General features: G+C 40.1%; 1 protein-coding gene across 1 annotated transcript; it reads left to right on the forward strand.

Moving 5' to 3' along the window:
* Window positions 1-61,987: 61,987 nt before the first annotated feature.
* jus (julius seizure) lies at window positions 61,988-243,546 on the forward strand. The gene is made up of 11 exons (XM_068225791.1): window positions 61,988-62,190; window positions 63,140-63,276; window positions 70,661-70,798; window positions 168,632-168,772; window positions 178,103-178,240; window positions 183,413-183,547; window positions 195,360-195,509; window positions 197,719-197,859; window positions 220,508-220,622; window positions 235,039-235,229; window positions 240,615-243,546. The coding sequence occupies exons 1-11, from the start codon at window positions 61,988-61,990 to the stop codon at window positions 240,767-240,769; spliced, it is 1,644 nt and encodes a 547-aa protein (XP_068081892.1). The 3' UTR covers window positions 240,770-243,546.
* Window positions 243,547-250,791: the final 7,245 nt, after the last annotated feature.

Consider the following 250,791-nt stretch of genomic DNA (forward strand, 5'->3'; position numbering starts at 1 on the left):
CGTCAGAATTGTGGTCGGAAAGAGATCCCGACTGAGAATTACCGGAGACGCTGTTTCACGGCTTCTGAATCGCTTCCATATCCGACAGGAATAGCTGCAGTCAGTGAACGAAGGTCCATTCCAACCTGTTAGCGAGAGAACACTGCGACGGCAACTGCATGCAATGGACATTTGGAGTCGGTCACTTCACAACAGGCTATTGCTCACACAGGCACATAAAACTGCAAGTCTTCAATGGGCTAGAAATCATCGAATGTGGACAGTAGCTGACTGGCGGAAAGTAATGTGGTTTAACGAATCACTCTTTTGCCTGTATTTCTATGACGCTCATCGCCGAGTACAGAGAAGGCCAAATAAAGTATTTCATCCTGGATGTGTGCAAGGTCAGGTTCAAGCCGGAGGTGGGTCTGTGATGTTTTGGTGGTGTTTTTCGTATCATGGATTGGGTCCACTCACTGAGGTGACCACCGGGCGAGTTGGCCGTGCGCGTAGAGGCACGCGGCTGTGAGCTTGCATCCGGGAGATAGTAGGTTCGAATACCACTATCGGCAGCCCTGAAAATGGTTTTCTGTGGTTTCCCATTTTCACACCAGGCAAATGCTGGGGCTGTACCTTAATTAAGGCCACGGCCGCTTCCTTCCAACTCCTAGGCCTTTCCTATCCCATCGTCGCCATAAGACCTATCTGTGTCGGCGCGACGTAAAGCCCCTAGCAAAAAAAAAAAAAAACTGAGGTGACCACTAACATGAACCAGCATGTTTATTTAATCATTCTAGATGTTCAGGTGTTGCCTTTCAGTCAACATGTACATGATGAGTGTGCTATTTATACCCCGGTATTTCAAGATGACAACAGCAAAGTTCATCGGGCTGGACGCATATCGATGGCTTACTTCTAAAACCATGTATCTCCCAATTCACTTTCTATCCATTTTCTTCCTTAAGACTGGTCACGCTTCCCAGCCACAATTGTATGTACAGTCCATCAGAACAATTTCCGTTGTGTTCATTTTCCTATGCTTATGTGTAAAGGAAAATGCACCTTAAATACGTTAAACTGTAGGAGTGTTTAAATTCGCCATGAAAACAACATCCCTACAACACTGTATGGTAAGGTCCATTTTCCTTTACACGACTGCACAGGAAAATGAACACTACGAAAAAGGTTCTGATGGACTGCACATAAATATGTGACTGGGAGGCGTGACCAGTGTTAAGGAATGTAATGGGTAGGAATAACATTGTAACATACGAGGTTTTAGAAGTAAACCGACGATATGTGACTGGTTTTATCAACACTATTTCATCTCGATTGGCCTGCAAAATCTCTGACTTGAACATGTGTTGAAAATGTGTTAGACATGTTGAAAAAAGCGGGTAAAACGCCATAAGCATCCCCGCTATTCGGTGGAAATGCGCGATCAACTCCTCAGCGAGTGCCTTAACCTGGATGCGACGTATCTGCACAACCCTGTACACTTCATATCCTAACCGAATCCAGGCGGTTATCAAATCCAGAGGCGGAGTTACGCAGTATTAAGGGGGGAGACCTAGCTCAACACGAGGAAAATAGGCCAATATTCGTTCTATTGTTATATATGCTACAAACGTTGTTGACAAATGCTGCACATAACCCAGGATTGACATGCTTAAGAGCAATCAGAAGCAACTTCAGTAATGACAAAATTCTAATTATAACATTTTAAAATAAAATGTTCAAATTTCCCGCCTTTTTAACAATATATCACGCTTTCCTTCATAACTCTCTTACTGACTCACGGATAATTATGATTTTTTCAGAGTTTTCTCCGATAATGTTGTATTACAATCTGTACCTCATTCAGATCAATAGGATTTAAATTATATTTTATATAACATTTTTATTTAAAAAACTATTAATATTTTCTGGTGCTCGGAATTAAAACGCGACAAAAATCACAGTCTATGTTAATGATTGAGGTTCATTTTGTAGCTGGAGTTTTGATACACCCTTTAAAAAAGGAAAAGTACGAAAATTCTTATAAACTTGGAATTTATAAGAGAAACAGTGATATACTGTTAAAAAGGCGGGAAATTTTGAACATTTTATTTTAAAATATTAAAATTATTAAAATTCTGACCTTATTGAAGTTGCTTCTGGTTGCCAGGAAGCATGTCAATACTGGGATATGTGCAGCAATTGTCAACAACAATTGTAGCATATTTAACAATCAAATGAACATTAACATACTTTTTCCTTTGTTAAGCTGGGTCTCCCCCCTTAAATAATGTTTGTAATTATTTCTCTAGGTGTGACTATGTTTTGTCCGGTTAGGTTACTAAATGAATACAACGTTCCCAATCCCAATTCCACTAACGTAAATTCTACTAAATATTGTCACCACCATTATAAAATTCTCGATAGCAATAATACGGAACCATTTGTTCGGAAAACTATTTAATTTCCTCCCGGCAGCATCAAATAAAAATGTTCATATTATTAGTACATTGATATTTCGCTTACGAAACCAACAATTCAATCGTTTTTCAAAGAACTTGTGAGCTGTTCTGTGTTCTTTGGCAAACACGTGTTTGTGTCAGAATGAATAAACAAAAAATTAATAGTAGTACTAGTCCCGAACTCACTAAACTGGGGTAGCGGGCCTTTCTCTCACCGTGAGGCCCCAGGTTACATTCCCTGCCAGGTTAAGGGTTTTTACCGGGATCTGGGAGCAGGTTCGTGGTTCACTCGGTGATGAGCTATCTAACGGGCAAATGGCGGTAGTGGTCTACAAACGCAAGAAAAATGGCCGAGAGGTTTCTTCACGCTAACCACACGCCACCTCGTGATCTACAGACCTTCAGGCAGAGCAGCAGTCAATTTGTAGGCTAGGATTCATTAGGGCTATGGTGATTGGTTTCGATTATTATTATTATTAATAATGATTCTCAGCTACTGGCAAAAGAGGAAGACCAAGTCACCATGGTTGATGGAAGTGGATAAAGATCTACAGGAACTGGGAATAACAGAAGGAATCTTAAAGGATCGTACAGCACTCAGGAAGATGCTTAAACATAAGAAGTTCCAGGACAGATTACCAACAAAGAAGACTGGCGCCCTTTGGACAAAGGAGAGGAAGGAGCAACATAGCCTGAGGATGCGCAACTACTGGGCAAACATCAAAGCCCATTCCAAAACGCAATAGTTGAATGTCGTGGTCCTTAGCTGGCCTATACGAAATAATAATAATAATAATAATAATAATAATAATAATAATAATAATAATAATAATAATAATACCGAGCTCGATAGCTGCAGTCGCTTAAGTGCGGCCAGTATCCAGTATTCGGGAGATAGTAGGTTCGAACCCCACTGTCGGCAGCCCTGAAGATGGTTTTCCGTGATTTCCCATTTTCAACGGCCGCTTCCTTCCCACTCCTAGCCCTTCCCTGTCCCATCGTCGCCATAAAACCTATCTGTGTCGGTGCGATGTAAAGCAACTAGCAAAATAATAATTATAATATAAATTATAATTTTAGCGGTTGTTTGTCCTCATACGACATGCTGTAGCATATTCGTTCGGTTCCTGCATTTCTATGAGTAGCTGTCTGGCTCCATGGCTAAATGGTTAGCGTGCTGGCCTTTGGTCACAGGGGTCCCGGGTTCGATTCCCGACAGGGTCGGGAATTTTAACCATAATTGGTTAATTTCTCTGTCACGGGGATGGGTGTATGTGTCGTCTTCATCATTTCATTCTCATCACGACGCGCATCTCGCCTACGGGCGTCAAATCGAAAGACCTGCATCTGGCGAGCCGAACTTGTCCTCGGACACTCCCGGCACTAAAAGCCATACGCCATTTTATTTGTATGAGTGGCTGAAAATATCCACTCTTTAGTGGCAGATTCTTACACAATGCACCCACGTGAAATTTGACGAGTTAAGGGGCGTGACAGCCCGGAGATGCAGTCACTGGCTTCTCATCAAGGCGCCAGTGGTTCGAATTCCGGCCAGTGCAGGTTGTACTTTTGAAGTGAAAAGTCGCGTCCCTGTAATTTGGATTCCGTGTAAAATAGGAGCTCCTGAACCTATGTAAGCTCAGGGGTTTAGTCCTGTGGCAATGATCACGATACTTTGTTTTCGAAATAATATAGAGGGCTACCCGCACTCTGTTTCTTACTACCATCCGACAACAATCACTGACATTAGCTATACTTTCCTACCAGCAACGATTGATGCAATCCTGCAACAAGGGTTCTTGCAAAAGTCATTAAAACGAAAGCACGGTGTTTATGGCCTCATACCTTTGAGTAGATCTCCATACAGCAGGATCACTGGAGATACACGGCCTGGAAGTGTTGGAAAGTGGGCCTGGAGGATGCCTTTCAGCGTTCAGTCTGCAAGCCTCATTGTCCTCAACTACTTCTCTTATCCTTCATGGACGAGTCGATTATTCTTCTAGGTAGCCAAGTCTCTTCCATCCGCCTCACATGACCCCATCACCGAGACTGTTTTATACTCATAGTTTCTTCATTTGGTTCATGCCTCACTTCGACCTCCGTCTACTCATTCCGTGAATCCCCTTTCCCTTTTTCTCTCCAGTTTGTACCATAAAAATTCTCGTTATTTTCATCTCTGTTACTTTCAACTTATAACTAGGACAATCTGAGTCCACCCAGATTTAAGAGCAGACCCATATAATCATAAATTCGTTCGCGAGCCGACTTCCTCCTTACAGAACATCGTTTATCACAAATACGAACTCTCTGTCTAACCTTTGCTACACTTTGACTCGATTTCACTTATTCTGGGACATATCGTAAATACTTGAAAAGGTCCTTCTCTTCCAGTAACATATTTGTAATCTGACATTTAATCCTTTCACCTAACTGACACCACTTTTGTCTTGGAAATGCTAATGTTTAATCATGGCCGACTCGATACGTCGCTCTAGCCAGCTGGTATAAATAGCGCAGCGTAGGTCTAGTTGACCGTGGTTTAATGACATACATTTCGACGTTCCATTCTACGCTACCACATGGCAGAAGAACCGAAACTTCAATAAGCGACCTAATGCTGAATTTTAATTAATTTCGTTGGTTAAACATTGAATGTGACACCAGAAAATTTCACATATCGACTTCATAGGGCATGGAATGCGGAATAGTCTTTAATCTGGCCCCCAAAAATACGACAGACTCTGCTGGGCTTTAACATATCGTCACTCCTATTCCAATGCTCTCCTAATTATTATTTCCCTTGAGACTGGTCTCGCTTAAATACATCATACTCAGAAGAGATCCATCGACCTCTACAAGATATTTTTCTCTGAGAACGATAGTAGACAGGCTTGAATTATTGAATGTTAGTAACAATAATATTCTGTTTAATGTCGCTTTTACGTCGCGTCGACACAGATAAGTCTTATGGCGACGATGGGATACGAAAGTCCTAGCAGTGGGAAGGAAGTGGTAGTGGCCTTAATTAAGGTGCAGTCCTGGCATTTCCCTGATGTGAAAATGGTAAACCACGAAAAGACATCTTCAGGGCTGCCGACAATAATAATAATAATAATAATAATAATAATAATAATAATAATAATAATAATAATAATAATAATAATAGCTATTTACGTTACAAAAACCGAAGTGAGGTTTGCGTATGGGTTGAGATGTCGAAAACGAACACGTGAAACTTTTACACCATTTTAAAGTATACTATGTTGAATGAATTTTCAAGTCAATAATAAGATGAACACATTTTGCTCATCAGTTCAGGGCAATCATTCAAACAGTTAACAAGATCCATGAGAGAATAGATATCATGACGCAGTATAGCCATCTGCCAAGTATCGAAGTAAATGTTATACGTTTCTGATGGTACGATTTTATGCTGACAAAAGTTAATAATGATTTCGTGTGGCTATTTCTAGCAGAGTGCAGCCCTTGTAGGTAGACCCTCCGATGAGGGTGGGCGGCATCTAACATGTGTAGGTAACGGCGTGTTATTGTGTTATTATTTTTATTTTTATTATTATTATTATTATTATTATTATTATTATTATTATTATTATTATTTCATTTCATACTAGGTCCAATTTCAATTTTCTTCAAAATAAAGTGAAAGGTAAAACTTTACGATTTTGTAGTTACTTACGGCTCTCAACTTTTTTCCAGCGTCCGACTCGTTGGCTGAATGGTCTGCGTACTGGCCTTCGGTTCAGAGGGTTCCGGGTTCGATTCCCGGCTGGGTCGGGGATTTTAACCTTCATTGGTTAATTCCAATGGCCCGGGGGTTGGGTGTTTGTGCTGTCCCCAACATCCCTGCAACTCATACACCACACATAACACTATCCTCCACCACAATAACACGCCGTTACCTACACATGTTAGATGCCGCCCACCCTCATCGGAGGGTCTACCTACAAGGGCTGCACTCGGCTAGAAATAGCCACACGAAATCATTATTAACTTTTGTCAGCATAAAATCGTACCATCAGAAACGTATAACATTTACTTCGATACTTGGCAGATGGCTATACTGCGTCATGATATCTATTCTCTCATGGATCTTGTTAACTGTTTGAATGATTGCCCTGAACTGATGAGCAAAATGTGTTCATCTTATTATTGACTTGAAAATTCATTCAACATAGTATACTTTAAAATGGTGTAAAAGTTTCACGTGTTCGTTTTCGACATCTCAACCCATACGCAAACCTCACTTCGGTTTTTGTAACGTAAATAGCTATTATACCGTAACTTGCATCATGTCATTTTCATATCTAATGACACATAATACAGAATTACTTGCTCTCAAGAGAATCCCAGAATTGCTTCTTGATGGAATAACGCGTATGCATCGCAGCACATGAAGATCTTTCCGACAATAAGACTGCTTCTCTCCTGCCAAGTAAGGTAAGAAACTTGAAGGATAAAGAAGTTCGTTAACTTTGTCTCCCAACTTGACGGGGTTTTGTGGCTGGTATCTGTAAAGACAGTTTCTATTGTACGCGGAAACTTTATTGTTCTCCGCCAGTCCGATAGCGCTTCGGAGCTGAAGGCACGTTATGGATGTCACATTAAGAATACATTGGTAGAAATTGATGTTTCGTCAAAGACGTCGTGTACATTTTCAATTGATAATTCTTGATGTATACCGCTGACAGTGATTTGAAGACCTTGCGCTTAGTATACAGGATAAATATAGCCTCATTCCTCCCTTACCACAAATCAACCAATAATATATTATTATTATTATTATTATTATTATTATTATTATTATTATTATTATTATTATTATTATTATTATTATTATTATTATTATTATTATTATTATTATTATTGTTGTTGTTGTTAGGGGTTACCTTTGGATCATCAGAGATGAAAGAAGGTGCGGGCTGGAACGGGTACAATTATTATTATTATTATTGTTAGGGGTTACCTTTGGATCATCAGAGGGGAAAGAAGGTGCGGGCTGGAATGGGTACAATTATTATTATTATTATTATTATTATTATTATTATTATTATTAATAAATATCCGACTCCTTGAATGAATCGTCAGAGTTTTCCCCTTCGGCTGAAAGTGTCCTGAGATCGATTCCGCCCGGAAGGGGGATTTTAATCTCGTCTGGTTAATTCCTCTGACTCGGGGACTGGGTGTTTGTGTTTGTCCCAATACGCTTCTGTTCATATTCACACAATAATACCAAACAGCACGGAAATAGGGCCTACGTAGGTATTTTTAGCAAAATCATCCCTCAACAAGGGGTTGGCGTCAGAAAGGGCATCCGGTTGTAAAACAAAGCCAAATTCATTGTGTGACAGAATTCTCACCCACGACCCCACCATGGTGTGTGGTAAGCGTCAGACGATGACGATGATGGTGATTATTATTATTATTATTATTATTATTATTATTATTATTATTATTATTATTATTATTATTATATTCCTGAAAATATTTCCTTGACTTCTATCGCAAGAAAGCTGAATACATTTGTGTGTTTCTTAAATACAGGGGGTTATAAAATTGTGTCCTGTGTTTTTCTTCAAGCCTTCGCTACCATTCTCAGTGCACTGGCACTTGTATCCTACTTTACTATTCCTTTGGAACTGCTCACTAATTTAAAATGAAACAGAATTTAAGTGAAATGGCGTATGGCCTTTAGTGCCGGGAGTGTCCAAGGACATGTTCGGCTCGCCAGGTGCAGGTCTTTCGATTTGACACCTGTAGGTGACATGCGCGTCGTGATGAGGATGAAATGATGATGAAGACAACACATACACCCATCCCCCGTACCAGCGAAATTAACCAATGATGGTTAAAATTCCCGACCCTGCCGGTAATCGAACCCGGAACCCCTGTGACCAAAGGCCAGCATGCTACCCATTTTGCCATGGAATCGGACGAAACAGAATTAAAATTCATAAAATAAAATACTCAATCGTCGGACTATGTAGTCTCACTTAGTACTTACCCGATTACTTAGACATACAATTGTTGATGGGTGCCAGCTACAAATAGATGTAACGATTATAGAGTAAGAATCTTGAATATCTCTAGGGTATAGTGTAATAAGCTTACTTTGACAGCATAACATATAAGTTTGGTTTTCCAACTAAAGTTTGAGGTTATCTGATCTACCACTGAAATAAATCAATGAACTGTATTTGATACTAAACAAAATATCGATGGGTTACTTCTAAAACCTCGTATGTCCCAATGTTCTTCCTGTCCATTATATACCTTAAGATTGGTCACGCCTCCCAGATACACATACAGTAGATATGCAGCCCATCAGAACGATTCTCCTTGTGTTCATTTTCCTATAGTTGTGGGTAAAGGAAAATGAACTTTAAATACATTATACTCTAGGGGTGTGTAAATTCGCTTGCAAACAACATCCCTACAATGCGGTGCGGTAAGGTATATTTTCCTTTACGCATTAACATAGGAAAATAAAAACAACGAAAATTACTCCGATGCATATAAATATGTTAATGGGAGGCACGACCAGTCTTAAAGAATATCATGGGTAGGAAGAACATTGGTATTTAGGAGGTTTTAGAAGTAAGCCGTCGATATATTGTTTCAACGTTGACTTTACCGGGTGAGACGTACTGCGGTAATTTAAAAGATAACATAAAACTCTGAAATAACAACTGAAAGAAACTCTAGGCATGAAATTTGAAATCCTGTTGACCGGACACTTACAAGCTATACAAGAAATTTATCCCTCAATGTTTCTCTTAACAGTACCTTGAACACTTTGAGTCTTATCACGACGTATTCCTTTGAATTGGTATCAGCTGTAGGTATCTCAAATCTAATTTGGTGAAGTATTCTTTTAATTTCACAGACGAGATATAGCATGGCTTGAAAATATAATCACACTTCACAATCAACTTTACAATTAATTCACTGATAACTGTTAGTCTGCATTACGAAGACTCGATATTTGCCTGTCACCGAACTGACCCAAGAACTCGACCGAACAGATACACGAAACACACTCCGAACATTTATTCCATTTGGTCGCTGACGATTACGTATCCATGTGATTGCTTCTTCTTCACCTCACTGACTCACAGATCAACTGTGACCTCACTCTCCATACGACTGACTATCTCACTGTTCGCCATCCGTCTCCTTCCAATTGACTAGCTGCTATAGGATACTGCTCCTTATATAGACACTAGTTGTCACATGGTATAACACCACCGTCAGAGTTAAATGAGTACACGATGTCACTCCCACCCAGCTCCAAAGTATCACATATCGATGACTTACTTCTAAAACCTCGTAAGTCCCTATTATATTCCTTAAGACTGGTCACGCATATGCAGTCCATCAGAATACTTTTCGTTGTGTTCATTTCCCTGTGCTAATGTGTAAAGGAAAATAGACCTTACTATTCCGAATTGTAGAGATGTTGCTGGCAAGTGAATTCACGCACTCGTACGGTATAATGTATTTAAGGTTAACTTTTCTTTACACGTTGTCATAGGAAAATGAACAAAACGGAAATTGTTCTGATGGACTGCATATCCACATGTGGCAGGGAGGCGTGACCAGTCTTTAGGAGACTAATGGATAGCAAGAACATCGGGACATACGACGTTTTAGAAGTAAGCCATCGATATTGTGTTGAAATAGCCTAAGTCAAAGTAGGAACTCCCTAAATTATATCATACTACTAAATGCATACAATGACAGAGCGATGAAACGACAGTTGCTGTAACAGTACTACACTATATTTTGTAAAGACTTAAAGTTTCACCAACCGGGCCGGTGTGTCGGTGCGACGTAAAGACACTAGCAAAAAAAACAGTTTCACAAATAACATATCCATATCCGATATTAGGCAGCAATTCTCACTCTACATTATTTTAATGCTAACATACACACATATATATATACATAATAAATAAAATACAATGAAGCAAACGATAATTAATCAATATATAGCAAAATCAGATTATAGAATTGAATCGAATAATAATAATAATAATAATAATAATAATAATAATAATAATAATAATAATAATAATAATAATAATAATAATAATAAAGTAATAATAATAATAATGCAGATACAATAATAATCATACAAATCGACGACTTACTTCTAAAATCTCGTAAGTCCCAATGCTCTTCCTACCCATTATATTATTTAAGACTTGTCACGCCTCCCAGTCACATATTTATATGCAGTCCATCAGAGTAAGTTTTGTTGTGTTCATTTTTCTATGCTAGTGTGAAAAGGAAAATAGACCTTACCGTACCGTATTGTATGGATTTTGTTTGCAAGAGAATTACACTCTCCTACAGTATAATGTATTTAAGGTTCATTTTCCTTTACACACAGCTATAGGAAAATGAACACAAGGAAAATTGTTCTGGTGGGCTACATATCTGTGTGTGGCTGGGAGGCGTGACCAGTCTTATGGTATATAATGGACAGGATGAACATTGGGACATACGAGGTTTTAGAAGTAATCCATCGAAATCATAATAATAATAATAATAATAATAATAATAATAATAATAATAATAATAATAATAATACAGATAAAAGCTTGTAACGGGATTTGAAACCACGCTCATCTTGATACCACTCGGCTATCACGTCGAGAAACTCACCCATCTCAGTGTTTCGCCACTAAGATGTATCGTTTCCTACTGATACGCGCCGTAGTCGTACGCTAAGATACGGCTGCATACAGAATAACGTGATGCATGAAGATTTCATCATCTTAAGTTTAGCAAGTAATATATTTCTACGTGATCAAAAGTTTTCAAGTCCAGGAGAACAACTGTGTATATTCATGTGTTCCTTATTCATCTCTAGTTGAATGCTATCTCATCCATAACTTGCCGAGCTACATGCGTAACAAGAGATTTGCTGAATATAAAATTTATTTGGAATGTGAAATATTGAAAGCATACTTTCCCCACTGGGACATGTTTAAAATTCTTCTGGTAACCATTAAGGGAGAGCGGTTCATATAACAAGGTCCAATGGATTAAAGAGAGAACGTTTCACGAAATGTGTGGTGGCATATGGCTAATGGATATTGAATAATAATGAATGGAACTTCTCACTTGAACAGGTCTATATTTCTACGTCCCTCGATGTAAAAGAGGGAATCCCCATTCAAGTCCAGAGAGCCGTTATAATTCCAGTTATTTCGCCATAAATAATTGAAGAATTCAACTTTAATTTAAAAGTTCTGACGGTTCCTAACATCGCTTCATGCATCGTCAAATGCATTCAAAGTATTTCACTCCATGCCCCGCAGATGTCCCCACGGATTTCAAATTAAGCATTAGACAGCTTGTTCTCTAGTCTTTGAGTCGTCCAAATGGAAACGGTTAATTTATGCGTCCGGGGAGTGGAAGTTTACGTTTCCTTACTTTCAAAAACAGAAGCAGTTGTCTGCATCTCAGCGTCTAGTTCTTCGCTCTTATCATTTATATATAAGAAAACATAAAGGTCCAATAACACTGCCGTGTGGGACACTCCTCTTAATCACTACAGGATCAGATAACGCTTCACCTACTCTAATTCTCTGAGTCCTATTGTATAGAAATTTAGTCACCCGTTCAACCACTTTTTATCTAGTTCAATAGCCCCCATATTCTGTCAGTAATCTCCCATGATCCACCTTATCCAATATCTCTGGTAGGCCAAGAACGATACAGTCCTTGACCTCCATAATCGAAAATATCTGCTATATCTTGCTGGAATCCCACAAGTTGATCCTCACTGGAACAATATTTCCTAAACCCAAACTGCACACGACCCTTTCTAGTGCCAACCCTATGTACAGGGATTCGTTCACTATTACGTGTTTCTGTGCTGATTAATAGTGTGGTGTTTGCGTGCCGACCCCGTAGTATAGGGGTAGCGTGCCTGTCTCTTACCCGAAGGCCCCGCGTTCGATTCCCGGCCAGGTCAGGGATTTTTACCTGGACCTGAGGGCTGGTTCGAGGCTCACTCAGCCTACGTGATTAGAATTGAGGAGCTATCTGACTGTGAGATAGCGGCCCCGGTTTAGAATGCCAAGAATAACGACCAAGGGAATTCGTCGTGCTGACCACACGACACCTCGTAATCTGCAGGCCTTCTGGCTGAGCAGCGGTCGTTTGGTTGGCCAAGGCCGTTCAAGGGTTGTAGTGCCATGGGGTTTGGTTTTTTGTATTATTTGCGTTCGAAGAAGAGAGTAGGGCCTATTGGGACAAATACAAGTCCCCAAGCCAGAAAAATTAACCATACAAGATTAAAATTCCCTACTCGGCTGGAAATCAAACCGGGAACCCATTCATCCAAGGACTCGGACAGTCGTCTATTAAATAGTAACTGAAGTTTTCCATTCATTCGGCGCTAGATAATTGTCCAAACAAAATTGAGGGAATGGTCAAATTTGAAATCATAAAAAATCTCGTTAAACAGAATAAATAATGTAATAAAAATATAATAAAGTCTTTTACGTTGCTGAAAAGTATCTAAAATTTAAAAATTTGGGCTCGGTGAGGGATAAAATAAATAACATGAAAATTTTGTAGGTACCAGATAGGGAATGATGATAGTCTTAGGTTACCCACAGTTTATATGAGACTAGCATTTGTGTCAGTTCTTCGCATGGGAATTTGTAATGGATTACATATTTCCTTCATGAATTTATGCGAAGTTATATGCCTGTATTCAAGCGTTTGATACAGCATGTTAAACGTACTTTTCTACGAAAGCACGTGGCAGTTACGTGAAGTTCGATAAAGCTGAACAAATTCGGGACAGAATGAGGGCGATTACAGAGTTATTGTACGGTCCAGTTCCTGGTCCGAAGTTGTGCCAATTTCTCCCTGGAACTTAGACTGCAAAACCGTCCGTTAATTAATGACATCTCCCTCATTAATCCTCCTATCGAAAAGATACAAATGAGATAAAGGTTTAGAAATGTACTTCCGGTGAGGCTGGTATATACCATTAAGGTTGGTTATGCATATATTTTGGGAGTGTAAAATCACAGTTTATATCATCCTATAAACACCCAGTCCATTCAGGGATTTAGAAATAATATTTACCTTAAAATCAAATCAAATCAAATCAAATCAAAATCTCTTTATTTGCAAATGAAGTGTCTACATCGGTGGCAAATGGTACACTAAAATACATTATTGTCAAGCACTAAATTTTAAATTAACAAGAGACGAAAATTTTCCTAGAATACAATATTATACAATTTACGCTAATAATTTTTTCTATTAAACACACACATCATCCTTAATAAATTTATATTGTTTACAAAATTCTACTTATAATATCTTACAAACATAGTCAACTCATATACAGTACGGTATGTGAAATTACTTCTAATAATACTATACAACTGGTATAAGATTAAAATTAACACTGAATTTATTTACATATTCATATTTTACCCCTTCTGGAACCTAAGTAGCATAACGACCTGCTGCGTCTTAACCAGAGCCCCTTTTGCCACCACTTTTCAGAGTTCCTGAACGGCCTTCACAGCTACTGTAGCGGTCCCAGGGCCCTCGAAGTCCCCACTGTACTTCACCCCTACAGGCAGTCCCTACTTGGGCTGTCCAAACTCCTTAGACCAGGGGATGGAATTAATTTAATCACACACATTTATTATTTACAATATCCTGCACTGGTCGAATGCCCTCTAACATTTAATTTATTATCTCTGTTGTTGTTTATTCTCTTCTTGAATATCTGTACAGATTTTGGAAAAGGATCAAACACTACCCCTGGTAAACTGTTCCACTCCTTCACGCCCTTCCCAATGAAAGAAAATTTACCCCAATCGCTTCTGCTAAAATTCCTTCTAATTTTGTACTTGTGGTCAGTTCTACCAATATAATTATTTTCCAACCGAAGCCTCTCACGGATATCTCCCCATGCTTCTTCTCCTGTATAGGCTCTATATAATCCTATAAGTCTAGTTTTCTCCCTTCTCTTACTTAAAGTTTCCCACCCAAGTTCCTTTAACATTTCTGATACACTACTATTTCTCCTGAAATCCCCTGTTACAAACCTTGCTGCTTTCCTCTGCACACCATCTAGTTCTTTTATTAGGTATTCTTGGTGAGGATCCCAAACACTGTTTGCATATTCCAATAATGGACGAACCATACTTAAGTAACTTTTTTTCTTTTAATTCTTTGTTGCATCCTTTAAGTAGTCTCATTATGACATGTAACGATCTGTATGCTTTCCCAACAATGTCATCAACATGACCCTTCCAGTGCAAATTACCTTCAAATCTCACACCTAAGTATTTGCACTTGCCATCTTTTTGGATAACTACCTCATCCAAAGTATATTCAAATTCAGTTTTAAAGCTCCTGTTTGTAAATGTTGTAACAGTTGATTTGCCTCCATTAATCTTCATATTATTTTCTTCAACCCATTCTTGGATACTGTCAAGGTCCCTTTGTAATTCTGAACAATCCTCAATGTTATTTATTTCCCTATAAACAATTATGTCATCTGCATACAATCTTATTTTCGACGTTATATTGTTCCCTAAATCATTTGCGTATATTAAGAAAAGTAACGGACCGATTATACTACCCTGTGCAATTCCCTTCCAGACTTTCTCTTCCTGTGATATATTATTTCCTACTTTGACTTTCTGAACCCTTGAATTTAGAAATGTTCTTATCCAACGTATAGCCCTTACATCCAATCCTATTCCCTCCAATTTCGTTAATAATATTCCATGTTCCACTCTATCAAAGGCTTTGGAAAGATCTATGGCTATGCAATCTAACTGGCCTCCTGAATCTAACTGATCTGATATGTCCTGCTGAAATCCCACCAGTTGTTCCTCGCAAGAAAATTTCTTTCTAAATCCATACTGGCTCCTCGTGAACCAATTTTTATCATCACATATCCCTCTGATGCACTTTGCTATTAAACTCTCCAGTATTTTACAAACTATACTGGTCAGGCTGATTGGTCTGTAGTTCTCTGGTTTCCTTTTATCACCCTTTCCTTTATAAATTGGTATTATTATAGATTCCTTCCATTTTTTGGTATCACACTATTATTTATGACATAGTCAAAGAGAAATTTTAAATAAGGCACTATATACCACCCCATTGTCTTTAATACCTCCCCAGTAATTTGATCACTTCCTGCTGCTTTTCCTTGCTGAAGCAGTTGGATTTCTCTGAAAATATCTTCATTTGTGAATGAGAAGCTTCTTGTTTCCCTCTGTGTCTCTCCCTCTCTATCTTCTGTTACGGTTTCCAAGTCCTGACAATCTTCTACTGAATCTCGGAATTCCCTACTAAAGAGGTTTGCTTTCTCAGTATCTGTTAAATAGTGTTCACCCCCTTCTCCCACCATTGTAGGAATTTGGATTCCTTTTCCTTTTTGATTCCTAATATATGAATACAGCTTTTTCCATTTCCCTTTGTGGTCATTACCCTCTTGAAGAATGCCATTCATATAATTCTCTTTTGCTTCCTTTTTCACTCTATTCAGTTCCCTCATTAGCTGTTTTCTACTTTCTCTACTCTCCCTACCTTCTTTGATTTTCCTGTTTACTATTCTACATTTTCTTTTTAATTTTCTTATTTCCCTTGTGTAATAAACAGGGTCTGAGGTCATTTTACCCTTCTTAACTGGTACAAATCTCTTCTCTCTTTCCCAAATGATTCCTTTAAATTTAGCCCAAAGTGTATCCACATTATTCCCTTCACTTATCCAACAACTGAATTGTGATTTAAGGTAAGTCCCAAATTCATCAACTTTAGTTTTTCTGTATAATTTCTTGTCTTTTGTGACCCTCTTATTAAGCATTTTTGATGCAAGTCCTACAACCATTATTACAGCCTTATGGTCACCTATTCCTTCAATTACCTCAGTTTTATCAACAATTTCCCATGGTTTAACCAAGAATACATCTAGCAAGTTATTGAGACGAGTTGGTTCTTGTACTACTTGTGTAAAACCTCCCTCCCAAATTAACTTATTTGCCAGTTTCTGTTCATGGGCTTCACTTGCAGCTCCATTCCATTCATCTTCAGGCAAGTTTAGATCTCCCCCAATTATTACCGTATCATTATTGTTTTTATGAGTATAATCTATTATTTTCTCAAATATTTCCATGTCTCTTTCCTCTCTTCCAGGCCTATATGTTCCTATAATTCCGACCTCCTTCATATTATCACAAACTAATTTTATCCCTAATATTTCATCCCTTTCATCAGTAAACCATTCATGCGAACAATAAGTTTCCTTCACCAGAATATATACCCCTCCTCCCTTTTTATCTCGTCGGTCTCTACGATAGACTGTATACCCTTCTGGAAATACTTCTGTATTACCCACCCCTTCTCTCAACCACGATTCCACTCCTATCACCATATCCGTCTCATAAGATTCCATCAATGTACCTACCCAAGGACAGGTAGATTCTATATATGAAGTTTGGTAGAAATTTATCCAGTAATTTTCCAGTTATAAGAACTCAGACAGACAAACCGACATACAGGCACCAAAGCTAAACGATATACAGATGGTCATTATTGCAATTGAAACGGATAACTGTACGAAAATTTCGCCAAAACAGTCAATATACAGACACACCTTCGTTATGATTTTATATATATAGATAATAAATCTGCTCCACGTGCAACACCTTTTGAATTATGTCCGCTGAGACGTAGCCTGTAAAACCGTCCGATAATGATATCTCCCTAATTAATCCTTCTATCAAAAAGGTGCATTGATTCCCATTAAGGTTGGTAGATTTTAGTTCAGGTTGTCTTGCATATTTTGTGGGAGAATAAAATCACTGTTTCGGTTTTCTGTAAATCTAAAGTCTTTTCCTGGAATTTGATATGGTATGGACCTTAAAACCTACCTTTGAGCATGTGGATGCTAAATATGAAGTTTGATTAACATATTTCCAGCATTTTTCCAGTTATAAGAAATATGCATAACACGAACCCACTTTTAGGCTGTCTGTTGAGACGTAGACTGAAAACCGTCCGTTAATGATTTCTCCCTTATTAACCCTCCTACCGAAATGGTGCACATGAGGAAAAAAGTTTTAGAAAGTGATTTCAGTTGAGGCTGGTTATTTCCATTAAGGTTGGATATGCATATTTTTGGTAGTGTATAATGACTGTTTCGATCGTCCTATAAACCCTCAGTAAATCCAGGGATTTATAATAACTGTAATGTAATATTGGCCCTTAAACCTACCCGAGGAAAGGTAGATTCAAAATATGAAATTTGGTAGAAATACCAGTAGTTTTCTAGACAAACCGACACACAGTCAAACAGACACCAATGCTAAACAAAATGCAGATGGTCATTATTGCACCCAAAACGAATAAATGTACGAAAATTTCGCCAAAATATTCAGTGTACAGACACACGATTGTTACGATTTCATGTATGTAGACTAACAAATGTATACGCGCTTCGCTAGGTATTCTACATTATGTACGGATTTCTACGTAAATTACTGTACAAACAGACAGTAAGATTTTGTTATATTGTATATCTCTTAGCATTATCCGAGAAACACCACAGGGAGGTCCTTTTCCAATGTAAGGTGCGCGTTCGGGAGTTTTGATGATCTTTTCCTGGAATTTGATATGGTATGGACCTTAAAACCTACCTTTGAGCATGTGGATGCTAAATATGAAGTTTGGTTAACATATTTCCAGCATTTTTCCAGTTATAAGAAATATGCATAACACGAACCCACTTTTAGGCTGTCTGTTGAGACGTAGTGGTCTACATGGTTGTTCCTTTGACATTTTCTCGTTTGATTTAGTTAGAAACTATGCATACTTATGTGGCAGTTAGAATCATAAAATTTGGCTCACATACGGCCACTGTTCGTGCCAATGGGCTACACTCCGCGGTACAGTTGAAATATTGACAGCCATCTTTAGCGCTATTTGAAGACGATTGTAACCTCCAACAGTATTCCTCAAATATCCCGCAGAATGGCAGCTTAACGTCCCTTCTCGCCTTCTAACTAACGAACAGCCACGAGTTTACGGGAATTCCGTTACTTCCCAACTGGTAAGCAGCCAGAGATGTTGCCACGGTAACCGATAGGTTCGTTGTCCGTCTGCGACTCAACATGAAATCCGCAGAAAACAGTCATTTTCTCTGTCATTTGAAGAGTAACCGAAATTATGGAGACAACAAAAAAATATATAAAATGAAGGGACGTTTCATATGTAGTCTACAGATTTTACAGAAAATCAATAGGGTATGAGAAAACATCAAATAACTCGTTGATCTCCCTATAAAACCCAGTCTGTTCCGTGATTTTTAAATCATATCGTCGCTCGACCGGTAAAAGGTTGCATTCCACAAAGCTATCCCTATCAATTATTCTCCTTAAGACTGGTCACGCCTCCCAGCCACGTATGGATATGCAGTCCATCAGAACAAATTTTGTTGTGTTCATTCTCCTATGCCCATGTGTCCGACTCGTTGGCTGAACGGTCAGCGTACTGGCCTTCGGTTCAGAGGGTCCCGGGTTCGATTCCCGGCCGGGTCGGGGATTTTAACCTTAATTGGTTAACTCCAATGGCACGGGGGCTGGGTGTATGTGTTGTCTTCATCATCATTTCATCCTCATCACGACGCGCAGGTCGCCTACGGGAGTCAAATAGAAAGACCTGCACCTGGCGAGCCGAACCCGTCCTGGGATATCCCGGCACTAAAAGCCATACGACATTTCATTTTATGCCCATGTGTAAAGGAAAATGAACCATACAGCACCGTACTGTAGGAATGTACGTTTGCATTACGTATTTACGCACTCCTAGTGTACAATGCATGTAAGGTTCATTTTCGTTTAATCAACGACATAGGAAAACGAACACAACGGACATTGTTCTGATGGACAGCGTATCCATATGTGGCTGGGAGGCGTGACCAGTCTTAAGGAGAATAATGGATATGAAGAGTATTGTGGGATACAACGTTTTACCGGTCAAGCGACGATATGTAAATCAAAACCTGCTCCTGAATAATCACAATCTAAATATGAATTTCGGTCGAGATCTATCCAGCCGTTTTGCCATGATGGTGGAACAGACACAGACAAACTGACACGAAGGCTAAAAACCACTGGTCTGGTCTTGAGTTGACCTAAAACGGATAAATAACTGAAAAATTGGCAAAATAAATGAAATTACAGACATCGGAGTCCCCTAGAACTTTACTGATATATATATATATATATAAATTATATTTTTCAATCGAATGGCTTCGAGTCGGGGGTTTACCGAAGTCATGCATTTTTTGCTAGTGGCTTTACGTCGCACCGACACAGATAGGTCTTATGGCGACGATGGGATAGGAAAGGGCTAAGAGTTGGAAGGGAGCGGCCGTGGCCTTAATTAAGGTACAGCCCGTTTGCCTGGTGTGAAAATTGGAAAACACGGAAAACCAAATTCAGGGCTGCCTAAAGTGGGATTCGAACCCACTATCTTCCGGATGCAAGCTCACAGCTGCAGGCCCCTAACCGCACGGCCAACTCCCATATCATGATAATCAGGATAGTGCAGGTCTCATTTTTACGGATGACATCCTTGTGCACACACTGACTCCCGCTACAATGCAGGGAAGTATAAATGAAGTGGTAAATTACTGTAAAGATTGGAATTTAAAAATTTATGTGCAGAAAACCAGGGTAATGGGATGCAAAAAAGGATATGAATTGTCATAGAATGAAAAATGGTGTATGGGTGAGATTTGATTAGATGTTGTCAAGAAAGTAGAGTATTTAGGTATGATATTAAGTCAGAACAAATAAAAAGAGCTAAACTAAAGGGTATGATTGCGCTATAAGCTATTAAAATATTGGATAGAAAGATGCCCAATAATTATTACAGAGTGTGTTGTATGTCCTCCGCTCTCTTCGCTCAGCACCAGCCAGCCGCACGCACGCAAGCGTGGATCATTCGAGACTCGACGCGCAGTCTTCAGTGCGCGTGTCTGTTACGTCGTGTGCAGAATATAAGGAGCTCCCTGTCTGTCACTCATGAGGATTCTCCCCCAGTGTCCTGCTCCAGAATACACTGAACGTCGAACACGGAGGCTACTCCTCTTAAAAATGTGTCTCGACCAGGTGGACGGAATTCTGGTAGTATGAGGTTTCACCTCAGGTCACTACTCCACTTTCCCGTTCCTTCATCCATGTCGAGCCCCGATGTTGTATGCCACACATCCCCAAGCTCACTCAAGCTCCGACACACACATTAGATTCTCTAATTGTGAACATAGCTTTCATTTAGTACAAGCCTATGAACTCAGACACTTCAAGTTAGAAGGAACTCTCTTAGCTAATCTATGGTAGTGCAAATGATAGTTTTCAACTATCACGAACTATATCTTTCCCAAGAACTATCTTTTCAAGATAGCAGTGAGTGTAAATACATTCAGAGTGTACATAGTGTATAGAAACAGAAACTCTCTCAAGATTAATCATCTACTTTGCTTCAAGACAATTTTATGTTTTATTCCTGTACATACTGTAGAATTCTATGTGAAGCAAATAAATAAGTTGTGTTCTTGTAAACCTTATCTTGTTTACAACAGAGTGTATAAAAATGTTTAATCTGGGGTGTTGTACGGAACAGAGATCTGGAGAGTTGAAGGGAAAGTTTATACACTTGATGCAATTACGAGTAGATTTGCTAAAATAATTATGGGACCACCCAGTTGTACATCCAGTTGTGGGATGAGAATGTCTGTTAAACGGATAATCAAGTATTGGCTGAGACTGAAGTTTGGATCAGGTGGCGAAGTGTTACAGATAACCTACTAACATCAAATGAAATATCAGAACCAGGGATACTGGGTGGATGGGGTAAGAAACATTTTGGAAACGATAGGAATGGGATACTACTGGGAAAGGGATTGCATAGAGCAGCTAAGAATATGTAAAGAAAAATAGTTCTAAGATTTAATGATATTGAAAAGCTTCACAGTGTAAAAATAAGAGGTCACTAGAGGAATCTTGTAATGTAATTGGGAGAATGAGGATAATAAATAACGTAACAAACAAGGAATTGAGGCGCATAATATGATGGTTAATGGGGGTAAACAAAATTAAACCATACAGAAAAAACAGAGAAGAAAATAGTTCTGAAGAAATGGGATGGGCACACCTTATAAAAGATTGTTTAGGGACAGGGTAAATAAGAGATGAATGTATAGATAAGGGGGATAAAAGAAAAATTGATAATGAAAATCAACTGTATGCGATTATAAAGTCATTGAACAGAGGGTAGATGCAACCGGGAAGAATTACAAAATTATTCATCATTATTAAGGTAATGTGGAGTCGTAAATTGGTGGAAGAAAAATAAGTGGTACATGCTACTTAGTAACAGAATTGTGCCTGAGGCAACCTAGAAAATATAACTCCGTTGAAGTCCAGAGCAGTTAGATACATAGATTATAGTTTTAGCATATAATAAATTCTTCGTCGTAGTTCTTTTAGTTTGCATATTTTTTGGTTATTCTTACGGTAGTCAATATTAATATTCATTTCAGGACTCGGACATGATATGGAGGGACTGAGGATGACTACTGTGGTGACCTCATTGGGGGGTCGTGTTTCCGGGGAATCTGATGAACCTCGATAACACGGCAGAGAAGTTTAACTTCTTACAATAATATTTCTCGACGTAAAGCAACTAGCAAAACAAAATTTCTAACTCACTTTTCAGGCCATTCTTTTTCTGTTGAATTCCTAAATTACCTATAAATGTTAAATTTTGATTCATAATCTTTCCGGACACCTTATTCTTTATTTGTGTTTTTTGCCGCATGTCTTCCTATTATGCTATATTCAATTTTGTAAGCTGCATGTATCGAGCATTAAGATTAAAATAAACAATACTCTACCCCGGATCTATGGTTTCCGAAATTATGGGAGATGGGTACTATCTTAAATCTTCTACTAACTCTATGGCTGTGAGTTTTTCTATAACCCATCAGATACGTGTAGTACAGATAGTGTAATTATATAGAATATATATTTATATTTGATTGGATAGTAAAGAATACTACAATTAAAGAACAGTGATGTCGAAATTTATTTAGCGAATATCATAGGGTTAAAAAAAACTATCTCTACATAGATTTTGTGACAATCCATTGATATAAAAATTTTCAAATGAAGCTCTTCACAGCACGTTTCTTCTCTCTTGTCAGATAGTGAGTAGCCTGGGTCCATCTGTAGTATGTGATAAATTATGCAGAGTAGCAGCAGCAACAACTAGAGTAGAGGAAAGCAGTGAAGAAACCTGCTATACAACACCTTTCAGCATAGCTACCTAGAAGCTAGAAGAAAGATACTCTGATATCTGTCTTCATTGTGAAGGTAGTCCACGCCCTTGCCCGTGGAGATGATTTAGAGATTCAGAGCCTCTTTGTCGCCCCCAGAATATTTTCGGACGCCAATTTGGAAGTTAGGGGGGGGTGGGGAGTTGGAATACACCAGCGGTCTCGCAGGCAAAGGAAGTAGGTTATGAGGACATAAGCACTCCGCTAACATGGCTTATACAAGAATTCAACCAAGGAGAATTCGTTCAGTCTTGACCTAACTGCCTAATGGAGTAAGTTGCAAGGGTAGCTACCATTCAGTGAGCGGGTGCACTTTATCTCCTTTCGGACGCGCACCGTACCCAACACTTATTTGCTGATGCCTCCTAGGCTTCAGTCGTCCCCGCGACTCGGTCGCAGACTGATCCTCAGAACAGATCAACCGTCCTTGACCTCGTCTGGAGTTCGGCTGTCACCCCAAGGACATCACCAAATACGATGAGGGTGTCTTGCTTCCTTGATCTAATGCAGGAAGCTGTCGTAGAGGTGATGGCTCCTCCCCGCCATCACCCGTGGCGACCATCCAGTAAGTCGATGCGCTTTGTCGCCCCCGGAATCTTTTCGGACGCGCACCTCATCCCACGTATTTGGTAATACTCCGAAGTTTCAGTCATTCCCGACACTCGGGACTGAATCCCCAAACAGAGAAAATCCCTGTTCTGAGGAGCAGTGACCTCGTGTCGAGTTCGGCTGTTACCCCGACGATATTAACAAGTACAGTGGGGTAGTACCAGCTGCGATCGCAGCAGGCTTCCCCGTAGTGATGGCCCCTCCCCGCCATCACCCGTGGCAACCATCCAGAGAGTCAGCACGCTTGATCGCCCCCGGAATCCTTACGGACGCGTGCTGGGTGAACGGGGAATAGCGAAAACCTTTCTTACCCTTCTTATATTAACTGAATGCGGACTTCACAGTAAACGACCCGTTCAACAATAGTGCGTTTCTGTCGTGTCTTAGTGTTGACTGTTCACCGAATGTGTTGTGTGACTACAGAGCAGAATAAGGGCTTCTCTCAATCCTATTATTTCCTACCAGATCTCAAAATTATGTTTCACTAAGCAGTAAGGTCATAAGAATAAAGTAACTTAGATTTTCTCGTATATTATATTGTTTCCTACCGGAGAATTGTTGAATTGGGCTCTCACATTCTATTCTGTACACATATTCCTTTAAGCATATCAGATACTGTAGTAGTTTTACTATCTCAGTCCTGTTGATAGTGAATCACGCTCAATAAACAGTGATTACTATGTATCGCATGTATTACAAGCTGTCATTTCTTGATACATTTTTATGGCAATAATAAGTTTGTACGTTTCCTTAGAAACACGTTCGACATCAAGCTTCCAAAAACCGAACCGTAATATTATTTCCAGTTATTGAGAGCACTTCTTTCGTGATATAGAGGCCGTATCGAGGCTTTCATCGACCCACAAGTTCACACGCATTTGTCCCATAAAATCCGAATACTTCCTTAGTTAGCTGCATAAAATGTTCCCCTCTCACTTTATATCAGAAGCAATCATAAATAACATGTTCAATTTAAGATAATGTTAACATAATATGTACAGGCGTGAGTTCTAGCTTAAAATGTTTAATTTCAATAATCATTCAGTAGCCGCAAAGTAATCCATTCCCTTCGGGAAGAACCTGTGAATCTAGCAATCTAGCAAATGTACCGGTGCGCGTTGGGAAGTTTTGATAAATATGGCAGGTCACCTTTTCTACTGCTATTCAAAATCGAGTTCGGGAATTTCTACTATAACGGCAGGCTCAATTGCTTAATGCCATTCACAATAGAGATGGAAAGTTTTCATTATAAACAGAGAAATACACCGCAGAATGGCAGCTTGGCGACTCTCTTGCCTTCTACCCAACGAACAACCACGAGTTTACAGGAATGACAACGAAAACGGCATTACATTACTTCCCTGCTGGCAAGCAAGTTCTTTGTCGGTCACGCAATGCAGAGCATGAAACTCGCAGAAAGTAGTAATTTTTCCCCATCACTTGAAGAAAAAGCGAAATTGTGTACATAACAATTTTTTTTAATGAAGGTGCGTTTCACCCATAGTCTACGTATTTTACAGAAAATCAATAGTATAAGAGAAAATTGAAAAAAAACCTGAAACCTGGTCTTCATATAAACCCCCAGAGTAGTCAGTGATATGCATCTAAATTTGCTCCTGGTTGAGTATACTCTAAATATGAAGTTTGGCCTAGATTTATACAGCCGTTTCACCGTGATGGTGTCCGGCTCCATGGCTAAATGGTTAGCGTGCTGATCTTTGGTCAATGGGGTCCAGGGTTCGATTGACGGCAGGGTCGGGCATTTTAACCATAATTGGTTAATTTCGCTGGCACGGGGGCTGGGTGTATGTGTCGTCTTCATCATCATTTCACCTTCATCACGACGCGCAGGTAGTCTACGGGAGTCAATTCTAAAGATCTCCATCTGGCGAGCCTAACTTGTCCTCGGACACTCCCGGCACTAAAAGCCATACGCTATTTCATTTTTTACCGTGATGGTGGAACAGACGGACTAACGGACAGACACGAAAACTAAAAACCGCAGATACGGTCTTAAGTTAACCTCAAATGGATAAATATGTGAATAAGTGGGGAAATAAACGAAATTACAGACAGTGGACCCCCTACAACCTTATATATATGGATACAGAGTGCTCTTTCCCGCCAAAAGCAATGCTGCATTATGGACATTGCAACTACCTACAAGGCTTAATCTGACAACGGGATGTCACAGCTTCTGGGTCACCGATTTTATGCAAACTTTGGGAGGTTGATCTAAAATATCTGCTATATCTTGCTGGAATCCCACAAGTTGAGTCTCACTGGAACAACATTATCTAAATCCAAACTGCCGAACCCGAAGGACGCAGCGACACAGATAGGTCTTATGGCGGTGATGGGACAGGAAAGGCCTAGGAGTGGGAACGAAGCGGTCATGGCCTTAATTAGGGTGCGGCCCCAGCATTTTCCTGGTGTGAAAATGGGAAACCACGGAAAACCATCTTCAGGGCTGCCGACAGTGGGATTCGAACCCACTATCTCCCGGATGCAAGCTCACAGCCGCCTCACGGCCAACTCGCCTGGTAACACCCTTCTAGCGTCAACCCTATATGTAGAGTTTTGCGGTGGTTTGTTAGCTCGAAACTAATTTGTGTTGACCGCTCTCAAGAGGCGCGTTCGAGGCACGTTTGAGGCGCCTCCTATTTGTCTCCAGGCTCTGCGCCGGGAATGACTTGGATCGTTATGATGGAGCACTTCTAGTAATGGATTATGCTTGGTAAATACCGTCGAGCTGCTAAAATGAAAGGTCACTCAACAGAGTTTTTATTACGATCGATAGAGCGGTTAAGTCCATTAGCCTGAAGATTCCTTCAGTTAACGATGGTCATCAAATGCTACAAGAAGTATAATCCCAGTTCGTTCTGGTATCCGGCAGTAACAGGGAAATTGCTATCGTAAAACAGACTAGCTGTAGCATTTACGTTGACTTCCTAACTTTTTAAACAGTTAAATACAATGTGACATAAATAAAAGTTTAGGCAATGCTTCTCCTTCTTATTTTTATCTTCTCCTTTCTCGAATATCGGGGTCCTTCAAATATTTCTCTATACACATTTCTATCCTGGGCGAGTAAGGTAACTTCTACTAAAGTTTTCCCACTTCTGGTAACGATCTTCTCAAAACAGGCCTCCCATTCCACTTTTTGTCTTCATCGCCATTTTGTTCTTTCCGGACGTTGTTCCATATCGTTTAATCGTTAACACGTAGACAAACAACAACAGTGTTTCCTTCTCCACAACTGATTCCTGTTGAAACTATTTCCTGATCGTTCTTTACTTGATCCCATCTCTCTTAATTCTTCGAGCTGCCTGCCTCAGAAATACTATCTCGCTTGCCTGGAGTCTAGTTAAGTATCTCGAGCAGGATTAAGCTTTCTGTCCCCTTTAGTAACGTGAGTAGGAAAGCTGTCTTGTATGCGGTTCAATTCGCGACTATGATGATTATAATAATAGTGATGATGGCAGGAGGGTGACCAGAAAATCTCACCCAACCTAAATAGGAAAAGCAAAGTAGAAGAAGAAGAAATGATGATGAAAATGATGTTGATGATCGTATCCAGTTATCCTAAAATACTGAAAGTGCTACAGTACGAAGCGGCCACACTAGCTTAATCACTGTCTATAATGAAGTATTCAACTTGAGTTTCCACAGGCCAGTTTGGAAGGTGAAGTAGATGCTCGTCCGCTCGCCAGACCACGAAACACTGGGCTTATACAAGAAAGCCGGCGGCGCGTGTACAGTAAGAAGCAGTAGCGAGAGCCGCGGTGGCCGAGGAGGTTCAGCGAGCAGCCCCCCCCCCCCAGAGGGAGGAGCTGATCGCCAGAGTACAGAGGGGAGCCACTATCCCGCAACCGGACGACCAATACCCCACCCCCCAGTCGGGAAAGCCTGGCAATGTTTTATTAACTGAATAAATATATGCATATGCAACCACAACTCCAGATTCTTTACAATCTCATGGTAAACAAGTACAAAAAGACAAAGAAACACATACAGAAAGGAAATGGCATACATTGATTCCCTACGAAGAGGGGTGACGAAAGACGACCTTGGCGAGGAAAATAATCAATGCTGAAAGTCCTACCACAAACAGAAAGATACATATGAACAAAGGACATTTAGATGAATGTTCCGGAGAATCTTGGCCGCAGGCAGGGTCTAAGCGATGGCACTGACTACGTGGCTGCTGTGGCCTGGGCCCCCCGAGCTCCGCAGCGTCGCGGCCCCTGCCACGTCTCGACGTTCCGCGTCTGATCGCGGGCGCTCGGGTGGGCTGTTGGAACTGAAACCCCGCCAGCAGGGGAAGGACATCGTCCCCTACCGCCGAGTTAAGTTGGAGTGCGTATTGCCATTCCTTAGTCAGGGCGCAATACAAGAGCGACGCACGGGTGACAAAATACTCCCCCTGGCCGTGGTCCATATGCGGCCAAAGGGACAAGGCCCATAAGATGGCCTGAGCCTCGTGTTGGTCCCGGCCAATGGAGGTGGCCAGGACTCTGTAATGCCTTGAGTGCCTCACCCAGCCTGATGACGCATACAGTATCCGGCATTGGCGGCGTCTTGCCATACGAGGTAGGAGGGAGAGCACGCCAGTCATATATACATATGCAACCACAACACCAGAATCATTACAGTCTCATGATAAACAAGCACAAGCACGGTTGGAGGATCTACGGTGCGTTGTTCAGTACTAGTGATGCCTAGGATTGTCCGTCGTCGTCTCATGGACGAAGTTGTTGCACGTCCTGTATGATGGTATCTTGCTGGTCTTGAATCTGTTGAATTGCCTGATAGAATGGCTTGTAGACTGACCTGCTCGTTCGCCATGGTCTCTGAGGGCTCAGTGAGATTCTGCTGGGAACGTGACCTGCTGCGAAGGCCGATGGAGACGAGTGTGCCCGTTGCTGGTGGAGCTGGTTAGCCAGTCTAAACGTGTCTAACTGCAGGAAAGCTTATCGTAGATTGTTGCGACATAGATGCGCTTGTCTGGGCGATGCGCGGCAGGTGCAATTTACACTGGAGACTTGAAGACAAAGAAGGCTGTACTCCCCCACCACCTGCAGACTGCACCACTGTTACCTTCATTATTTTGTGTCTAAACCCGTATCTTGAATTTATCCCTGGACTTCGGCACTCCAATTCTAATCCAGTTAAGGGTCTTCCAGACAGAAGATTGTGAAATACGTGCTGAGTTCCTTGTGTTCGCCGATTCCAGTCAAGTAGCGTAGACCGTTGCTGCCAGTGTCGGTTTCTAAGAACGCTTGTTGGGACTGTAACTGGATTGTAATTATAAATGAAACACCTCCGCGATCTGAGACGTACTATTTCATGGCCTTGAAGAGGATGACGATCGTCTACCTCTTGGCTGAGTTTCTCGGTTTTAGGTGCTACTTACCATCGGATTGGTGATGGAGCAATACCACAAGTGTGGTATAGCTTTTCGTCATTTTTCAGGTATGAGACAACCAGAAACCTCACGCCACGTGTCGTTCAAATCAGTAGCCATTTTCTAGGAATGTGCAGAGTTGACCCACGCGGGACAGGCATACTCGACTGAAGAGAAAGTGTCGAGGCGTACTTGGATGGATCTTCTGCCCAGCTAACCCTGTTAACATGCGCAGTAAACTATTTCTGGCTCTGGCCTTTATAGGGCACAAAGTAAGAGATCAATCATGTCGAACTCCGAGTTATTTGACAATACAGGTGAACTCAAGTCGCCTTCCCTACCAGAAGTGTTGTTAAGTTGGTGACTGGAAGCACAGCTCGTCTTTTGTACTTAGACAATTCATTGAGGCAGTTTTACAGACTGGCTTCTACTTCTCTAAATGATCTGGACTGACCTGCAATACCATGATCGTCAGGAAATAGGGAGTACCTGGCACTCACTCCTGTAGGCTGATCGTTAGCATCATTAGTGTACATAATAAGAAGAATTGGTACAATGTCGCTATCCTGTAGGAGACCACTTTTTTGGTTCCTTCAACGACTTTCTTTACCGAACATTGTCACTTGGAATCTTCTTATTAGTTACAAGCATTGAATAATTCTTGAAATTATGAAGACCTGTCAGTTTCAACAGATTGGGTACAACAAATATATTGTACCCTACTTCATTCTAATTTCAAGCCGAAGGATGACAGGTACCCCCACTACGTTCCCTAACGGCCATTATACCGCTACGCGTTTAAGTTATTCTCTTCCAGCTTTTCTCTATACGTCAGCGGTGGAGTGCCGAACTCTGAATCCCAAATCGCGGGTTTGAATGCACCCGAAGTAGTCAGATTGTTGAAGACCGATAGAAAGTACATTCGGCACTCCACGTCGTAGGCTGTCAGTATGTAAGAGATCCATGGTGACACGTTTAAGGCTTACCCGACAACATTAATTAAAACTCAACAATAGGTCACTCAACAGAAAAAATTTTCTACGGAATCTGGTAGAGTGGAATAGAAAGTCGAAATTGATATGTGGAAGCCTAGATGACGTCTAATCAAAATACCTGAACATGGTAGCTGAGACCATTCTTCTTCTTCTTCTTCTTCTACTTCTTCTTCTTCGTCTTCTTCCCCTCCTCCTTCTTCTTCTGCTTCCTTTCCTTTTCCCTTATTCATTTGAGTACGGGTCTCCTCATACTGCTGTGCCATGTTGGTCGATCTTGTGTTTTCACTCGTGGCAATTTGGCGACCCTGATCCTTTTTTTTTGTCTTTGTTCATCCAGCACGTTGCAGTCAGCCTACCTCTTCCACTGGGTGAATTTGGTAGCTGAGGCTATTATTATCATCATTATTATTACTATTTGTGAAGCTTGAGATGGTACGGGTGGTTGAAAATATTGAGGTTGACAGAGTCTTCCGACTTGTGAGTCTAAAGCGTACATCGAAAGTTAAAAAACAGTAGATAATTGATCTGACGAGGAAATAACACAAAAATATCCTGGGCATTACACAACCGATGTTGGCACAACTGATGGAATATTACCCAATAGAGAACTGAACCAAATACTGTATTATATGCAATGAAAAAGGCGGCGGGTTGAACTACAACAGCAATCAGCACGGAAATACGTGTAAGACGCGCCTTATTCCGCAAAAAATGTGGTCAGTTTTGAAACTAATATTGTTCTGCCTTCCCTCGAGATTTAATTTTGACGCAAAGATCAGTAATTGAAGCTTCAGGACTTTATTCACTGAAGGATTTACTTTGTGAGACATTAAAGCACTAGATAAAAGAATGTGTAGAACTCAGCCTACGCTTGGACAACGGCAATTATTATGAAGCATCTCGGTATAGGCCACGAAGAAACCTTAAGGAGCGGCGGCTGCAATCTCGGCTCTTAGTGGTATAGAGTGGTCAACCTTTCTACCAACCGCCTTTTTCCCCAAGAATTAACCTGGTGCTCCTTTTTGGTCTAGGCTCAGTGAACCTCAGGGCCATGGGTCACTCCAGAAGTGGAAGTCTTGTTTCTAAATTTGTCGATTTTTAGATGAGGAATTGAACACATGTCGCTCTGGGTGAATCAAATACGCCTTTACCGTTTCCAATCGGAAACCCCTGCGAATAGGTTAACTGCTGGTACTGTCACGAGCAGTCATGTTATGGAGATTTGAATATTATTATTATTATTATTATTATTATTATTATTATTATTATTATTATTATTATTATTATTATTATTATCATTATTATTATTATTCCTTTTGGCCTTTCCCAATTACGATTGGTCAGAACTACGTGTGGATTAATCCCATTTTTACGGCCACGTGAGGTATATACTGATCGATTTCATTTCCTGTTTCATCTCTATTTATTTATCTGTTTATGGAAATATCACGCAAAATCTTCTGGAGTCATTAGTATAAAATATTGAGTTGAAGGCATACTGGAAAGAAAACTCGACTAAAAACTATCAAATTAGGAAGTTATAAGTGACTCCTAAGTGTTTTGGAATATATTCCTACAACGGTCAAATTGTCAAAGAAGCGCACTTAAAAAATGTTGCAGGAAAAAGATGTTGAACACTTTATATCCGATTTATTTTCTGGTAGAAAGATCCATTACTGGTATAGTTGCGGAACTATTTCATATTTAAAAATTCAAATAATATCAAAAGGATTTGCCTTCCACCTGAGATCCAAAGAACTAATTAGAAGCGAGGATCAAAACAGATCACAACCACGATGATAAAGAAAAGGACACATGAAGAGGGTGAACCCAGCGAGATCGGCCAATGTAATACTCATGCTTCTGGAGAAATGGAAAACTTATCTCCACCAGCTGACAGATGTGCACGAAGGTATACGTGAAGGTGGAATAAAACCAGCAGAAATTCAAGACAGATTTATTTTCCGAAAGAAAGTTTCAGAAATGAGAAATTATCCTGAACAACAACCTGCTAAACGGCGGTAATCTTGTCAAAACAACTGAGAAGAAGCTTGAGGTTGGAAATCTTTTGCCGAGCATGTAAAGAAAAAATGTATAAGCCTGAGAACAAAAGATGCCATGTAGCTTGCGAATTCATAGCCCACAGTTGGCCCTTTTTATGTACGTAAATATATCGATAAAAATACTCCGGAGCATGAAGATAAGGTACGCCAAAGAACAGCTGCACAATATAGAGGAAAATTTCAAAAAAAATTTACACAAGAGGCCTATAGAATGTTCAGAAAGAAAATTTAAGGACTCACCCTCGAAAATCTGTGTTTTAAAACATAATCAGGGGAAACTCGTTTTTTATGGGAAATACTGCGAACACGTGACTATTTCCAGAAACTTCCGAACTGATAACCTCCTGAGGATGGATTTTCCTTTGGAAAAACCCTCTTACCGAACGAGTACCCTATGCGGTTTTCCGCATGTATTCCTTTCCTCACATTCAGGAGACAGTGGGTTCGAGCCAGGAAGACTGTTCTCTATGTTTACCATTTTCACATTGGTGCTGCACCATAATTAAGGCCACGCCACTTCCTCTCCAGTCCTAGCATTTTCCTATCCCATTGTTATCATAGAGCATTTCTAAGTCGGTGAGACGGAAAACTAGTAGCAAAAAATAGAACCCTTCTTTAAATTAAGGGACTAGCTCTCGCCCATAAAGAAGAAAACACCATTAAAGAACTGAAAAGCAATAAATCCCCGAGGAAGGACTCGATTTTGGAGACAAGAAATCCCAATAGATTGGAAGAAAACACTCATTCACTCTTTGCACAAGAAAAGGTGGTCCAAGCCAGCGTCAGGAAATACAAGCATACAAAATCTTCTCTAGCGAATTTGTAACATAGACGGAGGTTAGGATTGCACATATGATGCTTTAATTTGAGAAACACGCCTATTCTATTTAGATTGATGCTTTCACGGCTAGTAATATTAGACATAATACTACGCTTTTGGCTTGACACGGCAAAAGCCTAAAAGCTTAGTATCATGTCTACGCCGATTTCGGTTGAGATTTCTATACCCGGATGCTATTCTAGCAGTGGGCAGCATCCTGTCTGTCTTTCTGTCTATGTCGGTCCCTCAATCCTGAGGATCGTGATCTCTGAAGATATTTCTTGTCTTCTGCTATACGGGTAGATTGTATGAACGATGTCTTTGTTGCATGTTTTATGCCATCTGTCCAGCGTATAGGTGCTTGCCCACGCTCCCTATTTCCAGGCACGTTTCCCAAGATTATGTGCTTTTGAAGGCTTCCTTCCCCATGACCAAAGAATTGGAGAATCCTCAATTGACATTTTGCCAATAACCTGGTACTGATGTTCAGCTCCATGAGGATGGATTCGTTGGTTTGAAATGCTGTCCAAGGAATGCGAAGCATTCTTCTCCAGCACCACATCTCGAATGAGTTGATCTTATTCAAATCTGATGCTCGTGAAGTCCACGTTTCAGCACCATAGAGGAAGATAGAGAATACCAGTGTCTGTATTAGTCTCATCTTTAGCTTTACAGAAATGAAGCGATCCTTCCAAATATGAGATAACTGACACATTATGTTCTTGGCCACGGCAATCCTTCTCCTGATCTCTATTTCATAGCTGTTGTTGCTAGTTATAATGGCACCCAGGTACAACATTTCCTACAATGGTTAAATTGTCGAAAGAAACGCACATTACAAAATGTTCCAGGAAGATGATGTTGGACACTTTTATGCCATTCATTTTCTGGTAGACCTTTTCAATGGTATATGGAACAGGCCTATTATTTATTGGAAAACAATTTTCCACACACCTCGTGTGTTTGTAGTACTTTGGCATTAAATCTTCCTCTCACAAAGTGTCGAGGACTGTATTGCAGGCAGTATCATGTCACTGACTTGCCTTAGATGGTACGACCCATTTCTAATCTGCTACTCACCACGCTCGGTTAAAGTGAGCTCTAAGCGAGCAAGACCGATAAGAACTCTGCGGCACGTTACTGGACTGGCACCATTTTTTATTCGAATAAATTATGGCCCATTTATTTTAAGTCGGTATCTTGCCTCGTGGGTGCGCTTTCACCACACACAATCTGCAAGAACAAATATTTTACTAGACGATGTTTAAATTACGTTGTATGACTTATGCTTCCGGTGGAACGCTAACAACATGTTCACAGCTCCTACATTGTCTGTCTCGATGGATTAGCGGTTTATCCGAATCATAATTCCAAGTTCATGAGTTCAACACCGGCTGAGCTACGGGATTTTTTAAGGACATTCAAAATCTCACGTACTCTATGTCATTTCTGTTGGCATGTTAAATATCTCCGGTAGTGTGCCATCGGAAAAAATCAAATTAAGGGAAAGGCACACCTTTATGGTATAAAAAATTGCACTCTTCATTTTAAATTTTCATGATTTTATTTCTACTTCAAATGAGTTGTAAATGTCACTAACGACGTCCCATTTTGTCATGTTTTCTGCATATTTTCTGCAATTTCTATTTCTACACGTGGTTTTCACCATAATTTAAACACTATTGAATATATTTGCATTATATTTTGCGTGTTAAAAAAGTGAAGGAAAGCGACAGTGAGGACCGAAAATACGAGTAAGTGGAAATATTTAGAAGTGGCAAAGTTTTATGTTGAATAGATAAAATTGTCATGTGATGATTTCACCATAACTGATACATGAAGCATAAGAATAAGAAGTTGCAGGCTTAATGACTCACACTTTCGAGCACCAGCTTTCTGAGACAAAGTTGCGGCTCCAACGTCAGATCAGTCCTGTGGTATTTAATGGTTCTTAAATACGACAGCTTCGTGTCGGTAGATTTACCAGTACATAAAGAAACTACTGTGCGACAAAATTCCGGCACCTTGATGCCTCCGAAAACCGTGAAATACAGTGCAACGTAAAGCCAATATCATCATCAATAAAGAAAGAATGCCGAAAATAAGATTGACGTACAAATGAAAGGAAGAAGAGACAGAGGATTGCGTTTAACTGGCTGGTTGAAAATGCCATAAAGTAATAATAATAATAATAATAATAATAATAATAATAATAATAATAATAATAATAATAATAATAATAATAATAATAATAATAATAATGTTATTTGCTTTACGCCCTACTAACTACGTTTTCGGTTTTCGAAGACGCCGAGGTGCCGGAATTTAGTCCTGCGGGAGTTCTTTTACGTGCCAGTAAATCTACCGACACGAGGCTGACGTATTTGAGCACCTTCAAATACCACCGGACTGAGCCAGGATCGAACCTGCCACGTTGGTGTCAGAAGGCCAGCGCCTCAACCATCTGAGCCACTCAGCCCGGCAATACCATAAAGCAACGGTACATGGACTGGAAAATAGTTATGGATGAGGGGTAGTGGAAAGAAAATAATAACATTATTCGGCCCGATCACAATAAAGAAAATTGATGGTGGAGCGAATTGGCTACGCCGTACAACTCGTGAGCCTGTAAACTTGTAAGCGAGAAGCGAGGGGTTCCAATTCATCTTTAGACAGCCTTGAAAACAGATTCCGGTTGCTTCCGAGTTTCAAATCAAGTGGCTATTTTTAATAGTAATAATAACACTAATGATGATGCTTGTTGTTTAAAGGGCCTAACACCTAGTCATTGGCTCTCTTAACACTAATCAGAGTTAGAATGGAGGATATCGATGGCTTTCTTTTAAAATCTCGTATGTCCAAATGTTCTTCCTACCCATTATATTCCTTAAGACTAGTCACGCCTCCCGGAGAGATATTTGTATGCAGTCCATCAGAATGATCTTCGCTGTGTTCATTTTCCTTTGCTAACGTCTAAAGGAAAATGGACCTTAACGTACCGAATTGTAGGGATGTTGATTGCATGGCAAATTTACACATTCCTACAGTATAATGTATTTAAGGTTCATTTTCCTTTACAAAATGGCAGAGGAAAATGACCATAACGAAAATTATTCTTTTGGACTGCATCTAAATATGGGACTGGGAGGGGTGACCAGCCTTAAGGAATATAATGGATAGGAAGAGTATTCGGACTTACGAGGTTTTTAAAGAAAGCCATCGATATGCTACATCAGGACTCAGAGTTGACTTTCCTACCATTATTACCTGTTTCCTTAAATTATATTGTTTTATTGTAAGTAGACAAAACCACATGTAGAGCATATGCTACATACGGACTGAGGAGGATAATCTGGCACCTCTGTTTTCATTAATTTATAAAACGCTAATGCACGAAGGTTTTGCAGTCGTTTACTGGTCATATATTCAGTCCTTTTTACTGGATCAGTTGCCGTCGTAATGAAATGCTTCATTTTACAGCAGTAACTACAAACATCTGAGGCTGAAAAGCGAAATCCTATATTGAAGGATTTAAAAGTTATTCGAAACATAGTCATAGAAAATTTGTTGATAATTTCAATTGAGTATCATTGTACGTTGTCATAAAATTTGTTATGTTTCAATTAGCATCGAGGTACAGTAAATACGCTTCGATTTTTGTGTTAAATAATGTGCTTCCTTGCGCCGTAATTTACTGATGAATTCCCTGAAAAGCTGTTTCTTTTGAGCTTTGCGACCTCCTCCCCTATTTTCAGTTATATGCTCACGTTTGCGGATAGCAAAACCAATCTTACACAATCGTGTAGGTTTTACTAGCATGATACCCATAAAGAATGTTTTACAAACCTTAGGGATTTTGTTGTTTTTCTTAATCAATGTGTACTCAACCGAGCAAAAGTTCGGCCATTGCTTGTTACTTGAAAACCTAGGCCTCCTCCTATTTACAGGCTTTAATGAAACAAGGTTTGAAATACAGTTGGTTTGCGCCACTTCATTAAGAATAGATAATAATTGTTTTCTCACAAAAGAAGCGTCATTGGGTGTGAAATATTTGCAAGAAAACCTCCTTGAGTCATGGGAGCAGGGACTGGATGAGTTGTAGCCTTTGGGCTGTGATAACCCCATACTCTTCTCTACTTCTCCTTTTCTGGGGTTAAGTGTCCTTTTCCTCGAGCCATCACTCCCTTCGCCTACACTCACAGAAGTGTCATCTTATTCACTCATGTTCAATAAAGGCAAACAACATTACCGATACACACACTGGACTCACAAGCACTCAGTCCAACCTCAATGAAAATTCTTATGAAACAACAACAAACACAAAGCATCATGGGTAGCGGTTTCCATGGACGCTACGGTTAGATGCTCTATGATAGGCTGGTTGTGACTACACCTTTCTGATTGAACACATGCGGTGGACAAAACTCTTTCTTTGGTTTCCTTAATTTTAACCAAGGAGTAACATTGCACAGGATTTCTTGACCGGTTTGAAATGCACAAGCGAAAAGGATTTAAAATGACCGTTAAAATGATACCAACATCTCAACATGTGAGTTTTCGTGAAAAAAACTTTTGGAACGCCGCCTCCTCAGATATGCTCACTAAAGCACTCTTAATACTAGAACACACGAAGTTAAATAAACTAACATTCGACTAATTCCTAAGAGCGATTTTTATTTCTGGGAATTTTCAAGAGATAATGAAATGTATTTGAATACCCAAATAAAACTCACGGAGTACGTCTCAACTATGGCAACGTAAATTTTGATGTAGTTGAAGTCAAAATCAAGGTGTCCATTAATTCGACACGTACTGTTATGCAATGTACCAGTTCACTAGGAAGAAGTCCGACTCGTTGGCTGAACGGTCAGCGTACTGGTCTTTGGTTCAGAGGGTCCCGGGTTCGATTCCCGGCCGGGTCGGGGATTTTAACCGTAATTGGTTAATTCTAATGGCACTGGGGCTGGGTGTATGTGTTGTCTTAATCATCATTTCATCCTCATCATGACGCGTAGGTCGCCTACGTGCGTCAAATAGAAAGACCTGCACCTGGCGAGCCGAACCCGTCCTGGGATATCCCGGCACTAAAAACCATACGACATTTAATTTCATTTACTAGGAAGAAAGCAAAGGTCGTTGGCTTCACGGTAAGCGTCGTTCGGCTCTAAGTTTTAACCGGATATCGGTGGGTTAGAGCTCCACCGTCGGCAGCCCTAAAGATGGATTTGCATGGTTTCTCATTTTCACACAAGGCAAATGCTGGAACTGTACCTTAATGAAGGGTCACCGCCGTCATCTAGGCAGCACTAACCATTTACTATTATATCGTCGCTTCACCGGTAAAACGTTGTATCCCACAATAATCTTCCTATCCATTACTCTCCTTAAGACTGGTCACGCCTCCCAGCCACATATGGATACGCAGTCCATCAGAACAATGTCCGTTGTATTCGTTTTCCTATGTCAACGATTAAACGAAAATGAACCTTACATGCATTGTACACTAGGAGTGCGTAAATACGTAATGCAAACGTACATTCCTACAGTACGGTACTGTAAGGTTCAGTTTCCTTTACACATGGGCATAGGAAAATGAACACAACAAAATTTGTTCTGATGGACTGCATGTCCATACGTGGCTGGGAGGCGTGGCCAGTCTTAAGGAGAATAATTGATAGGAAGAGCTTTGTGGAATACAACCTTTTACCGGTCGAGCGACGATATACTTATGATATTTATTTTACGTTCGACCAAATACATCTCTATGATTTTCAGAAACGCTGAGGAGCTGCAATTTGTCGCGCAGGAGTCTCTTTATGTGCCAGTAAATCTACCGATACGAGGCTGACGTATTTGAGCACCTTCAAAGAGGCTACCAATAGACTAAGCCAGGAATCGAGCTTGCCAAGTCTGAGCTACTCAGCCCGGCACTCTCTCCTATGTTAGTGTCGCTGAAAACCTATATGACTAAACGTCACCTTAGATAAGTATAAAAATATATCGATGGATTACTTCTAAAACCTCGTAACTTCCAACGTTCTTTCTACGAATTATATTCCTTAAGACTGGTCACGCCTCCCAGTCACATATTTATATGCAGTCCATCAGAGTAATTGTCGTTGTGTTCATTTTCTTATACTAATATGTAAAGGAAAATAGACCTTATTGCAGGGATGTTATTTGCAAACAAATTTCCACACTCCTAAAGTATAATGTATTTAAGGTTCATTTTCCTTTACACACAGCTGTAGGAAAATGAACACAAGGAAAATTGTTCTGATGGGATGCATATCCATGTGTGGCTGGGAGGCGTGACCAGTCTTAAGGTATATAATGGACAGGAAGAGCATTGGGACATACGAGGTTTTAGAAGTAAGCCATCGATATGTTGAAATTATCACTAACATTCTACATGGTTCATATGAATATTACTTATGCATGGTGGAAGGGGAAATGTTTTCATTGCCACCTAGAGGCTAACGCCCTCTATCTGACGAGGAAGAGTGGATGCGTTACGTAGGTAACGACATGGTACATACAAAGCACAGTTTATATTCAAGTTACGTATATAATAACAAAATCATTTGTATAAAATAAAATGCAGAATATTAGAATGTGTATTATTATGTATGAATACGGTTAAATAAATCTAGAGAATGTGTTACGACTAAAATTAATAATAATAATAATGCTATTTGCTTTACGTCCCACTAACTACTTTTACGGTCTTCGGAGACGCCGAGGTGCCGGAATTTAGTCCAGCAGGAGTTCTTTTACGTGCCAGTAAATCTACCGACACGAGGCTGTCGTATTTGAGCACCTTCAAATACCACCGGACTGAGCCAGGATAGAACCTGCCAAGTTGGGGTTAGAAGGCCAGCACCTTAACCGTCTGAGCCACTCAACCCGGCACGACGAAAATTATTGTAAATTGTGTGGCGTATTCCTGAGAATAAGTATATAAGTGTTTTTAAACAATAAGGTACAGTATTAGATATTCTCAAAAATAATATGGAAATACTAGGTCTTCTGGTAAATCAGCGTTGTCAAGAGAGATAACACGTAGCTTTACGCACCAAACAGAAACGATTTGATTTCTTTATTGCTGTAATAATAATGGTTTTAGTTATAATGTAAATGTGATAATGTTTATTTATTTTTGTGTTATGATTTCACGCACTAAAGAGGTTTCAAAAATTATTATTATTATTATTATTATTATTATTATTATTATTATTATTATTATTATTATTATTATTATTATTATTATTATTATTATTATTATTATTATTTAGATACTGCAATACTATAATATATCGATGGCTTACTTCTAAAACCTCGTAAGTTCCAATGTTTTCCCTACCCATTATATTCTTTAAGATTGGTCACGCCTCCCAGTCACATATTCATATGCAGTCCATCAGAGTTATTTTCGTTGTGTTCATTTTCCTGTGCTAATATGTAAAGGAAAATAGACCCTACCGTACTGCATTGTAGGGATGTTCTTTGCAAGCGAATCTACTCACTCCTACGGTATAATGTATTTAAGGTTCATTTTCCTTTACAGGGAACTATAGGAAAATGAACACAAGGAAAATTGTTCTGATGGGCTGCATATCTATGTGTGGATGGGAGGGATGACGAGTCAATGGATAAGAAGAGCATTAGAACATACGAGGTTTTAGAATTAAGCCACCGATATGAAATACTATATATCTTCCTTTATCTCATTATCCTATGATTCGTATTACCAATTAGCAAAAAGCAAACTCATCTCCGTACAGGCCACGGAGGTCCTGTGAGAGGGTGAAATGTAAAGGCTTCCACTATCTGTAACCTCGGCATTTCCTGGGGTAAAGTGGTTAGCTCTGTGCCCGGCCGCCTTTGCCCCCAGCAATTAGCCCGTTACTCATTTTTGGTGTAGGCTGGGTGAACCTCAGGTTCATGTGACCCTCAGGAAGAGGAAATCTTCTTTCTTAAAGTCCTCGACTTCCTGACCGGGGGTCGAAGTCATGTTCTTCCGGGTGAACCTTTACCACCTTGGCCAAGCAGCCCCTGTCATTTAAATTCAGCATATCGTCGTTGCCGGGACAAAACCTCCTACGTGAATGATTTTAGCTTAGAACTTTGGCCGGTGAGGTTCTGTCATCTAAGGTGCAATATTGTGTGTATACGGTCAAGGCATTCTCGCTCTTCATAATGTATGTGCTGCGGGTCAGTATATCTCCAAAAATATTATCACATAGGAGTTTTTGTCCCGGCCACGACGATATGGTAAAATACTTTGTAATAATCAAATACTAGCTTTTGTCCTTTATCTCATCCTGCGATTTCATTTATTGAATAAAATCATTTTGGAAGAGAGTGAAGTTTTACACTTCGACATAGTCATGTGGTCGCACTGCTATAATTTGTCTCTAGTCGCTGAAGCTGCTATTGTTGTGTCACTATGCTAAACTTTCACGCTTGCGCTCTTTGCGTTCTGGTAGCACTTTAGCTTTCCATAACGGTGGTAAATAATGTTGATTTTCTGAAATATTGTGTTCATTACCCTATGCGAATAAATGTGCTATAGTGGAGGTTTCATTCAACACATCAGCCAGTCTTGTAAGATGATCTAAATGTAGCTTCATTACGTTCGTAAATCCGTGAGACGATCTGTCGTTACTCACAAGTTGCCCATTGAATTTTCGTAAGCTCTTATAGTAGTTAACAATCGTGTTCGAAACTGCTTCGCATTATACTGGGGTCGTTGTTGTCCTTTATTTTTAAACAATAACATTTAAAATTAAATCATTCATAAAGCAAGGAGTTAAAGGGAGTTTGCACATAATTTTATGACGTAACTGAAAAAATCTCCTCCAGCTTTATGGTTTCTCCCCCTGTGGGTGGGGGCGGTAGAATAACACCCACGGTATCCTGCCTGTCGTAAGAGGCGACTAAAAGGGGCCCCAGGGGCTCTGTACTTTGGAGCGTGGGTTGGCGGCCACGGGGCCCTTAGCTGAGTCCTGGCATTACTTCCACTTACTTGTGCCAGGCTCCTCACTTTCATCTATTCTATCCGACCTCTCTTGGTCAACTCTTGTTCTTTTCAGACTCCGACGGTATTACGTGTGCAGGCCTAGGGAGTCTTTCATTTTCATGCCTTTCGTGGCCCTTGTCTTCCTTTGGCCGATACCTTCATTTTTCGAAGTGTCGACCCCTTCCATTTTTCTCTCTGATTAGTGTTATATTGAGGATGGTTACCTAGTTGTACTTCCTCTTAAAACAATAATCACCACCACCACCACCTTTATGGTTTCTATGGAGACAATGTTGCAACAAAGCTACAATATTTCAATTTGAAGGAATGTATTTATTTTTCTTATCCGGAAGGTACAATTGAATGTGTTCAGTAACTGAGGAAAGTGTTATAAAAGAGCTATGTGGAGGGTTCAGCATAAATGCGTCTGTTAAACGTATATTCTCTTTGACGGCAAACAACCGGACTGATATGAGAAATTGATGCTCGGTGCTCCAGTAAATAGTGAACCTTTGAATTTCAACAAAAATGGAAATACCATGCCAATAATTATTCCATACCATGTGCACCGCTCCCGCGTCCAGGTGGGGATACATGAGTTCCAGACTAGCTCTTAATAACGATTCCATCTACCTAATATTGCTGGGTTGTGAGTTCCGCGTGAGAAAGTACACCGACGGCCTATGGTAAATCCCAACCTACGTAGAAGGACGTCTCCAACACGCTATCAGTCGGATACCATACTTGCATGTTGCCGAAATTTATCGTAAAGTTCAGGTTATTACGGCTTGTCAAGAAATTCGTACATGTCATCATCAAAATCGCCATCAGAAATAGTCATTATAGGCTTATATCTAGCACTAATGCTAAGTAGGCATTAAAAGAATTTTAATATTTTCACTACTCAGCTTTTATTAACAAATCAGTCTAAGTATGATTTGAAAATCACGTAGAGTATCTTGAGAAATTATTTTATACAATGTGGCTGGTTTCATACGCAAACAGCATCTCTAAGTGCCGTAGTTATGTTGCATTGAAAGAAAACAGGTTTGGAAAACCTTTAACAAATAAATGAAATCAGGCCTCATTCATCGATACGCTAATCCTGGCCTGTCTAAGAATTGTATCGTAATTAAGTAGTATCCATGAAAATTAAATGAAAAGGAAAAAAATTAAATTATATATAATCAAGTAAAATTATTCAACATAGTTGTAATAATCAGATGCATCCAATTGGTTTAAGTAAAACAAAACTATACTCTCTACTATATACAATATTTCAAATTGGGGTTTCAATTAAGAATGTGAAAAACGCAATGAAGGTGGCCAATAATTAATCAATTAATTAATTAATTAAGATCTGGAATCTTTCCGTATTGAGCTGGATTGCTCCTCAAATTTACCGAAAATTCAATCATTTGAACCTAAATTCATATGTGACTAGAAAAAAATGCATATCACTTGGCTGAAAACTTCACATCAATGTCCATGCACAGTAGGAAAATCGTGTGAGAAAATAATGTTTGTTCTTAAGGATTTTCACTAGTTGAGGTTTCAAGTTTTCATAATGTTTCATATTTCATATTAACTGACCTCCATATAAGCAAATCAAAGTCCACTTTAAGTCGTAAGTAATCTCAAATTAAGTCCATCATAAGGCTTATGTGGCTAAAATCATTCAATTATTATTTTAACTCATGGTTGAAATTCAATTAAAGTGCGTATATGGCTTAATATAGCATTACCAAGTGTATTTAACTAATCTTCCAACGAATAATACCATAGGTGGAAACATTGACACATTAGAAGACTCTACCTTCATCTAAAATCCATATATGAAAGACTAAGTTACCAGTGATGTGTCAAACTGCTCCCATAAAACCATAAGTTAAGTTGCCGTATGTGAGAATACATGAAAACGATCGTAGATATGTCAGTGAAGGCCTAAATATTGACGTAATTGGCCTCTCGGCTCTTCTGATGATCCTACATACTCAATTAATTCTATACTGATGGCATTGAGATCGTATCCTAATCTGTATTATATATATTAGGGAATAAAAATAGCAATTGAAAACAGTACGTTTCAACATATACCTTAGCATGTGCAATTTACACATACTACCATCTCTCGAAGAATACTATGACCAAATTCCTAAATAACAATAACTATCACCATCATAATCTACTATCAACTCATTTCATTATTTCATTCACCATTTATCACTTCAATTATCGCGTAGCATTCATATTAGTGCGTCTCAAAGCACTCGTTTCATCAAATACGCAGCATATGTGCCATAACCTACACATATAAAACCATTATCATTACTGTCATAGTATCAAAGAACAGCACATCATAACATTAAACTGTGCTACTATATTTTGTCGTAAACATTCCCTAAATACGATCTTTACGCTTGTTATTTTGTTAAAGCCATCACGCATGTATATTAACTTCCACTTAATACTCTAAACACTTCACTGACAACGATTTAAAAAAATATCAATCACTTCTTTAACACCATATTGATAAAATTGCGAACGGCATTCACTGGTATTTTACACCTATGTATGGGATTAACGGTAACTTCAGATGAATACCTATTTCCTTGTAACTACACTTGTATATTAACTACGCACACACAATGTCATAATGCACATCACATATTAGCCAAAAGAATAAAGGTTTCTACTTACGAAACGACTCATAGGGGACTTAACTTTGCTTATTGGGTAGTGACTTCCATCTCGCTGTTGTTCCTCAGGAATGGTAGGCCTCGCTCCTTGGTTCGGCTTAGGTAATCGGGTCCATCTCGTCCTCTCAGCTGATTACCGCCCTCCTGGGTCATCAATCTCGTAAAGCGCCACCATAGCCGGAGTAGTCTCTGCCTCAGCTTCTTAGAACATCATAGTGGTCTTCATTACGTCAGGGACAGAATAACACAAGGCATTAGTTGATTTATACATATCGTAATCTGTTTCGTAGTGCTAATGAGAAAAGAATATATGTATTCTGGTCTGTCTAATTTGCTTATAACAGCTCTAAATGTCCTCTTATTTTCAACTGCCTTGCTCGCCGAACAGATGTAAATTTTATGTGCTTTTAGAATTGCACTTTATATCCCGTTGAATTCTGCTCTCTTCAAGTTGTGCAGTATCGGGCAAATATAACGTTTCCGAGCCCAACCGTGACGTAGTATAGAACCAACTTGACGTTTTCTTACAGCTGGTCTATAATTTCACGTATATGTCAACCTACAGCTGACGTTAAGCGGGCTGTCGCAGATTTAATCTCTTCTTCAATAATTGATTAAAGAATCTGATAAGTAGTTCGTTTCTTTACACGACTCCGTCCTTTCTTCGATGCAGTGCTGGATTGAGATTTTGTTCTAATGGAAGTCTTTTTTCAATAATCGGTTTTAAAGAATCCGCTCTCGTCATTCTTTCGCACCGCCTTCTAAGAGTGGTTCTTTCCGTGATTGCCGGTTGAAATTATTATCTTCTCGGCTCGTACCGCTGTTATTTGCTTTATATTGATCCATTAATAGCTGGAACGCCATTTTTGTTCCTAATACTGAAACTATAGAACGGTGAAATGGCACACATGATAAACTCTGATGCTGACTTCAAAGGCAGCAAAACTGAATAGCAAATACACCTAAAAAATAAACCAACCAACAGTGCCATTATCTCCATAGTAATAATAATAAATAATGTTATTTGCTTTACGTCCCACTAATTACTTTTACGGTTTTCGGAGATGCCGAGGTGCCGGAATTTAGTCCCGCAGGAGTTCTTTTACGTGCCCTGAAATGTGCATACACGAGTCTAACGTATTTGAGCACCTTCAAATACCCCCCCTGTGGGTGAGGGCGGTAGAATAACACCCACGGTATCCCCTGCCTGTCGTAAGAGGCGACTAAAAGAGGCCCCAGGGGCTCTGAATTTTGGATCGTGGGTTGGCGACCACGGGGCCCTTAGCTGAGTCCTGGCATTGCTTCCACTTACTTGTGTCAGGCTCCTCACTTTAATCTATCCTATCCGACGTCTCTTGGTCAACTCTTGTTCTTTTCCGACCCCGACGCTATTAGGTTTGCGAGGACTAGGGTATCTTTCATATTCACGCCCTTCGTGACCCTTGTCTTCCTTTGGCCGATACCTTCATTTTTTGAAGTGTCGGATCCCTTCCATATATTTCCCTCTGATTAGTGTTATATAGAGGATGGTTGCCTAGTTGTACTTCCTCTTAAAACAATAATCACCACCACCACCACCACCTTCAAATACCGCCGGACTGAGCCAGGATCGAACCTGCCAAGTTGGGGTCAGAAGGCCAGCGTCTCAACCGTATGTGCCACTCAGCCCGGCAATATCTCCATAGAATGTCCTATATTGTCAATAACATGCCCGTTATTTTGTTTGGCAAAGGTTTCAACCCTGGGATGTACCTAGATTGTTGCAATTACACGTATGGGTGTCGAACCAGGTGCTCATAAAATGAACTACTTGTTGGTGTTGAAAGCGTCGGTAAAGTTTATGAGCCTTTAACAGCTGCCTCACTGAATTGATCACAGAGTGTATAACGACTTCTTTAAGACTTCATTACACTTTACCTCTATCGTATTTTACCGATTAATATTAGTGCATTGATAAATATTTAATTAATTCTTAACCTCATGTTTTCCCCAAATTGTTGTACACAGCTTCTAATTTATTACCTACTTTCGCATTACAGTGATATATTTCTAGAAGTAAGGTAAGGGTGTATTCTGCCCGAAGGCAGGTCCGAACCTCCGCAGACGTGTGCCTGAGCCGGAGTTTACATACGGTAGGCTGGCCAGTTCCTTTCCGCTCCTCCATTCCCTTACCCCCACCAACAGCACGTGACAAACCATTCAAATCTTGACCATGCTCAATGTTGCTTAACTTCGGAGATCTCACGAGATCCGGTGTTTCAACACGGCTACGGCCGTTTGCATATCGACGCTTCACCGGTAAAAGGTTGTAATCTACAAAGCTCTTCCTATCGATTATTCTCCTTAAGACTGGTCACGCCTCCCAGCCACATATGGTTATGCAGTCCATCAGAACTAATTTTGTCGGCATAGGAAAACGAACACAACGGACATTGTTCTGGTGGGCTGCATATCCAAGGAGAATAATCGATAGGAAGAGCTTTGTGGATTACAACCTTTTACCGGTGAAGCGACGATATATTTGTAGATATAGGCTAAGAATATTTTATTGTATCTGTATCTACATGCACTAACCTCTTAAAGTCTTCATGGATGGATTAACGATGGGACAGTCGGAAGGCCGATAGAAATAGTAATACCGAGCGAGTTGGCCGTGCGGTTAAGGTAGCCCAGCTGTAAGATTACATTCGAGAGATACTGGGTTCTAACCCACTGTCGGCAGCCCTAAAGATGGTTTTCCGTGGTATCTCATTTTCACATCAGGCAATTGCTGGCGCTGTACCTTAATAAATTAAAGCCACGGCCTCATCCTTCCCACTCCTAACCCTTTCCTATCCCATAGTTGCTGTAATACCTACCTGTGTCGGTGCGACGTAAAGCAAATTGTGAAAAAAATTACTTCCTTCCATTATTTGTGGTGCTATTTCTGAGAGTATTGGAAGGTTTATTTGAATAGTAAAATTAATTTGTCCTGTGATAATATTCCAGATTTTGTGCTGTGCTTTATTTCTGATAAGGTTATGTTGTTTATTCTACTTCTCTAAAGACAAAGAATATGTAGCGAGTTCTTCTCCCTCTGAGAGTTAGTCACATATCTCTATGCTAGTTCATGGTTTCCTCAATAGATGTACTAGAACTGTGTACTCAACACCTACATGTCTGTGTTCTGTCTTAGAGGTTGACTAGCAACAACCAAATCGACAGTTTGAATTTATCCGTCAGACGTTCTCTCGTCATTCATAAGCTGTCCTTTGAATTGTTTGCCGGCGTCATCAGTGTTTTCGTAATTTACATAACGTTATTACTTCTGGCATATTGTCATTAATAATTAATTGTCACATACCAGACTCACTTCATCGTCTTCCGCAAGCTTCAAATGGCAGTCTTCGCAGCTTAAGTCTGCAACGTTTCATGACGAAGTTCATGTACAGTAAGTTGTATTATTCTTTTAAATGTATTGTACCACTCATAACATTCAAGTAGGGATGAAAGGGAAAGAAATGAAGAGAAACATCTATTTAAAAATGCTGGTTCAGCCGGGCCGGTGCATTGCATCTTGTAAGGGTTCCCTTGCGGACCTTATGATGTATTTGGCAGAGAAGACGTCCATCAATACGGCGAAGTCCGACTCATTGGCTGAATGGCCAGCGTACTGGCCTTCGGTTCAGAGGGTCCCGGGTTCGATTCCCGGCCGAGTCAGGGATTTTAACCTTCATTGATTAATTCTAACGGCTCGGGGGCTGGATGTTTGTGCTGTCCCCAACATCCCTGCAACTCACGCACCACACATAACACTATCCTCCACTACAACAACACGCAGTTACCTACACATGGCAGATGCCGCCCACCCACATCGGAGGGTCTGCCTTACAAGGGCTGCACTCGGCTAGAAATAGCCACACGAAATTATTATAGCACGGCGAAGTCGACGAAATCACATTTTCTTGGAGTTAGTAAATATATATTGAGGCCAAATCTCCTGCTACGGCTCCCTTTAGGAACTATACTTTCAGTGGCCAGAAGAAGCGCAAACTAAATGGACCGGCGGAAAATCAAAACGTGTGCTCCGGGGAAGATCATTTACACCCCTAATGCCAGTATAAGTGCAACACCTGTGATGTTTCGAATCTCCAGTCGTTGCAGATTGTATGCCACTGGATTAGAATCAGATCTGACAGAGACCGTGTGACTGTTGCAGTGCACCGACATTTTCGCGTTAAACGATCTCACGCACAGACAGTTTCCGAAGGTACTCGGAAGACAATTGAGTGAATATCTATGATGAAGATTTTACCAATATACAGGACGTTGCGAGAGAAACCAATGGACATGAAATAATATCGTCCCTGTTCTGCCAAAACGGCGAATGTAACAATGCTCTTCCTATCCATTATTTCCCTTAAGACTGGTCACGCCTTCCAGCCATATATTGATACTCGGTCCATCAGAACAATTTCCGTTGAGTTCATTTTCCTATGTGCGAGTGTAAAGGAAAATTAACCTTACTGTACCATACTGAAGGAATGTATGTTTGCATGACATACACCCACTCCTAGAGTGTGATGTATTTAAGATTCATTTTCCTTTACACGCGCGCATAGGAAAATGAACTCAACGAAAATTGTTCTGATGGACCACATATCAATATATGGCTTGAAGGCGTGACCAGTCTTAAGGGAAAAAATGGATAGGAAGAGTAATGTAACGTTCGCCGTTTTGACAGAACAGGGACGATATTATTCCCAGATTCTTCTTCCAAACAAAACTCAGGAATAAAAATTAGGTTTCATAAAATCAACTTTCCCAAGTTGGCTGCATGGTTTGAGTCACGTTGATGTGAGTTTGCGCTTGAGAGATAGTAGGTTCGAGCCCCACTAATGGCATAATTGAAGATAATATTTCATGGTTTTCCATTTTTTCATCAGGCGAATTCTGGGGCTGTACCCTAAGTAAGGCCTGTCTGTATTGGAGCGACGTAAAACACTAGCAAAGAAATAGAATAACACGGCTTACAGCTATTATTTCCAGTAATGAAATGGAATGGAGTATGGCTTTTAGTGTCGGGAGTGTCCGAGGACACGTTCGGCTCGCCAGAGGCAGGTCTTTCGATTTGACTCCCGTAGGCGACCTGCGCTTCGTGATGAGGATAATATGATGAAGACGACACATACACCCAGCCCCCGTGCCAGCGAAATTAACCAATTAAGGTTAAAATTCCCGACCCTGCCAGGAATCGAACCCGTACCCCTATGACCAAAGGCCAGCACGGTAACCATTTAGCCTTGAAGCCGAAAATTATTTCCAGTAGAATGTATTGATATAGTACATGCTAATGAGATAAGTACATAGCAAACATGACCAACCACACAACGGTGGAAACTGGACCAATAACCTTCGGTTATTGCAGCCGATACTCTTGAGATTGAGCTACAGGAGCTACTCTGTTTGTTAGGATCTGAGTTATAGGTTAGGCTGTGCTGTCAGTACAACAATAGCGTGTACTAGTCATTATTCTAATCGATCGTTAACTTTTGAGACCACATATCGATGGCTTACTTCTAAAATCTCGTAATTCCCAATGTTCTTCTACCAATTATATTCCTTAAGACTGGCCTCGCCCCCCAGTCACATAATTATATGCAGACCATCAGAGTAATTTTAGTTGTGTTCATTTTCCTATGCTGTTATGTAAAGGAAAGTAGACCTTATCGTACCGTATTGTAGGGATGTTGTTTGCATTCAAATTTTTACACTCCTACAGTATAATGTATTTAAGGTTCACTTTCCCTTACAGACACCTATAGGAAAATGGACACAAAAATTGTTCTGATGGGCTGCATATCTATGTGTGGCTGGGAGGCGTGACCAGTCTTGAGGTACATAATGGATAGGAAGAGCATTGGGACATACTAGGTTTTAGAAGTAAGCCATCGATATACATCAAATTAGGTTTCCAGCTGTTGGATTGTCAAGTAATAACAATAATGTTATTTGCTTTACGTCCCACTAATTACTTCTACGGTTTCCGGACGCGCCGAGGTGCCGGAATTTAGTCCCGCGAGAGTACTTTCACGTGCCAGTAAATCTACCGATACGAGGCTGACATATTTGAACACCTTCAAATACCACCGGGCTGAGCGAGGATTGAACCTGCTTAGTTGGGGTCAGAAGGCCAGCGTCTCAATCATCTGAGCCACTCAGCCCGGTAAATAGTCAAATAATCTCACAGCAACACGACACACACCACGCAGCCAACTTTCACGTTCCTTGATTTTTTTATATGGCCCGATACTGCCTTGATAAACATACTGAATGTTCAAGACATTTGGAAGATCTTGAACTAGAGACTGTTTATATATCAACACGGGATATGAGTCATGCGTAGCCCTCGTCTTCCGATGCCACTACATTCTAAAGTGTGCATTTTCTCCGTAAATAAATCACTGAATGCCATGCATTCGACCAATTTTGTACACGACAGAAGAAGGCCTAGTTCCATGTAAAAATCTCAGTATAGCTACCTAGGTCTTGTTAAAGCACGGAATACACATTGAACATAATTTCATGGGCCCATTATTGCTACTCGCCCAGGTAAAACCTATCCCTATCTTCAACTAGTTAGAATATAATTGAGCTGAAAAAACTTTACACAGGCTGCCCAGTATAAGCCCCTTATCTTTGTAGTTAGGCTCCACTGCATTACGCAAAGTCCACTTACGGTGTAGAGGTAAAGTTTTCGCCTTTATCATGGAAAGTGGAAACTGAGGGTTCCACTCCCGTCTTACTCAATAATTTAAGTCCTAATCTGAAGGTTGGAGCCGGAATCTCTAATCCTCCTTATATCAAATAGATCGTATAGTGTATGTCCCGGTAATTCGAATTAAATGAGGTTGACTACCTCGAATTGAGTAAAGATCAGATTATACGGATCTAAGAACAAATTATAGTGCAATGCGTAAATAAATATTTTATGAATACAAAAAATATTTTTGGCACACACCCAAATTAAATATTGCTAACATAACCAAGTTTTACATAAACACGAATTTCTATGTTTAAGGAATTGTCCAGAGTCTTTAAGAGGAATGTTCAGGTCCCTAACACTGATTTATACTTAGTGACAGCTGTCAATGGTTAGTGGTTATTTTCTTGACAAGAAATTATAAATATTTTACTTCAAAGGACTAAACAGAAGAGAAAGGTTTTATATTGAAATTATTGTACTTCAAATAACAAATGATTAATTTTCATTTGTATTACTTAGATGCCTCCACTATTGACTTAAATATTTCAGAGGGATTCTTGCCAGGTCTTATTGTTTCGACATTAAGTTTAAAGTTGGCATATTTCTACATTTTAATAGCATAATTTTTGTGTAGGTACTAGTTTTGGATCATTGTAGTCTACCTCATTCTGAAGAGTGGTGATTTATTTTAATCAATCTTCTTCCCTTCCCTACTTTTTTTTTTCAAAAGTCATAAACATGTTTGTGTTTTTCTTTTCTTTCAGCGTGCTCGGTAATGCTACCTCATATCCTGTATCTGATATTTTAACACACTGAGCATGAGCTATAGTAGGTCAGGTGATTAGTTTTATCGACAAACCTCGCCGGTAGTGTTGGAGGGTCACGCATGGCGTAGCGCGTCGTGTCGCGTCGCGACTGACGTGATATGGCGTGACTAGGACGAGTCGACCAGCAAGGGAACAGGCTACAGGTGTGGGAACACAACACGACTGTCGGCTTCAATTGATTTAGGTCATAAAACATACATGTTTCACTCCAAATTACCTGCCAGGCGTACTCATATTAACAAAAATTATTATAATGTCATCACTATCAGTGATATATTAATGTCATAGAACTATTTTTGGCTATAACATACACAGCACCCTTAGAACTTCGATCTATGTTCTAACACAATGGGTGCCCAAATAATTCCGTCCAATAGTCACTGGCCGCGGTAAAGCGTTGACAGTTTATAAATGTTTGTTAATGTAAGTATGGCAGGACAATTAAAATGAGCATGGGATCCATCCTCCTAACTCGCAATTTTGGTCCGAAATCAACTGAGTTAACGAAAGTAACATAATGTCAGTTTGCAACCATCATTATCAGGCTGCGTCGTTCGGGTCATCTTGCATTCTGGAGATAGTGGGCTCGAACCCCATAGTCGGCAGCTCTGAAGGTTTTCCGTGGTTTCCCACTTTCACACCAGGCAAATGCAGGAGTTGTACTTTAATTAAGGCCACAGACGCTTTCTTCTCACTCCTAGCCCTTTCCCATCCCATCTCGCCATAAGACATATCTATCTCGGTGTGATGTAAAGCAAATTGTAAATGTATATTCTAGCTGTAATTCCCGGCATTGCCCGGACTGTTTTTTAATGTTTACCTTTAAGATTTTTATTACCAGTTAGTTATGTGTGAAGTGAATTTGTATAGAATTCCTTTTGGAGATATTGATTGATTCTTTATGGTCCATTATGCAGTTTTAGAGTTATGTAGATATGTTTGATTTCAAGTTTTATATTATTTAATTTTAGAGGAAAACTTTGTCCTTGTGGAAGCTCGAATTGATAGGGAAGTTTTGATCCTTTGAAAAAAATGATAAATACATGTAGGTCGATTTACCCGCCGCGCTGTTGATATGATGTACACGATTTCATCTGTTGTTGAGACTGTTACCAATCAGCCTTGTTACCCCAAAAGCAGTGGATTCACCGGTTCTAGGACATTTCGTACCATGGACATTTCGTACCACCGGACATTTCGTACCACTTGACCGGTTGATTACCTGCGAAGTGTCAGCTAATGACTTAAAGATATTTAGGAGAGGACATTCCGTACCACTTCAAAGAGTGAAAAGTATTGCGAAGTAAAATCCATATCCTAATGAATGTATTCATGTGTATATCTATTGTCCACTACTGGTGCAGAAGCCTCCGCACGGTGTGACCACTACTGATGTTAACCTTCCGTCGGACGCAACTGGGGCACACGTGTTAATTCTTATCTCGTATTCGTCATTCTCGGGTCCGACTCCTTAGCTGAATGGTGAGCGTTGAGGCCTTCGGTTCAGAGCGTTCCGGGTTCGATTCCCGGCTGGGCCGGGAATTTTAATCAGGAATGATTAATTCTTCTCGTTCGGGGACCAGTTGTTTGTGCTTGTCCCAAAATTCTCCTCATCATAATCGGACAACACACTACACTACCGAACACCACAGAAATACGCAATAGTGATTACATACCTTCATATAGGGTTGATGTCAGGAAGGGCATCACGCCGTAAAACAGGGCCAAATCCACATGTGCTACACAATTCGCTCCCGCGACCCCACAAGAAGAAGAAGATCCGTCATTGGCGGCGACCTATCTACTTCCACCATTCAGTAGTTTCCTTTTTCCGCGTGACCTTCAAACCCATACCAACCATTTCATCAGAATATTTTATTTTATTTACTTGATACTGAAATAATACAGTAGTTTATAAATATTCACAGTATTAGTAATATTATCCATCCTTGTGCTCGTCAGGCACATTGCGCCCGAACAACATGTAGGGCCTACATATATTTCTATTGTATTGTTTTGTTTCAGTATTTATACTTCAAAAAATAGACTTTCTTATGATACTATTTACATAGTAATAAGTGATAAGTGTAGTTTAAAGGACAACTATTAAAAATAATACAGAGGTTTTGTTCAGCAAATTTAAAAAAAAAAAATTGTGTCTAATTTTTAAAGGTGTCGTCTGTCAGGCTCCATACGGACGCTGGCGTAGAAACGCAAATCCAATTTGACATCAAGTGGTACGGATTGTCCTGGCATAAATTCTTGGGGATTACGGGAAAACAGTTCGCAGGTAGATAATGACCTAGGTGGTACGAAATGTCCTCAAAAATCAAGTGGTACGGAATGTCCGTGGTACGAAATGTCCGGACACCGGATTCACCCAGCCCCAGTGCCAGCGGAATTAACCAATTATGGTTAAAATTCCCGACCCTGCCGGGAATCGAACCCGGGACCCCTGTGGCCAAAGGCCAGCACGCTAAACATTTAGCCATGGAGCCGGACATTGCTGGTGTATATTGATTATATTCCAACACCTAATTGACTACTGGTGTGGAAAACCCCTGCGATCGTTCGCTAACGAATCACACTCAGTTCAAGAGCCTATTGTTCCTCTAACTTGCTAACACTTTAGCTACACACTTGCGGCTTTACTCAAACTAGCGCCCTTATCAGTTCCCCCTGGCCGTCCAACTGTCAGTCCGCTGGGTGACAGGGCCTCCAGCCAACACCTTCGAAACTCCCAGAGTCAAAGAGCCTAGTTGTTTACGAGTTACTAGCTTATATAGTTTCTTCTATTCCTTCGAGAACACTCCACTGACCAACACATCACCACACTTAGTCAATCGTACACGTCACAGCATCACTGCTCCTTGATTGGTTCCTTAACATGGCACCTCCCTGTCATGTTGCACTTACACATGACATTCTAGAAATGCTTGGAAGCTGTCCGTATGTCCCTTACACGCGACATCGTATATTTCCAGTAGAGATGCGCATTTAGCTTACACAATGTCTTTCGTGAGATTGAGTCACAACTCTGGTTTACAAGTTGCAACCCAACATATAATGTTCTGATTCTTTCTTTGAAATATTATTTCTGTCATTCCCATTATTATTATTATTATTATTATTATTATTATTATTATTATTATTATTATTATTATTATTAATTATGAATTATACAGACTTATACAGACTATCCTCTAATTTCCTTTCATATATACATGTGTTCATATACCTGCTACTCTTCATATCACAGGCTTTATACCCTGGAGGTCGCGGATTCGAATCTCATTCGAGTCCGTTCGCTCACTCCTTGATATGCGCGAGGCGCGTCGCAAACCCCGTTCACGACAACATCCTCTCAGATCCCCGTCTCAATGGAGCCAGAATGTGGACTTAAACGGCATCCATAGCGTCACAAGTCGTCTCAGCGGCACAAAAACAATGCATTCGACATTAATATCAGTTATTTTCCATTATTTTCACATACCATCTCCTCCCATTCCCCACCCCGAGCGGTGGCTGTGATGTTTCATCTCCATAGTATTCCTTTTCCAGTTGGTAGGTGCCTCAGTCATACGTGTACCAAGTTTCGTTGAGAGCTATTCTGGAACATATCCACATACAACCATATTCTCAGTTATTTTTACATTCGTTTTCACGCCTTCTCAACCTCCATACTGATTGCGGTTGAAGTATAAATTAACCATCCTGAGTGTCGTAGTTCAACTCAGTGACTTCGTAAACAAAGTATTCGATATTAATATCAGTCATTTTCTTTTATTTTTATATTTCACCACCTTCCCTAGGGATGTCTTACCCCAGATAGTCATATGCGTACTAAATTTGTATGAGGGCTATTATGAAAGGAACACATATCGATGGCTTTCTTTTAAAACCTCTTATGTCCAACTGTTCTTCCTACCTATTATATCCCTTAAGACTGGCCACGCCTCCCGGTCATATACTTGTATGCAGTCCATCAGAATAATTTTCGCTGTGTTCATTTTCCTTTGCTAAAGTCTAAAGGAAAATGGACCTTGACGTACCGAATTGTAGGGATGTTGATTGCATGGCAAATTTACACATTCCTACAGTATAATGTATATAAGGTTCATTTTCCTTTACAAATTGGCAGAGGAAAATGACCATAACGAAAGTTATTCTTTTGGACTGCATATAAATATGGGACTGGGAGGCGTGACCAGTCTTAAGGAATATAATGGATAGGAAGAGTATTAGGACTTACGAGGTTTTTAAAGAAAGCCATCGATATACATCCGTAATTTCGTTCATATCGGACATTTTGTTTTCCACCCCTTCTTATCTTCATGCCGATGGGGGCTGAACATGGACTTCAGCGATATCCAGAGTGTCATTATTCACCTCAGCGACCTCGACATTAATATTTGTCGTTGTCTATTATTTTTATATTTCACTCGTCTTTCTGTGAATTTTATAATTAACCCCCGCACCTAGGGATGCTAGGGGTATATTACCCCCACAGTAGTTTATTCCAGATAGTAAGTAATTGTGTGCAGTATTAGTGATTCATAAGAGTATGAGTACTGGTGACCCATCCAGTGGGTGACCACGCCAAATGTTGCTTAACTCTGGTACTGGTTGGTGGGTGGGTGGGTGGGTGTGTGGGTGTGTGTGTGTATATTTATATTTTTGAGTGTGCGAGATAAGTATACTGTATTTTAATGTTAATTGTGTGTGTGCAGAGAAATTTGCGACATTCAGTGATATGACTAGCACAGCATTTTACGGATACGATGTGGCTTACCCTGTATGGTCAACCATTCAGTGCTTACCTAGCATGATGTTGCTTTTGGAAATTTTCAACGCTGCATCGTACATTGTGGTCGCAACTTGCTCTTTTATTGTGTAGTATAAGAGAATAAGTATCTGCAGATGTTATAATTTTGAAAATTAACATGTTGTGAATGGCAGCTTGTGGCACTCCGCCTCAACTGTACCCGAGTTCCAGTGCTTTTGAAGGCATTACATGGTAGTTGGAAGTGAGAACTTGGTTTACGTTTGCTTGGCGGGGTAGCTTGATGGGAGTGGGATTAATGGATTTTGAGTTATTTATTAGGCAGGGTGGGTAATAATTGTGACATTTCAGGTAAGAGTAGTTTTAAGAGAAGTGAAGGAGGGTGGAGGTGTCTTGGCTGGGCAGGTGCGTGGGGGTGGCGGCAGGAGGGCTGGGGTTCGAGGGGTGGGGGTTTATTGAGGTTTAAGAGTTGGGGGATTTTGTGTGTGTGTGTGTGTGTGTGTGTGTGTGTGTGTGTGTGTGTGTGTGTGTGTGTGTGTGTGTGTGTGTGTGTGTGTGTGTGTGTGTGTGTGTGTGTGTGTGTGTGTGTGTTTTGTACATGCCGATAGTGTGTTCTAATTGCTTTTTTTGAGAAAAGGGCAACGAGGGAATGAGGTGGCGTGGCTGCCTTGGCAGTTAGCGCACCTCGCCTGGTCCCTTGACACCTTACAATCAGTATGACTGTGAGGGCCGCCACATCTGTTGCAGCGGGTAGCCTCTGAGCAGGTTGCTGCAGAGTGGTTTAGTTTGAGGCAATTATAGCACTAGGTAATAAGTGTAGATCTGGAAGGAGTGCGGGTTGTAGATTTTGTTGTGGGGGTGTTGAGTGTTGGTGTGTTTGGTGACTTAGGGGCAAGTTTTTTACGTCTGCTCCGAGTCTGTGTCCTTGATTTGTGTGTGTTTGGTTAGCCTGAGATGGAGTTGGGGGTGGGGGTTGGGTTGGATGGTTGTGGAGGTAGGTCCGTTTGGATTTCGGTTTCCTTGGTGGTTGGGATTACTGCAGTAGCTTGGTGGCGGGTTTTGATGATTTTTGTTTGGATGCCCTTGTTTTTTGATTTTGACGGATTTTTGGGGTGAGGGGGATCGTTCAAAGGGATGGTTTTAATGCCTCTTTCGGTGGTTTCGTGGGTTGGGAGTGGGGTGGGGGTTATTTGGTCATTGCTCGGATTTGGTTGCTTTGAGTGTAGGTTAATATGGATTGGGGTGGGGATACCTGTGTGTTGAAGTCCGATGAGGAGTGTCGGGATAGATCTGTTTCTTATAGCGTTGATGATTAGATGGGAGTTGTGTGTTTCTTCGATAACGTCGATATGGTGGCTTATTATAGGTTGAATTGCTTGGATGACGGCTTGGCGGGTGAGTGGTATGGGTCCTGGGTCATGAGAGGGATATGGGAAAAGGGTATTCCTTTTCGTGTAGTGGAAGGGATGTTCAAAACTATGTTCTACTTTTCATTCTTCTTCCACATCGATTTATTCTTGTTCTTCAGGTGGTTGGGTTTGACGGTGCTGGTATCTTGCCTTGATGTTGACTAGAATTTCAGTTAGTTTTTGGTTAGCTGAGTGGTGGTTGGAGAATAAGAAGTAGAATCCGTCTTATTCATCTATACTGTGGATGAGGTCGGTGACAGATTTGAAGGTCATGGCGAGGAATTTCCTAAAGCTGGTGAAATCCCTTGGGGGGTTGGGAAAAGTCAGAATATAGGCCCCAGCTACTCGGTCCACCAGGGTTATCCATATTCTTGGGTGGAGGTTTGACTTAGTATGTGTGATGGTAAGGATGCTCGGGATTTGGGAGAAAGCACTGGTAGGTCACACTCCGTAGAGGACCGCGTCTAACTTGGCGCACTCTGTGGGTACCAATCGTATCAGGTGTAGTTTTGTCGGATCACGGCGAGATAAGACACGAGCTGATGACCACGCTGAGTACTATACAAATTGCTTTCGGCCAGCTCCTACTGGCTCTGGTCTGGTCGGCTTTGGCTGAGTGTCTGGCGTCGACCGCCGCAGATATTACTGTTTGGGCACCCCCGAGGGGGGCCATATTGCGTGCCAGTACCGGTGCGCTTAATTGCGCCCCTCTGCTGGCCTGTTCAGGAAAATAAGTGATAATAATAATAATAATAATAATAATAATAATAATAATAATAATAATAATGATAAAATTGAAGTTAGTATTCTGTATAGTGATTTACGGTAGAGTGAAAGTTGAGAACAACTCGAACTTCGCGTTGAGTGGACCATGGCTGTATAGGTAATAAGTAGAATTTTTCTAAATTGTTTTGAACCAGCGGCAAGGGTCGAGCCCGGTTGGTGACCCATCCAAACTCTGACCACGTCCGATGTTGCTTAGCTATATCGGGCCCTGTCGCTGGATTGTTCGCCGGAATGCATGCATTTAAATCATACATTCGGATGTGTCGTTGTAGGTGACAAGATTTTTGAATTAAAAAACAGCATGTGAATTTGCAGCACTGTGTGCATCCCGCCTGGACGTCCTGTTGGTTTCCAGTGCTTCGGTTACGGTGGTGGTAATGACTGTTTTGTGCGGTTGTATAGAATGATTGGTGGGTTTTTGTTTTGGAAGTGAGAACTTTCTTGGGGTTTAGGCTAGTCTTGGCTGGGGTTATGTCTTGGGGTTTATGCCTGACTTGGCTGGGGTTGTTGCTTGGTTGTAATAGTAGTTTGACGGTGTCTTGAGGTGGTGGGGGTGGATAATGGGTGCGGTGGTGTGAGTTGGGTCAAGAGTAGATTCAATGGTAATTGAAGTAGAGTGTTTGTATCTGGGGTCGGTGGGGCGGATGGGATTGTGACTGGTCTTGGGTTCAGTTGTGGAGGAGGTGGAATTGGAAGATTGAGTAGAGTGGGTGGAGCTGGATTAGCGTGTAAGTGGCGTGACTGTTTGTAATGTTCCTTAATTGCTTCTTTGATAAAGGGGCAGCCAGGAAACGAAGCGGCATGGCTGCCTTGGTAGTTGGCGCAGTTCGCCTGGCCTCGTGGTACCTTGCAATGTGTGTGGCGGTAGAGACCGACACACCTATTACAGCGGGTGGTTTCAGAGCAATAAGCTGCTGTGTGGTTTAATTTTAAGCAACTAAAGCACTGTATGATGAGCGGTGTGCGCGGGAGTGTCTGGGTTCGATTCTGGCGTGGTGTTTTGTGTGTGTGTGGCCTGAGATCAGGTTTTTGACGCCTACTCCCCGTCTGTATGTGGGTGTCAGCGTGGGTTGGCGGTAGGTTGTTCTGGATTTGGGTGGATTGCGTGGGTGTTGGTGGTAGTGGTGGGGGCGTTGGGGATGGTAGGGGGTTGGTTTGGGCTTCAGATGTGATGGTAGATGGTGCCGGGTTGGTGTGGGAGCTGGCGTGATTTGTTTCTGGGTAGGTTTCGGTAGTGACATTTGGAGTTGATTGATAGCGGACTGGGTTAATCAGAATAGGTGTGGCTAGGCCTGCGGCTCGGATGACTTCTAGGATGGTGGGGGGGAATTTGTTTTTCCTAGGGCTGATCATGAGTAGGTTACTGTGTGTTTCTTCTATTACTGCAATGAGATCTTCTAGGATAGGAACTGTATTGTGGTATGTCTCATGAGGGGTACTGGACCCGGGATACGGAGTGGTAGGATTATGACGTCACATTTCTCTGACGTGGGAAATGTGGAATCGAACCGGATGTAGTGGTAGGGAGTTTCATAGTCTGGAGGGGTTTGGGGTTCTGATTTGGGACTGGTGGGTGATTTCCAGGACCAATTACTATAATCGGAGCTGGAATCAGTGCTCATGGTTGGGAAATTATGGAATCGAAGCTGGAATCAGTGCTCATGGTTGGGAAATTATGGATTCATCGGGGTCTGGCTACTCGGTCCACCAGGATTATCCCGACACAGGGTTAGGAGCTGTGGTTGGGTGGGGTCAGGGATGCTGTGAAGCACTGGAAACGGTCAAACTCTTTCGAGGACCGGTGTCCAACTTGGCGCACTCAGTGGGTGCCAGTCGTATCAGGTATAGTTCTAATCGGATCACGCCGAGACAAGATACGAACTGGTAACCACACTGAGAACTAGACAAATTGCTTGGTTTGCCCGCACAATGGTTAGGTAGGCTGGCTGGTGTGGCTGCTATTGGCTGCCGGTCTTGGTCCTGCCCTCTGATTGGCTGGCAGAGTGTGCGTGAGCTTGAGGAGTCGCTTGGTAGTAGGCGAGCTGGCTGTTAGCAGGGTGCTGGCTCTGATGGTTCTTGACTCTCCTTGACGTGCTCTCGACGAGCGCTTGGCTGAGAGTGTTGGCGGCGACCGCCATGCCATGCCATCACCATGCCGCAGGCTCAATGCGAGAACGTTTGGCCCATCGACCTTATTGGTCTTGAGTGCCATGTCAGTGAATGTGATCCCATTTCATTAGCTTTGTTGGAGGATGAGACTCGCGTAGGGACACTGAGCGGTCCCTCGGAAGGGTGCCGCGAGGTTCCATTTTGAATCTTTTGTGGGGCCGCCGACCTTGCCTTAGGTACTTTGCCCCTTGCCTATGGGTTGGTGATTTGCTTGTTTCAGCTTGTTGTCTTTGTTCTTCCTTGTGTTCTTCTTTGCAGTTTCGACCATGCTAGCTTGTAGCATTGTAGTTTCAGCCCTAGCTTCCAACATTTCGGTAAGGTAGGGACAGGTGCGAATGGGAATGTTTGAAATGTGGTTGTGGCGAATTTAAGTGGACAAACGAGGGGGTGAGGCTGATAGCATTGGAGACCTTGAGGTGTTGAGGAGTTCGTAGGCGTGCGACGGATTTGTTAATGAGGGGCATACAGTATTTAAGGGGGAGTGGATTTGGACTTGGGAGATGGTGGATTATGTTGTAGTGGTGAGGAAGGTGAGAAGACATTTAAGAAGTTCTATGGCTGGTGGGGTGGTTTGTGGTTGTTGGTTGTGCGTGGGAGGATGTGTAATCATTAGGCTTAGTAGCGATGGTGGTTGTTGGTTGGTTGGTTTTGGGTGACGTAGGTGTTTATTTGCGATACAGTGGACTTCGATTGCTTTCTTGAGAAATGGGCACCCAGGATATGATGCGGCGTGGTTTCCCTTGCAGTTCGCGCATTTGGCCTGTTCACGAGGGACTGGGCAGGTGAAGTGATGATGGTTGTCGCCGCATCTATTACAGCGGATCTCATTGGTACAGGTGGCACCAGTATGGTGCAGTTAGAGACAGTTATAGCACATGACTATGAGAGAGGGCTTAGGGCGAGGAGCGGTTCTGTTTCGAGTGGGGGGTGGCAGAATTGGTGGTTGTGGAAGGGGGTACCTCAGGCTCTGATGCGGGTATTGCTGGAGTATTTTCAGTATTTTCAGAAACAGTCTGTACATATGTAGTAACATAGGGTGGGTGATTTCTGGGTCGGTTTGAGAGCTAATGTCCACTATGGACAGAGGTGGGTCAGTTTGGACGCCACATTCGCACTAAATAGGTCCCTCCTTCAGCGTTTCTTCTTGCTCTGCTGCGTCTTCGTGGTCTTCTCCTTCATCTACGGGGTCTTCTTTTTCTTCAGGTTGGCGGTCAGGGTGGGAGTCTAGTGGGTAAAGAACCAGGGGTTTAGGGACATCTTTGAGTGGAAGTAGCAAATCTAAGATGTCTGTGAAGTGTTCTTGGAAAGGGGTAATCATTAGGATATCGTTCTCTGATTCTTCTATATAGGCTATGTGGGTCTCAAAGAGATGCTTGATAGTGCCGAGGATTGTGGTCCGGTGCTGGTACACAGTTCCTACGACACTAAGGGGGAGGGCAATTACCTTGGATTCAGGGGCGAGGGGGAGCCGGGACCTGCTACATGATTAGTAGAATGAAGTATCGAAAAAATCTTTCTCATCCATTTCAGGAAGGTAAGTTGACTGGAGCTTTGAAATGGGAGAGCTGGGGACGGGGATCGGTAAGAGGGCTGCGATGCGGGGTTACGATTAGGGGTTGATCGGGTGCGGGCCGTGTTGCTTCTGGTTGGGTAGTTGCTGGGAGGGGTTGGAACAGGGGTCCAGCTACTCGGTCCACAGCACTTGTTCCTCGATCTTGGTTTGCTGGGCATGACGGGATTTCCTTGGCCGGGATTAGTTTGCTTGTAGGCTGGGAGGGGTAGGGATGAAATACTTTAGCGGTCAAACGCACTTGCGGACCGGGCTGGGTAGTTCAACTTGTTGCCTGTGTCGTGTGAGGCTAGTTTTTGTACGTGAATTACGCCACGGGCAAGGCACGATCACAGGACACCAAGCTGTTAAGACAAATGGCTCTGTGGCCACCAGGGTGACCGGTGGCTATAGTGGTCTTCTTGGCTGGACGCAGCTAGAGGGCGCTAGCGGCGAGGCTGTCTCCGTGGCGGGCTTCTCCTTGGCTGTGCGGGGCCAGCGGGTGCTAGCGGCGATGCTATCCTCTTCGGTCGGTAAGCTAGTTGCCTTGGTTACCAGTACCAAGCTTCGGGGTAGTCTCTCCGATGTGCTCTCTAGCGTGACTGAACGACGAAGGATGACTGGAGGATGAGGATAGTCTTGTTTGAATGTATCCAACAGGTCGGACCGCGCAGGGAACCACGACGGCTGGCTCTCCGTTTGGCTGGCAGCGGGTGGCTGAGGCGAGTGGGTGCTCGCGGCTGCTAGCTGGACGGTGGTGCGCTCCTAGCGGCGTGGTGCGGTACTATTCTGTACCGTGGGGAGCGCTTGGCGGAAGGCGATGGTGAGCTGGCGGCTTGCAGGGTGCAAGCTCGGTATCTTGGTTTTCCTTGATGTGCTTTCTTCGAGTGCTTGGCTGAGAATTGTGTTGCTCTGTGTTGTGTTGTTCCTTTGCTACCTATTTAACGTCACACTAATACGGGCAAGCTTTCAGCGAAGTTAGGAAAAGGACAGGAATGATAATAATTTATATAATCGCACGTGGAAGCCCAAAGGACAGCACAATTGCCCATTTATCCTACTTGTCAGCGATAACTTATTGGCTGCTTTCCTCTACTCTTCAGTAACGCACAATCACCGAACGTAATCTTGACTTGTATTCACCCATCTCGTTCTAGGAAGACCAGGCGCTCTTCCATTTGGTTTGAAGTCTATAATGACTCTCGGCCATTGGCCTTCGTCCATTCTAGCAACATGTTTCACCCTTTATATTTGTCTAGCTTTTATAATACCTGCGATACTATCATCCTGGTACATTCCTTCAAGGTCAGTGTTGTGTTTTATTCTTCATTTCCCGCAGACAATTCGGAGTGTCCTGCTCTCAAATTCTATAAGTTCATGAAGAATTTATTTATGAACGTTCAAGGTCGGACATCCATACAAAAAAAAGACTAGTTTTATAAAGTTTGCCTCTGAATTTTTTTGAAAGGTTGCTTGACTTTAATAAGGTGCGTAAGGGAAATAACAGAATCCGGCTTGTAGACGTGATTTAATCTTCTCTTCTTCTGGTCTCTTTTCTGTCAATAGAACGTGCTATTTCTACTATCATTTTCCTTGTGCTTTAACTTTTGGTCATTACTCCAGAATTCGTCCTCGGTGTTGCTTTCCTCTGTCCTTCCCATCTTTGGCATGTTTTTGGGAAGGCTGTTCTGCATTAAGTGGGTCACTCTACTGGATGGTTTTACGTTTGATTCCCATGTCCATCTCAGTGAACAAGGACTCCCTCGGCTTTCTTGTCCAGAAAACAGGTAAGGATCTGGTAGGCGGTCATTATTATTATTATTATTATTATTATTATTATTATTATTATTATTATTATTATTATTATTGCTAGTTATTTAACATTCTGCTCAAATACCTTGAGCCTCATATGTTCGATTAGTTTAGAAACCAGAATTTTCACTGTTGTCTATAACAGAGATGCAACTTGGGCTTTCAGCCGGTCAACACATGATGTAGTGTAGATAATGTGACATTGGCCATTAGAAAGCAAACATGACATACCTATCTTCAATAGTTACTTATAAAAGTCACTAAGTATTACCATAACAAACAGAATCTCAATGCAACTAATTAGCAACAAATATTACTTAACACACTATAATATTCAAGATTAATTTGGGCTGATGATCAAATAAATAACATTAAAGTGCACTCGACTGATAAACTAGAATAGAGGAGATGATGGTGAGATTGCTGCGAAGATGATTTAATGTATCGATGGCTTCACTCTAAATCCTCGTATGTCCCATTGCTCTTCCTGTCCATTCTATACCTTAAGACTGGTCACGCCTCCGAGCCACGCACAGATTGCAGCCCACCAGAACAGTTTTCTTTGTGTTAATTTTGCTATAGTTGTGTGTAAAGGAAAATGAACCTTAAATACATTACACCGTAGGAAATTATTATTTGAACACCATGTACTTGTAAATACAATACTGAGAGGAATATTTCCTAATAAGACCCTTCAATCACACGTTCGTGAAACAAAATTCTTCCACTACGTAGGTTTCATTCCAGATCGACTGACATGCAAACTCAACATCCCTACAATGCGGTACGGTTAAGTCCATTTTCCTTTACATATTAGCATAGAAAATGAACACAACGAAAATTACTCTGATGGACTGCATACAAATATGTGACTGGGAGGCGAGACCAGTCCTAAGGGATATAATGGGTAGGAAGAACATTGGAACATACGAGGTTTTAAAAGTAAGCCAACGGTATGTTTTCTAATGTTATTTTGTATCTCCCAAGTTACTTTCAAGACTCTTGTCAGGCTGTTGTCGTCGTCGTCGTCGTCGTTGTTGTTGTTGTTGTTGTTGGTTGGCTCATTATTCTGTAAAATGGTTTGACGCATCTGCAAGATGCATTGGTAAGCAGTGTCGCACCTCTGTGTGGGTAGCTATGTATAATATAACCTAACAGTTATAAAATTCCACCTTATACTGTGCTAACGTTTTCATTTCTACGTAACTACTACATCCTACATCTGCTCTAACTGTCGTTCTTAAATAATTCCCTTCACTGTTTCTTATTTTCTTTGAATCGAACGAGTGAATTTGAAAATTGTTAAACTTGTTCATCCACCAGATTAATTTCTTATTTCATTACATGTTGACCAAATTAAGTTCCAAAATTATTATTTAAACATCATGTACTTGTAAATACAATACTGAGAGGAATATTTCCTAATAAGACCATTCAATCACACGTTCGTGAAACAAAATTCTTCCGCTACGTAGGTTTCATTCGAGATCGACTGACGGGCAAACTCAAGAAGAATAAAGCTTATAAATGTAAGAGGATTTGGAGAGATGTTCAGAATTCTTTACCTAATAGAATAAAAATCATTCAAAAGGCAACATGATATCGAGAAGAATTTGAGTTATGGAGGGAGTAGTAATAGTAGAAGTATGTTAGAAACTATGAAGTTTATCACAATAATATGTGACTAAAATAGATCATAAACACAGAATGGATGGAAATCAGTAGCTCTGTTTGGCATAAGGAATAGCTGTCAATGTTTGGTTGGATACCATGCATTGAAGTCTCGCCCAACCCCTTACGAATAATACTACTTATTACTCTAATTCAGTATTAAACTTAACACGTATTCCATAAATGTGTGTAACACTCCTTGAAACAAACGTCAAGGCTTTCGGAATAACCAAACTTCTGTGGTATAACCTTTAAAGTAACACAGATAATAAAAGGCAAATTTGCTTTTAAATCAAGCTTAACGGAAATCTTCCCCTCGTAAGTCCCAATGCTCTCTCCTATCCTTTATATTCCTTAAGACTGGTCACGCCTCCCAGTCACATACTTAGTATATGCAGCCCCTCAGAGTATTTTTGTTGTGTTCATTTTCCTATGATAATATATAAAGGTAAATAAACCTTACCGTATCGCATTGTAGGGATGTTGTTTGCAAGCGAATGTACACTCTCCTATAGTGTAATGTATTTAAGGTTCATTTTCCTTTACACACAACTATAGGAAACTGAACACAAGGAAAATTGTTCTGATGGACTGCATATCGATGGCTTACTTCTAAAACCTCGTATGTCCCAATGTTCTTCCTGCCCATTATTTTCCTTATGCCTGGTCACGCCTTTCAGTCACATATTTATATGCAGTCCATCAGAGTAATTTTTGTCGTGTTCATTTTTATATGCTGATGTGTATAGAAAATGGACCTTACCATACCGTATTGTAGGGATGTTGTGTATATGGCCAATTTACGGACTCCAACCGTATAGTGTATTTAAGGTTCATTTTTATACATCAGCATAGGAAAATGAACACAAGGCAAATAGTTCTGATGGGCTGCATATCCATATGTGACTGGGAGGCGTGACCAGCCTTAAGGAATATAATGGATACGAAGAGCATTGAGAGATACGAGATTTTAGAAGTAAGCCATCGATATATATGTGTGGCTGGGAGGCGTGACCAGTCTTATATGAAGAGCATTGGGTCATACGAGGTTTTAGAAGTAAGCCATCGGTATGAAGAATCAACATTCTTTGGAGGAGATAAGAAAACACCAGACAATGGCAGAGGAAGCAAGTCCAGCTCATCTACTGTCCCTTTTTTTCCTTTCTGTAGCTACTTTAGCCTCTGTCTTATACTTTCCTCTATACTCCGTACTTCTAGAGTTACGGCACTAAATAGAATTTATTTTTACTTCATAAATATTAGTAGTTGTGTATTTATTATGTTCTTGACTACACCCTATTCACATTCTTGTAGTATTGGTAACCAAAAACATAATGCTATTCAGTACACGTTTATACTGACCAATTTTCTGTATTAAGTAGCGAATGTTCCATGCAAGTAACCTGCCAATAATCAATATAAGATGCATTATTCCGAAATTAAACTGTTATATTGTGTCATTTGGTAAACAAACTTACTGCGTTTTCTTTTCAGGATAATATTTTTCACTTTTTTCACTTTTAAATGCACCCGTAAGTTCTCTTGGATCATTAATTGTCCACGAATCTCTCATATCAATTAGTATCAAGTTCAAAAGATTTAATTATGACTTATCAACCAAATGTTTTTGCAGCCTGGTTAAATCTTTGAAAAGGGCTAGAATTCCATTTTCTCAATAGGAACTTATGAAAAACGTCTAAGTATTTGCGGATGTTTTTATCTCTCTTCGCATAGAAAATTAACTATTTGCTTATTTGAGTTGTATATTAAACTACTTTTTTGTTAAAGAAATTACGGAACGTCAGATATTTTCTAAGAATTTCAAGGAAGTAACATTTCCTGGCTTTTTTTATTTCGTGTACTGATACATATTATGAAGTCGTTGAATGTATCTTATATTGGTTGTGTGTCAAAAATTTCCTGAATAGATAGATGGCATTGTTCACTTAATTATATGTATATTGTACTCCCCCTCGCTTCATGAGTATATCAATGCACAGAAAATGATTCTATGTGGCTTTAATCATTGTCGATCTGCTGAATTGTCAATGACGATGGACCTTTAAATCAAGGATCCACACGTAGCCAAAGTTTGTGTTCAAACTCACCTCCATCTTTCAGTTAAACTTGTATTGTAATCAGTCAAAGTGAGTCACCTAATAAATTAAAATATAGAGTGGAAATGAAAATAATTAAATAATTAAAATAATTTAAATATACTGTCCAAATAGATAACAGAAATAAATTTACAATTAAAATCGTAATACGTTCATTGTTCGTCTCTAGAAACACTTATTCAGTATATACCAGCTATACGGAGTCTTTAGATTCATTATCTCAATTTCCTGAAAGTGCTTCTTGACATTATAGTCGTGGGAAATGGGCTCGTACGTTCTACACTTCTTGATACTTATTTTTAATTCACATCATTGGTGTTAAGATGTGTTTATTTGATCTGGGTTTTAAAAGGTATGTATTTTAACTCTCCCTTTCGAACCTCATCCGCACTAAGAAACTGATGCGACGGCGTCCAGAGTTTAGAGGACAATTTACTTCCTCCACCGTAATGCAGATTAGGGTAGGATTATCATTGCATGGAAGAAATATCATACTATTAAATGTGACACAGGCTACTCATTAGGAGTACTTCTCTCTGTGTCAGGATGAAGTCATCAGTAATTGAAGCGTTGACATGGACAAGATAGTAAGTAAAACAAAAATCGAAATTTCGCTTTCTTCGCGGAGAAAGGAGTAAACGCTCATGCCAATGACATGGAAAAGGTAGGAAGTCAACTGGTATAGTAGATTTGCTTCTACGATAGACGCAAGATGGAACATGTGTTAAATCGATGAGGCTTGGCATGGAGAAGGTTGTAAGTCAGGCCGTTCCTCTGGTGGAATTAGGTATAACCTTTGCCATTTGTTGACAGTCGACTGCATGCAAACCTTGTTTATAGCTATTATAGTTCGTCATAGTGATATTTCAGTTGGCATAATGCCTCCGAAACCTATTCCATTCAAAGTGGTAAGTCGTTATTGCCAGCATCTTGATATGACGTTCATTCTAGTTCGTTGTTTTATAAATAGGTATTACGAGTGTCCAACAATGGTCCCAGAAGAAGTTGCACAAATTATCAGAGAGACTAAACATATCCAACCATTTCACATAATCATGATGCCTGGAGATTTTTGTGACTTTGCCACGGAAAGCAAGAGTATTTAAATACTCAATACCTTAAGATTAGCACTGTGAGATAGATCAGTATTTCCAGAGCTGAACTTCCATCAATCAATGGTGTTAGACAATCATTCAAAGTGTTAGAACGAGGGCAATCAACAACATTCAGTCCTTACAACCATCAGCGATCCGAAAGCAAAGGACTTATAGGCCATGCCACATGTCTTCGGTGAAAAATATCATGCGTTTTGAAATGTGTGCTTGAATCGTACACGTCAACTGACGAACTGATTAAACAGTGATTTCTCACAATGTGTTTTATCGCATAATTTGTGACTGAAACATAATTAGCCGAACATTGTGCGTTAAAATGATAAATGGATAATTTCTTGATTTTACATGATTTTTTTTTAAATCGTCTGCTTCAAAATGCTGGCAAGACTATTATTTTCTTCTCCTGTAAAATTCAGTTTTTACGACTTACTCCCTTTACTCTATCATCGCTGGAACGGTAAAAGGTTTTATTCAACAAAGCTCTTCCTATCAATTATTCTCCCTAAGACTGATCACGCCTCCCAGCCACGTATGGATACGCAGTCCATCAGAACAAATTTTGTTTTGTTCATTTTCCTATGCCCATGTGTAAAGGAAAGTGAACCTTACTGTACCGTACTGTAGGAATGCACGTTTGCATTACGTATTTACGCACTCCTAGTGTACAATGCATGTAAGGTTCATTTTCGTTTAATCGTCGACATAGGAAAACGAACACAACGGACATTGTTCTGATGGACTGCGTATCCATATGTGGCTGGGAGGCGTGACCAGTCTTAAGGAGAATAATGGATAGGAAGAGTATTGTGGGATACAACCTTTTACCGTTCCAGCAACGATATCAATTCTCCAATTATACTTTCCAGTTATCTGAATTTGTTGGCACATTCTCTTGGTTTCTTATTTGTATCCAAGGATAAGTACAATTCAGAACATATTTTCAGTTCATATTGTCTAAATGTTAACAAACCAGTGCAGAACTGCAGAAATATATAATAATTTAATAATGCCACGAATCACTTTCTGTACAGAATTAGACTTATAGACCCGACTGTTTCCTTTAGATCTCACTTAAGCAGGTAGTGTTCCTTTTCTATTTGATATTTCTCGTTCTTTCTTTTCCCCGCATGTCTGTCTCTCACTCTTTTCTCTTTCTCTGTATCTTTCTCTCTGTCTATCTATCTTTCGATGTGTTTTTACAGAGCTGACCAGAGTAAACCTGGGAGAGGCATGCAAAGAGACGGAACAATGTGCCACCATTGGAGCGGTGTGTCTTGGCACCTGCCAATGTGGGGCGGAGGCACCGGCATACAACAAAGTGGACAACAAGTGCGACAAGGGTGAGCCTTCTTCGCCCGCTCCAGCTTCCGCCATCATATAACAACCCTGCTTTTAGCGCACGCAATATATATACATATGCACAACTCTCATATTTACATTAAAGAAACGAATCGTGTGCCGATAAAGTTGGCATGAAAATGTGGAAAAACTTTCCAGTGAGTCGAACATAATTAATAACATAAACATTGAAGTTAAAACAAGGCGTTATTAAATATAGAATGAAATGTTTTGTGCAATTAAGTATACACATGTCCATAATTTTAAAATTCTATCAGATAAACATAAATTTCATGGAAGTCTGTATCTGTATGAGGACTAGTGGTACCTTAATGTGCGTTATCGATTTAAGCCACTAGAGTAAACGGCAACTACAAACTTTGAACTGGAAATTGCACACCAATTTCCAACGGGTATAATACGGTAATTCAACAGGGAAACTGCACGCTGTCTTGTAAGAAACCAAGTTCATACCTAGATATTGCATACCCGAAGTATTCATGCGAAATTTAAGTAGAAATTTAAGTAAACTATGCATACGTAATTCCCGATACGTGGAAGTGAAATACTTATTTAGTATATTGTAAATGTGATATTTCACTTGTTGGATACAGTCCTAGTATTTTTCTACATTTTTTACATTTTTCAATTTTACATTAACATTTCGTTTATCTCCATAAGACCCCTGCAATTTGATGTATATCGCAGTTTGTAAGTCTAGAAGTTGTTTAACACACTTATACAATGACTGTTGACTGTACTAAAATTATAATAAAAATGATAACGAAATTATTCACAGCCATTTGTTGAGTGCGAACTACCTGTACATGCAGACATAGCTTCCAAAGGATGAGAGAGAACTGCATCCTCCGCTATCTACGTTTCCAAATACGACAATTCTGGAAGCCTTTTGGTTGAGCCCGAGTCAGTTTCAAAAGTAGGTCCCAACTTTGAATGTGCCATCTCACAACCCAGTTCTGTTGCTATTCTTTTTATTTCATATTGCCCGATTCTCACTGCCTGTGTGTGATATTAGCAGGTAGAAAATTGTTAGTGCACAGTTTTCGGCTGATCCTAAAGTAGGTAAGACATTTTGGAGTGCAGTATCCGTGTGGTTCAAGAGCAGGCAGAAATTTTTTGGTGTTCAGTCTCCGACGCCAGATCCCAACAAAACTTAGTACATTCTATTACGAGGGTCAGTCAAAAAGTAAGTGTCCCTAATGTTTTGAATGTGATCAATTGAAGACCAAAGAACACTGTTTTATTTTGGCGTCATTCTTGCATTTTTCGATATAATTTGCAAAGTCGTTGAAATGATATTTCATAAATGAGTGTCCTCTTACCTTCCAGTTCATTGAACACCTTTAACTAATGTAACTATAATAATAATAATAATAATAATAATAATAATAATAATAATAATAATAATAATAATAATAATAATTTCGTTTGGCTATTTCTAGCCGAGTGCAGCCCTTGTACGGCAGACCCTCCGATTAGGAAGGCCGGCATCTGCCATGTGTAGGTAACTGCGTGTTATTGTGGTGGAGGATAAAGTTATGTGTGGTGTGGGAATTGCAGGGATGTTGGGGACAGCACAACCACACAGTCTCCGGGCCACTGGAATTAACCAATGAAGGTTAAAATCCCCGACCCAGCCGGGAATCGAACCCGGGACCGTCTGAACCGAAATCCAGTATTTTGACCATTCAGCCAACGAGTCGGACACTAATGTAACTAATTCAACGTTATACGTCTGTTCCCGTGCATTATTCCATCAGTGACATTAACGAGTTCGGGTGATGCTAGGGGCTTTACGTCGCACTGACACAGATAGGTCTCATGGCGACGATGGGAAAGGAAAGGCCTAGGAGTTGGAAGAAGCGCCCGTGGCCTTAATTAAGGTACAGCCCCGGAATTTGCCTGGTGTGAAAATGGGAAACCACGGAAAACCATCTTCAGGGCTGCCGACAGTGGGATTCGAACCCACTCTCTCCCGGATGCAAGCTCATGGTTCGGGTGATGATGAAGGAGGGCAACTCCACTCTTTGTTTTCACAGTCGTTTGGCTCTCTGCAAATTCACAACACCCCCCCCCCTCCCATATGCCGACACAATATCACAGTGAATGTTGACATATTCTGTGTTTTTTGCCCTCCGGAATCGGATTATTACGCAGTTCTACATCCGTAGCCATCGTCCTGCAACTTCGCCATTTTGCAACTATCGCTGTTTTAATTCTCTAGTTTATTGACTTTGCACATCTTTACAGTCTCAATAAGTAGGGGCAAGCTCCGTTACTTAGTTTCTGAGCGATGAAACACAAAAACTTAATTTTTGACTTACCCTCTTAGTTTATGAGATAGATAGGTGAGTCTAACTTTGGAGAATAATAGACGACGATTTCCGTGACATGAAATGTTAGAATAGAATAATAATACCTGTAGTCAGTTTACAACTTGCAAACAACTTCTATTTCCTAACACTAAAAGTTTACTATTTATAAACGCATCCATCTGTACACAACACTTGTACAGTATATGTTTTTGCCAATGTGCTTTATGTTGAATCGAAGTGATTTAAAGATGCACTCTTGATTAGACGAAATGTGTTATTCTGCGTTTAATAACGCCTTTCATTCAATATTTCTTCAATATTATAAAGTATATTCTAAATACTAAATCTATTTTAACATTCTCTCTATTAAATAGATAATATTAAAGAAATTAATATTTTGGGGGAATACATTTGCTGCTATATTTGAACAAATCAGCAAATCAATCAGAAAATTGCTTCGGTATAGGTAAGTCTTTATAAAACAATAATTTTAGGGTAAATTACTTCAGTAACTTTCTGAGGTGGAACTTCTTCAGAATATGTAATAATCACAAACTTTGGAAAAAAATTGCTTCGATAAAGGTAACTGTTTAGAATTTCACTAATTTTGGAGAAAATTGTTCATTATAAGTAAGTCTTAACAATAATTATTTTAGGGAAAAATTAATTCAGTACAACTAATGTTTTAAAACTAAAATTTTGGGTAAATTGTTCAATTGTACATAAGACCATTTTTGTAGGGGATGAATTACTCTAGTATAAGTAACAGTAATAACTTCTTTACCAAAAATTAATTTTCCAGGCGGAAAGCATTATTTAATCTCATCGATTGTAAACGTTAAAAACATTTAAGCTCTTCAGGTCTTTTAAATCGTGAAATTACCAGCGTTTCGCCCCAGTGTAGCAGTGTGCTCATCAGTTGGATTGCTACACCTTTCCAAGATGCTGGCGGCTAGTGCGCCGTTGAGACACCAGTACAAGCCTCTTATACGGTATAGGACAATACAGTGACGGTGCACTAGGGGAAGTACGTACCTCCACTTGTATAAAGGCCTCAAGTGCTTGAATGTTTTAATAATTTTTGTTTATTACCTTTACTAGATGGTTTTGAATTATCTTATACAATAGAATTTGTCACGCGTTTCAATGATGTACGCAAGTTATTGAATACTTCGTCATATCGATGACTTGACTTTTTCAGCTTTTATACTTCTCCATGTAGTGTGTGGTTCACAAGGAAGGACTGGCCTACATTTTAAATCAATACACCTCTAAGTGCGTGTTGCGCAAGTTATGCTAATGGCAAAGCACGGTCTAACTCTGCTGTTAAACAACCGCAATGAGGCAATCAAGCAATAAATGCAACCATCACGAAGCTTGTTCAACTTCCGAACACATTCTGCGCTTCTTCCACAAGTTATGCCATCGATCACAGTCGGCTTTATTGCTTGTGTCTTCTCGTCGGATGGCCGTAAGATGTCATTGGTATCTCTAAGAACAAATAAAGTAAATTTGACAGTATTTATGAATAGCAGGAATTATTATTATTATTATTATTATTATTATTATTATTATTATTATTATTATTATTATTATTATTATTATTATTCATGCTCTAAAGCCTTGTCACTGCAACCACGGAGTTGTATTTTAAGAACTCGATTCAACTCCAATTAAGAGCCGCGGATCATTCCGGTGGGCAATATTTTGAAATAGGACTCTCATGGTCGTCCTTTTTGCCTCTTGTCACTCCTTCGAAGATGTTGTTCCAAAGGAAGTCATAGCGTCCAAAAATGTGACCCTCGGTTCTTGCCTTTCTACTTTCAATCCCTTTTATGAGGCTTCTTCAGTTTTACCTATTTCTTGGAGAACCTGAGTGTTACTTTTCTTTTGTGTCTAACTTGTACAGATCACTCCTCTCCACACCTTCGTTGCTTTCACCCTCGGTTTTACACTTTACCCTAGTGACCAGATTACACATGCATACGTAAGTACACTCCAGACAAAGCTCTTCGCAAATGCCTTCCTTGTTTCTATATGCTTATTGCAACAAGCAATACGCTTATTGCTTAGTAGATTTTTTCTTTGGAAGGATTTTTAGCCATAACTAACCTCTTCTTCACATCACGGATAACTCTGCTGTCACAGGTGACAGAGCTTCCGAGATAAGAGAACTGGCTCGTCTGCTCAATGTTCGAATTACCCATCTATATTCCAACTCTTCTCAGAGTTAATTTCAGGTTCCACTTGGACAGAATTTCAGCCAGTACTGTCAGTGTCTAAACATTTCCTTTACACTCTCAACAACATTTGCTTATCTTATAAAATGCATCTGTTTCCCATTAACGTTAATATCAGTTGTTTTGGTGGTCATCGCTGCTATTGCCTCTTCTATGTATATACTATTAAATAACTAAGGTGAAAGTGCGTATAATTTTAGCCACTGGCTTTGTCTTCTTAGAGTTTATTATTATTATTATTATTATTATTATTATTATTATTATTATTATTATTATTATTATTATTGTTGTTGTGCTTTTATGGCCGCATTGGACCACTGTAGTCAATGTCTGTCCGGTCTTCTATGATGTTATAAGTTTTTTTCTTTCCTGTTCTCCCAGTATTTCTTCATTCTGTCTGATCTTCTTTGTCGTTCTTCTTCTGAAAATACCTTTTAGTTGATTCTCCCTTATGTCATTAGAGTTAATTTTTACACCTTTTTGCAGTTGTTTTGCTTCCGTTCATTTCAATTTCCTGTGGTTTGTACAGATTCAGTATAAAGCATCTGTTATTCCACTCAAGTCGTACATTTTTAATCATTTAAAAGAGAAGTTTCCTGTCCACCTTTAACAAAGGCCCTTTTAAAGATCAAGGTAGATCACATGTGCAGTCGCCCACAACAATCAGTGCATGGCGTTTTACGGTATGTGGCAAAACAAACAACACTGAAATTATTGCTCATCTACTGTCCACGTTTTCCAATCAACGAAGTACTTATTTTATATAATAGTTCGGCATATTGTGAATTCAGTATTATGTTGATCTCTGCGATTATGCTTCGCGCTACAGAGTAGAGGGTATTTATCGTGGAACATTCTTTTCGGTCATATGAATGGGGGCAGAATGGACACGGTTTGCTTCGTGTTAAAGAACTGTACGAAGAGCAATTCGCCGTTGATAAGTTCCAGCATACGAGATCAGACTTATGTCAACGAAAGGAAACACCAGCGCGCCCAAGAACAGTCACCACAAACGAGAATCTTGGACGACTTCACCAACAGGTGTTACAATCCTCAAAGCGTAGTCAATGACGAACATCGCTGAAACTCGGTTTTTGAGCGACAAGTCTGTTCGGTGGATGTTTAAAGAGATGATTAGATTTGAATAGCTCATTAAAGTTCGTCTGACAAAAAGGGGATGAGTGAGCCCGATTACAGTATCACATCCGAGTTTGTCGATGACGTATGAAGTTTCAGATTTCTTCGGGTGCATGTGTTTTTCAGATGAAAGCTATATTCACCTTGATGCCAATATCAACTAATAAACAACTATTATTTTAGCGTTAGAACGGCCTGATGCCGTTGCACAGAAAGTACTACACAGTGCGCATGTTAACGATTTGGTGGGCCGTGTCCAGTTATGGAATATTGGGCCCTTACTTCATCGTGGATGTTGCACAGAATCCAAAAACAGAGGGCCAGGTATTCTACAGAGACTTCACTACTACCCTACTCGTGCGGGATTTGCGCCGTCTTTTGTTGAACATAAAACTTACTCCTTCAACGATAATGGATGCATCAGTATGGAACTACAGCCCTCAGCACGGAGTATTCACTTATCCTTCTGCAACGACACTTTGGAGATTGCCTAATTTCTCCACCCCCATGACCTTCCTACTACCGGATCCCAGATGTCTACATATGGAAAATGTTGAAAGAATCGCTTTTCAAGACAGATGACCAATCTTGAAATATTCCTGAATTATGCGAGAAGATAACACCATGTTTGTGTGTCCTTACAGCAACCTTTGTCCATCAGCATGTTCAATAATCTTCCGAAACTTTATGAACAACTTGTTGCACCTGATTGTATATATTTTCAACACATACTGTACCAATGCAGTTAAATAATATTTTAATGTCCTTTGTTTTGCCACAGACGGTATCAGAAAATCAAAATAGGTATAATTCACCTTCCATGTAGATACAAACCCTGTGGATGCCCACAACAAACCTTATATCCGTAGGTTCAACTGTTTCTGAGAGAAGTGTACCTACCTGTAACGGACACATACGATACAACGTACTCATTTACTTTTTGTGTGAATGTACATTGCTATTCAAGTCTCCTCTCAAAAATTATGCGGGAAAATAATTTGATCTCTGGTTCTTTTCCCAACCCTGCAACGAAATTTGTCATCGCCCATGTGATATTCTCTCTCTTTTAATTATTGTTATTGTTGTGTTTTTGTTGTAGTAGTTTGAAGAGGAAAGAGGATAATTCCCATAAAATAACAAAAGAGCAGAAAGAATTATAATACTTATGCTAACTTGAAATGTCTTGGCCAACATTTCGTCTGATAGATTAATATGTACTGTGTCTGACAACCTTTGTACTTTCTTACATAAGTAACTTGAAAATACACTGAACAGGAACTGTTAATTCTCCATACTTTCCTTACAAACTGATTGCGCCCCAGGAAGTTTATAAGTTGACACTTGGTAGATTATCAACCTATAGGCTTGTGTTTAAATTCCATCTCAGGATGGCACCCAGCAGAAATTTTACTGTACAATCTGTAAAAATCTGTCCTTAATCCCATTATTCCTCAATACGGATAAAATCCCTTTCATCGGTACTTTGTCATATGCATTCTCTAGTTCCACGAAACATAAATATAACTGTTTCCTCTCGTATAACTTTTCAATTACTTGGCGCATACCGAAAATCTGGACCTGGCAGTCCCTGTGTGGTCTGAAACCACATTTCGTCGCTTCACCGGCAAAACGTTGTATCCCACAAAGCTCTTCCAATCCATTATTCTCCTTAAGACTGGTCACGCCTCCCAGCCACATATGGATACGCAGTCCATCAGAACAATGTCCGTTGTGTTCGTTTACCTATGTCGACGAGTAAACGAAAATGAACCTTACATGCAGTATACACTACACATGGGCATAGGAAAATGAACACAACGAGATTTGTTCTGATGGACTGCATATCCATACGTGGCTGAGAGACGTGACCAGTCTTAAGGAGAATTATCGATAGGAAGAGATTTGTGGAATACAACGTTTTACCGGTGAAGCGACGACGTATTTGCGTACTCCTAGTGTATAATGCATGTAAGGTTCATTTTCGTTTACTCGTCGACATAGGAAAACGAACCCAACGGAAATTGTTTTGATGGACTGCGTACCCATATGTGGCTGGGAGGCGTGACCAGTCTTAAGGGAACTAATGGATAGGAAGAGCTTTGTGAAATACAACGTTTTACCGGTGAAGCGACGATTTGTTTTCATAAAACTTACGCTTAACTATTGATCTTACCCTCCTTTCCAAACTACCATTGAACACCTTCACTGATATACTGATCAGTCCCTCCTGTTCCCTTACTTATGGATACGTGCAATTACTGCTTTCTCTCAACCAAAGCGTACCTTACTAACATTCTATTCTCATATGATTACTCTATGAAGCCATTTCATCCTTGACTGCGCAATATATTTTACCATTTTCGATCTAATTTCATCTATTCCTGCTGCTTTATGACAATGCAGTTTATCCTTTCCACTCTCTCGAGTGTAATTTCACTACTATCATTGTTGGTCCTCCCCATGAACTCGGTTGTTAGCGACTTCCATAGAATTATTTCGTTTTACGTTAAGAAAATTTTCAAAATATTCCTTCCGTCTGTCCATTGATTCCCGGTGATCTGCGATGAATTCAACCGTTTTACCCAAAACACTATTTACTTCTTTTTTTCTCTCCAAAATTATTTATTACTGCCCAATTGGGTTTCCCTGCCGCCTTACCAAACCTTTCCAGGATATTACCGATATCTTCCCATGATTCCTTCTTCTTCATCTTCAACTCTACAATGATTTTCTTTGCCCCGCTTTTTTCATCTGCGTACGATTCTCTATCTGCATCAGATCTTGTTTGGAGCCATTTTAGATTTAGAAGTTGTCCTCACGTCGTCATTCCACCAAGATGATCACTTTTCCCATATTTACTCACAGCTGTTCCTAGCCATTACCTTGATGTTCCTACTATAGGCCACTCATTCTCTTTCTTATATTCTGAACCTGCTGACTGTCTATTATTTTGAACTTTTCACTTATTATAGGCAGCGTCTAATTTCAAAACCGGACAAGTCCACTCTTCATGGGAACTGGGATAAATGTCGAATCTTAAACAGCTTTGAAGGTTACATGCGTCCAAAGTGCTTGTGAGCAACAAAACCGGACAGACTCAATCTAATGTGTACCTTTAAAGTGCCGATTAGCATCAAAAAAGGACTTGTCCTAAATAAGCTAGTTTCAGAAGTGGAATAGACCTCCATCACCAATGAGAACGACTTATGTTGATCACGTGACAACGGTAGTTGTCATGGCTGCTGTTTGATAACATGTTTACTGATTTCTTACAAGTTTAACACTACTTTTTGTTACTAATGTGAATATTCGTGAACTGAAAATAAAGAAAATGAGTTCTTTAACATTTAACATGGTTGTGGAAGTTGTTGGAGGTAGCAGAGCTCGGAGAAAGCAACGAAATACTCAAAACTGGAAACGTGCAAAAGGGAAGAAAGAGAGATATGTAGACAGAGTTGTATTTTTGGAATTACTTGAAATTTTGGAGGGCTCAATCCATGTGAACGTCATTTTGAAATAAAAAATTATTCATATAATTGGGTTTTAAGTGATGATAATGGGTGTAAATTTAATTACCATATACATTCAATTTTTACTAGCTCTTTCTATTTTGACGGGTGTTTTATCTGTTATATACCTTTCGTGTGCAGCTAGTAGCCTCTGGTCTGGAATCTCACTTCATTTTTAATTTTCCGATAGATATATGGCAAGAAATCTACCAAAATATCCAGACTGAAATCATAGATGTTTTGGGAAATGTCGCAAAAATTATGGAGAACTAACAATGAAGGCCACACAGAAGGTCCAGGCATTGTTTTATGCATCGACTGTAAAATCTGAACAGGATGCATTTATAGCTAAATTCTGTTCCTCTTCTACCCCTTCACGACGCAGAGTTCGATCTACCAGCCCGAAGAGACTTCAAAAGTGAGTTTATAACGTATAATGCGCCAGATGTGTGTGGAAATAGAGTGCAAGTGTGTCGTGAAGCATTTCTTTGAATACTGTGTATAACTAAGCACAGAGTAGTACTTGGTGTGTTCAGCCAAATAAAGCAATATGTATCTGCAAATTTTGAAAGAAGCGTTCGGGACCATCGTTCACAGTCTTATGCTCAGAAACTGGAAAGTTTGGTAACTTACATACGGAACTTGAAAGGGAAAGAATCTCACTATTGTCGAAATAAATCTTAAAGGGTGTACCTTGCCTCAAATCTGAACATCAAGAAATTGTGCCGAATGTGCAATGCATCCGTGCCTTTGGAAGTTAGGGTAAAAGAAAGTTATTTCTGGAAAGTGTTTAACACCAAATTTAATATTGGATTTGGATCTCCGGCGACTGATACTTGTTACAAGTGCATTCAACTGAATGCACACATTCAAAATGAGAAAGCCGTTTCTAGAAAGGCCAACCTGATTACAGAGAAGAGAGTTCATAAATTCCAATGCACAGCATTCTACGAGTTTCTTCGAGAGGAAGAAGATAGCATGATAACACTAGCTTTCGACTGTCAGAAAAATCAGGCACTACCAAAACTATCAGATCAGTCAGTATATTATTCACGTCATGTAAGTCTCTATAACTTCACGGTTGTTACTGGCAGTTCAAAGGGCAGTATGCCCAAATATAAAGTGTTAATTTATACTTGGACTGAAAATGAACGTCCTAAAAAATCAAATGAAGTTATGTCTGCCCTTTATGATGAGCTGCAAACTATTGATCTTCAAGATATAAACTAATAAGATTATTTGTCGATGGATGCCCTGGACAAAATAAGAATTTAACGCTATTGACAATGTTATCTAAATGTCTTAGCAGTGCTCCGCTCATGAAAACTGAGATAATCTTCCCTGTTACTGCCCACACGTTTCTTCCACCAGACCGAGTTTTTTGACGAATAGAGAAGGAGCTGAAATGAATAGATACTATTGTCCAACCTTCTGCGTATCACGAAGTCTTCTCGAATCATGGAACTGTGAAATTTATAGGAAAGGACTGGGCCGTTCATGATTGTAAAACTGAATGTGAGAATGTGATGAAATCTACTCAATCCCTTCCCTTCAAAATATCACACTGCAAGAGATTTGTAGTCAGGAAGACTAGGGGGAACAATATTCATATAAGGGGAGAGCAATATTTCAGAACTGATGTAGGAGTGGAGGGCACAATCACTAAAAAGAAAAAAACAAACAGTGTGATCAATCCTTTTGAATCACTCATTGGCATGAATAAACTGAAGGTAGAAAAGATTCAAGATATAGATCAGCTCTTTAAAAAAATTGGACAAGACTGGAAAATTCAGGATGAACTACAGTTCTATCATTTCACCTACCACTAGCAAGTACAGCAGATATAGCAAACATAAGTGAAGTAATGGACAAAACTAAATCACCAGACATGTATAAATTAACAGTTCAACATCTAAAAGATAACATAGACATAATAACACCAGTAATACAGAAGCTAATCAATAAAACAATAGACGGAGGTATTTTCCCAAAGGATCTGAGGACTGCCCTAGTAAGACCTGTTTACAAGCAAGTTTCATAGGTTTATATTTACAGTATGAAAATTATAGACATATATATATTCTTAAAACTATACGTAAAGTCGTTGAAAGATACATTGTTGATCACCTAATCTCATATTCAGAAAAATGTAAAATTGTTGATGAACAGCAATTTGCTGTAATCTCGAGGAATTCTCAGATTTGACCAATGGGAAGCTAAATCAAGGTATGCACGTTTTATTATGTTTATTGATTTCTCAAAGGTATTTGATTCAATTTCCCATGAAATAATTATTGCAGCCTTAAGCAAAATTGGGGTAAGAGGAACACCAATAAACGTTGTTGAAAGTTATTTGACTGACCGAACGTATAAGGTAAAAATTGATAGTATATATGGAGAAATATCTCCTATTAAAAGAGGTGTTTCACAAGGAAGTATCCTAAGACCCATTTTGTATATTATTTTTGTCAATGAAATAAGCTCATGTTTTAAAAACTGTAAATATTTCATGTATGTAGATGATAAACTAATTGTATCAGTACATAAAAACTCAAAACTGGCAGAGAAGCATTTACAATTGAAGCATACCTACTTACAAGTATGGTGGCATGATAAGGGTCTAATAATTAACACTTCAAAAAGAAAAGACTTGTACATTACTACCCCCAAAATGCATAGAGAAAACATTAAAATAACATATTCAGCTCAGTGCATTCGTGATGGTGAACAAAAATCATGCAATTGTGACTATGTATTCTATAATTCTACAATATTCTATCACAATTTTAAATTATTGTATAACGTTTTAAGTATTTTGTAACAAGCTTAAAGCTCTAATTATATTTTATAAAGTTATTTGTGGCCCAGTAAGTGGCCATGGGAGTCAGGTACCAATTTTTATGGAATAGATGATGGCATCGAAAACGTATTCTGAGATCTTCCCCGCCTTGTACTGAGGTGGTTAGGACTATACAATCCACCGTAGTCCCTAACCCGTTAAAAGAGAGATATTCTCACGGGAACTATGTAAGTAGGGTAGACATTCCTATAAATGGGGTTTATGGAAGAAAGAAGATAGGGCACACTCCCGTTGTGTTATGAGTTAACGATATTCGGTGGAGGGGGAGATATCGAGGAAGAAATGGGAGATTGTAAAGTGTTCGTAACACGTGTTAGAAAAGGGAAGAGGGGAGTGTGGGGTAGGACTGTTCTATAAAGACATAGTTTCAAATGCTGGTGAAATTTATGATGTCAGTGAACCAGAATTATGTGAAGTTGATTGGCATGACATTGGTGTTTCTATCTAATATTACCTCACACAGTGTTACCTTGGCTATGTTATAACCTACTTATGAGTTTGTCCATTTTTAAACTAATTTTTTAGCCTTTTACTAAATTTTGTTAGTTAACTCTTTTAGTTGACCTGCCTTTTTATTTTTTTCTAGTGTGATTTATTTTATTATTTTTAAAACTATATAATTTGATTTAAAATGTTGAATTCAATCATTAGGCCACAGTTGCTCTTCGCAGAGCCACAGCTGAAATGGAGTTAGTTGTCAGAGTAGTTAACTTTTATAAGAGGTCACATCCATGACTTGGTTTCAAAACTTGACAAGTCCAAGGCTGCGTTTCAAAACTGGACAAGTCTCTAGTGTTTCCATATAAATGATCATCCTCCGTGTCAAAAAGACAGACTACAACTCTAAAATAATTACCAAACATGATAATAAACACAAGTACAGCAGTATGATGTAAAAAAAATTATGTTATGTATCCCTAACAATTTCCTTGCGATTATAGGAAAAGAAATAAATGAGAATATCAGTTCAGATGGTATATACATGAAGATTTGCATTGCAGTTAACAAGGCAACTAACGAGATGAGAGATACAAAAACCAGGAGAAAAGTAAAGACACTCAACCTTGGCTAAAGGGTGCTATAACATAAAAAATTAAAGAAAGGGACAGGCTTTTCAAAAGATGGAAAAATGGATCAAATTTAAATCCAGAAAATAATGAAAATGTAAGAAGTTTATATAGAAGAATGAGGAATAATATAATAGCTGATATTAACAAAGCAAATTGCGGATTGCAGTTTGAAAGTTGTAGAGGAGATATGAAGAAAATTTGGGAAGTGCTAAATAATGTTCTAAAGACTAAAAATAAATTGACAATAGAAGAAACTGAAATACATTACTTAGGAAGGCAAGGCTCACTAGAAAATATAGTTGATAACTTTTCGAAAACATTTTCAGAACAGCTAGAAAAGGTATTACATGAATGTAGGATACAACGAATACCATTACCTAATACAGAGAGACTTTCTTCATTTTTGTTCATCAGGAACACCGTTTGCACGCAACACAGTTTCTGTTAGGCAAGTAAATGGGAGAACGATGAGGGTGGTTTTAACACGAAGAGGAATTAGGATCAGAACTATTGTCCCGGTCTATTCAACGTGTGAGAGTGCTGATGACGACCAAGTTAACAAGTTTTATGAAGCACGGAGTGACATCGCAGCAGTTGATAACGTGAAATATCTAGGTGTTATAATTGACAGATATTTTTCATGGAGCCAACATATTAATAAGTAGTTTGAAAGACTGAGGCCAAGCTTGTTCAAAATCCAAATGGTTAAATATATCATACCTCATGATAGATCAAAAATGTTTTATCATTCACTTGTTGAGTCACTTATATCATATGGTGTAAGTGTATGGGGATCAGCTTCTGTTACAAACATAAACATGCTACAAACGTTACAAAATCGTATTTTGATACAAAAACAGAGGAATACTTAGCTTAAGTGAGGATATGTTAACAGGGATGTACCAGAAAGAAAGGTTCTTGAGAGTTAAACAACTTTATACGTACAACATAATTAAAGAAAATTACTGGAAGACACAATATAGAATTGTAAATGAACTTACACATGGAACAAGACTGAGGCATATAAGTTATCTTCAGGTCATCAGGTAGTACAACTAATATGGATCCAGAGCACTGCAAGTTGTAGTTCCTAAATTTTTGAACAAGTTGCCCTCAGAATTGAAACATTTGAAACAAAATATCAATTATGGATCATAGAAAATAAAATTACAGTTTAAATATTTGCTCATGAATGAAACATGTAACACAGACTTGTCTATTTTGAATGATACTTTCAGGGATTGAGAAAAAATCACACCACAGGACAAAATTACAATGCTAATGTAAATGTACAAGCCTTATATATGTTGTAAACAGTTAGGATTGAAACAATGTATACAAGTATGAAACAAATTCACTGGCAGATAAGCGCATCAAGTGCTTTTCAGGTGTAAATAATTGCAATGATAATGTATGATATCCTACTGCATATTTGAAAATGTATTTTAGATAAGTTATAACTAAATTATCATATGTATTATTTCAGTAGTATATATCCCTTTTGCGGTACTCACAATCAAGCGATTGTGACAAATTGGCATTGAAAAGAAATATAATAGACATTAGCAGTGACGAATTGCACTCACATTTCATAAATATCGATAATTTATTTACAATATAAGTTAAAAAAATTGTACGAAGTGTGCGGTTTGCAAATACTGTTGCTGTAGGAAAATACGTGCCATCATTGCTGTCCACTTCATATTTTGGCCGCTAGGACGCCTGTTTTATGTCATTATAATGTGCTGTAATTATCAGTTAAGAAAAGAATAATAGCAAAACCAAAAGTTACTTCCGGAACATTCGTCAGTATAATAATGTACTTACACTTGCTTCCGTTCAAGTGGATACCATAAATGTCAAAATTCATACATTAAGTAGTAAGTCGAATATTGTACTGATCTGTGTATTCTTTAGTTCACCAGTAGCTTACCAGAGGGCTACTCCACCACATACTTTATGAAAATGGAAGATTTCTCGCACGGGTTCTCTAATTATTATTATTATTATTATTATTATTATTATTATTATTATTATTATTATTATTATTATTATTATTATTATTATTATTATAAATTCCGGTCCATTGGTCGCAAGTCTCCACTGGGTTTTCCGAGCCTTAAGTTCTAGGGCCGAATCATCTTTCTAAGTAAAACAAAACATATTTTACCGCCATAGTATGACGAAACAAAAACTCAAAGGGGCTAGAAGGAAAGACAGCACATCTCCAAACCTAGCCTTGAGAACGTAGTTCAGTAAAATGCCACTACCTGCCACTGATAATAATAAATGCGCTCTCTAACTATACGTCGAAATTTTCAATATTAATACTACAGAATACCGAGAACTGTGGAAAATATCTACTCTTAGTGCATGTTGTGTTTATGACTCCATCATTTCCTTAAATTTCTCCTGGAATAAGTGATGTCGTTATCTCAAATAGATTATGATGGTGCCCCTATGTCGCAAAGCATAAATCTCCTGCACGTTCAGAGAGACGGTACTTTGTGATATAGATGATCCTAATCTGAAAAAAGTGCACGTTCCACAGTCTAGTTCTCGAGCCTTCTTTTATTCGCTTCTGGATCCTTATCTGAGACCTTGACTCTTCTAATGTTGCTGCGGGATTGTGTTTAAGCTGGGGAACATTTAACATTCGGAGAGAGTGGTTCCCGCGGAGAACAATGTCCATTAACACTCTTCGGGATGACGTTAATAGCACGGCTCGGGTCTTACTTTGTAGACTGAGGTAATTCTGGACTCTGTAAATTGTTGCATTAACGTCAAGGATCGCAAACCAGCACTGCATCATTCCCTTACTCAACTACTGATGCCATTTGAAACGATGCTTTATGTCAGTTACCTACTAGAGTTTCATATAAAGTTTTGTTGTTCATTGTGGTGGTGGTGGTGGTAGTTATGGTGATTATTGTTTTATAGAGAATTACAACAAGGCAATCGTTCCGTTTTAACACTTTTCTTCTTTCTTCTTATTCCCTGGCCTTTTCCCCATTTTCTTGGAGTCGACATTAGTGTGGTTTTATCCCAGTGTTACGTGCAAATCCCCTTTCTTACGTCAATTCCATATAGAGGGATCTATTCACTACTGCGTTTTCTGTAGTGGTTGATAATATGATGTACTGTATGTGTACAGAGACCATCACAAATACCGAATCCCCTGAGCTACAGGAATTAGTCACTTGAGGCTTAAATTTCCGGGCCGTCTTGAAGTCGAACCCAAGTCCCTACGAACCGGAGGCCAATACGATAATCATTCAGCCAAGGAGCTGGGATTTTCCTCTTAACACTAATGAGGGGGAGACATTCCAACCCTTTTTAAACGAAGGTATTGGCAGAGTGAGGTAAACAACCACAAATGGCGTTGAAATGAAAGGCACCCAAAGGCCTCACAAACCAAAAGTCCCACGTTCTTAAGATGAAAGAAGTTCGCCTAGAAGATTTTAGGACAGACAGGAGATACGATGGATATATTCGACCACCTCCAGCCACAAGAGTAGTTCCTGTTCTTGATAATGTTGTTATGTGGATATGATGATTAGTTGTTCCGTGCTCTTAGTAGGAATACTTGTGTTTCAGTGATGACTGAACTGATGAGTGTAGGTACTGTAGAATTAATTGTGATATGACTGGGATGAGTCTCTAGCACTTCCAACTTCCACAACCTAGTAAGACATCTACTTTGGGATAACAACGTGCCCATGAGAACCGAGTTGACTCTGTATAAGTTTTACTTTGTGCCCATCCACACATACAGTTTAGGAACATGTACACTGAAAGAAAGAGAATTTGTTTAATTGCAAGCATCTGAAATTATGTTCCTACGAACTACTCTCCAAAAAAAGAAAACACGCAAGGACCATGTAAGGAATGATGACGTCAGAATGGGACTGGAAGCGGACTCGATAGAAGAGCAGCTAAGGACTTCGAGACTAACAAGGTATGGACATGTAAAGCGAATACCTGGCACAAGATCACCACATGCATGCCTAGAAACAATGGTTGAAGGAATAAGACCAGTGAGAAGACCTAGGAAGAGATGGCTACAGCAAATGAGAGACGATGTGGAGAGAAGAAGAGTGAATTGGGAGTGATTGGTGAGAGAGAAGGCATTTCTGGACAGACAACGATGGCGAAGGTTCGTTCAACACCACCCTACCCGAAACGCTCCAGGGATTCTATGATGATGATGATGACGATAATGATTATGATTGTGAAGGAAGTTGGGGAGTACCATTCAGTGTAACCATCACCGCATTGGTCTACCTCTGTTTTTCTTAGCCTTGACAAAGTCCGTTATATTCCTTTCCTCCATTCACATCATATAACCTCACCACCGATGCCGATTCATCCGCACAGCTGCATCCATTGAGTTCATTTCTAATTAATCCCCTATCTCCACATCGCGAGTGCATATCATTGTGCCTAACAATTTGTACGAGCGATCATTCTCCCTACTTTCACGTCCGTTACTTCTAGTTTATAAATAGCATGGCATTTCACAACATTCCCTCCCGTATACCAAAATCCATCCGAAAACTGAGCAATGCAAAAAATGTCATCGAGACGTCACGTCATTATTACAGAATACCGTTGATCACAACTGCGAGCTTACTGCATTACTTTCACTAAACTTCAAGTCTAGTTCACCTACTGTACTTTTATCCTGAGAGAATGAATATCGTAATTAATCGAAATCGACGTCCAACCTATTAGGTCGTGTTAAACATGTTGAAAAGGTGTTAAGTACAAAACCTAAATGGCCAACCGGACGCCCACAAACTCCCGATTTCGCGTCGGTTGCTCTGTACTTAACATCTCCTCAACACGTACTACATGTACATAACACACCTAATAGATCGATTTGGATTACAATGTGGTTGTGAAAATTCGATATTCATGTCGTTAACTACTTGAAATGATTCCCCAGTTCCACTTTCGTATACCGCACCTGGCTTTCAATCGTCTTAGGTTTCTTCGCAACTGGCATCATTTCAAACTGGAAATGTAAATTTTAAAATCGTACTCGTTGCACTTATATTCAGGCTAATTAGATTGAGAGGTTTCAGCAGTCTTCCATTGAAACCAAGTTATCGGCACAAGCCGAACTGCAAACATTTCCACTCACCTGAATTCCTCCTTGCCATGTTACACCTTTCAGTACTGAGTGTGCTACTGTATGGATGTGAATCTTGGACAATCAGAGATCAGGATTGGAAACGACTGGAAGCGGTTGAGATGTAGGTCAGGAGATGAATACTATAGATTAAATGGATTGAATAGAGAACAAAAAAAGCGTTCTGCAATAAATTCAAGGAAAGAGAGAACTGATGCTAAGGTTACAGAGAGAAAGAGCTAAGTTCTCTGGCCACATCTTGCGACATAATACCTTCCTTACCAATCTGCTGGAAGGAAAAATCACGGGGAAGAAAGGCCGAGGACTACCGAGGGAGAAAATCATTCAAGACTTGGCACAGACTTCATCATGATTTCTATTGTGAAATTAATCGAGAAGTTGAAGACAGAGAACGTAGGTTCATGCACACCTCAATGCTTTTAGACACTCATGATGAGTAAATGATCCACCTAAATTAAGAACGATAATGGTTAAGAATTGCAGCCTTGTCTAAACCCTGTAACTACAGTACTTTGAACCAATAACTTATTCTACCGTCAGTTCTCATTGAGGCCTGATCGTTCACATAAATATATTCTTCAAACACCTCCTGAGTTCCTGAACGTTCACATAACTGTTTATTCCCACCGTACTTAATTAAAGCATGTCTAAAATCTGGTCCTGACACCATCTGTGGTCTCAAACCAGATTGGTTTACATCTAACGTACCTTCCACTATTGTTGCATCTTATTTTATAAAATTCCCGTGTACACGCTTCTTGATAGTTGTTGCTACTATTCATATATCATTAAATAAAGATATTATCCATTAAAAGCTATTCATAATTTTCTACATAGAATCATATGGTTAAACATAGGTAATTTTTCCAACTTATCAGGTCAAACAAAGTATAAACAAAAAATGCTTGACCTAATGCTTTCATATCGTCACTCCACCGGTAAAACGTTGTATCCCACAATACTCTTCCTATCCATTATTCTCCTTAAGACTGGTCACGCCTCCCAGCCACATATGGATACGCACTCCATCAGAACAATGTCCGTTGTGTTCGTTTTCCTATGCCGACGAGTAAACGAAAATGAACCTTACATGCATTATACACTAGGAGTGCGTAAATACGTAATGCAAACGTACATTCCTACAGTACGGTACTGTAAGGTTCATTTTCCTTTACACCTGGGCATAGGAAAATGAACACAACGAAATTTGTTCTGATGGACTGCATATCCATACGTGGCTGGGAGGCGTGACCAGTCTTAAGAAGAATAATTGATAGGAAGAGCTTTGTGGAATACAACGTTTTACCGGTGAAGCGACGATATAAAACTTGCGAAATACGACACTTTTCAATATCCGTGTCTTACTGTACGTTTGAAACACTACATAAAATGGATATTGCGGTTTTTTGAGCAAGCGAGAAAATCTTTATACCACACATAAGGAAGAGTCCCACTGTGTGTCGTGACCTACCTGTCGTGTGACACGTTCTTGTGGTTGGTCACTGACCGATAAAGTTGATGTACTGTCCTTCCTGCCGAACGGTCCTATAGGGAGGTAATTAGGTAAGTACGTGGCCCTGAAACTCCCAAAATAAGAACAAGAAGTACAAAACTACTCTCATTTATTAAGCAGGACGATGACAACTAGACTATATACAATATATATATACAAGCTTTCACTGTGCTGGTCTGACGGGAGCTTGCTCACTACCCTTCTACTCTGAGCGGAATTCCAACTCTGCCTTGCGGCACCTTACGTACAACTGCGTCAAGTTCACTGTTGAGAGTCTCCCTCTGCCACCTTGGATTTGTGTTTTATTCACCCACCTCAAAGCAAAGGTTAGTCCCTTCCCACTATCTTAGGGGCTGGGTTTTGGGCGTTTCCGTGCCATTGACCCTGCTAAGTGCTGCCCTCAAGATGATGCTCTGGACACTAACATATGCACTCTTGTTCTCTGCCTTGGCTGGAAAAAACCCTGCACCGAGAATACTGCCTTTGCTCCCTTTGTCGGCCTTTGTACAGTCTACTTAAACATTGGTTTGTCAATACAAACATCCGTGCTCGTAAACATGTGAAGCAAGCTCGCCGCCTAAGACCATTTCTTATACTCTGGTTTACTGGAATATTTCTCATTCATTCTGAATTCATAAAATATAATAGAATTACATAAATTTATGCCATTACAAGATATCCCTTATTACAAATTATTATTCTTATCCTGGGTTGTTCTTGCCCCGATACTCTGGGGTTGAGTTCCGGCTGCCGCTTATCTCATAGTCTACTGGTTCGACCCTTGGAGACGACATGTGAGAAATAATATTTTGTAAACCCTCAGATATGGGGCATGAAACATGAAGGGCTGATTATGTTGACTCACATGTAGCCTATTTCTTGGCGAGTGTAATGATAAACAACTAATTATTGCGCAGATACCGAGAACAGTGCCTTGACCTTTCCATCATAATGTTTATCATTCTAAGCTCAGCACCTAGGACATGTTACGTGTTCGCAAACATTAAAGCCAGAGATCCGTAGTCTGTCCTCTTCTTCCTTGTTTGGACATAAATTCCAAGAAAATTAAAGTGTATCTCATGTTTTTGTGGTAGAAATTAACTAAAATCCTTATACTTTCCATAATTCAATGTGTTTGATATTATTAAACAGGAGTGATTATATTATATTTCTAACTTGCTACTATTTGTGGCAAAAGAGTTACAGAATAAATGAACATAGCTGTAATCCTATCCTTTCATGGTGTGTATTTCATATTTGAAGCATTTTACTTTGCAATTGATATCGCCATCATAACCAAGATATTTCCAGTTTAACATGAAATCTGAAACACATGCAGGTACATTTTGCTTTTAAAATATCCTGTACGTTGACAGGATTCACCTCGTGGCCTCCTTTGTGAGCCAGGGACTCTACCGGTCGGCAATCAGGACCCCATCCCCCGTTTCACGTTTCATAACAAGCAAGTTTTCCTTACATCTTGCTTAAAAATATCTCCCTTGCCCAGTCAGATCTCAGTTATTTTCCTAATTGTATGTATTGTCATATCATCGGTGTCCTGAAAGAAAGAAGGAAATAAAGAAAAAAAGAAAATTATCACTATTTACCTAAATAAAATACTGTCCTCTGTAATTAACAACCTTATTTCTAAATTAAACATACTCACGTCTTCGCCCTTACTACAGTTTAACCAAAAAATTCACATACTAAATTACTCAATATCACCAGCTCTTATATATCCTTTCCAAATAACTCGTCCAAAACTGATCCCACAGGTTTTATTTCTGATATAGACAAGCTAATCAAGAATACGGCTAAATAAATAATACAGCATCCAGTTGACGTGCCTGATACCACGGTTTATTCTAGAAAGAATGTCAAAGGCCTTGCGCATCTCGGGAATCAAAACTACAACATATCGATACCTGTACATTGCTTGCACTGGAAAGGAACCCATATATCTCTGCAACAAGAGATGCCATTAAAGAAACAAACAAATGTCTCACAGAGCTTGCGGTAGAGGAACAAGACCACCTCTCTGATAAACGTACTCACTCACTTTCGGCTTCCAAATCGGAGTAGAGCTTTGAAACCGTGAATTTAAGACATGGTGTAAATTACCTCACAAAGGAAAGGTATGGTGCTATTTGAACAATGTAAACCGGGTTAGAAATCATACTGGATTATCAGTCAGTGAATGACTGCAAATGTGTGCGCTATTCGATTCCTATTCCAGAACGGAAACCTCTGTCGGCATTACCGAAGAGAGATTAGAAACCCTTCCTCATGTTTTGGGACCTTGCCCTCGTGGATAGGTGCTGCTGAACGCCAGGCGTAACAATATACGGTCCTTTATAGCAAATTTCCTCAGTAAGAAAAATTATAGGGTCGCCGAAGAGGTATCCGGACTTGCCAATAACGGTAGCAGTAGTAGAATTCGTCGTAGCCGGGACAAAACCTCCTATGTGATAATATTTTTGGAGATATTCTGACCCGCAGCACATACATTATGAAGAGCGAGAATGCCTTGACAATATTCACACAATATTGCACCTTAGATACAGAATCTTACCGGCCAAAGTTCTAAGCTAAAATATTTCACGTAGGAGGTTTTGTCCCGGCAGCGACGAATTGATATTATAGCCTACAAGGAATCAGAGGGCCTGGGATATATAATAGACCCCACGGTTCGTTTTGAAATCTCCACACACCAGCCAGAAAACATTGATAGGGAAAAGAAGCTGATCAATGAACCGACCATAATTTATTATAAAGATAAGTTTGTATTGAAGTACATTTAAGAGATAGGATTAATGATAGAAGCTCGAGGAACTAATCCTCGATTCATTGTGGATTTTTGGAAGCAGTATAATTTAGACGTTCCGGAACTACAAATTATTTCTTTGTTAACTTTGCGAGGTTCCATTTCATTACTGAGAAATCATTGCTATATTTTACAACTCTTGTAGTTTAAAGACATTATAAGAATAATGTAAACAACAAAATTATTGTAAATCAAAATTATAATATCGTCCCTGTTCTGCCAAAACGGCGAATGTTACAATGCTCTTCCTATGCATTATTTCCCTTAGGACTGGTCACGCCTTCAAGCCGTACATTGATATGCAGTCCATCAGAACAATTTTCGTTGAGTTCAGTTTCCTATGTGCGTGTGTAAAAGAAAATGAACTTTACTGTACCATACTGAAGGAATGTATATTTGCATCGCATTTACCCACTCCTAGAGTGTGATGTATTTAAGGATCGTTTTCCTTTACACACCCGTATAGGAAAATGAACTCAACGAAAATTGTTCTGATTGAATGCATATCCATATGTGGCTGGAAGGCGTGACCAGTCTTAAGGGAAATAATGGATAGGAAGAGTATTGTAACATTCGCCGTTTTGGCAGAAGAGGGACGATATCATTTGTTTAGTTATGCTTTGCCCATTGTAGCAACGTTCAGCCGAGGGGAGTTTTGTAAATAAAAAGTACTAACTAATGACATTTGAGACATGTCCTTGTTCATTTCCAAGTTGCATTGAAAGAAGTCATTGCCCATTTTAAACAGTTATTACTATGTTAAATAAATGGTAATATACAGTATATCCAAGATATGCTCCACAACATTAAATTAATATTAAACAAATATTTACTTAAGCATTTGAAAGGAATGGCGTTGCTTCAACTGATGCATGTTCAGCCCTGATTTCAATTTGTTCTTCGTGTATTCTTCAACTTTAACAAAGCAGTGATACATGGCATTATCTAGAAATTAGGACACTGCACTCTTCCATTAAGCCATGAGTTGTTACTAAAATAAAAATGACTGAAATTCATCGTGTGATATCTCCTCTCTATATCATAATGAGTTCGTCCGTAAACAGCAAATCGATGAGAGCGTACGAACCTTCCATTTTATCAGCGTTTGGGAACAATATCGTCCCTGTTCTGCCAAAACGGCGAATGTTACAATGCTCTTCCTATCCATTACTTCCCTTAAGACTGGTCACGCCTCCCAGCCACATATTGATATTCGGTCCATCAGGATAATGAACCTTCCTGTACCATACTGAAGGAATGTATGTTAGCATGACATTTACCCACTCCTAGAGTGTGATGTATTTCAGGTTCATTTTCCTTTACACACACGCATAGGAAAATGAACTCAACGAAAATTGTTCTCTGATGGACCGCATATCAATATATAGCTGGAAGGCGTGACCAGTCTTAAGGGAAATAATGGATAGGAAGAGCATTGTAACATTCTCCGTTTTGGCAGAATAGGGACGATATCATCAGAGTCCTTCACAATACTAAAGGCAGTGTATTTTGATTTTTACGATAGCAAGATTAAAGAGGAAGCAAATAGAAAACTATACTGCAGATTTTCTTCTTGATTCTCGGGGAAAATCCCATTTGAAACTTATTTCTTAGGGGGTAATACAAAGTAAGAAGCTGAATCAGAATATTTTACGTCACTTGTGTGAATTCTCCCGTCGTAAGCAGCATGAGATGTAGGGAAGCGGACAAAGTTACCTTTTCCAAGACAACGTACCTACCCATAAAGCCCTAGAGGTCTCAGACTTTCTCGCTAAACATGTAACATTGGTTCTTGAACATCTCACCTGCATCCGTCTGCAACCTTTGCCTCTTTCAAAGGATGATAAACATCTTAACATACGTCATTCTGCATTATCAAACGAGGTAAACGTAGTGTTGCAAAGAGTATTACTCTAGTTTACAGAAGATGAGCCAAGGGGATGAGATCAGTGTTGTAAAATATTTGCAGTAAAGAATTGTGTGTCAAGTCGTCGAACATGTGGATCCTACCTCGTACGTTACAAGTGACTCAGTGCAGTGCATTATATCTGCTGGTATGAGCTAGAACAAGTTTCTGATATAGAATCTTTCGTTTCGTTCGTGCACTGTGCCCCGCATAGAATGTAGATTGTCACACGGCTTCATAACTTAGCAACTATAGATTACTTCTAAAACCTCGTATGTCCCAATGCTCTTCCTGTCCATTATATACCTTAAGACTGGTCACACCTCTCAGTCACACATAGATATGCAGCCCATTAGAACAATTTCCCTTGTGTACATTTTCCTATAGCTGTGTGTAAAGGAAAATTAACCTTAAATACATTATACTTTAGGAGTGTGGAAATTTGTTTGCAAATAACATCCCTACAATGCGGTGCGATAAGGTCTATTTTCCTTTACATAATAGCATAAGAAAATGAATAAAACGACAATTATTCTGATGGACTGCATATAAATATGTGACTGGGAGGCGTGACCAGTCTTAATGAATATAATTCGTAGCAAGAACATTGGGACTTACGAGGTTTTAGAAGTAAGCCATCGATATGTTAATGGTTAGTATAGGTTAAAAATGAGAAGGCTGAGAATAGTCTTCGAAAACAGTTTCAATAATCGGCGACGCCATGGCGAGTGGTGGGAGCGTCCGTCATTTTCTGTTGCAGTCGAGATTGTTGGTAAAATTAATGTAGCTCGCGACATTGTAGTGCTACAGTGTTACAAGTGGCATATTTACATTTAGACATGGAGCCCATCAGAACTACTTGCCTTTTGTTCATTTTCCTATGCTGATGTGTAAAGGAAAATGAACCTTAAATACATTATACGATTGGAGTCCGTAAATTGGCCATTTACACAACAATACGATACGATAAGGTCCATTTTCTCTACAAATCAGCGTAGAAAAATGAACACAACGAAAATTACTCTGATGGACTGCATATAAATATGTGACTGGGAGGCGTGACCAGTCTTAAGGAATATAATGGGTCGGAAGAACATCGCGACATACGAGGTTTTAGAAGTAAGCCATCTATTTATTTCGTAGAGTCATATCATATTGGCTACCGTGGGTCACCATAATTTCGTGATAAGGTCAGTTGAATTGTTGAAAATTGTGCCAAATTTGCAAAATATCTAAATATCATCGGTCTAAATGGATCAGAAACTAGCACAAACACAAGCAGGAGGAAAGAGAGAAATATGAGGAATCGATTAATTCCAAGTAACCTGCAGCAGAGCGTGCCAGAGAGTACAAACAGAGCAATATAACTAAATTGAATTAAAATATACGCACCTGTGTTTGTAGTCATATAAAGGAATATAACTATCGCATATTATATTTTTTATGCTGTAGCTTAATATTTGAGCCGTTTCGTACCAATGAAAAGCAGAAGCAATGTTTTGCACTACGTGAAGAGTTTGAAATATTCGCTTTCAACTCATATTACAGCAAGCCACTGGGTATATTATTAAACGAAGGTACATGATTAATTCTGAATATTGGTTTAGGTTTCCATCCTATCAAGTTGTTACATCTTTATCGTTAACTACCTTGGCCTCGTTAGACTCTACGAACCAAGTATAAGGGTAGGCTGCCAATAAACAAGGGAACTGCTACAACCAGATAATCTACTGTTCCTGGGCGGGAACGAACTGCTGTAAAATTCATCTTTCCATTACTAACATAAAAATCGGCAAGATTCCGCGCATTCGATTGTACATACGTGTTATGAGTTTAATCCCGCATCACACATTAACCTTCTGTCCTAAAGTCTGTGGACTAGTTGCTCTCTATTTTTAGCCAGGTGATCTAGCGAGTTGTTAAACCCAACTATTTCATCATACTAGTTACGAGTTAACCTGGTAAATAAGTTAGTATATCTCTCCCTTGAGGTAAACTACCAAACTATGAACATACAGTGCTTGACGTCATCATGGTTCATCCCTGCACAATGATGTTTCTCCGAGAGTTTCACTGTCACCAGGATAATAAGGCTGAATTACAGTTACAAGTTAAATAGACTGTTAATATACTGATGGAGTTTTAACGACCCTTCACCTACTGTCGGTCTTAAGAGACATCGGAGCTCCTGAATTCTGATTTGCAAAGCAAAGCATCCCCATGCAGGCTATGAATACTTCTGCGGGAGTCGAAGGTAAAAGCCTCTGCTATCCGTAATCTCGGCGCTAACAAGGCAACTGTTTTTGTTGGACTAGAATGAAACATAGGTAAATTGTCAATTAACATTCACTAAATTAAACTGTAAGAGTCATTTTGCCGGTCGGATTGAGTAGATCACACGGTAGATCGCTGGCATTCTGACTCCCCACTTGACAGGTTCGATCCTGGCTCAATCCAGTGGTATTTGAAGGTGCTCAAATACGTTAGCCTCGTGTAGGTAGATTTGTTGGCACGTAAAATAACTCGTTCGGAACAAAATTACGGCAGTTTGGCGTCTCCGAAAAGTGTAAAGGCAGTTAGTGGGACATAAAAACCAATAATAATATTGTTCTTCCGTAAAATCAACGACAGTTTTATAATTAATAGCTGAGTGGCTCTGAGCAGTTAGCTGATGATGACATTCTTCCCATATACACTGCAGAAATGTACCGATATATATATCGTCGCTGGAAAGGTAAAAGGTTGTATTCCACAAAGCTCTTCCTATCCATTATTCTCCTTAAGACTGGTCACGCCTCCCAGCCACATATGGATACGCAGTCCATCAGAACAATGTCCGTTATGTTCGTTTTCCTATGTCGACGCTTAAACGAAAATGAACCTTACATGCATTGTACACTAGGGGTGCGTAAATACGTAACGCAAACGTACATTCCTACAGTACGGTACTGTAAGGTTCATTTTCCTTTACACATGGGCATAGGAAAATGAACAAAACAAAATTTGTTCTGATGGACTGCATATCCATACGTGGCTGGGAGGCGTGACCAGTCTTAAGGAGAATAATTGATAGGAATTGCTTTGTGGAATACAGCCTTTTACCTTTCCAGCGACGATATGTTAAAGTTACATTATACCGAAAAATATTTTGATATTTTGTCAACACGAATAGTATTTCATGTTCTATAAACCTGTTTTACCAACACGTACAGTAATGTAATACTGTATATCAATATATTAGGGATACTTCTGTATCGTTTATAATAGAAGTTAAATTATTATGTAAATTGATTATCTATACAGACTGATCCACCAGCCTCTTAAAATTACGCTACCCGAAGTTTTCAGACAGCAAAAAGTACTATGTGTCTGTGTCTCATTTAAAAGATTAGTACAATAATATGCTTTGGATTAGCCTAAGCTCGACAATAAAGGCGGAATCGTACAAGATGTAATTAACACATGAAACGATCACCAGTGCGAATAACTCTTGCGTTACTGCAAGAAGTGGCCATTAAACCTACGAACAGAATACCACACAGACTGAGACCTTCCTACTGAGTACTACAAGGCTTCGTCCTAGCTGAGACGACAAAAAGCACTCACTTCTGTGGTTAAGAAACCAGGCCGTGCAGAGGCTTGTTCAAATCCTAGGCAGTACTTTTTACTGTCAATTACTTTGGGCATGGTATAGGCACATACGTACACACATCCACAGAACGTGATCGTATTTGTCTCAAAAAGTGTCCGTTTGTATCGGATGTTACGTAGTGTGATTCATCCGGAAAGAGGACTGCGGTACTGATAGAAAGAAAAGGGTGCACTATTGCACATTTTATTTAATGAAAATTAACAAAATATGTCCCCAATCATCGAATTCAGGTCGCGAAGTTTCTAATGCAACTGCAGATGATGCGGATGATATTTGTTGTTAGACAATACTCGTAAAAAGGTATGACCGGCTGATCTTGGTCTGTTGTACAAATGCCCGTGTACCAACATGAGGGGCATTCCAGACACGTCTAAGACTATGAGCCAACATTATAGGAATTTCTCTAAAATCAGGTTTCCTCCCAAGTGCCTTAGTTGAAAACAAAGTACGCTGAAAGCTCCGGAACGTACTGGCTGTCGCAGCTCTTCTCTCAGCAATCGCATATCGATGGCTTTCTTTAAAAACCTCGTAAGTCCGAATACTCTTCCTATCCATTATATTCCTTAAGACTGGTCACGCCTCCCAGTCCCATATTTATATGCAGTCCAAAAGAATAATTTTCGTTATGGTCATTTTCCTCTGCCTATTTGTAAAGGAAAATGAACCTTAAATACATTATACTGTAGGAGTGTGTAAATTTGCCATGCAATCAACATCCCTACAATTGGGTACGTTAAGGTCCATTTTCCTTCAGACTTCAGCAAAGGAAAATGAACACAGCGAAAATTATTCTGATGGACTGCATATAAATATATGACCGGGAGGCGTGGCCAGTCTTAAGGGATGTAATAGGTAGGAAGAACGTTTGGACATACGAGGTTTTAAAAGAAAGCTATCGATTTGTTACAGGCTGTTGCGATCCTCATTACTTCTGTCACGTAGCTCTATAGACGAGTAACATGTTCGTCATGGGAATACGCCACGATCGTAGATTAGTTAAAATAATTATTTTCGCTCCCACTGTAAGAGTTAAATAAATATAACAATTATTTATGACTGGAAAAAAGTTGGAATATATTCTACAATGAAATGTCTTGCTATTGATTTGCTGCTTAAGTCTAAAATTTCTCTTTCGTATTTGCATTTGTTAAAACCACTTTCAGTGCCTTTTTGCCTCTTCAGAATGCTTTAAGGTTTGCCCTTCATTAAATAGATTTACGTATCTAAGACTGAAGATTTCGAGGAATAAATGTATTTCTGGAAAGAGAAAAAGAAAATATAAAAGAACGAGCTTTATGTTGTGACCATTTTAATAGATGTGGAGGTCAGGCAGCATAGTTACTGAACATAACTCTGTGTTTCCGTCTCAAAAACGACACTCCGATGGATGTACTGTAGGTACCGTAAAATGGAACAGTGAACACCTTCACAAATGTCTGCATAGAACAGGGATCGATTTCACGATTTCAGATCTGAAGGGCCATATCGGTACCTTACACATTTATTTGCAATGAGAACACTGTCTCCATTCACTGAGCGAGTTGGCCGTTCGGTTAGGGTCGCACAGCTGTGAGCTTGCATTCAGGAGGTAGTAGGTTCGAATCCCACTGTCGGCAGCCCTGAAGATGATTTTCTGTGGTTTTTTATTTGCACACCAGGCGAATGTTGGGACTGTACCTTAATTAAGGCCATGGCCGCTTCCTTCCGAACTCTTTCCTCTCCTATCATCGCCATAAGACCTATCTGTGTCGGTGCGACGTAAGACATATCGTACACAATCTTTGCTTGGAGGAGGTTCATAAGTAATACATGTCCCATTCAATTAAACACTTCTGATTCATGTTTTACAGCGTCCATATTGGTTCCACCACAGCAGATCACTCCACACGACCCATTAAAATTATCGTTTTAGCACTACTTGTATTATAACAACATCACAATTGAACTAAAAATCTTGTAAGTTCCACCTTTTCAATACTAATACCATGTTTTAGATGGTATTTGCAACAAATATTTTATTGCAGAACTAGTTTCGACGCTCATCAGCTGCATAAATAGTAAAGAAAAACTTGGCGATATAATATTAAACAACAAGATATTGATTTTGAACTTAACAAAAATTGATATTAAGGAGTTAACTCTATTTTACAAGAAGACAACCCTTGTTAGTCAAAAATATAAAATCTCATCTCTAGGTGATGATCTGTCTTCAATATTCAGTGATGGATATTATTCTATACACTCGTAAACATCAAATTCATATACAATCTTAAAATTGAAAAATTAGGGCTGAATCCAGTCTGTCTAAACATACTATTAGTATAAACTTTTATTCCGGTACTTCGGTTTTCCCTGTCATCTTTACTCTCCAATAACATTTCATCTGTCAGTCATTAATCACAGCTCCACAGGAGTGCGACAAGCCTCGGCAGACGGCACACTTCCTATCACCGCCGATAGATGGGGGGAGGGGGTTGCCTTCATTCCATTCCTGACTCGGTTGAAACTGGAAACAAGTTAAGAATTTTCATGTTCATTAGCAAAAACTAAGAAACTGCCATACTCTTGTTCCGAATCACTCATTTTGTCATATCGTGGACAGCCTACGTAAAACAACAGGCGGGCAACGATATTTTGATTCCTTAATCATCATCTTACCAAGTTTCATTGCACTCGGTCTGCTCCAACCCACACTGTACCCTAGTAAGTTGTCCAGTTCTGTACAATATTTGTCCTCGGAAACTGACCTGTTATTTATTTCCGATGCAAGCCAAATGAACACTAGGATTATCTCCTCTCCAAAAGGGGAAATTTCGTAACTAATTTGTTCTACATCCTGGCGAGGAATCGAACCCACGTTATGTCGAGAGAACCGGGCACACCTTTCTCTCGGCTAGTCAGCTTGTTGAATATAAAAAGTTAATAATTTTATGAGTCCTCTGTAGTGTAGTGGTTAGTGTGATTAGCTGCCACCCCCGGAGGCCCGGGTTCGAGTCCCGCCTCTGCCACGAAATTTGAAGATTGGTACGAGGGCTGGAACTGGGTCCACTCAGCCTAGGGAGGTCTACTGAGTACAGGGGTGTTAAATTCCCACCTCAGCCATCCTCGAAGTGGTTTTCCATGCTTTCTCACTTCTTCTCTAAGTGAATGCCGGGATGGTACCTAACTTAAGGCCACGGCCGGTTCCTTCCCTCTTCCTTGTCTAACCCTTCCAATCTTCCCATCCCCCGCCACAAAGCCCTTTTCATCATAGCAGTTGGAGCCACCTGGACGAGGTACTGGTCCTCCTCCCAAGTTGTATCCCCCGACCAAATGTCTCACGCTCCAGGACACTACCTCTAGGTTGTATTCCTCGGTGAGTCCGAGAGAAAAAACAACCCTGGAGGGTAAACGGATTAACAAAGGAAGAAATAATAATGGTATTGGGTTTACATCTCACTAACTGCACTTACAGCTTTCTGAGACTACGAGTTACCAGAATGTTGTCCTGAAGTAGTTTTTCAAGTGCCGTTAAATCTACTGACACCATCAAATACCACTGAACTGAGACAGGATCGAACCTGGCAAACTGGGCTCAGAAGACCAGTGCTCTACCGTCCTAGCCACGCACCCTGGCGGAATACAGGTGGCTCTAAGAACAAAGCAACAGAACGTGGCTGACCCAATGCTATCGATTGTGAGTGGGAGCAAATATAAACATCTCAAGATCAAAGAAATAATAAAGGAGGAGGTCGTAAAATGATAAATAACCTAAAGCGCTTCCAGAGAGCGTGCCTTCAGACTTTACAACACCTGGAGTTCTCTGCAATATTTATTGACTAGGACTTTCTTTTTTTGCTAGTGGCTTTACGTCGCACCGACACAGATAGGTCTTATGGCGACTATTGGATAGGAAAGGCCTAGGAGTTGGAAGGAAGCGTCCGTGACCTTATTTAAGATACAACCCCAGCATTTGCCTGGTGTGAAAATGGGAAACCACGGCAAACCATCTTTAGGGCTGCCGACAGTGGAATTCGAACCCACTATCTCCCGGATGAAAGCTCACAGCCGCGCGTTGACTAGGACTTCGATCAATCAGACAGCTATGAAGGTTAAGTGAGACGATAAATACACCATCAACAATCTCAAAAACTTTCATTCTCGAGATATAGAGTATTTTGTATATTAATGCGCCACGGCTATGGAGCCGATCTCTGCACTCGGGATACGACTGGGTTCGAACACCACCGCCGGCTGTCCTGAGAATGTTTTCCTGTTTTTCACTACCACGCAAATGCCGGGACAGTTCCTACCCATTGGCCACAGCCGATTCCTCCAATCTTCTTACCTAATTTCATTCACCATACTTCATTTCATCTTGATTAGCTCCTCGACTGAAGTTGGCGACGGGAAGGGCATCCGGACGTAAACCTATGTCATATAATTTCATCTTACCTCATTCCTGAAGTCGTATCAGGAAACAGGAACTTTCTGTAAAGCAAATGTTTCGGTAGAATACGTTTTTCATTTCGTTCTACAGTCCTGTCGGGTTTTGACCACAGCTACTTCTTAAAATCTCGTCGAGGATATTACTCAACCACATGATTTATTCTCAAGTTCGAAAGACCTGGGGTCTTAAAGCTATGACTCACAAATACGTTTTGAACATCATGTAGATAATAGCCATACATCATATAGGCAAGTGAAAGGTCAAAGTTTCTGATGACACATTTCCATCAGGGAAGCAATACTGAAACATGTTTGTTACAAAGTGATTACGATAAGCGTGTATTATCAGCCTAAGCAAACATTATAACTGACCCATTTACTGTCGACCAAAATATTATGCGTACTCGAGTTTGAAAGTTGTTTATGAAATAACTAATAGGTTAAATAAAAATCAATCACACCATCACCTTCCTCAATTCATTTCACGTTGTTTTATGCAGATTTCAATCTTTTAATTTGTACTTCATATTTTTTATCGCAGGTGGAACGCAAAAAGTGTCCGTTTTCAAGTATGGTTATACCATGCATGAATTTAAAGGCACCTTTTCTCCCAAACCCGTCATCAGATTGAATCCAAATTTTAACATAATATACATTGGGATATTTTATACATTGTTTATAAATTTTAGAAGTTTACATCTCAGAGAAAATCTTTTATCTGTATAGTTTGTAAAGTACCTTTTTCTCGGTACGGGGTGGTTGGAAAATCGCGTTCTTGGTCGCGTTGTAATCATTATACCTAGTGGTACAACTGCCCGTATTCACTCAATTTTATGCAACCCGTAGATTATACCCTAACCTAAAAACATTGACCTTGGCTACTCGCAGCTATGTCTGGTCTTACTACGCTTTCTATAATTCTCTTATTCGTGTCAACGAAATCAGCATTAACGATAAAATACCGAATGATTGTGAAGAATCGTGAAAATACTGTGTCATAGAAAGTTCATGTACAGAGAATATGATGGCTGAATGACTAGAAGTAATGTTGATATAAAGCTGCAAACGACAGCTCGTTAGTCGGAGGTTGGAGTCCGATATAGGACGATTTTCTTATTTCGTTGTAAAATGTTCGTGTGAGTCGCGTTGTTGAAGACAAATCTAAATCATGGTCAGTTCTCATGTTGCAGGTGTTCTGTTCTATTTCTAAGTGGCTCTTAAAGAGCTATTTGCAGTATAATAAGCTATTACAGACAAAGGTGCAATGGGCTTTTGTACAGCCATTCGATTAATGAAGGAAATATTCAAAATGACCGCCTTCTTCGTTGATGCATATATGAGTAGGGTAGAGGTGAGTCGTTCTTGCTTGCTGCAGTGTGTGTGGTGGAATCTACCTGCACTGTGCTGTAAGTATTACTATGTGCTGTTTCGTGTGCCCTACGTATGAAGCACCGTCGTTCTTTGAGTCAAACGTGCGCAGTTGTTTGGTTGAATGGGTTTTCATAATGCTGACAATAAGTGCAGTGCGTTTCAGTCGTTGTGGCCGTTTGCCAAATAAAAATCGCATGTATCTCTTTCTGATCTATGCTTTCTTTCTAAAGGTGAAAAGTGATTTTTGAGACTTAAGGAAGTTAAACCTTAACTACGAATGCCTTAAGAGTATAAAAATAAAAACGAAAATCTCGTAGCTAGATTCGAACTCTGAATCCGTCGGAAAAATCACATGCTGTCTGCGGTTAGTACCATGTATCAACTCCAGGCGACGAAGAATAGTTCTCGTATCTCTGTACTAATGGAATAATCTACGTTATCGCTTCAAAACTGATCTTGTATTTTACAAGTTCTGACCTCGAATGTGCAGACGGGTTTACCTTGCTGCAAACGCCACAGCGTACTAAAGAATCATGCCTCTCTTAAGCCCAGATAGTTCCAATCAATCCCTACGAGTAGAGTGTGTACCTATTACTTGGTTAAATGAATCCAGCATTATGTTTCAGGTGGTATTCACAATGAATTATTCCGTAGTCATTGCTTACGTGGCGATAATTATTATGTCTGTTCATTATAACTGCCCACCCTCATCGGAGGGTCTGCCTTACAAGGGCTGCACTCGGCTATAAATAGCCACACGAAATTATTATTATTAAAACTTCCTTAGAAGAATATCGCAGACTTTAGGAAAGTCAAGTCATCGTAAAGGATGCGTAGAAGAGCACAAAATAAAAATTTCAAAAGGCATGACTCAGTAACGTTTCGAACGCTCACTGCTCCCTGTAGCTTATCCAGGTACATCTAACATGACTCATTCCGCGCAGCTACTTTCTGCTTGAACGTCTTGGTCTTACAACTCTGCATTCACGAGGAGAGCGAAAGTTCTCGCATCGTAAAGTTACCCATGTGTTACAGCCTTATGGTCCAGTGTTATGACTTTATTGAACGCTGTAACGGTAGTAATTACATGACGCAAGCTATCACATCAACTGTACAGCATTTGCATGCCATAGATTATAAAATACTGTGAAAAATGCGTTTCTATCAATTTCGATATGATGAGACTATACAAAATGGCGGCGAATTGACATGTCTGTAGTTGGTCCTAACCTATCCGTTTTCTATGATACCGTGACTACCCTTTTCTACCAAAATAAAATGGCCCCTTGAACCAATCAGGTGCTCAATGCTCTACTGACAACTAAAGGGGTGGCTATGGTTTGTACAGTACACTAACATTTCGTAAAAATTACTGGAGTTTTGGACTCCGCTCTACATACAGTGGTTTTGAACTGGGTCTCACTTACTGCCTCTTGTACCTTTTTTTCATATTGCGGGTAAGTCTATATCGGACTAACTACACATAAAATTTCTGTAAGATGTTGAGCAAGTGACATTTAATTCCTAGCTGGTTGCATATGTTTGGGAAAAAATAGGGGCAGCTGTACCACCCAGTATATGCATGGTTATGCTGTACGACTGTAAAACACGTAGATTAATTCCCTTTCTTTATATCAGTTTATAACTGTATTGGGTAGAATAATACGGATGAGTAGCCAGCCGATGCAGAGAAAGTCATGCGACGTTGCCACGATAGTGCGAGACACCGCGCCATGCAGCGCCTCACTCGGAGTTGAATCTACTGATTACAAATTGCATGAACAGTGACATTAGCTTCACCGCCTGTTTAAAAGTTTCCTCCGTTATTTAATAATTACCTGTGATAAGCATTGAAGCAAATGATATTAAGAGGTCATGATGAGCATTTCTCATTAGCTTTTCTCATGAGTACAGTTTTAAAAAGCATGAAAAAATTACTTGTCCGGTAAATAGATACTTTCTTGATTATAATAATAAAAATAATAATAAGTGACAACATTAATTGTGTACACTAATTTATGATTTTCCACAGACCTTACGAAGTCTGTGTACTAAAGTACTAGGCTACACGATATTTTATATCGGGAATTATTTCACTTTTAGTTTCAAGAATGTTATCTTATTCACGTTTTCACTGGTAACTGAGTGCATTACTTTCAAGTAAGCTGACGGCTGGGGCACGCTACAAAAATTAAGCCTACGATTTAAGGTAATGTCGGAGGTCAAAAGTCCTCATGAGAAAAGCTGATGGGAAGTGTTTTACATGACCTTTTAATACCATCTGCTTCAATGCATGTTACAGGTAATTATTAAACACCGAAGGAAACGTTTAAGCAAACGTTACTCGACATGCGACTTGCAATCTGTAGACTCAACTCCGCGCAAGGCGTGGCATAGAAGGGTGTCCTAAGCTATCGCGGCAACGTCGCATGACTTCCCGTACATCGGCCAGCAGCTGATCCATATCATTGTACCCAACACAAATACAAGTTGATATAAAGAAAGTGAATTAATTTACGTATTTCACAATCATACAACATAACCATTGGATATATAAAGATCACAATCCGACGAAGAATGCAAATTCCCAATAACCCCGAGCCGCGGAAAAGTTACCTGACAAAATTATCAACGTTTTTCTTGGAAACATTAAATTCTGAAATGTATAAACACTATGTCGATGGCTTACTTCTGAAATCTCGTATCTCTCAATGTTCTTTCTACCCATTATATTCCTTAAGGCTGGTCACGCTCCCAGCCACATATGGATATGCAGCAGATCAGAACAATTTTGAGTGTGTCCATTTTCCTATAGGTGTCTGTAAAGGAAAGTGAACCTTAAATACATTACACGGTTGGAGTCCGTAAAATGGCCATATACACAAATCCCTACAACACGGTATGATAAGGTCCATTTTCTCTACACATCAGCAACGAATATTATTATTATTATTATTATTATTATTATTATTATTATTATTATTATTATTATTATTATTATTATTATTATTATTATTATTATTATTATTATCGATATATAACATCACCATGTATATTGTGTTAAAATTTGGATTGATCAGAAGAATGGTTTTGTAGAAACAATGCCTTAAAATTGACGCGTGGTTGAAACACGCTTAAAAACAGGCACTTTTTGCGTTCCACCTGCGATAAAATACATTACAATATAAATGTTAAATTCGAAATCTATGTGATCTAACGTGAAATGAAACGCAAAAAGTGCTGGTGTTATTAGATTTTCTGTAGGCTTACTGCCTATTTCATAAACGAACTCCAAACTCGAGTGCACATAATAGTTAGTTCGACAGTAGTAAATATCGTCGTTGGCGGGACAAAACCTCCTATGTGATAATATTTTTGGAGATATACTGACCCGCATCACATACATTATGAAGAGCGGGAATGCTTTGACTACATTCACACAATATTGCACCTTAGATTACAGAACCTTACCGGCCAAAGTTCTAAGCTAAAATATTTTACACAGGAGGTTTTGTCCCGGCAGCGACGATATGTTATACTTCATGAAACGCCGCAGGGTTATCATATGAGGAAAGTTATGTCTAAGGAAATATTTAATGGCTGGTGCCGTGAATATTATGGTTAGTCTATGTACACTCTTAAAAACGTATATCCTATTTCTTCTACCAGTCCAGCGTGGGTTGATTCGGATGTTGTAGATGAAGAATACAACTCGTGTACTCTGCCCCGCGTATAACTTGGAGTTTCACAAGGAATGTATATTAAGTTCAGTTCCGCTTCATCGCTTTGCAACTATAACCTATATATAAATGATTAATATAGTGTTAAAAAGGTGAAGGATAACGTTTCCTTTGAAATTAATTTCAATAATTCGTGACGTCATGGCGAGTTGTGGAAGTGTCCACCATTTTGTGTTGAAGTCGAGATTATCGCGTCGCTGTAAAATTAGTAGGTATAGCTCGCGACTCAGTGGTACTAGAGTATTGCAAGTGATATCGTTACATTTGTCTCGTAGACCTATATCACACTACTTACCACTGGTTACCATACCTTTTATAACTTCATGACCAGGTCAGTTGATTTTTTAGTCTCCGGTCAAATTGGATCAGAAACTACCGCAAATGCGTTCAAAAGAACACAGGAGAAATATGAGGAATCGAGTAAGGCCGCGAACTCTACAGTAGAACGTGCGAGGGAGTACCGGTGGTGGTGGTGGTGGTGGCGGTGGCGGTGGTGGTGGTGGTGATGATGGTAATCGTTGTTTTAAGAAGTACAACCATCCTCCATTAAGGCAACGCTCCCGAGATAAAAAAGATATGTTTACCTAATGCATGGATATTCACGAAACTTTGTAGGAATATCACCTACGTAAAAGGAGAGATACCACCCAACATTTCTTTCATATACAATTAATAGCTTTTCCAAAATAAATTATGTTTTTTAAATTTTAAATTTCACTTTTTTATTAAATTTAATTAACACGTTAATGTAAATTCGTAACTAGGTAGATAATGCTTCTTTTAAAAGCACTACGTATCGATTCTTCTGTACATAATTTATATCAGGAGATATAACGTACGTCCGCCTCTGTGGTGTAGTGGTTAGTGTGATTAGCTGCCACCCCCGGAGGCCCGGGTTTGATTCCCGGCTGTACCACGAAATTTGAAAAGAAGAAGAATGATGTACCTGACTTTACAAGGTTTAAACACTCTTGTCTGTATTCGTGGACTCTTTGGTTGTATGTTTGGCAAACATGATTCCATCCATCAGGACTTACCGTAATTAGAAGAGTAAATGAATAACTTGCGACTGTACCAAGTAAATCAGTCATAATATTTTACATTGTGTAAGTAAATAAATATTGTTTTATATTATACAACAGATATCTATTCTGTATAAAATAGGCATAGAACAACATATAATCCATAACTGTTAAGAAGACGCATAAAGCCACTATTCAGTGAAACTTCTGCAGCAAAGTGGACATGCCATAAACTACAAAATATATTTTTCAAAAATATACCAAGTGTACATTCAAGCGCCCACATTTAACAAAAAATATTGTTTTCTAATGGCCTAAATATCCTTTTAAGAAACATTTAAAACTTAAGTACTCTCTCAATCAATAGGAAAAGTTATACCATGGTTTCACATGAATTTTAGGTCAACACAAAAAGTATTAGTTACGTCCTTTGTAGGACAGCAATTTTAAGTGAGATAAGAATTATTCAAGGTTTGTCCCCAAAGAAGTTTTAGTTTTTTAATCTGACTTGAGCACTGTACACCGATATTGCCTTCAGCAGTTTAACAGACTACCTTAATAACAAAATATTCGTGGCCAATAAACAGCAAATACTTTTACCTTCTATGAAGATATTAATTAAATAACGGTAACATGAGAAAAAAATATAGTAAAATTAACGTAACATTTTGAATAATCAAATTCTAAGAATATGGCAAAAAACATTAATATTCTTTTTATAGAATGGCAATATTTTTTAATCAAAACAATTTCCAAAATAGTTAAAATGCTGAAAATGTAAATAGAGATGAACTCTCCCAAAAATCTCTCCATTATCGATCGAAAATATTATATTTTATAGAGAAATAGTTACCACAATAATGAATAAACGCAAACTGTTTAGGTTTAAAACACAAAAATGTCCATATTTACAACTCATCACAAATTGTAATGAATTAATATAAACTGTATATCGATGGCTTACTTCTAAAACCTCGTAATTCCCAATGTTCTTTCTACGAATTATATTCTTTAAGACTGGTCACGCCTGCCAGTCACATACTTATATGCAGTCCATCAGAGTAATTGTCGTTGTGTTCATTTTCTTATGCTTATATGTAAAGGAAAATAGACCTTATCGGACCGCATTGTAGGGATGTTATTTGCAAACAAATTTCCACACTCCTAAAGTATAATGTATTTAAGGTTCATTTTCCTTTACACACTGCTATAGTAAAATGGACACAAGGAATGAAATGAAATGTCGTATGGCTTTTAGTGCCGGGATATCCCAGGACGGGTTCGGCTCGCCAAGTGCAGGTCTTTCTATTTGACTCCCGTAGGCGACCTGCGCGTCATGATGAGGAAGAAATGATAATGAAGACAACACATACACCCAGCCCCAGTACCGTAGGAATTAACCAATTAAGGTTAAAATCCCCGACCCGGCCGGGAATCGAACCCGCGACCCTCTGAACCGAAGGCCAGTACGCTGACCGTTCAGCCAACGAGTCGGGCGGACACAAGGAAAATTGTTCCGATGGGCTGCATATATATGTGTGGCTGGGAAGCGTGACCAATCTTAAGGTATATAATGGACAGGAAGAGCATTGTGACATACGAGGTTTTAGAAGTAAGCTATCGATATACAGTAGCTGTTGGTAATTCTAAGTATAGTTTATATTTTACAAACCTTCCTTCAGATAAAACCTATAACTGCCGGTAATTTTTATTTCAAATCTTGTAAAAGTTCCAGCACAAAGCACTTCCCCTCTTGCAATAACTGTTGAGAGCTTTCTTAGTGGAGTAGGAGCTTTCCCGCGGCTGTCACCACTTCACCTCTCTTCGTCCTGTTTTAATAACGATGGGCTCAAGTGCAGTCAGTTTGTATTTCAACTCACTCGGTAACCCAGCAAGCTTTCTACACAATTAGTAGTTATATTTGGCTGACACCACATGAATACTGAAGCACACGCCCTGCTCAACGTTCACCAGATCACCATCGGGTCGGAAATAAAAGGTCACACTTACACTTGACTCACAGTGACTGTTCTTTCCGTGACACCTAAACATTATTAGTATTGGTCAGGTAAGTTTTTAATATCTCTTCCACCCCCAACTCAAATGAGTTTGTCTTCTTGTTTTATTCTTATCAACAAATACAGATTATAAAATACTCTAAAGCAGGTGTGTCCAACTCACGGCCCTCGTCAACTGTATGATATTATGTTCTCAAAATGGTACCGGACGTTTTTACTGCTCGGTCTTTAGTGAAGGTGGAATGTAATATTGGTTGTATATTAGCTTCCTTGGTTGCAGCCACCATTTTCAGAAGTGCATACAAAAGGTAAATAAATCGCTGGTCAGGGAAGATTCAGTAATGTGCTCAGTGTCTCAAAGCAGGTGCCCAATCATCAGCATATCGGAACTTCCGGAAAGTAATTTCAGGCATGTTAGCTACATACAGACTGAAAAAAGAGAAGACGGATTCTTGTGGCAAATCATTTTCAAGCTTCTTATTTTGTGAGCCTGTCTTATTGCCGATGGGAAATGTGCAAGTCACGAGGTTCAGACCGCTCTAGCGGACTTCTCTGAGTTACTGTGTAGGCTAGCGCTGTGAGTTGCTAGTGTAAATAGTGAGGAAGGAGCGATCATCGAGAGATATTTTCATTTATGATGGGTTTAATGCCGTGAATTGTATACAGAAAATTAAATCAAATATTGCCACAAAAGAGCACGCTATTACAAATGATATCATAGAAGTCAAATGACAGATGATTTTATTTTAAATTTGCTTTAGGTCGCACCGACACAGGCAGGTATTATGGGCACGATGGGATAGGAAAGGGCTATGATCGGGAAGGAAGTGACCGTAGCCTTAAGGTACAGCCCCAACATAAACCTAGAGTGAAAAAAATTATTAATCCCTAAAAGTTTTAAATAGGGGTTATTATTATTATTATTATTATTATTATTATTATTATTATTATTATTATTATTAATCTGTTTATCCTCCAGGGTCGGTTTTTCCCACGGACTAAGCGTGGGATTCCACCTCTACCGCCTCAAGGGCAGTGTCCTAGAGCTTCATACTTTGGGTCGGGGGATACAACTGGGGAAAAAGACCAGTACCTCGCCCAGGCGGCCTCACCTGCTATGCTGAACAGGGGCCTTGCGGTGGGATGGGAAGATTGGATGGGACAGGCAAGGAAGAGGGAAGGAAGCGGCCGTGGCCTTCAGTTAGGTACCATCCCGGCATTTGCCTGGAGGAGAAGTGGGAAACCACGGAAAACCACTTCTAGGATGGCTGAGGTGGGAATCGAATCCACCTCTACTCAGTTGACCTCCCGAGGCTGAGTGGACCCCGTTCCAGCCCTCATACCACTTTTCAAATTTCGTGGCAGAGCCGGGAATCGAACCCGTACCTCCGGGGGTGGCAGCTAATCAAACTAACCACTACACCACAGAGGCGGACTAAATAGGGGTTAAGGCCCAAAAATTAAAAAATATACTCATTCCTCTGAAACCATTTAACGTCCGAAGACAAAATTCTAAATGGATGTATACATTTTTAATCCTAGATATGAAATAGGAAATGTTTTAAAACATTCCACCCCTAAGGGATTAAATGAGGTTAGTTCCGGAAACGAAATTATTCATCCCTCCAAAACCGTTTGACGTACAAACTGAAGGTGTATTTTATAGGCTAGCACACAGTGGACTTTCCAAAATATAAAACTTTGAAAGATAACTTTTAATTTAAAATTGTAGCAAAGCACAGGTGTCTTGCTAGTACTGTATACGAGAAAACTGAAAAAAAGAACGTTTGAACAAATACATCTACACATCTCTAATTTTGTCAAATATGTGTTTACTTGTACCTAAATATGCAACCTACCATTTGGTAAAATTAGAATCAAAAGTAAATAAGTTTCAAAATTCAGTCATAACTCCCCTTTTCGCAGGAAAAATTTCCGATTTATTTACGGGAAGAGTGAAATCTGGAATCTGCACAAAATTAGTTATCGGATCATATTAATTTAGCGTTGTAATAAACAAGGACAAGGAACTTAGGAGACGTTATTAATGCCTGCTTTAATTCTGGGGCCCGGATGTTTATGCAGTAATAGGTTAGAATGCAAACTTACTGAAACGAGTAATAAGTAGAGTCTATCTGCACGACAGTAATGCTATGAGGTTTGCATAAACATTAGAGGTTCGGCCCATTAGCACCCCTAGAATTTTTTACTCCCACTACATTACGTTAGAGCGGGCTAGTCGACATTTCCTACATACAAAATTATTTAGTAACAAAATATTATTTAGTAGGAAATTTCGACTAGCCCGCTCTAACGTATTGTAGTAGGAGTAACATAAACTCTAGTGGTTCTAATGGGCCGAGCCCCTAATGATTATACAAACCTCATAGCATTACCGTCGTGCGGGTAGACTCTACTTATTACTCGCTTCGGTAAGTTTGCATTCTAACCTATTACTGCAAAAACATCCGGGCCCTAATTATGACTTATATCAATGTTATTCTCAAGGTGTCAATTATGTATGATTTATCCTTCTGGTATTATTTAACGATACTTACTTCATTTGGTTCACTGATAATATCCATTTTGTCTTCTTCTTTTTCTTATTGAACGCGAAAAACTTTACACTAGGATCGTTATAAAGTTCTGAATGATGGCAGTTCACGACACAACAGTGTTGTTTAGCACGACGAGGACGAAGCATATTGCCTCTATAATGTAAATTACATGTTGCAATATACTATTATACAGACAAATAACATATCTTTCCGTCAATGAATACCACAGTCGTGCCTCAGTTAAACCAGCACGACCTGCACACTACCTCACTGTTTCGCCACGTTTAGCGCTAGTAGTCACCTGCACGTTCGCCGTAATAACTTGGAAGCTTCGGTTGCTGAGAATGGCGTTCACTGCCAATTTTCAGACACGGGACAGATATTACAATAGACCGCTGTCAAGTCGGGAAATCTTGGAGGATACCGATGACCGATTCTGTCGCATTGAACCTGAACCAACTTTCCGATACATTGATCGGCTTCGCGAAGGTACCCTACAAATTTTCCAAGTTAAAACTAGTAAGGGAAAGCGTAGGTGGAATGACGTGAGGTTATCTGATTCATCAGCCGTAGCTCATATTCACTCTGAACTCTGAACCAAGTTCCAGGTAGATGCAATCACAAAGCTTTCTTTGTGGCCAACTGCTTGCACACGCATGTACGACATATTGATCGCGTAGAGGAAGTGGGTCCGCAGCGGAAACGATCCGCACGCACTTTCATGTTGCAATAAAATGGTAATCTACTTCCCCGAATCACGTACTTAACAAAACAATACCCTACAGCAGAACTCATAAGGAATTTTATGACCCACCGTAACAACTAGAGCATTGCTCCTGCCAGCCAAGGTGTTGATACACTTTCCATTATGTCATTTACTGAGCGGCCAAAAGTCACGGGAAGGGGTGTCCCATTAGGAGCGTTGCGGCTAGCTGCGGCGTAGCTGAGCTGTCTTCCACAGACACCAGTGTTATGAAGATGCCAACACGTCGCGAGTTAACCAATTTTCAACGTGGGATGATCATCGCAACACAGGGGTCATAGCATTGCGGAGATTTCACTCGAATGAAGGTTTCCTAGGTCAACAGTGCGAGGGTGGATCTTCAAAATCGCAGAGAGAATGTTGCCACCCACGTAACCACCGCACTGGAAGGCCACAGGTGTTTAACGAACGGACATGTCGCTTCCATAGAACCGTACTGGGCGCTCGACGGGCTACTGTGAGTCAATCACCGCCCAGTTGAATGTTGAGAGTCAGGAAGCGATTTCTACCAGGACTGTAAGGAGGCAACTGCACCGCATAGGCTTCACTAGCCGACGACCAACTCATTTCCCTTTGCTGACACCTCGACACAGAGCCTGCGAACATCGGCAATGGACCATGGAACAGTGGCGGCATGTGGTATGGTCCGATGAATCCTGGTTCCAGTTGTATCGAGCTGATGGGCATACGAGAGTGTGGCGTATGCCCCATGAAGCTATGGATCCTGCGTGTCAACAAGGTTGTGTCCAGGTGGTAGGTGCCTCAGCTCTGGTCTGGGCGGCGTTCTCATGATCACGATTAGACCCCATTGTCCGGCCGCAAGGATTGCTGACAGATGCACGTTATGTGGACATTCTTTCAGACTATCTGGATCTCTTTCTGGCCAGAAAGTACCCTAAATGAGGTGCCATGTTTCAACAGGACAGTGCGCCATGTCACCGTTCTACGGTGGCTGGTTGGAGGAGCACTCCAATGAAGTTATGACCATGGATTGGCCCTCCAGATCCCCCAATCTTAATCAAATCGAGCAATTACAGGATGCTGTCGATGCTGGTGTATGCTCCAAGAAGCCCGCACTAAGTACACGAGACCAATCGTGAGTAACAGTGCAGTTTGCTTAGGTCCAGATCCTTCCAGAACGATTACAACACCTTGTGGAGTCGATACCTCGCCGTATTGCTGTCGTTTTGAGGGCTCGCGGAGGAGCGACTCGTTATTAACATCACATTCAATGTCGTCCCATGACTTTTGGGCACTCAAGTAAATTCTTACGAAGAATATATTTTGTTCCCATAAAAGTTTCACAAAATGTAACCTGTATTATATTATTTTAAGGAACACATTTTCTAACAGAATGTGCTGAATCATAAAGTAATCCATTCGATCAACCAAATAATATTTTTAAAATATTGATTTTAGAACTAATGTTTACCCTATGTTTAAAGTTCTTGTATAGTATTTCAATGTAATATTATTATTGATATCATAAATGTACTGTACGAAGCAAATTGGCTATATGGTACTGGCCATGTAGCTGTGAGCTTGCATACGGAAGCTGGTGGGTTTGAACCTTAGACTTAAATTTTAGTGTGGTTTCTCCTTTTTCGTAATAGCCAGGATATCTACCTAAATTGGGTCGTGAATTTGTCAGTGTAATGTTAAAAATAAAACTAGAAACAGAGCCTGGAACAAAGTGTTTGTTCTGGTTTCTGTTGTTTTGAAGGACAACTACACGGAATTTTTTGGCCCAATTTGCCACAGACATCAGTAGAGCGATCAGATTTCTACCTAGAGGCCATCAAAATCCCTCGAAGGGTGAAAGATATCTCTACTTTAAACCTTTAACAGTGGTAAGATGTTTAATATAACTTGCATCTATTTTTTAAGCATGGTTATACTGTTATCTAATCCTAAAACCAAGAAACATTCTACATAATTATGAATGTTATTTATTTACCGTCCCTTCAAATGCGATGGATTTCAACACGTCGAGCGTCACGTCGGATACCGGTGACTGATTCCAGATTCCCTGCTAGGCCACAAGGGACACCAGTGACTAATTTTGGATTTTTTGCTAGGGCACAAGGGACACCGGTAACGAACTTCGAATTTCCTGCTAGGCCACAATGGACACCTGTGACTAATTCCGGATTTCCTGCTAGGCCACAAGGGACACCAGTGACTAATTTTGGATTTTTTGCTAGGGCACAAGGGACACCGGTAACGAACTTCGAATTTCCTGCTAGGCCACAACGGACACCTGTGACTAATTCCGGATTTCCTGCTAGGCCACAAGGGACACTGGTGACTAATATCAGATTTCCTGCTAGGCCATAAGGGACCGGTGACTAACTTCAGATTTCCTGCTAGGCCACAGCGTATCAATGGCTTACTTCTAAAACCTCGTTCCTCTTCCAATCTGTTATATTCCTTAAGACTGGTCACGCCTCCCAGTTACATATTTATATGCAGTCCATCAGAATAATTTTCATTGTGTTCATTTTCCTATGCTAATATGTAAAGGAAAATAGACCTTACCGTACCGCATTGTAGGGATGTTGTTTGCAAGTGAATTTACGAACTCCTACAGTATAATGTATTTAAGGTTCATTTTCCTTTACACACAACTATAGGAAAATGAACACAAGGAAAATTGTTCTGATGGGTTGCATATCTATGTGTGGCAGGGAGGCGTGACCAGTCTTTAGGTGTATAATGGACAGGAAGAACATTGGGACATACGAGGTTTTAGAAGTAAGCCGTCGGTACACCGGTGACTAACTTCACATTTTGTGCTAAGCCACAGCAGACACGTGTGTCCGCTTTCAGAGAACTTAAATAAAGTTTCGGCCCACAGAGCAATTTTTTGTTCACGCCCAATGTGTTAAGAGATATGAAGGTGTTAGACTTTTGTCCCATGGAAGTTCTTGAAAGTGATGTAAGCAGAAGCATAAATCGCACTCTTGCAACTCATGGCAACTTGTTGCTGACGAGCTGGCTCTTACCAGGCAAACTGGTGAATTGTCACATCGTTTGAAATAATTCAACTCGCCGCGGGGAGCACAGATCTCCGAGATGGTATTAGAGCAGCGAGGCGGCGAGTTAGCGCGCCGGCTTTGACCAGCCACACAATCAGGTGATGCATGCACTACAATCTGAACCGTTTGTATTTACATGACTAGGATGATAATAACTGGTTCAGTACATATTCTTTTTCAATCTTACATGTCAATGACACAAATTTAATTTTTTTACAAGTTGCTTTACGTCGCACCGACACAGATAGGTCTTATGGCGACGATGGGGTAGAGAAGGCCTAGGAGTGGGAAGGAAGCGACAGTGGCCTTAATTAAGGTAGAGCCCCAGCATTTTCCTGGTGTGAAAATGGTAAGTCATAGAAAACCATCTTCAGGGCTACCCATAGTGGGGTTCGAACCCACTATCTCCCGAATGCAAACTCACAGCTGCGCTTCCCTAACCCCGAGTCCAACTCGCTTGGTAATGATACAGATAATATATAGTGGAATAGTGTATAAGATATCACAAGGAGAAAATATGTATTTCTTCTCGAATACTTTGTAAAGGCGTGTATTTTCTGACAAGTAAACATATTTCACATAAATATATCGTCCCTGTTCTGCCAAAACGGCGAATGTTACAATGCTCTTCCTATCCATTATTTCCCTTAAGACTGGTCACGCCTTCCAGCCACATATTGATATTCGGTCCATCAGAACAATTTCCGTTGAGTTCATTTTCCTATGTGCGTTTGTAAAGGAAAATGAACGTTACTGTACCATACTGAAGGAATGTATATTTGCATGTCATTTTCCCACTCCTAGAGTGTAATGTATTTAAGGTTCATTTTCCTTTACACACGCGCATAGGAAAATGAACTCAATGAAAATTGTTCTGATAGACCGCATGTCAACATATAGCTCGAAGGCGTGATCAGTCTTAAGGGAAATAGTGGATAGGAAGAGCATTGTTACATTCGCCGTTTTGGCAGAACAGGGACGATATGATCTTGGAGTAGTTTAATACAACAAACTAGGTCGTGCTGTAGCTTGTTGGTCAATTTTAGCAGCCATATTAACCCTAAAAATATTTCATGAATAAAGATTTGTAATGTAAGAACACAGGGATCAGGGTTGTTATCGTCCGTGTCCCGAGCAGTTCCTATCCAGGACGACAATTGAATCTTAGTTTCAACCGGAAAGAAGCACGCCAGCGTTCTTACCTCTGATGAGTAAGAACGGCTTTATTTCTTCCAAAGAAGACAGATTACTTCACTCTTTGTCTTTTCATAGGTACGAGAGTTTTTTGGGGAATATGAAGTCCAAATGTTGTAAAAATGGTTTTGCCTCAAGGTTTGAGAGTAAAACGGTTAGATGTGGTTCCTCTGCTGGCTTCATTAAGTTTGGGCTGTTAATTTCTGTAAAGTGTTAAGAAATTTTGAAGAATGACAAGAAAATGGTAACTTTCAGAGGAATGAACTGTATATTGAAATAGAATGACTGGCATGAGCAAAGAAATAAAACGTGTTTCAGTGTATGTGAATTTATAGATAAATTGCACTAGGATGTCAATATAATAATAAATTTGTAATTCTCGAATGATATGTTCAACTTGTAGAATACGAGCCACGTTGATTTCCTCGACCGCACTTCTGTCCAGTATTTTTATTTCAGGTATCTGGTAACCCTGCCGGGGCACGCCACTTATTCGCAACACAAAGTACAAATCAGGACAAAACTGAAGTTGAATTTATTTACAAAATAAGCGTTGCGCTAGTAGGTCATTTACATTATGGGGAATATTTTTACTTTTTTCTTCGGTGCTCAATAGTCCTGAATTTCTGCGATTTATTTCGGCAGAAGCACTCTCCGTATGGATTGCTAATTTTAGCGGTTTTGACAACATATCGTCGCTTCACCGGTAAAAGGTTGTAATCCACAAAGCTCTTCCTATCGATTATTCTCCTTAAGACTGGTCACGCCTCCCAGCCACATATGGTTATGCAGTCCATCAGAACAAATTTTGTTGTGTTCATGTGTAAAGGAAAATTAACCTTACTGTACCGTACTATACGAATGTATGCTTGCATTACGTATTTACGCACTCCTATTGTATAATGCATGTTAGGTTCATTTTCGGTTATTCGTCGGCATAGGAAAACGAACACAACGGACATTGTTCTGATGGATTGCGTATCCATATGTGGCTGGGAGGCGTGACCAGTCTTAAGGAGAATAATCGATAGGAAGAGCTTTGTGGATTACAACCTTTTACCGGTGAAGTGACGATATCAATATCTTTAGGGTTGCCAGGTGCTGCGTAACTGAAGCTAGAAAGGCATTTCTCGTATAGACCCCACACAAGATGCCAAACATTCTAATTTAATGTACCAGTCAGAAATGATAATTTTATTTTATTCACTTATTTCATTCATTAAAACCGTAAGGATTTCTTGTCTCATGTAGAAACATCCGTTTGAGAGGAAAGTACGTAGAACAACACATCGGTGTCAACGCAACACCTCGTATCTGACAATGCACTTTCCATCGATTATTCTCCTTACTGGTCATGCCTCCCAGCTAGGGTTACCATACGTCCTGAAAAAGCGGGATTGTCCTGAATTTTAAAAATCAGAGCAAATTATTTAAAATTTTGTTCAAATAATTTTGAATGGGTATGTCCCATCCGTTACTTAAAAATCTATGCAACTAACATTGAATATTATTTCATTTTGGAATTTTCTATTTAAAGTATGATTTTGTATAATTTCTCTATTTGATTCTTAATATTACCGTCACATAACAAGTGCGTCTTTTGGTAATGGATTGGACAGTTCAGATGGAATTACACAAATACACACGTTGGAACCACAGGCACCAACTTTTGGACTTGAGCACGGGGGCAAGGATGAATATATCAAATATTTTTACGGGAGCAGCCGGGGTGAGTGGCTCAGACGGCTGAGGCGCTGGCCTTTTGACCCCAACATGGCACGTTCGATCCTGGTTCAGTACGGTGGTATTTCAAGGTGCTCAAATATGTCAGCTTCGTGTCGGTAGATTTACGGGCACGTAAAAGAACTCTGCGGGACAAAATTCCGGCACCTCGGCTTCTCCAAAAACAGCAAAAGAGTAGTTAGTGGGACATAAATCCAATAACATTATTTACGGGAGCAAAAACACGATTGTGTCCCCGTATCACTGTATACATGGGAACAAGTGCTTCCGCGAAGTCGGCACCTATGTTTGGAACTTGTCGATGTTGGTGTCCTGAATTGCATCCTGAACCTTATGGCAACCCTACTCCCAGACAAATATCGATTTGCAATCCATCAGTACAATTGTCGTAGGGTTCACATTCTTTTCCACGTTAGCACAGGAAAATGAACCTTAAATACATCGTACTGCAGAAGTGCGTAAATACATCATGCATCACACATTCATACAACGCGGTACGGTAAGGTTCAATTTCCTTTAATACCCAACGGTACAGAGCCATACGTGTTTCAACAATGCTAGCAACATAAGGGGTGAAGCTTACTGTCCAAATCTATGTAAACCAAAGCCCTTTTTTCTTTTTTTTAAATACGGGTATATCACTAGAAGTTGTTTGTCCAACCCTTGTCCCGTTTCTCTACGGGATCGGGTATGAGGTGAGATTAAATCTGTCGTGGCGGTTTTTTAATGACCGTATGCCCTTCCTGACGTCAGCTTCATGAGAAGAGTTAATAAGACAAATTGAATGACGTGATATATGATAGTAGGGAGAGGGTGAAACCCGGTGCCGGCACATAGCCTACTCCTGTCGAAGAGCACCAAGGGTTCTTCTCAAGGCTTAACGTCCTCATCCAACGGACGAATCATCATCAACAGCGTCATATGCCCTCACTCCATATGAGCACTGCGGAGAGGTTTGGAATTTAATCCAGGCTTTTGGCACGCGATCTAGTGATTAGAAATTGTATACCACCACCTCTCCTATCCTGCCGGCCAACATTCCGATGGTGAAAATCTTTTCGACCAGCGGGACTCGAACCGGCTAACCTCGGTGTCACACCTTTTAGACTTCAACAACTTAACGATTTTGGCCATCAGGCAAGCTATATACATAAATATAAATAGTTTCTACGTAGAAAGAGAAGAAAATAATCAGGGAGTAGTTACATAATTAAAAAGGAAATTTATTTATTTATTTATTTATTGTCTTGTTTTATATGGCGGGACTCAGGCTATGAAGCCTGCTATTCTGTCCGACCATACATACACCTGCATGAAGAGTTATCTACAATTACATCTTATGAGATGGAAATTCGTCATGGTTTTGCTCGTGCTCCCATTGACTGAGCTCGGCTTAATATAATCCCGCTTATAACACATCCATTACGGGTCTTGGCTTTCCAAAACGACCACTCCCAAGTCAGATGGTCTGCAGATATTCCAATGTCATATGACCAGCGTGACGATATTCTGCGCCGTATTGCCCGACTTTCGTGGCCGGGTCCGCAGGCTCTCATAACAATGTCTTCCTAGCTGATGTCAGGGAATTTCGTTCCATCTTTCAGTCCAGAATGCAAATCCTTGGACTGTTCGGGAATCGAAAGCTGAGCTTCCTTGCAAGAGTCAACATGCTCTTCCTACACCACTGAGCTGTCAGCATATTTGCCGTCTATTATTATTATTATTATTATTATTATTATTATTATTATTATTATTATTATTATTATTATTATTATTATTATTATTATTATTATTATTATTATTCAGTAACTCTACATCCCACAACATGCCTCGACTACTCACAGGAAAGTCCTCCAAGCTTCCCTATCCTTGACAACTGTCGATAGGCTCTTCAGTCCAAGCCTCTTCATATCCAAGACTCCATCATTCCATCGGAGTAGAGATCTTTCGCATCTCCTCTTCCCTTCAGAGGTGTATCATTAAAATCATTAGTCTTTTCTCGTTCGCCAGTTTTCCATAGTCAGTCTGGTTTCATTTTCTTCTGGTTTCTCAACGGCAGAATTTTTACGGTGAGGAATTGTCATTCCCCTTAACCTGGAGGACCAGAGACGTTTTAAGGCGCCGATTACTCGCCCTCATATTGCCCGTTGCGGTCCTTTATTTGCTGATTAGATTGACAGCTGAACAATGAACTTCAGTGTTTCTTCAGTGTAATGGTTGCATCTTCTCGGCATCAGTGTTCTCCTCGAGACTAAAAAACCAGCCATTCACCCTCCTCCTTTATTGGTGCTTAGGATCGTTACTCGAGGGCACTGGCGTCCGCCCAGAAGCAATATTATTATTATTATTATTATTATTATTATTATTATTATTATTATTATTATTATTATTATTATTATTATTATTATATGCGAGAAAGACCAATAAACTGATCACGCAAAGCTAACTTAGAAGTTGTGCATTTCCTTCTTTGCCAGGCAGCCTTCAGTTTTTCTCTCATCGTGGTTCTTCGTTCTTCTGTCCACTTAGCTCCTGTCTTCTTCTTGTGGTTTCTCTCTGACTCTACTTCCCACTTGTTGATTTTCGTTCTGTAGCAGGTTCGGTTAGCGATGTCGGCCACTTTGATTCCTGATTTTTCCAAGTCTTGGCGGATTTCCGTTGTCCACCTATTTGTTTTGATGTTTTCTGTTCCCTCAAGTAAGATTCTTGTCAGTTTGTTTTCTGGAAGGCGTTTGATGTGTCCGTAAAATTTCAGGCGTCTTTTTCTGATGTCGGCCGCAAGGTTTGAGAGCTCCTCGGTTTTTGTACGAGATTGCAGTCTATATCCTTCGTCAGTCAGTTTTGGGCCGAGAATTTTTCTGATGATTTTACGTTCCTCTTTCAGGATGTCTTCGAGTACTGTTTTCCTGTGAAGATCCAGTGTTTCACTCGCGTATAGTATTTCGGGTTTGATCACAGTGTTGTAATGTCGAATTTTGGTGAAGATTGAAAGGCATTTTTTGTTGTAAATGTTTTGCGTTCGGCCGAGGGCTCTCTTCATTTTCTGGATGCGGACCTCGAGGGCCTTCTGTTCTTTTCCTGTTGGTACTATAATTTCTCCGAGGTCCGACTCGTTGGCTGAATGGTCAGCGTACTGGCCTTCGGTTCAGAGGGTCCCGGGTTCGATTCCCGGCCGGGTCGGGGATTTTAATCGCTTCTGATTAATTCTTCTGGCTCGGGGACTGGGTGTATATGTCCGTCCCAACACTCTCCTCATCATATTCACACAACATACTACACTACCAACCACCACAGAAACACGCAATAGTGCTTACATCCCTCCATAGAGGTTTGGCGTCAGGAAGGGCATCCGGCCGTAAAACGGGGCCAAATCCACATGTGCGACGCAGTTCGCACCCGCGACCCCACAGGTGTGGGAAAAGCGGCAGGAAAAGAAGAAAGAAAGAAGACTATAATTTCTCCGAGATATCGGAACTCAGTTACTTTTTCGATTGTGCCAAATTTCGTGTTCAAATTCTGGAGGCTGCAGTGGTTGCACATGACCTTGGTTTTTGAGAAGGAGATTTGTAGGCCGAATATTTCTGAGCATTTCTTGAGGGTTTCAATTTGGCTGATTGCCTGTTGTTCGTTTGTTGCAAGGATCGCGAGATCATCTGCGAAAGCGAGACAGGAGATTTTTACATGTCTTCTTGTCATACTTAATAGTTGCCAATTTCCTTGAGCTTTTAGAGCTTGTTCCCATTCTCGCATGATTTTGTCCAGGGCTATGTTAAAGAGTAGTGGGGAAAGTCCATCTCCTTGTCGGACACCGGTTTTTACCTGAAATGTTTCAGATATATTTCCCATGAATTTTACTTGGGAGGTTGTGTTGGTGAGAGTTAGTTTGATGATTTTTTTCAGTCTTGTTTTCCAGTCCGTACTCACTCAATGTTTGGAAGAGAGATTGCCGGTCAATGGAGTCGTATGCTTTCTGGAAGTCCACAAAGGTGCAGATTGTGGGTTGTTTTCTTGTGTGTCGTAGTTTCAAGATGGTTTTCAGGTTGAGTATCTGTTCTGCACAGGATCTGTGGGTCCTGAAGCCCGCTTGGTATTCGCCTATGAGTGGTTCTAGTTGTTCCTGTGTTCTTTGGAGGAGGACTGCAGAGAGGATTTTGTATGTGACTTGCACCAGGGAAATTCCCCTGTAATTGTTCACATCTGTTCGGTCACCTTTTTTGTGAAGTGGAACGAGGAGGGCGTTTGTCCAATTTTCTGGTAGTTTTTCCGTTGTCCGAATTTCTTGTATGATTTGTGTGAGTTCTTGGAGAGAATTCTTTCCTAGATGTTTAAGAAGCTCTGCTATGATGCCGTCGTCTCCGGATGCCTTGTTGTTTTTCAGTCGTTGTATGTGTCGGTGTATTTCCTCTTGTGTAGGTGGGGATGAGTCTGGGTTTGGGTTCTGGTGGGGTTTAAGTGGAAACCTCTCCGTTGGTTCTGGGCAGTTGAGTAGTGACTCGAAGTATCTCGCGAGTTCCTTGGTGTTTTCATCATCTGTGAGTGCCAATTTTCCGTTTTGTTTTCTGAAGCAGAGGTTCTTGGGCGTGTACCCATTTAATCTGTTGCGGAAGACGCTGTAAAATCTCTGGTGTTGTAGTTGCGGAAGTCCTGTTCGGCCGACTTCAGTATTGTAGTGGGTTATATGCTGGTGATAATGTCCTTATAAAATAATAAAGCAACGAAATTAAATTAACTTAAATTACACGAGAACAAGAAATTGCATAATAAAAATAGTTGAATAAAGAAGATATACATGAAAACAACGAAATAACGTACGAATAGTGTGAAATAATAACTGCAATCAATCATATATGAATCCACTCGAAATTTACAAAAAATAACTTAATCTATTCCCTTGAAGGTAGCGTACCATAATTACAGCGTAGTCACTCAAGAATTCAAAAACGCTTTACAGAATATAGTTTAAAATCAAATCAGTCATGCATAAATTACTTTGTATACACACAGATATTTTCAAATAAGCCCTAAAGGTCTAAATATTCTCAGACTTATTTCCTGTTTCTTCTAAGTGGAGCATAGGATCTCAATGAACCTCCTGTGTTAAGTTCTATTCTTCTCCACGTCCCTATCCCCAGCTGTCTTCTTGCCCTTCTCTATCTCTCACCCTATTCCCCCAAGTATTCCCTTAAATGCTTTTAAACACAATTTTTAATACTATACATTACATCTCTTACTATTCCCATTTATTATTATTATTATTATTATTATTATTATTATTATTATTATTATTATTATTATTATTATTATTATTATTATTATGTCCGGCTAAGTCGTTAGCGCGCTGGCCTTTGGTTACAGGGGTCTCGGCAGGGTTGTGAATTTTAACCGTAATTGGTTAATTCCTCTGGCACGAGGACCGGGTGTATGTGTCGTCTTCAGCATCATTTCACCCTCATCACGTCGCACAGATCACCTACGGCCGTCAGATCAAAAGATATGCATCTGGTGAGTCGAACTTGTCCTCGGACACTCCCGATGCTAAAAGCCATACACCATTTTTTCCATTATTATTATTATTATTATTATTATTATTATTATTATTATTATTATTATTATTAAAGCGACTCTATTGTGGTGAAGTTAGGGCTCCTGGCTCTTTCTTACATTTAACCACTTCATTTATATAAATGAATTCTAATTTACACTAATAATAATAATTGTATCCACTTAGCCATATATGTCAAACACTCCATTGATAAATGGTTGCATGATTATCCGGAGGATAAGAGTTAATATGATACACTGTTGTAGGAAAGTGTCTTTTTATAGTGCTCATATTTTTCCTTGTAATTCCAGAAAATGCAATACGAACACCATGAACACCACATCTAGACAATTCCAGTAATAAAGATTTATGTTCAGAGGGAGCATCATAACAGACATGAAAGGAACTTTCACCAAATGAATCATACTTATGGCTTATCTCTTGATGTGACAGTATCAGTAAATCAAGGTTTCTCGTTCTGCTCTGAACAATGAATGCTGAATTCCCTTACAGAGACAAACTCTTTTATGAGCGAATGCAAATCCAGATTGCATTGAACGCCTTGACATCAAGATAGACACAAATTGAATGGCAGTCTTCAGATAGCAACATTTTCAGCAAGATTTATTCTGCAGCTTGCAAGATTAGGGGTGTACAAACATCACACATGCACTACTAATCCAATCGAAGTTCATAGCGCAAGGATGGATTTGGAGTAAACATAACGAGAGTTTTTCAAAAATGGAAAATCCTTACACATCGATGGCTTACTTCTAAACTCTCGTAAGTCCCAATGCTCTTCCTACCCATTACATTCTTTAAGACTGGTCACGGCTCTCAGTCACATATTTATATGCAGTCCCTCAGAACGATTTTCGTTGTGTTCATTTTCCTATGTTAATTTGTAAAGGAAAAAATACCTTACCGTACCGCATTCCAGGGATGTTGTTTGCAAGCGAATTTACACACTACTAAAGTATAATATCGTCGCTTCACCGGTAAAACGTTGTATCCCACAATACTCTTCTTATCCATTATTCTCCTTAAGACTGGTCACGCCTCCCAGCCACATATGGATACGCAGTCCATCAGAACTTGCCCGTTGTGTTCGTTTTCCTATGTCAGAGATTAAATGAAAATGAACCTTACATGCATTGTACACCAGGAGTGAGTAAATACGTAATGCAAACGTACATTCCTACAGTACGGTGCAGTAAGGTTCATTTCCCTTTACACATGGGCATAGGAAAATGAACACAACAAAATTTGTTCTGATGGACTGCATATCCATACGTGGCTGGGAGGCGTGACCAGTCTTAAGGAGAATAATTGATAGGAAGAGCCTTGTGGAATACAACCTTTCACCGGTCGAGCGACGATGTATTTAAGGTTCATTATCCTTTACACGCAGCTACAGGAAAATGAACACAAGGAAATTTTTTCTGATGGACTGCATATCTATGTGTGGCTGGGAGGCGTGACCAGTTTCAAGGCATATAATGGAGAAGAAGAGCATTGGGACATACGAGGTTTTATAAGTAAGCCATCGGCATGTTTCATGTTAATATAGCAAAGGAAGAATTTAACTTGTTCTAGCATTAGGCGTGATAAAGAGAGATTGTCATTAACGAAAGAATGATTTTAAAAGACTTGCAGCGATCGAGTTCATAGTTAAATTATATTTCAAGTTTACAAAAACATTTCATTTACCGTACAGTACTTGAATATTTAATTAGTAAATACATAGGGATTTATAAATTACAAAAGCGTGTTCAATAAAACATTATAGCGTCCATTATAAAGGATTTGGTAGTTATATTAAGGAATTAATTGGATGGATTGCATAATGTTAACAAACGTGGTATTAAGCTGTTATTAGTTATTAAGTTAGTACGAACGATATTAGCGATAATATTCTGTATTTAAAAATAAACTACCTCGGTGGATGTGTGGGAGAAGTCTGACTCATTATCTCAATGGGTCGGCTTCAGTCCTGGCCAGAGCAGTCGATTTTTAAAGGACGTTCATGAAGCCTATGTGTTGGCGTGGTAAAGTTCTCTAGCAGCACACTCAATACCAACAGCAACATTCACCCAGCCATAGAAACTATCCAGTAACAATTCCGTTTTCGTTGTTAGTAACACAATAGGAATGAATATAAGTTGCCAAGATGCAAAGAGCCTTAAGTTAATTATGAAAAAAATTCACAAAGAAAGAAAACGTGTCATTTTTTACGTGCAAGAGGTGGGATCACAATTCCTTCAGCATTAAATTAGAAAAAATATTTGATTTTAAATTCATGTGCGAGAACAACGAAATTTCTAATCTTCTCTAGATATTTAAATGATTAGTTTGGACACAAGGCATTTTGCTGCATTACATTGTACATAAGGGTATTTGCAACAGTAAACAGCTTAATTGAATTAATGACATATGCTACAGTACTGAGAACATAAACTTAGGTGGACTGGAGGAAAGAAGAAAACTGAAAAATCATTTAATTCTACTTCTTCTTAATCTGTTTACCCTCCAGGGAGGGGTTTTTCCTCCGACTCGGCGAGGGATCAACCTCTACCGCCTCAAGGGCAGTGTCCTGGAACTTCAGACTTTGGGTCGAGGGTTACAACTGGGGAGAAAAACAAGTACTTCGCCCAGGCGGCTTCACCTGCTATGCTGAACAGGGGCCCTGTGGAGGGATGGGATGATTGGATGAGACAGGCAAGGAAGAGGGGAGGAAGCGGCCGTGGCCTTAAGTCAGGTACTATCCCGGCATTTGCTGGAAGGGAAGTGGGAAACAACGAAAAACCACTTCCAGGATGGCTGAGGTGGGAATTGAACCCACCTCTACCCAGTTGACCTCCCGAGGCTGAGTGGACCCGGTTCCAGCCCTCGTACCACTTTTCAAATTTCGTGGCAGAGCCGGCAATCGAACCCGGACCTCCGGGGGTGGCAGGTAATCACGCTAACCACAACACCACAGAGGCTGACAAAATCATTTAATTACTATATAATATTTCCATTTGCTTTACAATGCTTACATTTACTTTATTTTGTGACAGAAAACAAAACAATAGTTCACAAAATATTAACTTAAAACTAGTCAGAAAGGGCAGCAGGTTCTTTACATTAATTTAAACTGTCATGTTTCAGACGATCTAGTTGTCACTCTTCACTCTGTATAAAATTATGGTTCAAACATTGTCTTAAATAAAAAATAACAGAAGATGAAAATCATATCAATAACGTTATTTCAATAGTCAAAGAAAAATTATGCATTAAAAGTACAGTAGAATTCCCTTAGTCCGGCATCCAACAGTCCGGAACACCCTATGGTCCGCCATCATTCCAGGATTTTTTTAAATGTTATTATCTCTTAATAATGATCTCTCGTGATCAATTTGATGCATTATTTGTCGAAACCAATCGAAGTGTATTTTTTATTATTTCAAAGTTAATAGTGCAAATGTACCTGATACAATCCATTTGTTATGCATTGACTTACTTAAATATCTCTACAGTATCTCTGGAAATATTCAGCCTAGAAGGCTGTGTGCCAACCATATGATCGAAAAACAGATTTCAAGAAAGTGAATGTATGGGCCACGTTCAAAAACGGGTGGGAACATGCCTTCAAAAATTGAAGCGGACAGAAGGAAAAGAGAAGTTGCACTGTAGATGGAAAGACTCTGAATGTTAAAGGAAGACTTACAGATAAAAAAATTGACGAACTGCGACATTATTATGGAATGGCAATAAGAAACAACACGTTTGAAAAGGGAGTGCGTTATTAAACTAATGATTCTGCTGATCAACATTTTACTGCAAAACGCCATGTTACAGCTGTTTTCGCTGTACTCCTTAATCTATATCGTAGCAAGAGGTAGCGCCCGCGGCATTTTCGGTAACCCGGCACCGGGCCGGTCCCGAACGTGCCGGACTATCGGACTTCTACTGTACTACAGTCATAATACAATTGCTTTAAATGGCCATTACTTCATCTTCTGTCTAGTCTTTTTTTAAATTCAGGTCTTCTAAATTTTTCCAGTTTTCTGAGAAGTGTGTTTCAATCAGTCATTTCATATTCTTTATTCTTTTTTATTTTTGCAACTTAATTCCCTCAAGGACAATCTGAGGTTGAACTAAGGAGCAGTTCTTTCCTGTTTCAAAAATCGACTTAGCTACAGAATAATCTGTGTTTTAAAGAACTTCTCCACGCACAATAATGTTTCCCTTACGTGATCTTGCAGTTATTATCCGTTTGCTAGGCTTTAGTTGAAAATGCCACACTGCAGCTGACAATCAGTGTAGCGAAGCTGACATTATTACCAAATTTGGTTTATTACGGTATTGTTCTTCATTTATGTATGTATTATCTGCTATTATTTATTTCTCCTGTTTTATTTGTTTTCTATTGATTTGATCATTAATTTCAAGAACCGGATCAAAAATCACATTCGTGGACATAATGGTGTTCGAGGCATATCAACTAGTATATCGTTGGCTTACTTCTAAAACCTCGTATGTTCCCATGCTTTTCCTATCCATTATATTCCCTAAGACTGGTCACGCCTCCCGGCCATACACAGATATGCAGCTCACCAGAACAATTGTCGTTGTGTTCATTTTCCTGTAGGTGTGTGTAAAGGAAAATGGACCTTAAATACAATTTACTGTAGGAGAGTGTACATTCGCTTGCAAACAACATCCGTACAGTACGGTATGGTAAGGTATATATTTGCTTTACACATTAGCGCAGGAAAATGAACACAACGAAAATTACTCTGATATAAATATGTGACTGGGAGGCGTGACCAGTCTTAAGGAATATAATGGGTGGAAGAGCATTGGGACCTACGAGGTTTTATAAGTAAGCCATCGATATAGAGACTTATGGATGTGGACATAATGGTACTTGCATCTCTCTTTAGTGATTTGATATAAGGGTGTATGCAGCAAGCTTGGCAGTGGACACACGGGTCTCTGCTGCAATCCTTGATTTTTAACCTACAAAATACGCAACATAGAAGGCATTTTGAAGCTCTCCGCTAGTGTTAATCAATGCTAAATGATGTGAAGAAGGAAATGTTAGTATTATTTCAATTTTCATTTTTTGTGGACTTAAGGCTCATTGCATCTTGGCAACTCATATTGAAGTTAGTAATCCCAACGGTAGGTTGAACAAGTCCTGGGTGTGTTAAGATATGTCCTATTTTATGACGTCTATCTCTTCTTATACTCAAATTACACCAAATAGTTCTATGAAATTACTACAGAAGGCAGCTGGTGACATACGATTATTATTATTATTATTATTATTATTATTATTATTATTATTATTATTGTTATTATTATTATTATTGTTAGTAGTAGTAGAAGTATATCGCCGCTGGCGGGACAAAACCTCTTATGTGAAATATATTAGCTTGGAATTTTGGCCGGTAAAGTTCTATCATCTAAGGTGCAATATCGTGTGAATATTGTCAAGGCATGTGCTGCGGGTCAGTATATCTCCAAATATATTATCACATAGGAGGTTTTGTCCCGGCAACGACGATATTTAAAAATGCGATAATTCTCTATCACTTTGATCATGAATTAACATTTCATTGTTTATTCATTAAATAGGAATAGAATACACTAGACGAGATATCATTTTAATCTCTCCGAAAACCGTAAAAGTAGTCAGTGGGACGTAAAAACAAAAACATATCATTTTTATTGTTAGTGAAGTTAGGACTCTGGATCCTTTCTTACACGTTATTTGATTATAATGATATAAAATGAATAAGTACTGCCCCTGTTAATACTCATATCTTCCTTACGGTCTCTTATTCTTTTCAGCGTTCAGACTGCAATACTGTGTAAATTTACCAAATGTCCTGGCAATTTTTCAATTTTAACTGCTGTGTGGCCTTCATACCTCTTTATATCATTAGAAACTGAGTCTAACCATCGTCGTCTTAATCTCGCTCTACTTCTCTTAGTCTCCGTGGCCGAGTCCATTGTTCTCCTAGTTAACTTATCCCTCTCCTTCACATGATCACACGACTGAAGCCGCTTTCTGCGTACCACTTCATCCACCGAGTTCATTCCTAACTTAGCCTTTATCTCCTCATTCCGAGCACCCTCCTGCCATTACCCCCCACTTCATTATACCAGTGATCGTTCTCGCTACTTTTATGTCTGTTACATCTAACTTTTAAAAATACTATCCTAATACCGCACAACTTTCACACCCGTCTGAAAACAGATCGATGTGAAGATAGTTTCGTCCGCGAACTGGCTTCTTTCTTACTGAATACTGTTGATCGCAACTGCAAGCTAATAATATTAGCTTTGCTTTACCTTGATTCAATCTCACTTAGGTATTAGACTACCATCCATGGAGAACACGCATCCTAAATATTTGAAATTATCACCCTGTTCCAGTTTATTATTCCCAATAAAACATACAGCGTTTAAGTAGATGATCCATGTAAACTATGAACAACAAATTTGAAAGTTTACAGCCTTGTCTAACCTCTGTAAGCACCTCGAACTAAGAATTCATTCCACGATAAACTCTCACTGAATCCCAATTGTCAACATAAATGCCTTTATTTTCGTTTGACAATACACTTTTAATCCGACAATCCCTCAGTACGATTAACATATTTTCCCTTGGTACTTTTCGAAATGCCTTCTCTAGATGTACGAAACATAAATGCGTCTCGTAGATGTTTTCAGCAACCTGGAACATGCCGAAGTCAAAAGTGATTTTCATCCAGCTCAGTCTAAACTACTGATCGCACCTTTCCTTCCAAAATGCGAGTGAATACCTTGCCTGATATACTGACCAATGAAAAACTTCGATAGTTTTTGCAACCCATCATGTTCCCTTGCATATAGATAGGCGAAATTACTGTTTCGTAATCAGAAGGCACCTCCCAAATATTCCGTGCTAATCTTACTGCTCTGTGAAGCCATTTTATTCATGCCTTCGCAATATACTTCACCATTTCAGGTATAATTTCATCTATTCCTCCTGCTGTATGACAATGGAGTATACATTTCCTCACGCGCAATTTCACAAACAGCATTGTCATCTTCTCCATCAGCTCGGTTGTTCGCGACGTCACCAGGAAGATTTACTTTTTACGTTGAGAAGATTTTCAAAATATTCCTTCCACCTTTCCAGTGATTCCCTGGGATCTATTATGAGTTCACCTGAATTACCCAAAACACTTTATATTTCCTTTCTTCTACCCTTCCTAAGATTCTTTATTACTGTCCCTGCTGCTTGGCTAAGCCTTTGCAGGTTATTACCGAAATCTTCACATGACAATTTATTATTTGCTTCGCCTTGCATCAGTCCTTGTTTCGAGCCATTTCTCATACGCTTTATTTCTTACGTTTCCTAGCTGCCTCACGTTATTATTATTATTATTATTATTATTATTATTATTATTATTATTATTATTATTATTATTTATTCTTTCTCCAGATCTACATAATATGTATATGATCCATTAATGTGGAGAAAAAATAACAAGTCTTACCTAAGGCAGCTCACAAAAAGAAAAGGAAAAGAATGTCACCAGATAGACAGTCACATGAACAAAACCATACATAATAACAATAAAAATAATAAAAATAATAATCTAAATAATAAAAATAAAATGGCAATGAGGCAGGATAATCACTATCGCCTGGCCCGAGATCAACCCTTATTGGTGGTCTGTTAGCCGTGGCAGAAGACAGTATCATAATAAAGAAACTAAAACAATAACATATAGGTAGAGTACAATCGTGTCAGCAGACGGCATCAGTAACTTAAACAAACAGCATATCACTTCCGGCCTGGTTTGCAACTCAGCGCAATCCTTTCTGAACACTGACCTCTCTGATGTTCTACTTAAGTTGCAACCCAGCTTTCATGCTACATCCACTGACGTGCCGGTGTTCAATTATTCTCCTTACGTTTCATTACTATTGTCCACTGTTAAACTCCATTGTCTTGCTACACTTATTTCCTTTTTACATTTTCAGGCAACTCTCGACACTAAATGAGCCCATCTCACTTGCCATTCCATACATTACCAGCCAAAAATCACTATCTCCCTATTCATCCGCCAGCCTTCACTCATCACAAATATTTTACAATCACTCAACCACCTTATACCATCCAACTCCACACATTAACTTAATAACGAACCCTCGTGATTATTTACTAAGCCACGACACTTGCCAGAATCGCACTCATCCTTCCACAACCAAAGTATCTCAACTATATCCACACAAGCCTCTGACCAAATTAAATTATACCACTACATTTTACCATCTCACTATATTAAATACACACTTCACCGCCTACTAATTTAGCTACTTAATCGCTCCTAGTTACAAAGTAACACACACCCTCCACTATCTCATGTGCTTAACCAATTTACTTACTGCCTTCACGTTATCACTCCACAATATGTTCTCTATCGCCCACGTTTACATACAGTTGTTCCTAAGCATTCCATTTCCTTTTTTTACTACAGCATCCTTGCATGCCGCCCATCTCTTCCTATATCCTGAACCTGCTTACTGTCAATTCTCTGGAACTTTTCACTAATCTGACCCATGCACTTCTGTAGACCACCTTGTGGTCTTGATCATTAAGGCATCAATTCTGTATGGTAGGGTATTACACCATGGTTAGCCCATTCGAGTCCCGTTGGTCGAAAAGAAATGATTGCCGCCAGGGTAGGATTCGTCCGTCAGATGGAGACATTAAGCCTTGAGCAGACCACTTGGTGCTATTCGACAGTATTAGGCTATGCGCCGGCACAGGGTTTCATCCTCACCCTTCCTACTCTCATATATCACGTCAATCATTTCATCTCATCAAATCCTCTGATGAGGTTGACATCAAGAAGGGCATCCGGTCGTAAATACTCCCTACGAAGATTCACCTCGCTTCATACTCGGCCCCATAGAGAAACCGGACAAGGATTGTAAATGCATATCCATGTACTTCTGGCTAATTTCCTCGACCTGGAGATTCTCTACCGTTATTCGTCTGCAGACACTTTTTCTATCCTAGGCCCAGGGAATATTACCTCACTACAGATCAGATAGTGGACTGAATCATCGAAAAATCCTCGGAATAACTACACATTTTTAACAGACTTCCTGAATTCAAAGACGGTTATGTTTTGGTCTATCATGGATCTTATGCTCCTATGCTGCCCTGTGTAACGATCAGTACCCTCATGCACACAAGTCTAGTAAACGCTTCTCATTCCTATTAGCTTTCATATCTTCCGCACATTTACCCATCACCCTCTCATATCATTCCGTTTTGTTTTCAGTTCGCGCATTGAAATAGCCCATCAGCACTATCTTATCCTTCCTGTTTACTCTGAATACGATGTTGCTCAGTGCTTAAATTCATCCTCACAGGGTAATACACTGAGAGAATTCTCGTCCTAATTCCTCCAACTGCTAAATATACCTACATCATTCGTTCGTTTACGTGCCTAACAGAAACAACGTTGCATGTTATAGTATACCTGATGAACAGCTCTACCCCGCATTCTGGCCTTCCCTTTCTAAGGCCTGTTAAGAACTATTTATAATCTCGTTTATCTTCCTCGTTATCTCCCCTTACCCAAATATCATTAACACTTAACACATCCAGCCGCACACTTTCTGCTGAATGAATCAGTTCTAGTTTCCTTCTTCCATAAGCCCTGTTAATATTGAAAGCTCTCCATCGAATTCCGTTTCGTTCGTCAAGTTGTTTCCATGCAGTCCCTTGTCTGTAAAATGGAAGCGGGACTCTGTTACTCCCATAGGTCCGAGGCGTGCTTAAAACACACTGAGGGTGCTCGGTAAAAATCTGTGAAGCAGCATGCTACCCTACTTAGACATAGTCCCAGTGAGAATCTCTCCTCTAATGGGTTAGGCCCATGACTATATCAGAGATGCCTACACCTATTCCATAGCAACTAGTTTCCCGACTCTCAGGACCAATTACTACGCTACTCAGTCACTAGTACGTGACTGCAGTAACTCACATCAAAAACTGTTAATGACAAATAAATGAAATCCTTGGTCTCGTCAAAATAAATGGGGAGCACAGCAGAGGACATAACCACGAACTATGCACGCACGTTGAAAAGTTCACCGGCGTAATTTGGAAAAGAGTGATTGTCTTTCAAGTTCACCTGACCCTAATATGCATAGAGGTATTAACCAAACGTACCTTCACTTATTTTGTAAACAAAGCTAAGAAAACCTGGTTCATCGAGGTATAATAATAATAATAATAATAATAATAATAATAATAATAATAATAATAATAATAATAATAATAATAATAATAATAATAATAATAATAATAATAATGTTATTTGTTTAACAATCCATCCGTTGCTGTAGATTTTAATAGACGTAACGATGTCGGAATTTTGTCCCAGAAGGGTTTTCTATCATGCTGGAAACGATCGACCCGGAGATGTCACATTTCAACATCTCAAATGCCACCGATGTAAGCTGAAATCGAACTCTCTATATAGGAAGCAGAAGGACAACGTCTAACCGATTGTGGCACTGAAGTCATCAATCATCATAAATCCTTAACAATAGCACCACAATAAGTCTTTACAGACATCAAAGCGATGTCCATAAAGGGGGTTTCTTCAACTTGCCATGAATAATGAATCTACTGACACGGGTCACAAGAAATGTTTCACACTTCTTTGTCAGGATTAAGATCCACAGTCTTTAAGATGGAGGATGAGTACCTAACCAACCTCACTACTTATTTGTGAACTTGATGAAAGGGTTGCTTAGCTAAACGTAGAATCTTTATCTTTATTTTCATATTCGAGTCCCATATTGATCTACGTGGTGTGAATTTTGTGTGGTAAAATAGCATTTGGGAAATGATGAGTTTGACCTTCAGTTCGGCAACCGTAGAGAAGGTTTTCCGTAGTTTCCCGTTTTCTTTTATTTATTACAATTTGTTTTACGTCGCACCGACATAGAGAGGTTTTATGACGACGATGGGACAGGAAAGGCCTAGGAGTGGGAAGGAAGCGGCCGTGGCCTTAACACTCTAATGGAGTCACCGGTCTGTGAGACCGGGAGTTTATTTGATGTTTCTACATTGGCCAACCTGTTTGGCCAAGGTCGCTCCCCCGGGCAGTACCTTCACCCCTCCTCACTAATTCCAAAAGCGCGCGGTTTTGTTCAGTTGTAATGAAGCGTTCAGCGGCAACATATCGATAGTTGAAAACGTACCGGTCCCACATACCGGATAGCTCTAGTACCGTACATATAGTGCCCAGTCTCTCATACCGGGTGGCTCTAATAACGCTTGAAGTGCTGTGCGCTATCTGTTTCCAGTAGCAAGTCGATCTGAACGCGGGAGTGATGTAGACTTTGTAGATCGCATTCGAAAGATGATAGTGAATTGTCGGGTAATGGAAGTGAATCTGAAGAAGACAGTGATTTCATTGATGACTCTGATGCGGATCCAGATTATGTGGTGACAACTGAGTAGAAACCGATGAAGACCTGTTGGAGATCGCTGATATTCAAGGTGAGCCTGATGTTGCTATAGCTAACCAATTACAACCTGATTTTTACTATGGTAGAACTAAACTGCCTATCTTGAGCTTTTCGCTCAGCGCGCGTCACCGCGTCAATAAATCGTAAACAGGCGATCAGAACTAAGTACGTTTTCTTTGTCATAGTCGCTTTAAAATTAGGGTGGGATGTAGCGTCTTGAGTAAAAAGTGATGTAATATCTTCATTGTTCGATTTCAAAACTGACTCCAACATTCACAGTCCAATTAGTGCATTTATTTCTAACATGTTGGTATTCCTCCACCTCGCTTCCAGTGGAGTAGTCAAGAGCTTCCAAGAAATATCAGAACACCTGCTCATAACATTGTAAGGGGCGAATTAGCAGGCCTTAGGGGTCCAGCTAAAACTCTAGGACAAAATCCCCAGAAACTGGACATATGGAATCTTATCTTTGATGACAGCATGCTGAATAAAGTAGGGAGCAATACAAGTCTGCAGTTAGAGGGTCAGTAAGTGACAGCACCAATAAAAGTACTTACACGAATACCAACATGTTAGAAATAAATGCACTAATTGGACTGTGAATGTTGGAGTCAGTTTTGAAATCGAACAATGAAGATATTACATCACGTTTTACTCAAGACGCTACATCCCATCCTATTTTTAAAGCGACTATGACTAAGAAAACGTACTTAGTTCTGATCGCCTGTTTACGATTTATTGACGCGGTGACGCGCGCTGAGCGAAAAGCTCAAGATAGGCAGCTCCTATTTCTGAGGTATTTGTGTAGTTCACTGAAAACTCCCAGCAGCAATATTGCGTATCAAGTACTGTTACGGTCGATGAAATGCTTATCCCTTTCCGTGGAAGGTGCGTTTTTAGAATATACATGCCTCAAAAGCCAAAGAAATATGGCATCGAGGTAATATGTCTAGTTGATGCCAAAACTTCGTATGTTTACAATGCATATATATACAGATAAAAAACAGTGACGGAGTAGGACTGACAGCATAGAGAAGAAACTTGGCATACCAACACAGTCAGTCCTACGACTGTGTAAGCCTATTCAAGGCAGTCACAAAAACATTACTGCCGACAACTAGTTTACCAGCATTGAACTCTATTATGAGCTGCAGAAAAGAGGTTTAACCTTTGTGGGAACAATGAAGAAGAATAAAAGAGAAATCCCTCCTCAGTTGCTGCCAGATCCTCAAAGGCCTGTTGGATCCGCTCTGTATGGATTCAATGGACAGAAGACACTATTGCCATACGTGCCAAAACGAAACAAAGCTGTTGTACAGACTTCAACGATGCACCACCGCGTGGAAACTGACACAGAAAAGACAAAACCTGAAATGATATCGTCGCTTCACCGGTAAAACGTTGTATCCCACAATACCCTTCCTATCCATTATTCTCCTTAAGACTGGTCAGGCCTCCCAGCCACGTATGGATACGCAGTCCATCAGAACAATGTCCGTTGTGTTCGTTTTCCTATTCCGGCGAGTAAACGAAAATGAACCTTACATGCATTGTACACTAGGAGTGCGTAAATACGTAATGCAAACGTACATTCCTACAGTACGGTACAGTAAGGATCATTTTCCTTTACACAAAGGCATAGGAAAATGAACACAACGAAATTTGTTCTGATGGACTGCATTTCCATACGTGGTTGGGAGGCGTGACCAGTCTTAAGGAGAATAATTGATAGGAAGAGCTTTGTGGAATACAACGTTTTACCGGTGAAGCGACGATATGTTTCTAACAATGAAACAAAGTGGGGAGTGGAGATTGTAGATATGAGGTGGTTTACTCATCAAGTAGGAGAACAAGACGCTGGCCACTGGCTGTGTTTTATAGGATCCTCAACATTGCCAGTATCAACTGTTTCATGTTACATAGGATGCCCACTGATGACAGGTTTTCAGTTTGTAAAAGACTTGGGAAATGTTTTGATCAAGCCACACCTTCACAGAAGACTTCAGACACCCAACCTGCGTCGAGATGTCACGGACAGCATCACGAAGGCATTAGGAAACAATGATGTTCTTCCTACACGTCCAGGGGGAAATTCTTGTGACCGTTTGGAAAAGAGGAAGACATGCAGCAAATGCCCTTCTGCAAGAGAAAGGAAAACCCAATACAAGTGTATCAAGTGTTTGAACCCCATTTGTCTTAAATGCAGCCGTAAGGATTGCACCGAGTACGCTGCAGAAAGTGTGTAAATTTTTACTGGACAGCAGTCGCATGGCGAACATTGTACGGTTCAAACTGAGGATTTTAAATGTACAGAGAGCATAGGAAATGTTGTAAACAAAGAATTCAATATTTTCACGAATGGCATTTTTAAAGGAATGTTTCTGTGATTACTATTTACATTCTCTGTGATTCTCTTTTATCTTCTAATTTAAATCAAATACGAATAAAATTTAAAAATGAAAGTTTCTGAGATTGCATTTAAAATTCCCTGCAATTATTAATTTAAAATAAATGTGCACTTCGTAATGTACAAATAGATAAAGGTTTTTAAAATATATGATTTACCGGTCTCAAAGACCGGATAGCTCTCATAACGGCTAAAAGAGGGATGGCTCCATTGCAGTGTTAAGGTACAGCCCCAGCACTTGCGTGGTGTGAAAATACCACGGAAAACCATCTTCAGGGTTGCCAACAGTGGGGCTCGAACCCACTATCACCCGGATACAAGCCCACAGATGCGCGCCCCTAACAGCATGGTCAACTCGCCCGGTAGTTTCCTGTTTTCACACTAGAAGATGATATAATTATTTATTAAGGCTTCAGCTGCTTCCTAATTAGTACTAGCTCTTTCCTATCCAAATGTCGGGCGGAAACCTATAACTATGCGTTATTGAGAAGTAATGACTAATAAAAAAAGAAATTCTGAGCCTGGGAGGCTGAAGTTGAATTAAATATTAAATCCTAAGTATTACTTATTTCTTTCCTTGATTTATCCTCATTCCTTCATAGCAAACGAGCTACAAAGAAGTAACTCACATTCTGAGTCATATAACAAAGTGTAGGAAAAAGTTGCCTAGTCTTTCCAAGATGACTACTGCGTGCAGCTATTGGAATGTCACTTGGTCAGTGTGTAACGTATCTACGAACGATGCAGCATTCCCACCCCCATTCACCCTTTCAAAGAGGATGCCTTAAACTGCTCCTCCGGGAGATAAGGAGAAATGTCTTCTTCAAAAATTATCGATTTCTTTGGTTTTATAAAAAGCGCTCGCTGAAGCAAATCTAAGATGTCCGATATTTACCCCGTAATGCATACAATCCATTACGAGCCTTGGCTTGCCAAGACGATGATGCTGGAAAAATGGCCTGCAGATACTGAAGTTCCACGTAGTCAAAGTGACGAAAGCATCAGCTTGACTTTCGTGACTGGTTCCACTGCCTCTCCTATCGGTCAGTTTCTCAGTTGGACTCACGAGGCTGGATGTACCCTACTCCAGTCCTCAGTTCATAATTAAAGGCTTGGACTGGTCGGTACCGATCATAGAGCCTTGTGGTAAAACATAGACAGTCTACCTTTACACCACGGGGCTGCTTTATCCAGTGTTTCAGGACAAGAAATTCTCCATTACGGCAGAATCTACTCGATTTCAATCTTAGGTTAATGTAACCGAGGCCTTGAAAAGTAGAACACCCATTAAATAATTTCCTTCGTCTCGAATTATTTCCCTCTTAGTCAATGAAACTTACAATGGCCGTCTCAAACTTGAGAGGCAAGTAAACGCATATACGGAGGGTGAACCACAGACAAGATCATCCCGGCGTATAATAAATTTATGCCAAGTTTCCGAAGCCATCACAAGGCGGCTTTCTGATTATTATTATTATTATTAATAATAATAACAAATAAATTTCAATTCAGAGATAACACGGTGATAACACGCTGACAATGTCTGCCTATAGAAGTATAGTTATGAAATTAAAGGAAAACATAAATTGCATACAATTCACAACAACAAAAACTACAACAGATAATTAAATGGAAGATAAATATTGCAGTAATCGTCATGATAAATACATATTAATAATAAAATACATGAAAGTAAGAAACAAATACATGAAGATATATGAAACATAATTATTACAAGCAACTGAATAAGAATTCATATATATTTGACAGAAAATCATTTCAAAATATTCCGTCGTAAGATAATTACAAAGTAGTCACTCAAGAATTCACTGATTATTTGCATAATATAACTTACGGTAAACAATTACATCTTAAGTAGTATAAAGCATAACAATTATAACACAATTATATAGAAATTCACAAACAACGCAAACCTTTCCAGTACCTTAAAACTACGATTTAATGCAGACAACGGCTTTCTACGAGCTTATCTCTTATTTGCAACACATTGCATACAACTGACAGGATACTGGAGACTTTTCTACATTTTGCATGTAATACATTCCAATTACGAATTCCCCTATTTATAGACGGACATCTACGATCGATTTTTCTTCAACTGCCTTTCTTTTACTTCACGTGAACTTCACCAAGCAGGCCTCTTCAATGGTTCAAGAAATGAAAATCACTTACAGTTAGTTCAGGCCAGGGCGATAGGAAAGACCTGCCAATGACATTGCATGCGTGCGAATAGTAGAGCGTAGTCCCATGTCGTGCAATAACATGACTTTCGTTTTCAACCAGTGGTTTCTGAGGAATTTTAGCGTGTACTATGCCACTTAGACGCATAAATCGTATGATTATAAGCACCCCAGTATATGATTATGTTTCCACAAGCACAGTCAACTTAAAATTGATGTTGGAACACCCCTCATACCAAGAGGAAGGGCTACCCACAGTGAAGTAATGACCGTATTTATATGATAAATATCTACCAAATATGCCATTATCTCACTACGACACTCCATGATGCACCAGACCGCTCTCAAAGCACTTTCCTTGTATATTCCATCCCTTCCAATTATAGCACAATTGCACATATTGAAACGAATCGTGCAGATAAAATTAAAAGATATAAAAATTAGGGTTATTTTGTTTGCCACTTACAATTTCTATACATTTACACTAATTTCTTGAGTAGTTTATAAAATTAAGAAGCGAAATTTTGAGGTATTCTGTTGACAGTACTAGGTTCCCTACAACTTCAATAGAGCCCATATTAAACGAAATCACAGATATAAACGCATTTATAATCACGACAGTCTCGTGAGTATTCACAAGATAATCAACGTTATGAAAAATCAATTGTATTAACTGTTCGGGAGTCCAATCACGACTGAGAAAAATCAAACCAAAACAGAAGGTATCTTATGAATCAACTATTTATTTACAAGGTTGACACATCTACAGTTTATAATTTACTTCTCTCATTAACATTCAATCAATAGAAACGAACTCTCTCAAATGTCAGTATATATATTATTTTTAACGTCGCATTAACCCATCGAAGGTTTTCTGTGATGGAAGGATGGGAAAGGGCTACAATATGGAAGGTGTGAAAATGGAAAATCACGGAATATCATCTTCAGGACTGCCAACCGTGGGATTCAAACCCACTATCTTCCGAATGCAAGCCCACAGTTGCGCGACCCTAACCACACGGCCATCTCGTTCGGTGAGTATAACTTAATCAAAGCTCAATCACTCAACAGCTACATTCAAAGCCTTGAGTTCCAGTAAGGTTCAGTGTAACTGTTCCTTAACTGACGTGTGCATCCTTCGTTTGTAGAATGAGTATCGCATAAGATGGTTCATATTCTTGCCTTATAGAAGGGGGATTGTCCTATCGGAGAATTGTACATAAATTATCTGTCACACTTCGATGTGGACAAATCAGGCAATAGTATATTCCTATATTCGTAGAGCAGGTTCTTGAAAAGCACCAAATACAGACACCCACACCAATGATATATTTTAACGTCATTATTGGCAGACAAGATAGGCATATTGCATTGCTAATAGCACAGTCCAGTGGCAATCAATCACTCGTACTAAGAATATGGACACGTATAACCTGTGGGTAGATTTCCACTTACACCACATTACCGACTTGTACGGCGTGCAGCAGCTACCTACAGCTCAGTAGATTGGGGGGCCTAAAATAACAGACCCTACACAGAAGTAGATTTTACACCACAATGCTGCCTTGTACAGCGTGCTTCAGTTATATACAGCTCAGTAGGTTGTGGGGCCTAAAATAACAGGCCCTACAATACTGCCTTGTACAGCGTGCTGCAGCTACATACGGCTCAGTAGGCTGGGGGGCCTAAAATAACAGGCCCTACACAGAAATAGATTTTACACCACAATACTGCCTTGTACAGTGTGCTTCAGCTACATACAGCTCAGTAGGTTGTGGGGCCTAAAATAACAGGCCCTACAATGCTGCCTTGTACAGCGTGCTGCAGCTACATACGGCTCAGTAGGCTGGAGGGCCTAAAATAACAGGCCCTACACAGAAATAGATTTTACACCACAATACTGCCTTGTACAGCGTGCTTCAGCTACATACAGCTCAGTAGGTTGTGGGGCCTAAAATAACAGGCCCTACAATACTGCCTTGTACAGCGTGCTGCAGCTACATACGGCTCAGTAGGCTGGGGGGCCTAAAATAACAGGCCCTACACAGAAGTAGATTTTACACCACAGTATTGCCTTGTATAGCGTGCTTCAGCTACATACAGCTCAGTAGGTTGTGGGGCCTAAAATAACAGGCCCTACAACACTGACTTGTACAGCGTGCTGCAGCTACATACGGCTCAGTAGGCTGGGGGGCCTAAAATAACAGGCCCTACACAGAAGTAGATTTTACACCACAGTACTGCCTTGTATAGCGTGCTTCAGTTGCATACAGCTCAGTAAGTTGGGCGATAAAGTAAGAGGCCCTTTGGAGAAAGAGATTTGCAGTACAAATTCTCGATGTGTCGGCAAACACTCTACTTCATCTGACAATCTAATCTAAAGAAGAAAGTATCGAGTAATTGAAAACAAACAATGCAATTTCGTTTCTGTGCGGTGTCATTTTATTTATGTAAATAGTACGTTCAAATTACCCGAGCTCTTTTTGCGCCCAAAGCATTATGTGCCTCAAAACGCTTTCTTGCAGCCTCGACAGCACCCCTATTGTTAGGTAATGTTGCTTAAATGATGTCATGCGTGTAGTCCCATAAAAAAATCCTCCTATTTTCTCTATACACAAACAGCATAAAGTTGGGGACAAAACATGACAGCCTCAGTTCCTAGGAGCGAGCTGGAAGCCAGTAGTCAATCACACCCTGCACCCTGCTGAGTTAACGAGTTCTAAGTGATCCTTGTTTGTTTTGAAGAGGCTGCCAAACCACTTTCTTCCTCACTCTCTGTAGTATTTACCCTTTCTTCGTGTAGAGTGCAGTAGCCGATTTGGCAACTCTGGCTGCAGTAGAGATAGTAAATCCTATAAGTCGCTAATAGACATCGAGCTGCCGCTGGAAAGTAGTGGTGTGAGGCGAGGTCGTCATGATTTGTCCCCAACTATATCTATTAACTCGGCGTTATTATAATGCCCCTGCTACATTTTATAACAAATAACATGCAGTCGGAACATTTACTTATGCTCTGTTATCAAAACATCAAAGGACCTCACTCCTCGTGCTTTAATCCCATCTAGTGAGTCGTAGAAAGACTCGTTTACTTCTAATATTTTGAACCTGCGCTATTCGCCTTTAGTAAGATAAGACCGTCCCGCTGCACAGGTAAGACGGAGAGGTTGCCGACATATCGGGATTTCGGACTAATAATCAACTTCTCCGAAACACTTCTTACTTTAGGCCACTCATCTTACTGAATTGTATCTGACGTAATCGACACATATCCACAGATTATTATCTCGAGAACGGAGAGATACCCTGAAATGTTTCGAAATGAGAACAGATTCTACCTTTTTCGCTCACGACATTCAGGACTAACCACTCCATTCAAGCTGTGGGGTACCATAAGTTGCATCTCCTGCTCACCATCGATGTTTCTGAAAGGAAAGAAAACATTTATTAGGTACGCCGAAGACACTGTCCAGCCACTTGTGCTGCCACTTCTGCAACACCTCCACATCCTGTCTGTTATCATCAATAGGCTCCAAAATATTTCCTCCAAATTCTTCGACCTATCGCCGAACATCCCCCCACCCCGCACCCGGTGAACACATAATAGACGAAGTTTGATAGATCACAAATAAGTCTTCCATAATAATACTTGAAAGGGTTAGAGTGTTGTGTAAAATAACATTTACCATAAACTGAAATGACCTACCTCTTTTATTACCTGCATGTAAGAGTACTGGCGTGAGTTACTGTGCAGGGAGTATACACGTCATATTGCTATGGTATCTGAACACTGCTTTGTAACCTGTGCGTGTATTTATCGAGCTTTGTTTGCAATAATTTACTGCACTCGATCGATGTTAACTATATGTGTAATCTTAAACACATCGAAATGAATGTTTTCTTTTCCATGAATGTGTACAGTACGTCGTAATAGGTATCAGGACACTCAACATGGGTAATAAACATTCTCTGATCGATTCAAACCGTTATGTGTGACAAGTATAAATTGCATCCACGCATTTCTGTTGGCAAAAACAGAATGATCCAAAAACAGACACTGACCGGGACTCAAGTTGAGGTGCTGAGATCAAAACCGGGACTAGTCATCATTTTGGTGGTATATGAGTTATTACTGTCATTCTTATCTTTATATGATTCCGCATCTGTTGATGCTAAAATGGGACTTGTTCAGTAACTCTGTCCCTGTCTAAACCAATGTTGAAATTTTGTTTCGTGCGAAAGTGAAGTTTGGGACAGTAATCAGGAGTGAAATCTGGTGTCCAAATCAAATATGAACATGCGTGACTAAATAACCTGAATTGTTTAGTAAGAAAATCTTTTTGTATTATCCCTTCCACGTTACAAGCCAAGATTCTAACAGGTTATTGACATTTTTTTCACGACAGCGTCGAGTCTGATACAGTATATAAGTGTTGTTATATGATGCATGTTTACACACTTATTTGGAATGCATATCAATGTGCTTAAAGGATTATAAACGCATTCTGCTACAAAATTGCACGAATGTTTTAGTTAAACATTATTTTTGGTAAAAATTCGTGTTGTTTAAGACAAAAAACGGACGTGTCAGTCATTTTTATGTCAATTTCCTAGTATGTGTCTTTATTATATCGTCGCTCGACCGGTAAAAGGTTGTATTCCACAAAGCTCTTCCTATCAATTATTCTCCTTAAGACTGGTCACGCCTCCCAGCCACGTATGGATATGCAGTCCATCAGAACAAATTTTGTTGTGTTCATTTTCCTATGCCCATGTGTAAAGGAAAATGAGCCTTACAGTACCGTACTGTAGAAATGTACGTTTGCATTACGTATTTACGCACTCCTTGTATACAATGCATATAAGGTTCATTTTCGTTGATACTGAAAACTACTGTTCAATGACATGTCCCGTTTTTTTATCTCAGACTTAATATTATAGTATGATAATTGCATATACAACTGTTGGACAAGTAGAGGGATCATTAGAAACATCATGTCATACATGAATATCAAGTATCCTGACAGGTAGATTTTTTGAATTTTTAATAAACTGTTAATTTCAAACATAACCCACGTTTCACCCCTTGGATATATCTGAGGATATATTATATCTGGTGCGTATCAAAAACATAATAATATTCGTTGAGTTAGCCTGATATATTTCTACCGGGCGAGTTGGCCGTGCGGTTAGGGGCACGCGGCTGTGAGCTTGCATCCGGGAGATAGTGGGTTCGAATCCAACTGTCGGCAGCCATGAGTATGGTTTTCCGTGGTTTTCCATTTACACACCAGGCAAATGCTGGGGCTGTACCTTAATTAAGGCCACGGCCGCTTCCTTCTCACTCCTAGGCCTTTCCTATCCCATCGTCGCCGTAAGACCTATCTGTGTCGGTGTGACGTAAAGCAACTAGCAAGATAAAAGATATATTTCTGACGAGTGAGCTGGCCGTGTGGTTAGGGTCACGTAGCTGTGAGCTTGCATTCGATCAATGGTAGGTTCGAATCCCACCGCCGGCAGCCCTGAAGATAATTTTTTGTACTTACCCATTTTCACGCCAGGCAAATACTAGGGAATGTACCTTACATAAGGCCACGGCCCCTACCTTCCCAATGCTTTTCCGATCCTTGCGTCATCGAAAACTTTCGATATGTTAGTACGACGTTAATCACTATCAAAAAGTGGTATATTTCGTGCATGAGTTTAATAGGGATAGGAAATGAAATGGCGTATGGCTTTTAGTGCCGGGAGTGTCCAAGGACATGTTGGGCTCGCCAGGTGAAGGTCTTTTGATTTGACACCCGTAGGCGATCTTCGCGTCTTGATGAGGATGAAGTGACAATGAAAACGACACAATCATACACCCAGCCCACTACCTACGGAATAAACCAACGATGGTTAAAATTCCTCACCCTGCCAGGAATTAAACCCGGGACCTCTGGGACCAAAGGCCAACGCGCTAACCATTTAGCCATGGAGGCATCCTGGAATAGGAAATTACTTCCTACAGACGAACACTTGGCTTCTGAAGGTACGTTAACCCATTTACGACTACCTCTTTGAGTCGGCTTAGAAGATGAACTGCTGTCTGAGTTTCTTTTCCGCATGAGCATGTAAGTCATGTGGCTGTACTGATTTTGTAACGGTGTTGAAGGAATTTCATAAGAATTATGTTAGGACGAATGATAGGAGTACGCTGGTGTGTTGTCGGCAATAGACATCTGGAATAATTATTATAGTTAATCACGTCCAGTCGTATCAGCACACTAATTTCAATTCAAGACCGGTTTTTTGACCCTAAGGTCCATCATCAGTGTTGAAATGATTTAAAACATTTAATTCCACATGAGTGTGTTGTCAAAATGAGTTTTCAAAAGTTAAAATGGAGCCTTGTTGAGGTCAACTGTAAAATAAGTAAAAGAAGAACACAAGTGTAAAAGTATGCAAGAAATACACATAAACTTACAATGAAGTTGTAAACGTACGACATAGCATAGGAAGGGCTGTATTATTCTCGTGCTCAGACTGTTGCTCGAGTACTAAACAAACGTTCAGCTTTATGTACGGGACACGCTGGAAGAACATGATATTACGTCACTACGCTGATCATTCACCCAAGGATCTGGACTCAAATAATAAGATTATATTAGCATCCTTGGATTCAGCAGAGTCAGTGGTTTGATTATTTAAATAGTTTCGCCACTCCATTTTTCATCTCCTCACACTGCGAACACTATAACCGCATACATTCTGAGACACAAGAAGATTTCTGTGGAGAGGAAAAGCTTTCCACCCCTGGTGTGCACAAGCGACATCTCTCTTAAAATAGCTTTTAAACATACTGATGTATATCAATTCATCTAAGATCATGTGAATGGCTGCCAATACTGGGAACGAGATCAATAAGGCCTCTGCATAACATGTGACGTATTGAAAAACACTGAATACCTCCCTTCTGAACGCCGCACTGTCACGAAGCACATTATCTTTTAGTTGTTCCAGTTGGTTAGTCCGTACAGTTGTACAGTTATTATTATACACATTACATTAAAATACAGCGTCTTTAAATGCGACAGACCCGTGTCAATGGCTTTCTTAGAACATCAGTATTACGAACCTGCTCTTACTTTTATTTTGCAGACGTCTTTTCATCATTATATATTTTTCCCATGTTGACATATTAATGATCTCAGTATTAGGAAGAAATGTTTGATACTAGATTATACTAGAAACCTACTTGCGTTATTAGGAAGAGTTGTTAGTTATAGCATTGAACATCTCCTTGAAGAATTAGAAAGATATGTTTGCTATTGCATTAAAGATCACTTGTGGTATTAGGAATGAATTTTTGATAATGAACTACATTGAAGATCTCCTTGTAGTATTAGGAAGAAATATTTGAAGCTACGTTATATTAAATATATCCTTATGGTATTAAGAAGAAATGTTTAATACTACAGTCCATTACATATCCTCTTGTGTTATTAGTAAGGAATGCTTGATCTACATTACATGAAAGTTATCCTTGTAATATTAGGAATAAATGCTTGATATTGCATTAAAGACCTCCTTATGGTATTAGGAATAAATATTTGATACTACATTACATTAAGTATCTCCTTGCGGTATTAGGAATAATGTTAAAATGTTAATGTAAGGCGGTAAATGTTATCAAGAGAAGACATAGAACAGAAAATGGTGAAAAGATGCATAATTATGGATATGTAGTGTTATACATTCGGAAAGAAATTGTTAAATTGTTAATAGGAAATGCAGTTTTGGTATACAAGGTGCGTCATTAAGAAATTCTTTCTCAAACTCCTCTAAACTCATTAAAGATATTGGCACTCTTTTCTCATGATATGAAATTATATTAAGAAGCCCGTGAAACAGTAAACACCACTTTTTCGTGGGATTAGTAATAACGAGATATCGGTGCCAACTTTGTTTTCAATAATAAAACTATACATGCTTCATCCACCAGCCTAGGTTAAATCAAGCAAATTCAATAGTGTTCTTGTTTTTAACGTTCAATAATTCCTTCCAATATTCCAAAATATACTCCATCAAACTTGGTACTTATATCGGATGTTCCTTGGGAGAAGGTGTTGGTGGCTAGGTATGAGTCACGTGTTACTCTTTGGAGCATTAATAAGTTCATCCACAAGACACTGACAGAACTAGGACTCCCTTCCAGTGTCCTCAGCAGAATGATCTTAGATGTGATAAAATACTATTTACGTATTCCTCATCAGGTTCAAACAGCAATAATTCTGCACTGTATCAACCTTACGTAAACATACTGTGGTAGTCTGGATCCTTCTAGTCACCTGAAATTCCAGGCAGAAGAAAAATATTCTCTCTAAGTAGGTATGAGGTATGTTTCACCCAGTTGGAGACGACTGTAGGAAGATGTGTCAAACCTTTGGACTATAGCACAATGCATTCCACGATTAGGATATATGTTCATTGTAACGGTGACTAATTGGAAACAGGAGAGGGAGTTATATAATTGTGCAATATATTACTACAACTTTTGTAAAATACTAGTAAATCTTGGTTATTTACTAGAGTAATAAAGAGTAGAGTAGGAAACGTACTTTAGTAACAATTTATAAAATCGCTTATTTAATTTTTTGCCAAGTTAATATGAATTGCGCTTCATAAATTGTATTTATGTTGTTTTGTAGTTAAATACTGAGGAATCGTACAGAGCCTCCATGGTTCTGGCGGCAGCGCGCCGGATTCACGCCACTGGGTTCCTGGTTCAAATCCCGGTCACTCCATGCACAATTTGTGCTTAACAAAGCGGAAGTGAGGCAGGTTTCCTCCGGATACTCCGGTTTTTCTGTCATTTTTCATTCCCGCAACACTCTTCAATATCTTTTCATTTCATATTATCTGTCAGTCACTATTCATTGCCCCAGAGGAGTGCCACAGCCTTCGGAAGCCGGCATAGTTCCTTTCCTCGCCGCTAGATAGCGGCTTCATTTATCCCATTCCCGACCGGGTAGAATGACTGGAAACAGGCTTTGAATTGTCACTAAGGAATTTTACACAACCCTTAACCTGAGTATAACTGTTTACTAGTAGGTGAAAATTGATAAGTACTTGAGTGAAGCATTCTGAGAATAATGTCGAGTAAAATAAGTGACAATTAAAAGTCGTCCATTTATTAATGAACTGATTGTTTCATGTTGAGCTCCAGAAAGAGCTACCTTATTTCATCAACCATCGTTCTCATTTAGCCAAACACACGCACCGAATGAACATGTGACATGGTTCATTATAGGATATACAATACAGCTGCTTTCCCCATTGGTCTACTCGTTTATCCTACTTGGTTTTTCAAATCAGAGAAACAGAATACTTTCCAAATTGTATATCAGTATTTTCAACCAATGTTTGAACAATCATATGTGCTTAACGCTTTTATTATTCTTGGAAGCCTATTTGACACACCAAGCAGAGTCCGATATAACATTACAGCAGTATGCCATCCCACATGCTAAAGAAAAGTACTCACTAAGATATAAATATATTAAAGAAACACAACACTGAACTCCAGTAGTATCATTCTACTCTAGTAAAAAGAGCATTATCTTAGAAGTTTAAGGAACAGGTCCGAGAGCTCGATAGGAACAAATTAAGAAATCCTCACATGTTCGGTTCCGTATAATGTTCTTAACAAGGGTCATAGACCAACCGTTGTGGTACCAGCATAATGCGCTCAGAGAGAAATTTCTATCGGTACCCCCCATATGACGAGTCGGATTGATATTTAAACGGTCAAATCGATGATAATTCAAAACGCATTCCTACTTGAAAACTCGGGACGACCATCCACCACCCTTCTCGTGTTGTACTTTTGGGGTTCGCACCATTTTTAATTAGAATATAAGGTGTCAAATTCTGTGTCTTTAAACAGTTTGACCACTCTCATATGTCTTTCGATTTCGGAGTTAATCGTAAACTAATTTATAAGCCGAAGTACGGTCTCTATTGCGAAGGGTAGTTGAATGTCAGCGGCAGAACCTGAGAATGTCTTAGTTTAAGCAACGGGCAAATTTCAAGTTCAGCCAAAAATTAGGCAAATCCCCTAGCGAAACGTTTGAGATGAACAAGTCGAATTCGTCCGGATCTCCACGATGGAAAAAAGGCCCGAATATACAGGTCAAAAGACTATGTGATTCTTGAACTCTTAGTGCCACTCCACGAACATACTGATTGTAGCACGTACACAGGTGTACACAGTGTCGTCTACACCGTAAGCGCCCAGCCAACAAGTTATTGACAGTAGTACATTAGTGTACGCCGTGCTGCCTGCACAGTAGGCGCCAGTCCACGAACTTGACTGTAGCACGTATAGAGGTGTACACTGTGACGCCTACACTGTAACTGCCAGACTAAGAAGCTATTGACAGTAGTACATTAGTGTATGTCGTGTTGCCTGCACAGTAGGCGCCAGTCCACGAACTTGACTGTAGCACGTATAGAGGTGTACACTGTGTCGCCTACACTGTCAAGCGCCAGGCCAAGAAGTTATTGACAGTAGTACATTAGTGTATGCCGTGCTGCCTGCACAGTAGGCGCCAGTCCACGAACTTGACTGTAGCACGTATAGAGGTGTACACTGTGTCGCCTACACTGTCAAGCGCCAGTCCAAGAAGTTATTGACAGTAGTACATTAGTGTACGCCGTGCTGCCTGCACAGTAGGCGCCAATCCACGAACATAATGACTGTAGCAGTATCAGAAAGGCGTAAGGAGAACACTTCTTCTTCCTCTTCTACTTCTCCTGATCTAGCGTGTATCCTGCAACTGCGCAGAGTCCGTTTGTCTGGTTACCGTTTGCCACTTTCTTCTGTCAGGTGTATATTCAGGTTTGAATTCAGTCACTTCTACATCTTCGTTTTCTATCTAGCCACTGTTTCTTCGGGTGACCACAAGGTCTGATTCCTCCTGGGTCATATCGGACGGCACTTCTTACCATCGACTTTTCAATCACTTCTAGTTACGTGCCCATAAAACTTAAGCCTGCATTTTATTTTTAATGAATATTACTCCCATCCGTGTCCTTCCAAAATCATTCTTGATGCAGTCTAGCTTTGTAACACCCATGCAGAAACGCAACATATTTATCGCCATAACATGGAGGACAAGTCGCGCTTTGTTGACGCTTGCCAGTATTGTGAGACGTATAGCGAACCTGGACTTTTATATTTTCCCCTTCACATAATTAGGTGCTTTCTTATCATATAGCACTCCGGCAACTCAGCGCCATGTCAGTCAACTAGTGCTAGTGCGTCCAGAAACTTCTCTCCGTCCGAAGTGATAAGTGAACCGAGGTATTTTTTCTTTGTGAGAGCCAGCAATCGATATCATGGGGAAGAAGACAATGATGTTTGTGAAACTGCGCTTGACGAAGTGGAAAGGATGGTAAATATGCTCCATTGTCATAAAGCAGCAGGAAAAGATGAAATTATACCTTACGGTTGTGATTTGTACCCTGAATGTAATCTCACATCCATCTACATACACACATACACACCGTTGTACCGATTTTGGCAACATTTTTGATTGATAACAAGTTACCCAATGAATATATAACTTTTCTTTTACTGAATAGAGTCAAAGTATGGGGTAAAATTATCCTTGGCTGAATTAACACCCGGTGGGCTTCGATTCAGAGGGTCCCGTGTTCTATTCAGTACGGTCGAAAATTTTGAAGTGTTTCTAGTTAATTCCTATGCCTTGGGGATTAGGTGTTTGTCTTAATGCACACATTTTTATTTATCCACAACACAACACATCACACTACCAACCACCAGTCAAACACGCAATGCGGTGAATATTACCCTCCACATATGTTTGGCGTCAGGAAGGGCACCTGGCTGTAAACCTTGACCAATTTCACATGCACGTTAATAATTGCTCCTGCTACTACCTAAAGGTGTGGAATAAGTGATGAAGAAACACAGGAAGGAATAAGAAGTTAATATTTAGTGGTTGTGGTGTTTATTGTTTTAAATAAGAAATCTATGAGGTTATCAGCCACTTTTAACTTTAGGTATAGGATATAAGCAACCGGAAGGCATACTATTTGGTATCAACTTGTGAAGAGTAAGAATGTACACACGGTCGAACACAATTTAATGTATTTATTAAATTACAAATAATTGTAATGTAATAATGGAAACATAAAATCATTTATAAACGTAAACGTACAGTTACAGTATTAAAATTCTTGAAAATGAAAGCGAATTTATAGGTTTTATGTTAATTATTCAGCATATAAAAATGTCATTTAACCCATTTTAATTTTCCAGTACCTTAACAAGTGTATATTTACTCATAAACGTGTCTGTACTGAAACCTACCAGGCCATGCATTTGGTGCGCCGGATACATTCCCCGAGCCATGAACCAGGAGTCCACAGTGAGGGAAGGCTAGGTTTGACAGACAAAACGGACGAAGAACGGAGAGCGTCACGCCTCAATGTGTGACAAAGAAACACCGGCCGTAAGTGAGAAGGAGAGAATTTCAAAAACTCCTGCTTAGTCGACTTGTCCAGGGAATTGCTATTGCCAATATTGTGAAACGACAAATATGAGATGCGCCAGGGTTGTAAACCCTAACTAACTGACCGATATTTATCCCACGGGGCCGATTTCGATTAAATAAAGACACGGACTAGCGAAGATATAGCTTACGGAATCATGCCTGGCTATAATATGCAGTAGTTCGAAAATTTGATAGAAACTGGGAAATTACGGTAGACAGTTAAGAGAAAAAGGCTCATTGTAACAAAGCAAAGCGTCTGTTTGGCGGAAATTCCCATGAGAAAGCTTGAATATAGTGTTTCAGAAAATTCTGTCAAGACAAACAAACAAAATCACACTGAATCTATTTTCTTCTTTTGTATATCTAATGACACAAAAACGGAAATATGTGACAAACATTAGGAGCGTACAGACAAAATTATTTTTAAATATAAATAATTATTATTCCAGTAATAAGTCATACCGCTGTTATCGCGGTTGTCATAACTGAGATTATTGTAAGCTTTTCACTTTTTGCATTCTGTAATACAGAAACCTTATTCGCCTTATCGACTAGTTTTGTGATTTCATTTTAGATTCAAGGATGGGACACGAGTTCATTAACGAGAAGCTTGAAGCATAATCTAATTATTCTTCTCCGGTTAACTGCCGCAAGCATGCCCAGTGGGAGTTATTCGTACTTTAATTTGCCAGAAAAGTTGACTAGACGTACAAATCTCTGTTCCGTAAATTTTCTTAATGGAATTGTCTGACTTAAAATCACATTGAAATAGGTTCCTGATGTAAAATCGAAATAAACCTGACACCATAAATATCTCAGTTACTGCTAACAGGCAGGAAGGAACTTGTTTCTACATTTGATTCATTAGTCTGAATGCTGATATGATGCAGCTTTCTGAACTCTCCCAATCCTCTGATAATGTCTGTATTTTAACATATAAACTGAATTCAGTTTTTATATGTAAGCTCTGTAACATTCTAGGAGGTGATATGCTAGAACATTTTTCAACATGGTTCCCTTGTGGATTTTTTAAAAAAATATTTTACTATGTTGTTTTGGGAACCCAGGATCTCTGGTATTTTTTGAGTTTCTAAGGTGCCTGGAAGAGCCTTATTAATGTGTATATTTTGACTCTCGTACATTATAGAGAAACAGAGGAAGAAGTAGTGGTAAGAGAGTATTCCTAATAAATGAACACATAAGATAAAGTTACGCGTTTGAAACGATTTCAGTGATCACATCATGAAGGTAAATAGAAGAGCACAGCTTACCTAGTAGAGTAAGATAAGCTCCCCGACTCCCTGTCTGAATGGTCATCGTAATGACCTTTCGTTCAAAGAGCAATGGGTTCTATTCCCACATGGGCCAGAGATTCTAGCTGCATCTGTTTAACGTCTTTACCTCAGGGACTGGGTGTTTGTGTTCGTCTTAATAAACACGTTCATTTACACGCGATACAACACATTATTAACCACTACAGAAATACGTAATAATGAATACATCCTTCCACACAGGCTTGACGTGAGAGAAATATTATGCCGAAAACTGAGCAGTCCGCTTGTAGAGCCAAACTCAAATAATTGGAAAAGCCTGGGAGAAAGGAAAAGAATAACAAGCTAAATTCTGAAAGGTGAGAGAAAACAGGGAGACATAATAGATCATTGTTATAATTGTATTCAAATATTTAGTTCTTAGAGACGTAGAAGTAGATTAAATCCTAATGCTGTATGAAATAAAGTTACAAATTTTACTCAGAGAGCCTTGGAGTTTGAACATCAAAGGATGTGTCAGTTTTCAAAGAAAATAAATGTATGTAAGTATGTTATCCTTAACAATGTTATCCCCAGTTAATAATTCTTGGTCATATTATTGCAGTAGCATAAGTAACTCGTAATATTCTCTGTACAGTAATTCAGCTAGCGTATGGTCGGCCGTGTAGTCCATGCACGCAACGTCACAGTCTGTCAATGGTAAACAATGACCTGGCTCGCGCGTGTGGAGAACATACATAACATAGTACAGTGTGACAGGAAACTTGTCTATCGGTCTTCCTGTGTTATAAACTCGATCACCATTCGGATGTATAAAGAAACCAAACATTTCGTCTCCTGTTTTATATCTACGTAATACCTTCACTTGTTCCTGAAATCAAGTGCAAATCAATAAAATGCTCTGTCACGATAAAATATCCGAAGATATATTAAATACTGATAAAATGGCTGTACGATTTGGGTCACGTAGCTATCAGCTTGCATTCGGGAGATAGTGGATTCGAACCTCACTGTCGGCAGCCCAGAAGATGGTTTTCCATGGTTTCCCATTTGCACACCAGGCAAATGCTGGGACTGTACCTTACTTAAGGCTACGGTCGCTCTCGTCTCACTCATAGCCTTCTCCTATCCCATCGTCGCCATAAGACCTATCTGTGTCGGTGCAACGTAAAGCAAATTATTTAGAAAAAGTTGAATAATTAATTATACTCCAACCTCATTGGTGTAGCTGGTGTTGCCTTTAAGCACATTCGTTCTACTCTTATTCATTTCCCGTTTAAAGATCTCTTCTGGGTCGGGTTATGAATCAAGGACCATCAACGCTTACTCCTGTCTCTTCACCACTATTTTCATTCTTCCAATAGTTCTCCTCTTTACCCATCCACACTTCCACCTCGTCCGAGGCTTTCCTTGTTCTAACAGTAGTGCCAGACCTTTCCAACAGAAAGTGGCTAGGCCACCATAGTTCAATGGTACACTAGGAGTAACCGATCTGAGGTTGTTGTTTTGGATCCTACTGATATTCGGTTGACCATTTTTGCTTCATACTTAAAATATCTTCAATAATTTCATGTGGCTATTTCTAGCCTGGTACACCCTTCATAAAGCAGACCATCCGACGCGGGTGGACAACATCTGTCGTTTACAAGAAACTGCATATTATTGTGGTGGAAGATAGTGATGTGTGTGGTTGCAGGGAAGTAGGAGACAGCACAAACAGCTGATCGCCGAAGCAAGAGATGGTGTTTGTGATGGTGATTATTGTTTTAAGAGGCAACTAGGCAACCATCTTCTATATAACATTATCAGAGAGAAAAATGGAAGGCATCCGACACTTCGAAAAATGGAAGTATCGGCCAAAACAGACAAGGGCCATGAATGGCGTGAAAATGAATGACTCCCTTGGCCTCGAATGTTCTATTGCCGCCGGGATCGGAAAAGAACAAGAGTTGACCAAGGGAGGTCGGATAGCATAGACGAAAGTGAAGAGCCAGACACAAGTAACTGGAATTAAAGCCAGGACTCAGCTCAGAGCCCTGTGGTCACCAATCCACTTTTCCAACTTAAGAGCCCCTGGGAGCCCTTTTACGAGCCAAGGGAATTAACAATTTAAGGTTAAATCACAGACCTAGCCTGGAATCGAACCCGGGGCCCTCTGGACCGAAGAGCACTACGCTGACCATTCTATCATGGATATGGACACTATATGTACTGAACACGACCTCGTACATTAAAAGTTTATTTCAAATAATAATAATAATAATAATAATAATAATAGACCGCCTCAGTGGCGTAGTGGTTAGTGTGATTAGCTCCCACCGTCGGAGCCCCTGGTTCGATTCCCGTCTCTGCCACGAAATTTGAAAAGTGGTACGAGAGCTGGAACGGGGTCCTTTCTGCCTCGGGAGGTCAACTGAGTGGACGAGCGTTCTATTCCCTCCTCGGCCACATTCGAAGTCGTTTTTCATGGTTTCCCACTACTTCTCCAGCCAAATTCCGGGACGGTACCTAACTTAAGGCCACAGTCGCTTCTTTGCCTCTTCCTTATCTACCGCTTCCAATCTTCCCATTCCACCTGAAAGGCTCCTATTCAGCATAGCAGGTGAGGCCACCTGGGCGAGGTACTTGTCCTCCTCTCCAGTAGTATCCTCCGACCAAATGTCTCACGCTCCAGGACACTGCCAATGAGGTGGTTGAGGTGGAATCCCTCGCTGAGCCCGAGAGAAAAACCAACCCTTGAGGGTAAACGGATTGAGAGAGGAAGAAAGAAAAACTAATAATCGTCATTATCATCATCATTATCATTATGACAATCAAGGGCCTCGAACCACTAAGAAAACTGCTGATTTACCACACTGAATGTATTAGTTTTTTTATTTATGTGAGTGAAATGTTGTGAACATTTCAGTGACTCGTGCTTCATTCGCTGCTCATTCTGAAAGGTAAAAGTCTACTTTAATCATTTTCTTTTGTCTCCTATAGATCATCTTACTATTCAGAGGTAGCTGCGTGTCGCACCACCCAAATACATGGTTCTACACTGAACAAATGTTTACATTAGCAGCTAACAGTGCGCATATGACCAAGACATTGCGTGCAGCTTTCAATGATTCCACAGCATTGCAGTTTTTCAACCCCGAAGAGGAATGGAATCAGGATTTAAATCCCTTTGAATCCATAATCGAACGTAGGCTAACCGTTGAGGAAGTTATGAGGCTAACCTCTACTCAAAGGTAGAAGACTTAAGGAAGAACAATGCATCGTTCAACAAAACATACATGGAAATTACTACATTTTACTATTACGATCAACCACTCTGGTTTCATTACCTATAAACAGCCAGGACAGTGTGAGTGACACCCGTATAAAAGGTGCCACCATATCACGAAAATGTGAGCCTGCCCTCGCCTTTTAATCGCTTTCAGTGAGTCAATCGATTTGCTGTCGAGTTGGCTCCATTAACATTCCACGGATGTGACGGCATTTAATGAACTTATAAACGTATTCCCTTGGGACAGAAGATGTAATCAACCTTTGAATTGAATCGTTAATATCTAGGAGGTACGTCGAGTGCATATTCCCCGCAACCATCAAATATTTACCGTGGTAATTAAATGATCCACCCATGCAGTCAGACCTACCGACAAATCCAAACGCGGTATAATCACGTAAATTTGAAAGAACTTTATCCCATGTGAATTAGATTAGCACAGACTCGTACGTATTAGGTCACGAATACATCAATTACGCCAAATTGTGGCAACCCCTCAGCAGACACTATTGTGATTAGATTTTAAACAAAAGAAGAATTAAAGTTGAAGTATGAAACAGATGGGGGTTTGCTACATAACTCCGAATTAGGGTGTCTACTTATTCTAAGGAAGAAAAAAAAAGGTTCATTGATGCAAGACCGAATTACATTTCTTCTTTCTGAAAATATACCGTAGAATCGGTAAAAGTACAGCATGCTTATACAGCTCAGCAAGTTGGGTAGCCTAAATTAACGGGTGCTTCGGAGAAGTAGACCTCCAGTCCAGACTCTCGCTGTGTCGGCAACTTTCTTGCGTTTACGCGCAAAGCAGGACGAACTACCCTGAAGGAGAAAGTCTCGAGTAACGAAATTAAGAAAAACGAAAACGACGTAGTGGGCTGTGCTAGGTACAGCCGCTAAAGATTTTACCTGGAACGTCTACTCTGTGTTGTAATTCAAATGTTACTAGGCAACTTAGGGCCGGTATTATAATGAGGGTTTAAAATGAAGATTGAGTTAAACTGTAACTTGAGTTTAAACCTGTGTTGAGTCTTATAATGGCCGGCCTAAGTTAAACTGAGGTGAAGAAGGAAATATACCATCTTGGTAGCAGTGACTTGCGAGAAAAGATGACTATCGACAGTGTTTTGTTTACTTCTTGTAGGTAAAATGGCAGATAAAAGCAATAAACGTTGTCCTAATTTTACTTGAACGGAAATAGAATTGCTTGTCCAATTAGTACAGAAATATTTATATAGTCCGTGAAACAGTGGCCTTATGAATTCCTCCTAAATCTCCCATTGTAATAATCATGCTACCGGAGGCATGAAAACGCAATGCTATTAGTAGCTGACTGAGGGGTTCTACAGCATGATTTCTGAAATAGAAGGAAGTTACTTTATTTTCTAAAATTTACACTTTTGACATCCAAACAGTTCAAAAAGTCATTTTTATGTTCTTACCTTTTCGTTGCATATTTTATTCTAGCACTGATTTCCTGAAATAGGGTTATGCGAGTCTATTTTGTAAGCCTAAACCTATTTAAAAACTATTTTTCATTCCATATATGAAAGTAACGTGCCCTTGCTCAAAAAACTCGTAGTGCCCGTGTTCTTTCAATAATTTGAACCACTTCTTCATCGTCGCTTAGTATTTCTTCAAACACCTCAAAAATATCTTCGAGATCCATTCATTCAACCATGTTGTAAGGTTATGTACTTTTAAACTTCAGTTTAAACGGTAGATGAGTAGCAGTAAGATTAAACTTAAGATTAAGTTTTATAATACACGACTAACAGATAAACCGAAGTTTAAACTGAGCCAACAGTTTAAACCTCTATTATAATACGGGCCCTTAGCCGTGCCTCAAGTCTGATAAATAAATGGGCAAGAAAATTATACTTCCGCCACTGCATCCAGCGTTTTACTCACTCGGTCGAAGTGGTTTCAAGGTTTTCTGATTCCTCATTAAGTCCACTTTCATTTCTTGTAAGTTATCTGTAGGCTATTAGCCAGTTATTTTCGACAATGCAGCCATGCAATATATTTCGACACTGTGTTCGTAAATTCTCGCAGCTTGTTACATAGTAAATCTTCTATAACTTCTGAATCTCAAACTCAATTCCAAATTTTCTGGTACTAAACGGTGGAATTTGTCGGTAAGAATCAAAGTAGCTGATACCAAATGGAAGAATTTGTCAGTATAATCAAATTTTACCGCACTCGTCACCGCACGGCGTCCATAAGCTAAGCAGGAGCGTTATTAACGGACATTGGACACGTGGCAACGGTCCTGACATGCGCGACGCCGCTGTGATGACGCTGTGCGTGCAGTACGAGACTTCCTGAAAGCGTCATGTATACTACTTAAATCCTATCATTGTCGAATAGTATATCACTTTTCGCGCTCCATCCGTTTCCTCATCCATACCCTTGGCCCCTCTGTGAATGATGTTTCACATTAAAACAATGCAATTTCGTAATGTTGCAGTACCCTTATTTTATTTACCAAATATGTTCAAAATACCCACCCACCCACCTTCTCGTTCCCCACAAAGCACTATACTCACCTTTCTTGCACCCTCAACAGCATGAAGTGTGACACTTTCATTTTCATCCTGAATCCTTCGCACAAAATGATCCCTCTTATCAGATAATGTTGCATAAATTATGTCACGGCTGTATACCTGTAATACTATTTTTTATACTTTGACTCACGATTGGGTGTCATTTGTAACGTATTAAATTGATTCTTTCTTCTTTTCTTTCTTTCTTTCTTTCTTTCTTTCTTTCTTTCTTTCTTTCGCCATGTACCCTCAAGGGTAGGCTTTTTCCTTGGACTCAGCGAGGAATCCCACCTCTACCGCCTCAAAGGCTGTGTCCTGGAGCGTGAGAATTTGGGTCGGGGTAAAATGAAATGGCGTATGGCTTTTAGTGCCGGGAGTGTCCGAGAACATGTTCGACTCGCCAGGTGCAGGTCTTTAGATTTGACTCCCGTAGGCGACCTGCGCGTCATGATGAGGATCAAATTATGATGAAGACAACACATACACCCACTCCCCGTGCCAGCGATATTAAACAATGATGGTTAAAATTCCTGACCCTGCCGGGAATCTAACCCGGGACCCTTGTGACCAAAGGACAGCACGCTAACAATTTAGCCAGGGAGCCGGACTGGATTGGGGTATAGAACTGGGATGTACGACCAGTACATCGCCTAGGCGGCCTGCCCTTCTATGCTGAACAGGGACTTTGTGGGGGATGGAAAGATTGGAAGGAATATACAAGGGAGAGGGAAGGAAGTCGCCTTGGCCTTGGAGGAGAAGTGGGAAACCACTAAAAACCACTTCAAACCACTTCAAGGATGGTTGAGGAGGGAATAGAACCCCACTCTACTCAGTGGACCTCTAGAGGTTGAGTGGAACCTGTTCCAACTCTCGTACCACTTTTCGAATTTCGTGGCAGAGCAAGGAATCGAACACGATCCTCCGGGGTGGCAGTTAATCGTACTAACCACTACACCACAGGGATGGACTAAACTGGCACTACTAATTAATAATAATAGCGGTAAAAACGATCAAAAACGTCGGGGAAATGGGCACCAGAAGTCACCAAAGAACTTCTCAAATTTAAAATAAGAAGAAGAATACAATAAAATCTCATCTCGGATAGCGTACATACACGAGAAATCTCATATTTCGTTGTTGGGCCTTACCTCATGTCCCATGAAAACGATAGTATTTTTAGAAGCATACGACTAGGCTTCTTACACAAAACAACAATTCACTGAGCAATAATACACTGACTGACAGAGCAAATGCAACACCAAGAAGGAGTGGTCAGAACTTTATGCCAATTGTAGGGTAGACTGACATCACTGAGGTATGCTCATGATGTGAAATGCGCCGCTGTGCTGCGCACGTAGCGAACGATAAATGGGACACGGCGTTGGCGAATGGCCCACTTCGTACCGTGATTTCTCAGCCGACAGTCATTGTAGAACGTGTTGTCGTGTGCCACAGGACACGTGTATAGCTAAGATTGCCAGGCCGCCGTCAACGGAGGCATTTCCAGCAGACAGACGACTTTACGAGGGGTATGGTGATCGGGCTGAGAAGGGCAGGTTGGTCGCTTCGTCAAATCGCAGCCGATACCCATAGGGATGTGTCCACGGTGCAGCGCTTGTGGCGAAGATGGTTGGCGCAGGGACATGTGGCACGTGCGAGGGGTCCAGGCGCAGCCCGAGTGACGTCAGCACGCGAGGATCGGCGCATCTGCCGCCAAGCGGTGGCAGCCCCGCACACCACGTCAACCGCCATTCTAAAGCATGTGCAAGACACCCTGGCTGTTCCAATATCGACCAAAACAATTTCCCGTCGATTGGTTGAAGGAGGCCTACACTCCCGGCGTCCGCTCAGAAGACTACCATTGACTCCACAGCATAGACGTGCATGCATGCCATGGTGCCGGGCTAGAGCGACTTGGATGAGGGAATGGCGGAACGTCGTGTTCTCCGATGAGTCACGCTTCTGTTCTGTCAGTGATAGTCACCGCAGACGAGTGTGGCGTCGGCGTGGAGAAAGGTCAAATCCGGCAGTAACTGTGGAGCGCCCTACCGCTAGACAACGCGGCATCATGGTTTGGGGCGCTATTGCGTATGATTCCACGTCACCTCTAGTGCGTATTCAAGGCACGTTAAATGCCCACCGCTACGTGCAGCATGTGCTGCGGCCGGTGGCACCCCCTTACCTTCAGGGGCTGCCCAATGCTCTGTTTCAGAAGGATAATGCCCGCCCACACACTGCTCGCATCTCCCAACAGGCTATACGAGGTGTACAGATGCTTCCGTGGCCAGCGTACTCTCCGGACCTCTCACCAATCGAACACGTGTGGGATCTCATTGGACGCCGTTTGCAAACTCTGCCCCAGCCTCGTACGGACGACCAACTGTGGCAAATGGTTGACAGGGAATGGAGAACCATCCCTCAGGACACCATCCGCACTCTTATTGACTCTGTACCTCGACGTGCTTCTGCGTGCATCGCCGCTCGCGGTGGTCCTACATCCTACTGAGTCGATGCCGTGAGCATTGTGTAACCTGCATATCGGTTTGAAATAAACATCAATTATTCGTCCGTGCCGTCTCTGTTTTTTCCCCAACTTTCATCCCTTTCGAACCACTCCTCCTTGGTGTTGCATTGTCACTGTCAGTCAGTGTATATAGGCCCCTATATTGAAATGTATAGAACAATGAAAATAATCAACAGATTTCGATGCAACATCTGATCAGTTAACGCACTTTTCTCTCAAATGCATCAATTCATTCTCCTAATGTTTATGAAGTTATCCATACATCAATACTGGCCGTACTGGAGTCAAATATAGAGGGATCTTACTTCTCTAAGATACCAAACGTGAACAAAAGGTGATTTCAGTTAAAATAGGTATGAGTAGCGTTTCTTTATTATTTTTACTTTGTTTTCTACCCTACTTCAATTCGACTGTACGGAACCTACATACTGGAAGGTTTCTGCTCTTTCATTATTGCTTCCACCGGTATCAATGGCATTTTGAATATTCTCTCGACATGAGACAACCATATAAGCCTACTGTGCTTTGTCATTTTGTCGTTGATTACTTCATGCCTTATTTTTTGCGTAAATCCGGATGTATCGGTATTATATAAACATAAAATTATACTTGTAGACATGATACGGGCTTTTGGACTTATGCCGTGTCAAGAAAACGTTTCGCAGAGAACTTTGCTCCGCGTCTTCAGCAGAAAATCTCGACTGCTCCCGAGGAAATCTTCTACAATAATGAGGGTTTGAATTAAAGAATATTTTACCATTGGAGAATTGTAGTGGTACGCTCGTTCGTCAGCAGGTGACTCGCTGTATGCTGGTACAGCGCTCCAAGCGGGAGCTGTCGACAACATTAAGCCCCTAATGAGATGTTCTATCACACCGTGCCTGCTTGAGAAGTATGAGAGAGGACATCAGACGAATCAGGGACGAATGTGGTAGAAGAAATAGAAGCTAATAAAATAAAAATAACGAAAGACACCAGGATAGATAGAACGGACCTGAAGAATGGAAAGAAAGTATGTGGAGAAAACCAGCGGATGTTGATGATGATGTGAGACGGTGTGAGAGGTAGAAGGGGAGATACCCAGTATACAAACGTATGAAAGTATGACATTAACACATAACACATAGGTTGGAATGAACCAACTGGTGACGAACGTATGAATTTGGAAAGCACCGAAACGGAATAACAATATAGAAAGGACAGGAAATAGAACTATCTAGGAGGAGATGGACACACTCAAAGACACGCTTAAGGGTCATGTTTACAACGAAGTACAGATTCATAGAGTCCTGCATCTCAGAGGTGCAAATAATTAAAGCTCACAGAAAGAAAAAGTGAAGGGAACTGCCTACCTGACTTACATTCACAACACCACAGACAGAACTGCCAAGGTCCTTCGCAAGCACAATATAGAAAAACCGTGTTTGGCACCGTCACAAAAATTGCTCATAGTTTAGCTAACAGCAAGGACAAATTTTCTCCACTATTACACCCTGGGGTGTACAAAATTCCCTATACTTGCGGCAAGGTATACATTGGCCGAAAATGCAGGTCTATGGGGACTTGCATCAAGCAACACCAAAGAAATAACCGTCTCAACCAGCCAGACAAGTGAGCAATAGCTGAGCATGCCCTATCGTTGGGTCGTAATGTCATGTTCCAAGATGTTTGAGCTCTTACCCACACTAAACATTACAGGTCTAGGATTATACGGGAAGCTGCGAAAATACGTAAAAGTCCTAACAATGTCAACAGGGATACTGGCTATTAATTAAGTAATACGTGGTTGCCAACCATTAAGGATTTACGTATGTAGTTCTCTTGCCTGTCCTTTCTGTATGTTATTTTGTTTCGGTGTTTTCCAAATTCATGCGTTCGTCATCACCAGTTGGTTCATTCCAAGTTATGTGTGGATGTCGTACTTTCATACGTGTGTAAACTGGGTATGCACCCTCCCCCTCTCACATCATCATCATCCGCTGGTTTTCTCCACATAATTTCTTTCCATTCTTCAGCTTTGTTCTATTCTATCCTGGTGTCTTTCGTTATTTTTGTTTTATTAGTTTCTATTTCTTCTACCACATTCGTCCCTGATTCGTCTGATATCCTCTCTCATACTTCTCAAGCACGCACGGTGTGATGGAACATCTCATTTGGGGCTTAATGTTGTCGACAGCTCCCGCTTGGAGCGCTGTACCAGCATACAGCGAGCACCCTGGTGACGAACGAGCGAACCACTACAATTCTCCAACGGTAAAACATTCTTAAATTCAAACCCTCATTATTGTAGAAGACTTCCTCGCGAACAGTCGAGATTTTCTTCTGAAGACGCGGAGCAAAATTCTCTGCGAAACGTTCTCTTGACACGGCATAAACCCAAAAGCCCGTATCATGTTTACAAGTACGGGCCATGAAAGCATCAACATTACCAACAAAATTAAACATTAACATTAAATAAATAAATGCAGGTTGCTCAATATTAAAAGTACGAGTGATTTGCCCCAGTGCAACTTGGGCTCAGTTGTAAAATGCACCTCTCCAAACCACTGGCCAGCTAGTACACCGTTGTGACACCACTAATTAATTAATTAACTAACTAACTAACTAATTTTCATTCCTTACCCTGAAGGAGTGGGTCGGGCCACCTATAGAGTGTGACACAACTAACTAACCACCTAACTAACTAATTAACAAGATACCATTCCCCACCATGAAGGCGTGGGGTGGGCCACCTACGAGGTGTGACATCACTAACTAACTAACTAACTAACTAACTAACTAACTAACTATGTAACTATCTTAGTAACTAACTAATTAACAAGTTTTCATTCCCTACCCTGAAGAGGTGTGGCGGGCCACATAGTGTGTGTGGCACAACTAACTAACTAACTAACTAACTAACTAACTAACTAACTAACTAACTAACTAACTAACTAACTAACTAACTAACTAACTAACCTGTTTCCATTTCCCACCTTGAAGGGGTGGGGTGGGCCACCTAGAGGGCGTGACACCGCTGCAAGCTATTCTCTCGTAAGCACAAAGCAAACGCCAATGTACTAGAAGATATATAGACGGCTTACTTCTAAAACTTCGTAAGTCCCAATGATCTTCCTACCCACTCTATTCCTTAAGACTGGCCACGCCTCCCAGTCACATATTTATATGCAGTCCCTCAGAGTAATTTTCGTTGTGTTCATTTTCCTATGCTAATATGTAAAGGAAAATAGGCCTTACTGTACCGTATTGTAGGGATGTTGTTTGCAAGCGAATTTACACACTCCTACAGTATAATCTATTTTAGGTTCATTTTCCTTTGCACACAGCTGTAAGAAAATGAACACCAGGAAAATTGTTCTGATGGGCTGCGCATTTATGTGAGGCTGGGAGGCGTGACCAGTCTTAAGGTATATAATGGACAGGAAGAGCTTTGGGACATACAAGGTTTAGAAGTATGTCTCTTCAGTTACTATACAAGCCCTCCTAGGCTTCCATGAACAAAATTTAATTTCCCATCAGAAAACTTACAGTTGCTTCCGACTGAGAACATTAAATAAAGTAGGTAAAATTACATTGTCAATTTCGTGTGTCTATACCAAGTCCAAATTTTGAAACCATCCGACCATTTTTAAGACTGCTCTCGCAACATCCACATATTACCCGACCGCTAGTAGGCAGACTCGCTGTTTCAGAGTATGCTGTAGACGTCGCTTCGCTCGACAACTGAGTGATCTGAGCCCTGAATTAATTTCATAACGTAGTGGACAAGTAATTGTGACAAAGGTAGAGAAACGGGCCTCGTTGTACGTCCGTAACTGCTACATTCCATTGTTCTGCGCCCTGTTTATTTTTGTGTTCTTTTGTAAATACTGACATAGGTTGTATGTTTCAGTGGCCAAGCTGAAGGAGAACTGTACGTTCGACGAACAGTGCGAGATGGGGACCGAGATGACGCAGTGCGTGGACAAAGTGTGTGTGTGCCGCTACGAGATGGAAACATTGATATCCCAGGATGGCTCTCTGATCTGTTCTGGTAACGAGATTCCACTGTGCCACGCCTGCTTCGCCTTCTATTTCTATGTTTAGTTTTGCTCTGCAGGGGCCTTCGTTTGCTCACGTGCTGACCATGCTTCATCCTCCACGCTTTATGTGTTTAAGTGAAGGCAAAGGCAAAGCAAATGTTCAAGCGATCCCCAATTGTTTACATTGGAATTGTAATGGGAAGGGTGGACAAGCTGTCCAAACTGTGACATAGCATGTGCTTTTGCTTGAACACGCATGAAAGTTCTCTTGGCAGTTGCGTGGCTGACATGTGCTGGTTTGCAGTTGAATATCAGTTAAAGGTTGCCATAAAGGAGCTATGTATTTTGACGAAAAGGAACGCTGTTTTATGTTATTTTATGAACATGTGCAATCCTTGGCCTATATTTCTATGGTCCATTATATTCTAAGGACTTAGTGATGGTTTAAAAGTGCAGTGCGTAGTATTAAAGCATACCACATTCCTTATTTCTGCTTTGCGATATTTCAACGTTTTCTTAAATACTGAATGTTATGCGATGTTATTTACATCGAATGATTTTCGCAACTTGTAGAGTGTCAAAGGTTTTTAATTTTCTCTGAAAATTGAATCAAAATGTGGCATAACTAATGCTGTTAGTGCGACTTTGAGATCAGTGGTATTCCGTAAGAAAGAGGTGAGCTCGCGTATGATATTACCTTTACACTGATCTGTTTTCAGACCGACTTTGTTCTACGGCAGTGAAAGTGGTATTTTATTCATAAGTTGGAAGTGACAGATATGAAGGTAGCGGGAATAATTTCTGGTCGAAACAGGTGGGAACAATGCAGGCCAGTACTTGCAGTAATGAGAGATAAAGGCTGAGTTAGGAGAGAACTGGATTGATGAAACTGTGCCTAAAATCCGGCTTAGGTAGTGTATGTGAGACAAATGGTGGAGGATAGGTTACCTAGGAAAATAATTGACTCAGAAAAGGACATTAATAGGAGCAGAGAAAGATCAAATTGACGTGGAGAGACAGACTTGTTTCTAATGACTTGGAGATAAAATGTACAGATTTAAACCATCCCACAGAGTTGATTGCGAATAGAGAGCTTGCTGACTGAACTCTGAAGGAAATTATTATTATTAAAAAATACATCGCAAATGGGAATACACCGTCTAGACGACGATTGAAAAATGTTGTTAAGGAATATGATGTGCTAGAATATATTTTTTTCCATTCGTGCTTCATATGAACTTATTTTCACGTTAATGAGAAATCCCATCAAAATGCATAGGAATCTGCCTTTCCATTGCGTAAAAAAATACACCTGTCATTTTCAGATCTGAAATATGTAACGACTGTCCAAAGAGACTAAAATCACTAATATTTGCATTGAACGAAAGATATGTGTATGCCAAAATCATATGCTGGAGTTGTGCCCTAATTATGCAAATTAAACGTTATAGTAGTGCCAAAAACCAAAAGGTAGGGTTTTTAACATGACCTTTTTACTTTATTTCATGGCCAACGATTAAGTGCTGTTCTAATTTGCAAACATAAAATATTCACGTATTGAAAATAATCTATTCCACTCAGTTCATGAGATGTTAAAATAAATAAAAAATCTGAATGTGTAAAATAGGTTTTTCTTGTGTGGGGTACTCGGTGCCCCGGTTTACGGTTAACTTGAATTCTCGTATGGTTGCTATGTTTGTTACCGTCCAATTGCTAATTCTGACGATCCACAGTAGTGTCCATTAAGACACAGAAACAGCGTTTTTAAGTCACTGCGTTATATTGACTGCGTGGGGTAGGAACCGTCCCCCCAAAATATTAGCATTGCTTTTCTTTTTAATACATACATTACATTACATCATCATTATATCGTCGCTGGAACGGTGAAAGGTTGTATTCCACAAAGCTCTTCCTATCAATTATTCTCCTTAAGACTGGCCATGCCTCCCAGCCACGTATGGATAAGCAGTCCATCAGAACAAATTATGTTGTGTTCATTTTCCTATGCCCATGTGTAAAGGAAAATGAACCTTACAGTACCGTGCTGTAGGAATGCACGTTTGCATTACGTATTTACGCACTCCTAGTGTACAATGCATGTAAGGTTCATTTTCGTTTAATCGTCGACATAGGAAAACGAACAGAGCGGACATTGTTCTGATGGACTGCGTATCCATATGTGGCTGTGAGGCGTGGCCAGTCTTAAGGAGAATAATGGATAGGAAGAGTATTGTGGGATACAACCTTTTACCGTTCCAGCGACGATATACTTTATGCCTTTCAGTATTCAGTCTGCAAGCCTCTGTGAATTTACTAAACGTTGCCACAATCCTCTATTTGCAACTAGTGCTGTGGCCTCATTTCGTTCTATACATCTTATCTTTAAATCGTTAGAAACTGAGTCTAACCATCGTCGTCTTGGTCTATTTATACTTCTATTATCCTCCATAACAGAGTCCATTATACTCCTAGGTAACCTCCCTCCCTGCCATTCGCCTCACATGAACCCACCACCAACGGCGGTTTGTGCCTACAGCTTCATCTATCGAGTTCATTCCTAATTTAGCCTTTATCTCCTCATTCCGAGTACCATCCTGCCATTGCTCCCACCTGTTTTTACCAGCAATCATTCTCGCTACTTTCATGTCTGTTACTTCTAACTTATGAATAAGATATGCTGAGTCCACCCAGCTTTCGCTCCCGTAAAGCAAATTTGGTCTGAAAACAGACCGATGTAAAGATAGTTTCGTCTGGGAGCTGACTTCCTTCTTTTTTTCTTTTTTCTTTTTTTTTTTTTTTTTTTTGCTAGTTGATTTGCGTTACACCTACACAGATAGGTCTTATGGAGACGATGGGACAGGAAAGGGTTAGTAATGGGAAAGGTGTGGCCGTGGCCTTAATTAGGGTACAGCCCCAACATTTGCCTTGTATGAAAATGGGAAACCACGGAAAATCAACTTCAGGGCTGCCGACAGTGGGGTTCGAACTCAGTACCTCCCGAATACTGGATACTGGCCGCACTTAAGCGACTGCAGCTATCGAGCTCGGCGACTTCCTTCTTACAAAATACTGTTGATCGCAACTGCGAGCTCACTGCATTAGCTTTGCGACACCTTAATTCAATCTCACTTACTATATTACCATCTGGGAGAACACACAACCTAAATACTTGAAATTATGGACCTGTTCTAGCTTTGTATCACCAATCTGATATTTAATTCTGTTGAATTTCTTACCTACTGACATCAATTTAGTCTTCGAAAGGCTAATTTTCGTACCATACTCTTTTCAAGGTCCAAGATATTAGACAGCAGGCTTTCGGCACAATCTGCCATTAAGACCAAGTCGTCAGCATAGGCCAGACTGCTTACTACATTTCCACCTAACTGAATCCCTCCCTGCCATTTTATCTTTCAGCAGAGGATCCATGTAAAGTACGAAAAAAGAGGTGAAAGATTGCAGCCTTGTCTAACCCCTGTAAGTACCCTAAACCAAGAACTCATTCAACCATCAATTCTCACTGAAGCCCAATTGTCAACATAAATGCCTTTGATTGATTTCAATAACCTACCTTTAATATTAATGAATAAGAAAATAGGGCAGCGGGTAAGCTACTACGACCAGCATAGTGATAGAATTATTGTCGTCAAGATAGACACCAAACCAATGCCAACCACAATAGTGCAGGACTATATGCCTACTAGTTCAGCGGTTGATAAAGAAATCGAAAGAATATATGAGGAGATATAAGATTTAATACAATATGTAAAAGGTGACGAGAATCTAATTGTGATGGGAGACTGGAATGCAGTGGTAGGCCAAGGAAGAGAAGGTAGTACAGTAGGAGAATTTGGATTGAGACAAAGGAACGAAAGAGGAAGTCGGCTGGTTGAATTCTGCACTGATCATAATTTAGTCCTTGCCAATACTTGGTTCAAACACCACAAACGACGGCTGTATACGTGGACGAGACCTGGAGACACTGGAAGGTATCAAATAGACTTCATTATGATTAGGCAGAGATTCAGAAACCAGGTGTTGGATTGCAAAACTTTCCCAGGAGCAGACGTGGACTCTGACCACAACTTGTTGGTCATGAAATGCCATCTGAAGTTGAAGAAATTGAAGAAAGGAAAGAATGCAAAAAGATGGGATCTAGACAAGTTGAAAGAAAAGAGTGTGATGGATCGTTTCAAGGAACATGTTGCACAAGGACTAAATGAAAAGGCCGAAAGAAACACAGTAGAGGAAGAGTGGAGAGTCATGAAAAATGAAGTCAGTAGGGCTGCTGAAGAAATGTTACGAAGGAAGAAAAGATCAACTAAGAATCAGTGGATAACTCAGGAGATACTAGACCTGATTGATGAACGACGAAAATACAAGAATGCTAGAAATGAAGAGGGCAGAAAAGAATACAGGCGATTAAAGAATCAAGTGGATAGGAAGTGCAAGGTAGCTAAGGAAGAATGGCTGAAGGAGAAGTGCAAGGATGTCGAAGGCTGTATGGTCCTGGGAAAGGTAGATGCTGCATACAGGAAAATCAAGGAAACCTTTGGAGAAAGGAAATCTAGGTGTATGAATATTAAGAGCTCAGATGGAAAGCCACTTCTAGGGAAAGAAGACAAAGCAGAAAGATGGCAGGAGCATATCCAACAATTGTATCAAGGTAAAGCAATAGATACTGTAATTTGGTTCTGGAACATGAAGAGGCTGTTGATGCTGATGAAATGGGAGACTCAATTTTGAGGTCAGAGTTTGACAGAGCTGTGAGTGACCTAAATAAGAACAAGGCACCTGGCATTGATGACATTCCCTCTGAATGCCTTAGGAGAAACCAGCATGGCAAGGTTATTTCATTTAGTGTGCAAGATGTATGAGACAGGAGAAGTCCCATCCGATATTCGGCAGAATGTTGTTATACCTATTCCTAAGAAAGCCGGTGCTGACGGGTGTGAAAACTACCGCACCACTAGTTTAGTATCTCATGCCTGCAAAATTTTAACACGTATTATTTACAGAAGACTGGAAAAACAAGTTAAAGCTGAGTTGGGAGAAGATCAATTTGGCTTCAGAAGAAATGTAGTAATACGTGAAGCAATCCTGACTTTACGTCTGATCTTACAGGATCGAATCAAGAAGGACAAGCCCACGTATATGGCATTCGTAAATCTAGAAAAGGCATTCGATAATGTTGATTGGAGCAAGCTATTTATGATTCTGAAAATGATAGGGATCAGATACCGAGAACGAAGAATTGTCTACAATCTGTATAAAAATCAGTCTGCAGTGATAAGAATCGAGGGCTTTGAAAAAGAAGCAGCAATCCAGAAAGGAGTGAGGCAAGGCTGCAGTTTGTCCCCTTTCCATTTCAATGTTTACATAGAACAGGCAGTAAAGGAAATCAAAGAGAAATTTGGAAAGGGAATCACAGTCCTAGGAGAGGAAATCAAAACCTTGAGATTTTCCCATGATATTGTTACTTTATCTGAGACTGCAGAAGATCTCGAGAAGTTGCTGAATGGTATGGATGAAATCTTGGGTAAGGAGTACAAGATGAAAATAAATAAGTCCAAAACAAAAGTAATGGAGTGGAGTCGAACGAAGGCAGGTGATGTAGGAAATGTCAGATTAGGAAATGAAGTCTTAAAGGAAGTAGATGAATATTGTTACTTGGGTAGTAAAATAACTAACGATGGCAGAATTAAGGAGGACATAAAATACAGACTACCACAAGCAAGGAAGAGCTTTCTTAAGATAAGCAATTTGCTCACTTCAAACATTGATATCGGAATTAGAAAGATGTTTTTGAAGACTTTCGTGTGGAGCGTGGCATTGTATGGAAGTGAAACATGGACGATAACTAGCTCAGAAAGAAAGAGAATAGAAGCTTTTGAAATGTGGTGTTACAGAAGAATGCTGAAGGTGAGATGGATAGATCGAATCACAAATGAAGAGATACTGAATCGAATTGGTGAGAGGAGATCGATTTGGCTAAATTTGACGAGAAGAAAAGATAGAATGATAGGACACATCTTAAGACACCCAGGACTTGTTCAGTTGGTTTTTGAAGGAAGTGTAGGTGGTAAGAACGGTAGGGGTAGACCAAGGTATGAATATGACAAGCAGATTAGAGCAGATGTAGGATGCAATAGTTACGTAGAAATGAAAAGGTTAGCACAGTATAGGGTGGCATGGAGGGCTGCACCAAACCAGTCTATGGACTGATGACTTAAACAACAACACAATTCCATAGTCCCCAATATAGCGAACATCTTTTCCCTCGGTACCCTGTCATATGCTTTCTCTAGATCTACGATACATAAACACAATTGCCTATTCCTCTCGTAGCATTTTTCAGTTACCTGGCGCATACTCAAAATCTGATCCTGACAGCCTCTCTGTGGTCTGAAACCACACTGGTTTTCATCTAACTTCCTGTCAACCACTTATCGCACCCTCCCTTCCAAGACGCCAATAAATACTTTGCCTGGTATACTAATCAATGAGATACCACGATAGTTGTTGCAATCCTTCCTGTTCCCTTGCTTATAGATAGGTGCAATTACTGTTTTTGTCCAATCTGAAGGTACCTTACCAACACTCCATGCTAATCTTACTACTCTATGAAGCCATTTCATCCCTGCCTTCCCACTACACGTCACCATTTCAGGTCAAATTTCATTTATTATTCCTGCTGCTTTATGACAATGGAGTTTATTTTCCATCCTTTCCACTTCCTCAAGTGTAATTTCACCAACATCAGTTTCCTTCTCCCCATGAGCTTGGCTGTTCGCAACACCACCAGGATGATTTCCTTTTACGTTGAGAAGATGTTCAAAATATTCCCTCCACCTCTCCAGTGATTCCCTGGGATCCATTATGAGCTCACCTGAATTACTCAAAACACTGTTCATTTCCTTTTTCCCTCCCTTCCGAAGATTCTTTATTACTGTCCAGAAAGGTTTCCCTGCTTCTTGAGTAGCATTTTCAGGATATTGCCGAAATCTTTCCATGACTTGTTTTTGGATTCAACGACTATTTGTTTCGCTCTGTTTCTTGCATCTACGTACAAATCCCTGTCTGCCTCGACCCTTGTTTGGAGCTATTTCTGATAATCCTTTTTACGTTGACAAGCTGCTCTCACTTCACTATTCCAGCAAGATGTTCGCCTTCTACCTTCTTTACACAGAGATGTTCCTAGGCATTCCTTTGCTCTTTCTACTACACCATCATTGTATGCCACCCATTCTTTTTCTATATCGTGAACCTGCTTATTGTCTACTGTTCGAAACTTATCACTAATCATATCCATGTACTTCTGTCTAATTTCCTCGCCCTGGAGATTTTCAACCCTTATTCGTTTGCAGATGGATTTCACTTTCTCTACCCTAGGCCTAGGGATACTTAGTTCACTACAGATCAGGTAGTGGTCTGTATCATCAAAATATCCCCGGAAAACTCGTACATTCCTAACAGATTTCCTGAATTCGAAGTCAGTTAAGATATAGTCTATGATGGATCTGGTACCCCTAGCCTTCCATGTGTAGCGGTGAACAACCTTATGCTTGAAGAATGCATTCGTAACTGATAAACCCATACTAGCACAGAAGTCTTGCAAACGCTTCCCATTCCCATTAGCTTCCATATATTCTCCGCATTTACCAATTACCATTTCGTATCCTTCAGTTCTATTCCCAACTCTCGCATTGAAATCGCCCATTATCACTAACCTATCCTTGCTGTTGACCCTGACCATGATGTCACTCAATGCGTCATAAAACTTGTCAACTTCATCCTCGTCTGCACCCTCACATGGTGAGTACACTGAGACAATTCTCGTCCTAATTCCTCCAACTGCCAAATCTACCCACATCATTCGCTCATTTACGTACCTAACAGAAATTATGTTGCGTGCAATGGTATTCCTGATAAACATACCTACCCAATACTCTGTCCTTCCCTTTCTAACACCCGTCAAGTACACTTTATAATCTCCTATCTCTTCCTCGTTATCTCCCCTTACCCGAACATCACTTACTCCTAGCACATGTAGATGCATCCTCTTAGATGACTCAGCCAGTTCTACTTTCTTTCCTCCATAAGCCCCATTAATATTGATAGCTCCCCATCGAATTCCATTTCGTTCACCAAGTTGTTTCCAAGGAATCCCTCACCTGTCAAATGGGAGTGGGTCTCCGTTACTCCCACTGGTAGGGAGCTTGCTTAAAATGTTCTGAGCTCGGTAAGTTCATGAAGCAGGGTGCTACCCTACTTACACATAGTCCAAGTGAGGATCTGTCCTCTAACTCTCTCCTCTAACGGGTTATGGACCACCGGTGGATTGCATAGTCCTAGCCGCCTGAGCGCAGGGAGGACCATGACTCAGAATATATCCGAGATACCCCCTCCCATTTCATAGCGACTGGTATCCCGACTCTCAGGACCACTTACTAGGCCACTCAGCTGTTGCCCATGGTTCACAAACTAGGACGTGACTACAGTAACCTCCACCATGAACCATCTTCTTTTTAATGCGAAAATTATATGATGCAGTCATTAAAGATGAGTTCACCGGGCGAGTTGGCCGTGCGCGTAGAGGCGCGCGGCTGTGAGCTTGCATCCGGGAGATAGTAGGTTCGAATCCCACTATCGGCAGCCCTGTAGATGGTTTTCCGTGGTTTCCCATTTTCACACCAGGCAAATGCTGGGGCTGTACCTTAATTAAGGCCACGGCCGCTTCCTTCCAACTCCTAGGCCTTCCCTATCCCATCGTCGCCATAAGACCTATCTGTGTCGGTGCGACGTAAAGCCCCTAGCAAAAAAAAAAAGTTCCCCTAAATATTATTTTCCAACTAAAGCACTGAAAATAAGTGATACTCCTCCACATAAAACAAGGAGAAGTAGTAACCGGTATATTCTTGCTTAAACACGAGACACAATTCCTATTAAGCTAAATGAGTACTTTGTAATACTCTCTTGACTTGTAAACTAAACTTTGACCATCAGAGGAGATAGATTATAGCAACAATACTGGGGACATCATTTCAGAGAGAAATGTTGGCTTTACAACGAAAGAAGGAGGCCAAATTATGAATATTAATGAAGAATGCATGCTGAAACAATTACTTAGAGATGAAGACGTTAATGTACGATTAAATATCGCCGAACAGTGTATAGAGTGATGTACCAAATTATTATAAATTAGATTCCATTATTGTGAATTTTTTTTCTAGCCCATGTACATTTCTGAGTATCTGATGAGCAGAAGATTATTGATCTCCTATTTTTAAAGTATTTCATTTTTAGTAGCTCTTGTCTAAGGTGAATGTTGTTTGTTTCAGCATTTGGAAATATAAAGCTAAATCAGCCATGCACAGTGAACACGGATTGCGGTACCAACGGCGCCATTTGTGAGAACGCGGTCTGCAAGTGTCATGAAGATCTGCCAGTGACTGACAATGACAACAAGTGTGGCAAAAGTGAGTAGTTACTTTCCTCTACGTCATTTATTTATTTATTTATTTATTTATTTATTTATTTATTTATTTATTTATTTATTTATTTATTTAGCGTATGATGCTACAGTTGAAAATTGACTCTAACTACGTGTAACATACCGAATGTACTTAATTATATCCAATACGACTGCTGCCGATTAAGATGACCTACGGAAGTTGGAGTTCACCTGAACAGCGTGATAACATCCTCAGGTGTATTCCTTACCTTTTACGGCTAGATCCGCTCCCTCTAGTATCGTACAGCTCCTCAGTTGGCCTTTCGTGATTTAGTGACCCGTTGCAGCCCTCAGTACGAGATTAAAATTCTTGGGAATCGACCCTTGGGCATCCGATTACGATGCGAGCACGCTACCCCTACTCTACAGGGCTGGTAGGAGATAATATTAGGTAAATGTATTAAAGACTAGCATTTTTACCCTTCTTCGCACGGCAATTTGCAGTGGATTACATGCTACCTTCGGGAATTTATGCGAAATAACCTGGCTCTTTTCACACATTTAACGCGACATGTTAAAATTACATTTTCGTACAAAAGCGCGTGGCAGTGACGTGAAATACGATGAAGCTGAACAAATTAGAGGGATAATGTAGACGATTGAGGAATTTATTGTACGCTACAGTTCCTGGTCCGAAGTTGTGCGAAATTCTCCGTGGTTCTCGGGTTACATATTGTATCTCCGACCATCGGCGTGGCGCTCTGACATTGACGATACCTCCCTTCATATCTGCCCTATCGAAAAGAGTAAAATGGCTCTTTAGTTTTTCCCATTACCCACCTTGAAGTGACATACACGACATGTCCCACGGGACTTGGACTAAAAATTTAATTTTTCCTTATCATCTGCATTATTGTCCGTCGTACGATAAATACGTCCATGGCGTAAAGGAACTGAAATAACATATTCTTAAAAATTTGTTGTAAGCAGTCTTTTGATAGACCTAATGTTAACAAAAATAATCTTCCTACAAACACCAACTCCATGTGATTACAATGACATCATATGCACCTGATAACACAATCCTGAGCGAGTAGAATGCAAATACGTTGTTTGGCTGAAATAAGTCCAGCAGTTTTCCACTTTTAGGAATATACAAATAGATACAGGGTCTTTATTTACGCTTGGAAGGGACTTTCTAGCTCGACCTTGGCCGCCAGTGACGGTTCAGTTGAAGGCTACCGCGCGTGCGTATGTACGGCAGAATACGGTGCTCAAAATCAGTATCATGCATTTTACTCACCATGTTTACAGTTCATGCTCAAAAATAAATAGATAAACAGACCGATAGGCAGACACCAAACGGAAACCTTCTACCTCATGTCACCTCGGTGTTCAGACACAGGAGGTGGGGGTAACTTTAAAGCCGAGAGAAATATGATGCATCCTCTGATTCTCTCCTGTTATAGATCCTTCAAATAACTGTACCGGCAGGTCTGCGAGGGTGTCCGTCATTGGCTGCAGAGCATGAAGCCCGTACAAAATAGTAATCTTCTCCGTCATTTGAAGAGTAAATGAAATAATGTACAACAATTATTTAAAATCAAGGAGCGTTTCACATATAGTCTACTTATTTTTACATATAATTAATAGAAGAGAAAATTGAAACAACTCCTCTGGTATTCCTAAAATCTCCCAGTCTATTCAGTGTTTTTAAATGATATGCATATGGAAGCCTGCGGTTATGAGGAAACTGTAAAAACCAATGGTAGCACCAAAATGAAGCGTACTGGGCAAGATGAAGAGTGAGGTTGTTTGCCATTGCTTTCCTCAGTGGGCCAGAGAGTGCAGCACGACTAACCCTGATAGCAACACCTTTCATAACACTCGGACGCACTGGTCGTGTTCTGAATGTCATTACACAGCATCACCCATACCCCAACAGCTGCCATATTGTCACAGCCATGAATGAGACTGGGACTTCAGTGGAAGCTACACTTTTCTCTGTCCTGTGCCAAGAGATGGGTGTAAAAGTACTGTATCAATCAAGAAATGACAGCCGGCAGGAGCTACCATATATCGCGTCATATTGAAGTGTATCAATAATCTCTGGTGCCACATTTGGTGTTCACGCGACAAAATGAATTCAAACTCAGGCATAGGTCGTCTAAAATGAGTTTTGGTTTCTTTGCCATCTAATAGTGAAATATAGGAACGTACAAATTGACACACAGACAGCCTAAATTCCGTTAAATATAAACGTTTGCACACGGTAACTGAGGTCATATGAGTATTGTTATTATTACTGTTATTATTGTTACCAGGATTTTCCCTGGAACGCAGAGGTAAGGAAGCGCGTGGGGTCAATGGCTAGACAGGGGATCACATAGTGACAATTTACTTTAACAACGTCCGACTCGTTGGCTAAATGGTCAGCGTACTGGCCTTCGGCTCAGAGGGTCCCGGGTTCGATTACCGGCCGCGTCGGGGATTTTAACCTTTGGTTAATTCCAATGGCTCGGGGATTGGGTGTTTGTGCTGTCCCCAAAATCCCTGCAACTCACACACAACACATAACACTATCCTCAACCACAATAACACGCAGTTACCTACACATGGCAGATGCCGCCCACCCTCATCGGAGGGTCTGCCTTACAAGTGCTGCACTCGGCTAGAAATAGCCACACGAAATTAAATTTTTTAATTACCGGTACTTTAACAAAAATTGGAAATTTTCTTCTTTCCTTTCTTGAAATTCAGAGAGAGTAATTTGATTGTATAACAAGAAACATTGAAACATTACTTGGAGATGTTCACATTAAACAATAAGCTCGTCATCTCCAACAATGTATTGGACTTAGAAGTCCTTAATCAGGTACAAGTTTAATTGGGAGAAACTCCCAGTCATAAATTTACATATGAAAGAGTATAATTGCCTCTAACAGGTACAATATTAAACATTCTGAGCTCCAAATACATAGAAACTAGCCTTGATCAAGCAATCAGTTGCTATTTACAATTTCAATTACACTGGTAACCACTTGGGTAACCCCACTTCATAGTGTTCATACACAGGTTGCCCTTGGTGGGCTTATCAATTACAACATTTCACAACCAGGTAGAGTACTGTTCCTCTAGGGAATCTAAACGTAGACACGGTTACCCTAAAAGCCATAAAGAGTACAGGCCTTAAGAAGGAAAATAAAAAGTTACACAAAAGGCAAGGGGGCGAAACACCAGCCCTCCTTAGAAGAATGTTCTGGAAAATATAAGAACCTAAGTGAGCTTCAATGACACATAGGCTACTCCCATGGTTAAAAGGGTATCAAAAGGGGAACGTTTAATGAAGGGAAAAATTTCCAAAATTTAGAGGTTGGAAACTTTACTCACCCAGATCAAAAGTAGAAAGGGGAGAGTACCGAGGATCGCCACTCGTGCTCCCTTCCATTAAGTATTTTCCCAGTAGGCAATATAAATTGAATCCGAAGACTGCGCAGAAGATCTTACATTTCATCCACACAAAAAAATTACATTTTAGATTTTGAGGAAAACTGCTGAATTCTTCCGCTCGAAACACACGCCGGCACAATCACATGTTTAAGTAAATTCTGCCATTAACTGTTAGCGCTGGATCTTATTCAAGCCAGCCGCGCCTTGCTGCCTGGCTCCATCTAACCACCGTCGAGTCGCACTCTCAAACACTGGAGCAAATCAGACCAGACGGCCTGAAAGCGCTCTCCTTAAATAGTTCCGCAGGGGAAAGTTCTAGATTAAATTAAAATCCAAAGCACTGATGGGCTAATTTTCCATACACTCTCCAGGGTTTGATTGGCTACTGAATTTAGTTACAGGCATGTGATAGGCATATTACATTAGAGGAGCAGATGAAGTGTTGACCACTTCGGCACATAAAAACAATAACCATTAAAGAGGTTTATTATGTGTGCAAGTCTCCAGAACCAAATCAGTTAGCAGATGGTACATGTAGAAGTTAAACAATATACTTAAATAATGTCATTATGCAATTCAAACCCCCCCAAGGCACTTACGCCCTCGAAAGGGCTTTGGCCTGCCCAGCGACCGCTGCTCAGCCTGAAGGCCTGCAGATTACGAGGGGTCGTGTGGTCAGCACGACGCATCCTCTCGGTCATTATTCTGGGCTTTCGATACCGGGGCCGCTATCTCACCGTCAGATAGCTCCTGAATTCTAATCACGTAGGCTGAGTGGACCTCGAACCAGCCCTCAGGTCGGGAGAAAAATGCCTGACCTGGCCGGGAATCGAACCCGGGACCTCCGGGCGAGAGGCAGGCACGCTACCCCTACACCACGGGGCAATTATGCAATTCAAACAAGTGTTAATTATTTGTCATTCGAGAGCAGAACGATTTCAAACATACTATATAAATTTCTCTGGCTATACACTGTGACTTAGCCCACCATAGATCGCTAGAAAATAGATGGTAGCGCCACCTAACCATCGGGAGAGAAAGTCTAAAAAGTTCTTGGTCACTGTCATAAATGGCCATAGGGAAGCAAAAAGCAAAGTCACCTCCATACAGGCCATGAAGGCCCTTGGAGGAGTGGAAGGTAAAGGCTTCCACCATTGTTAACCTCGGCACGTGATGGGGTAGAGTGGTTAGCTCCACGCCCTGCCGCCTTTGCCCCCAGGAATTAACCTGGTACTCATTTTTCGTGTAGGCTGAGTGAACCTCAGGGCCATATGCACCTCCGGAAGTGGAAATCACGTTTCTTAAATTTTACGACTTCCTGACGGGGATTCGAACCCACGTCCTTCCGGGCGAACCGAGCACGCCTTTACCGCCTCGGCCAGGCAGCCCCTCCATAGGGAAGGCGCCCACTATAAATAGCCGGCGAAAGTGTACCCTGGTACAATTATTATCACTCATGCCAAATGCCCCCGTTCACTGCTCCGCCAGGAAGACTTCGAGAGAGGGAGGTAATTTTTCACCCTCAGAACACATGTACAGGACAGCAAGCATTTATGGAAATGAGTTGTGTAAAGCGAAAATCAGAGCTTTACTACAGGGAGGGATATGTTTAAAAAATGTATACTTATGGTACCCCTACCATTGCCACGACATGGAGCCTGAATCTTCAAATAAATCCGCTTTTCATTTTTATCACAGAGTGATATTATCATACACAATAACGCTACGTGTGATTTTCTTTTTCCAGAGCGCAGTGTCAACCAGTCTTGCTCCTTCGATGAACAATGTACGCTGACCAAGCATACGGAATGTGCAGATGGGCTATGCAAGTGTAAGAATGGCCTCGTTCCGTATAGAAAGGATGGTATTCTGCAATGTCTCGGTAAGTATCCATCATGTTTTCTTCATAAACCGGAGAGCTATTCTTCTCTTACTTTTTTTATTTGCTTTACGTCGCACCGTCGCAGATAGGTCTTATGGCGACGATGGGATAGGCGTGGGTAGGAAGTGGCCCTGGCCTTAATTAAGATACAGCCCCAGAATTTGCCTAATGTGAAAGTGGGAAATTACGAAAATCTACCTTCATGGGTAGGGGCAAAAGATCCGCATGGGTCGACGCCCCGAACAAATAACATTTTTATTTTTAAAAAATTTCGTGGGTGCCGACAGTGTGGATCGAACCCACTACCTCCCGGATGCAAGCTCACAGCGGCACGCCCGTAACCGCACGGCCAACTCATCCTCTTTGCTTTGTCTTATGATAAACCCTACCCATATGCCTTTTATTTCTTTGAGTCAAAATCTTCTGCTGGCTATCTTGCTAATAAGCTGCATCTTCTAACCCACATGTTCCTCCTCAACATGTAGAACATGCTTCCTTAGACTTCTCTTGGTTATGAACAGGACCCGGATCTTGATGACATGTCATCTTTTTACTGAGTGGTCAGGTGCAATGCTCCAACATATACTAACTCTGTTCATGGCACCTCGATTACAAGTATATCCTTTTCATCATCATCATCTGTTTACCCTCCAGGTTCGGCTTTTCCCTCGGACTCAGCGAGGGATCCCACCTCTACCGCCTCAAGGGCAGTGTCCTGGAGCTGCAGACTCTTAGTCGGGGGATACAACTGGGGAGAATGACCAGTACCTCGCCCAGGCGGCCTCACCTGCTATGCTGAACAGGGGCCTTGTGGAGGGATGGGAAGATTGGAAGGGATAGACAAGGAAGAGGGAAGGAAGCGGCCGTGGCCTTAAGTTAGGTACCATCCCGGCATTCGCCTGGAGGAGAAGTGGGAAACCACGGAAAACCACTTCCAAGATGGCTGAGGTGGGAATCGAACCCACTTCTACTCAGTTGACCTCCCGAGGCTGAGTGGACCCCGTTCCAGCCCTCGTACCACTTTTCAAATTTTCGTGGCAGAGCCAGGAATCGAACCCGGACCTCCGGGGGTGGCAGCTAATCACGCTAACCACTACACCACAGAGGCGGACATATCCTTTTTATTTGCATTTTTTGTATTTTTTATTTTAAGAGCATTTTATTTGACTTTAGAATTTTTTTGGTCTTTTGTCCCTTTTGTCATATTACCATATTATTTTATGAAATTACGTCTGAAAACCTCAACTAGTAGTTACACAAATATTGAAATAAAACATTTAAATATAATATTAAGTAGTCTTATGTCCGCCTCTGCGGTGTAGTGGTTAGCGTGATTAGCTGCCACCCCCGGAGGCCCGGGTTCGATTCCCGGCTCTGCCACGAAATTTTTGAAAAGTGGTACGAGGGCTGGAACGGGGTCCACTCAGCCTCGGGAGGTCAACTGAGTAGAGGTGGGTTCGATTCCCACCTCAGCCATCCTGGAAGTGGTTTTCCGTGGTTTCCCACTTCTCCTCCAGGCGAATGCCGGGATGGTACCTAACTTAAGGCCACGGCCGCTTCCTTCCCTCTTCCTTGCCTATCCCTTCCAATCTTCCCATCCCTCCACAAGGCCCCTGTTCAGCATAGCAGGTGAGGCCGCCTGGGCGAGGTACTGGTCATACTCCCCAGTTGTATCCCCGACCAAGGGTCTGAAGCTCCAGGACACTGTCCTAGAGGCGGTAGAGGTGGGATCCCTCGCTAAGTCCGAGGGAAAAACCGAACCTGGAGGGTAAACAGATGATGATGATGATGATTAAGTAGTCTTATTCTTGTTCTTTCGAGTCTTTGTTTCTGAATCATGTTTGTATTTTAAATTTTGTAGAAATAATTGATTAATGTTTTTGTGAACCTTAATTTCACATATCGTATTTTATTATTTCGAGTTGTTTTCCAACTGTTTATTTTTCACCCAATATTCATTGTATTGTGTATTATTTGTCTTCGAGCAGCCTCCAAATAGAAGGCTTATATTATGTATTTTGTACATTTGTGCCTAACCCAGGGCCTCTGAGGGTTCATGCACCGGTGCATTACACGGCGCAAAGTGCAAAAGACCACTTCGCTAGGTTGACCGGAGTGCACACCCCCACTCCTCACTTTTGAGCAATAGCATTGTCTCTCTCTTTCCCTTAGCCTGTCTCACTCACTCCGCCTGTCTCCCCCTTCCTCACTTGCTCTGTACCGCTCCATCACGCAAACCGAGTTGAGCCGAGCTTAGTCGAGTCGTCCCGAGACAAAACGCTTGTCCGAACCGAACCGAGTCGGACCGATGCACGGTGCACAGAACCTCTGCGCCTCAGTTTGCACGCGTGAGATTTTGGGCGTTTGAGAGGCCCTGGTCTAACCTATTATTTTCTGAAGGGTTTTTACACATTCATTTTTAAGCAGCATTTTCTTTCTTTCTTTCTTTCTTTTCTTTCTTTCTTTCTTTCTTTCCTTCTTTCTTTCTTTCTTTCTTTCTTTCTTAATCTGCTTGCCCTCCAGGGTTGGTTTTTCCCTCGCACTCAGCAAAAGATCCCATCTCTACCGCCTCAAGGGCAGTGTCCTGGAGCGTGAAATAATGGGTAGGGTATACAACTGGGGAGAATTACCAGTACCTCGCCCAAGCGGCCTCATCTGCTATGCTGACCAGGAACCTTGGTGGGGGTTAGGAAGATTGGAAGGGATAGATAAAGAAGAGGGAAGGAAGCGGCCGTGGCCTTAAGTTAGGTACCATTTCGGCACTTGCGTGGAGAAATGGGAAACCACGGAAAGCCACTTCCAGGATGGCTGAGGTGGGAATCGAACCCATCTCTACACAGTTGACCTCCCGAGGCTGAGTGGACCTCGTTCCAGCCCTCGTAACACTTTTCAAATTTCGTGGCAGAACCGGGAATCGAACCCGGGCTTCCGGAGGTGGCAGCTAATCACACTAACCACTACACCACAGAGGCAGACAACAGCATTTTCTTCATTTTATAATGCATTTTCTTAATTTTTAGGTAATTTAATAAAGTCATTTCTAACAACTTTAAGTGCAATTTTTAATATTCTTTACGTCATCAACATCCCAGCCTTAGTTGTGAACTGCATATACTTTTGAATACAAAACTAAATGTAGGCTACAATTACCATCAACCCAATAGCAAGTAGTGTAATGTGTGTGAAACATCATGGAGCAGTCTTCTGTTAGTGCCGTGACGTTCTACGCATCCCTCATGATCTGGTTACACTGAGCTATCATACGAATAGAAAATATAGTCTTCACTGCAAACTATACAAAATTTTGTTCTTTCATGGCTTATGTTCAGTTTGTTACTCTTCTGGTGTTTTAAAGTCGTTCCTTTTTTCTGTCTATTTATTTTGATAACTGGCGTCTGTGAGTACTGACAAGTTATCGAATGATATATAACATACATTATTGAATTAGTGGCTGGCCTGTTAGCAGAAAATGGGTCTGGAATAGAGGGACAGTTCCAAGGAACACATTCTTCAAATAATACTGCACCATGTCTGACTGGACAGCACTTCAGTGAAAGGAAACCCCAAACGGAGAAGAAGTCAAGGTCACGCGATGGCATGTAGTTTGCTACAAAAACAGCAAAAGAAAGAGAACTGTTCATTGGTGTCCCAACTGCGAGATTGGCATTTGCCTAGAGCAACGACGCAGCACATCAATCTGCCATCATCTATTACTGCCGTCGCTTATCAGCTGCTTCAAGGTTTGTCAACATTTGATTCAACAGTCTGAAAGTGTTTCACACAAAGTATGACAGCTTTGCTCTTGTACTGTCGAGCGTATTGTCAAAATATACATATTTCAGAGATGAATATGGATCCCTATTGGATTAACAACTACCGAGCGAGTTGGCCATGCGGTTAGGGGCGCGCAGCTGTGAGCTTGAATTCAGAAGATAGTGGGTTCAAACCCCACTGTCGGCAGCCCTGAATATAGTTTTCCATGGTTTCCCATTTTCTCATCAGGCAAATGCTGGGGCTGTACCTTAATTAAGGCCACTGCCGCTTCCTTCCCACTCCTAGAACTTCGCTATCCCATCATCGCCATAAGACCTATCTGTGCCGGTGTGGCGTAAAGCCAATTGTAAAAAGAAAAAAAAAGAAAAAATAATAATTAATTTTCAAACTGTCCGCCTCTGTGGTGTAGTGGTTAGCGTGATTAGCTGCCACCCCCGGAGGCCCGGGTTCGATTCCCGGCTCTGCCACGAAATTTGAAAAGTGGTACGAGGGCTGGAACGGGGTCCACTCAGCCTCGGGAGGTCAACTGAGTAGAGGTGGGTTCGATTCCCACCTCAGCCATCCTGGAAGTGGTTTTCCGTGGTTTCCCACTTCTCCTCCAGGCGAATGCCGGGATGGTACCTAACTTCAGGCCACGGCCGCTTCCTTCCCTCTTCCTTGCCTATCCCTTCCAATCTTCCCATCCCTCCACAAGGCCCCTGTTCAGCTTAGCAGGTGAGGCCGCCTGGGCGAGGTACTGGTCATACTCCCCAGTTGTATCCCCCGACCAAGAGTCTGAAGCTCCAGGACACTGCCCTTGAGGCGGTAGAGGTGGGATCCCTCGCTGAGTCCGAGGGACAAACCGAACCTGGAGGGTAAACAGATGATGATGATGATGATGAATTTTCAAACTGTTTGTTTTTCATGAGTATTTGATATAATTTCCATTTTGTAATGCAATGATCCAGTATTTACATGACTTGACAAGGTTGCCAGGTATGATGCAGATTGATATTTGTACAGTATAACAACCTGCAGAGCATGTTGCAGCATCATGGAGTGAGAGCCCTGAAACGTAAAAGATAGGAGGTATCACTGTATTACAATGCAATATCTATATATATAAAGTAAGAGTTTTGTCTGTACATTGCTCAGAATTTGAAAAGAATGGTATTTCTGTATCGGTCATGTCCACTGTAACAAGGAAATGCACGTTTTACTTTTCCGTAATGTCTGTCTGTCTGTCTGTCTGTCTGTCTGTCTGTCTGTCTGTCTGTCTGTCTGTCTGTCTGTCTGTCTGTCTGTCTGTCTGTCTGTCTGTCTGTCTGTCTGTCTGTCTGTCTGTCTGTCTGTCTGTCTGTCCGTCTGTCTGTCTGTCTGTCTGTCTGTCTGTCTGTCTGTCTGTCTGTCTGTCTGTCTGTCTGTCTGTCTATCTGTCTGTACACGCATCACGAGAAAACGGCTGAAGAGAATTTAATGAAAATCGGTATGTAAAGTAGGGGTATAAACCACTACAATCTAGGCTATAAATCAAGTCATTAACACCGTGTGAAATGGTAGTTTAGGGGAAGGCCTAAAATTTCATTCTCAAATATTTATATTATTAGTGGTCCTATCGATAAATAATACATAACTAGCGTTATATAAAACTAAATTTCCGATCATTTATGTCTTATACATTTTTATCGTACCGGCTATGATAACACAGATATTCATGAATTTGTATTTTTGTTGCTAAGTCCTTATCAACACCGAACCACGAGAAAATGGGTTTACAGAATTGAATGAAAATCCGTATAGGCCTACAGTCTAGGCTATGAACAATGTTATTCACCCTGGATGAAATAGTAGTTTAGGGGAAGGCGCCTAAAATTTAATTTTTAAATAGGCTACCTATGTTATTGGTCCTATCGAAAATTACTACATAACGAAAGTTATAGAGAATACAATTTCCGATCATTTGTGTTTTATTCAGTCTTGCCGTACCGACTATGGTAAGAGTGGTATTTCAGAGTCGGAAGAAAACTAAATATGAAGGCCTACAATATCGAAATCGCATAACATTGAGCGACAATAACATTACATTGACCATTGTTTGTTGTGACGCTCTTTGTCTCTTATACCCTACTCAACTCCGATAGATGGATTTACTGCTATGTACCAAGTATAACAGCCTGACTGAATATTGGCGGGAAATGGCTGGGGAGTTAGAAAACTTTAGCATGCCATTCCTCTGGTTCATACATTTTTTGATACTGCTGGTACGTAACACACTGGTTCATGATAGTATTCCAGCTATTCAATCCCAACTCTGACGCGCTATTTTGAATGACCAGTATGCCCACCTAAGGCAGAGGCTCACTTAGTAGCAGTAGTAGTAGTAGTAGTATGACCTGGTCTAGAACTACAGCTTAGGCGTATTCCAAATTATAGCACCACATTTCACTAAATAACTCAAAATTCAAACCGGAAAAGAGCTGTTTCTTAAGAAAAACTTCTTCCTCTTCATTTTTATTAAATTCTACATTCATTTTATTCCAAATTAGCAGTGAAGAGGGGGTTTCTGCTCTGGCTTGGAGGAAAATTTGCCTCCCGGTCAGATAGATTTTTCCGCCGCCAGTGTATTGAATTGAGATTTTCCGACTCATCGGGTACTCCTAGGAAGAAGATTAGTAAAAAGACATAGTTTTAGCCCTGGGACTCTCCGCTATTCGCCTCCCCTCCCCCGAAAAAAGACGAAGAGTGTTCACGGATCACGACTGTCTGGTGGTGGTGGTGGTGGTGGTGATTAATGTTTTAAGAGAAAGTACAACTAGGCAACCATCCTCTATATACAGTAACATTAATTAGAGAGAAAAAATGGAAGGGGTCCGACACTTCGAAAAATGAAGGTATCGGCCAGAGGAAGACAAGGACCACGAAGGGCGTGAAAATGAAAGACTCCCTAGGCCTCCATACGTAATACCGTCTGGGTCGGAAAAGAACAAGAGTTAACCAAGGAGGTCGGATAGGATAGATGAAAGTGAGGAGCCTGGCACAAGTAAGTGGAAGTAATGCCAGGACTCAGCTGAGGGCCCCGTGGTTGCCAACCCACGCTCCAAATTTCAGAGCTCTTGGGGTCCCTTTTAGTCGCCTCTTACGACAGGCAGGGGATACCGTGGGTGTTATTCTACCGGCCCTACCCACAGGGGGTCACGGCTGTCTGCGGCTTGGTCATTCCAGCTCTGGAACTTTGGACTGTCAGATCGGCAGCGTTCGTTAAAAGTGAGAAAATGTGTGGTTTTTCATTTGATACACTATTTCGTATGAGAGCATTGCTTTTAATCGTGCCATTCCTACTGACGTCATTGTAATGACCTGAGTTCATTTCAGTTGGGAAACCACTAAGACAGTCCTTCTGAGGATGTAAAAAGACCGGTGGAGTGTGAGTGTCTGAAATTATAATGAAAACTCCCCAACCTGATTGTAACTGATGGTAGGCAAGCGGGCCTACCTTTACAATGAAAGAGCCCTAACGCAGTTTTCATATGAGAAAAGACGTTTGGTGAATTCCCGGTCTTGTTTCTAGGGTAATGTTAAGAGCTATGCAATTTAATACAGTCTTGCTCACAACGTGTACACTACCTAACCTAGAATTCTGTTCACAATGTGGAATTCCGTAGCGAAGCACGGGTACATCAGCTAGTACCAATAATATGTATGTATGTATGTATGTATGTATGTATGTATGTATGTATGTATGTATGTATGTATGTATGTATGTATGTTGAGTGCTCATCCCGTAGGCTGGTTTGGACCTTAACAGCTCCGCCATAGGTGTCCCAGGCGTCACTGAAGAGGCGTACTAGGGAAATGAGGAGTGGGATAGTTGCCCGTTGCTTTCCTCGCTGGGCCAGAAGTTGCTATTACATATCAGTCTGCCAAGCCCATTGAAATGCATGCACAAACTGACCCTATGAGCGACGTTTTCACACCATTCGTAACATGGACTGGCTGCGTTAGGAATGGCATTAATAGCATCGCTCATACCTCAGTCAGTTTCATTTTGTCAAAGCCAAGGATGAGACTGAGACAGATCAATGAACGTAACAAAATTTCTCTAGCCACACCAGTGCACTGTAAACACTAGGTCATGCTTGCAAAGGCATATCAGTAATATAATACGCACATAGAAAAGAAAGAACATGAAATTACTTGAAACACAGGGAACTAAAATGATGTTGGAAGCTGTGTAGCTCAAAATGCCTGTTTCAAACTGTTATGTTAGGTCGAATTTGATTTAATTGGCATTGAAAGAAGAGTAAGTTAAACATCAAGTTCGTGACTATTTTTCAAATAAATGGTTTACGTAGCAGTTAAATATCAACTAGTATGTCATTTTCATTTTTAGGTGTCAAGTCGTTGCTGGCTTCTTACCAACATGGCCGTGGTTTGAATGCTATTCTCTGCGTGTAGGGCTTATGAAATAAAGATTTACTTCCCAGTGGTTCATATTTCACGTATAACTGGAATTCCCATGACTATTATCACGAAATCAACTGTCATAAAACTACAGGTTAAGAACTCATAACACCGGGCGAGTTGGCCGTGCGCGTAGAGGCGCGCGGCTGTGACCTTGCATCCGGGAGATAGCGGGTTCGAATCCCACTGTCGGCAGCCCTGAAGGTGGTTTTCCGTGGTTTCCCATTTTTACACCAGGCAAAGGCTGGGGCTGTACCTTAAATTAAGGCCACGGCCGCTTCCTTCCAACTCCTAGACCTATCCTATCCCATCGTCGCCATAAGACCTATCTGTATCGGTGCGACGTAAAGACCCTAGCGAAAAAAATAAAGAACTCATAACAAGGGTGTTATACTTTACGAAGTGTCCATTGGTGAACATGTGACAAGTAGTTATAAATGTCAGGACTCCATTAAACTGCAGGGTAATATAGACTTGTAAGGAGTCAGAACAACACCCACTGCAATACACTGCAGTGAGACTGGAACTCTTGCACGTGTCTTTGGCTGTTACCAGAATGGGAACCTCCTGAGGACAACAAGGCATCATCTGATAGGAAGCAAGATAGCATCAAACCTAGTCACCAAAAACTTCGAATTGAAAGTTGAGAATGTAACGGCAGAAGTCCACTGCAGCACATTAAACCAAAGTACTCTTAGAGTTGATATCCAGGATTTTGAGAAGGAAACAAGGTTACACGTCATGATTAAGCCGACAGTTCTATTTAAAATGGATAAAAAAAATTAGCCATTAATAATCTATTGATAAAAAATGAAGATTTATGAACCCACTAGCAAATGTATCCGTGCTTCCCTACGGTGTTCTATATTGTATACAGGTTTATCCGTAAATTACTGTAAAGACAGTGAGTAAGATTATATTAAACTGCATGCCTCTTAGCGCCATCCTAGAAACATAACAGGGAGGACGCCATACGTTGTTTCCTATGTAAGGTAGGCGTTGGGGAAGTTTTGAGAATAATAGCAGGCCACATTTCCTACTGTCAAGCACAATCGAGTTCGGGAGTTTCTGCTATAACGACAGACTCATAAACACAGGGTCTTTTTCCTAATGCAAGTCGCAATCGAGTTCGAAAGATCTAACGTATCAACAATCCAGACACGACAATAAGTCATAGGACCAAAATTGTTGATCTCTCCAAATAGAACGGCGATTTTGCTAACTGTTTTGTAATACGACTTACCGTTTAGCCACCAATTATCCCGGAACGAAGGTCTGCACCGTCATTAAAGTGCATCCATATTTCTATATTTTTTCCTGACCAAAAGTTATACATTTGAACAGCTTGGAATTTTTCCTCAAAGAAAAGAGTGTCTAAGTATCGGGATTAGCATTCGCATACATGCGGAGAAATTAAGGAAAAAAGTGATACAGTTAAGAAAGTTGAAATTAATAGAAAATAGGATTATATCTGAGGGCAGCCGGAAAGGACAAATATTTAAATACCAAGTGGATGTACTCGAAAATAAAATGTCCCTCAATAAATTGTGATGGGATATATTACGGATATAAGAAGTCGGTAACAGAGGAGAAACTTAGGCGCAGTAATTCTTAGGTAAACAGATAAGAAGATGACTTATGGTGTTATAAATTAAGCTATTCGACGACGGTTATAACCTCCAACAATATTTCGCCAATACCTCGGAGAATGGCCAATTGCTATCTACCCAAGGAACAGCCATGAGTTTACAGGAATGTTGACGAAAAAGGCAATACGTTACTTCCCTGCTGGCAAGCCGTCAAAGACGTTGCCATGGTAACCTGTAGGTTCGTTGTCGGTCTATCGGTCACTCATTGTACAGCATGATTCCCGCAGAAAATAGCAATTTTCTCCGTCACTTGAAGAGTGAGCTAAGTTATGAAGGTAACAAAAGTTGTTTATAATGAAGAGGCGTTTCACATACAGTCCACGAATTTTACAGAAAATCAGTAGTATAAGAGAAAATGGAGAAAAACAGTTCTGGTTTTCCTGTAAACCCCGTCTATTAAAAGATTTTTAAATCATATGCATATAAAAACCTTCCCCGGGATAAGTATAATCTAAATATGATGTTTGGTCGAGATCTGTCCAGCCGTTTCGCCGTTATGGAACAAACAAACAGACACGAAATCTAAAAACCAGCGATACGGTCCTGAGTTGACCTAAAACGGATATATATCTGAAAATTGGCAAAACAAACGAAATTACAGACAGCGGGCCCCTCCAATTTATTTATATAGATGGCAAATTATTTTAATAATGCGTATAACCTCAAAGACGTTGCAATTATAAGGCACCTTGTGGGATTCACGGAACAATTCCGAGATTCTTTACTGAATGTTTGTCCTTTTGGGCACACTTTGGCATAAACAACTATATTTGGCTGCAAAAATATTACCTTTGAAGGACTTCCTAAGAAATCATTTGTACAGTCATCATCAGAAGACTATGTAAACCACCAAGTGAATATTTGTGTTTTTATTTCATTTCAGTGTAGGCACCATGGTTCTTTTCGGTGCAATACAGAGGAATTACAGTGACGGCCATGTTTCACAATATAATTACAAAATAAAGTAAATAAAGTGTGACGTGATGTAACAGACAAAATAGGACAAAGCTTCTTGAAGTATTTAGGTACATTACTCTTGAAAATAGACAAAGTTGGTAAAATGTTTATATTTTTTGGAAGTGAGTTATACATAGTTATAGAAAAAGAGAATTTTGACCATAAGTAGTAGAATAGACCACCTCTGTGGTGTAGTGGTTAGCCTGATTAGCTGCAACCCCAGGAGGCCCGAGTTCGATTCCCGGCTCTGCCACTAAATTTGAAAAGTGGTACGAGGATTTGGACGGGGTCCACACAGCCTCGGAAGGACAACTTAGTAGAGGTGGGTTCGATTCCCACCTCAGCCATCCTCGAAGTGGTTTTCCGTGGTTTCCAATTTCTCCTCCAAGCAAATGCCGGGATGGTGCCTAACTTTAGGCCACGGTCAATTTCTTCCCTCTTTCTTGTCTGTCCCTTCCAATCTTCCCATCCCTCCACAAGGCTCCTCTTCAGCATAGCAGATAAGGCCACCTTGGCGAGGTATTGGTCCTCCTTCCAAGTTGTATTCCCCGACCCAAAGTCTAACGCTCTAGGACACTGCCCTTGGGGTAATAGGGGTTGGATGCAACGCTGATTCCGAGGGAAAAACCGACCCTGGGGGGTGAATAGATTAAGAAAGAAAGAAAGTATAAATCTGACTGTAGTGAATGTTTTTAACAATTCTTGCTTCATAATTATGAATCAGTGAATTGATAATTGCCATTGATATGTTTGAGCGGACTAATTTATTTTGAAGTTTACAGATCATAATTATAGAAACCTTTATGAATAGATTTGGAAGTGATAATACACTGCAATGCTTATACAAATCTTTAGTCGGTGTAATAATGTGCAGTTTTAAAATTATTTGTAACCTTAATCACATAGTTTAATTAAGATATTTCTTTTGTGCTGCGTATCCTATTCACAGTGGCAATCAATAAATTGATAAATAATTAAGTGTTCTTTTACAGAGCGTGGTAAGGCCAAGTATGGAGACCCCTGCAATGATACCTTGACGTGCAGTTTCGAGGGATCGCTCTGCACTGGGATTGCTTCACGGATGACCTGTCAGTGTGACCCTGAGATGCCAGCAACCAACTCTCTTGACAAGTGCGGAAAAAGTAAGAGTCAGACTGAACAAATGTAAACAATGTTTGAACATCTTCTATATATTACGTTGTGCTTATGCTTTCTATCCTTCTATCCTTTATAGCTCTTTTGTGTCCTCAGACACTCCCGACATTAAAAGCCATACGCCATTTCATAGCTCTTCAATGTTTTCCTTCATTTCTTGACCAACGAAAGCTTAGAGGCTTTAATGAAGGGAGCATTCAAACAAATTATGTATGTGGCTGCATAATGATTATTATTTTTGTATAGCATAATGATAATATTTTAGAAGTATTATTACAAATGTTCTCAATAGTCTCCACAAGTCTCTGTAACAAAAGCTTAATTATTGCTCATAATATTTATCCGTGAATTATGTTTTTGTTTCCTTAACAAAGTTCTATTTATTAAAACTGTATTTTATTTCACATGGTAGCTAAATGAAGGATTTTATCACATAATTACAGTAAAACTTGGTTATTTTGAATTTTTAAATTAAAATTTTGGACAATTCCAACTTTTCTCAGGATCCCCTGATATTCTTATAAACACAATGTTATCAAATTATGTTTAATTAGAATATTATATTGTTTAATTCAAAGTAAAAGTACCTAGTTAGAACTCTCATATTTTCTAAAAGTGATAATGAAGGACAATGGAGTACTGCCTGGATGGAAGAGAAAAGTAGTATGCTGATGCCAGAAACGCAACTGTTATTGTTGCGAATCTAAGAACATGTTGTGCTTTTTTTTATTCATTCTGACACCAATACGTGTTTGCCAAAGGACACAGAGCAGCTCATGAATCCTTTGAAAAAAAAATTGAATTGTTGTTTTGGCAAAAGAAATGCCAATGTACTCAAGAATATGAATACTTTTATGCTGCCGGGAGGAAATTAAATGTTATGTTTTCCGAACAAATGGCTGCGCATTATTGCCACTGAGAATTTTATAATCGTGGTAACAATTTTGTCTTGAATATTTCTGTCCAGTCTGTGCGATTGCCGCCATTCGACAAAATTTCTGGGGATGGTCCCTCTAGCACCCAGAAGCAGTCTTCATACTCGTATGTTCCTGACGCTGTAGGCTCACTGGAAGTAACATATTGTTGGCGCATATATTTCCTGTTTATCTATGTCATCTGGCTGGGAAAGAGAATCTTCAAACCTTATCCTGGGCTCAATGATTTCTGCTTTGTTTTGTCTCCGATTGATGGCAATTATATCAATACGACGCTTACTTCCACCTTCTGCTACACAGTGGACTTCTTCTTGAACCTCAAGGCCTTCTTCTTTGAGACTTCTCGCTAATAAAGATCTCGCGGTGTTACAACGCTTGATGCGACGTAACTCGACCTGAAGGCAGCTCCCGAGCACATGGGGTAGGGTTTCATTCTCACTGCAGTGCCTGCAGTGGCCTGTGCTCTTAGAACGTCCAGGTAGAGTGAGTATTGGGGTGACCATTGCCGTCATTTTCAGCATATCTCTCCATTCCGAGGATGACAGCCCATTGCATTTCACCATCCATGAGTTGGCGGATGTTACATTGACGAATAATGGAACTCCTCTCCCTTTGTGCAGATAGTTACTCTAAGCAAGACATTACTTAACTCGTAGAGTTTCTCGGGTCTTCTTAACATTCTTGCATCTGTCGTCAGTACTTACCTGCAGTTCTGGGAAGCCATGATTACTGATGGCGTCATAATCTCTGACAGCACTACCTCAAGTTTGCGGTTGATGTTTAATTATTGGAGATATGGTTCCTATGTTGCACGAAGTATAGACAAGTCTTTATACTTATTGCTTGAGAACAACATGCTGCTAGATGTGTCACTTCGTAGCTGAAGAATTTCCTATACCCACTCTTCATTGTCTGCTTTTATTAAAAATTTCTTTGGAATTTTCTCTATAGGTGCCAGTTGAAGAGGATATATTAACGTGGGGCCTATGAACTGGTTTAAAACAGTTATTTGTTGTTGTGGTTGTAGCAAATGGGAGGCTCCCTCAAACTGGCAGCAGAAAATTAAAATATGCAAATGTAAAATCTCAAGCAATTGGCTCATCACTAGTCACTACTCTTCTCCCCATATATCACTGTTGATCTTTCCACTTGTCACAACTCAGAAGAAATATTTAGAGATTGAAATCTGATCTTATATTGTACCAGAAAATATATTCATTCAATTAACGTGCTTTGCACACATTTGTCATTAATGTTCCAGATGCAAAGGTGAATGAATCCTGTACTTTCAACGAGCAATGTGAGGCGGAGGCTGAAATGACGGAGTGCAGAGAGAATCGCTGCCAGTGTCTCTTTCAAATGGTAGCCATTATTGACAGGGATGGCAACACCAAATGCTCATGTAAGCACACCTACAATATATTTTAGATATGGTTAACGTTTTAACAAATAAAAATAAAAATGACATATAAGTCAATATTGATTGATTGATTGATTGATTGATTGATTGATTGATTGATTGATTGATTGATTGATTGATTGATTGATTGATTGATTGATTGATTGATTGATTGATTGATTGATTGATTGATTGATTGATTGATTGATTGATTGATTGATTGATTGATTGATTGATTGATTGATTGATTGATTGATTGATTGATTGATTGATTGATTGATTGATTGATTGATTGATTGATTGATTGATTGATTGATAATAAAAATCATTCACTCCAGTCAATACCTTACTATATTTATTCACAATTACCCATACAATACTGTGTAATTAATATTGATTAAACTTTCACAAAGTATCGACAGGTGGATGATTGTAACTTTCTTATAACTTTTTATGAGAAAATATACCTTAGAGATTTGTTTAGTGCTAAATATAGTAGAATCTCGAAATTTCAAGATGGATTATCGAAAACTAGGATTATACAAAATGAAAGTCAACTGTAGATGCAAATTACACCCACATTATAACCCCCCCCCACCTATGACACTACAGTCATGAAAGGCCTTGGCCTACCAAGCGACCGCTGCTCAGAGCGAAGGCCTGCAGATTACAAGGTGTCGCGCGGTCAGCACGACGAATCCCCTCGGCCGTTATTCTTGGCTTTCTAGACCGGGACTGCTATCTCACCGTCAGATAGATCCTCAATTCTAATCATGTAGGGTGAGTGAATGTCGAACTAGCCCTCAGATCCAGGTAAAAAATCCCTGACCTCGCCAGGAATCGAACCCGGGTCCTCCGTGTAAGAGGCAGGCACGCTACCCCTACACCATGGGGCCGGCACCAGCGTTATAAACCAACTTAAAATTCAAACCAACCACTTCGACTAATATTTATAAACAAAAATAAAACAAATATATTACAAACGATCAAAACTCGTCCGCCTCTGTAGTGTAGTGGTTAGTGTGATTAGCTGCTACCCCTGGAGGCTCGGGTTCGATTCCCGGATCTGTCACGAAATTTGAAAAGTGGTACGAGGGCGGAACGGGGTCCATTCAGCCTCGGGAGGTCAAGTGAGTAGAGGAGGGTTCGAATCCCACCTCAGCCATCCTAGAAGTGGTTTTCCGTGGTTTCCCACTTCTCCTCCAGGCAAATCCCGGGATGGTACCCAACTTAAGGTCACGGCCGCTTCCTTCCCTCTTCCTTGTCTAACCCTTCCAATATTCCCATCCCCCCGCGAGGCCCCTGTTCAGCATAGCAGATGATGCCGCCTGGACGAGGTACTGGTCATCCTCCCCAGTTGTATTCCCCTACCCAGAGTCTGAAGCTCCAGGACACTGCCCTTGAGGCGCTAGAGGTGGGATCCCTCGCTGAGTTCGAGGGAAAAACCTACCTTGGAGGGTAAACAGATTAAGAAGAAGAAGACGATCAAAACTCAGTTTAAATCCTCAAGAGTTGTAACATGAATGAAAAATGTTTGAAACTAAACTGGCCATTGTAAGTTAGTTCTCCGACTCCAAATCACTATTGGCAATAAAGGGCTTGTTGCAATAGTAACACATAGGTTTGGCGTCAGGAAAGTCATACGGCTGGAAAATTGAGCTAAATCTACACAAAGGCTAGCCTGGAAAATTGGTAAAAAACTAGGAATAACAAGAAGAATCAATTAATCAGTCACCACTGACTGCCACCAGGTGATAAATTTCTTATCACTTGGTTACCTACTTTTTTCTTAAATGATTTCGAAGAAGGAAATTTATCTAACATCCCTTTTAATAAATTATTCCAATCTCTAATCCCTCTGCATAGACCTACCGTGTTTCTTTCGTTATTTCTTAATCTCTTTACCCTCCAGGGTTGGTTTTTCCCTCGAACTCCGCGAGGGATCCCACCTCTACCGCCTCAAGGGTAGTGTCCTGGAGCGTGATAAATTGGGCCTGGGATACAACTGGGGAGGAGGACCAGTACCTCGTCCAGGCGGCCTCACTTGCTATGCTGAACAGGGGCCTTGTGGGAGGATGTGAAGATTGGAAGGAATAGACAAGAAAGAGGGAAGGAAGTTAGGTACCATCCCGGCATTTGCCTGGAGGAGAAGTAGGAAACCACCGAAAACCACTTCGAGGATGGCTAAGGTGGGAATCGAACCCACCTCTACTCATTTGACCTACCGAGGCTGAGTGGACCCCGTTCCAGCCTTCGTACCAATTTTCAAACAATTCGTGTCAGAGCCGGGAATCGAACCCGCGCCTCCGGGAGTGGCAGCTAATCACACTAACCACTACACCACAGAGGTTGACCCTATCGTGTTTAATAAAAATAATTTAAGTTATTTTGGCCCTGTATTTAGTTACCTACACTATGGAAAACTGTATTCTTTTCATTGAGAATTCACAGCGGTTTAGTATCATTTTGCACAAAATATTCAGTGAGATTGAGGTAGATAATGACTTTTGGAAGGAAAGTTCGCAGTTACCGTACAGATAAAGTAAGTTAATATGTAACCAATAATTAAGTTTTGGTATATGGAAACATAATAATATCAATAGGAACATATTATAAGATAAACACAATGAGACGAGAGAGCAACCCAGGGACAAACATGAAAATAATAAAGGACAAAGACAGTCTCCACATCTGCATACAATGCCATTTCCTAACTGATGAGTTCTTCGTTCTATATACATTTCTTTCCCGCACGCGATAGCCTGGTTTCTGCCTCCTATATTCATCACGTGAGCAGGCATCAACATTCATTGAAGAGTCATCATGACAAATCCTTAGTCCTGGTGTAAAAAGTATAGAGGAAGGAGAAAACCAAATAAACACAGGTAACGAAGGAAACAAAAAAGTGGGGTGGACTGTTCAGGGCGTGACAACATCTGCTGACGACGAAAGAAATGAAACTCGATTTTCTATACAATGCAGTCGGGAAGATAACAAGGCTACAGACATTACACGACTTTTTACCCTTCTATATTCTTAGGTTACAAAGATGTTTGAGATATAAAGAAGGCAACTATTGTACATAAAATCAACTTTCGTTAATCTTCTACATCCTCCTTGCGCGTTAGATACTGTAGCATCTCAGTGCTTCTCTCTCGCGGCGTTAAATGGGATGACGACTCAGCGGCGTCTTGGGATTGACTAACCTATGACATTCGAGAATCCTTTTGTCGGTCAGTTTCATTGTTACATGATATACGCACTTTTTCGAATGCTATGTACTACGACCTACAGGCTATTCGCTTTTCGTTTCGGTAAGATGGGTTATCATAGATTTTATATAAACGAAAAATCACTGGAAAATTATGTCCAACTCGTTGGCTGAACGATCAGCGTACTGGCCTTCGGATCAGAGGGTCCCGGGTTCGATTCCCGGCGGGGTCGGGGATTTTAACATTAATTGGTTAATTCCAATGGCACGGGGGCTGGGTGTATGTGTTGTCTTCATCATCATTTCATCCTCATCACGACGCGCAGGTCACCTACGGGTGTCAAATAGAAAGACCTGCACCTGGCGAGCCGAACCCGTCCTGGGATATCCCGGCACTAAAAGCCATACGACATTTCATTTCATTTTACTGGAAAATTATTAATTATTGTATCGTAGTATATTCAGCGAATGCTGGCCGAAGTCGTTGATAGCTCGCACGCTGGATCGCAATCTACGCAGTCGCTCGGACGCTGGTCATTTACATTTACATATTTCAGAACCGAAATTGCGTGAAAAAAATGAATGAAAGCGACGATATCTCAGAATGTATAGATGAAAATAACATTCTGTAAATTACATTTTAAGTACATTGGTTATTTGATTTTTTTTTCTTTACGTCGCACCGACACAGATAGGTCTTATGGCGACGATGGGATAGGACAGGCCTAGGAGTTGGAAGGAAGCGGCCGTGGCCTTAATTATGGTACAGCCCCGGCATTTGCCTGGTGTGAAAATGGGAAACCACGGAAAACCATCTTCAGGGCTGCCGACAGTGGGACTCGAACCCACTATCTCCCGATTACTGGATACTGGCCGCGCTTAAGCGACTGCAGCTATCAAGCTCGGTTTAGTTATTTGAGGGAAACAAACAATTTATTTTCATAAGGATTAACTAATGAATATTAAAGTTGTTTTTAAATTTGATTTCTTTTTTACTGCAAACTGTGACATAAATTCATTTATAATGGGTTATATGTAAAGATAGATATATTCTGTCACGGACTTTTTTGTAGAACTTGTTATGCTGACCAATTCTTACCCTCATGGTATAGATGTATCTTGATCGGTTTAGCCAGCGTAAGCTAAAAAAGATTCTCGGACGACTGGTCTTTTACTCGACTTGCTTCACTTAAATCGTTACTTTAACATGAAACATCTATAGTGGAATATGTGTTAAAGATAGATATATGCTGTCGCGGAATTCTTTGTAGGCCTTTTTATGCTGGGCAATTCTTATATTCATAGTACAGATGTATATATTTTTATCGGTTAGCCAGAATAAACTAAAGAAGCGCACATGTGGTCGTTTTTCCTTCGACTTGCTTCACTGAAATCGTTGCTGCTCTGCTTCCCTTAGTCATAGATTAATGTTTCTATACATAAACCTCTCTCAAGAAATGTTTAATAGAATGGTGAAAACCGCATCAAAATCCATCCAATGGTTCTTGAGATTATTTGTCATAGATAGACAAACGGAATCGAGGACTTTATTTTATACTAACGAGTAAGTATAGATTTATAATGTCTTCATTTACTTGGCGCGGTTAAGGCTATAAAGCCTTCTCTTACACCTTCACACACACACCTATATGATATACAGCATACAAATACATACATATTTCTAAGCAGTTATTTACATATCAACATTAAATAACCAACAGAATAAGCTTAAATTTAAGCTACTATAATAACAATAATAATAACAAGTTCCAAATAATTCCACATTACACAGCCACTAATTGTCACAAGAATGATTACATAATGACCAAGACGAGAAATAATAATAAGAAGAAGTTCAAGATCAATCTATAATAATAATAATAATAACAACCAGTAGTTAAATAATTCCACTTTACACAGCTACTAACTGTCACAAGAAGAATTACATTATGACTAACAATAATAATAGTAATTCAAATTATTTTCACTATCCTAAATTACAGAAATGGTTCTTATATTGCCTCTTGAATGACGCGCCTGATTAAGCTCACGTATTTCTTTAGGTGATGTGTTCCAATACCTTGCAGCAATAACAATAAAGGAATTCGCATAGCAAGATGTTAAATGCTGAGTAATAGCTACAGTAGTGTTATTCTGAGAACGAATATTAAGATTATGAAATGAGCGCATAGCTTAGTAAATCTCGTTCTCAAGTATAAAGGAGATCATGTCTGTAAAATTTCGTTAAGTGAGCACAGAGTGTGCAATCGTCTTCTATTTTTCAGACTGAGCTATGAATTTTGAGAAAAGTGAGGTGATATCCGTACATCAGGCTTCAGGTTCAAGATAAATTTGATACAAGCATTATGTATTTTATGTAATCTGTTAGTAGGATATGCACCTAAATCGTTATACACAAGATCGCAATAGTTGATGTAAATTCACATGATTAGATAAACCAACGCATACACAGTCCATGGCTGAAAAACATTACTCGACTCGAATATAGTTGAATTCGACGCAGAGCAAACCCCTAATTGAAAAGGGGAGAGGGTAGAAAGAAATCAATACACCTTAACACTCAGCGACCAAGATAAAATAAAGATAATTGGCCTGATTGAGTGAGGGTCCAGAGAGAGGCTGTTTCCCTCTGGGTGGCCTGCAATGAAAGCAATTTAAAAATGTGATTGAGACAGAGAGAGGGCATTGCCATCCGAGTGGCCCGCCTCACCCCTTCATGGTGGGGAATGAAAGCTTGAGTTTAGAGTCGGCGGATGCAGAGTGAGCCTCGGCCCACAAGTCCGACAGCTCTGCACTCCGACCGGCCAACCGAGCAGAGCAGAGAAAGGGCGGCCGTGGTTCTTCACCTCTGTATTCGGGAGGCGGAGACAGGCTGGTATCCACCGTCGGTAATTTTCCATTCTCCTGCACTAAGGCGAATGCTGAGACAGTTCCTAATATAGGCCACGGCCGCCAACCCCTCACGTTCTCCAAACATTTCCCTGGCCTGAGAGGCGGTGTTACCATTCCCTTCCGGGACGGAATGAAAATGTTTTAGTAGTAGTAGTTAAGTTAGATCCTGGCCGGAGAGAGGGCGTTACCCTTTAGGAGACCCGCCCGACCTCCTCAGGGTGAGGAATGGAAACATTTGTCATTAATTCATTGAGTTAGAGGGTCAGCGGATGCAGAGTGGGTCTTGGCCCACAAGCGACCACGGCTGGTCCGTGGTGCGACAGCTTTGCACTCCGGCCAGGCAACCGAGAAGAGGAGGGGTGGCCACGGTTCTACGCTTCTATATTCGGGAGACAGAGAGGAGCTAGATCCCACGGTCGGCTGTCCTCAGAATGGTTTCTCGTGATTTTCCATTCCCCTGCACTAAGGCGAATGCTGGGACAGTTCCTAGTATAGGCCAACCCTCTCACCTTCTCCACACATTTCCTTCTCAGATACAGATCTCCTGGCCTGAGAGACGGCGTCATCGTCTAGGAGGCTCCCCCTTCAGGGAAGGCATAAAAACATTTAATAGGATTAGTAGTTGAGTTAAAGTTCAAAACTGCGCTCAGATGAAGTGAATTACTCACACTTTTCCCTACCTCGTGGTTGGCAGAAGATGCCGGCCGTAGTGGCAAATATAAAGGCTGCCATTTACTCAGGTCCAAGTTGCTAATGTGGTCTCTCCCCTCTTTTCCACTACTGAAGCACGAACTCAGTTTTCAGGTTTGATTTCAGGGCATATATAGGAAATTATTTAGTCAAAGAACGGAGGGAGGGTATGGAATCCCTTTCCCTGCAAAAATCACTAAGCCATGGAATGTTCTGAATGCATCTGGCGCAGACCAAATGCTGAGGGATGACGATGTGACGTCACCGCTGAGGCCATGATTGTTTGTAGACGGGTAGAATAGCAGTTCGTAACATGTAGTAGGGGATGAGATGATGTTCGTGGCGAAGTTGAAAATTGCTGGCGGATGAACGGTGAGTAGATACATTTACAGTAATAATATACCCTACCTTTGCGACTTGTAAAGTGATCACGTGGTAGCACAACTAAGCACACGACGAACATAACATGTTGTATCGAGTGATTTTTATGTTCAGTTGCAGTTTTACTGTGGCACATACGGGCAGCTTCTCAGCTGGAGAGCGATTATAGTCCATTCCGTGTTAAGAAAATAGTATTGCTTTTATGACAACAGGGTTGCCATATCGAACGGCTCTGCTGAACACCACCGCGAGAAAACGGCGGAACATAGTTATGTAAAATTTAGCATTTATGTTCAACATAAAAAGCGGAAGAAACTAAACTGCAAATTATTTTTATGAACTAAAGGGGACGGGGTGTTTATAGGGGCTATTTTTTGTTTGTACAGAATTAGAGGAAAAGTACGGCACAAAAACTTCAGCATTGAAGTGTAAGGCAAATTGGGGGGATAACATAGAAAAATAATATTTTCTATGATCTCGAGGGGTGAGGAATGCATTTAATTGCATTCAATAAATTTCCACAGGCCCCGCGGGGTACTACCGTGCTGTCGTATCGCTCACATAACACTCCAGTGGTCGCGCGAAGAAAAGTCATGTCAGTGGTCGCGCGGATCACAACTGTGATCCGTACTTTCTTTGTGATATAAAGCTAATGCTATTTATTCAATGAATATGATTATGCATTGTGTAAATAACTTAATTTTCTGTACAATAATTATGCATGCATTTATTTTAAAAAACCTGAAAAATTACCGGACTTTGTGATTTGTCTCACTCCATAATGTTTTTGAGGCACCTCACTGTCAGGTTCATTCAGCTATCGATTTATATTCTCATGGTCATCCATTTTGTAATTATATATCAATAATCAATATAAACTAAAACGGAGTAGATATATGCATATGAACTGAGATTAGACACCGTAATAAGAAAACAAACAAAGTCAAAAAAGTCACGCTAGTAATCGCACGGATCACAGTTGTGATCCACAAGAATAAATTGCTTTATAACGCAACAACCATCAGTCAAGGTTAGCAGACTACTGCGTTATCAGAGAGGGGATGGGGCGCGAGGAAGGTACACAGATGCTCAAGGTCAACAGTCATTACTATTGTGATCCGCGCGACCACTGGAGTAATAAACAATAGTAAAAATTAAATGCGGTCGTAAAAAAGTGTTCACATTAAAGTGCGCTTAAGAAAGAACAGCTAAATAACAAAACCAAGCAATAATTAAACGCACGGCATTTTTATCAGTACAAGTTATGCCATGACGTATCGTTCCACACCACAACACCAAAATATTCAGTAACAACTTTTGTACAGTACGAAAATAATAGAACACACAAAAATACCGTGCAATATACAACCAACTCTCACTCGACACAAGACAAGTACGCACTGATTTAAAGCCTAAAAGCACACATGCAACGAATAAATACTGTAGATGACTTCACCACAGGAGTGAGCTGCCGGCGGTTCACAGAGTGAGGACTAGACGAGGCTTGTACCAGAGCAACACAGGAGAAGGAAGGCAACGCAGCGATGGCTGATCTTGTCATTGTGCTTCCTCCCTACGAATATATTTATGAAAAAGGAAATTGTATGTAGTTATTTTAATAACTCATGGGCAAAAGTGCCTAATTCTTTTTATGTGTCTTTCATAATACATTACAAAGTACAGTATAATATCCCTTAATTACGAGGAACTATAGGCCCATGAGAGCAATACTGTTAACGTGGAATGAGCTACAGTTGTAGTATGAGTGCATGTGAGACCGCACATGAGTCAGATAATGGCCCATATAATGGGTACGTTTCGGGAACGGTTTAAGGAGACTCCTACGCGGAAAGTAATACTATTGGGTTGGGAGAAATATACGTTCCTTCTTTGATCGTAAAAATAGGCCATAGAGCGGAAGAAAGGGAACTTACTTGGAAACATGTGAAGAGGTAAGCCCCTCTGTTGAGCTTTTCAACGAGGAAACGAACAGCAAAGCTTCGGGTACCATAATCAACCACGGAAGTTCACAAGAAAAGCACCTATATCCAGTTCACCGCAAATGAAAGCAAATAGAGGGAATGAGTCAAAGAGCAACAGGTCAGATACAGGGTGTAGGAGAGCTATTGTATACAAAGAAGCAGATCGTGGCTACTAGAAATTGTGTAATTCACAAGTGGAGTGCCCTCTTAGAATATTCTCTCTGTGCATTCACTTCTTGTATCTCCGTGATGTATTCTAAGCCCAAGGGACCAATGACTGTGGCTTTGACACAGCTACCACACTATATTTTCTTTCCCTCTTGACGTTTAGAGGGAGAAGAGTGTGTCTTTTAGGGCTGATGTGAAGAAGTTCCACGTCTGAATGCTTGAGTCCCGTGTCTAGAAAGTGGTTGACAAGTGCGGACTTTATATTTGAGTGCTTCGTAACTGCTATTGTTCACAACCACATACTCGTAGAGAGAGAGCTAAGAAAAATCTGCAACACTGAACAAACTGACAACACGATACAAGTGATTTAGCTGTAAGCTTGCATTTGGAAGAAGGTGGGTTTGAACCCCTCGGTTTGCAGCGCTTAAGATGGTTTTCTGTGGTCTTCACGTCAGATAAATGCCAAGCCACCCTCGTGGCCATGATTGTTAAGGCGTCAAGTCTGTATGGTCTGATATCGTGCTTATCCAATTCGAGTCTCGTTAGTCGAAAATACCGGCCAGCGGGGTAGGAGAGGTGGTGGTATAATCACTAGGTTGCATGCCAAAACCCTGGATTCAATTTCAGACTTCTCCGCAGTGCTCTTATAGAGTGAGAGCATATGACGCTGTTGATGGTGATCCGTCCGTCGGATGGAGATGTGGAGCCTTGTGCTGACACCTTGGTGCTATTCGACAAGAGTAGGCTATGTACCGGCACCGGGTTTCACACTCTCCCGTCCTACTGTGATATAATACGTCATTTATTTCATTTCATTAACTCCTCTGATGATGTTGACATCAGGAATGGCATTCGACCTTTTACGAAGATTCATCTCACTTCATATCCAACCCCGTGGATAAACAGAGCAAGGGTTGGACATACATACACAAGATAAATGCCAGAACTGTACGCAACCCTCACTAAAAACCTAACAATATCAGTGTGATTTTAAACCATTCTCGTTCTTGTTTTTATTTTTTTCTCCTCGCTTTGTCTTGGGTTACGAGGTCAGGTCTCGTAATCATAAGTCACCGCTGTTTCCTTTCCAATGCACTTTCTTCTTCTAGTCCAAGGATATTCATGTCTTGCTGGACATCTACCGGCCAGGTAGCCAGAGGTCTGCACCATCCTCGTTTCCTATTAGGAATACTGTAGATACTTCTTGATTGTATAAACTCCTGGTTGGCGTTAAATAATATGCAAGAAAAATCCAAGTTCTAGCCCTTCAGATAAGCAGCACAATTTTGAAAACATCCTAGGGATATGGGCTACAAATTTTAGGCAAATAAAATATAACAAAGTATGGTAACATATTCTTTATTTATTCCTAAAAATTTCAGTCCTTTCCTTAATCATCATTATCCGGCTGATTAGCTTAGCAGTTTGCCTTTTCTACCACTACGAGCGTTAATGTGAGTCAGTGCATTGTGTCACTAACACATCACTACGAGCGCTAATGTGAGTCAGTGCATTGTTTCACTTACACATCACTACGAGCGTTAATGTGAGTCAGTGCATTGTGTCACTAACACATCACTACGAGCGTTAATGTGAGTCAGTGCATTGTGTCACTAACACATCACTACGAGCGTTAATGTGAGTCAGTGCATTGTGTCACTAACACACCGCTACGAGCGTTAATGTGAGTCAGTGCATTGTTTCATTACACATCACTACGAGCGTTAATGTGAGTCAGTGCATTGTGTCACTAACACATCACTACGAGCGTTAATGTGAGTCAGTGCATTGTTTCACTAACACATCACTACGAGCGTTAATGTGAGTCAGTGCATTGTGTCACTAACACATCACTACGAGCGTTAATGTGAGTCAGTGCATTGTTTCACTAACACATCACTACGAGCGTTAATGTGAGTCAGTGCATTGTTTCATTACACATCACTACGAGCGCTAATGTGAGTCAATGTAGAGTTTCACTTCAGCTCTTATAACTACATTTGGTGTGAACATTTTCAAAAATCAAGAAAGCGCCTGAGAGTATTGAACCAAGGAACACATTACAGGAAGAATTATGTAAATAAGTTAAATTTCTAGGATTTGAATAAAAAAGAAAACGAGTAAAGAAACAATCGATTTTAGGCGGTTTTTCCTGAACTGCATTTAGGTCGGAAGTTATTTTTCGATTTTTTGTAAGTTTGGTAGACCTATCAAAATCTCACAATTTGAAAACATTCCTGACGCTTTAGCCCTTCAAATTTCGGAACAATTGAGGAAATTGCTTAATTTTACGTTCGTAGTATGGGGACCCTTACTTTGTATGCTAAGAAATGTTTCCAGCATTAAAAGACACAAAACATTCAAAAACCAAAACAAAGAGAATGTCACATCTATTTCAACACATTGCCCAAAAATTCAGAAAATCGGTGCATAATATGGTATTTAGAATAAAGAACAGAACAGAATTCTACCAAACAAACATTCAGCACACAGATATGCATAACTTAGGCGGTGTTTACACTCCGAGTACAGACACATAAATATACCTATATACTGTACCCTGGTGAGGCGTCAGCTGCGTCATTCATTTAGAATAATTTATTAAGGAATATATATCATATTCGCTAAGCCAGAATATCTTACATTATATATTGTAGGCCTACTGGCCATTTCGGAAGGTATTGTGAAATCTACACAGACTTCTGTCTCCCCTAGAGATTATGAAACACAATGGCCAGCAAAATTAATATTCCCAGGAATTATTGCCAAGTTGGAAAGAGAAAGGGATGGTTATTTCCGAGTCAACGGAAAGTCGCGAGTCTGAGGGCCAAGTGATATTTAGAACAAGGAAATTACGGCGCGCAAGATACTTAGAAATGACGTCAGAGAAAGTCCAGGGCTGCAGACGGGTGTGAAGCATGCAGTTGGTATTTAAAAATAAAAACATGAGATTTCAAACTCCCACTTAGCTATGGACCAATAGTAAAATTAACCGGGGAGAAGCAGTCATGCTAACATCATATTATAGGAAGGGTTTAAAAAGTAACTTCGCTGATTAAATTTATAAAGGAAAGCCGATTACATATTCGTAATCAGGAAAATTTTATAAACATGACCAAATATTAAAAGTTATTAATTAATGAAGATTTATTGTCATACTTCTTAGAAATTAGTGACGCTATTCGCTGATTGGTTGAAGGCAAGGGACGCCACAAATGGTACGTATTTACCCGACAAGAATACAGGAGCTAAATTCGCAATTATATTAATTACCACCGATCGAAATGAGTCGAGATTTGACATAGAGGCGAGAATCATATGATTACATCAGTGGAACCCAAGTTCAAGCCACCGGCAGGTCTGCATACAGTCAAATGGGGAAATTGGAACTGCTCGCTCTAACGTGACCTTTCGTGAACTCGGAGAGGGGGTGAACATTCACTTAAATAGCAGGTCAGGGCGACTGAGGGGACACTTGGTAAAAGTTCGTCGAGCAGTTACTACGTCAGTGCGCGTAAACACTCTGTGAAAGTTATTAGAGCCGACGCTACGTCAGTACGTGTACATACCTGTAAAATTTTGGTCGAGTGACCACGATGTCAGTGCGTGTAACCAAATACACTTTGTAACATTTGTTCGAGATGTTACTACCTCTTGAGGGTAGCGTAACCAATCGACTCCATAAAGTTTAGAGTCACCAGCAGTAATTGCCCAACGGCAAATTTAAAGCAATTCATGAACATTTGCGAAGACTTGCAGATTAGGAACAAGTCCTGCTCAGTCTAACGGACATTAGTAAACAAGGACGCTAATATTACGGGAGTGCCGAGTTCGGAAACCGAGTGCACGAAAGGCCGTTAAGGTGATCGCGTTAATATCACCAGTTCCTAAGTGCCGCGAAGGAGCGAAGATATGTATATGTAAATTAGGTGGGTTAGACATTAGGCCAGAAGTGCATTATTTCACTTAAATAACTTCTGAGTGTAAAATTGTCTTATTTTAAAATTTTAATACGTAAAAATCTTAAAAATTATTTCTTCAAGCTTATATGACAGGTAACAGAAAGCAGTGCCGGATGGAGAAGGGCCATGGGGCTTTTCGTCTGGTCTAGCAGACTACAGGCTGACATGAGTACCATATGAGTTTAATTATGTAGATTGCTAACGTTAACAGGAATATCATATTCTTTAATTATGGTAATTTGATCACTAAACGAGCCGCTTCCGGGCTCGTCCAGTTCAGAAATAGGTAGACAAAGGGACAAATTAATATGTAAATAATTATATCAAGCACTCATAATATTCTTGATTATTTTAGTAGAGTAAATTAGGGTTGAATTTGTCTTGTTCAAGTGCTTTAAGTGTTCATGATTGACTGTATAGGAGCATGTTACACATAAAGATAAATTGAGATTCATATTAGAATTGCTCCAGAGATGTTTGTCTGACTTAGGTCAGTTTCTCGTAGTTTTACAGATGTTAAAGCATGTTGTACGATTACGCAGAGGTAGAGGGTTGCCAGAGAATTTTAATATTGTGGGACTGGAATGATATCCGATTGTTTTGAATGTAAATAGCAATGATAATGTGTGCCACGAAGTTTCGCCAGTGGTTAGCAATAACAATAATAATCATTAGAAGTATCGGAGTGATAAATGGACGGGTTATGTCTAAATGAGTGTTTAATAATAATGCTTTGTGAGTAAAGCACGGGCCTGGTTTTATATAATTATTGCAAGTTAAAGTAATTTGAATGTGGAGATAACATGTGGCACGTGGAAGACTTTAATTCGGACAGTAAATTTGATTTTAATATTATTTGTTGTTGTAACGCTTTTGGACACAATAATAATCAAAATAATTTGTTTAGAAGCGATAGAGGCATTTGTATATAATGGTCACGCTATGTTGGAGGCTCAGAGTGGGTTAAGCCCATTTTTGATTTTGGAAGTCGAGCAGGACAAAAATCCGGCATGAGATAAAATTGAGTCGTACTGATGTTGATGATAACACAGATGAATCCCGAGGCCTACGTCGATGTTATATGCCGATTTCGGTGTTGTGAGTGGCAGAAGAGTCCACGCACCAAGGATAAATAAATAAAATATTTTGAAGAGTTCCAGTGGAATAAATGGACTTCTAATGAGAAGGAAGGAATAATTTAGCACTCGCAGGGACTGGATGGCGATTTCCAGTGCGAGGTGCCATGAGATTTGAGATTTGTCTTGGGAGAACATGTGTGTCCCATAAATTAATAACAGTACGAAATGGAGTAAAGTAGCTGTTCGAATACCGTTATTGTATCCCGACCGATGTGAAATCGGATCTTGGTGGTTCAGATGGGATTTAACATATGTGACTAAATTACAAAGATTGAAAATTAAAATATAAAAATAATCATAATAATATTCCAAGTAAATCGTGTCTGAACTGATTGCTTAGTGCCAAACAAGACCGGAAACTTAAAGGGTTACGGATTAAAAATAATAATCGTTAACTGCCGTGTAACAAGTGAAATTATTTTATCATAATAATAATTTGAAGGAGCATAAGAATAATTTACGATATTATTTCTAAGCATAACAGAAATTAAAATATTAAATCGATGATGATTAGGTGTTACGATAATGATGATTTCCACTAATGTTATTATTATTAATAATAATAATAATAATAATAATAATAATAATAATAATAATAATAAATTAATTTTATGAAATTTCGAATGATGGATCATGTTTGTGGGTTACTGTAGTCACGTCCTAGTTCGTGAACCATGGGCAACGGCTGAGTGGCCCAGTAAGGGGTCCTGAGAGTCGGGATACCAGTTGCTATGGAATGGGAGTGGGCATCTCGGACATATTCTGAGTCATGGCCCTCCTTGTGCTCAGGCGGCTAGGACCATACAATTCACCGGTGGTCCATAACCCGTTAGAGGAAAGATCCTCACTTGGATTATGTGCAAGTAGGGTAGCATCCTGCTTCATGAATTTACCGAGCTCAGAACATTTGAAGCAAGCCTCGGACCTATGGGAGTAATGGAGTCCACTCCCATTTGACAGGCGAGGGACTCCTTGGAAACAACTTGGCGAACGAAATGGAATTCGATGGGGAGCTATCAATATTAATGAGGCTTATGGAAGAAAGAAGGTAGAACTGGCTGAGTCAGCAAAGAGGATGCATCTGGATGTGCTAGGAGTAAGTGATATTTGGCTAAGGGGAGATAACGAGGAAGATATAGGAGATTATAAAGTGTACTTGACCGGTGTTAGAAAGGGAAGTACAGAGTCTGGGGTAGGGCTCTTTATAGGAATAACATTGCACGCAACATAGTTTCTGTTAGGCACGTAAATGAGCGAATGATGAGGGTAGATCTGTCAGTTGGAGGAATTAGAACAAGAATTGTGTCCGTGTATTCACCATGTGAGGGTGCAGATGAGGATGATATTGACAAGTTTTATGAAGCATTGAGTGACATCGAGGTCAGGATCAACAGCAAAGATAGAATAGTGCTAATGGGCGATTTCAATGCGAGAGTTGGGAATAGAACTGAAGGATACGAAAGGGTGATTGGTAAATGTGGGGAAGATATGGAAGCTAATGGGAATGGGAAGCGTTTGCTGGACTTCTGTGCTAGTATGGGTTTAGCTGTTACGAATACATTCTTCAAGCATAAGGCTATTCACCGCTACACATGGGAGGCTAGGGGTACCAGATCCATCATAGACTATATCTTAACCGTCTTCGAATTCAGGAAATCTGTTAGGAATGTACGAGTTTTCGCGGAGTTTTCGATGATACAGACCACTATCTGATCTGTAGTGAACTAAGTATCTCTAGGCCTAGGGTAGAGAAAGTGAAATCTGTCTGCAAACGAATAAGGGTAGAAAATCTCCAGGACGAGGAAATTAGACAGAAGTACATGGACATGATCAGTGAGAAATTTCGAACAGTAGACAGTAAGCAGGTTCAGGATATAGAAAGTGAATGGGTGGCATACAATGATGGTGTAGTAGAAACAGGAAAGGAATGCCTAGGAACATCTCAGTGTAAAGATGGTAGAAGGCGAACATCTTGGTGGAATAGTGAAGTGAGAGCAGCTTGTAAACGCAAAAAGAAGGATTTTCAGAAATGATTCCAAACAAGTGTCGAGGCAGACAGGGATTTGTACGTAGATGAAAGAAACAGAGCGAAACAAATAGTTGTTGAATCCAAAAAGAAGTCAAGGAAAGATTTCGGCAATATCCTGGAAATGCTAGGTCAAGCAGCAGGGAAACCTTTCTGGACAGTAATAAAGAATCTTAGGAAGGGAGGGAAAAAGGAAATGAACAGTGTTTTGAGTAATTCAGGTGAGCTCATAATCGATCCCAGGGATCACTGGAGAGGAGGAGAGAATATTTTGGAACATCTTCTCAATGTAAAAGGAAATCTTCTTGGTGGTGTTGCGAACAGCCAAGCTCATGGGGAGGAGGAAAATGATGTTGGTGAAACTATGCTTGAGGAAGTGGAAAGGATGGTAAATAAACTCCATTGTCGTAAGGCAGCAGGAATAGATGAATTTAGACCTGAAATGGTGAAGTCTAGTGGGAAGTCAGGGATGAAATGGCTTCATAGAGTAGTAAAATTAGCGTGGAGTGTTGGTAAGGTACTTTCCATTGGACAAAAGCAGTAATTGAACCTATCTATAAGCAAGGGAACAGGAAGGATTACAACAACTATAGAGGTATCTCATTGATTAGTATACCAGGTAAAGTATTCACTGGCATCTTGGAAGGGAGGGTGCGATCAGTCGTTGAGACGAAGTTGGATGAAAACCAGTGTGGTTTCAGACCACAGAGAGGCTGTCAGGATCAGATTTTCAGTATGCGCCAGGTAATTGAAAAATGCTACGAGAGGAATAGGCAGTTGTGTTTATGTTTCGTAGATCTAGAGAAAGCATATGACAGGGTACCGAGGGAAAAGATGTTCACTATACTGGGGGACTATGGAATTAAAGGTAGATTATTAAAATCAATCAAAGGCATTTATGTTGACAATTGGGCTTCAGTGAGTATTGATGGTAGAATGAGTTCTTGGTTCAGGGTACTTACAGGGGTTAGACAAGGCTGTAATCTTTCACCTTTGCTGTTCGTAGTTTACATGGATCATCTGCTGAAAGGTATAAAATGGCAGGGAGGGATTCAGTTAGGTGGAAATGTAGTAAGCAGTTTGGCCTATGCTGACGACTTGGTCTTAATGGCAGACTGTGCCGAAAGCCTGCAGTCTAATATCTTGGAACTTGAAAATAGGTGCAATGAGTATGGTATGAAAATTAGCCTCTCGAAGACTAAATTGATGTCAGCAGGTAAGAAATTCAACGGAATTAAATGTCAAATTGATGATACAAAGCTAGAACAGGTCGATAATTTCAAGCATTTAGGTTGTGTGTTCTCCCAGGATGGTAATACAGTAAGTGAGATTGAATCAAGGTGTAGTAAAGCTAATGCAGCGAGCTCCCAGTTGCGATCAGCAGTATTCTGTAAGAAGGAAGTCAGGTCCCAGACGAAACTATATTTACATCGGTCTGTTTTTAGAGCAAATTTGCTTTATGGGAGGGAAAGCTGGCTGGACTCAGGATATCTTATTCATAAGTTAGAAAGTAACAGACATGAAAGTAGCAAGAATAATTGCTGGTACAAACAGGTTGGAACAATGGCAGGAAGGTACTCGGAATGAGGAGATAAAGGCTAATTTAGGAATTAACTCGATGGATGAAGCTGTACGCATAAGCCGTGTTCGGTGGTGGGGTCATGTGAGGCGAATGGAGGAGGACAGGTTACCTAGGAGAATAATGGACTCTGCTATGTAGGGTAAGAGAAGTAGAGGTAGACCAAGGTGACGATGGTTAGACTTGGTTTCTAACGATTTAAAGATAAGAGGTATAGAACTAAATGAGGCCACAACACTAGTTGCAAATCGAGGATTGTGGCGACATTTAGTAAATTCACAGATGCTTGCAGACTGAACGCTGAAAGGCATAACAGTCTATAATGATAATGTATGTATGTAATTTCGAATGATGGTGTTGACGGAGACTAGGGAAGTCAGCTGGCGAAATGACGTAATGTTAAGTTGTTGTAAATAATAAGCTAGGTTTGTGATGTTAAATGTGATGGCAAATCCTTACATCTGGAGGTTTAGGTTAGAGTCCCTTTGTCGTTTTCCTTCTGTTAACAGTATCATATCTTGGTTAGGAACCCGGGAACGGTATGATACTATACTGGGTTGGTCTCATCTCAATAAAGGTGGAGGCGATGACATAATTCATGTGATCGCGCCCACCTTGCCAACAGGTAGTTGGTCTCGACCAGAATTGGTCGTGGTGTTGTCATGAGGGTCGTGTTTCAACCCTCGGCAATCAACGGTTGAACCACCTAAGTGGATGGGTGGTCTACAGTGTCAAATTTATTATGTAAATTTTCAGGAATGATTTGCCAAATTATGGGTAAAATAAGAGTCAACAAATTTTTGTGTGTGTTCCAGAAGATAATTTAAATATAATGCTCCTTAAGCATTTGCAAGGAAACAGTACCAAATTCTTGTTCTTGTAGAATAGTAAACCCTTGATGACCGTTTAAAATATCCGTCCCCTTTCCTAGGATGTAGCCTCCAATTTTTCCCTTTGATCTGTTTTAACGTATTTTTGTTTGTTTTTATGATGAGTGCCCCGTTCAACGCTGTAGTACTGATTAGGTGACGCCCAGATATTTAATTAGATATTCTGTACTTTCATATATTTTGTTGTTTATTAGTTGCGTTAGAATCGAACCGTAACACCCCTGAGATAAATGCTGGTTGGGACTCAGGCTCTGAGCAGGTGCAATACGTCAGCAGCACTAAAATGAAAGATGGGATGGCACTGAAGAGGTAAGAGCTCGCATTGAAAAAGCCAGGGCTTCAGTAAGAAGCCATGAGATAACAATGAATACAAAGGATGTTGTGGTGGTAGTGATTATTGTTTTAAAGAGGAAGTACAATTGGGCAATCAACCCCTCTTATAACAAATCAGAGAAAATGGAAGAAGTCCAGCACTTCGAAGAATGAAGGTGTCGGCAAAAGAAAGGGAAGGGCTATTGAAGGCATAAAAACTCCTTGGCCCTCACAAAACTAATACCATTGGGGTCAAAAGAGAGCAAGTGTTGACCGAGGGAGATCAGATAGGAGGAGACTGGCACAAGTATGTCGAAAATTGCCAGGTTCAGCTAGGAGCTCGTAGTCGTAAATCCTTGTTCCCGAGCTACGAGCCCCGTGATTCATCCGTTAGTCGCCTCTTAAGACAAACAGGAAATATTCTAATCCCCACCCACGAGGAGGGGGGGATAACACAAAGGAAAGATGTCTTCTTTATTATGTCTTGTCTGCTTTCTTTCCGACGTGGAATGGTGGAAATTGACAGAGGCATTAGCAAGAAGTTGGAAGGCATTTGTAATGTGGCTGTATACGAGGAGACCATGTGATAAACAACGAAATTCTATGGAGAATGAAGAAAGACAGAGAAATACCGACCACGGAGGAAATGAGGACTCTCCAAAATCTCAGTCATACTATCAGGAGCAGAAACAAGTACTAGCTACTGCAATCTGCTCTGCAAAGGAAGATAACCAGAAAAAAGTGAAGAGATGGAATTAGAAGGATCTACTGGTTAAAAACAATCTGAGAACCTGGACGTCAAAAACAACTACAAAGCTATTCTGAGCAGCAGTCAACTGGAAACGCACAGCTACGTTGATTGCCACCATCGGGAATAGGGACCAGAAAAAGAAGAAAATTGTCGCTAAATGTATATCGAGAAACAACTCCAAATATTATAACCTTTATCAGAGGATATGCACCATTCTAATACGCGGATACAGCACAAGCATGGAAATACTCCACATCAGCCCTCGACATTGTAGAACAATAAAAAATGTACACAAATAGTGTAAGTATCTCAAAGCAGCAACGTTCTCAAAACAGACACAGTTAAACCACATATTCTGTAGACCACATCATATACTCCAAAACTAACCAGATTGTTGGCAGTAACACAGTATTAAAAATGTTACTACCAAGGAAATCGGTTGCTAAGGATGATCATTCAAACTGCAGTTGCAAGCCTCGTGTGAAGTCATTCATTTACTACCAAAAACAGCAGAGAAGTCCAATTATTTCATTATAACAAAACATACCTCATAGCTCTCCCGAGGTTAAATATAGTGCCTCACACCATTACAACAAACAGTTCATGAATCACTAGTAAACTATCTCGTGAATGATCAAGTAATTATTTGAGACTAGCTTTCGTCCGCACTTTCGCACACTTGGAAATCAATTGCGTGACACAAATCTGACAACAACATGTGTGGAACTGAAGGTACCGTGGTTACTGGAGTAAGGAAATTAAATTCAAAGATCTCAGGGAAGCAACGATCAAAAAAAGAAAAGGTTAATAACTCTCTGTCAGTTTGTATGTGAAAGATGTTAGAGTTTAGTTCGAATGGTTTTGTATCATCTGCACTGAATCATCATTTACCATTGATCTGTATCTAGGGCTTTCGCTCAGGTGCCAACTGTTTACCTCGTCTTTTGATCAATGATTTCAAAGAAGTTGAAAATTTATCGGACATAGCCCTCGAAAAATTACTCCAACTCTTACTCTTTGGAAACAACTGGCAGGCTTCGTAGCTCATATGGTAGGAGCACATTGGAGCGCAAATTGACGCCTTTTATCTCAGCTCAGTCCGATAATATTTGAAGGTGTTCAGATGCGCCTGCCTCATGTAGGTAGCTTTTCCAGAATTCTATGCAGCGAGTAAAATGTAAAACTCTTTTTCTAGCAAGAAACCAACACTGGACCTGGGTGAAGTATTGGTGATCCGTGAAGGAATTCTCTGAACTATTCCGTCGCTTCTCTCTGGCTGACGGAGAGAGTTGGTTGTGCGTTTAGGTTCGCGCAGCCGTGAGCTTGCATCCAGGAGATAATGGGTTCGAACCCCACTATCTTCATCCCTGAAGATGGTTTCCGTGGTTTCCCATTTTCACACCAGGTAAATGCTGGGCCGCTTCCTTCCTGTCCCTAGCCCTCTCCTACCCTTCCATCGCTGTAAGACCTATCTGTGTCGGTGCGACGTAAAGTCAGTTGTAAAAAAAATATGTGTCTGGTTGAACGATGTTATTCTCGACTTCAAAATATTATTTCTCAGCTCCTACTTGATTGAGATAAAACTAAGTGTACGCGGCATTTCTGGATGTCTTTACATTAATACCGACAAAATTTCGTGAAATTTCCATTTAGAGAGTACAGTACGACAGACAGACAGACAGACAGACTGCTAAAACTTTCAAAAGTGATGGATATCATTGTGTTCCGGCTCTATGGCTAAGTCGTTAGCGTTCTGGCCTTAGGTCACAGGGGTACCGGTTTCGATTACCGGCAGGGTCGGGACTGGGACTGGGACTGGCTGAATGTGCCGTCTTTATCATCATTTTTTCATCTTCATCACGATTCGCAGGTCGCCTACGGGAGTCAAATCGGAATATCTGCACCAGGCCTCTCCGGAGGCCACACTCCATTATTATTATTATTATTATTATTATTATTATTATTATTATTATTATTATTATTATTATTATTATTATTATTATTATTATTATTATTATTATTGTGTACTTTCAAACCAAAACCAACCCACAGCGCAACAGCCGCGAATGGCCTTGGCGTACCAAACGACCCGTGTTCAGCCCGAAGGCCTGCAGATGATGGGATGCCGTGTGGTTGGCACGGTGAATCTCTCGGTCGTTATGCTTGACCTTCTAGATCGGGGTCACTAACTCACCGTCAGATGCTCCTCGATTGTAATCACAGAGGCTGAGTGGACCTCGAACCAGCCCAAAGATTCAGGTGAAGTCCCACGACCTGGCCGGAATCGAACCCGACGCCTCCGGGTAAAAGGTAGACATGCAACCCCTTCATCACTGAACCGGCCATGTATAATAGCAACCCGCTAAAAATTCAAACAAAATTGTATATCTACGGATAGGCACTATCTCCGTAGTGACAGTTAGCTGCCGTCCTCTGTGGCACGGGTTTCTTTCCCGGTACTGCCAGAAATAACTTTGGCAGGAGGGATGGTATACGGTTAAAAAGCTAACCTCGCCTGACAAGAGCTGCATCACCTCGGCATGAGGAGACGGATTTACATTACATTTACACAGTAAAGGATATTCATACTCATTTGCACTTCTTTTTCATATCAGTCATTACTAAACTACTTTCTCTCTCTTGACAGCCGTACCAGTTGAGCCAAGAAGCGAAAGTCACGTGGATCCTGCCATGATCGGTGTTCTCGTTGGTATGGCATTGATGTTCATCATTCTGTGCGTCGTACTCAGGCTCTTCAGCAAGTAAGTATTATTTTGTTACATCATGCAAAACATTCAAAGTACACGCCATACCAACCGTACTAAAAAGTGTTCAAAAAATACTCTATTACGAGGGCTGGAAATAAAGTAGTTGTAACGTAGTCCAGACACTCGCATACGCAAATAGGATACGAAAGTGGTCAGGTGTGTAGTGTGCATTTGACGGGCATACATTTCGAAGTGTTCTTACTGTGTGGAATTGAAGTGAAGAGTATCGATTTCATCGCTCTAAAGCATGTTTTCGAAAGGTGATCGACGTTCGTGGATTAAAATCGAAGTTTCCCGTAGTAAAAATGCATCAGATGTTATCGAGGATTACGTGAAGCCCATCGCGAGAATACATTACCGTATAGGAAGGTTGCATGATGGGTCAAGGTGTTTCGTGCGGGTCGGAGTGAGACTAAGGATTTGCACCACATAGGACGGCCATCCGTCAAGATCAGATTGACATCGTGAATGGTCTCCGTAGAGGTTAGTCTCGGTCATCAAAGGTTTGCCATATACTGGAGAAATGTCTTAACATGAGGAAAACTGCCCCCCCGTTGGGTTCCACATTAACTCACCAAAGTTCAGAAATGGCACAGGTGTGCACTAGACAGATACCGCAACGAAAGGTACGCTTTCCGCAGCGTACTGTTGTCAACGATGAGACGTGGGCACGAACCCACGAGCCTGAATTAAAGCGTCACTCGAATAAATGGCGTCACCAAGGTTCGCCACGTCCACAGAAATTTCGACAGGAACCCAGTCGGGTGAAGCTCATGCTGATTGTGGCAACGACTACGAGGGTGTTATTCTTACGTATGCTGTGCCTGAGGGACAAACCGTCAACAGTGACTACTATTGCCAATTTCTGGACCAATATCCGCGTCAGGCTACGCCGCCCAAATGTCCACATTTATTGCCCTGTCGTGTTCCATGACAACGCACTTTGTCATGTCGCAAACAATATCAAACTCTTATTACAACGGTGACATTGGGAGGCCTTGGAACACCCTCCGTACTCGCCAGACATGAGTCTTTGTGACTTCGACTGGTTTACGAAGTTTAAGGTACCCCTCCGAGGCCCCCGATTTCCTGACATGGCATCTGTACTCCGCACAGTAGGTTGCTCCGTCGCTGTCATCAACAGAGAACACCTTGCCGACGGTCCCCAAAGGCTTCCCGACATTTGGCAAAAGACAATAGACTTTGCGGGTGACTACAATGAAGAAATGTTATGCAATTGTACTTGTTAGTTCGTTAAATACTGCTTTCTATCAATATTGCCACTACTTTATAATACAGCCCTCGTACAAGTTCTGAAATCAAACTACTATGTTGTGTTCAGCCTTTCCAACCAATAATTATATTCTATTATATTGTGAACAGATACTAACATTGCGAAATATGCATCACATATCATAAAAACTTCAAAAAATATTAGATTTAATTTCATGATACGCTTTATACTCATCTATGAGCATCAGTTGAGTAAGTATGCGCTAGAACAGGTAGCTGCATCAAGTGCCTGTGAGAAGTGATTTCAATTATGGCCCTATGAAGCTACTAAGACCATTCTCATTCAACATTTTCTTCAGAAATATCGACTATTCTCTGAAGGAAACTCACGAAAATTGTGTTATTAAAGGGCAAAGATTTAAATATTTCCTAGCATGATATTGGCACCCCTCGGACGTATGAAAGTGATGGAGTTCCACTTCAGTTTGACAGGCCAGAGACTCCTTAGAAACAACTGCCAGGTCTCGTAGTTCATTAGGTAGAAGCCTTAGCCTTCTGAACCCACCTTGGTGGCTTTGATTTACGCTCAGTCCGATAATTTTTGAATGAACTTAAATGAACCTGATTCATGTCCGTAGATTTATCAATTATTATATTATATTATATTATATTATATTATATTATATTATATTATATTATATTATATTATATTATATTATATTATATTATATTATATTATAAAAGGAAGTGTTTGTCTGTGTGTCTGTGCGCGATGGCCAGCAAAATCTACAGCACGCAGAGATCTGAAATTTTGAACATAGATAGATGGAAAGGGGTCCGAATGCACCTCGAAGCCGGAATTTTCATTTTCGCTTTCGTTGGTGAGTTATGAACGAAAAACCATCGGAAAACGTGCATTGGGATATGCCAATCCAACGTGCTGTCACCAAGATTAAATGCATAGAGTCGCTGTCGCTAGGCAACGTAGATAAGATAGGTAGAGAACACAATATTCAAGGAGCCATTTTAAGTCCAGGGCGTAGGAAACCGGTTTTGGTCTTATATGGTGTGAGGGCATATGACGCTGTTGATGGCGTTTCGTCCGTCGGATCGGGACGATGCTTTTTTTAGATATACTTTTTAAGAATTCACCCCCTTTGTCACTCCTGTTCACCATCCCTTATGTAGATATTCCAAAAACAAAAAATACGTGTTTCTTTATTTCTAAATGAGATTCCAAATACCAATTTTCATTACTGTAACATCTTCAGTTTTAGAGAAGTAAGTATCCACATAAAAGTTATTCAACCACTTTTTCACCTTTTTTCACCCCCTTTAACAGGATTTTCCGAAAACAAAAATACGTGTTTCTTTATTTTTAAAGGAGATTCCAATTTTCATGTCTTTAAACTATCCAATTTTCGAGATATAGATACACTCATTTTAAAAATATCATCCCCTTTTTACCACCATAGCGACGGAATATCCGAAAATCTCCTCTAAGTAAAGCACCTACATTGTGATATGAATGGGTTCCCAAAATTTCATTTCTTTATGTCCAGTAGTTTTGGCTCGGCGATGATGAATCAGTCAGTCAGTCAGGACAAGTTATATTATATTATATTATATTATATTATATTATATTATATTATATTATATTATATTATATTATATTATATTATATTATATTATATTATATTATACTAGCAATTACCCGCGGGTTCGCTCGCGTGGGTTTCGTAATATGATCAAAACAATCGTTCCTCGGCATTGTACTAAGACATTATCTGAAAAATCCTAAAGTATGAAAACTCACCCGAAAATTGAGTTTCCTTTACCCCAGAAATTCTTTGTGAACCATGTTTATGGTATTACCTTTTGGGGTTAAGACGACCATGCAACATAGAACTGTACATGTGAGAAAAAGTCTTCCCGCAAGTCGAAAAAATAAATACATGAATACACCTCCCTATTCCCACACCTGTAACTTCTTCAGTTTTTGAGATATACATAAGTATCCTCATAAAAAGAATCCAACCACTAGATCAGTCCTTCCCCCCACCCCCACCCCCATTTAAGTGTATTTTCGAAAAAAATACATGTTTATTTTTAAAGGAGATTCCAAATACCAATTTTCACAACCGTAACATCTTCAGGTTTTAAGATACAAGTAGCCTCATAAAAAATAATTCAAATATTTTTCTTTTCATCCCCCCCCCCGTTAAGTGCCTTCTCCGAAAACAAAAAGGTACATGTTCATGCATGTTTAAAGGACTTTCCAAATACCAAGTTTCTTGTCTCTAACATGTTAAGTTTTGGCATACAGTATAATGTAGGTATACCGGTACTCATTTTAAAAATTCACCCGCTTTTCCAATTCCTTTCAGCCCTTTAACTGGATTTTCCGAAAACGAAAAAATATGTGTTTCATTATTTTTAAAGGAAATTCCAAATACCAATTTTCATGTCTGTACATCTGTAAAACCTTCAGTTTTTCAGATAAATGTATACTCATAAAATAATTCAAGTTCTTCTTCTTCTTCTCTTCACTTCTTTCCACCACTCTCCCGCCTTAAGTGGAAATTCCAAAAACAAAATAAATACGTGTTTATTAGAAAGGAAATTCAAAATAGCAACTTTCACGTCTGTAACAGCTTCAGTTTTTAATATAAAGTATCCTCATAAACATATTTCAACTCCTTATATATTTATTTTCAACCCCACACCACTTAGTAGATTTCCGAAGAAAACTAATGTGTGGCTCTTTATTTTTAAAGGAGATTCCAAATACTAATTTTCACGTCTGTAAAACCTCCAGTTTTTGAGACATGAGTATCCTCTTAAACGTAATTCAACTCCTTTTTCACCTACCCTTCCTACCTATTAAGCTGATTCCCCCCTCCCCAAAAGTGCGTGTTTCTTTATTTTTAAAGGATATTCCAAAAACCAATTTTCACGTGTGTAACATCTTTATTTTTTGAGCTATAAGTCACCTCATAAAAAGAATTCAAATCCTTTTTCACCCCACCCCGTTAAATTGACTTCTCCCCTCAAAAAATGCGTGTTTTTTATTTTTAAAGGGGATTCCAAATACTAATTTTCACGTGTGCAACATCTTTAGTTTTTGAGATATCAGTATCCTCATTCAAAGAATTCAACTAAATTTTCAATTAATTCACCACCCTTAAGTGGATTTTCCAAAAACAAAAGAGTATGTGTCTCTTTACTTTGAAAGAAAATTCCAAATACAAATTTTCTTGTCTGTATCATCTTCAGTTTTTGAGATTTAAGTATCCTCATGAAAAGAATTCAACTCCTTTTTCACTCCACCCCGCCCGTTAAGTTCTTTTCACCCCACCCAAAAAATGCGTGTTTCTTTACTTTTCAAGGAGATTCCAAATCGATGGCTTTCTTTTAAAACCTCGTATGTCTAAATGTTCTTCCTATCTATTATATTCCTTAAGACCGGCCACGCCTCCCGGTCATATATTTGTGTGCTGTCCATCAGAATAATTTTCACTGTGTTCATTTTCATTTGCTAAAGTCTAAAGGAAAATGGACCTTAACATACCGAATTGTAGGGATGTTGATTGCATAGGAAATTTACACATTCCTACAGTATAATGTACTTAAGGTTCATTTTCCTTTACAAATTGGCACAGGAAAATGCCCATAACGAAAATTATTCTTTTGGACTGCATATAAATATGGGACTGGGAGGCGTGACCAGTCTTAAGGAATATAATGGATAGGAAGAGTATTCGGACTTACGAGGTTTTTAAAGAAAGCCATCGAAATACCAATTTCCACGTCTGTAACCTTCAGTTTTGGGATATAAGTTTCTCCGGAAGGAGAATTCAATTTTTTAAACTTCCTTTCACACTCCCCACTTAAGTGAATTTTCCAAAAATAAACAGTACCCATTCCTTTAAAGGAGCTTCCAAATACGAAGATCACGACTGTAACATCTTCAGTTTTTGAGATATATGTATCCTCCGTATTCAACTCCGTTTTCTCCTCCCCCTACCAAGTTGATTCCCCATACCCAAAAAAATGCGTGTTTCTTTATTTTTAAAGGAGATTCCAAATACCAGTTTTCACGGTTTTAACACCTTTAGATTTATATATATATATATATATATATATATATATATACAGGGTGTTAGGGGTATACGTGCAGATATTAAGCTAGTCGGCAAAGAAAAAGACATATCACAATATATGCTATGTACTTTTTACCTTGTCCTATTAGTTTGCCCTTAACTGAGCCAAATATTTCAGGACCTAATGTGTTTTGAACGGCCGTAGCAGGGTATGCCGGTTACGTCATTCTGTCCACGCGTAGTGGAAGTACAGTAGCAAAATATAGGGCTTGTTGAACCTGTTTCTTATCGCAGGCCAACGCATGTTGTTGTGCACTTCCCCTAAAGGCTTGGCAAGTAGGAGAGGATGACTCACGTGCCAGCCACTTGCTGTACTTGAAAACCGGTCTAGGGTACTCTGTATGAAATGTACACAGAATCCTTACAGTGACCTCGAAGATACGTACCAGCACATACATGCGAATCAAGTATTGTGTAGGTGTGTGTGATTTATAAGACGTCAATGGCATTACTCAGTGATCCAAGCTGACAAAATGAAAGGAAATAATTAATAAGTAAATGAAAAATGAGCGCAACATTTCGGTGCTGTTATTGCGACAAACTACGATGAATTTCTGACAATAGACAATGCGAGTTGTATATGCTTATTCATAAACTTTTCAGGTCAATGAAATGACGGTGGACACTGAAAGAAAAGGCTGTAAGTATTCAATCATATTGTTATTAATGAGACAGATTTCAAAAACCGTAGTTGCAACCATGCGTGAACATTGCTCGAAGGAAAAATAGCTACTGTTGATTTTTTTTTGCTAGTTGGTTTACGTCGCACCGACACAGATAGCTCTTACGGCGACGATGGGACAGGAAAGGGCTAGGAGTGGGAAGGAAGCGGCCGTGGCCTTAATTAAGGTACAGCCCCAGCATTTGACTGGTGTGAAAATGGGAAACCACGGAAAACCATCTTCAGGGCCGCCGACAGTGGGGTTCGAACCTGCTATCTCCCGATACTGGATACTGGCCGCACTTAAGCGACTGCAGCTATCGAGCTCGGTCTACTGTGGAATTGCCGCCGGGCATTTCTAATAGAAGGCTTATTCTTCTTTTTCCTAATCTGTTTACCCTCCAGGGTAGGTTTACCCTCGGACACAGTGAGGGATCCCACCTCTACCGCCTCAAGGGCAGTGACCGGGAGCGTGAGACATTGGCTCGGGGGATACAACTGGGGAGAATGACCAGTACCTCGCCCAGGCGGCCTCACCTTCTATGCTGAACAGGGACCTTGCGGGGGAATGGGGAGATTGGAAGGGATAGACAAGGAAGAGGGAAGGAAGCGGCCGTGGCCTTCATGACGTTACAGCCCCATTATTTGCCTGGTGTGAACATGGCAAACCACGGAAAACCATCTTTAGGGCTGCCAACAGAGGGGTTCGAACCCACTATACCCCACTCATGAGCTGTGGAACATCTCCATTCAATAGGACAAGGCGATTTCCAGCACCGGTTCTAATTAACATCTGGATGGGTGTAGTTGGAGGTCGGTTACATCTTTTTATTAATGTTATCTTGCTCCTGTAGAGGCAGTACGTTACTGGAGCTTTCAGAGGATGTGTCGCTTCGACTACGCCGAACCACGTGGATTTTACACGATGGTGCAGACATTTCCTCAACGGTAGACAGGACGATGTGGAACTATCAATTGGCCAGCCCTTATTCCAGTGGATTGTTATGTCTGGCGGGACATGAAACACAAAGTATACTGAACTGAAGTAACCACTTCGGATGACCTCCGTAAACATATTCTTCCGGCACCAGAGGATATTCTGAACAACACAGGTTCCTTGTCTCGAATGCGTCGCAACTGCATTCGGAGAAGTGAAGCCTGCAGAGAAGCCCAGGGTGGTCACTGTGAACAATTGCTACGAGTTTCGCTTTGGTATGTCAGATGTTACGCCATTTCTGCACCGTAATGGCTTGGGAGTACAGTACAGTATCGATGTAGTATTTTGAGTCCCGATAGTTCGATATTCTCATAAATCCAAGCAGTGAAATTGAAGTACCGGTAACAAAAATTATAAATCGAGAGTTTCAGTGCGCGAGTGACTTGTACGTGCCGAAAGCTGAACACAGCACAGGGAAGACGTGCTTGTTAAAACTCTAGACATTGACCTTGAACGCATTTTGGCAGTTCCTCAATTCTACCCTGCATGTGGTTTTGGTTTTTTACGTTTGTTCGAGCAATTTATATTTTGTTTCTTATTCACTACGAGTTAAAACAAAAGGCACGCGCTTTTAAGGGCCGATGACCTTAAAACAGCAATCATCATCATCATCATCATCATCATCATCATCATCACATCATCATTATTAACACGTATAAAACTTCAATAAAATGCTTGTGTTATATTCATCACTACTGAAACAGGAAAAAATTCAATCAAATTAGTTATTTCATTCCCAGACCTCGTGGAGGAGTGGGTGGGCCTTCAGCTATGCGTGTAGCTCTTGGGCCATGTAGTAAGGAAGTAGAGTTGTGAGGATGAAATAATTCAAGTTGGACGTATGTCTTGTACATACAATAAATTGAATTGAATACGTTAGTAAATATGCTTGTTGTTTAAAGGGGCCTAACATCGAGGTCATCGGCCCTGTTAGTAAATACCTGACCGCGCAGAGAGATAACCGCAGCAACAACACGGACCCCAGAGGAGGTCCGCAGAGCACCCCACCCAGGGCAGAGGTCCCCCAAACACCCCGTTTATTGAGTAAATTTTCATGGTATGATGTTGACATAGTACAATGTTGACATAGTACAATGTTGACATACATACATACATTGGTAAATAAACAAACAAACAAACAAACAGAGAAAAGTGGTTGGCCTTGAACTTGCTGGGCCGATTGAGACGAGTTCTTAGTCCAGTTATGTGAACAAAACAAGCACTGAGGTCATTGACCATGCTACACTCTTAAAGGCTACAGAGCAGATTAAAGGTGATGTATCACAAGGTCAAACATAAACATGTAACAGAACGTAACGTAAGATGTAATTGTGACACATGAGAAACGAAAAAAGTAAAAAGTAAAAAGAGGAATAAGACGAAAATATGAACAGGTGAATAATAATAATAATAATAATAATAATAATAATAATAATAATAATAATAATCAGACGAGGAAAAGAGTAATAAGAAGTAGTTCAATATGAGTAGTAGCGATAATAATAAGACTGAATAATAATAATAATAATAATAATAATAATAATAATAATAATAATAATACCGGTAATGTTATTTGCTTTACGTCCCACTAACTACTCATACTGTTTCTGGAGGCGCTGTAATTTAGTCCCACATGAGTTCTCTTTACGTGCCAGTAAATCTACCGACACCAGGCTGACGTATTTGAGCACCTTCGAATACCACCGGATTGAACCAAGATCGAGCCTGCTAAGTTGGAACCAAGAAACCAGTGCTTTAACCGTCTGAGCAACTCAGACTGGCCACTTTTATTTTGATAAATTTATTAGGCACTGCAAAGGAAGCAGTACGTTATACTTTATTTTACCATTACACATATGCTTTTCGTTTGTAAACACTAAATAATAATGTAATTTTTTACGTCCTAATAATTACTTTGACGGATTTTGGAGACGCCGAGGCGCCGGAATGTTGTATTGCAGGACTTTTTTAAATACAAGTAAATCTACAGACACGAAACTGGCGTATTTCACCACCTTCAAATACCCCCGAATTGAGTCTCCATCGAACCTGCCAAGATGGGATCAGAATACCAGCGAACTATCGTCCGAGGTACTCAGCCCGGCATTAGAGCTTGGAATACGTTGGTCGTGCGGTTAGGGGCGCGAAATTGTGAACTTTCATAGGGGAGATAGTGGGTTCGAACTACACTGTCGACAGCCCTGAAGATGGTTCTCCGTGGTGTCCCATTTTCACATCAGGAAAATGCTGGAGCTGAACCTTTATTAAGGCCACGAACCCTTCCTTCTCACTTCTACACCTTTTCTGTCCCATCGTCACCATAAGACCTATCTGTGTCGGTGCGACGTAAAGCCAATTTTGAAAATCATCATATTTAGGACATTATACAACTGTCGAGATCCATAGGTATAAACGATGAGAAGTATTTTCTGGGCAGACATTATTGGCGAGTAGTCAAAAATAATAATAATAATAATAATAATAATAATAATAATAATAATAATAATAATAATAATAATAATGGTATTTGCGTTACGTTTACGGTTTTCGAAGACGATGAGGTCCCGCAGGGGTTCTATTTACGTGTCACTAAATCTACCGGCACGAGTGTGACGTATTTGAGCACATTCAAATACCACCGGACTGGGCCAGGTTCGAACCTGCGAGGTTGGAGTAAAAAGGCCAGCACCTCAACCGTCTGAGCCATACAGCCCGGCAAGAAACACGAAATGTAGGTACGTACACCGGTAGCAGCCTTCAGCTGTTATCGTAGTTCAGTTGCTCGTAAACATAAAACCAGTTTAGCAAGTATATTACGTAACATCTCGTTACAGTAGTACATTCGCTCCGAAACATAAACAGAAACCGGTTTGGCACGGGTGGCGCGTGACTTGCCTGTTATCAACGGAAAGCTATTCATTCTCAGAACAAGGCATACTACCTATTCTAAAAACATCGTATCCCTTTGCTTTCGAAAATGACTTCCGCTGATTACTAAAAGTTTGATATATAGTGGTTCGTCACATCGTTCTCTATTGCTACAAGAAATATCTGCACGTATACACCTAACACCCTGTATATATATATATATTCAATACAAATCATTCAACTAATTTTTCATTTATTCCCCCCCCCCCTCTTAAAGTGTTTTTCCGAAAACAAACGTATACGTGTTTCCTTATTTTTAAAAGAGATTCCAAATACCAATTTTCACGTCTGCAACACTTTAAGTTTTGAGATATACTATAGATATGCTCATTTTAAAAATTCACCCCTTTTACAGTTCCCCTTAAGTGGATTTTCCGAAAAAATATTTATGTTTCTTTACTTTTACAGGAAATTCCAATGACCAGTTTTCAAATCTGTAATATGTTACCTGTCTGAGATAATTTGCAGATATAGCCTTTTTTTTAATTCACCCCGCTTGTCACTCCTGTTCACCCCCTATTCATCGGATTGTCCAAAAACACAAAAATTCGTGTTTCTTTATTTTCAAAGGAGATTCCAAATTCCAATTTTCATGTCTGTAACATCTTCAGTTTTCGAGATATAAGTCTGCTCATAAAAGGTGTTCAACCACTTTTCCCCCAATTTTCATCCCCCTTAGTGGGATTTTCCGAAATCAAAAAGTACGTATTTCTTTACTTTCAAAGGAGATTCCAAATACCAATTTTTACGTCTGTAAACTTTTATATTTTTTAGATATAGATATCCTCATTTTAAAAATTCACTCCCCTTTTCACCCTCCCCCCATTAATTGGATTTTCCATTAACAAAAAGGCGTGTTTCTTTATTTTTAAAGGAGATTCTAGATTCGAATTTTCAGGTCTGTAATATCTTCGGTTTCTGAGATATAACGTATCCTCATTAAAGGCATTTAACTCTTTTTCACCCTTTTCCACCCCTCCTATTTGTATTTTCCGAAAACAATAAAATACGTGTTTCTTTATTTTTAAAGGAGATTGTAAATACCAATTTTTACGTCTGTAAACTTTTAAAGTTTTGAGATTTACATACACTCATTTTAAAAATTCACCCTCCTTTTCACCCTTTTAGCGACAGAATATCCAAAAATCCTCCCTTAGCGAGCACCTACATTGTAATATGAATGTATCCTCAAAATTTAATTCCTTTATGTCCAGTAGTCCAGTAGTCCAGTAGTGGCTCGGCGATGATGTGTCAGTCAGTCAGTCAGTCAGTCAGGACAAGTTATATTATATTATATTATATTATATTATATTATATTATATTATATTATATTATATTATATCTTCTTCTTCTTCTTCTTCTGCTGCTGCTGCTGCTGCTGCTGCTGCTGCTGCTGCTGCTGCTGCTGCTGCTGCTGCTGCTTCATTTTCCGTTTCCAGTCTTCTGGGTCGGGCTGTGAATCAAGGACCTCCACAGTTGTGTATCTCTCCACCACTTCCTTCCTTCCTTCCTTCCTTCCTTCCTTCCTTCCTTCCTTCCTTCCTTCCTTCCTTCCTTCCTTCATTATTTGTTCTACTTTTACTCCTCTTTTCTCTATACTCTCCTTCATCGTATCCATCCACCTCTTTCTTTTCTGTTTATTTTGCTTTAAGTCGCACCGACACATATAGGTCTTATTTCGACGATGGGGTAGGAAAGGCTTAGGAGTGGGAAGAAAGCGACCGTGGCCTTAATTAAGTTACAGCCCCAGCATTTGCCTAGTGTAGAAATGGGAAACCACGGAAAACCATATTCAGTGCTGCCGACAGTGGCGTTCGAATCTACTATCTCCGGGATGTCCGACTCGTTGGCTGAATGGTCAGCGTACTGGCCTTCGGTTCAGGGGGTCCCGGGTTAGATTCCCGGCCGGGTCGGGGATTTTAACCTTCACTGGTTAATTCCAGAGGCCCTGGGGCTGGGTGTTTGTGCTGTCCCCAACACCTCTGCAACTCGCACACCTCATATAACACTATCCTCCACCACAATAACACGCAGTTACCTACACGTGGCAGACGCCGCCCACCCTCATCGGAGGGTCTGCCTTACAAGGGCTGCACTTGGCTATAAATAGCCACACGAAATTATTATTATCTCCGGGATGCAAGCTCACAGCTGCGCGGCCCTAACCGCACGACTAACTCGCCCTGCCCACCTCTTTCTAGGTCTCGCTATTATTTTCTCTCTAAATGCTCGCTTTGGAACTCGATCTTCTTCCATTCTCATCATGTGTCCGTACCATTTCAACGTGCTGGTCTCTATTCTGTCTTGCGGTTTAGGGAATCCAAATTTCTCATATTATATTATATTATATTATATTATATTATATTATATTATATTATATTATATTATATTATATTATATTATATTATATTATATTATATTATATTATATTATATTATATTATGTTATTTGGCCTCAGCTACTGTGTTGCGCACACCATTTAGATAGTTTGCGTGTAAATTTTAACGTCCTGTTTTACCTTATTATATGACAGAGAAATCAGAAATTGTTGTGCGACTTTTGGATGATCTACCAGAATTTGTTTTGCGTGATAACATCGTACAACACGGAGTGCTGGATTGACCACCCCTTTCCTCCTATTTTAATAAATTATTACATGTACTTCAATTAATGCATATGTCTTGCTCTTCCAGGTACTTATCGTTTCATAAAAATGTATCATGCATTGACTGTATAAAAAGATCATGTTTTTATATTAACCCTCATACACAGCGGTTCTATTTTGCCTCTCTCTCATTAAAACGACAAACGGACGATATAATGTCACGGACAAATGTTCATTACTTATATAATTATCCTTAATTGCACTAGGTGCTACTACTCACGAGGAAACTGTCTAAATCGGAAAAATAAGATCACCATGAAGCTCTTATGCGTTACGAGAAACACACGTGAAGCGCTATACTTCTGAGTATTTCTAAACATAAGCTATGCAAAACGCCTCACACATATGCAACCCTCCAGCCAAACCTACTGCGTCCAGTGTCAAATTCTAATTAGTGTCTGCTGAAGACATATATGTAGAAATATACATTACATGGAAAGAAACATCAATGTACAATTAAAAATTAAGTAGAGATACACAATTCTCCAAAAACCGTAAAAGTAGTTAGTGAGGCGTAAAGCAAATAACATTATTAAAGTAACAACTACTGTACAATTAAAAACCAGTGAGTGTGCTCATAATCAATTGAAGCATGAATAAAACTCAAAAGAGATCCAAAAAATATGTACAATATGTGTACATAAATACATAGCATATTAAAGACAATTAAATAGGTACATTTAATTTAACATGGTCTTTTAGCTCATCTATGATTCCAAGATCTATTCCTCCCCAGGAATGCGCAGAACAGAGATGAAGTTTACTCCAGGATAACCTTATGAAGGAATCTTCTTCATGCCTATTTCATACCAAAACATGCCCTGAAAATGCATAATTATCAGGCGATCATAAAAGAAAAAATGGCCAGCCGGGCTTTGAACTCCCCCCCCCCCTTTCCCCGACAATTTCCATCCCGAAACAATCAATAACATAGCAGTACACAGGTGCTGTTACAATACATAACGGTACACTGCCGAAGTTTTACACTACAGGTAATCCCGCATTCCCTTGTCAGCTTACTTGAAACAAAAAGTACACACACAACACTGCAGACGTATGTCTGTAAGTAACATAAAGAGCCCACTGAAATGAACTTGATATCATCCCTGTTCTGCCAAAACGGCGAATGTTACAATGCTCTTCCTATGAATTATATCCCTTAAGACTGGTCACGCCTTTAAGCCATATATTGATATGCAATCCATAAGAACAATTTTCATTGAATTCAGTTTCCTATGCGCGTGTGTAAAGGAAAATGAACTTTACTGTACCATACTGAAGGAATGTATGTTTGCATGGCATTTACCCACTCCTAGAGTGTGCTGTATTTAAGGCTCATTTTCCTTTACACACGCTCATAGGAAAATGAACTCAACGAAAATTGTTCTGATGGAATGCATATCCATATGTGGCTGGAAGGCGTGACCAGTCTTAAGGGAAATAATGGATAGGAAGAGCATTGTAACATTCGCCGTTTTGGCAGAACAGGGACGATATATTACTTTTGGAAGAGATTATTTTCATGTTTCTTGAAAGTAACCACTAGTTATTGAACGATGTCCATGACATAATGATGATAAAATTACACGGAATAATACTAACAAATAATTAGAAAGAGCTCTTAGGAAAATAAAAAGTAATTGAATATCTCTGTTCTCTTATAATGTCTTACGCTGTATTTAAAAACATCGACCAAATACCATCTTACAAAGCAATTGTAATTACAGCCTTATATTGTAATAAGTCATTGATAATGTACACAGGGCAAGATGGCGGGAAAATCGCACCATATTTAACACCCCAAACCCTCGTCTGATGAACGTCTCCTTGCTACGAGATAGTAAGTTGCTGCACAGTGCTGGAGAACGACGAGGAAGTCGGGCGAGCATGAGGGCACCCAGTCGACAACCGAGCATGGCATCCTTAAGACCACAGTCTCCATCACAGTCCGTCGGTAAGTTACACAAGATCTGAACTCAGGTTAATGTAAGGTACAGAGTCAACTTAATTCCCATCAGAGTCCATTGTTGAATTAAGGAAACTTCACTATCAATCAAGTGTTAGGACACAAACTAGAACAAATACAATTAATTGTTTTGTTAAAGGAGTGATGTAGACTCACAGTATGATTTCTTTATAATGATAGTTACCAGTCATTTATATATCTTGTGAAATCCTTCAACTCCGTAACCCAAGAAGGACTTCTTCTCGGTGTGTAAATAGTGTAACGAAGAGATTTTTTCTTCTTTGTAGATCGCAAACTAAGACCAAATAAACTTCAGCTTCTCTTGTCGAACTCTGATTAACAAACGACAATGTTGTTCCAGCCAATTCAGAATGACTAGCAAATTATTTTGCATGCATTTAACCAAGCATATATCAGTACTGTCTTAGAATTTAGTAAAAGCTTTGTTAAACTCAAGTTCTTTATCCACCAGCCAAACTCTAACTAGGCATAATCATCCACCTCGTTCAATAGCGACAGCCGGCATAGCATTGAACGGTTTCCATACCTGGCCAATCAGCTCCTGATAGACACTGGAAAAACAATATCGCCTCAAATGCGATAGAGAGATCCTAGTTTGTCTCCTTAAAAGGGTCTTCGACAACCTTGATTTTTGCTATGGCAATACGATAGTGACACCAAAACTTACTGATGGATGTGAGTCTTGGACAACTTATATAAGGCACTTCAAATGTCTGGAAAAATACCGTTAGCTCTGTCTCAGAAGAATTCTTACATAATAACAGGCTTTTCTTTAAAATAAATCGGACATTCGATCAGACAGTCAATGATTGCTATTTGTTCCCTGTTTAATACAAAAGACTGCAACCTGTTCTCCAATAATTGACCGGGTCAGTGATGGAATGAATGAAGCCCTCATCTTGCGGCGAGGATAGGAATTGTGCCGGCTGCCCAGGCCAGTCGCACTCCTCTGGGGCAACGATTAATGACTGACAGATGAAATGAAACGATACTGGAGAGTGTTGCTGGAATGAAAGATGACAGGGACAACCGGAGTACCCGGAGAAAAACCTGTCCCGCCTCCGCTTCGTCCTGCACAAACCTCACATGGAGTGACCGGGATTTGAACCACGGAAGCCAGCGTTGGGAGGCCGACGCTCTGCCGCCTGAGCCACGCAGGCTCATGTTTATTTCAATGTGTACATATTTTGTCGTATTTTAAGAGCTTCTTCAGTGCATTATTTGAAGGCTTTAAAACAGCGTTATAAATCGATGGCTTACTTCTAAAACCTCGTAAGTCCCATTGCTCCTCCTATCAATTATATTCCTTAAGAGTGGCGACGCCTCCCAGTCACATATTTATATGAAGTCCATCAGTATAATTTTCGTTGTGTTCATTAACCTGTCCTAATATGTAGAGGAAAATAGACCTTACCGTACCGCATTGTAGGGATGTTGTTTGCAAGCGAATTTAAACACGCCTACAGTACAATGTATTGATGGTTCATTTTCCTTTACACACACCTATAGGAAAATGAACTCAAGGAAAATTGTTGTGATGGGCTGCATGTCTATGTGTGTCTGGGAGGCGTGACGAGTCTTAAGATATCGTCGCTCCACCGGTAAAACGTTGTATTCCACAAAGCTCTTCCTATCAATTATTCTCCTTAAGACTGGTCACGCCTCCCAGCCACGTATGGATATGCAGCCCATCAGAACAATGTCCGTTGTGTTCATTTTCCTATGCCCATGTGTAAAGGAAAATGAACCTTACTGTACCGTACTGTAGGAATGTACGTTTGCAATACGTATTTACGCACTCCTAGTGCACAATGCATGTAAGGTTCATTTTCGTTTACTCGTCGGCATAGGAAAACGACCAGAACGGACATTGTTCTGATGGGCTGCGTATCCATATGTGGCTGGGACCAATCTTAAGGAGAATAATGGATAGGAAGAGTATTATGGGATACAACGTATTACCGGTGAAGCGACGATATATAATGGACAGGAAGGGCATTGGGTCATACGACGTTTCAGAATTAAGCTGTCGAAGTATTATTTAATGATAACACAACATACGAGAGTTGCAAAACCGTAGTCCGGACACTCGCAGAAGATCGTGCATGCACAAATAGGATATTGGAGCGGTCAGGTGGTGTTGTTGTCGATATGTAGTATGCATCAGACGAGCATCCAGTTGGGAGTGTCATAACTGTGTGGTGTTGAAGTGAAGAGTGTCAATTTCACCGTTCCAAGGCATGTTTTCGAAGGTGATCAGCGTTCTTGGATGAAATTCGAGGTTGTCCGTGGCAAAAATGCATCGGAATGTCGCTAAGATTACGTGAAGACTGTGGCGGGAATGCATTACCGTATAGGACGGTTGCACGATGAATCAAGGTGTCTCGTGCGGATCAGAATTGAGCATTGAGAGGTCTTAGAACACCCTCTGTACCCACCACACATGAGTCCTAGTGACTTCGGTCTGTTTCCAAAGTTGAAGGAACCCCTCCGAGGCCGCCGACTTCCTGACGTGGCGTCTTTACTCAGCGCAGTAGGTGGTCCGTCGCTGTCATCAACAGAGAACGCCTTGCCGACGGTCCCCGACGGCTTCCCGACATTTGGTAAAAGGTAATAGACTTTGCGGGTGACAACAATTAAGGAACCAGAGAAACAAGGAAATGCCATTTGGTCCTTGTTTCAATGACGGTGAAATCCTGACATTCACCTCCCCGCGGTAGAGAGGGGGGCAACGACTGCATATAAAAGTAACATTTTATATGCAGGCGGCTAACGAATGAAGGGACCGATTATCTCCCGGTATAAGGAGATCCCCTATACCAAGTGCCAACAGTCTCTTTGAGAGTGCATGAGCGGGTATGGGTAAGGGCACTCTATTGTCCTGGGGACAAGAAATTGTTCCCAAAGGCGGCGGAACCAGCTTGGTCAACGGCATTAGGATGCAGAAGGCAACGGGAAACCACTGCATTAAAGATCCTGAGAGATATTCCAATAAATCCACATGGCATGGCAGCAACGTCAAGATCGGAGCTGGCCGTGTGGATCGTCTACCTCAGTTTGAAGACGACGGCTTAAGAAGAAGAAGAATGCAGTTGTACTTGTTAGTTCATTAAATATTGTGTTCTACCAATATTGTCACTACTTTACGCACTTCTACAATATAAAATATTTAAGAAAAAACACAAAGAAAATTGTTCTGATGGACCGTATACCCATATGCGGCTAGGAGGCGTGACCAGTCTTAAGGAAAAGGAAGAATATTCTCAGATACGTGGTATGTTTCTCAAATCGCGATATTTATAAAACACTGTACAATGAGATACTTTTTAAATGAAATGGCTTTAAAACAAACTAGTATTTAAAATATGATATTGAAGGACAATTACCGTATGTGAATTTATGCCCATTCAGTATATTGGTCTAAAATTGCATCTATTTAGTTAAGTCCAAGCCTCGTCTGATTTAAGTATCACTTCAAATCTATATCATATTGTATGTCGAGTGCTCAGCCGGGAGGCTGGTTGGATCCTCAACAGCTCCACGAACACCAGTCATATGTGCCCCAGGCATCACTGAAGAGGCGTACTAGGAGTAATGTACTTTCCCGTTGCTTTCCTCACTGAGCCAGAAGTTGCGTTTACATCTCAGCCTGCCAAGCCCACTGAAATGCCTGCACCAACTGACCCTATGAGCAACATTTTCACATCATTTACAACAAGGACTGGCTGCATAAGGAATTGCATTACTAGCATCGTTCATACCTCGGTCACTTTCGTATTGTCAAAGCCAAGGATGAGACTGACACAGGTCAATGAAAGTAACAAATTTGTTCTAGCCCATACCAGAAGACATAGTGCACTGTAAACACTAGGTTTTGCCAGCCAAGGCATTACATTATATTACTGTTGTTAAATCTATTTCCTCCTTCCTATCCCTCTTCATTAAATCTCATGATAATTTTATCGAGCCAAAACTGAGGACACGGGCTCATTTTCTAATTTTTGTTCCTTTTCAGCCTACCACTCACAAATATGCAATAGTAAGATATTTTTATCTAATGCAATTGAGGACAAGTGGTATTTGTTCCAGCACAAAATTTTTTGTTAATGGTGCTATGAGTTTCATACTCAAAAGAACAACACACATTTACCAAGAAATCACCACCAAGCCTTTCAGTGAAAGTGCCGTCCGGCTCAATGGCTAAATGATTAGCATGCTGACCTTAGGTCCAGGGCTTCCCGGGTTCGATTCCCGGTCGAGTCAGGGATTTTAACCTTCATTGGTTAATTTCGCTGACTCCGGGGCTGGGTGTGTATGCCTTTTTCCATGATTAGAATTCATCTCAAAAGTAGGACCCCATCCTCCTAGACGCGCAGATTGCCTATACGGCGTCAGCTCGAAAGACCTGCACCAGGCCTCTCCGGAGGCCACGCGCCATTAATTTAAGTGTCAACTGTTGCATAGCCCCTCCATAAGCTCTCGCTCTCTCTTACTGATGCCACAGAACAGAATCAAGAAGGCTAGGTTCAAAGGTTCCTGTCAGTATAAAAGTAAAAAAGAAGTCATCCCCGTACAGGTTTTGGAAGCCCTTGGTGTACTGGAAGGCATAGGTTTGTACTAATCTGTATATAGATACTAAGGGGGATAGAGTGGTTATCTCTATGCTTTATCACCTTTACCCTAACACGATTCTCATTTTTGGTGGGGGCTTAGTGGACCTCATCGTCTTGTGCCTCTCCAGAATTTGAAATATATGAGTTCTAATGCCCAGGCATTTTGATATGAGTTCATTGGCCGTGGTGATGGGAAGTTTGCGATCTTCATTTATACATGCACACCATCCTAGGTGAAGGAATTAGTTACTCTTTGCCTCAGAAGCAAAGAACACTGTGCAAGTGTATGTGTTTGTGATGACTACATCTTAGTCCTTATGATGAAATTGAGGTAGAGAGAGTTGCGAAATCCGGTGTTGGCACATAGCCTACTCCTGTCAAGTAATACCAATGGCTCTGCTGAAGACTTAACGTCGCTATCCGATGGCGAATTACCGCCAACAGCGCCATATGAGCACAGTGGAGAGGTTTGAAAATGAATCCAGGCTTTTGGCATGCAATCTAGTGATCAGGAATCTTGCTTGTCCAGTATTATGATGGTGATTTTTTTCGACCAACGGTTCTCAAACCAGCAAGGAAATATCGTTCCTAATTTTTTTTCGACTTCCTAACAGAGAATCAAATCTCCCGTCCTTCCAGATTATCCGCCAGGCTTCGCTTAGACAGCTCCCCCACTAGTATAGGAATAATGCTAGCCATTACACCTGCTTCAATAATAAATGTTACAATTGAATTTCAGGATCTAGACGTAGCCGTGGCAGTAGCAGTCCCTCTGTGACCTCAACAAAATCACCCAAATCTCCCACAAAGCCAGCAGCCAACAATATTGCCCATAATACGGGCGCCCCAGTGCTTGAGAACGTCACCGTGGAAGTACAGGATCCTAAAGTGTAAGGAATAACTGTAAGTTACTGTATAATAATGGAATTTCTACGAATTTATTAATTATTTTAATCTATGAATACATTACTTTCCTTTCTCTGTATTCAATTTTGTTTAATGTATTGTAAGTTCGTTTTCTACATTGTACTAATTTATCTGTTTTTCTCAGATTCTTATAATTATATTTGCTTAGTTGTAAAAAGTTCATTATTTTGTTCATAAATGAACAAGGTAGACAAATAATGAATAACATACAACTAAACCTGGGGTAAAAAAGATTAATTTTCTTCTAATTATATCTAAATATGTATTTTATTTGTAAGCTAACAAATTATTCATGTTGATTCCATTCAATATGCAATTAAATTTACTCTGGCAGTCAGTATTTTAGGATTCCGTTTCTAAACATTATTTCTGAGCTCTGAGTTCTAAAATTTCAAATTTAGTTTGTCTCATACGTACAGCCGAAAAACATAGAGTGAGTTTTAATTGGGACCAGTCTATGGTACAGGAGATGGAAATTATATGAGAGTCCCTCATGGAATTGTGTGTAAAACAATGTGTGGTATTTATTCTTAAAGAGAGCAGCAGTTGCGTTAAAAAATAAAATATATTTAAAAAATAGCTTTTATTGAAATTGTTGATAATTGTGTGGTTCCTTTGCTTGTTGAAAAATTTTGCTATATATATATATACAGGCTATGCATAAGGATCTGCTTTATGACATTGTAAATTAAATGCCAGTCATATTACATAATATTCAACAATTGATAATAATTGGGCGAACCAGTGCATGTCAAATTATACTGTATGTGAAGTGTGCCAGCAATGCTTACAATAATCATACAAAAAAAATCATATGAGAGGTGACGAACAATATCTTGCATAGGACATCCGACACCAATGGAATTATTCATTGCATTAAATAAACATCGAAATTCTTGAATCATCTTACATAACATTAGTAAATATTCAATAGAAAATGTTAATTACTCAAATGTTTGAGTTGAATATTTATTTTATCTTTTTAATAGAAATATTTAACATTGTAAAAATGTAATCTAGAAGCATATACTTACCTATTAGTTATACTACTGCACCAAACACTACTCCAATGCTTTCATAAGAATAAAGACCATTAAGCTTAAGGTTTAGTATAGAATAAAAAGATGCTTAAGTTTTTTCATTATTTCTAGAGATGTACATAATTTAGATTTCTACCTCTATAATGAAGTAATTCTTTATTAACCTTACATTTCATGCTAAACCTTGCACTCAATTATCTTTGAAGACTAGACACCATCAACTAAGCAACACAATCTCTACATTTGTGCCTATTCTCACTTTATCTCAAATTCTTTACAAAGCATAAATACTTTAAAAAAATGAATATTGAAATTAATTTATGAACATATTAGGTCAATAGACTACAGTGCACTAAACCCAAAAATAGCTTTAGAATGCAGACTTATTCATAGCACAATTTTTTATCATAGTGTAGAAATTTTTCATGACAAATTTGAAAAACAATCTATCCAAAATAGGGGAAGTTAGATATAGTGTATCATTTGAAAGAAAAAGGAAAGATAAACAAGGCAAGCTAAAGATCTACTTAGTAACTGGAGTACAGGTAACTAAATTACAAAATGGACCCTCATATCTCTTTCATTCAAAATTAGATCAATTTTGAAAATCATCCTGTCTCATTACAAAACAATACCACCTCATAGGAAATAGTTTGTCACCCTTTAGATGATAGTAATTCATGAGCACTTAGCAAATATGCATTTAATCATCTTGTTTGATAGTGGTGTAACTATATGCTCTTGACATCAAACAATCAGAAAATTAGGGGAAGGTTTTCTGATTGGTATTTCTGTCAAGCTAAAAACATGTGTCACTACACCATATTTACCCCCTTCATATTTATTTTGGTGTTTGAAAACTAGAAATAATAGAAAATAATATGTAAGGGGACGTATTATGACATAGTGACACATGAAGAATACCTTTTTGTCTATCTAAATACTGTCATCGCTGCTCAAAGGAAACTAAAGCTCTACTGTGAAAATATATCTATTTAAGGAAAGTAATACTGTAGTCACTTCTCAGACTCATAGTTAATAGGAGACTACTATAGTAATTTATAGTACTATTCATAGAAGTGATCTTATTTATATAAATATACATTAGGAAATAAGTGAACTATGTAGTTTATAGCGTGCTTTCTGTATATTTCTAATGAAAATATGCTGAAAAACTAAAAGTAAAAATTTAATGCTGATCTTGAATCTTCGGGGAAGAGATTCAAGTTCTGTTCATTAAAGAAGGAGAGTTGGTACTCTTGCACTATGTGTCTTTAGTTTTAACTTCAATGAAATGATTTTTTTTAAATAATCATGTGAATGCAATTTTTTTACTCTTAACTTTATGAAAGCATTTCTGCTCGTTCAAGAATAAAGGACTTTCTAGCGAGCTTGTTTTTTCTACTTATCCGCTTAAGTGATGAAGAAGTAAGTGATGATACCACTATAGCCAGAAGTCTTTTTCTACAACATTTGTCTAGATTAGGTTAGGTGCCAGAGGAGCCTTTTTTTCTTGCCAGCTGAAAAACAGGAATGCTGAATATTGCACAACTTGGAAAACTGTTCTTGAATGCCCACTTACATAACTTGTCTCTAGAATACAAGACTTTGTAGTCTTTCTTATACTTAAAATACACAGGTACTGTCGTTGTTTGTACAGTATATACAATGTATCACCTTACTTACTTTTAATAAAAATTCTGTCCAACAAAAGTGCATTATGTTATTATTTCCTGAAGTTCTTGTAAAAGTGTTTATGCTAATTGTAAATTATATCAAAGTTCCTCAAAAGTACCCCTTTCCAAAAAATCATTTCACATCCACCATTAAAAATATGAGGCATTTGCTCTGTTGTAGAGACCTAATACTCGATTTGAAAAAACGGAATGTTTAAATGCTACATACTCCCTGCGATTTTATGCAGAGTTGAATCTTGGACATTGATTAAAGCTTCTGAAAAGGAGATTGAAACCTTTGAAGACTGGATATATCGTCAGCTATGCTGTATTTGCTATTTTCATTGACCGATTTAGTGTTGTGTAAGGCAGCCACTCAGGAGTATACCGCAAAAAATGCAACGACTACGGAGCTAGCTACATCGGGCGCACAGCCAGATGTTTTTCTATCCGATACAACGAACACATCTACGCCACTAAATATAATCACTTTTCATCCATAGGGCAACATGTTGAGGAACACAAGCATAAATTCACCAATATCGAGAATGACATGGAAGTTTTAAATATCAACCCCACAGGCCCATTGCTCAATATAATGGAAGATTTATACATCAACTTGGACCAATACGCTAATCCTAACTTTAACTTAAACGAAGTCGCAGATAAAACAAACACCCTTTTCAACACAGACATACCCTTTCTAAAAGACACATATTTAAAAAGAATCAGCTAACAAGGGCCCATACACGCCCCAAAATACACGCCCCACTCCACACCACCCCCTCCACAAGCTGCTTCCCCTCCCCACCAACTCTCTTTCTTAACGCTACGACAGCCACACGACGTATTGTTGGGAGATCAGAAGAATGCACATGCCCGGTGAGGCACGGGGCGAAGGGGGTTTCACCAGCAGAGCCAGTGACGCAATGGTTACCATAGCAACTCCGCTACTACCCAGGCGATTTTATATTATCTTCTACTGGCAGCTCTTCGCTCTTGTCAGTTGTAATCCAGCAAACTGTAAAGTGTGAGTCAATGTTTTCGTGTAGCAGATAAGAGCCGATCTGCCTGGACAGAACAGGAAGTTTGTGCTTGCAGGCCACATTCCTCATTCTTGCATTCTTCTCATCTCTACACAATACACGCAACAATGTGCAGCACGCTCCTAACTATGCTCAAGGACATATACAGCTCACACGTAAGTAACACACACACACACACACCGTTTATATAACCTATTTAACAGGCACTCTCTATCAGTTAATCTAATACCTACCTTCCTTTCTTCTTTCTCAGATTTTTTAAAATTACCTGAGGGAACGCAAGTATGAAGAGAGGAGCACCCACAACTAGCTTTCATTGATTTCAATATGTCACGCACAGCAACGTAAACCTCAATAATGAAGTCTAATATAAACTAGCTTGTGTTTTATCACTTATATAGACTGAGAAAGAGCTATGCATCTGTAATCAGGTTACTAAACCACTTATTCTAATGAACACGACATCCCCGCATATTTGCGAGATTGCATTGTTAGATGCGCTTGTGAACGGTTGGCTGTTAAGAGAGCTCTTGCATTATTGTAGTGAAAAAGTAGTTAAAACCTATTAAAATTATTTAAATTTTGTGTGTGCGTGTTCCATTTATTGCTATTTATATATTGGTGTTTAGTGCTTGTTGGTAGAAATTGGGAGTAGTATTATTTATTTGAATTTTATGACAAGTAATTCAATTGGTGTCCAGTAGATTACGTTTTCTACGTTAAGTAGCCTAGCTAGGTGTACTTTATTTCGAACTGAGGTTTAGGAAATACTTTAGGTAATAATATTAACTTTTCAAACAATATCTGTAGGTTCTTTGGTATAATACTTACAAAGGCAGATTATCATAAGGAGTTGTAACTCATTGTAATTTCCGCCGCTACTTTTCCGATATTTCGTACGGATATCCGTTCAAACTGTCGCGAAGGTGGATAGTTTGTTGCATTGAATAACACGATAAGCCTGTTAACATCGATTTAAAGAGAATTCCGGGTAATTTCACTGGATAATTACGGTACTTAACAGTTTTTTGGATTGTTGACGATTGTTGCTACATAAACATGATAGTTGTGTAAATAAATACAAAGTCAGCTGATTCATTACCCCCATAATTTGTAGTCTTAGTTCCCTGCATACTTTGTACTTTCCACCTTCGTTTATTCATCGAGTAAAAGTTAATAATCAAATTCCTATATCCTAATAATACTGCATTTCAACCCCACGGCGTAGTTTTGACAGAAATTATAGTAGACAACCTCTTATTCTCAGCATTTAAGGACATTTTTATTCTCCGTCCCTCTTAGTAGGGAAAATAATACTAATCCACCAGCGGTAAAAGTTCATATAACCACACTTCAGCTGAAAATCGTAGTGTAGATACATTGTAGTGTAGATACAGTATATTTAGATAGTGCCGTATCTTGCCTGCTGTATTCCTGTGTTATATTTCGTATCTATTAGAGTGTAGTTCTAATTGGTTCTAATAATAATTTGTCTAAGCATTTAGCTTTGTTGGTAATCTTTGAGTACAGTAGTTCTTGCAAATTTCATTTCTGTTTGTGCTTAGTAGTGACATATGGTACCGGTATTGTAACTAGAATACGTCTGAAAGTAGTTTAAAAATTACTGTAGTGTACTGTACAGTAGTATACGAGTAGCCTAATATCCTATCAGAATTTAGTGTGCTTATTTTATTATTGTAAAATATTTGTGTAGCACTGGTGTAGTAGAAGTATCCATAGAAACTCTTACTAAAATTCTGTTGTTGTAATTAGGATAGGCTTAATTGCAGTTTGGAATTGTGTAGTTCTTGCGTATTCCTTTAGATATTTAGTAATTAACAGCAGTTTGTATCCTGTTAGGGGTTGTAGGATAAAAAAAATAGAGTAGTATTGTAGCGTAGTCGTATATTAATTACCTTATTGTTGTGTGATCTTTGAGTACTATCCCAGACAATATATCCCTCCGTTCAATTAAATTTTTGCAAATAAGTTATTTTCATTTTCATTTTTTTTTCGTAAAGAATGGCTAAGGAGCGCGAGTGTACGAACTGTGGGTGTCGCGAGGCATTGAGGGGTATGAGTTGGAGACTTTGAGGGAGATAATTAGGATTATCACAGAAGATAGGAAGGAAGATAGGACTCCCTCAAACAATGTACAGGTTACAGTAGGTGTGCAAGAGGGAGGGGAAGGAATGGGGAGGGGAGTTGTAGAAGACAGGTGGTCTAATGTTCTAATTAGATCAGAATTCAGGACAGGTGTCTGTGCGGAATCGGTACGAGTCACTCCAGGTAGAACAACAGAGGGAAGATGAGGGACAGGGAACTGTTGCTGAGATGCATGGAAGTAGGAGGAAGGGAAAAGGTAGGAAAGGGAAATGTAGAGTAGAGGATAGGAAAAGACAGGTGGAACAGAGTCATGGGAAGGAGAAAAGGGAGGAGGAAGTAGCTTCTGCAGCTATCAGGAAAGATAGGGCTGACCAGGAGGGGAGGGGATCAAATGAGGTGGGTGAGGTTGAGGCTCTGGTCATGGGGGATTCCATCGTTAGACACGTGGGGGAAAGTGTGTGGAGGAAAGGGAACCAGGATAGACTGTTATCCAGGAATTAGGTTGAGGCAGATGTTGAGGAAAGTAGAAGAGAGGAAGGAGGGGAAGGAGAAGGTGGTAGTATCTCACGTTGGTACCAACAACGTAAGGCAAGCTGATATAAGTACCAACATAGTTGGAGATGTGTGGGATCTGGTAAATGCAGCACGGGTGAAGTTTAAGAAAGCGGAGATTGTTATTAGTGGAATACTGTGTAGGAGGGATACTGACTGGAGGGTGATAGGGGATTTAAATGAGACTATGGAGTGGGTATGAGGGAAACTGGGAGTGAAATTTCTAGACCCTAAAGGGTGGATAGGAGATAGGGATCTGCGACAAGATGGCCTTCATTTAAACCGCAGTGCTACGTATAAGTTAGGAAATTTGTTTAGAAGGGTAATAGGGAGGTACATTCAGGGAAACGGAGTGGCCTAGGGAACTGTGATAAGGGAACATGGAACTGTAAATCAAGTAGGGATGACATAAAATTGTTAGTGTTGAACTGTAGAAGTATTGTAAAGAAAGGAATAGAATTGAGTAATTTAATAGATATATATTTACCAGATATTGTAATAGGAGTTGAATCATGGCTGAGAAATGATATAATGGATGCATACATTTTCTCACGGAACTGGAGTGTGTATCGTAGAGATAGGATAGGAATGGTGGGAGCGGGAGTATTCATTCTGGTGAAAGAAGAACTTGTAAGCTACGAAAAAAAAGATGAGACACATGAAATTCTAGGTGTAAGGCTCATTTCTAAAGATAATAGGCAACTTGATATATTTGGAGTGTACAGACCGGGAAAGGGTAGCTCTGACATGGATTCAGAATTATTTGATAAGATAATCAGCTATGTAGGAAACGACAAAGAAAGAAATGTGATTGTAGCGGGAGATCTGAACTTGCCAGATGTCAGTTGGGAAGGAAATGCGAACGACAGGAAGCATGACCAACAAATGGCAAATAAGTTAATATGGGAAGGACAGCTGATTCAGAACGTGATGGAACCAACCAGAGGAAAATATATCCTGGATGTGGTGCTCATAAAACCAGATGAGCTCTATAGAGAAACTGAAGTAATAGATGGTATTAGTGATCATGAACCTGTTTTTGTGGTAGTTAAAAATAAATGTGATAGAAAGGAAGGTATTAAAAGTAGGACTAATAGGCACTACCATATGGCTGATAAAGCAGGTAAGAGGCAGTTTCTAAAAAGTAACTATTATCGGTGGAAAACGGTAAATAAAAATGTAAACAGACTCTGGGATGGGTTTAAAAAATTCCTTAAGAATGCGAAAACAGGTTTGTACCTTTAAGGGAGGTAAGGAATGGTAAAGACTCACCTTATTATAATAGAGAAATAAAGAGACAAGGAAGGAGGTGCAGACTGGAAAGAAATAGAGTTAGAAATGGCTGTGGAAGTAAGGAGAAATTGAAGGAACTTACTAGAAAATTGAATCTAGCAAAGAAGGCAGCTAAGGATAACATGATGGCAAGCATAATTGGCAGTCATACAAATTTTAGTGAAAAATGGAAGGGTATGTATAGGTATTTTAAGGCAGAAACAGGTTCCGAGAAAGACATTCCAGGAATAATTAATGAACAGGGAAAGTGTGTATGCTAGGATCTTCAAAAGGCAGAAGTATTCAGTCAGCAGTATGTAAAGATTGTTGGTTACGAGGATAATGTCCAGATAGAAGAGGTGACTAATGCTAAAAAAGTATTCAAATTTACCTATGACAGCAATGACATTTACAATGAGATACAAACGTTGAAAACTAGAAAAGCAGCTGGAATTGATAAGTTTTGGGGGGATATACTAAAGACAATGGATTGGGATATAGTACCATATCTGAAATACTTGTTTGATTTTTGTTTGCGTGAAGGAACTTTACCAAATGAATGGAGATTTGCTATAGTAGCCCCTGTATATAAAGGAAAGGGTGATAGGCATAAAGTTGAAAATTATAGGCCAGTCAGTTTGACATGCATTGTATGTAAGCTTTGGGAAAGCATTCTTTCTGATTATATAAGTCATGTTTGCAAAATTAATAAATGGTTTGACAGAAGGCAGTTTGGGTTTAGGAAAGGTTATTCCACTGAAGCCCAACTTGTAGGATTCCAGCAAGATATAGCAGATATCCAGGTTTCAGGAGGTCAATTGGACTGTATTGCGATTGACTTATCTAAGGCATTTGATAAGGTAGATCATGGGAGACTACTGGCAAAAATAGGTGCAATTGGACTTGACAAAAGATTGACTGAATGGGTGGCTCTGTTTCTAGAAAATAGAACTCAGAGAATTAGAGTAGGTGAAGCTTTATCTGTCCCTGTAAAAATTAAGAGGGGAATTCCTCCAGGCAGTATTATTGGACCTTTATGTTTTCTTATATATATCAATGATATGTGTAAAGAAGTGGAATCAGAGATAAGGCTTTTTGCAGATGATATTGTTCTGCACAGAGTAATAAATAAGTTACAAGATTGTGAACAACTGAAAAATGACCTCCATAATGTTGTGGGATGGACAGTAGGCAATGGTATGATGATAAACGGGGATAAAAGTCAGGTTGTGAGTTACACAAATAGGAAAAGTCCTCTCAGTTTTAATTACTGCATTGATGGGGTGAAAGTTCCCTTTGGGGATCAATATAAATACCTAGGTATTAATATAAGGAAAGATTTTCATTGGGGTAATCACATAAATATGATTGTAAATGAAGGGTACAGATCTCTGCACATGGTTATGAGAGTATTTAGGGGTTGTAGTAAGGATGTAAAGGAGAGAGCATATTTGTCTCTGGTGAGACCTCAACTTGAGTATGGTCCCAGTGTATGGGACCCTTACCAGGATTACTTGAATCAGGAAGTGGAAAAAATCCAAAGAAAAGCAGCTCGATTTGTTCTGGGCGATTTCCGATAAAAGAGTAGCGTTACAATAATGTTGCAAAGTTTGGGCTGTGAAGACTTGGGAGAAAGGAGATGAGCTGCTCGACTAAGTGGTATGTTCCGAGCTGTCAGTGGAGAGATGGCGTGGGAGGACATCAGTAGACGAATAAATTTGGATGGTGTTTTTAAAAGTAGGAAAGATCACAATATGAACAAAAAGTTGGAATTCAAGAGGACAAACTAGGGCAAATATTCGTTTATAGGAAGGGGAGTTAGGGATTGGAATAACTTACCAAGGGAAATGTTCAATAAATTTCCAATTTCTTTGCAATCATTTAAGAAAAGGCTAGGAAAACAACAGATAGGGAATCGGCCACCTGGGTGACTGCCCTAAATGGAGATGGATGGATGGATGGATGGATGGATGGATGGATGGATGGATGGATGGATGGATGGATGGATGGACGGACGGACGGACGGACGGACGGACGTACTTTGAAAGGCAAAATGGGCCCCATGGCTGGGATCCTATTACAGGCCCCCTTTCAAACCATGTATAAGTAAGCGTGCATAATTCTGCAATGTATATATATATTACAGACAGTATAGAAAGTCGGGCAGAGTGATGCAGACTGTTGAGGCGTTGGCCTTCTGACCCCGAATTGGCAGGTTCGATCCTGGCTCAGTTCAGTGGTGTTTGATGGTGCTCAAATATGTCAACCTCGATCGGTATATTTACTGGCATGTAAAC

Source organism: Anabrus simplex, chromosome 1, assembly GCF_040414725.1.
Source record: "Anabrus simplex isolate iqAnaSimp1 chromosome 1, ASM4041472v1, whole genome shotgun sequence".
In the NCBI taxonomy this organism is placed as follows: Eukaryota; Metazoa; Arthropoda; class Insecta; order Orthoptera; family Tettigoniidae; genus Anabrus; species Anabrus simplex.

Excerpts from the sequence above, each read along its gene's own strand:
- jus (XM_068225791.1), top strand. The coding sequence starts at position 61,988 with ATGGTTGTCGCCGCATCTATTACAGCGGATCTCATTGGTACAGGTGGC. Across the intron at positions 178,241-183,412 it reads TGACAACAAGTGTGGCAAAA|AGCGCAGTGTCAACCAGTCT; the intron begins GTGAGTAGTTAC and ends TTCTTTTTCCAG. Across the intron at positions 183,548-195,359 it reads TGGTATTCTGCAATGTCTCG|AGCGTGGTAAGGCCAAGTAT; the intron begins GTAAGTATCCAT and ends GTTCTTTTACAG.